Source organism: Ranitomeya imitator, chromosome 6 (assembly GCF_032444005.1).
Source record: "Ranitomeya imitator isolate aRanImi1 chromosome 6, aRanImi1.pri, whole genome shotgun sequence".
NCBI lineage: Eukaryota > Metazoa > Chordata > Amphibia > Anura > Dendrobatidae > Ranitomeya > Ranitomeya imitator.
Genome location: NC_091287.1, coordinates 465,824,238 through 466,112,595, shown reverse-complemented (window position 1 = coordinate 466,112,595; position 288,358 = coordinate 465,824,238).

Sequence of the window (288,358 nt, the reverse complement as noted above, 5' to 3'; positions counted from 1 at the left end):
GTCAATATAGGACACTGACCCTGACTATTTTAACTAGCATCATACATGTCAACAAATTGGTATTGTCAGTGCCAGGCATTGAAGGATGTCAGCGCATAGACTAAACATTGGTGGAGCTGTGAGAGATAATTTTGCAAGTGGTAGAGCACTGTTTGAGCTGGGGGGGGAAACTCTCTTGTGGCCGACGGTACAGGCCCAGGGCCACTCATGTTACAACGCTGTGTCTGACGTTGGTTGTGCGCCACCACCGCCAGAGACACTTTATTGTACTATGAGGGACCCAGTGGCAGTGCCGTCGGCCAAAAGCGGGCACACCCACCTCTTCAGACAAACGGCACTCTCACGGGTGCTTGCGCCAAGTGGCGAGACCACGGCCCCGTGGGGGGGAGTAGCGCATTTAGGGAGGTGTAAACATGTCGTATGCTGGACAAACAGCTGCTGCAGATTAAGAGATTGGAACAGTCAGTAAGACCAGTCCACAAGCAAGACCTTTTTATAGGAAAGCTTGGTGTCAGCCGGGAAAGGTGGGGCAAAATAATTCGAAATCCATGAGTGGTTCATTTTAATGAAGGTTAGATCATCAACATTTTGGGTAGCCAGACGAGTCCTTTTTTCGGTCAATATTGAACCAGCAGCACTGAATACTCTTTCTGATAGCACACTAGCTGCTGGGCAAGCAAGCTCCTGCAATGCATATTCTGCCAATTCAAGCCAGGTGTCTATTTTGGATGCCCAGTAATCAAATGGGAATGACGGTTGAGGGAGAACATCGATAAGGGATGAAAAATAGTTAGTAACCATACTGGACAAATGTTGTCACCTGTCACTTTGAATTGATGCTGCAGTACCTGTCCTGTCTGCGGTCATTGCGAAATCACTTCACAACCTGGTCAGAAAACCCCTCTGTCCAACGCCACTTCTGATTTGTGCACCTCTAACACCTCTGCCCTGTTGCCCCCTGCACCTCGTGTGAGAACCATCACCGGCGCTGTATGCTGGGAATGCCTGAATCAAACGGTCTACCAGAGTTGCTTGTTTGGTTGCTAATATTTGTTTGAGGTTCTCATGTGGCATGATATTTTGCAATTTGCCTTTATAGTGAGGATCAAGGAGGCAGGCAAACCAGTAATTGTCATCGGTCATCATTTTAATAATGCGTGGGTCCCTTTTGAGGATACGTAAGGCATAATCTGCCATGTGGGCCAAAGTTCCAGTTGTGAAATCTGCGGTTGTGCTGGGTTGAGGGGCAGTTTCAGGCAAATCTACGTCACTTGTCTCCCTCAAAAACCCTGTACCCGGCCTTGCAATGCCAACAGTTTCTATTGGCCCCTGAGAAACTTCCTCATTCAAAAAATACTCATCCCCATCATCCTCCTCGTCCTCCTCCTCTTCGCCCGCTACCTCGTCCTGTAGAATGCGCTGACCAGACAATGGCTGACTGTCATCAAGGCTTTCCTCTTCCTCGGCTGCAGACGCCTGCTCTTTTATGTGCGTCAAACTTTGCATCAGCAGACGCATTAGGGCGATGCTCATGCTTATTATGGCATTGTCTGCACTAACCAGCCGTGTGCATTCCTCAAAACACTGAAGGACTTGACACAGGTCTTGTACCTTCGACCACTGCACACCTGACAACTCCATGTCTGCCATCCAACTGCCTACCCATGTATGTGTATCCTCCCACAAATACATAACAGCACGCCTCTGTTCGCACAGTCTCTGAAGCATGTGCAGTGTGGAGTTCCACCTTGTTGCAACGTCGATGATTAGGCGATGCTGGGGAAGGTTCAATGACTGCTGATGGTTCTGCATACGGCTGGAGTGTACGGGCGAACGGCGGATATGCACGCAAAGTCTGCGCACTTTGAGGAGCAGGTCGGGTAACCCCAGATAACTTTTCAGGAAGCACTGCACCACCAGGTTTAAGGTGTGAGCCAGGCTAGGAATGTGTTTCAGTTGTGAAAGGGCTATGGCAGCCATAAAATTCCTTCCGTTATCACTCACTACCTTGCCTGCCTCAAGATGTACAGTGCCCAGCCATGACTGAGTTTCTTTCTGCAAGAACTCGGACAGAATTTCCACGGTGTGCCTGTTGTCGCCCAAACACTTCATTGCCAATACAGCCTGCTGATGCTTGCCACTAGCTCTCCCATAATGGGACACCTTGTGTGCAACAGTGGCAGCTGCGGATGGAGTGGTCGTGCGACTGCGGTCTGTGGACGAGCTCTCGCTTCTGCAGGAGGACGAGGAGGAGGAGGGGGGGCGAACGCCCACAGCCAACTGTTTCCTAGACCATGGGCTAGGCAGAACTGTCCCAATATTGCTGTCCCCTGTGGACCCTGCATCCACCACATTAACCCAGTGTGCCGTAATGGACACGTAACGTCCCTGGCCATGCCTACTGGTCCATGGACGATGCGGTCTTTTACATGCTGGTGGAGGGCTGGGATGGCTTTTCTCGAAAAGAAGTGTCGACTGGGTAGCTCGTAGCCTGGTACAGCGTAGTCCATCAGGGCTTTGAAAGCTTTGCTTTCAACTAACCGGTATGGCATCATCTCTAATGAGATTAGTCTAGCAATGTGGGCGTTCAAACCCTGTGTATGCGGATGCGAGGATGAATACTTCCTTTTCCTAACGAGAGTCTCATGTAGGGTGAGCTGGACTGGACAGCTGCAGATGGTGGAACTAGCGAGGGTGCCGGTGGACATGGCAGACTGAGAGAGCGTTGGAGATGGTATTCTTGCTGGTGCCCTACATGCAGTGTTTCCTACCATGAACCTGGTGATTCCCTGGCTGCTTTGGCCTGGCGACGAAACCTGCACATTTACTGCAGGTGGTGCGGTAAACGGTGGGCTTACAGTGAGGGAAGGGATGTAGTGTTGCTGAGTAGCTTAATTGTTCGAGGGTGCTACAACCTTAAGGGACGTTTGGTAGTTAGTCCAGGCTTGCAAATGCATGGTGGTTAAATGTCTATGCATGCAACTTGTATTGAGACTTTTCAGATTCTGACCTCTGCTTAAGGTAGTTGGACATTTTTGACAGATGACTTTGCGCTGATCATTTGAATGTTGTTTAAAAAAATGCCAGACTGCACTCTTTCTACTATCGGATACCTTTTCAGGCATTGCAGACTGAGCTTCTTTAAACGGATGGCCACGCTGTCCTACAACCGGTTTTGCCACGCGTTTTTGGCCAGATACGGGCCCGGCAGATGGAACCTGTTGCGATGTTGATGCCTGCTGTGGCTCCTCCCCCTCCGCTTCAGAGCTACGTCTCTTCTATCTCGTGTGCAACTTCATCTGTGTCACCGTGTAAGCCGGTGGTATAGCGTTCGTGACGGGGCACCATAGTCTCATCAGGGTCTGATTCTGGATCAGTACACTGCGAGGGCAATGTTCTAGTTTGAGTCAAAGGAACATCATAGTAATCTGGCTGTGGCTGTGCATCTGTGCACTCCATGTCCAATTCAACGTGTAATGGGCATGGCCTGTTAACTGTTTCACTTTCTAACCCAGGAACGGTATGTGTAAAGAGCTCCATGGAGTAACCCGTTGTGTTGCCTGACGCATCCTTCTCTGTTGTTCTTGGAGAAGAAGACAAGGAAGCGACTTGTCCGTGACCGTGAACATCCACTATCGATGTGCTGCTTTTACATTTAGCAGTTTCAGAAGAGGAGGCGAAAGAGCTAGAGGCTGAGTCAGCAAGGAAAGCCAAAACTTGTTCTTGCTGCTCCGGCTTTAAAAGCGGTTTTCCTACTCCCAGAAAAGGGAGCGTTCGAGGCCTTGTATAGCCAGATGGCGAACCTGGCTCAACAACTCGAGACTTAGGTGCGATATTGCTTTTCCCATGACCACCTGATGCTCCACCACCACTACCATCATTACCAGCTGGCAATGACCGCCCACGGCCACGACCTCTTCCACCAGACTTCCTCATTGTTTGAAAAACGTAACCAAACTAACGGTATTTGTTACTGTAAAACCAGTTACAAGGTGAACTCAAACTTATGTTGGATTTATATATCCCTTTATAGGTGGGTCAGACTGCAGGGAAAATCAGGTCCAATGTATAACAGTACACAGCTTCAGTGGCAGACAGATATGCCACTAACAGGACTGACGCTGATGCAGACACTAACAATTAAAATCTCCCCCTTTTTATTTTTTCTGGGAGAATATTGAAGAAATGTGGCCCACTCTTATACAGTATATGTTCTGTGGCACAAAATTAGAGACAGATGCCACACACAGCACTGGCGCCGAAGCAGAAATGCCAATCTTAATCTCCCACTATTTTTTTTTTCAGGGAAAATTTTAAAGAAATCTGGCCCAGTATTACACACTAGGTTTAATGTGGCAAAAAATTAGAGACAGGTGGCACACACAGGAATCGCACCGAAGCAGAAATGCCAATCTTAATCTCCCACTATTTTTTTTTCAGGGAGAATTTAAAAGAAATCTGGCCCAGTGTTACACACTAGGTTTAATGTGGCCCAAAATTAGAGACAGGTGGCACACACAGGACTGGCACTGAAGCAGAAATGCCAATCTTAATCTCCCACTATTTTATTTTTTCCGGGAGAATTTTTAAAAAATCTGGCCCAGTATTACACACTAGGGTTTCTGTGGCACAAAATTAGAGACAGGTGGCACACACAGGACTGGCACCGAAGCAGAAATGCCAATCTTAATTTCCCACTATTTTTTTTTTCCGGGCGAATTTAAAAGAAATCTGGCACAGTGTTACACAGTAGGTTTAATGTGGTACAAAATTAGAGACAGGTGGCACACAGGACTGGCACCGAAGTAGAAATGCCAATCTTAATCTCCCACTATTTTTTTTTCCTGAGAGAATTAAAAAAAAATCTGGCCCAGTATTACACACTAGGGTTTATGTGGCACAAAATTAGAGACAGATGCCACACACAGCACTGGTACCGAAGCAGAAATGCCAATCTTAATCTCCCACTAATTTTTTTTTATTTATGTGAGAATTGGCAAGAAATCAGGCTCACTGTTGGACTGTATGTTTTCTGTGCCAGAAAATGAGACACAGTTGCCACACACAGGACTGCCACTGATGCAGATTTGTCAATTTTAATCTGCACCCTTTATTTTTTTTTTCTTCAGGGAGACTAGTGAATAAATCTGGGCCACTGTATTAGAGTATATTTTCTGTGGCAGAAAGTGGCTTGAAAAGATATAACGAAAAAAAAAAAAAAAAAAAGGGACTGTCCTACAATTACTATCTCCCTGCAGTAATCTCAGCAAAGTATGGCAGGCAGCAATAACAAGGAGTGGACTGCTGCACAAAAAAGTCAAAAGTGTGGACAAACAAACAAGATAGCTGTGCAGAAAGGACGGAGCAACAGGATTTGTGCTTTGAAAAAAGCAGTTGGTTTGCACAACGGTGTACAAACAGCAATGCAGCTATCAGGGAGCCTTCTAGGGCAGCCCAATGAGCTACAGCGCTGAGGAAAAAAAATGTAGCCTCCACTGTCCCTGCAAACAAAAGGTGGTGTTGGACAGTGGAAATCGCTACAGCACAAGCGGTTTGGGGGTTAATGTACCCTGCCTAACGCTATCCCTGCTTCTGACGAAGCGGCAGCCACCTCTCCCTATGCTCAGATCAGCAGTAGTAAGATGCCAGTCGGCGGGAACGCCCCTTTATAGCCCCTGTGACGCCGCAGAAAGCAAGCCAATCACTGCAATGCCCTTCTCTAAGATGGTGGGGACTGAGACCTATGTCATCACGCTGCCCACACTCTGCGTCCACCTTCATTGGCTGAGAAATGGCGCTTTTCGCGTCATTGAAATGCGACTTTGGCGCGAAAGTCGCGTACCGCATGGCCGACCCCACACAGGGATCGGGTCGGGTTTCATGAAACTCGACTTTGCCAAAAGTCGGCGACTTATGAAAATGAACTATCCGTTTCGCTCAACCCTAACCACAGACACTACTGATCGCAGAAGTTCAGGGTTCAAAAGGCCAGGATCAGAGATTACTCCAGTCCTGGTTGTTACTGCAAGGTAAATCTCACAGCACATCTACTTTATTTAGATTTATTTGAGGGTTTAAAGTGGCCCCAGTCAAGGGATAAACGAGTGCATATATAGTTATTAAAATTTGTACTAAAAATCTCAGGTTGATTTTGGAAAGATGTTAAATTTATAGTGTTGTATTCTACATCTATAACAACCACATGGAAAAAGCTAGAGAAATAGCGTAACTTATGTAGAAAAACAATATGCATTGGCAGACACAGACAGAAATGACCCCTGTGTAAAAGCAATATATGGGCCCTTTGCAGCCCAAAAGGTCATCATAATGCATATTTCCACCTGGTTTGGAGGTGATATTGGGCCACCCCATCTCTTGGGTCCCTGTGAAACCAACATGCTGCGCCAATGATATGTCCGCCCATATGTAGAAGACTCCAGGAACATACTGTATATCTACTTTAAGAGGATAACACGGAGCACACTACTAAAATACAGCATTCCTGCTTTCACAATTTTAACAATAGAACTTGAAAAAACGCAACTGAAGTAAACAAGGTTTTTGAGTTGTCAAAGTAATTCACTGTGTTAAATTGTGAAGGGTTTGTTCAGAATTAGAAACACGTGGCTGCTTTCTTTGAGAAATAGGACCCTAGATCATGTATTATATGTGATACTGCAGCTTCCGTTCATTGACTTCAGTGGGGCACAGTTGTAATACCAGGCACAAGTCATGGTCAGGGGTGACAGCATTTCTGAAAGGAAGCAGCTATATTTTTCTAATCTTGGACAACAGATACAATACAGATATGAAAAGTACCCATAAAAGAGGACAGTCATCCATAAGTAAAATATGAAAACTAAAGGGGTTGTCCTGCCTTAGGCTACAGGTTGGCAGTCATTCTATGTGACTGCAGACTTGTGAATCATCACTTCGCGCACACGGTGCACTGTGAAGATTCACCAGCACCAGGAGAATGTATGCGATATGCATACAGTACTTCTGGCCACATTCCGACTAGACATCTCCGGCCTCACTCAATACACTTGCATTAAGCAAGGCCACCCACATCTAGTTGGGATGTGTCCACAGGTATGCATATAGGTGGCACCGGAGAATCCTGACAGCGTGCAGTACACATGATGTGAAGATTTACAAGTCTGCAGTAACATAGAGTGACTTCAGAATTGCTGCCTAAGGCTACTTTCACACTAGTGTTTTTTTCAATACGTCGCAATGCGTCATTTAAGGGAAAAAACGCATCTTGCAAAGTTGTCTGCAGGATGCGTTTTTGCCCCATAGACTAACATTGGCGACGCATTCGACGCATTGACACACGTCGCAACCGTCGTCCACCGGGAGCAAAAAATGTTACATGTAACGTTTTTTGCTGCCGACGGACCGCTTTTTCCGACCACGCATGCGCGGCCGCAACTCCACCCCCACCTCCCCACACCTCACAATGGGGCAGCGGATGCCCTGGAAAAATGCATCCGTTGCCTCCGTTGTGCGGCGCATTCACTGCTAGCGTCGGAACCTCGGCCCGACGCACTGCGATGGGCCCAGTCCGACGCTAGTGTGAAAGTAGCCTAACTCCAAACAACTGCTTTAAAAAAGTTGCTCTAGCTCTTTTTTCTGAAGTTACTGGTGTCGTTTATCTGTTGCAGTTCAGCACAACATGCACTTTTGAAAATTCTTGTATTAAAAGAATATAACTTCATATTTTTCTAGAAGAGTGGGCTGTTTTCTCATATGGGTAATATTTTCAGAGCCTACAATCTTTTCTCATCATCTTAGATATATACCACAGATTTAGCCATTCATTTTATACAGCCCTTTCAGGATGTTTTAGAGCTATATTGCCACTCACATTTCATGTACGGTATATTGTTATTGTTTTTTTCCCCATTATAGGAATAATAGATGGGAACCACTGCTAATGCTTGCCATTTACAGCACTCGAAGCAACAGGTCTGTGCAGAATATCTTAAGTGTTTTATTTCAGCCATATGGTGAGACAGACAAAGCTAATGTGCATTAGGAGGAATCTGCATGTAGGTTTAGCTAAATAGTCACTAAAACCATCATGGGCACACTACGGATGACTGCTTTTCAGCAAGATTTTTTGTTGTTTGTCATTGAAAACAGAAACTTATCTTTTACTAAACAAATAAATTAATTAAAAAGGTGGAACAATTAATATGACATTTCATGGTTGGCAAGACAAATTTTTCTCGTACGGCAAAAACTGACCAAGTTTCTTTAGTGTTTGGACAGCGCCAGTTTTTACTATTTTATCAGTTTTTCTCTCATATGCAGAAAAATCTGATTGAGCTTCTTCTGAGGCCAGTCTCACACGTCCAAATAATCCCGGTACCGGAAAAATCGGTACCAGAGTTATCTGTGTCCGTGTGCTCACATGGCACATCAGTGTGGCACACGTGCGGCAGCCGTGTGCCGCCTGTGTAACGCCTGAGGACCACACAGACCGTGCAGGAGAGACAGCGCTGTCCCCTGCGTGTGTTGCTGAAGCCGACATTCATCCCTTCTGTCCTGCTCAGCTGAAAGCAGCACTTGCAGGAGAGAAGGGATGAAAAATCAAGTTTTTTTTTGTTAAAAATAAAGTTTGGGGTCACCTCCCGCCTCCCACCCCCGTGCGCCTGCCGGCTTGCAGAGAAATACTCACCCAGCTCCCACGATGTCTCCTCTCGGTGCCTGCAGCTTGTCCTGTGTGAGCGGTCACGTGGTGCCGCTCATTACAGTGATGAATATGCGGCTCCACCTCCCATAGGGAATCACGATCCACCCGCCGCTATTAACTAGCTAAATGGCGCTGTTTTAACTACGGCTTCCGGCTATCGGGCTGGAAATGCACGCATCGCCGACCCCCCGTCACATCATCAAGTGTCAGCAATGTGTCGGCTTGACAACCTGAGGTCTTCTTGAGACCTCTATGGTTGTTGATGGCGGCTTGCTGTGAGCGCCACCCTGTGGTCAGCGCTCATAGCAAGTCTGTAATTTAGCTACATAGGAGCTGAATTACAATCGCTGCTATGTAGCAGAGCCGATCAGGCTATGCCAGCTTCCAGCCTCCCATGGAGGCTATTGAAGCATGGCAAAAGTTAAAAAAAAAATGTTTTAAAAAATATGAAAAAAAATATATAAAAGTTTAAATCACCCCCCTTTCGCCCCATTCAAAATAAAACAATAAAAAAATAAAGCGTACACATATTTGGTATCAACACTTCAGAATCGCCCGATCTATCAAAAAAAAAAAAAGGATTAACCTGATCGCTAAACGGCGTAGTGAGAAAAAAATTCAAAACGTCAGAATAATATTTTTTGGGTCGCTACGACATTGCATTAAAGTGCAAAAACGGGCGATCAAAAGAATGTATCTGTGCAAAAGTGGTATCATTAAAAACGCCAGCTTGCCACGCAAAAAATAAGCCCTCACATGACCCGAGATCCCAAAAAATGGAAACGCTATTGGTATCAGAAAATGTCACATTTTTTTTTTTTTTAGCAAAGTTTGGAATTTTTTTTCACCACTTAGATAAAAAATAACCTAGACATGTTTGGTGTCTATGAACTAGTAATGAGATGGAGAATCATAATGGCAGGTCAGTTTTAGCATTTAGTGAACCTAGCAAAAAAAGCCAAGCAAAAAATAAGTGTGGGATTGCACTTTTTTTTTCAATTTCACCACACTTGGAATTTTTTTCCCGTTTTCTCGTAGAAGACATGGTAAAACCAATGGTGTCGTTCAAAAGTACAACTCCTCCCGCAAAAAATAAGCCCTCAAATGGCCATATTGACGGAAAAATAAAAAAGTTATGGCTCAGGGAAGGAGGGGAGCGAAAAACGAAAACGCAAAACGAAAAAAGGGCTGCATCTTGAAGGGGGTAAAGATAAAGATGGCTCATTTTAGTGTCTTTGCTCTAGACAAAATACAAGGAGTCTTTGCGGTTCTACTGAGCTGTACTGAGATGAAAACAGGTGTCTACCATGATCCAGGTCTAGTTTAGGAAAAGCAAAGAAGGTACTGGTATTGTGACCTTAAGGCCGGGGTCACACTTGCGAGTTCACTGCCACCGGCACTCGGGACTGGAGCATTCCACTGCATATATTTCTATGCAGCCGCACGCTCCTTTACTGGCGGCAGTGCCGGAACTTGATACGTGTTTCTCGCACTGAACTCGCAAGTGTGACCCTGGCCTTAGTCACCACTAGTGATGAGTAGTGTTGAGCATTCCGATACCGCAAGTATCGGGTATCGGCCGATACTTGCGGTATCGGAATTCCGATACCGAGATCCGATACTTTTGTGGTATCGGGTATCGGTATCGGATCCATAGGGATGTGTAAAATAAAGAATTAAAATAAAAAATATTGATATATTCACCTCTCCGGCGGCCCCTCGACATCACGCTGGTAACCGGCAGGCTTCTTTGTTTAAAATGAGCGCGTTTAGGGCCTGCGAATGACGTCGTGGCTTCTGATTGGTCGCGTGCCGCTCATGTGACCGCCACGCGACCAATCAGAAGCTGTGACGTCATTCGCAGGTCCTAAATTCCTAGAATTAGGAGTTTAGTGAATGAGAATGACGTCGCGGCTTCTGATTGGTCGCGTGGCGGTCACATGAGCGGCACGCGACCAGTCAGAAGCCGCGACGTCATTCCTCTCCTTCAGACCCTGGGAACCATCAGGATACCTTCCGATACTTGGTGTCCCATTGACTTGTATTGGTATCGGATATCGGTATCGGCGATATCCGATATTTTTCGGGTATCGGCCGATACTATCCGATTCCGATACTTTCAAGTATCGGACGGTATCGCTCAACACTAGTGATAAGTGACTATGCTCGTCGTTACTCAAGTTTCTCTGAGCATGCTTGGGTGGTCTCCAAGTATTTCAGCGTTCTCGGAGATTTAGTTTATGTCAACGCAGCTGCATGATTTGCGACTGGTAGACAACTTGAATACATGTGGGGATTGCCTAACAAACAGGTAACTCTCACACATATTCAAGCTGTCTAGCAGCTGAAAATCATGCAGCTGTGTCAACATAAACTAAGTGCACACGCTGCGGATTTTGCTGCGGATCCGCAGTGGATCCGCAGCTGCGGGTCCACAGCGGTTTCCCATGCGTTTACAGTATAATGTAAACCTATGGGAAACAAAATCCGCAATGCACATGCTGCGGAAAAAGCCACGCGGAACAGCAGCGGTTTACATTTCACAGCATGTCAATTCTTTGTGCGGATTCCACTGCGGGTTTACACCTGCTCCAATAGAAAACTGCAGGTGTAAAGCCGCAGCGGAATCCGCAATAGAAACCGCGATAAATCCGCAGGAAAAACCGCAGCGGTTTTGCACTGCGGATTTATCAAATCCGCTGCTGAAAAATCCGCAGCCCTCACAGATACGTGTGCACATACCCAAAATCTCCGAGCACACTGAAATACTTGGAGACCACCCGAGCATGCTCAGAGAAACATGAGTAACAAGCATACTCGCTCATCACTAGTCACCACTTCTGCATTTATCACCCGCTCCTGGTTTTGGCTTACAAATACTGAGGTAAAAAACTCACCAAATACTGAAGGTGTGCACATGGTCTTTTGAAGCCCAGCGTTGTTAAAAAAGTTACAAAAGACCGAACATATGCACAACATATCGTTTTGACATTGCTGTGCATATGTTAATTTACTTTTTATGTTTTTAATGTTTTTTGAGGTTGGTTACATGTGGAACCACCTAAAAAGATGCTGTGTGCACATTTATAATTTTTTTTCCGAAACATCTTTTGTGTCCCTTTTTCGGTCGTTTCCTGAGCGTTTTCCAACAGCTTTGGTCATGGGTGGATTATATGCATTTTTTTTATGCATTTCCGCAGCACAAATGTGCTAAAATTGCAAATACATTTTTTACCTGCAGATTTTTCCATATCTAGTGTAAATCTATGGAGAAATTCCGCACATAATGCTGGAGTCACACACAATGTATAAAAAATCTGTCTGATTTTGTCTGCCAAGAATCGCACAAATGTTCTCCGTATGGTGATCCATATGTCATCCATGTGCAATGCCAGGATGCGTTTTTTTCTCAAAAAAGTATCCGTGTGTCATACGTATGTCATCAATATGGGGAGATTTTCTCACACACTTGCAAAATGAGCAAATAATGGCTGAGCCACTTTCCTGTCACCTGCCCAATGCCTGAGAATTTCTCGCAAGTCACACGCATGGTCCGTGTGCTGTGCGATGTTTTTCTCGCACCCAAAGATTTGCATTGGCATTTCTCGGATGAGATTTTCGGACAATCGCAGCATGCTGCGATTTCACTCGCAAGTATAATACGGATGAGAAAAAAAACAGCTGATGGGAGCTGCCCCAAAGATTACCATTGGTCCGAGTGCTATGTGATGTTTTATCATTTAGCACTCATCCATATTACGCTGTAGTGTGACCCCGGCCTAAAACTGACATGTTTTGAGAAATTGACATGTTGCAGATTTGAAACGCGCACCAAAGGTCAGTTTACACTGGCTAAAAAAAAATTCCCACAGTGGGCAGGAGATTTCTATGAGGCTGGGGTCATATTTGCGAGTGTAATGAGAGAAACTCACGCGAGTTTCTTGCGTCAATACCCGGCACTGCCTCCGGCACTCGGGACTGGAGTGTTCAGCTACATGTATTTCTATGCAGCCGCACACTCCGGTCCCGAGTGACGGCGGCAGTGCCGGGTATTGATTCGAGAGACTCGAGTAAGTTTCTTGCATCACACTCACAAGTGTGACCCCAGACTAAATCCCAACAACTTTGCTGGAACTTTAAGACGCTGCGTTTTCTGATACAGCAGAAGTACACAGCATCAAAAACTCAACAAAAACTCATTGTGGGCGCACAGCCTAAAGCTTACAGCCTAAAGCTTACAGCCTGCACGACTGGAAGCATGCAATGTTTTCGCATTACACCTACATTGTCTTACTATATCAATGCTCAGTAAGCTCATCTTCACTCCTTAAGGAACTTTCATTTCTTCCATCCTCTTTTCCAAAAAGTCATAACTTTTTTTTTACATTGAAACAGGTGTATGAAGGCTTCATTTTTATGGGACGAGTTGTACCTTTAAATTGACTTTACCATGCAGTGCATTAAAAAAAAATGGGAAAAAAATGGTGAGAACAACAAATTCTGTCATTGCTTTTGTATATATATGTGTGTGTGTTATTTTGTATACATTTACATTTTGATATATATTTTAGTGATTAAAAAACACTTGTAAAAAGATGGTGTTGTGTGAGGGTGTTTTTCTCACTACACTGACATTTTTATTGATACAATTTTGGGGTACTTATGACATTGTATTAGTTTTTTTTGGCCTTTCTTTTGGGATAGAAAAAACATCAATTCTGAAGTTTCATATGTTAACTTATGTTGTATTTTGATAGTTTAGACCTTTTTACACAAGATGATACCAAAACTTTTTATTATTCAAAATTTCCTTTCCTTATTTTTAAATGAGACTGGCAAAGTTTTATATATCTCTATATATAATCGCCAGTTGGGACTTCCAGCCGCTGTCCCCGAATCCCATAAGGCACCGCGGCAGTGTCACTTGCGCCTGTGCAAAAATACAAAAATGCAGAGGGATGATATAGAACAAGTATGTTGGAAAGTGCAAACGGTGTGAGACATGTCCGCTGCTCCTGTCAGCACCACTAAGGCCGGCTTCACACTTGCGAGTTTTACGGACGTAAGAGCGCAGAAACTACGTCCGTAAAACTCGCAAAAAATACGGTACAATTATTCTCTATGCCCCTGCTCCTATCTGCCGTATTTTACTGATCAGTATTATACGGCTTTCTACGGCCGTACAAAATCGCAGCATGCTGCGTTTGTCACCGTACTGCGCAAGAAATACGCCAATGAAAGTCTATGGAAGCGTGAAAAATACGGATTTCACACGGACAAGCAGTGTGACTTGCGAGAAATACGCAGCGGTGTTAGAGAGAAAAGCCGGTAATTCAGTGCGGTGTACAGTAAAATCACACTGACAGCTTACAGTCCAATAGGTAGAATAAATGTGTACACATAGAATAGGTATATATATATATATATATGTCAGTGAGACACATATATGTATATATATTACTATTTATTCCAGCGCTATACAGCTTGAAAGCCGGTAATTCAATTACCGGCTTTTTCTTTCTCCTTCCTAAAACCCGACATGATTTGAGACATGGTTTACATACAGTAAACCATGTCTTCTCTCCATTTTTTTTGCAGATTCCACACTACTAATGTCAGTAGTGTGTATCTGCAAAATTTGGCCGTTCTAGCTCTTAAAATAAAGGTTTAAATGGCGTAAAAAATTGGCGTGGGCTCCCGCGCAATTTTCTCTGCCAGAGTAGTAAAGCCAGTGACTGAGGGCAGATATTAATAGCCTGGAGAGGGTCCATGGTTATTGGCCCCCCCCTGGCTAAAAATATCTGCCCCCAGCCACCCCAATTTCCTAGAAAGCTCCCAGGCTTTCTAGGCAAGTTCCCACGATCTATGAACATCCAGCAGAGGGCGCCTCACCGCAAATGAAGCTAAATATAGCTCATTGATCTATATTTAGACTCATTCCCCGGGGTTTTGCAGCGAGGAGCAGCCTGCATTAGCAAAGCTCCTTGCTGCAAAATGTTTTAACCCCTTCAGAAGGATTTACATCGTTGGACGTTACAGATCTGCGGAGGGTAAGTATATTGTTGGTTTATTATGTTTTTTCTTTCACAGAACGAGGGTCTTCAGTGATTGGATTGGGCGTAGAATAAAATACTCCAACAACCATTGTTTTTATTTCATTAAAATAATTTTAAATAATGTGTTTGTGTTTTATTTAACCCTTTCATTCAATTGGATTAATAATGGATAGGTGTCATAATTGACGCCTCTCCATTATTAATTAGGCTTAATGTCACCTTACAATAGCAAGGTGGCATTAACCCTTCATTACCCCATATCCCACCGCTACACGGGAATGGGAAGAGAGTGGCCAAGTGCCAGAATAGGCGCATCTTCCAGATGTGCCTTTTCTGGGGTGGCTGGGGGCAGATATTTTTAGCCAGGGGGGGCCAATAACCGTGGACCCTCTCCAGGCTATTAATATCTGCCCTCCGTCACTGGCTTTACTACTCTGGCGGAGAAAATTGCGCGGGAGCCCACGCCAATTTTTTCCGCCATTTAACCCTTTATTTTAAGAGCTAGAATGGCCAAATTTTGCAGATACACACTACTGACATTAGTAGTGTGGAATCTGCAAAAAAAATGGAGAGAAGACATGGTTTACTGTATGTAAACCATGTCTCAAATCATGTCGGGTTTTAAGAAGGAGAAAGAAAAAGCCGGTAATTGAATTACCGGCTTTCAAGCTGTATAGCACTGGAATAAATATTAATATATATACATATATGTGTCTAATGACATATATATATATATATATAGACAGTATATATATATATTTTTTTTTTCTTTTTGGGACACATGGATCATTTCTATAGCGGTATGTTGGTTTTGCAAGCCTGCGAGAAAACCACGCAGTACGGATGCCATACGGATTACATACGGAGGATGCCATGCGCAAAAAACGCTGACACACCCTGCCTACGGAGGAGCTACGGACCACTATTTTCGGGACATTTCAGCGTATTACGGCCGTAATATACGGACCGTATTTTCATACGCTGAGTGTGAAGCCGGCCTAAGGATGCACATCGGGCCTATTTCTATTTTTGAATATATTTTTCTGTTTTTACTGTATTTCCTTCTTGTAGGACTTGAACGTTATTTTGGGCGCAACACTCTAGTCAGTGTGAAACATGCATGAGACCTTGCAGTCAGTCTCGGAAGATTAGAGGACCGGGCAACAAGCTGTGGAAGCAGAACCCTTTCGCTCCATTTTTTATACATTGATGTCTGAAGAGACCTCTGCACATAATAAATGAGTTTTACCAATAATCGGGCACTTTTGATTCATAATGAGTTTATTTTATTCAAATCAAATCTGCCAACAGAATTCAAACACATCTGCCTGAATATTTCAGCAGATTGGCTCATCTCTGGTAATATGTAACTATTATCTATAATATTATGTCATGTGGGTAATTTGTTCACATTCCTGTCAGACCTGACATGACAGTTCTGTCTGCCATCAGATTGAACCACGGCCTGTTAATAGGAACGTTTACGATTAACATAAAGAAGGTGTCCAGTGATTACATTATCGCCCCTTTATCAACATCACTGCAGCACGTTATGATTTTCTGCAGCAGCTGAGGTCTGCAATATAGGGTTCTGCAACAGCTGAGGTGTGAATTCTAGGGTTCTGCAGCAGCTGAGGTCTGCATTATAGGGTTCTGCAGCAGCTGAGGTGTGCATTCTAGGGTTCTGCAGCAGCTGAGGTCTGCATTATAGGGTTCTGCAACAGCTGAGGTGTGCATTCTAGGGTTCTGCAGCAGCTGAGGTCTGCATGATAGCGTTCTGCAGCAGCTGAGGTGTGCATTATAGCGTTTTGCAGCAGCTGAAGTGTGCATTATAGCGTTCTGCAGCAGCTGAAGTGTGCATTATAGCGTTCTGCAGCAGCTGAAGTGTGCATTATAGCGTTCTGCAGCAGCTGAAGTGTGCATTATAGCGTTCTGCAGCAGCTGAAGTGTGCATTATAGCGTTCTGCAGCAGCTGAAGAGTGCATTATAGGGTTCGGCAGCAGCTGAGGTGTGCATTATAGGGTTCTGCAGCAGCTGAGGTGTGCATTATAGGGTTCTGCAGCAGCTGAGGTGTGCATTATAGGGTTCTGCAGCAGATGAGGTGTGCATTATAGGGTTCTGCAGCAGATGAGGTGTGCATTATAGGGTCCTGCATCATTAAACTGTTTATTATGATGCTCTGCATCACTTCAGGTGTGTATTGTGAATTTCTGGAACAATTGAGGTGTCTATGAGGTTCCGCAGCTGAGGTGAGTATTATCAGGCTCTCCGTCAGCTAAAATGTGTACTATGAGGTTCTGCAGCATGCGAGGTGTGTGTTATGAAGTCGGGGCACCTATGGGTGTACAATTGGATGCCATTAACATAGAGATGACACTGAAAGCCAAATGTGATAATAGTTTATCCAGTAGGGGCTGTATGGAGAGAAAAAGGAGGGGACCTAAGACTGAACGTGGTTGAACTCCAACTGTATGGGGAAAAGACAGGGAAGAAGAGCTGGCAAATCATATATTGAAGGAGCGGTCAGAGAGGTAGGAGGAGGAACAATAGAATTTGGTATCCTTTGGCCTCGCTCACCTCTGCGTACAAAAAAATAGCTCAGATTTTCACCCAGAAAAGTGTCATGTGAGAGTCATGCGTGCACAATGCTATTTTTCTCACATAGCATTCGTATGACATGCGTGCGCAATGCGTTTTTTTGTCTGCAACCATTATTCTACAATTATTTACAGGACCATTTGCAGTGTTCTATGCTACAGAATGATAATGGTATCTGCAAAATCGGATGACATACAGATGGTCCGTGTGCCATGCGTTTTTTATCTCGGACCCATTGACTTGCATTGGTGAGTTTCATCTGATATATAAATCCACTCGTAGGATGCTGCGATTTTTTTCTCATCCAGATTCCAGCAGAGGAAAAACTCGCAGATGAGTACTGCCTCATTGAATAACATTGGTGCGAGTGCAATGCGATTTTTTTTCTTGCATTGCACTAGTTGATTTTACACACAAGTGGGAGCGAGCCCTTAACTTGAGCCGAGCAAAGTGAGGAGGAGCTGGTGATCCACCGAGTCAAATGCTGCAGCAAGATCCAGGAGAATCAGGGAGTTGTGGCCTTTAGATTTTGCTCTTAGTAGATCCTTATGGAATTTTTTAAAAGGACATTTCCTGTGGAGTGTAAAGTCCAGAACGCAGATTGCAAAGGTCCAAGAAGAGAGTTATTTGAAAGATCAGGACTAAGCGTTCCAGGAGTCTAGAGGTGAAGCAGAAATTAGAGACAGGTTTGAAGTTATCAGAACATGACGGGTCAAGAGATTTCTTTGTTATTTTGATAAAACATTTGAAAGAGGATGGAAAGATACCGAAAGAATTAGAGAGATTAAGTATTTTAGTTATGTAAGAAGTGATGGATAGGGTTAGGGATTGGAGGACGTGTGAGAGGATGGGGTCATCATTGCAGGTAGTAGGATCAGGAGACGAGAGGATCCTGGAACAATTTTCTTCTGTGTCTTGTTTAAAGACGAAAAGTGACCTAACTGACGTATGGAAGGGATGAAGATACACGCTGCCAGATCAATCTATGTTATGACATGAATTTTTGAGATTATTTCCTATCAAATATTGTAAAACGTTCCTTTGAAGTGGCCAGATCATCAGAGCTGAGATCGGTGATATGGGCCTGAACTTTAGAACAGAGGAAGAAGTGAAAAGTGTCAAATTAGTTTTGGATTATAATTTAGTGTACTGATAAGAACAAATTATGAGATAATACTGATTCAGCATTGACTACAACAACTTGCACATGAAGGACATGAAAAATGTTCCCTTGGTTAGGTGACAAATGTCCAAGGTAGAGCAACCGCTTTAATTAAAAATGTCCCATCCACAGATCTTATAAGGCCAATGTGTCTCCATGGTAATGGATCGCCCCGTCAGGGCAGCAGGTACTTGGTACCGGGTCCTTTGGTTCTCAAGGGGGATGTCACGGTAACTGACCCGGTCCGTAGCCCTCGGGACGTCCATGTAAAAAAGGGAAGGTCTTTAAAGGGGAAATATTCATGACACCACCTGTGGTATTCGGTCAGGGTGACCAACGCTGCTTAGGGGTCCGCTGGGGTGATGTTATGGCAGCTAGATGGTATACCTTCCCACAGGGTATAGGGCGGGCAGGTAACGCAAAATTAGCTGTCCTGCCGGTCTCTGGAGCAAGGCATAAAGAACTGTTGCTCCCTCGGTGTTCCGGCTATCAGATCCTGCGCCTCAGAAGGAGGCAGCCTGTGTAGTTTTGCTGTTCTGCTTTCTAATATAAGTTTATCTTATCCCAGAGCTTGATTCACAGCTACACTGTGCAGTCCTTCTGAACATATATTACACCTAAACAGGAGGGCAATAATTCCTAATGTCGTTGTGTGCTGTGTAAGGAGACATTTTAGGAGAAAGTACCGTATCCATCCACAAGTTCAGAGAGAACTGAGAATTAGAGCTTGCAGAAGGGAAAACTGTTGAAAAAAAGAGGATATCTATAATATAACGCTGGGAGCGTCACTCTGTCCGAAGCCTTTATAGACTGCGCAGGCGCAAGCGCCGGCACAGTCTGGGCCTCACAGAGTGACGCTCCCGGGAGATCGCGGTATGCGTTCACACTGAACACACACCGCGATCTCCAACAGAGAAGCAGGGACCGCCAGGAGGGTAAGTATCGGCCATATTCACCTGTCCTCCGTTCCACCGCTGAGCGCTGCCATCTTCCCGGTCTTCGGCTTGTGACCTTCAGTTCAGAGGGTGCGATGACGCGCTTAATGCGCCGCCCTCTGACTGAACAGTCACAGCCAGGAGACCGGGAAGATGGCGGCGCCCAGCGGTGGAACGGAGGACAGTTGAATATAGTAAGTGATGGGGGGCCTGAGCTGGCGGCGATACCGGCACCTGACCCCCACAGCGCGCCGGTGTCCCCGCCTGCTCAGGCCCCCGGATGGGTGCAGCACATGACAGGATGGGGACGCAGGATGGGTGCAGCACATGACAGGATGGGGACGCAGGATGGGTGCAGCACATGACAGGATAGGGACGCAGGATGGGTGCAGCACATACCAGGATGGGGACGCAGGATGGGTGCAGCACATGACAGGATGGGGACGTAGGATGGGTGCAGCACATGACAGGATGGGGACGCAGGATGGGGACACAGGATGGGTGCAGCAAATACCAGGATGGGGACGCAGGATGGGTGCAGCACATGACAGGATGGGGGCGCAGGATGGGTGCAGCACATGACAGGATGGGGACGCAGGATGGGTGCAGCACATGACAGGATGGGGACGCAGGATGGGTGCAGCACATACCAGGATGGGGACGCAGGATGGGTGCAGCAAATGACAGGATGGGGACGCAGGATGGGGACGCAGGATGGGTGCAGCACATACCAGGATGGGGACGCAGGATGGGTGCAGCACATGACAGGATGGGGACGCAGGATGGGTGCAGCACATACCAGGATGGGGGCGCAGGATGGGTGCAGCACATGACAGGATGGGGGCACAGGATGGGTGCAGCACATGACAGGATGGGGACGCAGGATGGGTGCAGCACATGACAGGATGGGGACGCAGGATGGGTGCAGCACATGACAGGATGGGGACGCAGGATGGGTGCAGCACATACCAGGATGGGGACGCAGGATGGGTGCAGCACATGACAGGATTGGGACGCAGGATGGGTGCAGCACATGACAGGATGGGGACGCAGGATGGGTGCAGCACATGACAGGATGGGGACGCAGGATGGGTGCAGCACATACCAGGATGGGGACGCAGGATGGGTGCAGCACATGACAGGATAAGGGCGCAGGATGGGTGCAGCACATGACAGGATGGGGACGCAGGATGGGTGCAGCACATGACAGGATGGGGACGCAGGATGGGTGCAGCACATGACAGGATGGGGACGCAGGATGGGTGCAGCACATGACAGGATGGGGACGCAGGATGGGTGCAGCACATGACAGGATGGGGACGCAGGATGGGGATGCAGGATGGGGACGCAGGATGGGTGCAGCACATGACAGGATGGGGGAGCAGGATGGGTGCAGCACATGACAGGATGGGGACGCAGGATGGGTGCAGCACATGACAGGATGGGGACGCAGGATGGGTGCAGCACATACCAGGATGGGGACGCAGGATGGGTGCAGCACATGACAGGATGGGGGCGCAGGATGGGTGCAGCACATGACAGGATGGGGACGCAGGATGGGTGCAGCACATGACAGGATGGGGACGCAGGATGGAGACGCAGGATGGGTGCAGCACATACCAGGATGGGGACGCAGGATGGGTGCAGCACATGACAGGATAAGGGCACAGGATGGGTGCAGCACATGACAGGATGGGGACGCAGGATGGGTGCAGCACATGACAGGATGGGGACGCAGGATGGGTGCAGCACATGACAGGATGGGGGAGCAGGATGGGTGCAGCACATGACAGGATGGGGACGCAGGATGGGTGCAGCACATGACAGGATGGGGATGCAGGATGGGTGCAGCACATGACAGGATGGGGACGCAGGATGGGTGCAGCACATGACAGGATGGGGATGCAGGATGGGTGCAGAACATGACAGGATGGGGACGCAGGATGGGGACGCAGGATGGGTGCAGCACATACCAGGATGGGGACGCAGGATGGGTGCAGCACATGACAGGATGGGGGCGCAGGATGGGTGCAGTACATGACAGGATGGGGGCGCAGGATGGGTGCAGCACATGACAGGATGGGGACGCAGGATGGGTGCAGCACATGACAGGATGGGGACGCAGGATGGGTGCAGCACATGACAGGATGGGGACGCAGGATGGAGCAGCACATGACAGGATGGGGACGCAGGATGGGTGCAGCACATGACAGGATGGGGACGCAAGATGGGTGCAGCACATGACAGGATGGGGACGCAGGATGGGGACGCAGGATGGGTGCAGCACATGACAGGATGGGGACGCAGGATGGAGCAGCACATACCAGGATGGAGACCATATACCAATATAAATGCTTGCCACCCGGGCGTAGAATGGGTTCAATAGCTAGTAATTAATATAATGGTCAGAAATAGTGTTAATTCTCATGTACATACAAACACATGACAACTTTATCTGAAAAATCACTTGAAATGACTTTTTGACGTTCTTGGTCTGCTAGATCATAGTAAGTACAGTACTTTTATTAATAGTACCTTGTTTGTAAGTCTAAATAGTAAGTAATACATCTACAATAAAATAGCAGGACTTCATGTTTTGGCATGTACAGGTATTAAATATTGCTTATACTATCCACATTTATCCACTTGGCGAAATCCATAAATGTAATGTGAAATGTCATATTTCTATTACATGTGAGCTGAGACTATATAAATCATTATTAAAAATCCATAAAGAGTTTTCCTGGCAGTCACATATACATCATTTTACTTAATGATTTCAATTATTAAAAAATTAAAACCATAAAAATATCAAATGACCTTGAGTATTTTTGGCTAGCCGAAGTCTTCTCTAGTCATGCTGGATTTGGCGTCTACCCTGCAGTGTAAATCTAGCGGGGGCGTATCATTTTACTTTGAATAGAATAGGAATTAGCAAGTAGATAATGGTTGGATTTGAAAGTCTTAATATCTATAATGGCTATGTAATTATGTAACAAAGAAAAAACAAATCTTAGGAGCGAAAAATGACTTAAAAAGTCACTGTACAATTTATGGCTTGTTTTGCACAGGATCTTGATAGGAAAAGTTTAAAAATGTTAATGTTCATACAACCCATTTAACCCATGTGGAACAGTGGATGGGATCCCTTTGCTGCAGAACCTCATGTTGCTTTTCAATCTCCTGCTGCGCCCATTATCTCACTTTTGTGGGATAAGTCCTTTGTTGTGACATAACTATAGGTACAAACCTTGTGCTCTGGCATTAACATGCACTACTTATATTGTCCCTAATTATCCATTTACTGAGACATCATTATGTGTATTAACTCCATACTATGAGAATGTTAAGTCAATTAATCCAATAGTAAGCCCCCTTCTACACACCTCTTGTGCATCATGGAGGAAACTTAGGGAAAGACACAAACGATGGCATATTGCTAAAGCTGGCAGGCAACATGATCGGTACAGGATCGGTGAGATAGGGGAGACTGGAGTCTACAATCTACGCCATACTCTTGACAAAATGTTGGGTGATTTGTATATAGCGTGCTCAGGCTCTGAGCCTGCTCCAGCAGATACAGCAGACAACCTCCAAGAGATACTGCAGTTGGTACTAGCTTCTTCTTCCAGTAGTATAAGTAGATGCCGTAGTGAACAGCGACCATCTAAGTGGTAAATTGGGGATTGGGGCTCTCTGTCACTTTCATTGGGTCTCTGAAATGTGATCACAGGAATCGATTGGTTGTTTCATTGCAACTGGGGACCCATAAGGGGACTATTACAATGGAGCCCCTGAATTCCTATGGGCACCCCTGAGCACAAGGCAAAGATTAAAAAGCAACATAACCATAAGCTTTTCCTGTTCTTATGTTGTTGATCTTAATCATAGTAATCATGGCTTGGTGCAATACTGACCTGCACAAATTTATTTTTTCATTTTCACAACAGTTCCTACCAGTTTTGCCAAAGTAGGTGGATCTGGGGCAGGACAAAGATGTTGTAACCCCCGCCTGTCTAATTCATCATCAGTTGTGTCATAGAAATCTTATGCCTGTCACTGATTGGAGTAAGATTTCTAGTGAGGTTCACAGAGGTGAACACCACATGTAAGATGTGCTTGAGGCATAAAGTGCCATGCATCTGTTACTGAATCAGGTGCCTCTTACTCCAGCATACCCCTTCATTGAGACTGGCGAGTATAACGCCAGTCTTATTGAATCAGGACTGTGATCGAGCAATACAAAAGAATGCCATTGTTAATGAGTCGCCCACCAGGGCAGGGTACTTGGTGCCGGGTCCGGTCGACTATTAAAGAGGATGTCACGGTGGCTGCGACCCGGTCCGTGGCCCTGGGACTCACTGTAAAGGGGACGGTCTTTTAAGGGAAAAGTGTTTATAAGTCTGTCATGACGCCACCTGTGGTGTTCTTTCAATAACGGGACCGATGCTGCGTTAAAGGAGTCCTCTGGGGGATGTTGTTGCGGCACTGATGGTACACTTCTCACCTGTGAAGCGGGGTCTCCAGGGGTCCTAAGGTGAATGGTGGTGTTGCCGGTTGCCGGTAAATGAGTAAAGGACTCAAGTGGTAAGTCTTTACCTGGTTTACTGTAATTGGCAGGCCACAATCCAGGGCACCAGCAACAGGTAGATAGGAGTCCAGGCAGCCAGGAAACAAGTGGAATCCCCTTGGCAAGTCAGGTTAGGAGCCTTCCACTGGCGCTTGCTATAGTCCCTTGCTGCCTGAAGTGTTCCAAACAAGGTCCTAATTCTCTCAGTTCCTTTTCCTGTCCTGGGACAGGTACATGTATGGCAGGCAGCTTGAGCCGTACTGTCTGGGGTCTCTACATGGTGACTCCAGGCTCCAGGATGCTGCTGTGCCACAGGTGTAATTTGGGCAATGTCTGTATGATCTTATGCCCTCCGGTTCTGCTGAGTGTCCTGTAGTTCCACTCTAGCCTCGGGCTCCCGGTACCCGGCTTCTGCGCACTGACTCCTTGGAGGCCTATTCTCAGCCTCCTTGAGCCCTGTATCTCTCCTCTGCTCCACTCCTGTCTGTCCTTGCTCACAGACTGTCTGTACAAACTGAACTTACTCCTCCTCCAAACCAGGATCTTTATCCAGGGAAGCTGCCCTAAAACAGGGTTTTGAGCTCCCCCTCCTGACCTGGATTTGGAAGGTGTTGTGTGTGTGTGATTTACCTGCCAAAGGGAATCTCACTTGTCTCCAAGCATAGCACTATCCTCCCTGAGAGAAAGGCAGCACTACTGTGGTACCCGAACTCCTGGGGTGCCACATTAATACAATTATAAAATACTAGATGGCAGCCCGATTCTAAAGAATCGGGAGTCTAGAATCCATATATACTTTATTTATTCAAATGTAAGAATAATACAATTAATAAATAATAGTAAGAAAGAACAAAAAATGGCTGCACTCACCAGCTCTTGACAATTCTTGTTAGCTCTGTGTCATTAGTATCCTTACTATTAGAGCTCATGTTGGCTAAGCTAAACAGCTTTAAGCGTGGTGGTGGCAAACAACAGGTTAATAAGAGGCAGTGTCAGGTAGTAGGAAAATAGCCAGTTAATAATAGGCAATAGTTCTTTGCAGGAATGCAGATATTAATAAATAGGCAGTTTATATTGCAGAGAAATTGCTGGGCAATAATGGACAATGTCCTTATGTGGCAAATAATAGAGCAATATACCCAATTTGGCAAAGAAGAGGTTAATAAACGGCAGTCTCTCAGTATAACAGTCAGTGAATAATAGGCAGTATATGGAGAAAACACCAAACAAAAGTTCAAAATTGGTGTGAAAATGTCACTGAACCACTTCACAACTAAATATATATAGTTTTGGTAAATGGTATTATCATTTTTTTGACGAAATTCGGCAGGAGCTTGAAGAGCAACGTCACTGGGCCCGCCTCCACACAGTAGAAACTTGCTGGGAGGTAAAAATTCAAAAATCACACCAAAATGGCGGGCGGAGTGTGTCACAGTACGGCACGTTTCTGATTGGTCGCTCGCAGCAGGCGGCAACCAATCAGACACTGGACACTGTTGACGTCACTTATCTCCGGACATTAGCTCCGGACATTAGCTCCGGACATTAGCTCCGGACAGGAAGTTGGCACAAATTGCAGGAAGTAGTATTCTAGGCAATTAATCTCCGGACATTAGCTCCGGACATTAGCTCCGGATATTAGCTCCGGACATTAGCTCCGGACATTAGCTCCGGACATTAGCTCCGGACATTAGCTCCGGACATTAGCTCCGGACATTAGCTCCGGACATTAGCTCCGGACAAAGCCACGGAAGTTGGCACAAATTGCAGGAAGTAGTATTCTAGGCAATTATATATTAGAAGTAAGTCAATTAGTAATCTCACGGACTAAAATATAATACATAATGCAAGTAAAACTATAGTTTGTAGAAAAAAATACAACAATGTGATGTAGTATAAAATGTATTTTTAGTACAAACATTATATTAAAAAATATTAAAATCTGCTTGAATTAGGTATCCACACAATTATAGAAAGCTTAACAATTAAATGGGTGGTTCACTAGAAGATAGCTTCTTATTAACTGGTTGTGTGCTGGTGTCGCTCCTGAAATGTTGGCACTATGATTCAGGCAGTGCTGACAGAGACACTGGGTGGCCATCTTTACCATAATAGTAGACTGTAATTTGGGCCAATGGGGGATTTTGCGGGATGTCCAGTCAAAAAAGCTGGTCTGAAGGCCAATCATCAGATAGGTTCAGCAAACAGACCCTGAACTCAGTACTGTACTGCATTAAAGGGAATGTTTTTGCTATGTAATCTGACAGCACCATGGGGTAGGACAGAGACCCGATTGCAGCGAGTTGTCGCTTGGTTTACTGGGTGCAGCAGTTATGATGCAGTCACTGTTTTCTCTGCTGTAACCCTACCAACACCACAGCTTTCTGGGTACATTGTATAGTGATAGAGAGCAGCTGAGAGTGTGGTTGGACTAGGAGGAATGAGGTCATTTGTCCTATGTTAATAATATCTTGCTGATAAAACTCTGATTGTATTGATACAGAAAACCATAGCCTAGTAAGTGACACATCACTGTAATCAGGCTATCTGCTTCCACATTACGATGGATTCACATTACATAGCAAAAACCTGCTTACAGATTCACTTTAAAATCCCCAAATTTTTCCGTCAGGTATTGAATTGCATACTTTTTGGATACTACCCTCGTGCGCTATTATGACTGAAGTTCGGTATTTTGACCCAGATATAGTGACTATTCACCTACTTATGTGCTAGGATGCACCTACTGGTTTGTCAATTGGACTGCCTCACATTTTGATCATTGGTTCTGACTGACCTTCCATCTTCCTCTAGCTACATATTTGGATCTATTTTGGATTTCTGTTATTCTGGTGCTGACTAGAGATGAGCGAATATCTTCGGCTCCCTCCTTATTTGGCAAGCTCTAGTCCTTACCGAATAAGCTGCATCAAGAACCCGGCTAACTGGAGCCCTCCGATAATCAGCTGTTCCAAGCCACAGCTGCATGTGTCGCGGCTGTGTGACAGGCACAATACATGCATGGAGAGCCTGTTTGTTGGGCTCACAGATGATGCAGAAGCTTCAGCTTGTATCTTGTCCTGTGACATGCCCAGGCTAAACTGGAACTCAAAATATCTCTCCCCGACAGGTTTTATGGAGAGAGAGATACATTTCTGGTTTTTATGGAAGCCTGTAAATTATATTTCAGACTCTCCCTTCTTAAGTGTGATCCCTAGTCCTGGGCCTTCTCTCTGATGACCGACTCTCCATCTTTGCAGTCGATGGACGAGTTTTTTGTGGCTTTGGCCCTGGTGTATGGTGATCCTGATGGCATTTTCCTGGCTGAGTCTAAATTCCATAAGATCAAGGTGGGGTCCCGGCTGGCTGAGGCTGCTCGGAGTTTCGGAGATGGGCTACTAACACTCTATGGAATAACCCTGCCCTTAGGAGTCATTTTTGTCAGGGTATGTCAGCTAGGCTTCAGTATTCTCTGGTGCAATATGCTACTCCAGAGTCATTGGAGGCCACCATGGCCCTAGCTCTCAGGGAGGATAGATGCCTCAGGGTGAGACATACACTTCCTCTGCCCCCTGTTGTTCTTCCTAGGGAGGAGGTCACACAGGTGCTGTCAGATGAACCCATGCAGTTGGGAGTCTCTCCTGTCATACTAGGTTACCTGCAGTTCACCGTGGGAGGGGGGCATGATTTTACAGTGGTCATACGGATCATTATATTAAAATCTGTCCATCTCACGCCAAAATTGGTACTTCATCACAAAAGCCGCTTTACCCTAGTCATTTGGAGGGAGATGACCAGGGGGTGTACATTTTCTACAATTTTCCATCTCATTTTACCTTTTCGGCTGAAATAGGGGTTGGTGGGAAAACTGAGACCATTCCGTTTCTTGTGGATAGTGGAGCTGGAGTCAGTTCGGTGGATTTGCTCAGACCCATGGTCTAATCTGTCTGTAGGACGCTAGGGAAATCCATTCCTATTCGTGCAAATGATTCTGTTCCTCTCAGCCAGGAGAGTTTGACCCAAGTTGTACATAATGTGGACTTGTGAATAGGGATTCTTCATGAAGAGTTCCTGTTGTGCTATGTCTTGAAGGGTATGCCTACTCCCATCATCTTAGGTCTTCCCTCGCTGAAAAAACACAATCTGGTCATCGATTAGTGTTTCATAGCAGTAGTCAGCTGGGGCAAGTTATGTAAACACTATTGCCTGGGTGCTATGATCTTTGCCATCTTGATTAAATCTACCCCTTCTTCTCCGGCAGCAGTAGCTAAGGTGCTACCAGAGATTAGGGGCAAGACTCTACCCTCACCTCAGGTTAACTCTACATCTCGGTATTCTCCCGGGAAAATTGGTCAGGGGAGTATGGTGGTTCCCACTGAAAATCCTAAGGATAAGAGTTTTGTTACATGGGCGACGCCTTTATTGTTTGTCCTTTAAGGAGAGTACCATCTTCTGTCAAGTGTAATAAACATTCAGGTCTGGACCTGTGTGTGAATGAGTACATGATGGTGACCACTAAAAACTAAAGAGCACAAAAAGAGGACTTGAAAATCCTCCAAAAATACAGCAAAAAGGCAGAGATCCTTACCTGCCTAGGCCTCCAAATAAATGCACTATCCGGATGCAGTGGACCCATATAGTTAAGATGGCAGTAACACAGGTGCAAGAATACCGACCAACCGCTCACAGCCTACCAATTCATGGAGGGCGGTTGCTTGGTATATTGATGCACAGTAAAGACTTGTATGTGGCGCTGTTCACACTATGGCAATGCACAGCATCCAGGTTAACAGCCTAGTAGTGAAACCCTTCTATTAGATCAGGCGGGCTGCCCAGCGCTATCAAAATGCATCCCATGTGAACAGACACCACAGTTTACAAGACAAAATGGGCCCAACTGCACCCTGGGAAAAAGTGCAAAATACACACATCAAAAACTATATGAGGTATTAGTTAATATTTTAGCCAAAATTCGTAAGGTTGGTGTCAGGAGGTGTGCCATCCCCTGCTCCCTACCATTATGGCCTTCCTCTCCCTTTTACATACCATCGAATTTATATAGTGAGTGGTCGGATAGACTTTCCCGTGTCCATATGTGACAAGAGGATAAAAATTTTGATGAGAGTGCTTCTTTAATCCATTTTACGTGTAACACCCCTTTAGGGCTACCACGGTACACTGTGTGTTATGGGGGGTCTCACCTCTCCAGGGCGCAGTGCCTCCACCCGAATCTTGATTGGAGTTCTCTCTCTGGGACTGCAGAAGGGCTATTATTTTCTGCCAGGGGCTGATTCGGGAAGCCCCTGCCACTCTCAGTACACACTCACAGGGATCAGGAGTAAAACAGTTTAACAGGTTTATTGCTATGCAGCATAAATTAGATGGATTTAAAAGAATAACATGAAATACAAATAACTGTGCTCTGTCAAAGTCATATACACATCTCACTCTAATTCTACTTCAACCCTGCAAGTATAACGTAGTAGGGTTTTTTGTTTGTTTCTTCTAGTTTAACTCAGTCCAAACGTTGGGGCCCAGTTGCCGCGGATGCAGGCGCGCAAATTAACCCCTTCATGACCCAGCCTATTTTGACCTTAAAGACCTTGCCGTTTTTTGCAATTCTGACCAGTGTCCATTTATGAGGTAATAACTCAGGAACGCTTCAACGGATCCTAGCGGTTCTGAGATTGTTTTTTTGTGACATATTGGGCTTCATGTTAGTGGTAAATTTAGGTCAATAAATTCTGCGTTTATTTGTGATAAAAACGGAAATTTGGCGAAAATTTTGAAAATTTCGCAATTTTTACATTTTGAATTTTTATTCTGTTAAACCAGAGAGATATGTGACACAAAATAGTTAATAAATAACATTTCCCACATGTTTACTTTACATCAGCACAATTTTGGAAACAAAATTTTTTTTTGTTAGGAAGTTATAAGGGTTAAAATTTGACCAGCGATTTCTCATTTTTACAACGAAATTTACAAAACCATTTTTTTTAGAGACCACCTCACATTTGAAGTCAGTTTGAGGGGTCTATATGGCTGAAAATACCCAAAAGTGACACCATTCTAAAAACTGCACCCCTCAAGGTGCACAAAACCACATTCAAGAAGTTTATTAACCCTTCAGGTGCTTCACAGCAGCAGAAGCAACATGGAAGGAAAAAATGAACATTTAACTTTTTAGTCACAAAAATTATCTTTTAGCAACAATTTTTTTATTTTCCCAATGGTAAAAGGAGAAACTGAACCACTAAAGTTGTTGTCCAATTTGTCCTGAGTACGCTGATACCTCATATGTGGGGGTAAACCACTGTTTGGGCGCACGGCAGGGCTTGGAAGGGAAGGAGCGCCATTTGACTTTTTGAATTAAAAATTGGCTCCACTCTTTAGCGGACACCATGTCACGTTTGGAGAGCCCCCGTGTGCCTAAAAATTGGAGCTCCCCCACAAGTGACCCCATTTTGGAAACTAGACGCCCCAAGGAACTTATCTAGATGCATAGTGAGCACTTTGAACCCCCAGGTGCTTCACAAATTGATCCGTAAAAATGAAAAAGTACTTTTTTTTCACAAAAAAATTATTTTTGCCTCAATTTTTTCATTTTCACATGGGCAACAGGATAAAATGGATCCTAAAATGTGTTGGGCAATTTCTCCTGAGTACACCAATACCTCACATGTGGGGGTAAACCACTGTTTGGGCACATGGTAAGGCTCGGAAGGGAAGGAGCGCCATTTGACTTTTTGAATGAAAAATTATTTCCATCGTTAGCGGACACCATGTCGCGTTTGGATAGCTCCTGCGTGCCTAAACATTGGCGCTCCCCCACAAGTGACCCCATTTTGGAAACTAGACCCCCCAAGGAACTTATTTAGATGCCTAGTGAGCACTTTAAACCCTCAGGTGCTTCACAAATTGATCTGTAAAAATGAAAAAGTACTTTTTTTTCACAAAAAAATTCTTTTCGCCTCAATTTTTTCATTTTCACATGGGCAGTAGGATAAAATGGATCATAAAATTTGTTGGGCAATTTCTCCCGAGTACGTCGATACCTCATATGTGGGGGTAAACCACTGTTTGGGCACTCGGCAGGGCTCGGAAGGGAAGGCGCGCCATTTGACTTTTTGAATGGAAAATTAGCTCCAATTGTTAGCGGACACCATGTCGCGTTTGGAGAGCCCCTGTGTGCCTAAACATTGGAGCAACCCCACAAGTGACCCCATTTTGGAAACTAGACCCCCCAAGGAACTTATCTAGATACATATTGAGCACTTTAAACCCCCAGGTGCTTCACAGAAGTTTATAACGCAGAGCCATGAAAATAAAAAATAATTTTTCTTTCCTCAAAAATGATTTTTTAGCCTGGAATTTCCTATTTTGCCAAGGATAATAGGAGAAATTGGACCCCAAATATTGTTGTACAGTTTGTCCTGAGTACGCTGATACCCCATATGTGGGGGTAAACCACTGTTTGGGCGCACGGCAGGGCTCGGAAGGGATGGCACGCCATTTGGCTTTTTAAATGGAAAATTAGCTCCAATCATTAGCAGACACCATGTCACGTTTGGAGAGCCTCTGTGTGCCTAAACATTGGAGATCCCCCAGAAATGACACCATTTTGGAAACTAGACCCCCAAAGGAACTAATCTAGATGTGTGGTGAGGACTTTGAACCCCCAAGTGCTTCACAGAAGTTTATAACGCAGAGCCATGAAAATAAAAATAAAAAATTATTTTCTCAAAAATGATTTTTAGCCTGCAATTTTTTTATTTTCCCAAGGGTAACAGGAGAAATTTGACCACAAAAGTTGTTGTCCAGTTTCTCCTGAGTACGCTGATATCCCATATGTGGGGGTAAATCACTGTTTGGGCACATGCCGGGGCTCGGAAGTGAAGTAGTGACGTTTTGAAATGCAGACTTTGATGGAATGCTCTGTGGGCGTCACGTTGCGTTTGCAGAGCCCCTGATGTGGCTTAACAGTAGAAACCCCCCACAAGTGACCCCATTTTGGAAACTAGACCCCGAAAGGAACTTATCTAGATGTGTGGTGAGCACTTTGAACCCCCAAGCGCTTCATAGAAGTTTATAATGCAGAGCCGTGAAAATAATAAATATGTTTTCTTTACTCAAAAATAATTATTTAGCCCAGAATTTTTTAATTTTTCCAAGGGTAACAGGTGAAATTTGACCCCAATATTTGTTGTCCAGTTTCTCCTGAGTACGGTGATACCCCATATGTGGGGGTAAACTACTGTTTGGGCACATGCCGGGGCTTGGAATTGAAGTAGTGACGTTTTGAAATGCAGACTTTGATGGAATGCTCTGCGGGCGTCATGTTGCGTTTGCAGAGCCCCTGATGTGCCTAAACAGTAGAAACCCCCCACAAGTGACCCCATTTTGGAAACTAGACCCCGAAAGGAACTTATCTAGATGTGTGGTGAGCACTTGGAACCCCCAAGTGCTTCATAGAAGTTTATAATGCAGAGCCGTGAAAATAATAAATACGTTTTCTTTCCTCAAAAATAATTATTTAGCCCAGAATTTTTTATTTTCCCAAGGGTTACAGGAGAAATTGGATCCCAAAAGTTGTTGTCCAGTTTCTCCTGAGTACGCTGATACCCCATGAGTGGGGGTAAACCACTGTTTGGGCACAAGTCGGGGCTCAGAAGGGAAATAGTGACTTTTGAAATGCAGACTTTGATGGAATGGTCTGCGGGTGTCACGTTGCGTTTGCAGAGCCCCTGATGTGCCTAAACAGTAGAAACCCCCACAAGTGACCCCATTTCAGAAACTAGACCCCCCAAGGAACTTATCTAGATATGTGGTGAGCACTTTGAACCCCCAAGTGCTTCACAGACGTTTACAACGCAGAGCCGTGAAAATAAAAAATCATTTTTCTTTCCTCAAAAATTATGTTTTAGCAAGCATTTTTTTAGATTCACAAGGGTAACAGGAGAAATTGGACCCCAGTAATTGTTGCGCAGTTTGTCCTGAGTATGCTGGTACCCCATATGTGGGGGTAAACCACTGTTTGGGCACACGTCAGGGCTCGGAAGTGAGGGAGCACCATTTGACTTTTTGAATACGAGATTGGCTGGAATCAATGGTGGCGCCATGTTGCGTTTGGAGACCCCTGATGTGCCTAAACAGTGGTAACCCCTCAATTCTAACTCCAACACTAACCCCCCCACACCCCTAACCCTAATCCCAACTGTAGCCACAACCCTAATTCCAACCCTAACCACAACCCTAATTCCAACCCTAACCCTAAGGCTATGTGCCCACGTTGCGGATTCGTGTGAGATATTTCCGCACCATTTTTGAAAAATCCGCGGGTAAAAGGCACTGCGTTTTACCTGCGGATTTTCCGCGGATTTCCAGTGTTTTTTGTGCGGATTTCACCTGCGGATTCCTATTGAGGAACAGGTGTAAAACGCTGCGGAATCCGCACAAAGAATTGACATGCTGCGGAAAATACAGCGCAGCGTTTCCGCGCGGTATTTTCCGCACCATGGGCACAGCGGATTTGGTTTTTCATATGTTTACATGGTACTGTAAACCTGATGGAACACTGCTGCGAATCCGCAGCGGCCAATCCACTGCGGATCCGCAGCCAAATCCGCACCGTGTGCACATAGCCTAATTCTAAAGGTATGTGCACACGCTGCGGAAAACGCTGCGGATCCGCAGCAGTTTCCCATGAGTTTACAGTTCAATGTAAACCTACGGGAAACAAAAATCGCTGTACACATGCTGCGGAAAAACTGCACGGAAACGCAGCGGTTTACATTCCGCAGCATGTCACTTCTTTGTGCGGATTCCACAGCGGTTTTACAACTGCTCCAATAGAAAATCGCAGTTGTAAAACCGCAGTGAAATGCGCAGAAAAAACGCGGTAAATCCGCCATAAATCCGCAGCGGTTTAGCACTGCGGATTTATCAAATCCGCAGCGGAAAAATCCGCAGAGGACCAGAATACGTGTGCACATACCGAAACCCTAACCCTAGCCCTAACCCTACCCCTAACCCTAGCCCTAACCCTAGCCCTAACCCTAACCCTAACCCTAGCCCTAACCCTACCCCTAACCCTAACCCTACCCCTAACCCTACCCCTAACCCTAACCCTACCCCTAACCCTACCCCTAACCCTACCCCTAACCCTACCCCTAACCCTAACCCTATTCTAACATTAGTGGAAAAAAAAAATTTCTTTATTTTTTTATTGTCCCTACCTATGGGGGTGACAAAGGGGGGGGGTCATTTATTATTTTTTTTATTTTGATCACTGAGATAGATTATATCTCAGTGATCAAAATGCACTTTGGAACGAATCTGCCGGCCGGCAGATTCGGCGGGCGCACTGCGTATGCGCCCGCCATTTTGGAAGATGGCGGCGCCCAGGGAGAAGACGGACGGGACCCCGGCTGGATCGTTAAGTATGATGGGGTGGGGGGGACCACGGGGGGGGGATCGGAGCACGGGGAGGGGAATCGGAGCGCGGGAGGGGTGGAACGGAGCACGGGGGGCGTGGAACGGAGCACGGGGGGGCTGGAATGGAGCACGGGGGGGTGGAACGGAGCACCGGGGGGGGTGGATCGGAGTGCAGGGGGGGTGATTGGAGCACGGGGGGGTGATTGGAGCACGGGGGGAGCGGACAAGAGCACGGGGGGGAGCGGAGCCCTGTACTGAGGGAAGCCGGAGCAGTGTACCGGCCAGATCGGGGGACTGGGGGGGCGATCGGTGGGGTGGGGTGGGGGCACATTAGTATTTCCAGCCATGGCCGATGATATTGCAGCATCGGCCATGGCTGGATTGTAATATTTCACCCGTTATAATAGGTGAAATATTACAAATCGCTCTGATTGGCAGTTTCACTTTCAACAGCCAATCAGAGCGATCGTAGCCACGAGGGGGTGAAGCCACCCCCCCTGGGCTAAACTACCACTCCCCCTGTCCCTGCAGATCGGGTAAAATGGGAGTTAACCCTTTCACCCGGCCTGCAGGGACGCGATCTTTCCATGACGCCACATAGGCGTCATGGGTCGGATTGGCACCGACTTTCATGACGCCTACGTGGCGTCATGGGTCGGGAAGGGGTTAAAACAGTTGGTGCACTTAGACGAATATAACTGGCAATAGTCTGGGCTGTAATGTACTCACTGTAAATAACGCGGGTAGGACCACAAGTCTCAGAAAGTCACTCACGGCACGTCTCTAACGGTCGGATGGTTCTCTGGACACCAGCTGGGGGCGGCCGGATTCAGTCCTTTATACGTGGGAGTGCAGGCAGAACTCTCCAAGTTCTTGATGCAACTTGCTCCAGAGGGTAAAACAAAGTCGCACTCTCTCCAGCAACACGAGTATATCCGGGAGGACAGCAACCCTGCAGCATGGGGCCAGGCAAGCCCCTCATGCTCCGTCTCTCCCAACAAGATACCACGCTCTTTTCTTCCTCTGAATTCTTAGTTTCACTTTCTCCCCAGCTCCTGCCTCCAAGTCCCTCCTCCTCTAATCCAAGCTGTGTCATCTGACTCAAACAAGGATCCCTGGGAATTGTAGTCCAGGGGTCCTTGGGAATTGTAGTCCACTGCAGCTCAGAGGAAAATCTGCTAATGTCTGTAGGTCCTGGTATAACAGCAGCTGCAAAGCTCTTCTTAGTGTCTGTAAATCCCAGTATACCAGTAGCTGCCCTAACAGTTCCCAGTGCAGGTGTTACACTCTCCCCCTGGTGAGTCATTGAAAGTGTCCCATCACGACATGAGGACTCACCACCTGAAACATGAATGGGGGTTAAAGCATCCTGACTAACACCAAATTTACATGCATGCAAACCACCTACTGGACACATAGGAGATACTGGGAAATAAGGCCAAACAGATTTTGAATTAAAGTGTATCAGCCGGGGGACCTCAGTGGTATGTCCCATTCTATCTTAGGTCAGCATCATGGGTGGCCTAGTGTCCCGTTTGGGACGAGTGTGTACTGAGGGGCCCCCCTCCTCAGCTCCCGACTCTTGTCGGTCAAGAACGGGCTCCTCCAGGTGGATCTCTTCATTTAATAAATGTCCCTCTTCTGAACTCTCCCCCAATGGTGGGAAGAGCACACTCGCCTCCTGACGAATGTCCTTCTTTTGTGCTTCCACTTCAGAAGTCTGGTTTTCAGGGCCCCCCCTATGGGGCATGGGTTCTCAGTCCACCTGTAGCTCCATTGACCTTCAGATCCCCATTCATCCCCAGACTCGCTGTCACTTCCTCCTGAAGCAACTCCAGGCTGGGGTGGTTGTTGACACCTACGACTTCTCCTATTACATGGAAGGTTTGTATGACCTCCTTGGGTTGGCAATGGCGGTAGCAGGATGTTTTTTCCCACAGGCAACAAATGGTGTCGATGATAGGTTTTGACAGCTCCACTCCCTTTCTCGGGCTTCACTCTGTAGGCCGGGACACCAGGCAGCTTCTCCATCACCACATAAGGGTCAGTACACCACTGAACAGCAAGCTTATGCTTCCCAGGAAGACCTAGAAGTTGGATAAGAACTCTATCTCCAGGCAGTAAAACTTGTTCCCGAACTCTACAGTCGTAGCGAGTCTTATTGCGCTTCCCTGACCGACCAGAGGCCTGCTCTGCCGATCTGTACGCTTTTTCCAAATCTTCTTTTAGCTGGGACACATATTTTAAATAGGTCTTCCCATTAGAATTTTCAAAGGATGTCCCAAAACTAATATCCACTGGTAGCCGATCTTTTCTTCCAAACATGAGAAAATAGGGCGAGTATCCCGTTGACTCATTTGTGGTGCAATTGTAGGCATGAACCAACTGACTCACATGCCTGCTCCATTGTCCCTTCTTCCTGGGATCCAAAGTGCCTAACATGTTCAGAAGGGTACGGTTGAACCTCTCAGGTTGAGGGTCCCCTTGGGGGTGATACGGGGTGGTTCTGGATTTCTTGATCCCACAGATAGCGCATAGCTCCTTGATTAGTCTACATTCGAACTCTCTTCCTTGATCGGTATGGATGCAGGCAGGCAGCCCATAATGCACGAAGAACTTCTCCCATAGTGTTTTTGCTACAGTAGATGCCCTTTGATCTTTGGTGGGGTAGGCTTGGGCATATCGGGTGAAATGGTCAGTGACCACTAACACATTACTGACATTGCTTTCATCAGGCTCGATGGAGAGGAAATCAATGCACACTAGCTCAAGTGGGCCATCACTGGTAATGTTCACAAGGGGGGCTGTTCTCAAAGGCAAGGTTTTTCTCAACACACATCGGGAGCATGATTTGCAGTAGTCTTCAATATCCGCTTCCATCCGAGGCCAGTAAAATCGGTCAGCCACAAGACTCGTGGTCTTTTCGATGCCAAGATGTCCATGGTCATCATGCAGGGACTTCATGACCATCCTCCGGAATCGGGTGGGTAACACCAGCTGTCGGTGGACTCCTTCCTTCTGGCGCTTTGCCTCCCGGTATAGTAGTCCATTTCTTACTACCAGAGACTCTAGCTGCCGCGTCAGCAGGACAGATTCCTCTGTTCGTAATGCATTCTTTTCGGGCCTCCAGCCCCTCTTAACCCACCATCGGACCACCCCCACTGATCGATCCTCCTGCTGCGCCTTTTGCACTTGATTACGAGTCAGTTGAGGGAGAAAGTCTGGGGTTACATTTGTCACTTGGCAGTACAACGGGAACGCTTCACTGGATACTCCTAGGAATTCAGCACAACCCTGCATAGAGAGAGCATTAGTTTGATGTCTATGGCACAGAGTCTTCACCTCAGGGGCAGGGACCTCTATCCATCCTCCTTCTTCTTCTTCATTTAAGGGTTCCCTAGGCAGGCGAGAGAGTGTGTCTGCATCGATGTTACTGATCCCCGGTCGATATTTTAAGCTGAAATCGTACAAAGAGAGTGCGGCAAGCCACCGGTACCCCGTGGCATCCAGTTTTGCCGTGGTTCTCACGTAGGTTAATGGATTGTTGTCGGTATGAACCACAAAGGGTACCCCATAGAGGTAGTCATGCAGCGTGTCCACTACAGCCCATTTCAAGGCCAGAAACTCCAGTTTGTGGGCTGGGTAGTTGCGTTCACTGGGAGTCAATCCTCGACTAATGAAGTAGACGGGACGCAGACAGCCTTCATGGTCTTGATAAAGAATCCCTCCTAGCCCGTCAAGAGAAGCATCTACATGTAACACGTATGGTTTGCTGGGGTCTGCATAGGCCAACACTGGGGTTTGGGTCAAGCATGACTTCAATTTCTCGAATGCCTCATCGCATGCCAGTGTCCATCTATCCCCAAAAAGTTCGTTAACTTTGAAGTAGACCTTCTTTCCTGACCTTGAGGAATGGGCTGTCCTCCCGGAAGGGGGATACCCCTGAGTAAGGGCAGTTAACGACTTCGCAATCCGAGAGTACTGGGGTACAAATCTTCGGTAGTATCCGCAAAATCCTAAAAAGGACCTAAGCTCCTTCAGTTTGGTGGGTTTTGGCCAGTTTACAACAGCCTCCACTTTGGCGGGGTTGGTGGAAATTCCTTCTCTGCTGACTATGTGCCCCACATATTTCAAAGTCGTCTGGCAAATCCGGCACTTATCAAGGGACAACTTCACCCCAGCCTCCTTCAACCGATCCAGCACCTTGAACAACCGCTGGTTGTGTTCTTCCAGAGTCTTCCTCAAAACAATTAGATCATCGAGATAAACCAGGACCTCGCGTAAGTGCATGTCCCCCACTACTTTGTCCATAAATCTCTGAAAAGTGGCCGGAGCACCTGTCAGTCCTTGAGGCAGTCTCTGAAACTCGAAGAACCCAATGGGGCAGATAAAAGCAGTCTTCTCTTGATCTTCTTTTGACATGGGTATCTGATAGTAGCCACTCCGGAGATCTAACACAGAAAACCATTGGCTCCCTTGCAAGCAATCCAAAGCTTCATCGATTCTGGGCACAGTGTACTGGTCGGGGATCGTACGCTTATTCAAGGTTCGATAATCCACACACATCCGAATAGCTCCATTTTTCTTTCGAGCTATCACAATGGGGGAAGCATAAGGACTACTAGATTCTATGATGACTCCTGTGTCTAACATACCGCATAGATGCTGCCTGACATCTTCGATATCTGCTGGGGCCAATCTTCGGAACCTCTCTCGAAAAGGCTTTTGATCCTTCAACCGAATGTGATGCTCCACTCCATGAGCGATGCCCATGTCCCATTCACCTAGAGAAAAAACTGCACCTCGCATCATCAGGCCATCAATGACCAACCCCCTCTCTTCTCCTTTTAGCTCGCTTCCTTCAAAACAAGGGTCAAAGCTTTCAGGCTGTAGTTCCCTCTTCTCCTCCTCCGTTCTCACATAGGCCTCCAGGCAGACTGGGTGGATGGATAGGGTCTGCGAGTAATTTTCTCCCCCAACTTCCCGACACCACTGAGCTAACGTACGGAAGATGTTGGCATTTGTTCCCACTATGACAGGTGTTTGTCTCTCATCTGCCTCGGCCTCTGGGCAGAATAGCGCTATGATGGGTATCTCTTTATCCACTCCAACAACAGTCTCTGAGAATCGTAGCGTCACGGACACGTATCCTCTGTAGGGGTAGCTGTGCTCACTCAGTCCCCACACCACGAGTCCAGACAATGGTTTCAGAGGTACTTTGGATAAATATCTCTTATACCATCCTTCAAAGATGATAGATACTTGAGACCCGCTATCCAGTAATACTGTGCAAGGTTGACCATTGATATATGCGGGGACATGTGGGGATGGTCCCACTAAACCTTCAGGCAGGGTTTTCGATGATGCACTATTAGATGGGGCAGTAGAGTAGGTCCTAGTTGCTGATGGGGGCTCAGTATGGGGTTCTACTGGCCCCCTTTGCCGTTTCCCGACTGCCTCTGAGGGTGATGGGGAAGCTGTGAAAAGTTCTTTGAGCTCCACCTCTTTGGACACTGACGAGCTATATGGCCTGGACTCCCACAGACGAAGCACCCTTCTGGTTTCCTACTCTCCACTCTACCGAGATCTTCTTTCTCTCTTCCTGAAACCAGTGTTTTCTGCTCGGCTACCTCCGCAACACTTTGAAGTCGCTGTATTGTCTTGGCCTGAGCAATTAACAGTTGTGTAATCTGCTCCCCCTGTTTCTCGATGACTTTCAACAGTTCTATGTGTCGGCAGTCGGCTTCTGGCTTCAAGGCAACAGTAGTCACCCGAGGGGATGCCTTCTCTCTTGCGGCCAAAATAACCTCCTCCTTCCGAACTTCCTTAAGCAACTCATGAAAAGATCCAGGAATCTTCTCTCTATCACAAGACCTCATCCGCTGGGCAATTGGATCATGAGTGAGAGCTCCTCTGAGTACTTGTTCAACTGATCAACTTCTTGAGGGCTGATGCCACCTTTAGCTACTATTCTATGAACCAGCTTATCTAGTCGGTATAAATAGTCGGACATCTTCTCATCTGGCTGTTGGTAGGTGGTACGGAGTTTAAAGAGTAGATCAGTAGCATCTTCAGGGGATCCAAAATCATCTTCTAAAGTACTCATATAATCTTGATAAGTTGCCAGAGGCTGGCTCCGCCAAGCAGCCTGCACCACCTCCATAGCAGTACCCTTCAAGCTCTCTACTATTCTCTGCCTCTTTACAGCATCAGTGCACTGCCACTCTTCTAGGCACTGTAAAGTGACATCCCTCCAAGTATCATATCATTCTTCTCCAGTAGGGGTGGGGAGGGCACCCGAGAAAATTCTTAGACGACGGTAGTTCCCTTCTGGCTGCATCTTGGCAAACTGACTGACTAACTTTTCCATAGCTGTCATAAGCACATCAGCAGGGGCCGCTGTCTCTTCAGGACGGAATCTAGGTGGAGTAGAAGGTGGAGATATACTAGTCTTTCTAGGCTGAGTGGTTGATTCCTGTTGCCGGGTCTCAACTTCGGACTCAGTAGGCCAAGTGATCTGCCATTGTCGACCATACTCTGAAGACACAACTACCATAGAGGGGAAGTATTCTTTCCTCAAGATCTGCCCGGTTGAAATCAGGGCTGTGGGTAACTGTCCCCCCTTTTCCTTCCGGCGATCAACCACTTTAGGGTGGGCAAGTTCAGTGAGTCGGTTAACTATTTTCAGTATCTCTTCATCAGACGCATCACAGAGCTCACCACTCACTGCAAAGCTTTGTTTGGCGGGAACATCCATCTCTTCACACGATAAATACACTTCTTGTTCTGTTAAAGTCTCCATAGTAAATACTCCTGTGTTAGTTCTAGATCTCAGCAGTGCCTCCACTGTAACACCCCTTTAGGGCTACCACGGTACACTGGGTATTATGGGGGGTCTTACCTCTCCAGGGAGCAGTGCCTCCACCCGAATCTTGATTGGAGTTCTCTCTCTGGGACTGCAGAAGGGCTATTATCTTCTGCCAGGGGCTGATTCGGGAAGCCCCTGCCACTCTCAGTACACACTCACAGGGATCAGGAGTAAAACAGTTTAACAGGTTTATTGCTATGCAGCATAAATTAGATGGATTTAAAAGAATAACATGAAATACAAATAACTGTGCTCTGTCAAAGTCATATACACATCTCACTCTAATTCTACTTCAACCCTGCAAGTATAACGTAGTAGGGTTTTTTGTTTGTTTCTTCTAGTTTAACTCAGTCCAAACGTTGGGGCCCAGTTGCCGCGGATGCAGGCGCGCAAATTAAAACAGTTGGTGCACTTAGACGAATATAGCTGGCAATAGTCTGGGCTGTAATGTACTCACTGTAAATAACGCTGGTAGGACCACAAGTCTCAGAAAGTCACTCATGGCACGTCTCTAACGGTCGGATGGTTCTCTGGACACCAGCTGGGGGCGGCCGGATTCAGTCCTTTATACGGTGGGAGTACAGGCAGAACTCTCCAAGTTCTTGATGCACCTTGCTCCAGAGGGTAAAACAAAGTCGCACTCTCTCCAGCAACACGAGTATATCCGGGAGGACAGCAACCCTGCACCATGGGGCCAGGCAAGTCCCCCGTGCTCCGTCTCTCCCAACAAGATACCACGCTCTTTTTTTCCTCTGAATTCTTAGTTTCACTTTCTCCCCAGCTCCTGCCTCCAAGTCCCTCCTCCTCTAATCCAAGCTGTGTCATCTGACTCAAACAAGGATCCCTGGGAATTGTAGTCCAGGGGTCCTTGGGAATTGTAGTCCACTGCAGCTCAGAGGAAAATCTGCTAATGTCTGTAGGTCCTGGTATAACAGCAGCTGCAAAGCTCTTCTTAGTGTCTGTAAATCCCAGTATACCAGTAGCTGCCCTAACAGTTCCCAGTGCAGGTGTTACATACGTTATGGTTAACTTTTACTGTGACTGTCATTGGTGGCTGTAGTGAATGTGATCTATGGTTTACAGAGGGGAGTATTAAATTGACAATAACCATTGGAATTACATGTAACCCAAAAATAATTTGTTTCAAGTGAATCTTGGTGCCAGCCTAAATAAAAAGAAATATCACATGAATTTAAATTCAAATTATTTCATTAATATTTCCAATTCATTATGACAATTGTTAAAAACTTTCTATTGGAATGCTTATTGGTTTCTCAGAAGTCTCTGAAACACTGATTGATGTCATATGCAGATGGAAGAAGGAATTTGCCATTTCCCAAAATGTTTCCTTCTTTTTTAGATCGAGCAGTTTGGTAAACGATGTAATAAATCATTTTCGTACAAGACTCACTCACACGAGTGTTGATTATATCACAATCCTTCTAATTGAATGGTTTTTTTTCGACAGTTTTCATTACAAATGCCACAATACTAAAGAAGATACACTGGATGGCTGTCACCCTTTATAGTGTGATTACACCTCATAGTTAATTTTATTCTATCCGCTTAATGGCTGAATCTAACAATTACAAAATGTTAATCTAGAAAACTAATATATGTCTATTTACCGCACACGTCAATAAAAGTAATGAATGGAACATAGTACATACATAAATTCATTTATCACCACAGGTTCCTTTTTTATACTAATACAACATAGCTATGATTCTGCACTTGTCTGTTCCTGTGAATCTACAGCATTTCTTAACATTTTTCAATTGAGGGAAAAGCGAAATGTAGTGACTTGGGATTCTACCAATCATTTTCGAATCAATTTTGTTTTGCAAAGCTTTTTCTTTTGGTCGCACATTTATTTTGCAAGTAGTTAAGATGTTTTAATTGGAGAAAACATGGAGCCATAGAGGAACATTATAAAACCAAGATGATATCATTGTAAACCTAATGCGACAATTCAATCAAAAACAAAAAGTGGCAAGCTCACACGTGTTTTATGTCAAATTGTCATGACCTCTCCAGGCATTTTTTGTGGGCAAATGGATTTTATGAAAATATGTGCCCTTAGAGGCAAAAATATGTTATGTTCAGCCTATACAACTATACGTGGACACTGCCGGGATTCACTGCTACCTCCAGGATATGTTCTTAAAAGGTGGATTTCTGTAGAATTTGCGCCCTGTTTGTTCAGGAGTAATATCGACAGCAAAGAAGAAACCATGAGCAGTATACCATTTTTTGGGTGGGAAGGGGTGTATGAGAATACATCTGAAATAAAGAGAACACTTGAATTGGCTTTATGTTCCGCTGCTGTCATCCAATGGTGTTGATAAGTCTAAGCCAATCCAGACCTTGCTCATTTTGATTAGAGTCAGCATTTTCAGTTGTCAGGTGGATGTGCCTATCAGTTATTATGTCCATGGCAGCACTAAAAACCCGCTCTGACAAAATGCCAGTGGCACTTCCAAGGCATAGATGGACAGTTCATGCCATGTGTCTAGCTTGGATACCCACTTGTACTGAAAAGAAAAGAGGAATTACGAAGGACACTGATATCGCCAGCTAGGTACTCCTTCACCATCTTCAAAAACGTTCTCCTTGTCAGAGCACTCCATGAATCAAGTTTGCCTAAAAAAAAATTCTGGACAACTACACTCAAATTCATGGACGGCCCCAAATTTTTTAAGAACATTAAACACGCTCCTAAAGACCATGCCTCCTAAAGACCTTGCGTCTTAAAGACCACAACCACTAAAGGCCGCACCCCAAAAATTACCAGAATAGGAGCCACAGGAGATTCTTAGAATTTCATCATAGGACAGGAGAAGTATTACTGTGCATGTGAATATAAAGTGTATAGTGTGAAGTCCACACTATATACACACAATATCATAATATATACACATCTATATTATTAACTATAGCATGTCATATACATGACATGGGATGCACTGAGATCCTGCCGTATACATTACTTAGGAAACACTGAGACCCTATACAGTATAAACATCACATAGGAAACACTGAGACTCTGCTATCTGTAAATATATATAACATATAGCATACACAGGTTGTTGGCTGTATATATGGCTGTCATAAGTGAAAAAACACATGCTGGCCTGGTGCTTTCATAGTATATGTGGGGGTGGTGCTGGTGCCTTATATAGTACAGTTGTGGCGAAAAGTATTGACACCCCTGCAATTCTGTCAGGTAATACTCAGTTTCTTCCTGAAGATGATTGCAAACACAAATTCTTTGTTATTATTATCTTCATTTAATTTGTCTTAAATGAAAAAAACACAAAAAGAATTGTCCTAAAGCCAAATTGGATATAATTCTACACCAAACATAAAAAAGGGGGTGGACAAAAGTATTGGCACTGTTCAAAAAATCATGTGATGCTTCTCTAATTTGTGTAATTATCAGCACCTGTAACTTACCTGTGGCACCTAACAGGTGTTGGCAATAACAATCACACTTGCAGCCAGTTGACATGGATTAAAGTTGACTCAACCTCTGTCCTGTGTCCTTGTGTGTACCACATTGAGCATGGAGAAAAGAAAGAAGACCAAAGAACTGTCTGAAGACTTGAGAAACCAAATTGTGAGGAAGCATGAGAAATCTCAAGGCTACAAGTCCATCTCCAAAGACCTGAATGTTCCTGTGTCTACCGTGCGCAGTGTCATCAAGAAGTTTAAAGCCCATGGCACTGTGGCTAACCTCCCTAGATGTGGACGGAAAAGAAATTTGACCAGAGATTTCAATGCAAGATTGTGCGGATTTTGGATAAAGAACCTCGACTAACATCCAAACAAGTTCAAGCTGCACTGCAGTCCGAGGGTACAACAGTGTCAACCCGTACTATCCGTCGGCATCTGAATGAAAAGGGACTGCATGATAGGAGACTCAGGAAGACCCCACTTCCTACCCCGAGACATAAAAAGCCAGGCTGGAGTTTGCCAAAACTTACCTGACAAAGCCTAAAACATTTGGAAGAATGTTCTCTGGTCAGATGAGACAAAAGTAGAGCTTTTTGGGCAAATGCATTAACATAGGGTTTACAGGAGAAAAAATGATGCATTCAAAGAAAATAACACGGTCCCTACAGTCAAACATGGCGGAGATTCCCTGATGTTTTGGGGTTGCTTTGCTGCCTCTGGCACTGGACTGTTTGACCGTGTGCATGGCATTATGAAGTCTGAAGACTACCAACAAATTTTGCAGCATAATGTAGGGCCCAGTGTGAGAAAGCTGGGTCTCCCTCAGAGGTCATGGGTCTTCCAGCAGGACAATGACCCAAAACACACTTCAAAAAGCACTAGAAAATGGTTTGAGAGAAAGCACTGGAGACATCTAAGGTGGCCAGCAATGAGTTCAGACCTGAATCCCATAGAACACCTGTGGAGAGATCTAAAAATGGCAGTTTGGAGAAGGCACCCTTCAAATTTCAGGGACCTGGAGCAGTTTGCCAAAGAAGAATGGTCTAAAATTCCAGCAGAGCATTGTAAGAAACTCATTGATGGTTACCGGAAGTGGTTGGTCGCAGTTATTTTGGCTAAAGGTTGTGCAACCAAGAATTAGGCTGAGGGAGCCAATTCTTTTGTCTGGCCAATTTTTGGAGTTTTGTGTGAAATGATCAATGTTTTGCTTTTTGCTTCATTCTTTTTTGTGTTTTTTCATTTAAGACAAATTAAATGAAGATAATAATACCAAAGAATTTGTGTTTGCAATCATTTTCAGGAAGAAACTGAGTATTATCTGACAGAATTGCAGGGGTGTCAATACTTTTGACCCCAACTGTATACATGCTGGAGGTGCTGATGCCTTTTATATTATACATGCTGGTGCCTTTTATAGTATATATGCTCGTGGTGCTGGTGCCTTTTATAGTACACATGCTGGTGCCTTTTATACTATACATGCTCATGGTGCTGGTGCCTTTTATAGTACACATGCTAGTGGTGCTGGTGCCTTTTATACTATACATGCAGGTGGTGCTGGTGCCTTTTATTGTATCCATGCTGGCCTGGTGCTGGTGCCTTTTATATTATACATGCTAGTGGTGCTGGTGCATTTTATATTATACATACTGGTGGTGCTCGTGCCTTTTATAGTACACATGCTGGTGGTGCTGGTGCCTTTTATTGTATACATGCTAGCCTGGTGCTGGTGCCTTTTATATTATACATGCTGGTGGTGCTGGTGCCTTTTAGAGTACATATGCTGTTAGTGTTGGTGTCTTTTATAGAATACATGCTGGTGGTGCTGTTGTCTTTTATGGTATACATGCTAGTGGTGATGGTGCCTTATACAGTATACATGGTGGTGGTGCTGGTGCCATTTATAGTATACATTGTCACTGACGTGGTTTGTGGAACCACTGTGCCTTAGGCCGTGGAGAGCCTGAAGAGCCGTAACTAAGTGTTCACTAAAGCCTCTGATAGTGAGGTTAGACTTGGGTCCTGATGAACGTCAGGTGCCACTCCAGGACACACCAACAGATGCTTGGCAGCTGGACCTAGAAGGACAGACTGGATGGTGCAGCAGGCAGAGTTTGAATCAGAGTGCATCAGGCAGAGTGCGTGTCAGAGTGCAGCAAACAGGATCTGCACCAGAGAGCAGCAGACAGGATCTGCACCAGAGAGCAGCAGGCAGAGTGCATGTCAGAGTACAGCAGGCAGGATCTGCACCAGAGTTCAGCAAGGACTGGTACACAACCTTACACAACTTTCAGGCACCTCCCCAGTGAGGAGGAAGCAATATATACATAATGCCCCACATTGGCTGGGGAGGAAATAGCAAGTGCACGTGCTGACCCTTTAAGAGGCTGGAAGCATGCAGACCACGGGGAAGGGAAGCAGCGACCGCAGTGCGGGTGAGTGAAGTGACACGCCGGAGATCCTGCCTGTCAGAGCAGGGATCCGGCATGATACTAACAGTTCCCCCTTTACACCCCCTCCTCTTCAGGACATCAAAGAAGTTCCAGAGAAGTATTGGAACGTACAGTAAATGTTCTCCTTAGGCTCCCAGGATCTTTCCTTGGGACCAAATCCCATCCAGTCGACAAGGAAGAAGGTCTTCCCTCTCACCCTATTCATGGCCAAGATGTTCTCCACCTCAAAAACATAATCCAAAGCAGTTGGCATGGGCATGGTACCGGGATCCTTGAAGAAGGGACTCAGGATGACAGGATTCAGCAGAGATGCATGGAATGAATTCGGAATCCGTAATGAAGGAGGCAACTTCAGTTTATAGGGGACCTCGTTGATCCGCTTCAGCACCTCCAAAGGCCCGATAAAAGGAGGACCCAACTTGTAAGAGAGAACCCTCAATCGGATGTACCTGGATGAGAGCCATACCTTGTAGCCGATGCGGAAGCACGAAGGTTCCAGGCCCCTTTAGTCTGCATATCTCTTCATACAGGCGGATAATGCTTCTAAAGTGGTTTTGGTGTCCTCCCACAACTTTACAAAATCATTGGAGAGAACATCTGCTGCAGGAACATCAGTAGGAACTGTCACTGGAAGGGAAACCTCAAGTTGCTGACCAAACACAATATATAAAGGAGACTCTCCCGAGGCTTCACCAGCATGATAGTTGTACGAGAACTCAGCCAATGGAATAATTTCACCCAATAATTGTGGTGGGCATTGATGAAGTGTTGCAAGTAGTTGCCCAGGAGCTGGTTGACATGCTCTACTTGCCCACTGGACTGAGGGTGATAGGATGAAGAGAAGTCTAAGACAATAACCAGATGTTTACAAATACCGCACCAGAATCTGGAAGTGAACTGCGAACTTCGATCAGACACTATGTGATGAGGAAATCTGGCTGTCAGCCAGTTCAGGAGCAGGTGGAAGAGCAGACCACGGGGTAAAATGCACCATTTTGACGAAATGATTCACGACTACCCAGATGACGGTGCAATCCTCGGATACTGGCAAATCTGTAATGAAGTCCATTGCTATGTGCTGCCATGGACCAGACGGCACAGGTAACGGCAGGAGAGAACTGGTAGGAAGTCATCTGTGAACCTTATTGCGGTCACAAATTGGATAGGCAGCCAAGTAAGCATGGATCACCCTCCTCATGGATGGCCACCAGTAGTGGCGAGAGATCAATTGTATTGTCTTCATTTGTCTCGTGTGACCAGCCACTCTGGACTAGTGACCCCATGACAAAACTCGCTCCTTCTCGGATTCAGCCACAAGGGTTTTTCCTGTGGGATTTCGCGACAGGCTGACTGGAGTGACAGTAACCATCTTGGATGGTTTGATGACAAATGAAGGTACGCCAGGTTCTTATGGTCCATGTAGATGACCACAGGGTAGACTGCGCCCTCCAGCAGGTATTGCCACTCCTCAAAAGACATCTTAATGGCGAGAAACTCCCAGTCCCCAATGGAGTAGTTACAATGTGGAGTGGAGAAGGCCTTAGAGAAGAAAACACAGGACACGCGGTGACTTGAGGAAGATTTCTGAGTGAGCATAGCTCCAGCCCCTAACAAGGATGTGTCCACCTCTAGGAAGAACTGTTTGTTCAAGTCCAGACAATGCAGAATGGGAGCAGTGGAGAAGGGCCGTTTAAGAGAGCAGAAGGCCTCCTCAGCTTCGGAGGACCAGTTCTTTGGATCGACTCCTTTTTGGGTCACAGCAGAGATGGGAGTGGTCAAAGTGGAGAAGTGAGGAATGAATTGTCGATTAATAGTGGGCAAAGCCAAGGAATCCCTGTATTGCTGTGACGCCAAAGGGCAGCAGCCGTTTATAGATGGAAGAGACTTTCTCAGGATCCATCCTGAGTCTAGTATCTGAGATAATGTAACCCAAGAAGGGAAGGGCGGACTGTTCAAAAATGCATTTCTCATACTTGGCATTAGGGTCGATTCTCCCTAAGACGCTGAAGAACTTGCCGAACTTCTCATCTGTGGGATGCCAGATCCGGGGAAAATACCAAAATATTTGGTTCCGGAAGATATCATTGACAAACTCTTGAAAAACTGCCGATTCATTACTGAGACCAAAGGGCATCACTCAGTATTCATATTGTCCATCCCTGGGTTGAAAGCCGTCTTCCATTCGTCAACCTGGCGAATGCGGATTAGATGGTGGGTGTCTGTTAAATCTAATTTGGTGAAGATTCTGGCGCCTCTTAATTGGTCAAACAACTAAGGGATCAATGAGATAGGGTATTTATTTTTCACCGTGATCTGGTTGAGACTCTGATAGTCTGTACAGGGTCGGAGTGATCCGTCTTTCTTTTTAACAAAAAAAAACCCGACCCCAGCAGGAGAGGAGGACTTCTGAATGAACCCCCTGGCCAAATTCTCCAGAATGTAGTCCAACATAGCCTGAGTCTCAGCTGGGGACACAGGATAAATTCAACCTCTAGGGGGCGTAGATCCGGGAATTAAGTCGATAAGGCAGTCATACAGTCTTTGGGGTGGCAAAGTCTCTTCTTCCTTTTTGTCAAATACATTGGCAAAAGACTAATATGCAGTTGGCAAATCAGGCAGCGATGATGGAGAAGACGGGACCTTAGCCGGACGTACTGGAGCCAGATTCTTCTCATGACAGGAATGTCCCCTTCAGAGCACCTCTCCAGTTGCCCAGCCCAACACTGGTTTTTGCTGTCATAGCTATGGTAGGCCTAAGAGAAAGTCTTGAGACATGTGGGAAAGAACATAGAAGACTATCTTCTCAGTATGAAGCATCCCAATACAGACCTCAAGCGGCTCAGTGGCCAGACAAACCGTTTCTCGAAGAATTCTCCCATCGACGGATGTTAAAGCCAGAGGGTCTTGGAGAAGACAAACTGGGATTCAGAAGTTATCCACTACAGCCTGGAAGATAAAATCCCTGCTGTCCCAGAATCCAAATACGCAGACTCAATAAACTGGGATTCACCGGTTGTCACAACCACAGTAAGAGTCAGGGATAGAGAGGTGTCTTTTCCATCTAGGGAGGCCTTTCCTTCCGACCCTAGATGCTGGAGTTTCCTGGCTTCACCAGATAGGTGCGAATGAAGTCGCTTATGTCTCCACAATACAGGCATACAGGCACAGGCCTTTAGCACGGTGATCCTTCTGTCACTGACTGGCAAGGGCAAAGCGGTCAACCTGCATGGATTCCGGTGAGGCCTCAACAAGGTAGGGTGGAGGAATGATCAGCTTTTGAAAGGATAGAGCCAGGTGCCGCGATCCTCTTTCATGTGCCACCTAACAAGCACGCTCTTAGAAACGAAGGTTTATACAGATGGCGAAGGAGACCAGGTCTTCGAAAGTAGTTGGTAGGTCTTGATCAGCTAGCTAATCCTTAATGTGCCCAGAAATCCCCTCCCAGAATGTCACCACAAAAGCTTCATTATTCCATCCAAGTTCAAACTCCAGATTTCGGAAGTGTACCGCATATTGTCCCACAGAAGTGTTGGACTGACGTAAATGGAGAAAAGCAGAAGCTGAAGAGGTGGTTCATCCTTGTTCATCAAATATTTTGCAGAAAGCCTTCAAGAATATGGGTTAATTGGAGATAATGGGATCCTCTCTTTCCCATAATGGGCTCAACCACGCCAGTGCCTCACCTCCAAGTTGCAACATAAGGAATGCTACCTTTGTTCAGTCCGACGGGAAGCAATGAGGAAGAAGTTAAAAATGTAGCCACACTGATTTATGAACCCTCGGCAAAGATCCAGATTGCCATCCCTGGGTTGAAAGCCGTCGTCCATGGCGGGACTGTGAGTCGGGAACCTGAAGCTCAAACTAAGCCAACAGACTGAGAAGTTTCTGGAGAAGACATGGCTGCTTGAACATGAGGAGACTCTGGAGAGATGTTTAAAGGGACACTGTCACCTGAATTTGGAGGGAAAAATCTTCAGCCATGGAGGCGGGGTTTTTGGGTGTTTGATTCACCCTTTCCTTACCCGCTGGCTGCATGCTGGCTACAATATTGGATTGAAGTTCATTCTCTGTCCTCCGTAGTACATGCCTGCACAAGGTAATCTTGCCTTGCACAGGCGTGTACTATGGAGGACAGAGAATGAACTTTAATCCAATATTGCAGCCAGCATGCAGCCAGCGGGTAAGGAAAGGGTGAATCAAACACCCAAAAACCCCGCATCCATGGCTGAAGATTGTTCCCTCCAAATTCAGGTGACAGAGTCCCTTTAAGGCCTCCAACTTGGTAGTCATGGACTGCAACTGTATCGACAACCTCTCCTGCATGCTTTTCTATCGACAAAGCTCTTCATACATAGTCTGATCAGGTGGGATCCGGGATCCAGCAGGGTCCATGGCCTGACCAAACTGTCACCGACGTGGTTTGTGGAACCACCATGCCTCAGACCACTGAGAGCCTGGAGAGGCATAACTAAGTGAGCGCCGGACTGTTCACTAGAGCCTCTGATGGTGAGGTTAGACTTGGCTCCCGATGAAAGCCAGGTGCCACTCCAGGACAGACCAACGGATGCTTGGCAGCTGGACCCAGAAGGGCAGACTGGATGGTGCAGCAGGCAGAGTTTGAATCAGAGTGCACCAGGCAGAGTGAGTGTCAGAGTGCAGCAGGCAGGATCTGCACCAGAGAGCAGCAGATGGGATGCTAGGGTTGGTGGATAGCACTAAATAAATTTAACAGTAAAGTGCAATCGCTAACCAGGGTCCACCGTGCAGAGATGTTAAACTGCGGCTAGTGTGAATAATGACAGAATACAAAGCGAGCGATTGCTTGCACATAGGGTTGAGCGACTTTTGTTTTTATAGGATCAGGTAGGATTTCACGAAACCCGACTTTTTCAAAAGTCGGGTCGAGTGAAATCGGCCGATCCTATAGAAAAGTCAGGGTCGGCCGAAACACGAAACCCAATGCAGTGCATTGGGTTTCTAATGGTTCCCAGGGTCTGAAGGAGAGGAAACTCTCCTTCAGGCCCTGCGATCCATATTAATGTGTAAAATAAAGAATAAAAATAAAAAATATTGCTATACTCACCCTCGGACGCGCCCTGGTTGTAACCGGGAGCCTTCCTTCCAAAGAATCAGCGCTTGAAGGACCTTTCGATGACGTCGCGGCTTGTGATTGGTCGCGTGACGCCCATGTGACCGCTCACGTGACCAATCACAAGCCGCGACGTCATCAGAAGGTCCTTCAGGCGCTCATTCTTAGGAAGGAAGGCTCCCGGTTACAACCAGGGCGCGTCCGAGGGTGAGTATAGCAATATTTTTTATTTTTATTCTTTATTTTACACTTAAATCTGAATTCCGATACCGTTTCCCGATATCTTAAACATATCGGGAATCGGTATCGGAATTCCGATTCCAGATTCAGAAGATCGCCGACCTCATGGCCGACCCCACACAGGGGTCGGGTGGGGTTTCATGAAACCCGACTTTGCCATAAGTCGGCGACTTCTGAATCTGGCCGACCCATTTCGCTCAACCCTACTTGCACACACTAGTTACATTGAGTTAAATGTCACTCAGTGAAAACAGAACATAAAACTGAACTCGCATGCAGCAACAAAACAGATGCTCTGCAACTGAGCTGTGTCACTCGCACACAGAAACGGAACAGATGCTCTGCAACTGAGCTGTGTCACTCGCACACAGAAACAGAACTAATGCTCTGCAACTGAGCTGTGTCACTCGCACACAGAATTGGAACTGATGTTCTGCAACTGAGCTGTGTCACTTGCACACAGAAAGAACAAAGAAAGAGGTATAGCACTAGATACAACCCCTGTTAACCTCACAGGGGAACACAGCCCGCTAACGGGGTAAGGGGCAAACAGTGGTCACACAATCAGCAAATGCACTCAACCAACTCCTCTCCAGAGGTGCCAGAAATCTAATGGCTATATGCCAGCCCTGAATTCACACAGACAATCTCTTCTCTGGAGAACCGGAACGCTAATGGCTTACCGCCATTTGTCTGCAGTACAGGCGTAACTTGAAGCTCCTGCGTAACAATGTAAAATCTGTATCGAAACCGTGAACTATCTATCTTAGGCATCATTCACATGTCTGTGTTTCCATCACGTGTTGTATGTTTTTTTTTTCCACGGATACCACATGTACCCATTATAACCTTCCAAAACACATGGAGACATATTTGTTTTTTCGCGGCAGCACGGATAACAAGAGTCTATGAAAAACACTGATGGTAAAAACGGTCACACGGATCTCACACTGATGACGCCAGTACCATTGTGAACGAGGCTGTATGACATTTGTAACACTGGTGACTTCTCAAGTGACTTTCGGACTATTCCAGCCCCTGGATCTTGGTGTATTTTTCAGTTTCCTTTAACTCTATGGGGCTGAATAACGGCAAACTAAAAAATGCATAAAAACAACAAAAAAGTAACAATAGTATAAAATAATGTGTTTTGGATATTGACTATATCGCGACTGCACGTGTACGTTTGCTGCCTGTATTAATCCACACGGACCACTTTCTACTTATTGCTATTGTTTGACAGCTCCTGTAAGTTCACCTCGGACCGCCTGGCAGACATTTGATCTGCTGGGCTCAGGCGCTGCTAGTGCTGAAAGGGTCTCTGGCAAACTGCAGAAAGGTCCTTGCAGCTCAGCGTCGTGAGACTCCGTGAAAGTAAATGTGTTAAAAGGCAGATACTTGATCTATTTTCATTTCCAACATTTCCTTTGTGTAATATTTATACATATTAAACACTCCGTCCTCCGCAGCCCTGCAAATGATTAGCCTCCCTCTATTTACAACTCACTTTAATTGCTCTAAAACACCATTTGTCAGCTTCATGTTCTATTGACAACGCTATCGATTTATCCGATTTGGGCTTTGTCTTGCCTTTTGTACATAAAACTCACATATGCAGTTCAAATGGGAAATGGCTGCATCGATTTTCTTAACTTGAGCCCAAATGCTAAAGATTTTTGGATAAGCTTTCTCATTACTTAAGCCGAAATCAATAGCAAAGAGCATCTTTTAATGAAAGAGTCGTTTGAGCATCAAACTTCAGAAATGGGGTCCTGTTCATCCCTTGCTTTGCAGATTGATCTTTTAAGATTCTTAAGTGAGGTCCAATTGGTTGACATTGCGGTCTGTCTCCGGCAGCTTCAGACGAGAGAATGCGACAACGGGAATGGCTGGATGGATTCCTGCTCTTTGGAGAACGAGCCGAGGACCTAAATCCTCTCCCCGCTGAACGTGTCGACTACCAAAGCAGATGAATCCGGGATATTTAAAATGAAATCTATTCACTAATAAGTTCCAGAAATGGATACGCACTCGGCGAGACTTCAACTCAACCTTACTGGTTTTTTTTTCTGAAATCCTTAAGCACTATTTTGTCACCTGGAAGCCAGCCTAATTAGCGATGGCGCCTATCGCCCCTTTTACGGAGATTGCAGTGTAATTAATTGGTTTATAGCATGAGATTTGCCTTGTCTTTTAATTTAACTGGGCTTTCTTCCAGTTTCAGGCTCAAGAGCAAACCATTTACCAGCTACGGATTGTGGAGTGTGATCTGAAATCCCGGCTTAGGAACTGAAAATCTGGGGTTGAACATTTGCCGAATTAGCTTGACATGTGTGACAAGTTACAGTATATGGGCACCGCCGAGCATCAGGTACTGTACAAGGATATCATTAACTGCCCTGAGCTACATAAATGAAGCTGATTATGTCTTCACTTAATTAACTGAGAATGACCTATTGACGTATAGGCTAGAAAGATAGAGACTGCATGGTGCACCGGACTAAATTTATTGGCTTTCAATTAGTTCTCCTATTGACTATGACACTTAAGGCAAAAAGAACATTGTGCAGAAGGTTATAGGAACGCCGGCTTAACTCTTCACGCGCCAGGAGATTCCCTAAGAATCCTCCATGAGAACCATGCGTTGCCATGTCAAGTTAGCACGCATGATTGATCTTACTTGTGTTTAACCCCTTAATGGCCAGGCCAGAAAAAAAAACAATTTTGTGGGTACATAATGGGAAAAAAAATGGTGCGAAAGCCATAAGAGGGCTTTCCATATGTATCAAATGCAAACAATTTCTTAATGGAAAGTTACATTCTGCTGGCAAAGAGGTAAAAAGAATTAAAGAGACATAATCCAGGGGGTCAACCTAAATGTTGTTCATCCCTAGAGTTAATCGCATCAAGAAAACGTACCCTAACAATGACCCATATGCTATAGAATCAGGAGAGGCAATAAATACTATATTAATAATACCTTGTATTGTTGGACTCAACAGTAAAAGATAACAGTAGTACTGGTGAAAAACACACAGGATAGCAATTGTTTACAGCCATATTCACTGCAAAAAAATATTATATATATATATATATATATATATATATACAGAGATGTAAAAAATATACAGATGTAGCCTATGTTCACATGGCCATCTTTTCAGGCCGAGTGTTGTCTGACAAAAATGCTCAAATCCTGTAAATAATGGATGAGATACGGATGACAATTAAAAATTGTCTATTTTCTTGTGATCACGTTTTATTCCACTTTTTGTTTGGCAGTATGATGATAAAGCATAGTTTTGTGCCTCTGTTTTATTCATTTTTTTATGGTGTTCATTGAAGGGGTTAACTAGTAGGAGAGTTTTATAGGTCGGGTCATTCCAGATGAGGCAAAACCAAATAAGTGTAACTTGTTATGTTTATTTTTTATTTTTGTTTTTACATAAATAAATGCATTTATTAACTTAATATTTTTTCATTTTTTCCTTTGTTCTTTATTTTGTGAATTTTAAAATCTACTATATAAAGCTGAATGTGTGTGTGTGTATGTGTGTGTGCATGTCCGGGATTGGCATCTGCACCGTCGCAGCTACAGCCACAAAATTTTGCACAGTCACACGTCTGGACCCCGAGAGCGTCATAGGCTATATTGTGAGGCGAAATTTTAACCCCACGCGTTCCAATTCACCAAACAATTTTGCCCCTATCTACATAATGGGGAAAAAAGTGAAAGGAAAAGTGTTGGAAGCGTCGCAGCTACAGCAACAAAATTTTGCACAGTCACACGTCTGGACCCTGAGAGCGTCATAGGCTATGTTGTGAGGTGAAATTTTAACCCCGCGCTTTCCAATTCACCAAACAATTTTGCCCCTATCTACATAATGGGGAAAAAAATGAAAGGAAAAGTGTTGGAGGCGTCGCAGCTACAGAAACAAAATTTTGCACAGTCACACGTCTGGACCCTGAGAGTGTCATAGGCTACGTTGTGAGGTGAAATTTTAACCCCGTGCTTTCCAATTCACCAAACAATTTTGCCCCTATCTACATAATGGGGAAAAAAATGAAAGGAAAAGTGTTGGAGGCGTTGCAGCTACAGAAACAAAATTTTGCACAGTCACACGTCTGGACCCTGAGAGCGTCATAGGCTACGTTGTGAGGTGAAATTTTAACCCCGCGCTTTCCAATTCACCAAACAATTTTGCCCCTATCTACATAATGGGGAAAAAGTGAAATGAAAAGTGTTGGAGGCGTCGCAGCTACAGCCACAAAATGTTGCACAGTCACACGTCTGGACCCCGAGAGCGTCATAGGCTATGTTGTGAGGTGAAACTTTAACTCCGCGCTTTCCAATTCACCAAACTATTTTTCCCCTATCTACATAATGGGGAAAAGTGAAAGGAAAAGTGTTAGAGGCAAATTGACAGCTGCCAGATGTGAACAAGGGGGACTTAAAGAGTGAGAGTGATGGCGCCAAAGAGTATATACCGTACAGTTGCTAAGGTGGGACCCCGACATGGGATACTCACCACACACTGGGATATGAACACACACACAAAATGCGCCACACACTACCACGTGCTTGAACACATATACCACCCTCAGCACACATTTCACCACACATACACCAACCTCGCCACATAAAAGTCGAAACACAAAAGTCGCCGCTCAAAACTCACCACGCGCAAAACTTGCCACATGCAAAAAATAGGCTCACGCAAAACTTGCCACAAGTGCAAAACTCACCTCATGGAAAACTCGCCACACGCAAAACTTGCACATGCGGAAAAATTGCCACATGCACAAAATTTGCAACACATGCAAAAGTTGCCTCACACAAAACTTGCACATACTCAAAAGGCACCAGACATAAAACTCACCACGCGTAAAGCTCGCCATGCGCAAAACTTGCTGCACACAACTTGCTACACTAACCTGTCACATGCAACTCGACACACAAAAAGTTGCTACACGCAAGTTGCCACACAAAACTCATCTCACAAAAGTCGCTACATGCATGTCGCCACACACAACTCAACACACACAACTTGACAAACGAAACTCGCCCTAAAACACACACAAGTCTGGTATTAGCCTTCAAAAATAAAAATCTGATTAATAAGCAGACAAACTACAAGAGCAACAAATGTACCATATAGGAAATATGGCAGCTGTCAGTCACATGACCTGTCTATTATGTGTATGTGTGAGCTAATATATACTGCCAGGGGGAGGGCTTCCTGTTGGCTGGGGATTTATCAGGCTGCCAATTTATCTTACAAATACTGAGGTAAAAATACTGAGCAAATAATGTGTTAACGAGGTCTAATACAGGAGATCACACAGGTATACACTATATACAGGGGAGATGACACACAGATATATACTATATACAGGAGAGATGACACACAGGTATATACTATATAAAGGAGGAGATGACATACAGGTACATACTATATACATGAGGAGATGACACACAGGTATATACTATATACAGGAGCAGATTACCTACAGGTATATACTATATACAGGAGGAGATGACATACAGGTATATGCTATATATAGAAGATGACATACAGGTATATACTATATACAAGAGGAGATGACACACACATATATACTATATACAGGGGAGATGACACACAGGTATATACTATATACAGGAGGAGATGACATACAGGTATATACTATATATAGAAGGAGATGACATACAGGTATATACTATATATAGGAGGAGATGACATACAGGTATATACTATATATAGGAGGAGATGACATACAGGTATATACTATATACAGGAGATGACATACAAGTGTATACTATATATAAGGGAGATGACAAACATGTATATACTGAGGTGAAAATGAGAGGTGTGAGGTGAAAATGAAAAGGTGTGAGTGCAAAATGAGAGGAGTGAGGGAAAATAGTGTAGTGATCGGAAAATGACAGATGTGAGGTCGAAATGACAAGTGTTAGGTGGGAATGAGAGGAGTGAGGGAGAAAATGAGAGATGTCAGGGGGAAAATTAAAGATGTGATTGGGAAAATGAGAGGCGTGATGGGAAAATAAGAGAAGTGACGTGCTATAACTAACCACAGATATTTACTATGCCCAGGCAACGCCGGGCTTTTCAGCTAGTTTTTAATAACTTTTTAAAAACTTTTTTACATTGTCCCAGGAATTTTCCCTGTTCTGATTGCTGATCTAATACTCTGTTTCTGCATTACAGGCATTAGATCTGTGGAACACAGGTAGGGAGGAGGCTCTGAGCAGGAGCTTACAGGCCACTGTCCCTGGGTGACCCTGTGTCAGATTTCCACCCGAGGTCACCATGGTGACCATCAGTCGCAAGTTGTGTCGATGGGAGCAGAGAGGAGCCCCCCCGCCCTCTGCCCATCGATGTTGTCAGTATTGACAGTGGCATCAGAGGGGTTAAACACTCGTATTTGGTGCTAGCACCAATCGTGGACGCTGCTGCAGGGTGTCAGCTCTCATATAGAGTTGACACCCACATTTTATCGCAGTGACGCTCAGCGTGAGTCCACGCGACCGTGAAGAAGTGTAAGTACGGTGGTTTGTGGGAACGCAGCACCATACATGTATGGCACATGTTGAGAAGGGGGGGTTAAAGAAATTCTGTCAGTGGTCTTATGTTATATAATCTGAGAGCAGCATTATGTAGTGGAGGAGACCCTGATTCCAGTGATGTGTCACTTACCAGGCTGTGTGTTGATGTTTCAGTATAATCAGTGTTTTATCAGGAGGAGGTTATCACTACAGGACTAAGTGTTTCCTAGTAAACCGCTCTGTGTAATCTCCCCTCCCCGCACTGATAGAAAACTTCCAATCAGAGGTATAGAAGGGGCTATACACAGCTCCATATTCTGAGCACTGCTACATCTTCAGCAAAAAACAGTGATTATATAAAAAAGACAGCATGCAGACCAGCAAGTGAAACATCGTTGATGTCAGGGTTTCAGCCCCTACATGATGCTGTTCTCTAATTACTTAGCAAAAACCTGGTAATAGATTCCCTATAAGACTAATTCATACTCCAACCTGCAAGTAATGTGATCTCCTACAGCGATCATTTTTATGTAACAACTATCAATATCCGATCTGCTCATGTGTGTCAGTCCATAGTGAATAATGCACAGACCACAACTGAGTAACATTTGTGCAAGTAATCAAGATAATAAATAATTGTTATCTATTATGAAAGTAAATAGGAAATACGAAAGAAATTACATTACTCATGCTTAATTAAATTAATAATGATAAATTCAATCTGTGCATCATTTCTGGACATTATTATGATCTGATACTGGGGATCCACACATTTAGAGGAAACACTTAATAAGGAAACATTCTACTAGTCATTATACATTATTAAAGGGAATCTGTCACCAAGTTTTTGGCACCTCATCTGAGAGCAGCATAATATAGGAAAAGAGACCCTGATTCCAGTGATGTACCACTTAGTTCACTTGAGCAGTGTAATGCTGCCACAGCACAGTGTGCACAGCGTCCCCCAGGGGGAGCTGGTGGAGGAAGAATGGTCACGCTCACAATGTAGCACTACAGTACTGCAGCGCAGACGCCACTAGGTGATGAGAGAGTGGTCAGACAAGCCGAGTCAGTAACGATCAGGAAACACAGTAGCAAAGGAAACAGCAACAAATGTGGTTAAATGCGAGTCAGAGAAGTCAAAGCCAGACAGGAACAGAAAGGCCAGAGACTTGAGCCAGACAAACGAGTCAGAGGTCAAGCTGGGTCAGATACCAGGAGGTCAGGGCACGGGAAACAAACACTAAGTCAAGCGGGGTAGCAGGAGTGGAAAAACACAGGGACTGAGCAAACGGGCAGAGGACAAATCAGGGTGTAACAGGGTCAGCCACTCAAGCCAGGGCAGGAACTATAACTGACGCTGCCTGCAGACAGCAGCAGGCAGAAATTGCCAAACAGATCCCAGAACAAGTCAGAGGAAAGTTAACCCCTGCATCACCAGAAAGGGGAGAGCATAGTGTGACGCCCAGGAGACCGGGATACCCAGCACCGGACCAATGGAGTCTGTCTCTTGAGGGGGATGTCACGGGTGGCTTGACCCGGTGCTGTGGCCTCAGGCAATGCACAGTGTAAGGGGTATCATGAGGGGACAGGCACTTACTTGATCAGCAGCAGGTTCTCCCAGCGGTGACGATCTCGATCCTGGATAGATGGCTATTGTCCAAATGAAAGACTGAGGCACTGAAACGTTTAACCAGTTTACTTTAACATAAAGGGATTTACAACCAGTCCTGTCACCGGAGTCTGTATGGGAACTCTGAGTTACTTTGACCCTGCCGGGGTCTTCGCCTCTTATTGTGCGCAATTTCTGTGTGGCCCTGCTGCTGTATGTGAACTGGCTGCCGGCCCAATCTGTCCCCTCCGGGTCCTGGTTCGACGGGCAACCCGAGTCCTTTTATCGGTTTACCCCCTCTGGGAGTACCGCTGAACTCTGTGTCTGTTGCTGCATCCGACCCTAGTGAAGCTGATATCACCTCACGTTTTTCCGGTTGCTGTATTATATATAATGAATACAGCCACGGATCCGGTATCCGTCTTTGCGCCTGTTCTGGGTAGTGATTAATGCTACCCGGTTCTCACAATGTCCTTTTTCTCTATCCCTCTTCTCCTCAGGCCGGTGATTTAGGCCTGGTAACAGTCACAGGGCTGTTAGAGATTCAACTGTATGACCTCTCACTATCAGCTCCTTAGCCCAACTGCCAGTTCTTCTCTCAGACCAGAATGGATCAAGGGGAGTCTCTGGAGCTCCCCCTTCTGGCCGGAGGTGGTAGTGCAGTCTTGCTATTTTAGTATTTGCATTTACTGTCAGTAACTATTTTTGTGGCAAATACCCCTAGGGGTGCCACATTCCCCCTTAGTTAAGAACAGTACTCCGGGACTGTGGGACAATAACATTTTGAAATAACAATTAATATGTACAGAGTCTTAAAAATGAAAAGTTACAAAAACCACTCGAGGAAACAAAAATATAGTTCTGTACAAAGTCACTTCAAATAGCGTCCATTAATACAGTTCTATCCTTGAAGGTATTAGGAAAGGCACTGTACTTAGTGTCCAGGAATTTAGTTCCATTTTTCCAACGGAGTTATCAATATAAAGTCTAAAGAAAGTTCAAAAAGAGCGAGGAGCAAAGTTCAAAAAGCAGTCTTTCCAGAGCTTTGATTTAGTGCCTCCGGGCTGATAAAAAGTTCAAGAATATGCAAGAAGTTCATACAGACAAGTCTCTGTAGGCACTGGGCTTAAACGTTGCAGACTGATAATAATGACTATACTACATTTTCTGTTTAACTATATACGGCATAACATATATACAATTCACATTATGAGCTTTATAGTTGGTAATCTGCATACCTGGCCGGTAATTGACCCTGGGTACTACGCTGTGATCTACGTAATAGCGGTGTCTCTTCATGTGGTGTACTACTGTCTACTGCGGATGTAGTATCTGCCCGCTCTGCTAAAGATAATTCCACGACTATGGAGTTGGCAAGTCCACCGTGAATGGGATTACTCTGACCAGGAATCTGTTCTTCCTGGCCTGGAACCTCCTGTAGTACGGGGTCAGCCTCTTCCTGTCTTGGGACTTCTGGTATTGGGTTTCAGAATTCCCATTTCTAGATCGATTGGTAATTGGCCGGGTCTCGCACGCATAAGGTAAGCTGGGGTGCAATTGGTGGAACTCACCGGGACATGATTATACAGATCCACCAAGTCAGGCAATTTCTCTGGCCATTGATTCCTTTCTGCCTCAGGTAAAGTCTTTAGTAGTTCTATTACAATATGGTTCATCTTCTCGCATAAGCCGTTTGTTTGTGGATGATAGGCCGTCGTCCGGATCTTTTTGCAACCATACATATTACAGAATTCTCTGAAGATCTCTGATTCAAAGGCTGTACCTTGGTCGGTGAGAACCTGTTCCGGATATCCATGGGGTCTACAAAAGTACGTTTGGAATGCTTTGGCTGCTGTTTTTGCTGTCAGATCTTTTACGGGTACTACTACCAAGAAACGTGAATAATGGTCCACGATGGTCAAGGCATAGACATAGCCGGACCGGCATGGTGTCAACTTCACGTGGTCCATGGCTACAAGTTCAAGTGGTTGTTTGGTGATTATGGGCTGCAGTGGTGCTCTTTGGTTCTTTTGATCGTTTCTTCTGAGGTTACACGGGCCACAATTTCTGCACCACTGTTCGATTGATTTTCTCATCCCGACCCAATAAAATCTTTCTCTTAGAAGTACTTCTAACTTTTTCCAACCGAAGTGACCAGCACCATTATGGTAAGCTTCGAGGACCATCTTCACATCTTGTTTAGGCACAATAATCTGCCAAACCAATTCATGTGTTTTCGGATTGGTGTATCTTCTACAGAGCTTCCCTTGATACAGGAACATTTTGCCTCTCTCTTTCCAGAGTTGATGCGTCTCTTCTGGGGCATCCTCATAGGGATATGCACTTTGCTCAGTCAACAGTTCCTTCACCAACTTCACAGCCGGATTGCTGTCTTAGGTGTCAGCCCATCTATGGTGTGCTAACGGATTAAAATTCACCTCTTGTTGTTTCTGATAGGTACTTGACTGATGATGTTTTGCCTTGGGACGATGGAAGGCTGGTAGTTCAATTTCTTCAAGCTCCCCCGTTTCCTCTTCTACATCTCTCAAGTGTGGCATCCGGGATAGGGCATCGGCATTTCCATTCTTGCGACCTGCTCGATACTTGATTATGAAGTTGTAATTAGATAACCGGGCTATCCATCGCTGTTCTAACGCACCTAATTTGGCTGTGTCCAGGTGGGTCAACGGATTGTTGTCAGTATAGACAATAAATTCTGCAGCGGCCAGATAGTGTTTGAAACGCTCCGTCACAGCCCAAACTACTGCCAGTAGTTCCAATTTGAAGGAGCTGTAATTTTCTGAATTTCTTTCAGTAGGCCGGAGCTTTCTACTTGCAAAGGCGATGACTTTCTCCTGACCTTCTTGCTTTTGTGACAGCACCGCTCCTAGTCCCACATTACTGGCATCGGTGTAGAGGATGAAAGGTTTATGGTAATCTGGGTATGCCAGAACCTCTTCTCCGGTTAGTGCCTTCTTTAGTTGTTCAAAGGAGTCTTCCCTTTCGTCGTTCCACTGAAAAGGAGGGTTTCGGTTTGAAGGTTTCTTCGTCTGCCCTACCAAGGTGTCTTGCAAGGGTGCTGCCAACTTGGTAAATCCTTTTATAAATCTGCGATAGTAACCCACCAATCCCAGGAATTGTCTCACTTCTTTTGCGCTGGTAGGTCTTGGCCAATCCCTTATGGCGCTTATTTTCTCGGGATCTGGTGCTACTCCCTCCGAACTCACGATGTGTCCCAGGTACTGTACCTTTGGCTTGAGAAGGTGACATTTGGATGGCTTGACTTTCATGCCATACCTGGATAAGGCTTCGAACACTTCTGCCAGGTCTATTAAGTGTTGTTCGTAAGTCTTTGAGTAGACGATCACATCATCTAGGTACAGGAGGACGGTCTCGAAGTTCTTGTGTCCGAGGCAGCATTCCATCAGCCGCTGGAAGGTACCGGATGCGTTGCAGAGTCCGAACGGCATGCGATTAAATTCACATAGACCCATTGGTGTGGTGAATGCCGTCTTTTCCTTATCTCTCTCAGCCACAGGGACTTGCCAATACCCGCTTGTTAAGTCTAAGGTGGAAAAATAATTAGCAGATTTCAAAGCAGTTAAGGACTCTTCTATCTTAGGCAAGGGGTAGGCGTCTTTATGGGTGATGTTATTAATCTTCCGGTAGTCTACGCACATTCTCATGGTTCCGTCCTTTTTTTTGACAATCACTAGAGGGGCCGCCCAGGGGCTACAGCTGTCTCTTATTACCCCGGCCTGTTTCATTTCCCTCAGCATATCTTTTGCACATTGATAGTGAGCGGGCGGTATGGGTCTATATCTTTCTTTTATTGGGGGATGGTCACCTGTGGGGATTGTGTGTTCTACCCCTTCTATCCGTCCGAAGTCCAATGGGTGTTTACTGAAGACTTGTTCATATTCCGTCACTAGCCTATACACCCCTTGTTTTTGATGGGTAGGTGTTGAATTTATGCCCACGTGTAGCTGTTGGCACCAATCCTCCATTTCTCCATTTCTCCACGCTGAACTTCACCCACAGGGAACATGTCAAAATGGGCCAGCATCTTTTCTCTGAAATCGTCAAGGGTATTAGGCTCACCTTCATACATTGGAAGCCATGGGCCACCCGGGGTATATGGCATCAGCACCGGCATGATGGGCGCCACTCCTTGCACCGCTGCGCTGCCGGACTCTCTATTGACACTCTGTCTTTCAGCTGCATTAGCGTTGCCGAGTGCTGCGGCGTCTCCGTGCTGCGACATACTGTGCCCCCTTAGTTAATCCGGACCCTTCCGGTCCTCCGCTTCCGTCGGGATAGTGTAGATTCGTTCCACTGTGCAGCAGGATCGATTTTCCCCTTGCTCTGATGTCAAAGCGCTCAGCTTGGTGCCGCCCACAATGACACGCCCCCTGCTGCTCCCACCCACCGCGCTCTGTAATGGCGGATTCTGAAGTTTTTCAGTTAGACTGGGGCTCAGGTGATGGCGTAGCTCAATTAACAGTCTCGTGCCTAACGGTTATGAAGTGATTACCTCAGGGGATGGCGGCCATCTTTACTCCATTATAACCAATGGGGAAAAGTCACTGTCAATAGTTTTCAATGGGGAATGGATTTTTCTTTAATAAAGTCAATTTTCAAGATTTTTCATCCCAGTTTTCACAGTTTTGGGCTCCAATAACGGCACACAATACCCGGTATACGGGCTGGCTAGATCCTGTTCGTGACGCCAATTGTGACGCCCAGGAGACCGGGATACCCAGCACCGGACCAATGGAGTCTGTCTCTTGAGGGGGATGTCACGGGTGGCTTGACCCGGTGCTGTGGCCTCAGGCAATGCACAGTGTAAGGGGTATCATGAGGGGACAGGCACTTACTTGATCAGCAGCAGGTTCTCCCAGCGGTGACGATCTCGATCCTGGATAGATGGCTATTGTCCAAATGAAAGACTGAGGCACTGAAACGTTTAACCAGTTTACTTTAACATAAAGGGATTTACAACCAGTCCTGTCATCGGAGTCTGTATGGGAACTCTGAGTTACTTTGACCCTGCCGGGGTCTTCGCCTCTTATTGTGTGCAATTTCTGTGTGGCCAGCAGCAAGTAGAGTTCAGAAAGCTGCTCCCCACCATACCACAGCTTTCTATGTACACTGTCCATTGACAGTCAGCTACTTATTAGAGGAGGGGGTGTGGTCAGACCAGGGTTCGAGTGAGCACCAGTCCAGGCAGTTATAATCTCTTGGTGATAAAAACTTCAGTGTATGGAAACAAGAGCACACAGCCTAATAAGTGACAGGTCTCTGAAATCTGTATCTCAGCCCCCACCTTATGCTGCCCTTAGACAGATTCCATTTAATATTTTGGATAATGTCAGAAAGCAGAAACAGGAAAATAACATTCTTTTAATATATACATTTTAAGGAATTGCTGCAATTTTCTAATGAAGGGGCTATGTTGTTCAACTCAGCCAATCAGCTGACGGCATCATTTACATACAAAGATGTGTTATAGCTATTCCATGATTGGAAGTAGCACGGGCTTGTTTCCAAAAGCCCCTCGTCATCTATTCTCCTGACTTCCCCATACGTTGGAATGCTCGACAGAGCGGCCGGCAGCTTATCTCCCAAAGAACTGTTGGAAGTCCCATGTGCAGGATACTTCTCTATATCTACATAATCTGCCGGGGGAGAGTCAAGACGTCTCCATACACATTTATTTCCCTTAATGTGCACTTGTCTCATGCATATTAATTTATTGTTATCATTTAGCACTTTTTACATATATTTGCTAGTAATTCTGTATAGTGATCAGAAATATTACATAGTTCCAAATCTAAATAGTAAGCATTAATATGCTGTAATTATAGCATACAGCATATACTTCTCAAAATATTACCAAATCATGAAAAAAAAGCAATCATACTTACCTATATCCGGTCGCAACACAAATGTACTGGATGATGTTACCAATCCCTGCCCTATCACCCCCAAAAGAACTTATTTTTAATATGTCGATAAGCCCCATAACACATTTTGCATATATATTACTGGGGGAACTGTACACAAATATGTTGGTTTAATGTTTCAGAGCAATCATTCCCAGAACTAGAGAAAGTTGCTTAATTTAGTGAAACTAGACAGAAATCTCAGTGTCGATGAACAATATTAAAGGGAACCTGTCACCCCCAAAATCGCGGGTGAGGTAAGCCCACCGGCATCAGGGGCTTATCTACAGCATTCTGTAATGCTGTAGATAAGCCCCCGATGTATCCTTAAAGATGAGAAAAAGACGTTAGATTATACTCACCCAGGGGCGTTCCCGCTGCTGGTCTGGGTCCGGCACCTCCCATCTTCATCTGATGACGTCCTCTTCTGGTCTTCATGCTGCGGCTCCAGCACAGGCGTACTCAACAGGGCAGAGGAAAGTACTGCAGTGGGCAGGCGCCAGGCTTCTCTGACCTTTCCCGGCTCCTGCGCACTGCAGTACTTTGCTCTGCCCTCAACAGGACAGACAAAGTACGCCTGCACTGGAGCCACAGCGTGAAGACCAGAAGATGACGTCATCACATGAAGATGGGAGGCCCCGGACCCGGACCAACAGCGGGAACGCCCCTGGGTGAGTATAATCTAACGTCTTTTTCTCATCTTTCAGGATACATCGGGGGCTTATCTACAGCATTACAGAATGCTGTAGATAAGCCCCTCATGCCGGTGGGCTTACCTCACCTGCAATTTTGGGGGTGACAGGTTCCCTTTAAGAGTTAATCATTAGCTATACATAACTGCCTCCATACCCATTAAAAAGAACCAGTCAGCCGGATTTAGCAATGTAAAGTCATGGCTGAAATTCACTTTATGGTTGTTCTTTAATCCGCTTTTAAAGTTTTCGGGTAATTAACTTTTGGTGTTCGGGCGGCAGAAGTGTAGGTAGGGTCTTTGGCTACTGTCCCGGCCCCCCATCACCCACCTGCATCACTGCATTGTGAGTGACATGCCTCCTTTTTTGAAATTTCATGGCAACATCGTCCTTGTCAAGAAAAGCGTGTACGAGGATTGATCTCCCGAAGGTCTGCAATAAAATGGCCACTGGTGGCATGTCTTCAGATTGATAACTTGGCTGAATTAAATCTCTAAAGGAAGTAATTGAGCCAAGATCTCAATCTTCGCAAGCGCCACCACCAGCGCCATTTTATTGAAGACCGCGGGAGGTCAATCTGTGCACCCTCCGTTTGCGGCAGGAGCGTGAAATTTAATACAGTGGGCAGGTCACTCACAAAGCAATGACTTGTCATACAGCCAACAGAGGCAGGCAGAAGGGCAGAGGCAGGAGCTAATGGCCCTATTCACAGCCAAGCTCCTGTGCACCTAAACTAATTACCCGAAAACTTCAAATGACAATTAAAGAACAACCACAATGCAGATTTCTTCACTAATGATTTAATCTGTATAACAGCACCATTATCATCATGCCTTTACTTTACATTGCATTACAATATTTTATATTGCTAAATCATGCTGACAAGTTCTCTTTAATGGGCTAATGGAGCCCCGGTTGCTTCCACATTTGGTGGTGATCAGGGCCATGATGTCAGGTCTACAGATACCGGATCTACTCATGAGAAAAGGACAGACCTACAAGACAAACCGTCAAATATCTGTAGATGTGACGTCACCAACCCAGGTCACCACCCGATGTGGAAGTGAGAAGAGCCGGATGACCACTTTGATACATGACAAGCATGAAGATGATGGCAGGATCAGCAGACCATCTAATGTGTACAGTGACCTCCTAACTCTTCCCCACATTACGCTATTGGGAAAAAAATGATTTGAAATCTTGAACAACAACCTCTCCTCATTTTGTTCTTCTGGGAGATCATCCTGAGTTCTCTGTTGCTCTTCCTTTAGAAAACACACAAACACTTGGCAGATGCATTCGTCCAATTGCTATCGCGAGTCTATGGCCTGAAAGCATAGGATCATTTAGTAAAAAGCTATAAAGAGTTATGACTCGAGGCATGTGAAGAAACAAGCTCAACTCTCCCCTTTGTCATATTATCCTCCTAACTATAATTTCCAATATAATTTACAATTATTTAATATAAACTCTGTCCTTTCTAAGACAAAATCCCTGTGAAATATTGAAAAAATAAAATTCCCAATTAATGTCTGTGTATATTACATTATGCGCTATTATTTATACAGGGCTTTGACATTTTCAGTAGATGTTACTTTATTGTGCAGGACCCCTACTTCTGAAGTTGCCTTGGGTTCATTTGTTTTCAGACAATTCTGCATTTAGTGGCTGAGATTACATGTACTTCAAAGCTTGTATGTTTTTGTTTTGGCCATGAACATGGTTCATCCAAGTGACCTTTTTATTAAAAATATATAAGTATATCTAAGGCACGGAGCGTGAACAAAGAGATGTTGTCCGTGTCAATCCAGCATTCTTCTTTGCATCCATAGGTCTAAAAGACTGTGCACAGTGATTTTATAAACTGCAGGGTTCCAAAATGCAAGTTATATTAGTGCGGCTCTAAACCTGGTCCCCACTGAGTGCAGCGATGCCTTCAGTCATCCCTGGCTCCCATTGACAAGCCTTCAATAGCTCCTTTGAATATATAATTCTCTTGGATGCTATCCTCAAGTGAATGACTCCTCCAAGGAAACATGATGGAGGTATACAGCATGCTTTGGTATATTCTGCACATTACAGGTACATCAAAGCTGTAGCTTTATATCAAGTCTTATAGATATTACGTCGATTCGAATAAAATATAATCTCTACCTAGATTATACTATTTACATGAAGCATGGGCCTTCATTTCAAATTATAAAGAATTTTACGTGACCAAAGTACAGTAACAGCATGTAAGCACTGCAGTCATCAGACCTTCAAAAATATTCATCCAAATTGTTTAGCAATGTTTTGTTTTAATATTTTAACGTGTGTGACCACCTCTGACCATGAGCAAATTATAGATAATTTGCAATGCTATGAGTTGTGATTTTACTAATATATATATATATATATATATATATATATATATATATGCATATATATATATATATATACAGTTAGGGCCAGAAATATTTGGACAGTGACACAAGTTTTGTTATTTTAGCTGTTTACAAAAACATGTTCAGAAATACAATTATATATATAATATGGGCTGAAAGTGCACACTCCCAGCTGCAATATGATAGTTTCCACATCCAAATCGGAGAAAGGGTTTAGGAATCATAGCTCTGTAATGCATAGCGTCCTCTTTTTCAAGGGACCAAAAGTAATTGGACAATGGACTCTAAGGGCTGCAATTAACTCTGAAGGCGTCTCCCTCGTTAACCTGTAATCAATGAAGTAGTTAAAAGGTCAGGGGTGGATTCCAGGTGTGTGGTTTTGCATTTGGAAGCTGTTGCTGTGAGCAGACAACATGCGGTCAAAAGAACTCTCAATTGAGGTGAAGCAGAACATCCTGATTCTGAAAAAAAAGAAAAAATCCATCAGAGAGATAGCAGACATGCTTGGAGTAGCAAAATCAACAGTTGGGTACATTCTGAGAAAAAAGGAATTGACTGGTGAGCTTGGGAACTCAAAAAGGCCTGGGCGTCCACGGATGACAACAGTGGTGGATGATCGCCGCATACTTAATTTGGTGAAGAAGAACCCGTTCACAACATCAACTGAAGTCCAGAACACTCTCAGTGAAGTAGGTGTATCTGTCTCTAAGTCAACAGTAAAGAGAAGACTCCATGACAGTAAATACAAAGGGTTCACATCTAGATGCAAACCATTCATCAATACCAAAAATAGACAGGCCAGAGTTAAATTTGCAGAAAAACACCTCAAGAAGCCAGCTCAGTTCTGGAAAAGTATTCTATGGACAGATGAGACAAAGATCAACCTGTACCAGAATGATGGGAAGAAAAAAGTTTGGAGAAGAAAGGGAACGGCACATGATCCAAGGCACACCACATCCTCTGTAAAACATGGTGGAGGCAACGTGATGGCATGGGCATGCATGGCTTTCAATGGCACTGGGTCACTTGTGTTTATTGATGACATAAGAGCAGACAAGAGTAGCCGGATGAATTCTGAAGTGTACCGGGATATACTTTCAGCCCAGATTCAGCCAAATGCTGCAAAGTTGATTGGACGGCGCTTCATAGTACAGATGGACAATGACCCCAAGCATACCAGGAGTTCATGAGTGCCAAAAAGTGGAACATTCTGCAATGGCCAAGTCAATCTCCAGATCTAAACCCAATTGAGCATGCATTTCACTTGCTCAAATCCAGACTTAAGACGGAAAGACCCACAAACAAGCAAGACCTGAAGGCTGCGGCTGTAAAGGCCTGACAAAGCATTAAGAAGGAGGAAACCCAGCGTTTGGTGATGTCCATGGGTTCCAGATTTAAGGCAGTGATTGCTTCCAAAGGATTTGCAACAAAATATTGAAAATAAAAATATTTTGTTTGGGTTATGTTTATTTGTCCAATTACTTTTGACCTCCTAAAATGTGGAGTGTTTGTAAAGAAATGTGTACAATTCCTACATTTTCTATCAGATATTTTTGTTCAACCCTTCAAATTAAACGTTACAATCTGCACTTGAATTCTGTTGTAGAGGTTTAATTTCAAATCCAATGTGGTGGCATGCAGAGCCCAACTCGCGAAAATTGTGTCACTGTCCAAATATTTCTGGCCCTAACTGTATATATATATATATATATATATATATATATATATGTGTATTTTTTTGAAAGATTAGACATCCAACTATGTTCATTCAATAAAGCCCTAACAATTTTTATTGTGTTAGCCATGGAAAGGGGTTGCACAGATTTTATCGTTAAAATAATCTCGAGGGGGGTCATAAAGCAAAAAAGTACAGATACTTGCCTACCAGACTCCTGCTGCCCCTCTGCACTGCTTTCTGTGTCCCATACCTGTCTCCTCACTTCCCCTATCAGCAGAGGACTCCACATGACCAGTGATCATCAGCAGTTGCAGAACTTGAAGCTTGTGGACCTCAATGTAAAAATCTCCAATAGGGTACCCAACTAACATGGGTTTGTAAAAGTATTGAACTTATGGGCCAAAGGGACCCTTTGGGCTAATTAGGCTCCATGACCATGGTGTGACTGCAACTCCTACAGCTATTATAGATCAAAAGTCACAAGCAATAGTGCAGAGGAATGGCCTGAGAATGGTAGGTGAATATCTATTTTTTATGTCCTTCATGGGCTCACTTTCGAAGGGAATCTGTCAACAGGTTTTTACTACGTAAACTTTGTCTGCATCATGCTGCTCTCAGATGAGGTAGCAAAAACCTGCTGACAGATTCCCGTTAAAATAAAGATATGTATACATGATATACGACCACTACCAGATTCTTGGATAACACCCAAGCTTGCTCGGTTAAGAAGTTATCCAAGCACGTTTGCTCATCACTATTGAATATTCAACTTACACAATAGATTTCCTATAAACTGAAACCATCACCTTGCAAAAAGTCTGTGTGTAGTCGAAGCCTTAGACGGAATTGTGAATGTGGATATTTATAAACTGATATTTGCACCACAATTCAAGATTTTAGATCATGTTTTCTGACCCTACATTTTGACAGTGTGAAAAATGCCATGCAATGTTTAATAAAGCAAGAAGAATCACCATACTTATGGGTGGAGTTGAGCGAATTTGTTCGGATTCGATCCCCGAATCTGAATTTGCCATATTGGTGCCATATTGGTACCCTATTTGTACCCTATTTGTTTTGAATGTATGTTTGATGATCGGTTCCAAACATATTCAGTAATTTCTACTCCCATTGACTCTATTGACTTTTGACTGTGTTTGACGAATATTGCAAAAACAATATTTTCTGCCGATTGTATTCGGACTCAAATCCAAACAAATTTGCTTAACTCTACTTATGGGTCAAAGGTTTTTTGAAGATTTCATATGTTATCTCCTAACCTAGTAACTTAGTTTCATTGGTTGAGTAAAGCTCTTATTATGTCGATTCATGGCTGTAACTGTAACGGTTGGCTGTAACTGACGTCTTTTTCTCTCAGAAGGAAAGTCGTACTATTATCACATGCTATTCTTTACAAGATAAACTTAATAGGCCAAGGGTAGTTTATTAAAAAAGAACTATACTCACCTCCTGGACCGGCACTCTTCTTCCATACTCATTGCTGTATCCCCCACCGGTCTGCTGGCATCCACATCTGGCATTGGGCAATGCCAGGAGGCCAGCTTGGGATGCAATAGTGAGAGCAGAAGAGCAACACCTGTTGGGGTAGTGAGTATACACTTTTTTCCTTAAACAATCCTGGGACCATTAAGTATAGCCTGTTAAGTAGAGGACATCCCCTTTAAAGGGAACCTGACAGCTTATACATGCTTTCTGATACAGCTGCAGTGTGCCAGGTACTGGCTGTATGATTTCAGCAAGGTAGGTTTGATTTTGCAACCCTGCAATGTTTCTTCAGAGAAAAATATACCTTAAAAGCAACCGGGGATCGAGCTGGATGGGGAACTGGCCGCCCATCTGGTTTCCCAGTGGCCTCTCCCTGCCCACTGCCCTGGAGTGACAAGTTTACCCCTCTATACTTGTGTAGGGAGAGAGCTGTGAGTTATTAACCCACTAGTCACCCATGAGGCTCAGTTCCCGTTGGCTTTTAAAATATATTTTTCTCTGGAACTTTTCAGAGTCAAACGCATATGGCAGAAATCATAGAGCCAGTGACTGAAACATGCTGCCCATGGATCGGGGAGCACATGTCAGCTGTCAGATTTCCTTTTAGCCTTTGTCTTTTTCACAGCTTTTCTCTTCACTTACATCCTGCCTCTATGTAGGGAAATGCAACACAGCCTTATTCGCATGAATGAACATAACCCACACTGTGCAAAAAAATTGTAGGTTTAGCGGGAGTACTAGAAACAGGGCGGTAACAATCGCAGTCGCAGAGAGTGCAATCACAATTGGACCTGTGCGGACAAACATTTAGCTTACATGTTTTGCAGAGCGGAGATCCACCAGCTCCCTGCCCCACAATTATGGCTGCCGGCCTATCAGACGCAGGCAGCTGATGTTGGGGTGCTCGTAGCAGGCAGTGCATGATGTCACTTCCATCCATCACCCTCTATTCTTTGCTAGCTATGAAGTAGGAAGAGGACACTGCTTGCCGTAGGAGCGAGGAAACCTAAGAATAATCAATATTTTTTTATGTTTAAATAGGTTTGAGGAAAGCACCAGGGAAAAACCTTATTACAGGATGGGGAACATTATTAGGATATGGCCAGGATGGCTGACATTAATCCAAGATGGGGTGGTCCATAGATATAACCAGCATGTTGGTTGGGGCTCTGGTTCAAATTTTGTACCTGGGTCCTTAGGACTCTTGTTATGCCACTGTCTAGAAGTAAATAAAGGCACGGATGATTGACCTCGTGGAGACCAAAACATCCAACACCGCGGAGACACCATCACATGTTTCTCAACGCAGTGGTCCAGAACACTGCCCCCAAATATGCAAATGCATGTAGAGGAGCTGCGGAGACACCATCACGTGTTTCTCAACGCAGGCAGTGAATAGCCAGGCCTTTCCCTGGGAAGGAACAACCAAGGGAAGGGCAGCATCCAATAAAGGAAAACATCCAATAAAGGAAAACCACCTATGCCAAGCATGGTAATTATCCACAGACAGCTGTTTCGGGGTTTTTGCCCCTCATCAGTGTGGAGTAGGAAACTGGCTATCAGGAGCAGTGCCTAGTAGAAAGTCTAGAAGTAAGACATCATGGATCATAAAATGATGGCATATGCTATAAAAATGATAAATGTATTAAAATTCTATTGTTAATATTATTGTTGCTGTTACTATTCACGTCTTATATATTTTATGTTTTTTTTTTTAAGTTTTGCATGCACCGTATATAGTGTACTGGTAAAAGACTGAACCCCACCTATGCCTGCATTGCATACCTATTTAAGAAAAAGTGTTACTAACCAGCAATGGACAATTTCACTAGGTTTGTTTACTAATCTAAAATAAAATGCATATACCTTTATATAAAATTGGAAAGGCTATTTAGGAAGGCAGTGCTAATATATGCATCAGCTTTGCACTCATGGGAGAACCAATAATTCAGAAATACAAATACTAATGTGTTTATGTAGCATTTTTATGAGTGAGTTTTAAATGAATTTTTTTTCCTCTGGTGCCCATCTTTTGAGGCACCTCATTTTTTTAATTAGACATTTAGTTCACCTCTCTTCACCGCATGATTAACATTTAGTCAGTTATGCATATTTGCACACTTTGAAAGACGATTCATCAAACTAACAAATTAAACAGGACTATGCACATAAGTATGATGAATGAATGCTCGTAATGAGTGCTAGCTTCCACCAAACATAAAATATATCTGTGAAGTTTTTAATTGGGAAACGAGACTATAGATTAAGTGCAAATGTGTTCTAAGACATTGCTGCCACTGGAGACAAAAAATGAGTTCAAACATTTGATGCAATGCAGGTACAATGATATAATTTTGATATAGCAGTATAATAGTTAAGTTAATTTGTTTAGTATTATTTATTAATTATTGCAGGATGTTACCGTAAACTTTCAGTACTTCAAGATCCATGGTGGTATCAAGCAAGACTTTACAGACAACCACATTTTTATACCACATCTATTGAAGACCTTCTCTGAAGATAAGGAGTTATCCATCATTTTCTATTTCATTAACTGTTCAAAGAGTAAACATTTTTGCTTAATTATCATCCATATATTACAAACTTAGGATTTTTTTGCAATATAATTCATTATCTTGTTTTGGTTACTTCTCTCCCAAACTCTATGCTGCAGTGTTGTTTTAATACTCACTTTATGCCCCTTTAGAAGCTCCTTTCAACTGCTGTTCAGCAAGATCCCTACACTACATTCAAACAGTCTGTGTAGTGCTATATGATAATTATGAGAGAATGCTACCAAAAACAGCCTCTATTTACTGGAATTTCCTTATCTGAGTATAGGGGTGAGGAGCAGAGAGGCTCAGACAGGGAAAGTCCTGTCCTCATACTGGTTGAATATATCATACAGAATCTTGCTGAGCAGCAGTTGAAAGAAGCATGTAAAGGAGCATAAAATGGTATTTAAAACAAAGAACCAAAATAATATTTTAAAAAATGACAGCATATTAATGACTGGGGTAAAATTAAATATAAAAAAATGTTTAGAAACTCTTTAGAGAGGACCTGTCACTTGCTCTCTGAGCTTTCCTTATTCTGTAGCTCTTTTTTCATTTCTCTCTGCATTGCTCAATTGCAGAGATATTCACATATGTTTCTTCTAGAGCATGCACTATGTGAAATCTCTTGTAGTGTGTGCCCCTGTGTCTCCTCAATCCCCTTTGGGAAGCGTGTGATTATGCCTCTCCATCTCAGACACAGCCAATCACAGCTCAGCATTGTCTGAACTGATAGACTGCTAGACCAGACACTGAGCTGTGATTGGCAGTGCTTAGGAGGGAGGAGTGAAAGTGCATAATCCTGGAGAAAACTGAAGAAACTCTCCATTGGATTTCAAAGCAAAGATATCACATACTGCACCCCAGAAGACACAAATGAGAATATACCTGCAATGGAACAATGTAAAGAAAAGAGTGACTGAAAGGGAGGTCAGGGATTTTTTTCAAGTTAACACAACTTTTTTAACTAGTTGACTAGTCCGCTTTAAAGTTAGGACACATACCCACTGGTTTGGAGCCTTTACAACATAGATACTCAGTTCTTAAAGAAATGATTTTTGGGAAGACTAACTTTGCTTTCCTGTTTCCTTGTACTAAAGTTAGATGCTTTTTGATGCTGACTCAGTGTTTTCACTCTTTCCATTAATTCCAAAACATATGGAGATATTTCTATCCATGCATTAATAAATAAACAATTTAAAGCCATACTTGGCTCAATGTGTGATATATTATTTATACATTAGCAGTACCGTTTCATACCACAGTCTTGCAGCTGCAGTTTTTCAAGATTTTTATCTACTCTTTGCCATTTACAATACTTCCTTACCCAACAGCCCTTAATATGCTTTTCTTCAGTCATTTGAATGCCTACTTTTTGTCTTTTAATGTTGAATTGTCTTATGGGCTCCAACCAGAGGCATATCTATTGGGGGTCTTTCAGACATGAGTACAATTAAAGCTATAACCGGCAGGTGAGAGCGACGCCAGGAGCGTGATCAGGTCATTTGATCACGCTGCTGACGTCACTCACCAGTGCGGCAGAGGCACACAATGGTGGTAAGTGCTCCAGAGGAGCTGAAAACACTGAGGATTGAATGTAACAGGGGAAGGGAGGGTGATCTAGTGTGGGGGTATTTACTGGATTGTGTGGGGGTATTTACTGTGTGTGTGTGTATGTGGGAGATTTAGTGTAATGGTGCTGGGGGAGATTTACTGTGAATCGGGGGTGTTTACTGTGTGGGGGAGATTTACTGTGTGAGGTGTTTACTGTGTGTGGAGGGAGATTTACTGTGTGAGGTGTTTACTGTGTGTGGAGGGAGATTTACTGTGTGTGGGGGTATTTACTGTGTGTGGGGGTATTCACTCTGTGTACAGTATTTACTGTGTGGGGGAGATTTAGTGTAATGGGAGAATTATTTGAGGGCACTAGTTTGGGGAGACACAATATGAGAAGCAATTGGGGATATGGGGAGCATGTATGAGGAAACAGTATGGCGGGATGGGTGCAGACACAGTATGAGGAGCGAGGGGAAAATATATGCGGACACAGTATGGGAAGCGAAGGTGATGGGATGGGTGAGGACACAGTATGGGGAGTAGGAGGGATGTGTGAGAAGGCAGTATCTTGAGTGAGAGGGTAAATGTGTGAGGAGACTATTGAGGGGAATAGTGCAAGTAGATATTACTAAGCCATGGGCTTGAAGTCACCTAACAATACAAAGGTGACATCAACCCCACAAATATGAAACCCACTTGCCACAGCTACAGGGCAAGTGGGAAGAGCCGGGCAAATCGCCAGAATTGGTGCAACTAATAGATATGCCTTTTCTGGGCAGCTTAGGGCTGCTGTTTTTACGTTGAGGAGGTGAATATTCATGGCCCCTTGCCAACCTGAGAATACCAGCCCCCAGTTGTCTGCCTTAGCAAGGCTGGTTGTCAAAAATGGGAGGGACCCCATGCTGTTTTTTTAATTATTTATTTAAATACCGTATATACTCGAGTATAAGCCGACCCGAGTATAAGCCGACCCCCTAATTTTGAGACAAAAAACTGGGAAAACTTAATGACTCGAGTATAAGCCTAGGGTGGGAAATGCAGCAGCTACCGGTAAATGTCAAAAGTAAAAATAGATACCAATAAAATTAAATTAATTGAGACATCAGTAGGTTAAGTGTTTTTGAATATCCATATTGAATCAGGAGCCCCATATAATGCTCCATAAAGTTTATGATGGGCCCCATAAGATGCTCCATATTAAATTATGCCCCATATAATCCTGCATAAAAGTTAATAATGGCCCCATAAAATTCTCCATAGACACATTTGCCCAATATAATGCTGCACAAATGCTGATTATGGCCCCATAAGATGTTCCATAAAGATATTTGCCCCATATAGTGCTGCACAAACCTTGATTATGGCTCTATAAGATGCCCCATACAGACACTTGCCCCATATAATGCTGCACAAATGTTATGGCCCCATATAGTGCTGCACAAACTTTATGGCCCCATAAAGTGCTGCACAAACGTTATGGCCCCATAGATGCTCCATACAAACACTTGCCCCATATAGTGCTGCACAAACTTTATGGCTCCATATAGTGCTACACAAACGTTATGGCGCCATAGATGCTCCATACAAACACTTGCCCCATATAGTGCTGCACAAACGCTATGGCCCCATAGATGCTCCATACAAACACTTGCCCCATATAGTGCTGCACAAACGTTATGGCCCTATATAGTGCTGCACAAACGTTATGGCCCCATATAGTGCTGCACAAACGTTATGGCCCCATATAGTGCTGCACAAACGTTATGGCCCCATAGATGCTCCATACAAACACTTGCCCCATTTGCTGTTGCTGCGATATAAAAAAAAAAATCATATACTCACCTCTCCATCGCTCAGGCCCCCGGCACTTTCAATAGTCACCTGCTCCTTGTTCCGGCACCACTCCATCTTCAGCGTCTTCGACACTGACATTCAGACAGAGGGCGCACTAACCACGTCACCGTGCCCTCTGACCTGAGCGTCACTGCTGAAGACAGAGCGGTGCCCGGAACAGGGAGCAGGTGAATATTGCATAGCGCAGCACCCCCCCTCCCAGTTATACTCACCTGCTCCTGGCGCTGTGCAGTCCCTGCTTCCCCGACGCCGCAGCTTCATCCTGTACTGAGCGGTCACTGTTACCGCTCATTACAGTAATGAATATGCGGCTCCACCTCTATAGGAGGTGGAGCTGCATATTCATTACTGTAATGAGCGGTACCATGTGACCGCTCAGTACAGCAAGAAGCTGCCGGCGTCAGGGAAGCCAGGGACCTGCAGGGACCGCGCCAGGAGTAGGTGAGTATAATTAGACAGCCCCCGCTTCCCCTCCCCTGCCGACCCCTGGGTATGACTTGAGTATAAGCCGACAGGGGGACTTTCAGCCCAAAAAAGCGGGCTGAAAATCTCGGCTTATACTCAAATATATACGGTAATTAAAAAATACACCATGGGGACCCCTCTATTCTTGATAACCAGCCTTGCTAACACTGACAGCTGAGGGTTGCAGCCCCCAGCTTTCAGTTTTGCCTGGCTGGTTACAGAAAATACAGGGGAACCCACAACATTTTTTCAGTCATTTATTTATCTATTTATATCGCAGGAGCCAGCTGATGAATACTCCCATCAGCCGCTCATGCTTCCTCTGTTAATAGCTGCAGCAGGTGTAGGCTGATGGGAGTATTAGTCCTAACTGTTACCGCCTGCTGTCATTGTTCTCACTTGAATACAATTCTCATCATTCTCTCCTGCTCGTGCTGACTGCGGGCAGAGCAGGGGAGAATGATGAGAGTCATCTTCAGCACCCGGCTCCCGGGAACAGCGCTAACTGTACCGCTACTTTTCAGGCACCCACTGTGTGACACTGGTGCTGCACACGGTTGTCACATGTGTACTACACGTATTACATACACGGACACTGACATCTCCAGTACCAATTTGACGTTAGCACCAGGACTGTGGGATAATTTCTAACGGTGCTTGTGCTATTATTATTATTTATTTATATGGCACCATTGATTCCATGGTGCTGTACATGTGAAGGGGTTACATACAAATTACAGATATCACTTACTGTAAGCAAACTAACAATTACAGACTGATACAGAGGGGCAAGGACCCTGCTCTTGCGGGCTTACATTTTACAGGATGGTGGGGAAGGAGACAATAGGTTGAGGGTTGTAGGAGCTCCGGTGTTGGTGAGGCGGTAGCTTCAGTAGTGGTGAGGAAGCAGCGGGGTCAGTGCAGGCTGTAGGCTTTACTGAAGAGGTGGGTTTTCAGGTTCCGTCTGAAGGATCCAAATGTGGTTGATAGTCGGATGTGTTGGGGCAAAGAATTCCAGAGGATGGAGGATATTCTGGAGAAGTCTTGGAGGTGGTTGGGTGAGGAGCAGATAAGTGTGGAGGAGAGAAGGAGGTCTTGGGAGGACCGGAGATTATGTGAGGTAAGATAGTTCAGAGATATATGGAGGAGACAGGTTATGGATGGCTTTGTAGGTCAGTATTAGTCATTTGAACTGGATACGCTGATGGAATGGGAGCCAGTGAAGAGATTTGCAGAGAGGGGAAGAGGAGGAGTAGCGAGGAAAGAGATGAATTATTCGGGCAGCAGAGTTGAGGATGGACTGGAGAAGTGCAAGGGTGTTAGCAGGGAGGCCACAGAGGAGGGTGTTGTAGTAGTCAAGGCGGGACATGATTAGGGCATGCACAAGCATTTTAGTAGATTGATGGTTCAGGAAAAGACGGATTCTGGAGATATTTTTGAGCTGGAGGCGACAGGAGGTGGAAAGAGCTTGGATGTGCGGTTTGAACGAAAGGGCAGAGTCAACGGTTACTCCGAGGCAGCGGAGTTCTGGTACAGGGGAAAGCGTGATGTCATTAATTGCGATAGATAGCTCAGGTATGAAAGATCTATGGGATGGAGGAAAGATGATGAGTTCAGATTTGTCCACATTGTGTTTGAGGAAGCGAGAGGAGACGAAGGAGGATATGGCTGATAGATACTCCGGGATTCTGGACAGCAGAGAGGTGACGTCTGGGCCAGAAAGGTAGATCTGAGTGTCATCAGCATAAAGGTGGTACAGGAATCCATGGGATGTTATGAGTTGTCCCAGACCAAGTGTGTAGATTGAGAAGAGTAGGGGTTCTAGAACAGAGCCTTGGGGGACTCCAACAGAGAGAGGGTGGGATGAGGAGGTAGTGTGGGAGACGCTGAATGTGCGGTTTTAGGCTATGTGCACACGTTGCAGATTATTTGTGTTTTTTTAGCATTTTTGCGCTATAAAAACGCTATAAAACCGCAAATAATCTGCATACAATAAGCATCCTATCATTTTTAATGAAATCCGCAACTTCTGTGCACATGATGTGCGTTTTTCCGCATGAAAAACGCATTGCGGAAAAATAATGAACCTGCTCATTAATTTTGCGTTTTTTTCATGGTTTTCCCATTGTCTAATGCATTGGGAAATGTCCGGAAAAAAAACGCACAAAAACCATGCAAAAACCGCGTCAAAACCGCATCAAAACCGCGCAAAAAAACGCATGCAGATTTCATGCGGAAATCTGGCAGAAATGTCCGGATTTTCACAGGAATTTTCTGCATGAATTCCTGAACGTGTGCATAAAGCCTTAAAGGTATGAAGAGATCCAGGATAGGGTGAGGTCTTTGATGCAAAAGGAGGAGAGGATCTGTAGTAGGAGGCAGTGGTCAACTGTGTCAAAAGCAGAGGACAGGTCTAGAAGTAGGAGTACAGAGTATTGTCCGTTTGCTTTGGCTGTAAGTAGGTCATTAGGGATTTTGGTAAGGGCTGTCTCAGTTGAGTGATGGGGCGGAAACCAGATTGTAGATTGTCAAAGAGCAAGTTAGATGAGAGGTGGGAGGAAAGTTCAGCGTGGACGTGCTGCTCCAGGAGTTTGGAAGCGAATGGGAGAAGCGATATTGGGTGATAGGTGGACATAGCTGTTGGGTTGAGGGTTGGCTTTTTAAGCATAGGTGTGATTCTGGCATGTATGAAAGCAGAAGGGAAGGTGCCAGAAGTTAGTGATAGGTTCAAGAGGTGGGTTAGGGATGGGATAAGCGCTACCGTCAGAAAGGTTAAATGAGTTCATTGACTCTGAACTCCAATGACCTTTCTGGCAGCTCCAGGAGTGTGAGAACTTTCTCACGCTCGTGGTAACATCAGACAGGTCCTACCAGTTCACCGCGAGACAATGGGCAGTGGTAGCAGACACTGCTCATTGTCTCTGCTGAGTGGCAAGCTGTATGGCCGCATCATGCAACCAGGCAGCTTTCCATCTAGATGCAGCAGAGCTAGACCCATTGTGGGACAAATGAATTATCATCTTCTCTGTGGAAAAGTGAGGAATATTGTTGTTTTCTATTTTAACTCTTATGCAGAAAACAATTGCGTCGGTGGAATGGGTGATGTTATAAGTATGGTTTAATTAAGATTTATTAAAGAGGTCTGTGTCAGTCTTTCAATTAAAGGACTTTTTTCTGGGTGTTTGTTTTTGTGCAATATGCCTATGAGGTTAGTAATGAGGGCGTCTTATTGATGCCTCTCCATTACTATCCTCTGGGCTTGATGTCACCTGATGATACAAATATGACATCAACCCCCCCAACTATCACCCCACTTGCCATCGCTACAGAGCAAGTGGAAAGAGCGAGGCTAAGTGCCAGAATTGGCACATCTTAGAGATGCGCCTTTTTTTGAGAGGCTGAGAGCTGATGGTTTTGGCTGGGGGGTCTTCCTAGGCTGTTAATAGCATCCCATAGCATCCCACAGCTGTCTGCCTAGCCTTTGCTGGTTATCAATTATAGGAGGACCCTACATCATTTTTTGAGGGGACCCCCATTTTAATAACCAGTAAAGGCTATGTAAACAGCTGTGAGCTGATATTAATAGCCTTCGAAGTTCCATGGGTATTACCCCCTTCCCAGGCTATAAACGTCTACCCTCAGCTATCAGCTTTCCCTCTGCTGGTTAAGATAATTGCGTGGGAACCCACTCCATTTTTATCTGAAAAATAATCTTTAAAAAAGTAAATACATGTACAGTAAGCTGCATACGCATTATACTAATTGCATATGTGACTGACATCTGAATATCTACATATTTATGTGTATATACTGTGTGTAATCCATCTATTCTATCCTGTCTGCTCCTGTTGTAATTTTACATTACGTGGCTGCTGAATTGCTGGCATTTCTTAGATAGATAGATGGATGTAATATATATATATACATGTGTGTGTGTCACTGACATCTATATATCTATCTATTCTATGTGTATATATCTATTCTATCTATTCTATTCTATCCTGTCACGCTGTGATCTCACTGTAAACGGCAGATGAATTTCCGGCTTTTCATCTATATCTATCTAGCTTGAGAAAGGCTCACACACAAAGCTGAAATGTTGTGCACATATGAGCTATTAAAATAGCTTTTTTTGTACTAAAATAATGGCTGTTATGTGGAACAGTATCAAATGCCTTAAAAAAATACCTTTGCAAAGTCCAGATAAATCACATCAACAGGATTACCAACATTCAGATTTGAACTTACCTCCTCATAGAAACCCAATATGTTAATAAGACACGACTTATTCTTCATGAATCCATGCTGGTTGTTAGTTATTATATTATCTACATTATATTTCTGCAGGTCATCTCCTATAATGCCCTCAAAAAAATTGCATACTAATGATGTAAGGCTTACGGATGGTAGTTGCCTTGATCCACCTTCTTAACTTTCTTAAATATTGGTACCACGTGAGCCAACCTCTAATCCTGTGACACCACCCCTGTTACAAGAGAGTCTAAGAATATGAGATACAGTGGCCTGTCAATTATTGAGCTCAATTCCCTCAGTGTCCGTGGATAAATCCCATCTGGGCCAGGTGATTTGTCAATGTTTAAATTGCTCAGACAAAGATTTACTTCTTTTTGTGTTAAACTAGTTATATCAGGTTGTGAATTTAGATTTTTGACTTGTTAAATGATCCCTGTAATAGACAGTTCATTGATGAACATTGATAAAAAGTACCTATTTATTATCTCAGCCTTTTCTTTATCCTCTGTAATTTTCTTGTTATTGTCATATTTTAAGGGGCTGATACCATTTTTTTTTAATTGAAGTATTTATAAAAATGTTGGAATTTAATTAAAGCCGGTGATTTGTTTCTCTGTACATAACTTTCCTTTCTTGATTTTTTTTACATTTCTTATTTAGATCTCTATATTCCTTAAATGCTATTTTAGTATTCTCGGCTTTCAAGATTTTGAATGCCCTTTGTTTTTGTCTTATTAAACTTGTACTGTCTTATTTATCCATAATGGTTTCTTTTTTATTACCAGAGGATATTCTTTTTCTGCAGGATTCTAGTAGTTTATGTTCGGTATCCTCAGTTACCATGACATGGTCCCAGTCTATGCGATTAAGCTCTTCCCTTAATTTGTTAAAACCAGCTTTCTTAAAATTCCAGGTTTTGGTATTTCCCTTTTTGAAAGTTTAATTGAAAATTACATTGAAACTTACCATATTATGGTCCCTGCTTCCCAAATGCTCCCTGACCTGTAGATCTGAAATTGCATCTGGTCTATTTGACAGAACCAGATCCAGCAGATTACCTCCCTGGTTGGTTCATCAACCAGCTGAAAGAGGTAATTGTCCTGAACTGTGGATAACAAATTGTAGCTTTTAGCACAACTAGAACATTCTATGTCCCATTGAATGTCTGGATAGTTAAAATCTCCATTATAAGAACCCTTTTACTATTTGATGCCTTTTTAATTTGTTGAACCAGAAACACAAGGGCTACTTGCACATTGAACAAGTCTGTAGTTGTTCAATGTGCAAGTAGCCCATGTGTTTCTGGTTCTATATTTGTTCTCTTGTTTCTACAAGACTGGGGAGTCCACCACTCCTTATGGGTCATTTGCATCAAAGCTGTTCCATCCAGCATGTCCACATGGATATTCCTTCTCTGAACCCTGCTTATACAGGTACTATACAGATGATCAGGTTTTTAAATACATCAGATAGGGATTATATACATTAGTTAGGACTGCTCTATATGGGTATACCTTGACGATTGGTGGAGCAGCTTAGTATACATTTTTTTCCAAAAAAAAGTATCAACTAAATACCCTGTTTTTTCCATCTTTTGACTAGAATTTGCTTATTACTGTGATTTTTTTTACAACAGAGTATTTTTGACCTCACTGTGCTCTTTTATGTCTTCAAGTTTCTTGGTGGTGAGTGAACAGGTTCTTACAGACTTGTTCAATGTGCAAGTAGCCCATGTGTTTCTGGTTCTATAATTGTTCTCTTGTTTCTACAAGACTGGGGAGTCCACCACTCCTTATGAGTCATTTGCATCAAAGCTGTTCCATCCAACATGTCCACATGGATATTTCTTCTCTGAACCCTGCTTATACAGGTACTATACAGATGATCAGGTTTTTAAATACATCAGATAGGGATTATATACATTAGTTAGGACTGCTCTATATGGGTATACCTTGACGATGGGTGGAGCAGCTTAGTATACATTTTTTTGCAAAAAAGTATCAACTAAGTACGCTGTTTTTTCCATCTTTTGACTGTCCTTTCTAAATGTAGTGTACCTCTCATTTGTTACCCAGTCATGGCTCTCGTCAAGCCAGGTTTCCGTAATGCCCACCACATCATATTCTGTGACCGTCATAAGAGTCTCAAGTTCATTCATTTTGTTTGCTAGACTTCTTGCATTTGCCAGGGGGCATTTAATATTATTAGCACATTTGTTATCTCTACTCAGCTCCCTGCTTTTCTTGCATATCCCAGTCCCCCTAAATCCTCATTTACCCCTACTGTCTTTCTCTGTCTACTCTATCTATCCTCTTAGTAGCACAACTTTCGTCCCTCCCCCAGATCCTAATTTAAAAGCTCCTCCATCCGTCTTACCATTTTTCCCACAAGCACAGCTGCACCCTCCCCATTGAGGTGCAGCCCGTCCCTATCGTAGAGCCTGTAGCCAACAGAAAAGTCGGCCAAGTTCTCCAGGAACCCAAATCCTTCCTTCCTGCACCTCTTTCTAAGTCACGTATTTATTTCCCTAAAGCTCCCGCTGCCTATCTAGTGACTTTCATGGCACTGGCAGTATTTCTGAAAACAACTCCTTGGAGGTCCAGGCTTTCAGCTTTTCTGCTAATTCACTGTAATCATTCTTAAGGACCTACCTCCTCCCTCTAACTTTGTCATTGGTACCGATGTGTACCATTTCCCCAGCCACACCCAGCAATCTGTCTATTCAATCTGCAATATGTCGAACCTGAGCACCTGACAGACGAACCACTGTTCGGAATTCATGGTCCCAGCTGCAGATGATCCTGTTTGTCCACCCAATTATAGAGTCCCCTACCACCAACATCTGTCTGGCCTCTGATGCACTCTTATTTCTCTCCTTCCTACAGCAGTCATTTTCCTGCTTTCTAGGAGTAACGCCCTGTTGAAGTGATCCCAGTCTTGGGCTTGCATTCCTAATGTTAGCCAAACAGGCATATTTACTAGGTTGTGCAAGATAAGGACTGGGCTTCCTGGCACTTTCCCCCCTACCCTTTATTTTCACATTTACCCAGCTGCGTACTTCTCTGTCCTGATCTTCCCCACCTTCACCCTCCTCTATATCACGGGTCCTAGCCAGGGCAAGCTCAGTGAGCTCTAAGCTCAACAGGTTTGCAGTTCTCCTGAGTGTTGCAAGCTGCACATTTATATCCATTACCTGGGCTTCCAAACATGTAACTCGCTTGCATCGAGTGCAGACATATTCACCCTCAAACAGCTGTTCAAGGCATGCATACATCTCACAAGATACACACCTGGTGGCATTGTCCATGGAGCACATATTCAATGGGGATAAACCATATAGATAAAAGCAGAAAAAAAATCAAGCAATGGAAGCTAGTAAGGAAAACACCAAACTATGCTCTTGTGTTAAACTATGATATTGCATTTAACTGTGGACTTATTTGCAGGTTCGGACATAATGGCAGCCCTCTCTCCACACAGCAGCCCTCATTTAGAGTGTCTTAAACTTCTAGTCCACCCAGCAGCACGGCATAGCTGTTCCTGCTAGAAGGTTCTGGAACAAACACTTCCCTCACAGATACCCAATCATGGTATCTCATGGTTGTCTCATGACATGCATTTATTGTATGTCATCTTGGCATCACAGACTTGGCCCTATCCTGGATCTCATCATACCTAACAGACCGGACATTCAGCGTCTCCCACTCACACACCACCTCCTCACCTCGCCCCCTATCTGTCGGAGTCCCACAAGGTTCAGTCCTTGGGCCCCTGCTCTTCTCCATTTACACCTTTGGCCTGGGACAGCTCATAGAATCTCATGACTTTCAGTATCACCTCTATGTTGATGACACACAGATCTACATCTCTGGACCATATATCACCTCCCTACTAACCAGAATCCTTCAATGTCTGTCCACTATTTCATCCTTCTTCTCTGCTAGATTTCTGAAACTTAACATGGACAAAACAAAATTCATCATCTTTCCCCCATCTCACGCGACCCCCCCAACAAACCTATCCATTCTCCCCAGTCCCACAAGCTCGCTGCCTCGGGGTAATCCTTGACGCTGATCTCTCCTTCAAACCACATAACCAAGCCCTTTCCACTTCCTGCCGACTTCAACTCAAAAATATTTCACGAATCCGTTCATTCCTCAACCAAGAATCTGCAAAAACCCTAGTCCATCATCTCTCGCCTTGACTACTGCAACCTCCTGCTCTGTGGCCTCCCCTCTAACACTCTCGCACCCCTCCAATCTATTCTAAACTCTGCTGCCCAACTAATCCACCTGTCCCCCCGCTATTCCCCAGCCTCTCCCCTCTGTCAATCCCTTCACTGGCTCCCCATTGCCCAGAGACTCCACTACAAAACCCTAACCATGACGTACAAAGCCATCCACAACCTGTCTCCTCCATACATCTGTGACCTCGTCTCTCGGTACTTACCTACACGCAACCTCCGATCCTCACAAGATCTCCTTCTCTACTCCCCTCTTATCTCCTCTTCCCACAATCGTATACAAGATTTCTCTCGCGTATCACCCCTACTCTGGAACCCTCTACCACAACACATCACACTCTCGCCTACCATCGAAACCTTCAAAAAGAACCTGAAGACCCACCTCTTCCGACAAGCCTACAACCTGCAGTAACCACCGATCGACCAAACCGCTGCATGACCAGCTCTATCCTCACCTACTGTATTCTCACCCATCCCTTGTAGATTGTGAGCCTTCGCGGGCAGGGTCCTCACTCCTCCTGTACCAGTTATGACTTGTATTGTTTAAGATTATTGTACTTGTTTTTATTATGTATACCCCTCCTCACATGTAAAGCGCCATGGAATAAATGGCGCTATAACAATAAATAATAATAATAATAATTTATGGGATATGCCATAAACATGTAATAGATGCCAGTCCCACCTCTGGGGCTATTCAGCTGAGTAAATACTTACAGATGTATTCAGAATTACCATAACAATGAATAGAGATAGTATGCACATGCAGTTGCGATGCCCACTAGGGCCGTGGGGCACTCGGAACCGGGTCAGACAGTTCTTAAAGAGGTGGTCACGGCAGCGGTGACCCGGTCTGTGGCCCTGGGTGCACAAAAAAATGAGGAAGGGAAGTTTATAAAGGATTTTAACATGACGCCACCTGTGGTGTTCGGCTATAGATGGCCAACGCTGCTTTAGGAGACTGCTGTGGCCGATGTGATGCAGCTGGGATGGTTCTACTCCCCACAGGTGGAGCGGGGCCCCAGAACAGTTTTGTAAGGGGATTGTGGACATTGGGGTGCAGGACTAAGGGTGCAGGAAATGACTAGAGGACACAAGGGCTGCAGCTTTATTTACCTTTATACTCTGGTTGAAGGTGCAGTCCGGGGCACAGGTGACAGGTCGTAATGGAGATCCGGGCAGCCTGGAAGCAATTCAAAGACCACCTAGCCAGGTGGGGTTGGAGGCCTTCCTACTGCACTGTTCTCTTGGTTATTGATGCTTTATGCTCTACTCAAGTCCTTCTCTCAGTCTGTCCATTAAATGGAACACTACCCGCATGGCAGGCAGCTTGAACCTGTTACAAGTGTCACTCCCTCGTGGCGACTTCGGTATGCTGTTGTCCTTCCTGGTGTCAGATGGGGCCAGGAACCCTGCAGTCTCCTGCCCTCTGATTTTAGTTGCTGGGTTGCTGGGCCTGCAGTCCCCACACAACCACGGACTCCAGTGTCTGGCCTTTGGCACTCAGTCCTGGCGTGAGCTCAGTCACAGCTCCAATCCCCCAGGTTCTCCTCACTTGCCTCTTCCTTCTTCACTGTCTGCTCTCTCTACCTCTTTCTCACACACTAACTAACTCTGCCTCCAGGCGAGAACTTATGGGGGAAGCTCCCCTGAAACTGGGTTTAGAGCTTCCCCTTCTGATCTGGAGTCAGGAAAGGTGTTGCATACTGTGCTACCTGCTAAAGAGATCCCTCCTTGCTTGCAGGCATGACATCACCCCCTATGAGGGAGGCAATGCCACTGTGGCAATCAGACTCATGGGGTGCCACACAATCACTTCTCCATTCACTGGTGGTTGAATGCCTATCCAAAATGAAGAATTGGGGGACCTGCATTTTGGAGATACAGTGGGGAAAATAAGTATTTGATACACTGTCAATTTTCATTCACAAAGAATGAAAATATCTGTAATTTTTATTGTAGGTACACTTCACTTGTGAAAGACAGAATGTAATAATAAAAAAACAAAACAAAATCATATTGTATGATTGTTAAATAATTAAATTGCATTTTATGGCATGAAATAAGTATTTTGTCACCTACCAACCAGCAAGAATTCTTGTTCTCACAGACCTGTTAGTTTTTCCTTAAGAAGCCCTCCTACTTTGCTCTCAATACCTATATTAATTGCACCTGTTTGAACTTGTTAACTGCATAAAAGACAACTGTCCACACACTGAATCACAGTCCAACCTCTCCACCATGGCCAAGACCAAAGAGCTGTCTAATGACACAAGGACAACATTGTAGATCTGCACAAGGCTTTGATGGGCTACAGGACAATAGGCAAGCAGAGAAGGCAACAGCTGTTGGCACAATTATTAGAAAATGGAAGAAGCACAAGATCTCGCCTTATGGGGTAAAAATGATTCTGAGAAAGGTCAGGAATCAGCCCAGAACAACACGGAATTACCTGATCAATGACCTGAAGAGAGCTGGGTTCATAGTCTCAAACATTACTGTTAGTAACAGACTACATCGTCATGGATCGCAAGGTATCCCTGCTCAAACCAGTACATGTTCAGGCCCGTTTGAAGTTCACTAATGACCATCTGGATGATCCAGAGAAGGCCCAAAATCAAACTTTTTGGTATCAACTCCACTCGCCGTGTTTGGAGGAAGAAGACAGATAAGTACAACCCCAAGAACATCCGTCCCAACCATGAAGCATGGTGAGAGAAATATCATTCTTTGGAAGTGCTTTCCTGCAAAAGGGACAGGATGACTGCATAGTATTGAAGGGAAGATGGATAGAGTCATGTATCGTGAGAATTTTGTCAGCAACCTCCTTTCCTCAGTAAGAGTATTGAAGGTGAGTGGTGGCTGGATCTTCCAGCATGACAATGACATGAAACACACAGCCAGGGCAACTAAGGAGTAACTCCATAAGAAGCATTTCAAGGTCCTCCCTCCTTGGAGGGAGCTGAATCTCAATGTTGCCCAAATAAAGCCTAAAACCTGAAATATCTGGAGAAGATCTGCATGGAGGAATGGGAGAAAAACCCTGCTGCAGTGTGTGCAAACTTGGTCAAGAACTATAGGAACATCTGACCTCTTGCCTTGGAAACAAAGGTTTCTGTACCAAATATTTAGTTCTGTTTTTATATCGTATCAAATGCTTATTTCATGCAATGAAATGGAAATCAATTATGTAAAAATCATACAATACCAACTATAAAAATTACAGACCTCTCCATTCTTTGTAGGTGGGAAAACTTGCAAAATCATCAGTGTATCAAATACTTTTTTTCCCCACTGTATGTGTGGGTCCAAGGGCCGACATGTTATTGGTGCAACCTGTACCTTCCCACAGGGGCCCAAGAGGTAAGGCTACGTTCACATTAGCGTTTCGCTAATGTGCGTCGCTGTTGCGTCGGCGACGCAGCGGTGACGCAGCGGCGACGCACCCCTATGTTTAACATGGGGGACGCGTGCGTTTTTTTGGTAGCGTTTTCCGACATGTGCGTCGTTTTCGACGCTAGCGTCGGACGCAAGAAAATGCAACAAGTTGCATTTTTCGTGCGTCCGATTTTCGTCAAAAAACGACGCACGCATCGCAAAACGCAGCGTTTTTGCGCGCGTTTTTGGTGCGTCGTGCGTTGCGTCGCCGTTGCGTCGCCGATGCACCGGCGCGCAACGCTAATGTGAACGTAGACTAAGATGGCCCATTTCTACCTCCGAACCATGTGGAATTGTGCATTATGATCAGCTATTGGACTGCAGCAGGCCCATATATTGATCTTGCACAGGACTCCTTTTCTGTCTGTATCTTCAGTGTGGGGGACCCAGAGGTGGGACCCACAACTTTTAGACATTTATGGCATATATTATCCATAAATCATAAATGTCTTTCGCGACACAACCCCTTTAATAGTCATTAGGTTACTTTTACATACTAAGCCATATTATCTTTTAATTATTTTGCCCTGGATATATTGCGCTCATCTCTGAGTCATAAAGATTTGCCATGAAAAACACATCTTCACATCTAAGGTTTATTCATCCATAAACACATTGGATATTCAAGTCATTTAATATTACACATCCGCTGCCCCAAGAAACATGTCCTATAACTACAGAAGAAACGTACAAACTGAATAAATCTATTAAGACATATACAGTGCGCTCATTTTTTTTCCTATTCGCAATAACAAGTAAATATACATATTCCGCATCATCTGCTTGTTTCAAGGTCTCACATGCATAAAAACCCGACATATTTCACGTTGCCGCCTGACAATATTCTGAAATTATTATGAAAATCAATAATGTTTTCATTGTCAGGAGCTAATCTGATGGCATGCTGGAGTTTATAAAGATATAAAATGCAATAAATAATTCAGACCTTGCAATGTGTACATTGAAAAAAAAAAATTAACCCTTGCCGAGTAGCCAGCATGTAATTTTTTTTTGTTTTTTATTAGAAGTACATTTACATAAAGCAAATACTTGGTGAATTATTAAGTATGATAATATCTACAAGCCTGTTCCTGTGTCATATTTCATGCCTTGTGGCGACATCCGCTGATTTATGCACTAAATTTCATGTATAATATGACAACATCCAGATACGTGCGCCTTATAATGTATAATTTACATGTGATTGGCGAATATTTCATCCATTCCTTTCTAGAACGTTCAATTTCCAGGGCATCCAGGAAACTTAATCGAGGCGCAGGTTGTTATTGCTTGATAGGAACGTCTCTTGGAGTTAATGAATATTTTCATTAAAAAAATACCCTGCCTATGAATGTTTTAGGAAAACCTTGTCATAACATTGAGCCGGCGTGCACATGACAGCTAGCATGTGTTGCTGCATTTTTATCTTAAATATTTCATGATTGCCGCTTTCACATCTAGATTCATAGCCCAAAGGGTTTGATTTCTCTTACAGCATATGTAATTCAGCAGACGTTTATTAGCACACACGAGGCGCTCCCTGCATCCGCACCATTTTCCAGGACGGACTGATACCTTTTAATTGATCGGATGAATAGAAGTAAGCTTCCGTTGATTGGCACCGTTTGGACATCAATGACATCCATCAGTATTTTCTCACTCTCCATATACATGCGGCATCAGATAATGGAGCCGTGCTGAAAACGAAAGGATTAAATAAATAGAATCCATTAAAGCGCTTTGTTTTATTTATATGACTCTAGGCCAATTGGCCGCTCCACGGATATCCAGGAATTGCACGAGAATGGAGACTTATCCGCTTTGCATTTCAGCAGTAGTCATTTTTTTTAAATTTAAGATTATCCTGGATCGATCACTGGGCTTTATTATAACCCATGTTAATGCGTTACTTGTTATGTCCATCACATATATCGGCAGAGAGTTATTCCAGGAAAATATGATATTGTGATGCTGCATCTAAAGGTTGGCCACTGATGGGTCACCCTCACTTGACCTTTTTTTCCCCGTGAAAACGTAGTTCTCCATGGTAACTCCGGTCTCACAGCTCTCCATACAGTAAATCATTTCAGTCCTCTTCATGTAATTCCTTTATTGGCTGCGCAATTGAAATGTCATGCCTGGCGAACAGAGAGGCGAGTAATTTCTTATGGGTGATTAAACCACCTTGGTAATCTACCAGCGTTCATGGTGTTCTTCAGGCGGGAGCCTCCAACTGCAGGAACAGAATACAATTATACCATGGTCTTTATTACATTTACTATGTGAAGCAGATTATAAATCTATTTATTTATCTATTATCTATCTATCTATTATCTATCTATCTATTATATATCTATCTATTATCTATCTATTTATTATCTATCATCTATCTATCTATCTATTATCTACCTATCTATCTATCTATCTATCTGTTATCTATCTATCTATCTATTATATATCTATCTATTATCTATCTATTTATTATCTATCTATCTATCTATCTATCTATCTATCTATCTATCTATCTATCTATCTCTCTTCTATCTATCTATTATCTGTCTATCTATCTATTATCTATTATCTATCTATCTATTATCTATTATCTGTCTATCTATCTATTATCTATTATCTATCTATCTATTATCTATCTATCTATCTATTATCTATCTATTTATTATCTATTATCTGTCTCTCTATTATCTATTATCTATCTATCTATCATCTATCTATTTATTATCTATTATCTATCTATTTATTATCTATCTATTATCTATGTATCTATGTATCTATCTATCTATCTATCTATCTATCTATCTATCTATCTATCTACAGTATCTATCTATCTATTATCTATCTACTGTATCTATCTATTTATTATCTATCTATTATTTATCTATCTATCTATCTATCTATTATCTATCTACTTATCATCTATATATCTATCTATTATATATCTATCTATTATCTATCTATTATCTATCATCTATCTATCGATCTATTATCTATCTGCCATCTATCTATTATCTCCTATCTATCTATCTATCTATCTATCTATCTATCTATCTATCTATCTATCTTTCTATCTATCTATCATACATCTATCTATCTCTTGTTATCTATATATCTATCATCTATCTATCTATCAAAAAGAAAAGATGGAGGCAGCACACCGTTTGTAGTGAAAAAGAGCTTATTTAATCAGCCAAGAAAGCGCCGTTTCGGTCCCAATAGGAACCTTTCTCTATCTATCTATCTATCTATCTATCTATCTATCTATCTATCTATCTATCATCATGGTGTTCTTCAGGCAGGATCCTGCAACTGCAGGAACAGAATACAATTATACCATGGTCTTTATTACATTTACTATGTGAAACATATTATAAATCTATTTATTTATCTATTATCTGCCTATCTATCTATTATCTATCTATCTATTATCCATCTATCTATCTATCTATCTATCTATCTATCTATCTATCTATCTATCTATCTATCTATCTATCTATCTATCTATCTATCTATCCCATATTTAGCCCTGCCTCAGCTGTACCCATTTTGCCGGAGCTGGGTGAAACTGATTTGAAAACACAAAAAGCTACTATATTTTTGTGCAACACTGAGTTTGCACAAAAAATGTACAGACATTTCAAAGTGATTTACTCCAGATTCTGACTTTGATGAACCAGGGCTGTACTTTATTTAATTTAAGATGTAAGTCAGATATTTATCTATCTATTTATGGATAGATGGAAGCAACTATTTTTTTTTCTGTTCCTTCTTACTTTAGGGACAAGAAGGTTTTGTCGGGTGTTAATGGAAATTGAAGGGGAATCGTGTGAGTTAAAGGACATTCTGATATTTTGCTCGCTTTTTTCAATGACCACTGGCCACACACGAGTCTAACCCTTAAGGTACCTTCACACATAACGATATCGTTAACGATATCGTTGCTTTTTGTGACGTAGCAACGATATCGTTAAGGAAATCGTTATGTGTGACAGCGACCAACGATCAGGCCCCTGCTGGGAGATCGTTGGTCGCTGAACAAAGTCCAGAACTTTATTTCGTCGCTGGATCTCCCGTGGACATCGCTGGATCGGCGTGTGTGACACCGATCCAGCGATGTTTTCACTGGTAACCAGGGTAAACATCGGGTAACTAAGCGCAGGGCCGCGCTTAGTAACCCGATGTTTACCCTGGTTACCAGCGTAAAAGTAAAAAAAACAAATACTACATACTTACCTTCCGCTGTCTGTCCCCGGCGCTGTGCTCTGCACTCCTCCTGTACTGGCTGTGAGCGTCGGTCAGCCGGAAAGCAGAGCGGTGACGTCACCGCTCTGCTTTCCGGCCGCTGTGCTTACAGCCAGTACAGGAGGAGTGCAGAGAAGCAGAGCGCCGTGGGACAGACAGCGGTAGGTAAGTATGTAGTGTTTGTTTTTTTGTAAACATCGGGTTACTAAGCGCGGCCCTGCGCTTAGTTACCCGATGTTTATCCTGGTTACCCGGGGACTTCGGGATCGTTGGTCGCTGGAGAGCTGTCTGTGTGACAGCTCTCCAGGGACCAAAAAGCGACGCTGCAGCGATCCGGATCGTTGTCGGTATCGCTGCAGCGTCGCTTAATGTGAAGGGGCCTTTACTGTTTGGTAGAGATCACAATCCAGTAGTAATCACATTATCATATCAGGAAGGATTACAGTATAATCTAACACCTTCATTATAAGGCTAGAGGCAGATAACACACAGTCCATCATTGAATATATTTAATGATGACAGCAATCCTTATCCCCCTCCCTGCACAGTGACCACTGCACACATCACAGAGCATGCTCACAACATGTTCCCATACTAGTGAATGAGCCATCTTCTAACTGAGCATTCTTAAAGTGTCTCATTGCCTCACAATAAAACATTCACAAAACAATGAAGAATAAATAGCTAAAATAATTGGTGTCATCAATTTTAATGCTTCTGAAGTGGTTATTATAATACCCAGTACCTTATTTATCTCTGTAAAATGCCCGCCAGCTTTTTAGGCAATGTTATTTACAGTGTGTGCTTTGGAAGTGTGACACATTCCCTCTCCTTTTGGCCGGTCCATCCAAGAGCAGGGGATTTGTCTTAAGATAGACTAAGCATACTGGGCTTTGGTAGTCTAAGACATTTCCCAGTCTTTTTTCATTGTGAACTGGGAGGTCGCGTTAGAGCAGGTAACTCAAACACGCAGCCGCAGTCTGAGTCCCACTGGGATCTGGAGCTCCCAACACAAAAGGTGAAATGAGAACAGTCAAAGATTGTGGTGCAGAAACCGGGCCATGGAAGGAAGGGGTACCACCGAGGTCATCATCTATTACAGCTGAAAGTGTGTGTTTGGACGCACATTCAGATGAAGTATGTTGCAAGTGCAGAGAATCACCCGCTCTCTGCGTCGCCGGCAGTTGACGTAGGTGTGGTGATCGTGACGTCACTGCAAAGTCGCACCATCACCCTGCGCTGACTATGGAGGAAAAAGCGGATACAACTACCGGTAATCAAAGAAGTGGGTACAGGTGAGAAGAATATATATATATATTTTAATGTATATGAAGAGCAGTAGTATAGGGGACATTATTACAGGATGAGGGCCAGGATGGAGGACATTATTTTATCACGTGGGCCAGGTTGTGGGACATTATTAAAGAAAGGTGTTAGGATAATCTTCACATTATTACACAGTGGTGGATTTTATTAAAGAAAGATGTAGGACGGTGGACATTATCACAGGACAAAGCATATTTTTACTGGCTGGGGGCCAGGACAGGATGGAGACCAGGATATGGAACATACTTCATTAGGTTATGGGAGCAAGTGGGGCCATAATTACGGGTGCTATAATTACTGTATAGGGCTAATTGGCTGGGAATATTAATACATAGAGCCAAGTGGAGGGAAAAAAAAGAAAAAAATTGTAAAGTTAAAATAAAAAAAATTATGAAAGAATTAGGAAAAAATATTTTGCAACTAAAAATGCTTTTTTTTCATATAAAAATCAAAGTAAACAAAGTAGATGTTTGGTATTGCCGTGTCGGAATGGCTCAATCTATAAAATTATACCATAACCCATATAAAGAATACACACCAAAAATGTGGCTTTTTCATTATGATGACACATAAAAAACTGGAATAAAAAGTGGACTGTACGAGTTTTGCTATGCATGAGGGGGTGGCCGAATCACATGTAGCTGTTATTGTGGTGTTCTGAAAAGTGGCAGCAGCATCTGTGTCATGGAAGGAAGCTATTTCTGTAAGAGGGAGAAGGGACTCAGAGAGTGAGTGTAAATTTAGGTGTTTGAGACTTCTGCGAGGGTGAGTGAGTGTGTGGAGTGGGGGTTGCGCACTAGGAGATGAGAGGGAAGAGAATGTCAGTAGGTGGTGGTCAGACAGGGGGAGGGGTGAGTTAGTGAGATTAGTAAGGGAACAGAGGCGAGTGAAGATGAGGTCCAGTGTGTGACCATCTTTGTGGGTGGCTGCGGAGGACCATTGAGTGAGACCAAAGGAGGCAGTGAGCGATTAACGTTTAGAGGCAGCTGGGGTGGAAATGTCAATGGGGATATTGAAGTCACCCATGGTGACAGTGGAGATGTCGGCTGAGAGGAAATGAAGTAGCCAGGTGGTGAAGAGGTCAAGAAAGATGGAGATGGCTAGTTCTGGGGGGCGGTAGATGACAGCCAGCTGGAGGTTGGAGGGGGAGTAGATGCAAATGGAGTGCACCTCAATCAAGGGAAGAGTAGCGGAGGGTGGTAGTGGAATTGGGGTAATAGAGCAGATATCGGACAGGAGCAAGCCAACTCCACAACGTTTGCTGGTGGGGTGAGGGGTGTGAGAGAGATTGAGTCCGCCATAAGTGCAGCTGGAGAGGCTGAGTTAGAGGGGGTGAGCCAGGTTTCAGTGATGCCAAGGAAGGAGGGTTTGTTAGTGATAAATAGGTCATGGATTAATAATAATTGCAGACAGAGCGTGCGTTCCATAGTGCTCCAGGTAGGGGGAGTGGGGGGTGGATGAATGGGTATGAGGTTATCGTGGTTGTGAAGATATGCAGAGGATCATGGTATGGGGTTAGAAATGAGTGCGGATGTGTTGAGGAGGGCCAGGATTTGGGGATACGTCACCAGCAATGAGGAGTAGCAGACAGAGAGTTAGAAGGTGGGATATGGATAGGATATGATGAAGCCTTATGTGTCTGGAGAAAAAGGATTGTATGTGGAGGAACAGTTCTGTGGAGGAGGTGAGGTGGCTGGGGAGGATGGAGGGAGAAATGACTAGTTCCTTACTAGGTGGAGGGATTATAGGAGATAGGAAGAAATCAAGTAGTATGGGGTGAATGCAAAAAGAAACTGAAACATTATAGTAGTTTTCTATTCCTTTACCTTCCAGTCAATATCAGTCCAAATCTAGTCTAATACAAAGTAATTAAAAATCTGTAATCTGAAATATGGAATTTGAAAGATGGTCAGACACGTCTGGTCAGACTCATGGCTTTGAATTTATGTGCACCTAAGGGCTCGCAGCTGAGAGGGGATGTGGGCGTGTATTTCCAGAGTACATACTCACATTTAAACCAGGTCATAAAGAGTGGGAGGGGTTAGATTAACCATTCAGGTATGCAAGGGAGACACAAGAGGAATGAAGTACATATGGGTAAGCAAAGCATACCCGGTGGGGATTATATGCACTTCATATAGACAGACAAAGCAGGAAAGTTGAGTGGAGCATACCTGTGGGTAGACAAAACAACTCAATTAGATTATACAGGTGGTGATGAGGATGATGATAGTACAGCAGTGATGAATGGGTAAGTGCATCATGCAATTGTAGTCTAATTCAGAGTGATTAGAAATCTGTATTTTGAAATATGGAATTTGAAAGATGGTCAGACACGTCTGGTCAGACTCATGCCTTTGAATTTAATCACACCTCACTGGGCGTGAGTGACAGCCTACATGATGGTCCTACCATTACAAGTATTGTATGCAGGTGGTCCATCATCTCCTATGTGATTAGAAGATCTAATATAATTCCTGAAATATTTCATTGTTAATAAGGAACATCAAACACCTTATTAGAATAAAGCAATTGCTGTCTTTAACCCTATAGTAGCGGTTATTGGCAGTAAGGGGATCTAACAGGTTCCCTTTAAGTCCGTTTGGCTGCAGTAAAGCAAAATAGCTCAGAAAATGGCTGCATAATTATATAAAGAAATAAACATAAAAATGTTAAACTTCAAAAATAAAGAATTAAAACAAGTTAGAAAGTAGAGTTTTAGTTTAAATTAGTAGGAAAACATCCCCTTTTAGCATTAGATATTTAAGATAATAATGAGATATAAAAGGATACGCTTACTTTTTCTTCTATTGTGCCTTCCAGTGCACTATACATTGTCTGAATAAGAAATCTTACTTACAATTTATAAAACTGATATGATGCTGGTAAAAAGGCACAAACAAATGTTAAATTTGAATTTTTCCAAATTGACATAAAAAGGGTTGTCCAGCCTTTTAATACTGATGAGCTGTCATCTAATGATCTATCATATCGCTGGAGGGGGAGCAACACCCGAAACTACAACCGATCAGCTGTTATCAGATCCGATGCGGACCAGATGTCAAGAGTGAACTGAGCTGGAACAGAACGGCTCCATTCACTGTGTAGTGGCCACTGCCAAGAACTGCAGCTTAGTGCTTATTACTTTAATTCATCTGAGAATAGAGATTTCCAAAAATACTATCCCTGTACATGTAACATTCGGCTGACCCTGTATTTTATGTCATATATCACACCAAGTGAGCAGCACATGAAGAGGGTGAGTAATATCTTTAGACCAAAGAGTCACAGAGGAGGGAACGTTTACTGCCACTGCTCAGATAAGCAAATCTTAACTCATTTTTCAATATTATAGTCCTGGGGAAAAAAATGATCAACTACAGAAACTAATGAAACATCTAATTTGTTATTTGTTTGTTTTTGGCTTGGATGGTAATATAGTTTGGGTTCATTCTGCCTGTGATTAATGCAATGAAAAAAAAAATCTAATTTACGTACCAAGAGGATAATTTTCTCAATTATTGGGCTCTGGCTGACAAGCTTTATTCTAATTACTTGATCACTTAGCAATCAAAATATGAAAAGGCAATTTAAAGATAGAGCTGTGAAGCGGCACATTGATGTAAAATAGGGCATCCTATTAAATGTTGAACTGTCGCCACTATTCTAAAGTCATCTTTACATTTCTATCACCTAAGAATGGGCAAGATATAGGCAACACAGCATGATTATTAGGGTAAACTATAGCTTCAATATTTTATAATCAAATGCTGCAAGTTTTTTTTATCAGCTACACTAGAAACCTGAGGTGTTATAAAACTAATTAAAAAACAACACTGGTTTTATTAATATGAATATATATCAGAATAATATATCACTGATTGGGTTCGATAAGTTGGTCTAATCAGAAAACAATTTGCTTATGATGTTTGGATACATGACAGAAAATGGTAGAGATCATCATTACTTGTATTCACAAAAGTCATTGTTTCATCAACTCTTTACTAAAATGTGGGTGAAATAACTAAGATCCCAATAAGCATGGTAAAAACAATTAAATAGAAGACAATCTTTCATCTGTATTGCCACCCGTATGCCATCCATATCACATTTATTTTTATACATCAACAGTGAATAATATTTACGAGACCAAAAACCGTTTACTGTATTAATGGCAATATCACAACTCTGTTGTTAGAATATCAGGATCCATGGGCCCCTTCCCTGTACCTGACACTAGGGGCACCCTAGCCATCCCTCCTCCCCAGATTACTTCTGATGGTGAAGACGCTGGGGCCATGTACTTTGCTGGACTCCTGAATCAGCCATATATCTGTCACCCTCCACCATCCAGGAAAGCGGGGAGTAATACTATATGTTGCAAGGGGTTGACACTCTTAGCTGCTTGTTCAGGTAGACAAAGGAACACTTTGGTAGTGAAACGCTTGCTGGTATATTAAAGTCAGCATAGACCAAGGAAAGGTTCAGGGAAACCAAAAGTAGAGCCTTCCTGGCTTAGCAGAAAACAAAACAAATGAGCTCAACAGTCTTTTCTGTGCTGGTTTCAACCTGCAGATACAACACACTGTCCTCAGCTCCTCCTTGGAGCTATGTGGGAATACCTCCTCTCCTGTTGTGAATTCTGTTGTCGAACTCCCTCCTGTGGTCGTGAATGGTACTTCGGCGAGTTCTGTCCATGGACTCCCTCTGGTGGCTGTGAGTGGAGCTGCTGCTTCTGAGGTTCCTTACACAGGTGACGTGGTTTGTCCTTTGGTTGGCTGCTCTATTTAACTCCACTCAGATCGTTACTCCATGCCAGCTGTCAATGTTCCTGCATTAGTTCAGTTCGCTCTTGGATCTTTCTGGTTACCTGTCTTCTCCAGCAGAAGCTAAGTTCCTGATAGTTATTATTTGCTCATTGTTTCTTTGTCCAGCTGGTTATCATGATGTTGTCTTGCTAGCTGGAAGCTCTGGGATGCAGAGTGGCATCTCCGCACCGTTAGTCGGTGCGGAGGTCTTTTTGCACACTCTGTGTGGTCGTTTGTAGTTTTTGTGCTGACCGCAAAGATACCTTTCCTATCCTCTGTCTGTTTAGTAAGTCTGGCCTCCCTTTGCTGAAATCTGTTTCATTTCTATGTTTGTGACTTCATCTTAACTCACAGTCAATATATGTGGGGGGCTTCCTTTACCTTTGGGGAATTTCTCTGAGGCAAGGTAGGCTTTATTTTCTATCTCTAGGGCTAGCTAGCTCTTAGGCTGTGAAGAGGTGTCTAGGGAGAGTCAGGAACGCTCCATGGCTATTTCTAGTGTGTGTGATAGGATTAGGGTCTGCGGTCAGCAGAGCTCCCACATCTCAGAGCTTGTCCTGTGTGAGTTTAACTATCAGGTCGTGCCGGGTGCTCCTAACCACCAGGTCATAACAGTACAGCTGGCCCAAAGTATTAATGCATCTCAATAGAGGGATAAGAGAAGTTCTGAGACCATTTTTTTTTCTTTGCACTGTGTTTTGTCTTTCTTTTCCCCTAAACCTTTGGGTGGTTCAGGACACAGGTGTAGATATGGACATTCAAGGTCTGTCCTCTTGTGTGGATCATCTCACTGCAAGGGTACAAAACATTCAAGATTTTGTGGTTCAGAATCCTATGGTAGAGCCTAGAATTCCTATTCCTGATTTATTTTCTGGCAATAGATCTAAGTTCCTGAATTTCAAAAATAATTGTAAGCTGTTTCTAGCTTTGAAACCCCGCTCCTCTGGTGACCCCGTTCAACAAGTTAAAATCGTTATTTCTTTGTTGCGTGGTGACCCTCAAGACTGGGCATTTTCCCTTGCACCAGGAGATCCTGCATTGCGTGATGTTGATGCGTTTTTTCTGGTGCTTGGATTGCTTTATGATGAACCAAATTCAGTGGATCAGGCAGAGAAAATCTTGCTGGCTTTGTTTCAGGGTCAGGATGAAGTGGAGGTGTACTGTCAGAAGTTTAGAAAGTGGTCTGTGCTTACTCAGTGGAATGAGTGTGCCCTGGCGGCAATTTTCAGAAAGGGTCTTTCTGAACCCCTTAAGGATGTCATGGTGGGATTTCCCACGCCTGCTGGTCTGAATGAGTCTATGTTCTTGGCCATTCAGATCGATCGGCGCTTGCGTGAGCACAAAGCTGTGCACCATCTGACGTATTCTCTGAGCATAGGCCTGGGCCTATGCAGTGTGATAGGACTTTGACCAGAGCTGAACGGCAAGAACACAGATGTCGGAATGGGCTGTGTTTTTACTGTGGTGAATCCACTCATGCTATCTCCGATTGTTCTAAGCGCACTAAGCAGTTCGCTAGGTCTGCCACCATTGGTACGGTACAGTCTAAATTTCTTTTGTCCGTTACTCTGATTTGCTCTCTGTCATCCTATTCTGTTATGGCATTTGTGGATTCAGGCGCTGCCCTGAATTTGATGGACTTGGAGTTTGCCATGCGCTGTGGTTTTTTCTTGGAGCCCTTGCAGTATCCTATTCCATTGAGAGGAATTGATGCTACACCTTTGGCCAAGAATAAGCCTCAGTACTGGACTCAATTGACCATGTGCATGGCTCCTGCACATCAGGAGGATATTCGCTTTTTGGTGTTGCATAATCTGCATGATGTGGTCGTTTTGGGGTTGCCATGGCTACAGGTCCATAATCCAGTGTTGGATTGGAAATCTATGTCTGTGTCCGGCTGGGGTTGTCAGGGGGTACATGGTGATGTTCCATTGTTGTCAATTTCGCCTTCCACTCCTTCTGAAGTCCCTGAGTTTTTATCAGATTATCGGGATGTATTTGAAGAGCCCAAATCCGGTGCCCTACCTCCTCATAGGGATTGCGATTGTGCTATTAATTTTATTCCTGGTAGTAAGTTTCCTAAGGGCCGCCTGTTTAATTTATCTGTGCCAGAGCACGCCGCTATGCGGAGTTATATAAAGGAATCCTTGGAGAAGGGTCATATTCGCCCGTCGTCGTCACCATTGGGAGCAGGGTTCTTTTTTGTGGCCAAGAAGGATGGCTCTTTGAGACCTTGTATTGATTACCGCCTTCTTAATAAGATCACGGTCAAATTACAGTATCCTTTGCCGCTGCTGTCTGATTTGTTTGCTCGAATTAAGGGGGCTAATTGGTTCACCAAGATATATCTTCGAGGGGCATATAATCTGGTGCGAATTAAACAGGGCGATGAATGGAAAACAGCATTTAATACGCCCGAGGGCCATTTTGAGTACCTGGTTATGCCATTCGGGCTTTCTAATGCTCCATCTGTGTTTCAGTCCTTTATGCATGACATCTTCCGAGAGTACCTGGATAGATTCATGATTGTATATTTGGATGACATTTTGGTCTTTTCGGATGATTGGGAGTCTCATGTGAAGCAGGTCAGAATGGTGTTCCAGGTCCTTTGTGCGAATTCCTTGTTTGTGAAGGGGTCGAAGTGTCTCTTTGGAGTTCAGAGGGTTTCATTTTTGGGTTTCATTTTTTCCCCTTCTACTATCGAGATGGATCCTGTTAAAGTTCAGGCCATTTATGATTGGACTCAGCCGACATCTGTGAAGAGCCTGCAGAAGTTCCTGGGCTTTGCTAATTTTTACCATTGCTTCATCGCTAATTTTTCTAGTATTGCTAAACCGTTGACTGATTTGACCAAGAAAGGTGCTGATGTGGTCAATTGGTCCTCTGCGGCTGTAGAGGCTTTTCAGGAGTTGAAGCGTCGTTTTTCTTCTGCCCCTGTGTTGTGCCAGCCAGATGTTTCGCTCCCGTTTCAGGTTGAGGTTGATGCTTCTGAGATTGGAGTAGGGGCTGTTTTGTCACAAAGAAGTTCTGATGGCTCGGTGATGAAACCATGTGCCTTCTTTTCTAGAAAATTCTCGCCTGCTGAGCGCAATTATGATGTTGGCAATCGAGAGTTGTTGGCCATGAAGTGGGCATTCGAGGAGTGGCGACATTGGCTTGAAGGAGCTAAACATCGCGTGGTGGTCTTGACGGATCACAAGAATTTGACTTATCTCGAGTCTGCCAAACGGTTGAATCCTAGACAGGCTCGATGGTCGTTATTTTTCTCCCGTTTTGATTTTGTGGTTTCATACCTTCCGGGATCTAAGAATGTGAAGGCTGATGCCCTGTCAAGGAGTTTTGTGCCTGACTCTCCGGGTGTTCCGGAGCAGGCGGGTATTCTTAAAGAGGGGGTAATTTTGTCTGCCATCTCCCCTGATATGCGGCGCGTGCTGCAGAAGTTCCAGGCTGATAGACCTGACCGTTGTCCTACGGAGAAACTGTTTGTCCCTGATAGATGGACTAGTAGAGTTATCTCTGAGGTTCATTGTTCGGTGTTGGCTGGTCATCCTGGAATCTTTGGTACCAGAGATTTGGTGGCTAGATCCTTTTGGTGGCCTTCTTTGTCATGGGATGTGCGTTCTTTTGTGCAGTCCTGTGGGACTTGTGCTCGGGCTAAGCCCTGCTGTTCTCGTGCCAGTGGGTTGCTTTTGCCCTTGCCGGTCTCGAAGAGGCCCTGGACGCATATTTCCATGGATTTTATTTCTGATCTCCCTGTTTCTCAAAGGATGTCGGTCATTTGGGTGGTTTGTGATCGCTTCTCTAAGATGGTCCATTTGGTACCCTTGTCTAAATTGCCTTCCTCCTCTGATTTGGTGCCATTGTTTTTCCAGCATGTGGTTCGTTTGCATGGCATTCCAGAGAACATCGTCTCGGACAGAGGTTCCCAGTTTGTTTCGAGGTTTTGGCAGTCCTTTTGTGCTAAGATGGGCATTGATTTGTCTTTTTCTTCTGCTTTCCATCCTCAGACTAATGGCCAAACCGAACAAACTAATCAGACTTTGGAAACATATCTGAGATGCTTTGTTTCTGCTGATCAGGATGATTGGGTGTCCTTCTTGCCTTTGGCTGAGTTCGCCCTTAATAATCGGGCCAGCTCGGCTACTTTAGTTTCTCCTTTTTTCTGTAATTCTGGTTTCCATCCTCATTTCTCTTCAGGGCAGGTTGAGCCTTCGGACTGTCCTGGTGTGGATACGGTGGTGGACAGGTTACAGCAGATTTGGACTCATGTGGTGGACAATTTGACATTGTCCCAGGAGAGGGCTCAATGTTTCGCTTACCGCCGGCGATGTGTTGGTCCCCGACTTCGTGTTGGGGATTTGGTTTGGTTGTCATCTCGTCATGTTCCTATGAAGGTTTCCTCTCCTAAGTCTAAGCCTCGTTTCATTGGGCCATATAAGATTTCTGAAGTTCTTAATCCTGTGTCATTTCGTTTGGACCTTCCAGCTTCTTTTGCCATCCATAATGTGTTCCATAGGTTATTGTTGCGGAGATACGTGGCGCCTATGGTTCCCTCCATTGATCCTCCTGCCCCGGTGATGGTCGAGGGGGAGTTGGAGTATGTGGTGGAGAAGATTTTGGATTCTCGTGTTTCGAGACGGAAACTCCAGTACCTGGTCAAGTGGAAGGGTTATGGTCAGGAAGATAATTCCTGGGTTTTTGCCTCTGATGTTCATGCTGCCGATCTAGTTCGTGCCTTTCATTTGGCTCATCCTGATCGGCCTGGGGGCTCTGGTGAGGGTTCGGTGACCCCTCCTCAAGGGGGGGGGTACTGTTGTGAATTCTGTTGTCGAACTCCCTCCTGTGGTCGTGAATGGTACTTCGGCGAGTTCTGTCCATGGACTCCCTCTGGTGGCTGTGAGTGGAGCTGCTGCTTCTGAGGTTCCTTACACAGGTGACGTGGTTTGTCCTTTGGTTGGCTGCTCTATTTAACTCCACTCAGATCGTTACTCCATGCCAGCTGTCAATGTTCCTGCATTAGTTCATTTCGCTCTTGGATCTTTCTGTTTACCTGTCTTCTCCAGCCGAAGCTAAGTTCCTGATAGTTATTATTTGTTCATTGTTTCTTTGTCCAGCTGGTTATCATGATTTTGTCTTGCTAGCTGAAAGCTCTGGGATGCAGAGTGGCATCTCCGCACCGTTAGTCGGTGCAGAGGTCTTTTTGCACACTCTGTGTGGTCTTTTGTAGTTTTTGTGCTGACCGCAAAGATACCTTTCCTATCCTCTGTCTGTTTAGTAAGTCTGGCCTTCCTTTGCTGAAATCTGTTTCATTTCTATGTTTGTGACTTCATCTTAACTCACAGTCAATATATGTAGGGGGCTTCCTTTACCTTTGGGGAATTTCTCTGAGGCAAGATAGGCTGTATTTTCTATCTCTAGGGCTAGGTATCTTTTAGTCTGTGAAGAGGCATCTAGGGAGAGTCAGGAACGCTCCACGGCTATTTCTAGTGTGTGTGATAGGATTAGGGTCTGCGGTCAGCAGAGCGCCCACATCCCAGAGCTTGTCCTGTGTGAGTTTAACTATCAGGTCGTGCCGGGTGCTCCTAACCACCAGGTCATAACACTCTCCCAAGACACCCACCCAGACTTTCACTCTTGTCAGGTATTTAACCCCTTTTACCACCAAGGGTGGTTTGCATGTTAATGACCAGGCCAATTTTTACAATTCTGGCCACTGTCCCTTTATGAGTTTATAACTCTGGACTCTGGAACGCTTCAACGAATCCCGGTGATTCTGACTTTTTCTGATTTTTTCGTGACATATTGTAATTCATGATAGTGGTAAAATTTCTTTGATATTACCTGCGTTTATTTGTGAAAAAAACAGAAATTTGGCGAAAATTTAGATAATTTTGCAATTTTCCAACTTTGAATTTTTCTGCAATTAAATAACAGAGATATTTCACACAAAATACTTAATAAGTAACATTTCCCACATGTCTACTTTACATCAGCACAATTTTGGAAACAAATTTTTTTTGTTAGGGAGTTATAAGGGTAAAAAGTTGACCAGCAATTTCTCATTTTACAACACCATTTTTTTAAGGGACGACATTTTTAGGGGTCTATATGATAGAAAATAACCAAGTGTGACACCATTCTAAAAACTGCACCCCTCAAGGTGCTCAAAACCACATTCAAGAAGTTTATTAACCCTTCGTTTCACAGGAATTTTTGGAATGTTGAAATAAAAATGAACATTTAACTTTTTTGCACAAAAACTTACTTCAGCTCCAATTTGTTTTATTTTACTAAGGGTATCAGGAAAAAATGGACCCCTAAAGTTGTTGTACAATTTGTCCTCAGTATGCCGATACCCCATATGTGGGGGAAAACCACTGTTTGGGCGCAAGGCAGAGCTCTAAAGGGAAGGAGCGCCGTTTGACTTTTCAATGCAAAATTGAGATGGGACGCAATGTTGCATTTGGAGATCCACTGATGTGCCTAAACATTGAAACCCCCCACAAGTGACACCATTTTGGAAAGTAGACCCCCTAAGGAACTTGTCTAGATGTGTAGTGAGCACTTTGACCCACCAAGTGCTTCACAGAAGTTTATAATGCAGAGCCGTAAAAATAAAAAATCATATTTTTTCACAAAAATGATCTTTTTGCCCCCAATTTTTTATTTTTCCAAGGGTAAGAGAAGAAATTGGACCCCAAAAGTTGTTGTACAGTTTGTCTTGAGTACGTTGATACCTCATATATGGGGGTAAACCACTGTTTGGGCGCATGGCAGAGCTCGGAAGGGAAGGAGCGCCATTTGACTTTTCAATGCAAAATTGACTGGAATTGAGATGGGACGCCATGTTGCGTTTGGAGAACCACTGATGTGCTTAAACATTGAAACCCCCCACAAGTGACAACATTTTGGAAAGTAGACCCCCTAAGGAACTCATCTAGATGTGTTGTGAGAGCTTTGATCCCCCAAGTGTTTCACAACAGTTTATAACGCAGAGCCGTGAAAATAATTTTTTTTCCCACAAAAAATATTTTTTAGCCCCCAGTTTTGTATTTTTCCAAGGATAACAGGAGAAATTGGACCCCAAAAGTTGTTGTCCAATTTGTCTTGAGTATGCTAATACCCCATAAGTAGGGGGAACTACCGTTTTGCTGCATGGAATAGCTCGGAAGGGAAGGAGCACCATTTGGAATGCAGACTTAGATGGATTGGTCTGCAGGCATCACGTTGCATTTGCAGAGCCCCTGATGTAACTAAACAGTAGAAACCCCCACAAGTTACCCCATATTGGAAACTAGACCCCCCTATGGAACTTATCTAGATGTGTTGTGAGAACTTTGAACCCCAAGTGTTTCACTACAGTTTATAACGCAGAGCCGTGAAAATAAAAATCTTTTTTTTCCACAAAAATTATTTTTTAGCCCTCAGTTTTGTATTTTCCCAAGGGTAACAGGAGAAATTGGACCCCAAATTTGCTGTCCAATGAGTCCTGAGTAAGCTGATACTCCATATGTTGGGGTAAACCCCTGTTTGGGCACACGGGAGAGCTTGGAAGGGAAGGAGCACTGTTTTACTTTTTCAACGCAGAGTTGGCTGGAATTAAGATCGGATGCCATGTCGCATTTGGAGATGTGTCTAAACAATGGAATCCCACCCAATTATAACTGAAACCCTAATCCAAACACACCTATAACCCTAATCTCAATGGTAACCCTAACCACGCCCCTAACCCTGACACACCCCTAACCCTAATCCCAACCCTATTCCCAACTGTAAATGTAATCCAAACCCTAACCCTAACTTTAGCCCCAACCCTAACTATAACTTTAGCCCCAACCCTAACTGTAGCCATAACCCTAGCCCTAACCCTAGTTCTAACCCTAACTCTAGCCCTAACCCTAACCCTAGCCCTAACCCTAACCCTAGCCCTAGCCCTAGCCCTAACCCTAGCCCTAACCCTAGCCCTAACCCTAATGGGAAAATGGAAATAAATACATTTTTTAAATTTATTAATTTTTCCCTAACTAAGGTGGTGATGAAGGGGGGTTTGATTTACTATTTATAGCGGGTTTTTATCGCATTTTTATGACTGGCAGCCGTCACACACTAAAAGACGCTTTTTATTGCAAAAAAATATTTTTTGCGTTACCACATTTTGAGAGCTATAATTTTTCCATATTTTGGTCAACAGAGTCATGTGAGGTCTTGTTTTTTGCGAGACGAGTTGATGTTTTTATTGGTAACATTTTCGGGCACGTGACATTTTTGATCGCTTTTTATTTAGATTTTTGTGAGGCAGAATGACCAAAAACCAGCTATTCATGAATATCCCTTGGGGGGGTGTTTATACCATTCCGCGTTTGGTAAAATGGATAAAGCAGTTTTTTTCTTCGGGTCAGTACAAATACAGCAATACCTCATTTATTTTTTTTATGATTTGGCACTTTTATAAGATAAAAAACATTTTCTAGAAAAAATAATTACTTTTGCATCACTTTATTCTGAGTACTATACATTTTTTATTTTTTTCGCTAATGATGCTGTATGGCAGCTCGTTTTTTGCTGGACAAGATGACGTTTTCAGCGTTACCATGGTTATTTATTTCCGTCTTTTTGATCACGTGTTATTACACTTTTTGTTCGGCGGTATGATAATAAAGTGTTATTTTTGGCCTTTTTTTTACGGTGTTCACTAAAGGGGTTAACTAGTCAGACAGTTTTATAGAACGGGTCGTTTTGGACGCGGCAATACTAAATATGTGTACATTTATTGTTTTTTTATTTAGATAAAGGAATGTATTTATTGGAACAATGTATATTTTTTTATTATTATTTATTTAGGATTTTCTTTTTCCACACTTGTAAAAATTTTTTTTTTTACTTTGCCCCAGGGGGGCATCACATTTTATTGACAGATCGCTGATCTGACACTTTGCTGTGCACTGTGTCAGATCAGCGATCACACAGGCACAGCAGGGACGCTAACCAGCGCTTGCTCTGAGCAGGCGCCGGTAAGCCACCTCCCTGCAGGACCCGGATGCAGCCCTGCGGCCATTTTGGATCTAGGCCTGCAGGGAGTAGGAGGTAAGAGACCCTCGCGGCAACGCGATCACATTGAGTTGCTCCGAGGGTCTAAGGGAAGCATGCAGGGAGCTCTCTCCCTGCGCGATGCTTCCCTATACCGCCGGAACACTGCGATCATGTTTGATCGCAGTGTGCCAGGGGTTAATGTGCCCGGGGCGGTCCGTGACCACTCCTGGCACATAGTGCCGGATGTCAGCTGCGATAGTCAGCTGACTCCCGGCCGCGATCGGCAGCGCTCCCCCCGTGAACGTTGCTGATTGCGCTGGACGTACTATTCTGTCCTTTGGAAGTAGGTCACTCCCCCCACATGGATGGAATAGTACGTCCAATGGCAGAAAGGGGTTAACCAGGACCATGTGATGATCACATGATTGTGACAGCACCGCAGGTCCTGCTAGTACACATGCTGGTGTCAGCTCTGCAGGAGGGGATATGTTGAGCACCCTCCCACTCTATGGGTGCTCACTGAAACCCAGCCACCCATGTATAACTTTAAATTAACCCTCTCAGCAATTAGCGTGCTGAGGCAAAAAATATCCATTTTTTACATCACTGACTGCTGTATGCGCAGTGACATATATCTCCCCTCGTAAACTGTGCAATGACTCTGTCACAATGTATATGCACAAACCAGAATAACAAGAGAGGAAGTACAGTAATAAATGAAAATACCAACATACAAACATGCGCTCACAGACAACAGAGAGGAACACCAGTTAGAAAACCAGTTAGAAAAGGAAGGAAAACCAAATAGGAGAGGATGAGGATTTTGCACACAGGCAAAACATTAAGCAACAGTTTCAGATCGACACTCCAAACCCTTCTACCAACAACCAAACCTCCAATCCACACCAGGCAGTACAAGACTAACACCGGCAATTCAGATTGCCAGAGGCAAGTATATATGGGAGAGGGGAGTTGCGAATACTGAACAGCTGAGATGATCCAACAGTCCATATAGAAAAAACAGTCACCTGAACAGCCCAAGTTAGCTTCATTGGTCAGTGTGGTATCCTTTTCCACATACAGCGCTCATAACAAAAATTCAGACTTATGAATGTAGCCTAACACATGCATCATTTGACTCCATCCTTAATTATATGTTCCTCATAACAGTTCTGCTTTTCCAGCCTAAAAAATGTACAAAAAAATACCCTGTCAGATATGAGATCTCTCATCAAATATTCCAAGAAATACTGCATCTAAACCTTAGATAATAAGAGTTCAGCTGACAACTATTTCTCTTGACTTTCCCATGAGTTCAGCTAAGAGTTCATATTTTTCCTGTGGGGTGAGGTACAAAACCCGCTGCCAGACAGCTCTGGCAGCAACTTATCTCCAAAGACAATAGGATTGACTATTTGAACTCTCTATCTAAGCATCTGTAATACTACATAGACTCACTCTTTCCTCTGATCAGCACCCCCGTGATGTCAACACGAGGGCCCGATCGTTGCCATGGTCACCTTATGCAGCCATGATGACATCCGGGTCACAAGGCTACGAAAAGCCTCTTAGATCATTCTCAGTGCATGGGCTAAGAAGCTTTTGTCAGTGTAGCACTGACAGGTATAAAGCAAGATACAAAGTACATACAGTATAAGGATTAAATACATATAATGATTAAGAACATATAAGGATTAAATTCATATAATGATTAAGTACATATACTCACATCATCAGTCACCAAGGAGCTTTTAAACATCATCTGTCTGGAAAATCAGAGAAGCAAACACCAAGACAGAGAACCCCTGGAAAATTCTCAACACTGCACGGGCATCCCCACTTATGCAGGTATCAAACACTGTACACATGTAAATACAGGTTCACCAGTTTATGCTTCTGTCTTAGTCATGTTTCTCTGGCCTTATATAGTGATTTGCACTATGTTACATTTGGCTTCACCCTGCCCTTCAAGTGGCCAGCTTTCAAGATAGGATGAGACCAAGATATCAGTCATACATCAGACAATGGGCCATAAACCCATAGATACATAAAAGCCCACAAGGGTTAGATAAACCCACCTCAGACAGAGGTTAAATAAACCTTACTGTTTTACAATAACAAACAAACTTAAAACAGTTTGTAAACTCAAAGGTCTTCAGACAATAAATAAACAGCTCTCAAGATTGTGTCACAATGAGCATTGTCTGTCTGTAAATGTATAGCAAGAAATGCTGCTCTGTAATAGTCTGTATACGTTCAGTATATTTCAAAATGGACTCAAAATAGCCATTTTTATATTCACATTACATTCCACCCTTGGCTATTTTGAGCCAAACATTATTTATACAAGGTACCATATCCTAAGGGGATGGTTTTAGTGGATAATTGGCATAAGGATAATAATGGAAGTGTGCACTGTATACAACATCACAAAGCAATGCATGCTCAAATTATAGCAAGATTATTATTATATGTGAAGTTTTAAGTCACATCTTCTCCTATGTCTTCATCTTGAGTTAATACCCCTATTAGCTTTGTCCATAACTGTAAAGGGGTCCGTACTGCCACCAGACACGTTTCTAATATATTGTTAGCAGTAGTAGTCGTTGTCATATAAAAATGGCTAGTGTTCATCAGCTGAGCCAAGTAAATCCATAGATTCTGTTTGGTCTTCATTAAGCTCCACTTTCCATGGTTGGTCTCTTGGTGTTCGGTCTGAAGATCTCTTGGGTAGTGATGGAACTTGAAAGGACCATGCACACGGTGGCTGCAACAATGCACCATTTCCAGATTTTGATCTGATAAGCACCCCTGTGGTCTGTGCCCATTTGTAAGTAGCTTTTTCTCCCAGGTGTCCATATTTCTGGTGTGTCCACTGAGTCAATCCGAGCCATCCCTCAGTGGTGTCAGTCTTTGAACTGGATTCAGAGACTGATATTTTGGAATGTTTATCTGCTACTGAGTTGAAAAGTCTTTCCAGTGTACCTGAAGCACAATAATCATGAACATTAAACACAGTCACTTTAATTCTTTGTATAATTACCCAGATATCTTGCCACAACTTTCCCCACACTACAGGATTGTTCCATTCAGTAGTAGTAGGCACAAGCACACGGGTCTCTAATAAATTCTGTAGTTATAACCTTGCGCCCACTGAACTATTTTGGATTTACATAAATCCAACTGTCCTCCACCCTTGTATCTACCAAAGCTTTAACATGTTGGCTGTTTTTATTTTTCCAGTTAATCACTAAATCTACATGAGGGCGTCTATCCATTTGTGGGGCGTGGCCAGCTAATTAATCACTCTAATTTCCCCTCCCCATTGATCCTCCATTTTAGATGAAGGCATCTTGGTAGGAGATAATGACAGCCCCCTCAGTTGGGCTTTGAATTCCTGTATCAAGGATTTCACTTCAGCATAAAGATCCTCAATCCCCGGTGCTGTGGGCTTTGACGGAGACGAAAAGGGAGCGGGCCCTCTCTCTCCCCGTGTCCTGTCTGGCCCCTGCTGTGGAGATTCCGAATCTTTCACTGTAACCTTGTCATTATGCGACACACCTGACTTTCTATTAATTCCTCTCTTTTGATACAATTTCCACATTGCGTCAGTTCCAATCCCATCTATTTTATCCCTGTGGACGCCATCCTTTATTAAGGCCCTAAACATATATTTTCGGGTAATACGGGTCCTAGGATTGTAATTACTTTTGACATCATCATGCTGCTCTTCAGTGGGAAAATTAACCTTTTGTTTGGGACCCCAATCTCCAAGATCCCTTAACTGTCGAATTGCCTCCAATGTACTGGCGATTGTTTTTCCAGTCTGATTTACCATTAGTGTCATCATGACATGTTTATAAGCTGGAGGGGCATTTCTAATGATACGATTTCTAACAGATACACTTACAACAACTTGCATATAATCATCATAGGTGTTTGCTGAAATAGCATTTTTCATGACCTCCTCCTTCAGCCTCTGAGCACAATCTTTCAACGTAAACCAAGGTTTTTCATTTGGCGGCCAGTCTGCCTCAGATGGGTATTTATGCTGCAATGCCATAGCTACAACATCAAGCATACTACACACCACATGTGGTTGCTGGATTATCAAGGTACGAAATGCCTCCTTCACTACAGGCTCATGACTGAGTTGGACAAATTTGGGGCCATCCACAGCATCCACCTGGACTCCATGAGCCCCCATCTCCCACAATCTGACTGCCCAAGCTACCAGGGGTTCATTTGACTTTTGAGAAAAACGATCATGAAGGTCATTAAGCTCCTTCTGACTGTAATCCTCTACCGCATTCTCATTCCATCTGCCTGTCGCTGTCTCTACAATCCGTCTCCGATATATAGGATGAGCTTTCACTGGGTTAAGAGGAGTATCACTTTCCCTCTTCCCATGGAAATGTTCATCCTCAGACTCGGGATCGGTGATGTTTTCGGAGTCAGTTGAATTCCAAATATCACCATCCCACTGATCTGGGTTCCACTCTATCCCTGCTTTGGCTATGGCCAAAGCCACTTTGTTTTTATTCACCTTCCCTCGCCTCTTTCTGTACTTATACTCTGCTACACGTACGGCAGCCTTTTCTGCAACATGCTGATATCCATCACATCTGTCCATTAATAACTTATTCTGACATTGTGCTCTAACCAATGCATTCTGGGCCTCACACAACTGTTTTTCCAATTTCTGGACTTTTCTTAACATACGTATTCTTTCCTCATGCTGTTTTCTATATGCAGACAACAATATCCATCCGCGCCTAGCAATAGCGCCCAACTCTTTACCTTTCTCCACTTTAACTTTCTGTAAGCATGCAACAACATCAGCAGGTTCAGCATCCTTCAAACATTTGTCCCATGATTCACCCAAACCAGCACTATGCGACCACTTGGTTGCCAAAATATGATAGGGAGCCTGTTCCCAACCTGGAATCTCACTCACAGCCACCTTTTTCTTAAAGAGAGGCATGTTTTACACAATATCACACTATCACACAGAGTCCTGTTAATATTATAAACTTCTGAGCCTTCTGCGTATCCTGCCGACTACGCCAATTATGTATTGCCAAGTTTTTAACACTAAGGTTCAGATACGACTTTAAAGAAGGCTACTATTTGCGATATAACGCAATTTTATTTCAAAGTACAAAATTAATGGAATAATATGATTGGATAGTATGATTGAATACACATTTGTATATTTTAAGATACAAAGAACATACAGTATAAGGATTAAATTCATATAATGATTAAGTACATATACTCACATCATCAGTCACCAAGGAGCTTTTAAACATCATCTGTCTGGAAAATCAGAGAAGCAAACACCAAGACAGAGAACCCCTGGGAAATTCACAACACTGCACGGGCATCCCCACTTATGCAGGTATCAAACACTGTACACATGTAAATACAGGTTCACCAGTTTATGCTTCTGTCTTAGTCATGTTTCTCTGGCCTTATATAGTGATTTGCACTATGTTACATTTGGCTTCACCCTGCCCTTCAAGTGGCCAGCTTTCAAGATAGGATGAGACCAAGATATCAGTCATACATCAGACAATGGGCCATAAACCCATAGATACATAAAAGCCCACAAGGGTTAGATAAACCCACCTCAGACAGAGGTTAAATAAACCTAAAGGTACCTTCACACATAACGATATTGTTAACGATATCGTTGCTATTTGTGACGTAGCAACGATATCGTTAATGAAATCGTTCTGTGTGACAGCGACCAACGATCAGGCCCCTGCTGGGAGATCGTTGGTCGCTGAATAAAGTCCAGAACTTTATTTCGTCGCTGGACTCCCTGGAGACATCGCTGGATCGGCGTGTGTGACACCGATCCAGCGATGTCTTCACTGGTAACCAGGGTAAACATCGGGTAACTAAGCGCAGGGCCGCGCTTAGTAACCCGATGTTTACCCTGGATACCATGCTAAAAGTTAAAAAAAACAAACACTACATACTTACCTAACGCTGTCTGTCCTCCAGCGCTGTGCTCTGCACTCCTCCTGTACTGGCTGTGAGCCGGAAAGCAGAGCGGTGACGTCACCGCTCTGCTTTCCGGCTCACAGACAGTACAGGAGGAGAGCAGAGAAGCAGAGCGCAGCGCTGGAGGACAGACAGCGGTAGGTAAGTATCTAGTGTTTGTTTTTGTTAACTTTTAGCATGGTATCCAGGGTAAACATCGGGTTACTAAGCGCGGCCCTGCGCTTAGTTACCCGATGTTTACCCTGGTTACCGGCATCGTTGGTCGCTGGAGAGCTGTCTGTGTGACAGCTCTCCAGCGACCAAACAGCGACGCTGCAGCGATCCGGATCGTTGTCGGTATCGCTGCAGCGTCGCTTAATGTGAAGGGGCCTTTACTGTTTTACAATAACAAACAAACTTAAAACAGTTTGTAAACTCAAAGGTCTTCAGACAATAAATAAACAGCTCTCAAGATTGTGTCACAATGAGCATTGTCTGTCTGTAAATGTATAGCAAGAAATGCTGCTCTGTAATAGTCTGTATACGTTCAGTATATTTCAAAATGGACTCAAAATAGCCATTTTTATATTCACATTACAGCATTGCAATTCTTTAGACCAGCAATCAGACTATTAAAAGTGAAAGTCCCATAGAGGAACTAAGTAAAAAAGTTAAAAAAAAGTTTAAAAAATGTGAAAAAACATTTTTACAAAATTCACAAAATAAATAAAGAAATAAAATGATATGATACCCATAAGTATGTATTTTTATGTAAAAAAATAAGCTTCATGGACATTGGCCTCCTCCCAGAATAATAATACCAGCCCCTAGCTCTGTGATTTCCCTCAGCTGGGTGTTAAAAATATGGGGGACTCCACATCATTTTTTTTATTTTATTTATTGGCTAAATACATGTACAGTAAGCTACACATGCACTGCATTATAAATCTCACTGACACTTTTCTAACTATGCACAGGCGCCGACTGGTGAATACTCTAATCAGCATCGCATGCTCTTGCTGCTATACGCGAGACCAGGCATACGATGATGAGAGTAGTAGTCATTAGTGGATGAATGACTGTGACTGGCGGTGACTTCCGCTGATTCCCACACAGAGGGCAGCATGGTAGCTAACGGATATTCTGGCCCCATATTCACTTGAATGGAGTTCATGTTGAGGATCAAGTTTAGGTATTGTTCTGGTACCCGAATCAAACTTTTATATAAAGTTCGACTAAATCTGACAGAACCGAACATCCACTTTTGCCCACAATGATCAAAGGTATGTGTGGAGAAAAAAGGGCACAGAACCATTAAGCAGCCAATATACTGAGAACATTTTACAGATAGAAGGAAGGTTGGATTCAATGAAATTTCAACAAATTCTTCATGCAAACATAACACAATTTGTAAAAAAGCTGAAGTTAAAAAGAGGATGGCTTCTACAAATTGAAAATAATCCTAAACATACATCAAAATCCACAATATACTACCTCAAAAGGCGCAATCTTAAGGTTTTACAATGGCCCTCACAGTCCCCTGATCTGACCATCATTGAAAATCTGTGGCTAGACCTCAAAATTGCAGAGCATGCAAGATGATCCAGGAATCTCACAGAACTGGAAGAATTTTCCATGGAAGAATGGATGAAAACATGAACCGAACCGAACCTGAAAACCCATCTCTTCAGGAAAGCCTACAGCCCACAATAACCGAGCCGCCGCCAGAGCTGCCTCCTCACCGTCGCCAGAGCCACCACCTCACCCCTACCTTCTGTCTCTTCCCCACTATCCCATAGAATGTAAGTCCGCAAGGACAGGGTCCTATCCCCTCTGTACCAGTCTGTCAATGTAAACCTGTTTACTGTAAACGATATCTATAACCCTGTATGTAACCCCTTTCTCATGTACAGCACCATGGAATTAATGGTGCTATATAAATAAATAATAATAATAATAATAATAATAATGAAAATCCCTGAAACAAGAATTGAAAGACTCTTGTCTTCCAAGCTGTGATACTTTCAAAAGGGGGTGCTACTAGCTACTAAGCATGCAGGGTGCCCAAACTTTTGTATCTGCCCATCTTAACTGTTCACATTAACAATAATTGTTTAACCAGGCTTGCCCAAACTTTTTCATGTCACTGTAGATAAATTTTTCACAGGGTGTAATTTCCAAACTGAGGTCACTTTAGGGTGGCATTCTGCTCTTCTAGCACTTAGGGGCTCTGCATATGGAGTCCCAAACTATTCTAGGAAAATGTGTAATCCAGGGGTCAAATAGTGTTCCGTACCTCCTGAGTCTTGTTGTGTAGCTCAGCAGTATTGTACAGCCACATATGGGGCATTTCTATGTTCAGCAGAAATTGCCAAATTTTGGTCCAATTTTTACCCATTTGCCTGTGTAAAAATGTAAAATCTGGGGCTAAAACTAAATTTTCATGGTAATTTTTTTTCACTACCCAATAGTATAACATTCTGTGACACACCTGTGCTGTAAATATAATCTCTGCACCCCTTGTTGAATTAATTGAAAGGTGTAGTTTTTTTTAAATGGGGTCACTTATGGGGGGTTTGCTGTTTTGGCACCTCAGAGGCTATTCCATTGGGTCATGGCACCCACAAACTATAACAGAAAAATCTGCACTATGAGTATGGCACTCCTTCCCTTATGAGCTTTGCACTGTGCCTGAAAAAGAGTTACAGCTTACATGTAGGATATTGGAGCTCTCAGGAGAAATTACAAATTTTAATGTTAAAAATGTAAATATTGTTTCTTCACGACTAATGGTGTAAAATTATGTGAGGCATACTGTACTTGGTGTTAATATGCTCACTGCACCACTAGATGAATTCATTGAGGGGTGTAGTTTGAAAAATGAGATCACTTATGGAGGGCTTATGATGTTCTGGCACTGCTGGGGTTCTGCCAATGTGACATGCTGCCGTCAAACCATTTCAGCAAAATCTGAACTCTAATATGGCGCTTCTTCCCTTCTGAGCTTTGCACTGTGCCTCAAAGGTAGTTTTTGACCACATATGGAGTATCTCTGGTGAAATTGCATGACAAATTTGGTGGTCCATTTTTTCCTGTTATCCACATAAAAAATGTGGGGCTAAAAAAATTTTGTATGAACAATTATAATTTTTATTTTCACGGCTCAGTGTTATAAACTTCTGTGAAGCACCTGGGGGTTCAAAGTGCTCACAACTCATCTAAATAACTTCTTTGAGAGGTCTAGTTTTCAAAATGGCATCACTTGTGGTGGGGTTTCACTGTTTAGGCACATCAGGAGCTTTGCAAAAAAGACATGACCAATTTTTAGCTCCAACAGTTGAATGGTGTTCCTTCCTGTTGTGAATTCTGTGGCAGAGCTCCCTCCTGTGGTCACAAGTGGTACTTCGGCTGATTCTGTCTATGAGCTTCCGTTGGTGGATGTGAGTGGTACTGCGGCTTCTGAGTTTCCTTCCTCAGGTGATGTGGTGAAGTCGTTAGGTGCTGCTCTATTTAACTCCACCTAGTTCTTTGTTCCTGGCCTCCAGTCAATGTTCTAGTATTGGTCTTGCTTCCTCCTGGATAGTGTTGAGCATTCCGATACCGCAAGTATCGGGTATCGGCCGATATTTGCGGTATCGGAATTCCGATACCGAATTCCGATACTTCCCGCGTATCGGATACCGGAATCGGAAGTTCCCAGAATTCAAACAGAACGCAGCAGCCAATGAGGAATGATTGGAAGTGTGGGCACATCCTGTTTAGCATGGTGGGCATGTAAGTACTGGCAAGGCTGTGATTGGCTGCTGAAATGATGTCACTCTGCACTATAAAAAACGCTGCCGCCATTTTGCGCTCACTCTGCTGTGATTTCAGTTAGGGACAGGACGCTGTGTTCTAACTGAGGGCCAGTTGAGCTAGCTAATTGCTTTATTTTCCTTTCCAAAGGCTAATTTAGCAAAACGCTGTGTGTTCTTCACTGTTCACCTTGCTCTTGCCTTGCAGCGCTGTTTTAACAGCGTTCTGCAAGGTCTCTGTGTGTGTGTGTGTGTGTGTGTGTGCAGCTCACTCTGTAGTCTGTGTGCAGCCATATACCCGGTTGTATTCAGCTCAGGGGGGGTTCACACTGCCTCACACAGTTGTCCTTTTTTGCTCATAGTGCAGCCTGCTGCACATTTTTTCTCAAATTTCCTATTAGTGTTTTTCCACCCGTCTCCAGCTAAATTGTGGAAAAACACTACATAGGATAACCTAGAGGGGGGTTTTTGGGCCTTGCAGCGCCGTTTACAGCTGTCTGCACGGTCTCCGTGTGAGCCCAGCTCACCCTGTAGTCTGTGTGCAGCCATAGCCGGTTGGATTCAGCTCAGGGTTCGTTACTGGCTCATACCTTGAGAAAAATTTTCCTTTCTTTCAAATAGTGCAGCCTGTTTAAAAATTTTAAAAAAAATTCCCTATTAGTGTTTTTCCACCCGTCTCCAGCTAAATTGTGGAAAAACACTACATAGGATAACCTAGAGGGGGGTTTTTGGGCCTTGCAGCGCCGTTTACGGCTGTCTGCACGGTCTCCGTGTGAGCCCAGCTCGCCCTGTAGTCTGTGTGCAGCCATAGCCGGTTGGATTCAGCTCAGGGTTCGTTACTGGCTCATACCTTGAGAAAAATTTTCCTTTCTTTCAAATAGTGCAGCCTGTTTAAAAATTTAAAAAAAAATTCCCTATTAGTGTTTTTCCACCCGTCTCCAGCTAAATTGTGGAAAAACACTACATAGGATAACTTAGAGGGGGGTTTTTGGGCCTTGCAGCGCCGTTTACGGCTGTCTGCACGGTCTCCGTGTGAGCCCAGCTCGCCCTGTAGTCTGTGTGCAGCCATAGCCGGTTGGATTCAGCTCAGGGTTCGTTACTGGCTCATACCTTGAGAAAAATTTTCCTTTTTTTCAAATAGTGCAGCCTGTTTAAAAATTTTAAAAAAAATTCCCTATTAGTGTTTTTCCACCCGTCTCCAGCTAAATAGTGGAAAAACACTACATAGGATAACCTAGAGGGGGTTTATTGGGCCTTGCAGCGCCGTTTACGGCTGTCTGCACGGTCTCTGTGTGAGCGCAGCTCGCCCTGTAGTCTGTGTGCAGCTATAGCCGGTTGGATTCAGCTCAGGGTGCGTTACTGCCTCATACCTTGAAAAACAATTTCCTTTTTTTCAAATAGTGCAGCCTGTTTAAAATTTAAAAAAAAAAATTCCTATTAGTGTCTTTCCACCCGTCTCCAGCTAAATAGTGGAAAAACACTACATAGGATAACCTAGAGGAGGGTTTTTTGGCCTTGCAGCGCCGTTTACGGCTGTCTGCACGGTCTCTGTGTGAGCGCAGCTCGCCCTGTAGTCTGTGTGCAGCTATAGCCGGTTGGATTCAGCTCAGGGTGCGTTACTGCCTCATACCTTGAAAAACAATTTCCTTTTTTTCAAATAGTGCAGCCTTTTAAAATTTAAAAAAAAAAATTCCTATTAGTGTGTTTCCACCCGTCTCCAGCTAAATAGTGGAAAAACACTACATAGGATAACCTAGAGGAGGGTTTTTTGGCCTTGCAGCGCCGTTTACGGCTGTCTGCACGGTCTCCGTGTGATTTAAACTAGCTCTGTAGCCCGATCTGCACAAAAAAAAAAGTAAAGTTCACCAAACACAACTTAACACTTGTGTAGGCCACATTTGAAAAATAATAAAGTTTAGTCCACACTTTACAACATTAGTGTTTCTTACACCTGTTAGGAGGAGCATTTCAGGAATAAGCACGCTAAGGCCTTTGTACTTTTCTGCTTATCTTTATCTGTCAACCAAGATGAAGAGGGCAGGGAGTAAGGCACGTGGGGGTGGGCGCGGAGCAGGGAGAGGAGCAGGGAGAGGACGTGGTGATTCTGTGCCTGCTGCGGGCGCCGGTGACTCGTCGTCACTCAGTTTCAGCAGGGAACAGTCCTTCATGCGCAGCTTTGTCGGAGAGCGCCGTGCACCGCTGCTGCGTGAAGACCAAATTGAAGCCGTTGTCGGGTGGATGGCAGCTAACGCCTCGGCATCGACTTCAGTTAGTGCCACATCCTCTCAGGCACAGAGCACTGGAGAGCAGCCATCTGTCTCTTCACCACCTGCCAAATTGGCCAGGCAGTCAGAGAGCCCAGGACAGGAGCCGTCTCTACTTCTGTTCTCTGAATCTCTTGGCTTGGAAACAGGGGGCCAGCCAAGCAGCATTGGAGAAATGGAAGAAGAGGCAGTTTGCAGTGATGCCCAACAGCTTTTTCTCTCTGACTCTGAAGAGGCAGGTGGGCCAGTGCCTCCGGTGACCACAGCGCAGTACGCATCTGATGATGAAACTCAGGTGCCGCTTTCTGATGCGTACTGTGCTGCCGAGACTACCCAGGAGGAGCAGTTGGTGGCAGAGGGTAGTGGAGATGATGAGGTCCTTGACCCATCGTGGCGTGAGGAACAGGAAGGTGGTGGGAGCAGCTCTGAGGAAGAGCTTCCCCTTACGGGCCAAAGAGGGAGAGGGAGGGGGAAGACTGCGGAGCCTGTAGCCTCCACTTTGGCACCCGTTAGGAGCCTGTCTCTTTCCAAAGCCAAAAAGGGCGCTCCCAAGACTTGCAGTGCCTGGTCCTTTTTTGACACAGTTGCAGATGACATTTGTTTTGTCAAATGCAAGCTGTGTCATCAGAAAGTAAAAAGAGGTAAAAGTGTCAGCAACCTCGATAGCACAAATATGTGGAAACATGTGCGGACCAGGCACGCGGTGGAGTTACAGAAACACAGTGAAGACGTAGGCCAACCAACAGCGGCAGCTACCACCTCTTCATCTTGTGTTGCCTCTTCCTCCACTGTTGTCCAGAGACCTAGTGTAATTCCACCCACAGCACCACCTTCCCAGTCATCCTCACACTCCCAGTCTACTCTACAGCCATCGGTAGTACAGGCATGGGAGAAAAGGCGGGCATTCTCGGCCAACCACCCCCGAGCACAGGCTCTGAATGCAGGCATTGCCAAACTGTTGTCCCTGGAAATGCTCTCGTTCAGGCTGGTGGAGACTGACAGCTTCCGTGACTTGATGGCATTGGCAGTCCCACAGTACAAGGTGCCCAGCCGCTTTTACTTCAGCAGGCAGGCTGTCCCTGCCCTGCACAGGCATGTTGAGGCAAACATAAAACATGCGCTACTGAACGCCGTCAGTAGCAAGGTCCACCTCACCACCGATGCGTGGACCAGTCAGCATGGACAGGGGCGATATGTTTCCCTCACTGCCCATTGGGTTAATGTTGTTGAGCCAGGTACAGATCGTGCGAGTGGCGCAGGACGTGTCCTGCCCACTCCAAGGATTGCAGGAATCCAGTCTGTACGCATCGACTCCTCCTCTTACACCAGTTCCTCAGATTCCTCTCTGCAGGATCCGTCACAGTCCACCTCCACATGGACCCGTGAACGTTTACCTATGACCGACATGAGCACAGCCGTGGCCAAACGTCAGCAGGCCGTCTTGAAACTAGTTTCATTGGGGCATCGAAGCCACACAGCGCAGGAGCTCTGGAATGCCATCAAGCAGGAGAGCGATGTGTGGTTACTGCCAGCGAATCTCCAGCCAGGCATGGTAGTGTGTGACAATGGCCGAAATCTGGTGGCAGCTTTGGCCCTTGGCAACCTCACTCACATCCCATGTCTGGCACATGTGCTCAATTTGGTTGTGCAGAGTTTTCTGAGGGACTATCCGGATCTTGATGCCCTGCTGCACACAAGGTCCGCCTAGAGTGTGCTCACTTGCGGCGTTCCAGCTTGGCAAGATCCCGCATTGCTGCTCTGCAGCGCCGATTCCGCCTTCCGGAACACCGCATCATATGTGACCTACCTACCCGGTGGAATTCCACGTTACATATGTTGGAGCGGTTGTGTGAGCAGCAGCAAGCAGTTATGGAGTACCAGCTGCATCAGGCGCAAAGAAGTCGCAGTCAGCGCCGATCAGACTTCACAACCACAGAGTGGGCCACTATGAAGGACGTCTGCCAGGTTTTGCGTCCTTTTGATTATTCCACGCGGATGGCAAGTGCAGATGATGCACTAGTCAGCATGACTGTCCACCTTATCTGCCTGCTTCAGCAAACTTTGCAAGGGTTAAGGGATGATGTTGTGGAAGAGGTGGAGGATGATGAGTCACCTTTTCCATCAGCTTCTGGAGAGTCAGCGCCACGTGGTTCCTCTCAAAGGGGTACGCAGGGGCCAATTTGTGAGGAGGATGAGGAGGAGTCAATGGAGGAGGAAGAGCTCCGTCCAGAGGAGGGAGCGACACAATTGTCCAGTGGTCAGTGTGTACAGCGAGGGTGGGGTGATGACGAGCGGGCAGAGATCATGTCTCAAGCAGGGGACAGCGTTTCTGGGCCAGTTGGCACTCTGCAGCACATGGTGGATTTCATGCTGCAGTGCCTGAGAAACGACCGCCGCATCGACCACATTCTCAACATGCCTGATTATTGGATGTTCACCCTCCTCGATCCTCGCTACCGGGACAACGTCCAAAACCTCATCCCTGCGTTGACCCGGGAGCGTAAATTGCGGGAGTACCACGACACACTGGTGAATTCCATCATCTTCTCCTGTCCAACTGAGAGGAGTGCTGCTAGTGCTTTACAAAGCAGCTCAGTGCGTCGAGGCAGTGGGGGAGGCTCTGCCCAAAGAGGGAGCAGAACCAGTGCCTCTGCCCAAGGCAAGCCCAGTATGGCACAACTCTGGCACACTTTTGTGTGCCCGCCCCAAATGTCTACACCATCACCGGTGGCTCCAGTCAGCAGGAGGCAACGGTTCCGTCAGATGGTGACAGACTACATGGCTTGCCCTCTTACTGTACTCCCAGACGGCTCTTCCCCGTTCAAGTTTTGGGTCTCTAAGCTGGATACATGGCCAGAGCTAAGCCAGTATGCATTGGAGGTGCTGGCTTGCCCTGCGGCTAGTGTCTTATCGGAACGTGTCTTTAGTGCCGCAGGTGGTGTACTAACAGACCGTCGCATGCGACTATCCTCCGATAACGTTGACCGGCTTACTTTCCTGAAAATGAACCAGGCCTGGATCTCGCAGGAATTTGCCACTCCTCTGCCTGATTAAGTAATTGGGTGTCATCCAGGTCTCCTGCTGTGTTCATCTTTCTACCACCTGAACTGCTATTCCTGGGCTCCAACACCGCCTGTTGCGGCTCAGAAGTGCAGGCTGCACAGTAAAAACATACGACCCAGTGTTATTGGGTTTCAGTAACGTCAGCTGATCCCCAGCTGTGTAGCCGGCAATGTGTCCTGCGACCGCCACTCTGGCACAACAACCTAAATGTAAGGGAACCTGCCCCCCCCTCCCCCCCCCGTCGTTTGTTACTGAAAGAGCCATCTTGTGCAGCAGTAATGCTGCACAAGGAAAAGGTAGCTCTTTTTTTTTAGCTCCTTGCACACGCAGAACTTAACACTTATAAAATGTGTTCACTGATACCGTTATACTGTCCCGGAGCTGGGACTTTCCTTCGCAATGTGACGCAGCACAGCCGTCATTCCTACCCCCTTGGTGCCATGCGCTGCCTCCTCAGCGTTGTTTTAAGCTGTCACGGAGCCTGCGCTGTTCTGTTATCCCTTGGGCATGCCCTATTTGCGCTGCCTGTCTTCTGACATAATTTGGTGTCAGGCTGGCTGCGCCTGTGCGGCCGCGCTGCCCGAGATCCCGCCTCGCTGTGTCTTCTGATTGAGTCACACTGCGGGCCTGGGATCCATGGGCATGCGCAGTGCATATCTTCCCCTCGGGCTCTCGCTCATTTCCCTCCGCCTTCTTTAGACTGTGTGCCATCAGCTGATCCGTAATAGCATGCCACGGCCGTGACACCACACAGTCTGAAGAAGAGGGAAGGAGGGGAGTGAGAGTCGAGGATATGCAGTGTGCATGTCCATGGTTCCAAGGCCCGCAGTGGGATTACGTTGGACGAGACTGCGAGGTGGGATCTGGAGCAGCGTGGACGCACAGGCAGTGACAGCCTGACACCAAATTATGTCAGAAGACAGGCAGCGCTAATTGGGCATGGCCAAGGGCTAACAGAACAGCGCAGGCTCCGTGACAGCTTAAAACAACGCTGAGGAGGCAGCGCACGGCACCAAGGGGATAGGAATGACAGCTGTGCTGTGTCCCATTACGAAGGAAATTCGCACCTCCGGGACGGTTTAACGGTATAAGGGGACACATTTTTAGTGTTTACTTCGGTGTTTGCAATGAGCATAATTAAAAGAACCACCTTTTCCTTTTGCATCGTTAGTGCTGCACAAGATGGCTCTTTCAGCTACAAACGTCTTGGGGGGGGGTTAAAGGTTCCCTTTCAACTTGCTCCAATCAGGCTTCGGCCTACACTCTGTTCCTCTGCTCCTCCTGCTGTCCCTGGGCTCTAACACCGCCAGTTGGTGCCTGGAAGTGCTGTGTGCACAGTCAACAGTCGCTCCTCTGTTATAGGGGTTCAGTAACGTCAGCTGATCCCCAGCTGTGTGTGCGGCAATACCTCCAATCTGCTCCTCCTGCTGTCCCTGGGCTCTAACACCGCCAGTTGGTGCCTGGAAGTGCTGTGTGCACAGTCAACAGTCGCTCCTCTGTTATTGGGGTTCAGTAACGTCAGCTGATCCCCAGCTGTGTGTGCGGCAATACCTCCAATCTGCTCCTCCTGCTGTCCCTGGGCTCTAACACCGCCAGTTGGTGCCTGGAAGTGCTGTGTGCACAGTCAACAGTCGCTCCTCTGTTATTGGGGTTCAGTAACGTCAGCTGATCCCCAGCTGTGTGTGCGGCAATACCTCCAATCTGCTCCTCCTGCTGTCCCTGGGCTCTAACACCGCCAGTTGGTGCCTGAAAGTGCTGTGTGCACAGTCAAGAGTCGCTCCTCTGCTATTGGGGTTCAGTAACGTCAGCTGATCCCCAGCTGTGTGTGCGGCAATACCTCCAATCTGCTCCTCCTGCTGTCCCTGGGCTCTAACACCGCCAGTTGGTGCCTGGAAGTGCTGTGTGCACAGTCAACAGTCGCTCCTCTGTTATTGGGGTTCAGTAACGTCAGCTGATCCCCAGCTGTGTGTGCGGCAATACCTCCAATCTACTCCTCCTGCTGTCCCTGGGCTCTAACACCGCCAGTTGGTGCCTGGAAGTGCTGTGTGCACAGTCAACAGTCGCTCCTCTGTTATTGGGGTTCAGTAACGTCAGCTGATCCCCAGCTGTGTATCCGGCAACGTGTCATGCGACCGCCACGCTGGCACAACTAAAATGTAAGGGGACCTGTCCCCCCCCCCCCTAGGCGTTTGTTACTGAAAGAGCCACCATGTGCAGCACTAATACTGCACAAGGGAAACGTCGCTCTTGAAATTATGCTCCTTGCAAACGCTGAACTACACACTCATGTAATGTGTCCCCTCACACCGTCCAACCGTCCCGGAGGTGGGACTTTCCTTTGTAATGTAACGCAGCACAGCCGTCATTGCTACCCCTTGGCACCGTGCGCTGCCTCCTTAGCGTTGTTTGATTCCGTCATGGACCCTGCGCTGTTATGTTATCCCTTGGCCATGCACAGTTTGCGCTGCCCGTCCTCTGACATCATTTATTGTCGTCCTGGCTGCGCCTGTGGGTCCACGCTGCCCGAAATCACACCTCGCAGTGTCGTCTCATGTGATCCCACAGTGGGCCTGGTATCCATGGCCATGCGCAGTGCATATACTAGCCTCTTACTCCCCTTCTTCACGCTTCTTCAGACTAGGCGGCGTCAGCTGATCCCTAATAGCATGCCACGGCCGTGACGCCGCACAGTCTGAAGAAGCAGGAAGGAGGTGAGTGAGAGGCGATGATATGCACTGCGCATTCCCATGGATCCCTGGCCCGCAGTGGGACTACATTAGATGACACTGCAAGGTTGGATCTCGGGCAGCTTGGACGCACAGGCACTGCCAGCCTGACACCTACATGATGTCAGAAGACGGGCACCGCTAACTGTGCATGGCCAAGGGATAACATTACAGCGCGGGCTCCGTGACAGAACCAAACAACGTTGAGGAGGTGGCGCCCGGCACCAAGGGGGTTGGAATGACGGCTGTGCTGTGTCACATTACAAAGGAAAGTCCCACTTCCGGGATGGTTTGACGGTGTGAGGGGACACATTATATGAGTGTGTACTTCAGCGTTTGCAAGGAGCATAATTTTCGGAGCCACCATTTTCCATGTGCAGTATTACTGCTGTACAAGATGGCTCTTTCAGCAACAAATGCCTGGGGGGGGGGGGAGGTTAAAGGTTCCCTTTCAACTTGCTCCACTGCAGGCTTCGGCCTACACTCTGCTCCTCTTTGATTCCCTGGGTTTCAACACTGTCAGTTGCCACCTGGAAGTGTTGTCTACACAGAAAAAACACTAGCTGATGTGTCAGTGGGGTTCAGCACCGCCAGCTGTTCCCCTGCTGTGTAGTCGGCAACGTGTCCAGCACAAGCCACGCTGGCACAACAGAACAAAAGCTGCCACCAGTGCAGGCTTCGGCCTACACTCTGCTCCTCTCCTCCTCCTGCTGACCCTGGGCTCAAACACCGCTAGTTTTTGCCCGGAAGTGCTAGCTGCACAGAGAAAAACACCAGCCAATGTGTTAGTGGGGTTTAGCACCGCCAGCTGTTCCCCTGCTGTGTAGCCGGCAACGTGACCTGCAAACGCCACGCAGGCACATGAACTGAAATTAAAGGGAACCTGGCCCCACCCCCCCAGGTGTTTCTATGTATAACAGCCACCTAGTACAGCAGTACTGCTGCATTTGTACAAGGTGGCTGACTTTTTCTCCTTGCCCACGTGGAACTCAACACGTACAAAATGTGTCTCATTGAGACCATTCCACTGTCCCTGAGGTGTGACTTTCCTTTCTAATGATACGCAGCACCCCCCTTGGTAGCGTTTCCCGTCTTTTGTCATCATGGTTAGCTGGCTGCGCCTGTGCATCCGCCCTGCTAGAAACAACGCCCCTCGTTGTCATATTTATTTTGTCAGCGAGGGTGTGGTTTATGGGCACGAGCAGTGCATATGTTCGCCTGTCTTAACTCATCTCCTTCCGCCTTCTTCAGACTGTGCGGCCTCCTGGCCGTGGTAGGCGATTAGGGATCAGCTGAGGCCGCCCAGTCTGAAGCAGGTGTAAGGACATGTGTGAGCGGCAAACCTATTTACTGCACAAGGCCACGAATCCCAGCCACGCAGTGTGATTTTTTGAAAACACACTGTGGGTCTGGGATTCATGTCCATCGCTAACCGCAACGGCCGACATGAAATGAGGTCAGAAGACAGGAAGCGCTCACAGCGCATGGCCAAGGGATCACAATAGCGCAGACTCCTGTACAGCAAATAACAACGCTCAGGAATCTGCGCCCAGTACCTAGGTGCAAATTTTGACACCTGTGCTGCGTCTCCTTAAAAAGACAAGTCACGCCTCCACAACTGTTTGACAGTATAATGGGCTAAATAGTGTACGTGTTTTATTCAGCGTGTGCAAGGAGCAAACTAAATAGAGCAACCTTTTACTTGTGCAGCATTAATGCTGCACAAGGTGTGGCTCTTGTACCTTGCAACACCTGAGGGGGGGTTAAAGGTAACCTTTGAAATTGGTTCAACTAGGCTTCGGCCTACACTCTGCTCCTCTCCTTCTCCTGCTGACCCTGGGCTCTAACACCGCCAGTTTTTGCCCGGACATGCGATCTGCACAGAGAAAAACACCAGTCAATGTGTCAGTGGGGTTCAGCAACGCCAGCTGTTCCCCTGCTGTGTAGCTTGCATCGTGTCCAGCACAAGCCACGCCGGCACAACCGACCAAAAGCTGCCACCAGTGCAGGCTTCGGCCTACACATTGCTCCTCTCCTCCTCCTGCTGACCCTGGGCTCTAACACCGCCAGTTTTTGCCCGGACATGCGAGCTGCACAGAGAAAAACACCAGTCAATGTGTCAGTGGGGTTCAGCAACGCCAGCTGTTCCCCTGCTGTGTAGCTTGCATCGTGTCCAGCACAAGCCACGCTGGCACAACCGACCAAAAGCTGCCACCAGTGCAAGCTTCGGCCTACACATTGCTCCTCTCCTCCTTCTGCTGACCCTGGGCTCTAACACCGCCAGTTTTTGCCCGGACATGCGAGCTGCACAGAGAAAAACACCAGTCAATGTGTCAGTGGGGTTCAGCAACGCCAGCTGTTCCCCTGCTGTGTAGCTTGCATCGTGTCCAGCACAAGCCACGCTGGCACAACCGACCAAAAGCTGCCACCAGTGCAGGCTTCGGCCTACACATTGCTCCTCTCCTCCTCCTGCTGACCCAGGGCTCTAACACCGCCAGTTTTTGCCCGGACATGCGAGCTGCACAGAGAAAAACACCAGTCAATGTGTCAGTGGGGTTCAGCAACGCCAGCTGTTCCCCTGCTGTGTAGCTTGCAACGTTACCTGCAAACGCCACGCAGGCACATGAACTGAAATTGAAGGGAGCCTGCCCCCCACCCCCAGGTGTTTCTATGTATAACAGCCACCTTGTACAGCAGTACTGCTGCATTTGTACAAGGTGGCTGACTTTTTCTCCTTGCCCACGTGGAACTCAACACATACAAAATGTGTCTCATTGAGACCATTCCACTGTCCCTGAGGTGTGACTTTCCTTTCTAATGATACGCATCACGACCCTTGTTAGCGCTGCCCGTCTTTTGACATCATTGGTTAGCTGGCTGCGCCTGTGCGTCTGCCCTGCTCGAAACAACGCCCCTCGGTGTCTTATTTTTTTGGACAGCGAGGGTGTGATTGATGGGCATGTGCAGTGCATATGTTTGCCTGTGTTCACTCATCTCCTTCCGCCTTCTTCAGACTGGGTGTCCTCATGGCCGCGGCAGGCGATAAGGGATCAGATGAGGCCGCCCAGTCTGAAGCTGGTGTAAGGACATGTGTGAGTGTCAAACATATTTACTGCACAAGGCCACGAATCCCAGCCACGCAGTGTGATTTTTTGAAAACACACTGTGGGTCTGGGATTCATGTCCATCGCTAACCGCAACGGCCGACATGAAATGAGGTCAGAAGACAGGAAGCGCTCACAGCGCATGACCAAGGGATCACAATAGCGCAGACTCCTGTACAGCAAATAACAACGCTCAGGAATCTGCGCCCAGCAGCTAGGTGTAAATTTGTACACCTGTGCTGCATCTCCTTAAAAAGACAAGTCACGCCTCCACTACTGTTTGACAGTATAGTGGGCTAAATAGTGTACGTGTTTTATTCAGCGTGTGCAAGGAGCAAATTAAATAGAGCAACCTTTTACTTGTGCAGCATTAATGCTGCACAAGGTGTGGCTCTTGTACCTTGCAACACCTGAGGGGGGGTTAAAGGTAACCTTTGAAATTGGTTCAACTAGGCTTCGGCCTACACTCTGCTCCTCTCCTGCTGACCCTGGGCTCAAACACCGCTAGTTTTTGCCCGGAACTGCAAGCTGCACAGAGAAAAACACCAGTCAATGTGTTAGTGGGGTTCAGCACCGCCAGCTGTTCCCCTGCTGTGTAGCCGGCATCGTGTCCAGCACAAGCCACGCTGGCACAACCGACCAAAAGCTGTCACCAGTGCAGGCTTCGGCCTACACTCTGCTCCTCTCCTCCTCCTGCTGACCCTGGGCTCAAACACCGCCAGTTTCTGCCCGGACATGCTAGCTGCACAGAGAAAAACACCCACCATTGTGTCAGTAGGGTTCAGCACCGCCAGCTGTTCCCCCGCTGTGTAGCCGGCATCGTGTCCAGCACAAGCCACGTTGGCACAACTGACCAAAAGCTGCCACCAGTGCAGGCTTCGGCCTACACTCTGCTCCTCTCCTCCTCCTGCTGACCCTAGGCTCAAACACCTCCAATTTCTGCCCGGAAGTGCTAGCTGCACAGAGAAAAACACCAGCCAATGTGTTAGTGGGGTTCAGCACCGCCAGCTGTTCCCCTGCTGTGTAGCCGGCAACGTGACCTGCAAACGCCACGCAGGCACATGAACTGAAATTAAAGGGAACCTGGCCCCACCCCCCCAGGTGTTTCTATGTATAACAGCCACCTTGTACAGCAGTACTGCTGCATTTGTACAAGGTGGCTGACTTTTTCTCCTTGCCCACGTGGAACTCAACACGTACAAAATGTGTCTCATTAGAGACCATTCCACTGTCCCTGAGGTGTGACTTTCCTTTCTAATGATACGCAGCACCCCCCTTGGTAGCGCTGCCCGTCTTCTGACATCATTGGTTGGCTTGTTGCGCCTGTGCGTCCGCCCTGCCTGAAACAATGCTCCTCGTTGTCTTACTTATTTTGACTGCGAGGGTGTGATTGAAGGGCACGAGCAGTGCATATCTTCGCCTGTCTTAACTCATCTCCTTCCGCCTTCTTCAGACTGTGCAGCCTCATGGCCGCGGCATGCGAGAAGGGATCAGCAGAGGCCGCCCAGTCTGAAGCAGGTGTAAGGACGTGTGTGAGCGGCCAAAATATTTACTGCTCAAGGCCACGAATCCCAGCACCGCAGTGTGACTTCATGAAAAGGCACTGTGGGTCTGGGATTTATGGCCATCGTTAACCGCACCGGCCAACATGAAATGAGGTCATAAGACGGGCAGCTCTAACAGGGCATTGCCAAGGGATAACACAAGAGTGCAGACTCCTGTACAGCAAATAACAATGCTCAGGAAGCTGCGCCAAGCACCAAAGCATTATTTGGGACACCTGTGCTGCGTCTCCTTAAAAAGCCAAGTCACGCATCCACTACAGTTTGACTGTAGAATGGGCTAAATTGTGTACGTCTTTCATTCAGCGTGTGCAAGTAGACAAATTAATAGAGCAACCTTTCACTTGTGCAGCATTAATACTGCACAAGGTGTGTCTCTTGTACTTTGTAACACCTGAGGGGGGGTTAAAGGTTTCCTTTGAAATTGGTTCAACTAGGCTTCGGCCTACACTCTGCTCCTCTCCTCCTCCTCCTGCTTCACCACGGGCTCTAACATCGCAAGTTTTTGCCCGCAAGTGCTAGCTGCACAGAGAAAAACACCCGCCATTGTGTTAGTGGGGTTCAGCAATGCCAGCTGTTCCCACACTGTGTAGCCGGCAAAGTGTCCTGCAAACGCAACGCTGACACAAAGCTGCCTCCAGTGCAGGCTTCGGCCTACACTCTGCTCCCCCTGCTTACCCTTTGCTCCAGCACCGCTAGTTGGGGCTCTAGGAAGACAATCTTTAATAGGCAACGCATCTGGGTTCCAGCACCGCCAGCTGGTTCTCGGCAGTGTTTTTGTCACAGGTACTCCCTCGTGCCAAACCTGGTTCCAGCACCGTCAGCTGTTTCCGGGTAGTGTCAAGCTCACTGAGACGCCTACGCTTGCCCCGTCGTGGTGTGGTCGGGTTAGCCAACTCCAGGGTGCCTCCAGTTTAGGAGCTTCCTATGTGGGCTGCGTGAACTGGTAGTCAAGGCTGGTTCTGTAGTGCCAGTAGGCCCAGCTCCCCCTGTAGGACTGTTGGGGTTCGGTAACTGCGGCTGCCTCGCGGCCTAGCTGTTCTCTCCTCTTCTGTGGGCCTTGGGGTCCACCACCTGGTTCCAGCACCGTCAGCTGGTTCCAGGCCGAGCCTTTGGCTTAGGTGCCTCCTCCTGGGTATCCGAGTTCCGCCAACGTCAGGCGGTCCTTGGTAGTGCTTTTAAGCGCGGGCACCTACAGCTTAGTAACCGGGTTCCAGCACCGCCAGCTGGTCCTCGGTCGTGCCATTGGCTCTTGCACACTGGGGCAACGCATCTGGGTTCCAGCACCGCCAGCTGGTTCTCGGCAGTGTTCTTGACACAGGTACTCCCTCGTGCCAAGCCTGGTTTCAGCACCGTCAGCTGTTTCCGGGTTGTGTCAAGCTCACTGAGACGCCTATGCTTGCCCCGTCGTGGTGCAGTCGGGTTAGCCAACTCCAGGGTGCCTCCAGTTTAGGAGCTTCCTATGTGGGCTGCGTGAACTGGTAGTCAAGGCTGGTTCTGTAGTGCCAGTAGGCCCAGCTCCCCCTGTAGGACTGTTGGGGTTCGGTAACTGCGGCTGCCTCGCGGCCTAGCTGTTCTCTCCTCTCCTGTGGGCCTTGGGGTCCACCACCTGGTTCCAACACCGTCAGCTGGTTCCAGGCCGAGCCTTTGGCTTAGGTGCCTCCTCCTGGGTATCCGAGTTCCGCCAACATCAGGCGGTCCTTGGTAGTGCTTTTAAGCGCGGGCACCTACAGCTTAGTAACCGGGTTCCAGCACCGTCAGCTGGTCCTCGGTCGTGCCATTGGCTCTTGCACACTGGGGCAACGCATCTGGGATCCAGCACCGCCAGCTGGTTCTCGGCAGTGTTTTTGTTACAGGTACTCCCTCGTGCCAAACCTGGTTTCAGCACCGTCAGCTGTTTCCGGGTTGTGTCAAACTCGCTGAGACGCCTATGCTTGCCCCGTCGTGTTGCGGTCGGGTTAGCCAACTCCAGGGTGCCTCCAGTTTAGGAGCTTCCTATGTGGGCTGCGTGAACTGGTAGTCAAGGCTGGTTCTGTAGTGCCAGTAGGCCCAGCTCCCCCTGTAGGACTGTTGGGGTTCGGTAACTGCGGCTGCCTCGCGGCCTAGCTGTTCTCTCCTCTCCTGTGGGCCTTGGGGTCCACCACCTGGTTCCAGCACCGTCAGCTGGTTCCAGGCCGAGCCTTTGGCTTAGGTGCCTCCTCCTGGGTATCCGAGTTCCGCCAACGTCAGGCGGTCCTTGGTAGTGCTTTTAAGCGCGGGCACCTACAGCTTAGTAACCGGGTTCCAGCACCGCCAGCTGGTCCTCGGTCGTGCCATTGGCTCTTGCACACTGGGGCAACGCATCTGGGTTCCAGCACCGCCAGCTGGTTCTCGGCAGTGTTCTTGACACAGGTACTCCCTCGTGCCAAACCTGGTTCCAGCACCGTCAGCTGTTTCCGGGTTGTGTCAAGCTCACTGAGACGCCTATGCTTGCCCCGTCGTGGTGCGGTCGGGTTAGCCAACTCCAGGGTGCCTCCAGTTTAGGAGCTTCCTATGTGGGCTGCGTGAACTGGTAGTCAAGGCTGGTTCTGTAGTGCCAGTAGGCCCAGCTCCCCCTGTAGGACTGTTGGGGTTCGGTAACTGCGGCTGCCTCGCGGCCTAGCTGTTCTCTCCTCTCCTGTGGGCCTTGGGGTCCACCACCTGGTTCCAGCACCGTCAGCTGGTTCCAGGCCGAGCCTTTGGCTTAGGTGCCTCCTCCTGGGTATCCGAGTTCCGCCAACGTCAGGCGGTCCTTGGTAGTGCTTTTAAGCGCGGGCACCTACAGCTTAGTAACCGGGTTCCAGCACTGCCAGCTGGTCCTCGGTCGTGCCAATGGCTCTTGCACACTGGCGCAACGCATCTGGGTTCCAGCACCGCCAGCTGGTTCTCGGCAGTGTTCTTGACACAGGTACTCCCTCGTGCCAAGCCTGGTTTCAGCACCGTCAGCTGTTTCCGGGTTGTGTCAAGCTTACTGAGACGCCTATGCTTGCCCCGTCGTGGTGCGGTCGGGTTAGCCAACTCCAGGGTGCCTCCAGTTTAGGAGCTTCCTATGTGGGCTGCGTGAACTGGTAGTCAAGGCTGGCTCTGTAGTGCCAGTAGGCCCAGCTCCCCCTGTAGGACTGTTGGGGTTCGGTAACTGCGGCTGCCTCGCGGCCTAGCTGTTCTCTCCTCTCCTGTGGGCCTTGGGGTCCACCACCTGGTTCCAGCACCGTCAGCTGGTTCCAGGCCGAGCCGTTGGCTTAGGTGCCTCCTCCTGGGTATCCGAGTTCCGCCAACGTCAGGCGGTCCTTGGTAGTGCTTTTAAGCGCGGGCACCTACAGCTTAGTAACCGGGTTCCAGCACCGCCAGCTGGTCCTCGGTCGTGCCATTGGCTCTTGCACACTGGGGCAACGCATCTGGGTTCCAGCACCGCCAGCTGGTTCTCGGCAGTGTTCTTGACACAGGTACTCCCTCGTGCCAAGCCTGGTTTCAGCACCGTCGGCTGTTTCCGGGTTGTGTCAAGCTTACTGAGACGCCTATGCTTGCCCCGTCGTGGTGCGGTCGGGTTAGCCAACTCCAGGGTGCCTCCAGTTTAGGAGCTTCCTATGTGGGCTGCGTGAACTGGTAGTCAAGGCTGGTTCTGTAGTGCCAGTAGGCCCAGCTCCCCCTGTAGGACTGTTGGGGTTCGGTAACTGCGGCTGCCTCGCGGCCTAGCTGTTCTCTCCTCTCCTGTGGGCCTTGGGGTCCACCACCTGGTTCCAGCACCGTCAGCTGGTTCCAGGCCGAGCCGTTGGCTTAGGTGCCTCCTCCTGGGTATCCGAGTTCCGCCAACGTCAGGCGGTCCTTGGTAGTGCTTTTAAGCGCGGGCACCTACAGCTTAGTAACCGGGTTCCAGCACCGCCAGCTGGTCCTCGGTCGTGCCATTGGCTCTTGCACACTGGGGCAACGCATCTGGGTTCCAGCACCGCCAGCTGGTTCTCGGCAGTGTTCTTGACACAGGTACTCCCTCGTGCCAAGCCTGGTTTCAGCACCGTCAGCTGTTTCCGGGTTGTGTCAAGCTCACTGAGACGCCTATGCTTGCCCCGTCGTGGTGCGGTCGGGTTAGCCAACTCCAGGGTGCCTCCAGTTTAGGAGCTTCCTATGTGGGCTGCGTGAACTGGTAGTCAAGGCTGGTTCTGTAGTGCCAGTAGGCCCAGCTCCCCCTGTAGGACTGTTGGGGTTCGGTAACTGCGGCTGCCTCGCGGCCTAGCTGTTCTCTCCTCTCCTGTGGGCCTTGGGGTCCACCACCTGGTTCCAGCACCGTCAGCTGGTTCCAGGCCGAGCCGTTGGCTTAGGTGCCTCCTCCTGGGTATCCGAGTTCCGCCAACGTCAGGCGGTCCTTGGTAGTGCTTTTAAGCGCGGGCACCTACAGCTTAGTAACCGGGTTCCAGCACCGCCAGCTGGTCCTCGGTCGTGCCATTGGCTCTTGCACACTGGGGCAACGCATCTGGGTTCCAGCACCGCCAGCTGGTTCTCGGCAGTGTTCTTGACACAGGTACTCCCTCGTGCCAAGCCTGGTTTCAGCACCGTCAGCTGTTTCCGGGTTGTGTCAAGCTCACTGAGACGCCTATGCTTGCCCCGTCGTGGTGCGGTCGGGTTAGCCAACTCCAGGGTGCCTCCAGTTTAGGAGCTTCCTATGTGGGCTGCGTGAACTGGTAGTCAAGGCTGGTTCTGTAGTGCCAGTAGGCCCAGCTCCCCCTGTAGGACTGTTGGGGTTCGGTAACTGCGGCTGCCTCGCGGCCTAGCTGTTCTCTCCTCTCCTGTGGGCCTTGGGGTCCACCACCTGGTTCCAGCACCGTCAGCTGGTTCCAGGCCGAGCCTTTGGCTTAGGTGCCTCCTCCTGGGTATCCGAGTTCCGCCAACGTCAGGCGGTCCTTGGTAGTGCTTTTAAGCGCGGGCACCTACAGCTTAGTAACCGGGTTCCAGCACCGCCAGCTGGTCCTCGGTCGTGCCATTGGCTCTTGCACACTGGGGCAACGCATCTGGGTTCCAGCACCGCCAGCTGGTTCTCGGCAGTGTTCTTGACACAGGTACTCCCTCGTGCCAAGCCTGGTTTCAGCACCGTCAGCTGTTTCCGGGTTGTGTCAAGCTCACTGAGACGCCTATGCTTGCCCCGTCGTGGTGCGGTCGGGTTAGCCAACTCCAGGGTGCCTCCAGTTTAGGAGCTTCCTATGTGGGCTGCGTGAACTGGTAGTCAAGGCTGGTTCTGTAGTGCCAGTAGGCCCAGCTCCCCCTGTAGGACTGTTGGGGTTCGGTAACTGCGGCTGCCTCGCGGCCTAGCTGTTCTATCCTCTCCTGTGGGCCTTGGGGTCCACCACCTGGTTCCAACACCGTCAGCTGGTTCCAGGCCGAGCCTTTGGCTTAGGTGCCTCCTCCTGGGTATCCGAGTTCCGCCAACATCAGGCGGTCCTTGGTAGTGCTTTTAAGCGCGGGCACCTACAGCTTAGTAACTGGGTTCCAGCACCGTCAGCTGGTCCTCGGTCGTGCCATTGGCTCTTGCACACTGGGGCAACGCATCTGGGTTCCAGCACGCTGGTTCTCGGCAGTGTTTTTGTCACAGGTACTCCCTCGTGCCAAACCTGGTTTCAGCACCGTCAGCTGTTTCCGGGTTGTGTCAAACTCGCTGAGACGCCTATGCTTGCCCCGTCGTGTTGCGGTCGGGTTAGCCAACTCCAGGGTGCCTCCAGTTTAGGAGCTTCCTATGTGGGCTGCGTGGACTGGTGGTCAAGGCTGGTTCTGTAGTGCCAGTAGGCCCAGCTCCCCCTGTAGGACTGTTGGGGTTCGGTAACTGCGGCTGCCTCGCGGCCTAGCTGTTCTCTCCTCTCCTGTGGGCCTTGGGGTCCACCACCTGGTTCCAGCACCGTCAGCTGGTTCCAGGCCGAGCCTTTGGCTTAGGTGCCTCCTCCTGGGTATCCGAGTTCCGCCAACATCAGGCGGTCCTTGGTAGTGCTTTTAAGCGCGGGCACCTACAGCTTAGTAACCGGGTTCCAGCACCGTCAGCTGGTCCTCGGTCGTGCCATTGGCTCTTGCACACTGGGGCAACGCATCTGGGATCCAGCACCGCCAGCTGGTTCTCGGCAGTGTTTTTGTCACAGGTACTCCCTCGTGCCAAACCTGGTTTCAGCACCGTCAGCTGTTTCCGGGTTGTGTCAAACTCGCTGAGACGCCTATGCTTGCCCCGTCGTGTTGCGGTCGAGTTAGCCAACTCCAGGGTGCCTCCAGTTTAGGAGCTTCCTATGTGGGCTGCGTGAACTGGTAGTCAAGGCTGGTTCTGTAGTGCCAGTAGGCCCAGCTCCCCCTGTAGGACTGTTGGGGTTCGGTAACTGCGGCTGCCTCGCGGCCTAGCTGTTCTCTCCTCTCCTGTGGGCCTTGGGGTCCACCACCTGGTTCCAGCACCGTCAGCTGGTTCCAGGCCGAGCCTTTGGCTTAGGTGCCTCCTCCTGGGTATCCGAGTTCCGCCAACGTCAGGCGGTCCTTGGTAGTGCTTTTAAGCGCGGGCACCTACAGCTTAGTAACCGGGTTCCAGCACCGCCAGCTGGTCCTCGGTCGTGCCATTGGCTCTTGCACACTGGGGCAACGCATCTGGGTTCCAGCACCGCCAGCTGGTTCTCGGCAGTGTTCTTGATACAGGTACTCCCTCGTGCCAAACCTGGTTCCAGCACCGTCAGCTGTTTCCGGGTTGTGTCAAGCTCACTGAGACGCCTATGCTTGCCCCGTCGTGGTGCGGTCGGGTTAGCCAACTCCAGGGTGCCTCCAGTTTAGGAGCTTCCTATGTGGGCTGCGTGAACTGGTAGTCAAGGCTGGTTCTGTAGTGCCAGTAGGCCCAGCTCCCCCTGTAGGACTGTTGGGGTTCGGTAACTGCGGCTGCCTCGCGGCCTAGCTGTTCTCTCCTCTCCTGTGGGCCTTGGGGTCCACCACCTGGTTCCAGCACCGTCAGCTGGTTCCAGGCCGAGCCGTTGGCTTAGGTGCCTCCTCCTGGGTATCCGAGTTCCGCCAACGTCAGGCGGTCCTTGGTAGTGCTTTTAAGCGCGGGCACCTACAGCTTAGTAACCGGGTTCCAGCACCGCCAGCTGGTCCTCGGTCGTGCCATTGGCTCTTGCACACTGGGGCAACGCATCTGGGTTCCAGCACCGCCAGCTGGTTCTCGGCAGTGTTCTTGACACAGGTACTCCCTCGTGCCAAGCCTGGTTTCAGCACCGTCAGCTGTTTCCGGGTTGTGTCAAGCTCACTGAGACGCCTATGCTTGCCCCGTCGTGGTGCGGTCGGGTTAGCCAACTCCAGGGTGCCTCCAGTTTAGGAGCTTCCTATGTGGGCTGCGTGAACTGGTAGTCAAGGCTGGTTCTGTAGTGCCAGTAGGCCCAGCTCCCCCTGTAGGACTGTTGGGGTTCGGTAACTGCGGCTGCCTCGCGGCCTAGCTGTTCTCTCCTCTCCTGTGGGCCTTGGGGTCCACCACCTGGTTCCAGCACCGTCAGCTGGTTCCAGGCCGAGCCGTTGGCTTAGGTGCCTCCTCCTGGGTATCCGAGTTCCGCCAACGTCAGGCGGTCCTTGGTAGTGCTTTTAAGCGCGGGCACCTACAGCTTAGTAACCGGGTTCCAGCACCGCCAGCTGGTCCTCGGTCGTGCCATTGGCTCTTGCACACTGGGGCAACGCATCTGGGTTCCAGCACCGCCAGCTGGTTCTCGGCAGTGTTCTTGACACAGGTACTCCCTCGTGCCAAGCCTGGTTTCAGCACCGTCAGCTGTTTCCGGGTTGTGTCAAGCTCACTGAGACGCCTATGCTTGCCCCGTCGTGGTGCGGTCGGGTTAGCCAACTCCAGGGTGCCTCCAGTTTAGGAGCTTCCTATGTGGGCTGCGTGAACTGGTAGTCAAGGCTGGTTCTGTAGTGCCAGTAGGCCCAGCTCCCCCTGTAGGACTGTTGGGGTTCGGTAACTGCGGCTGCCTCGCGGCCTAGCTGTTCTCTCCTCTCCTGTGGGCCTTGGGGTCCACCACCTGGTTCCAGCACCGTCAGCTGGTTCCAGGCCGAGCCTTTGGCTTAGGTGCCTCCTCCTGGGTATCCGAGTTCCGCCAACGTCAGGCGGTCCTTGGTAGTGCTTTTAAGCGCGGGCACCTACAGCTTAGTAACCGGGTTCCAGCACCGCCAGCTGGTCCTCGGTCGTGCCATTGGCTCTTGCACACTGGGGCAACGCATCTGGGTTCCAGCACCGCCAGCTGGTTCTCGGCAGTGTTCTTGACACAGGTACTCCCTCGTGCCAAGCCTGGTTTCAGCACCGTCAGCTGTTTCCGGGTTGTGTCAAGCTCACTGAGACGCCTATGCTTGCCCCGTCGTGGTGCGGTCGGGTTAGCCAACTCCAGGGTGCCTCCAGTTTAGGAGCTTCCTATGTGGGCTGCGTGAACTGGTAGTCAAGGCTGGTTCTGTAGTGCCAGTAGGCCCAGCTCCCCCTGTAGGACTGTTGGGGTTCGGTAACTGCGGCTGCCTCGCGGCCTAGCTGTTCTCTCCTCTCCTGTGGGCCTTGGGGTCCACCACCTGGTTCCAGCACCGTCAGCTGGTTCCAGGCCGAGCCGTTGGCTTAGGTGCCTCCTCCTGGGTATCCGAGTTCCGCCAACGTCAGGCGGTCCTTGGTAGTGCTTTTAAGCGCGGGCACCTACAGCTTAGTAACCGGGTTCCAGCACCGCCAGCTGGTCCTCGGTCGTGCCATTGGCTCTTGCACACTGGGGCAACGCATCTGGGTTCCAGCACCGCCAGCTGGTTCTCGGCAGTGTTCTTGACACAGGTACTCCCTCGTGCCAAGCCTGGTTTCAGCACCGTCAGCTGTTTCCGGGTTGTGTCAAGCTCACTGAGACGCCTATGCTTGCCCCGTCGTGGTGCGGTCGGGTTAGCCAACTCCAGGGTGCCTCCAGTTTAGGAGCTTCCTATGTGGGCTGCGTGAACTGGTAGTCAAGGCTGGTTCTGTAGTGCCAGTAGGCCCAGCTCCCCCTGTAGGACTGTTGGGGTTCGGTAACTGCGGCTGCCTCGCGGCCTAGCTGTTCTCTCCTCTCCTGTGGGCCTTGGGGTCCACCACCTGGTTCCAGCACCGTCAGCTGGTTCCAGGCCGAGCCGTTGGCTTAGGTGCCTCCTCCTGGGTATCCGAGTTCCGCCAACGTCAGGCGGTCCTTGGTAGTGCTTTTAAGCGCGGGCACCTACAGCTTAGTAACCGGGTTCCAGCACCGCCAGCTGGTCCTCGGTCGTGCCATTGGCTCTTGCACACTGGGGCAACGCATCTGGGTTCCAGCACCGCCAGCTGGTTCTCGGCAGTGTTCTTGACACAGGTACTCCCTCGTGCCAAGCCTGGTTTCAGCACCGTCAGCTGTTTCCGGGTTGTGTCAAGCTCACTGAGACGCCTATGCTTGCCCCGTCGTGGTGCGGTCGGGTTAGCCAACTCCAGGGTGCCTCCAGTTTAGGAGCTTCCTATGTGGGCTGCGTGAACTGGTAGTCAAGGCTGGTTCTGTAGTGCCAGTAGGCCCAGCTCCCCCTGTAGGACTGTTGGGGTTCGGTAACTGCGGCTGCCTCGCGGCCTAGCTGTTCTCTCCTCTCCTGTGGGCCTTGGGGTCCACCACCTGGTTCCAGCACCGTCAGCTGGTTCCAGGCCGAGCCTTTGGCTTAGGTGCCTCCTCCTGGGTATCCGAGTTCCGCCAACGTCAGGCGGTCCTTGGTAGTGCTTTTAAGCGCGGGCACCTACAGCTTAGTAACCGGGTTCCAGCACCGCCAGCTGGTCCTCGGTCGTGCCATTGGCTCTTGCACACTGGGGCAACGCATCTGGGTTCCAGCACCGCCAGCTGGTTCTCGGCAGTGTTCTTGACACAGGTACTCCCTCGTGCCAAGCCTGGTTTCAGCACCGTCAGCTGTTTCCGGGTTGTGTCAAGCTCACTGAGACGCCTATGCTTGCCCCGTCGTGGTGCGGTCGGGTTAGCCAACTCCAGGGTGCCTCCAGTTTAGGAGCTTCCTATGTGGGCTGCGTGAACTGGTAGTCAAGGCTGGTTCTGTAGTGCCAGTAGGCCCAGCTCCCCCTGTAAGACTGTTGGGGTTCGGTAACTGCGGCTGCCTCGCGGCCTAGCTGTTCTATCCTCTCCTGTGGGCCTTGGGGTCCACCACCTGGTTCCAACAGTGTCAGCTGGTTCCAGGCCGAGCCTTTGGCTTAGGTGCCTCCTCCTGGGTATCCGAGTTCCGCCAACGTCAGGCGGTCCTTGGTAGTGCTTTTAAGCGCGGGCACCTACAGCTTAGTAACCGGGTTCCAGCACCGCCAGCTGGTCCTCGGTCGTGCCATTGGCTCTTGTACACTGGGGCAACGCATATGAGTTCCAGCACTGCCAGCTGGTTCTCGGCAGTGTTCTTGACACAGGTAATCCCTCGTGCCAAGCCTGGTTTCAGCACCGTCAGCTGTTTCCGGGTTGTGTCAAGCTCACTGAGACGCCTATGCTTGCCCCGTCGTGGTGCGGTCGGGTTAGCCAACTCCAGGGTGCCTCCAGTTTAGGAGCTTCCTATGTGGGCTGCGTGAATTGGTAGTCAAGGCTGGTTCTGTAGTGCCAGTAGGCCCAGCTCCCCCTGTAAGACTGTTGGGGTTCGGTAACTGCGGCTGCCTCGCGGCCTAGCTTTTCTCTCCTCTCCTGTGGACCTTCAGGTCCACCCCCTGGTTCCAGCACCGTCAGCTGGTTCTCGGCAGTGTCTTTTGCTCTTGTACCTTCTGCTCCCCATCCTGGTTCCAGTACCGTCAGCTGGTTCCGGGCAGAGCCTTTGGCTTAGGTGCCTCCTTCTGGGTATCCAAGTTCCACCAACGTCAGGTGGTCCTAGGTAGTGCTTTCGGGCACGGGTACCTCCTGCTTAGTAACCGGGTTCCAGTAACGTCAGCTGGTCCTCGGTAGTTCCATTGTCTCTTGGACCTTCGGCTACCCATCCGGGTTCCAGTACCGTCAGCTGGTTCTCGGCAGTGTCTTTTGCTCTTGTACCTTCTGCTCCCCATCCTGGTTCCAGTACCGTCAGCTGGTTCCGGGCCGAGCCTTTGGCTTAGGTGCCTCCTTCTGGGTATCCGAGTTCCGCCAACGTCAGGCGGTCCTTGGTAGTGCTTTCGGGCACGGGTACCTCCTGCTTAGTAACCGGGTTCCAGTAACGTCAGCTGGTCCTCGGTAGTTCCATAGGCTCTTGAACCTTCGGGTAGCCATCCGAGTTCCAGTTCCATCAGCTGGTTCTTGGCATTTTCTCAGCCTTCTTGTACCTTCTGCTACATTTCCAAGTTGAAGACCCTAAAGTCGACGACCCGGAAGACCACCCCGATGACGACGACGACGACCCGGAAGACCACCCCGATGACGACGGCGGAGACGACGACGGCGGAGACGACGACGGCTGAGACGACGACGGCGGAGATGACGACACTGGAGACGACGACCCTGGAGACGACGACATGGAAGACCGAGAAGCAGAAGAACAAGAGGCTGCAGAACAAAGAGCAGAAGAACATTAAGCATAAGACTTAATATCAGAGCAAAAGATATTATCTAAATTATATGCAGAAGAAGACTAAGCAGTGTATGGGGGTGAGTCCGTTCCTCCTCGTGGTGCCCCTGGATAAAGCCTGATGCTGCAGGCCAAACTGAACGCGGACAAATGTAACTTTTGTGACTGGCAGAACGGAAGGTGTAATCTTCCAACTTTTATAGATAACAACTACGGGAATGCCTGTCACAAATGAGAATATGATGAAGAAGTAGAATAGGAAGAATAATAACAGTGGAATAAAAAGAATATGTAGAATAGGAAGAATAATAATAGTTGAATAAAATGAATATGAAGAATGTAATCAAAAAAAAAAAAAAAGGTAAAGGATGAAGAAGAAGATGAATAAGGTGAAGAAGAAGTTGATGTCAAAGATGCTGATGATGATGAAGATGAAAGTGTGGGAAAAGAAAAAAAAAAAAAGAAAAAAAAGAAGGGGAAGGGCGTGGAATAGTGAAACATCAATATCTGACAAAATTAAAAAAAAAATTTACATAGTCAATATCTTTGTCACTCCGAACGTCTTAAAAAAAAACAAAAAACATGCTATTCTATTTGATTGGGATAAACCTCTATGACTTTAATGTCTCCGCCACCTCCCCAAATATATCCGGCATTATTCTTAGTTGTTTTCCTTCATGTAGAATGAACCTACAAGGCAAGAAAGGGTTTATTTTAATTCCGATATTTTGGTCCCATTGACTTGCATTGGGATCGGGTATCGGTATCGGCGATATCCGATATTTTTTGAATATCGGCCGATCCTATCCGATACCGATACTTTCCGATATCGGAAGGTATCGCTCAACACTACTCCTGGATCGTTCCTGTGGCCTGTCTGCTCTGCATAAGCTAAGTTTTGCTTGTGTTATTTTTGTTTGCTATTTTTTCTGTCCAGCTTGCTTAATTGGTTTTTCTTGCTTGCTGGAAGCTCTGGGACGCAGAGGGAGCACCTCCGTACCGTTAGTCGGTGCGGAGGGTCTTTTTGCCCCCTCTGCGTGGTTGTTTGTAGGGTTTTGTGTTGACCGCAAAGTTATCTTTCCTATCTTCGGTCTGTTCAGTAAGTTGGGCCTCACTTTGCTAAATCTATTTCATCTCTGCGTTTGTATTTTCATCTCTACTCACAGTCATTATATGTGGGGGCTGCCTATTCCTTTGGGGTATTTCTCTGAGGCAAGGTAGGCTTATTTTTCTGTCTTAGGCCTAGCTAGTTTCTCAGGCTGTGCCGAGTTGCATAGGGAGCGTTAGGCGCAATCCACGGCTGCCTCTAGTGTGGTTGGATAGGATTAGGAATTGCGGTCAGCAGAGTTCCCACGTCTCAGAGCTCGTCCTATGTCTTTTGGTTATTGTCAGGTCACTGTGTGCTCTGAACTTCAAGGTCCATTGTGGTTCTGAATTACCTAATCACAACAGTACTGGAGGCCCAAAGTACTAATGCTTCTCAATAGAGGGAAAAAAGAAGTTCTGACACCATTTTTTTTTCTTTGCACTGTGTTTTGCCTTTTTTTTCCCCTAGACATTTGGGTGTAGTGATGGACATGAAAGGTCTGTCTTCATGTGTTAATCATCTCACTGCAAGAGTACAAAATATTCAAGACTTTGTGGTTCAGAATTCTATGTTAGAACCAAGAATTCCTATTCCTGATTTGTTTTCTGGAGATAGAGCTAAATTTCTGAGTTTCAAAAATAATTGTAAACTGTTTCTGGCTTTGAAACCTCGCTCCTCTGGTGACCCAGTTCAACAAGTTAGGATCATTATTTCTTTATTACGTGGCGACCCTCAAGACTGGGCATTTTCCCTTGCGCCAGGAGATCCTGCATTATGTAATATTGATGTGTTTTTCCTGGCGCTCGGATTGCTGTATGATGAACCTAATTCGGTGGATCAGGCAGAGAAGAATTTGCTGGCTCTGTGTCAGGGTCAGGATGAGATAGAGATTTATTGTCGGAAGTTTAGAAAGTGGTCCGTGCTCACTCAATGGAATGAAGGTGCGCTGGCAGCTATTTTCAGAAAGTGTCTCTCTGAAGCCCTTAAGGATGTCATGGTGGGATTTCCCATGCTTGCTGGTCTGAATGAGTCTATGTCTTTGGCCATTCAGATCGGTCGACGCTTGCGTGAGCGTAAATCTGTGCACCATTTGGCGGTATTATCCGAGCATAAACCTGAGCCTATGCAGTGCGATAGGACTTTGACCAGAGTTGAACGGCAAGAACACAGACGTCAGAATGGGCTGTGTTTCTACTGTGGTGATTCCACTCATGCTATCTACGATTGTCCTAAGCGCACTAAGCGGTTCGCTAGGTCTGCCACCATTGGTACGGTACAGTCAAAATTTCTTTTGTCCGTTACTTTGATCTGCTCTTTGTCATCTTATTCTGTCATGGCATTTGTGGATTCAGGTGCTGCCCTGAATTTGATGGACTTGGAGTATGCTAGGCGTTGTGGGTTTTTCTTGGAGCCCTTGCAGTGTCCTATTCCATTGAGAGGAATTGATGCTACGCCTTTGGCCAAGAATAAGCCTCAGTACTGGACCCAGCTGACCATGTGCATGGCTCCTGCACATCAGGAGGATATTCGCTTTCTGGTGTTGCATAATCTGCATGATGTGGTCGTGTTGGGGTTGCCATGGCTACAAGTCCATAACCCAGTATTAGATTGGAAATCAATGTCTGTGTCCAGCTGGGGTTGTCAGGGGGTACATGGTGATGTCCCATTTCTGTCTATTTCGTCATCCACCCCTTCTGAGGTCCCAGAGTTCTTGTCTGATTACCGGGATGTATTTGATGAGCCCAAGTCCAATGCCCTACCTCCGCATAGGGATTGTGATTGTGCTATCGATTTGATTCCTGGTAGTAAGTTTCCTAAAGGTCGACTATTTAATTTATCTGTACCTGAGCACGCCGCTATGCGGAGTTACGTGAAGGAGTCCTTGGAGAAGGGTCATATTCGCCCGTCATCGTCGCCATTGGGAGCGGGGTTCTTTTTTGTGGCCAAGAAGGATGGTTCACTGAGACCTTGTATAGATTACCGCCTTCTAAATAAAATCACGGTCAAATTTCAGTACCCCTTGCCGCTGCTATCTGATTTGTTTGCTCGGATCAAGGGGGCTAGTTGGTTCACCAAGATAGATCTTCGTGGTGCGTATAATCTTGTGCGTATTAAGCGGGGCGATGAATGGAAAACTGCATTTAATACGCCCGAGGGCCATTTTGAGTACCTAGTTATGCCTTTCGGACTTGCCAATGCTCCATCGGTGTCTCAGTCCTTTATGCATGACATCTTCCGAGAGTACCTGGATAAATTCCTGATTGTATACTTGGATGATATTTTGGTCTTCTCGGATGATTGGGAGTCTCATGTGAAGCAGGTCAGAATGGTGTTCCAGGTCCTGCGTGCTAATTCTTTGTTTGTGAAGGGATCAAAGTGTCTCTTTGGTGTTCAGAAGGTTTCATTTTTGGGGTTCATTTTTTCCCCTTCTACTATCGAGATGGACCCTGTTAAGGTCCAAGCCATCTATGATTGGACTCAGCCGACATCTCTGAAGAGTCTGCAAAAGTTCCTGGGCTTTGCTAATTTTTATCGTCGCTTCATCTGTAATTTTTCTAGTATTGCTAAACCATTGACCGATTTGACCAAGAAGGGTGCTGATGTGGTCAATTGGTCTTCTGCTGCTGTGGAAGCTTTTCAAGAGTTAAAGCGTCGTATTTCTTCTGCCCCTGTGTTGTGTCAACCAGATGTTTCGCTTCCGTTCCAGGTCGAGGTTGATGCTTCTGAAATTGGAGCGGGGGCTGTTTTGTCGCAGAGAAGTTCTGATTGCTCGGTGATGAAACCATGCACCTTCTTTTCCAGGAAGTTTTCGCCTGCTGAGCGAAATTATGATGTTGGCAATCGAGAGTTGCTGGCCATGAAGTGGGCATTCGAGGAGTGGCGTCATTGGCTTGAAGGAGCTAAGCATCGCGTGGTGGTCTTGACTGATCACAAGAACTTGACTTATCTAGAGTCTGCCAAACGGTTGAATCCTAGACAGGCTCGTTGGTCGCTGTTTTTCTCCCGTTTTGACTTTGTGGTTTCGTACCTTCCGGGCTCTAAAAATGTGAAGGCGGATGCCCTGTCTAGGAGTTTTGTGCCCGACTCTTCGGGTTTGTCTGAGCCGGCGGGTATTCTCAAAGAGGGAGTAATTTTGTCTGCCATCTCCCCTGATTTGCGGCGGGTGCTGCAAAAATTTCAGGCTAATAAACCTGATCGTTGCCCAGCAGAGAAACTGTTTGTCCCTGATAGGTGGACGAATAAAGTTATCTCTGAGGTTCATTGTTCGGTGTTGGCTGGTCATCCTGGAATCTTTGGTACCAGAGATTTAGTGGCTAGATCCTTTTGGTGGCCGTCTCTGTCGCGGGATGTACGTTCTTTTGTGCAGTCCTGTGGGATTTGTGCTCGGGCTAAGCCCTGCTGTTCTCGTGCCAGTGGGTTGCTTTTGCCCTTGCCGGTCCCGAAGAGGCCTTGGACACATATCTCTATGGATTTTATTTCGGATCTCCCTGTCTCTCAAAAAATGTCGGTCATTTGGGTGGTTTGTGATCGCTTCTCTAAGATGATCCATTTGGTACCCTTGTCTAAATTACCTTCCTCCTCTGATTTGGTGCCATTGTTCTTCCAGCATGTGGTTCGTTTACATGGCATTCCAGAGAACATCGTTTCTGACAGAGGTTCCCAGTTTGTTTCGAGGTTTTGGCGAGCCTTTTGTGCTAGGATGGGCATTGATTTGTCTTTTTCCTCGGCTTTCCATTCTCAGACTAATGGCCAGACCGAACGAACCAATCAGACCTTGGAAACATATCTGAGATGCTTTGTTTCTGCTGATCAGGATGATTGGGTGTCCTTCTTGCCTTTGGCTGAGTTCGCCCTTAATAATCGGGCCAGCTCGGCTACCTTGGTTTCGCCGTTTTTCTGCAACTCTGGGTCCCATCCTCGTTTCTCTTCAGGGCAGGTTGAGTCTTCGGACTGTCTTGGTGTGGATACGGTGGTGGACAGGTTACAGCCGATTTGGACTCATGTAGTGGACAATTTGACCTTGTCCCAGGAGAAGGCTCAACGTTTCGCTAATCGCAGACGCTGTGTGGGTCCCCGACTTCGTGTTGGGGATTTGGTTTGGTTGTCATCTCGTCAGATTCCTATGAAGGTTTCCTCTCCTAAGTTTAAGCCTCGTTTCATTGGTCCGTATAGGATTTCTGAGGTTCTTAATCCTGTGTCTTTTCGTTTGACCCTTCCAGATTCTTTTTCCATCCATAACGTATTCCATAGGTCATTGTTGCGGAGATACGTGGTACCTATGGTTCCTTCTGTGGATCCTCCTGCCCCGGTTTTGGTGGAGGGGGAGTTGGAGTATATTGTGGAGAAGATTTTGGATTCTCGTGTTTCGAGATGGAAACTCCAGTATCTGTTTAACTGGAAGGGTTATGGTCAGGAAGATAATTCCTGGGTCTTTGCCTCTGATGTCCATGCTGCCGATCTTGTTCGTGCCTTTCATATGGCTCATCCTGGTCAGCCTGGGGGCTCTGGTGAGGGTTCGGTGACCCCTCCTCAAGGGGGGGTACTGTTGTGAATTCTGTGGCAGAGCTCCCTCCTGTGGTCACAAGTGGTACTTCGGCTGATTCTGTCTATGAGCTTCCGTTGGTGGATGTGAGTGGTACTGCGGCTTCTGAGTTTCCTTCCTCAGGTGATGTGGTGAAGTCGTTAGGTGCTGCTCTATTTAACTCCACCTAGTTCTTTGTTCCTGGCCTCCAGTCAATGTTCTAGTATTGGTCTTGCTTCCTCCTGGATCGTTCCTGTGGCCTGTCTGCTCTGCATAAGCTAAGTTTTGCTTGTGTTATTTTTGTTTGCTATTTTTTCTGTCCAGCTTGCTTAATTTGTTTTTCTTGCTTGCTGGAAGCTCTGGGACGCAGAGGGAGCACCTCCGTACTGTTAGTCGGTGCGGAGGGTCTTTTTGCCCCCTCTGCGTGGTTGTTTGTAGGGTTTTGTGTTGACCGCAAAGTTATCTTTCCTATCTTCGGTCTGTTCAGTAAGTTGGGCCTCACTTTGCTAAATCTATTTCATCTCTGCGTTTATATTTTCATCTCTACTCACAGTCATTATATGTGGGGGGCTGCCTATTCCTTTGGGGTATTTCTCTGAGGCAAGGTAGGCTTATTTTTCTGTCTTAGGCCTAGCTAGTTTCTCAGGCTGTGCCGAGTTGCATAGGGAGCGTTAGGCGCAATCCACGGCTGCCTCTAGTGTGGTTGGATAGGATTAGGAATTGCGGTCAGCAGAGTTCCCACGTCTCAGAGCTCATCCTATGTCTTTTGGTTATTGTCAGGTCACTTTGTGTGCTCTGAACTTCAAGGTCCATTGTGGTTCTGAATTACCTAATCACAACACCATCCCTTCTGAGCCCTGTTGTGCAGCCAAACAGTAGTTTTCTACCACATAAAGGATACCAGTGTACTCAGGAACAACTGCACAACAAATTGTAGGGTCCATTTTCTCCTATTACTCTTTTGAAATTGCTAAATTTGGGGATAAAGAAATATTTTTGTGGGAAAAGTAAAATTTTCAGTTTTTCCTTCCACATTGCTTAACTTAGTGTGAAGCATCTGAAGGGTTGCCGATCTGGCATCAGTCAAACATCCCTTTGGCGGATATTAGCTACTCACAAATGGCAACCTTACAAAATCCAGCTGCTGCAGCATCTCAACGAGGATGACCTGGATTGGCGCTGAATTTGCAGAATGCGCAAAACAAAAATTGGAAAAGGACCCTCAGTTTACACAGAAAATTATGTTCAGTGATGAGGCAAACTTTTTTGGGTGGCCCATTTATATGGATACACCTAAATCAAATGGAAATGGTGACAGTTTTGTTGCATAGGGTGTCTTGCATTGAAATCTGCTGTAATGACTTGGGTACTGCATTCACCAGACATCAACACAATTTTTATCCACTCCTCACATGTTAACCTCTGCGACATGACAATGACTGTAAACAAAGAGAAACTTGTAAATAACTCAAGAAATAAGAAAGTTACATTAAAACAAAGCACACCATTGTTTTTCTTGTTAAATTCTCAATAAGTTTGATATGTCACATGACCCTCTTCCCATTGGAAAAAATAAAGTTGGATCCAAAATGGCTGACTTCAAAATGGCTGCCATGGGCACCACCGATTTCGAAAAGTGTTCCCCCTCCCATATACTAATGTGCCACAAACAGGAAGTTGATATCACCAACCATTCCCATTTTATTTAGGTTTATCCATATACAGAACATGGCCCAACCTGTATAATATATGAGTTTCACTTTTTATATTGAAGATCTGAAATAAATAAAATTTTTGATGATATTCTAATTTTGTGAGAAGCACTTGCATATATGGTCAATGTTTAACATAGGCCATTATGGCTTGATAAGTGGTATTTAGCTTTCCAGCAGAATGAGGGAGTATTGTGCTCCAGCATGGATAGGCCATCAATGTAAGACTCCCAAAAACATCTAAAGCAGTATTCTCTTATTAAAAATGACATTATTTTTATAACATTTAGAATCACTTTATGATGGGTGGGACCTCTGGTATGCTAGCCAGCCTGTGCAGTCTGTTCTCAGAAAGATTTCGACTTGTCTGCCTCTTCAGCTCCAACACAAATCCACTCTGCTCAGCTTCCCCCAGCTAAAACTGAGACTTTATTACGTATCCCCAGGCACTTTACATCCTGCTATATGTTGCCGTTGTAATTCAGCAAGCTTCTACTAATTCTGTGTTCTGCCATGCAAAATTCGAGGTATATGGAGTTAGATTTCTGTGGGTGCCCTATTTCTGATCTGTATCACATGGATGCCATACACCTGTCTGAATGAGCGTTAGCTTGTCCTGTGTTAGGCTAGGTACACATTAGCATTTATGTGCACAGCGTATCATCTGCATGCACAAGCGCATGTTAACTCAGCGTTCTTTATACGCATGATCTTACGCATGACGCCAAAACACTGCATGTGCATGCGTTAGTATGCTTTTTTTATGCATTTGCATTGTTTATAAGCATGCGTACGGTATTTCCCAATAGGCGTGGCTTATGAGATTTATGTATATATAGACGGGAAGAAAAACATTACACTTGAACAAAGAAGACCCAGGAAAACATACTCAGAAGGGAGGTAAGAACATTTCTAAAACAATCCACAGCGAGGAGATTGGAACAAAACAAAATCATCTAAACTGCATGCTCGCAAACGCCAGAAGCCTGACAAACAAGATGGAAGAACTAGAAGCAGAAATATCTACAGGTAACTTTGACATTGTGGGAATAACCGAGACATGGTTAGATGAAAGCTATGACTGGGCAGTTAACTTACAGGGTTACAGTCTGTTTAGAAAGGATCGTAAAAATCGGAGAGGAGGAGGGGTTTGTCTCTATGTAAAGTCTTGTCTAAAGTCCACTTTAAGGGAGGATATTAGCGAAGGAAATGAGGATGTCGAGTCCATATGGGTCGAAATTCATGGAGGGAAAAATGGTAACAAAATTCTCATTGAGGTCTGTTACAAACCCCCAAATATAACAGAAACCATGGAAAGTCTACTTCTAAAGCAGATAGATGAAGCTGCAACCCATAATGAGGTCCTGGTTATGGGGGACTTTAACTACCCGGATATTAACTGGGAAACAGAAACCTGTGAAACCCATAAAGGCAACAGGTTTCTGCTAATAACCAAGAAAAATTATCTTTCACAATTGGTGCAGTATCCAACCAGAGGAGCAGCACTTTTAGACCTAATACTATCTAATAGACCTGACAGAATAACAAATCTGCAGGTGGTCGGGCATCTAGGAAATAGCGACCACAATATTGTACAGTTTCACCTGTCTTTCACTAGGGGGACTTGTCAGGGAGTCACAAAAACACTGAACTTTAGGAAGGCAAAGTTTGACCAGCTTAGAGATGCCCTTAATCTGGTAGACTGGGACAATATCCTCAGAAATAAGAATACAGATAATAAATGGAAAATGTTTAAGAACATCCTAAATAGGCACTGTAAGCGGTTTATAAAAACTAATTAAAGCTGCCAAAAAGGAAACAGAGAAGCACATTGCTAAGGAGAGTAAAACTAATCCCAAACTGTTCTTCAACTATATCAATAGTAAAAGAATAAAAACTGAAAATGTAGGCCCCTTAAAAAATAGTGAAGAAAGAATGGTTGTAGATGACGAGGAAAAAGCTAACATATTAAACACCTTCTTCTCCACGGTATTCACGGTGGAAAATGAAATGCTAGGTGAAATCCCAAGAAACAATGAAAACCCTATATTAAGGGTCACCAATCTAACCCAAGAAGAGGTGCGAAACCGGCTAAATAAGATTAAAATAGATAAATCTCCGGGTCCGGATGGCATACACCCACGAGTACTAAGAGAACTAAATAATGTAATAGATAAACCATTATTTCTTATTTTTAGGGACTCTATAGCGACAGGGTCTGTTCCGCAGGACTGGCGCATAGCAAATGTGGTGCCAATATTCAAAAAGGGCTCTAAAAGTGAACCTGGAAATTATAGGCCAGTAAGTCTAACCTCTATTGTTGGTAAAATATTTGAAGGGCTTCTGAGGGATGTTATTCTGGATTATCTCAATGAGAATAACTGTTTAACTCCATATCAGCATGGGTTTATGAGAAATCGCTCCTGTCAAACCAATTTAATCAGTTTTTATGAAGAGGTAAGCTATAGGCTGGACCACGGTGAGTCATTGGACGTGGTATATCTCGATTTTTCCAAAGCGTTTGATACCGTGCCGCACAAGAGGTTGGTACACAAAATGAGAATGCTTGGTCTGGGGGAAAATGTGTGTAAATGGGTTAGTAACTGGCTTAGTGATAGAAAGCAGAGGGTGGTTATAAATGGTATAGTCTCTAACTGGGTCGCTGTGACCAGTGGGGTACCGCAGGGGTCGGTATTGGGACCTGTTTTCTTCAACATATTCATTAATGATCTGGTAGAAGGTTTACACAGTAAAATATTGATATTTGCAGATGATACAAAACTATGTAAAGCAGTTAATACAAGAGAAGATAGTATTCTGCTACAGATGGATCTGGATAAGTTGGAAACTTGGGCTGAAAGGTGGCAGATGAGGTTTAACAATGATAAATGTAAGGTTATACACATGGGAAGAAGGAATCAATATCACCATTACACACTGAACGGGAAACCACTGGGTAAATCTGACAGGGAGAAGGACTTGGGGATCCTAGTTAATGATAAACTTACCTGGAGCAGCCAGTGCCAGGCAGCAGCTGCCAAGGCAAACAGGATCATGGGGTGCATTATAAGAGGTCTGGATACACATGATGAGAGCATTATACTGCCTCTGTACAAATCCCTAGTTAGACAGCACATGGAGTACTGTGTCCAGTTTTGGGCACCGGTGCTCAGGAAGGATATAATGGAACTAGAGAGAGTACAAAGGAGGGCAACAAAATTAATAAAGGGGATGAGAGAACTACAATACCCAGATAGATTAGCGAAATTAGGATTATTTAGTCTAGAAGAAAGACGACTGAGGGGCGATCTAATAACCATGTATAAGTATATAAGGGGACAATACAAATATCTCGCTGAAGATCTGTTTATACCAAGGAAGGTGACGGGCACAAGGGGGCATTCTTTGCGTCTGGAGGAGAGAAGGTTTTTCCACCAACATAGAAGAGGATTCTTTACTGTTAGGGCAGTGAGAATCTGGAATTGCTTGCCTGAGGAGGTGGTGATGGCGAACTCAGTCGAGGGGTTCAAGAGAGGCCTGGATGTCTTCCTGGAGCAGAACAATATTGTATCATACAATTATTAGGTTCTGTAGAAGGACGTAGATCTGGGGATTTATTATATGGAATATAGGCTGAACTTGATGGACAAATGTCTTTTTTCGGCCTTACTAACTATGTTACTATGTTACTATGTTACCCTGCAAAGATGAAATCCTCTTCTTTTGATGCTGTATCCTTTTGCTATATGGATCTTAGCGTGGAGAGCTTCAATCTGAATCTGTATTTTTCACTGAAATTGGCTTTTGCTTTTGCTGTGGCTTGTAAGGAAGAAAGGAGAAGAGATAGATAGAGAAGACGTCGTTGTCACTTTTGGCAACACCCCATCGTTGAAGTCCAAGTGAGCTGTGGAGCTTGCCACTCATTGTTCACCGAGCTTCGCGAAAACCAGCAAAAGTTTTTTGAGTACACGAAAATGTCTGAATAGAGCTTCCAAGAATTGCTGCTACGTGTCAGAGGATCCATCACCAGGCAGGACAAACAGCTACGTAGAGCAATTCCTGCTGAGGAACGTCTGTTGGTGACCCTAAGGTACATAATTTTGAAAAAGAAACACCTGTCATTAGTATTATTGCTATAAAATCCATGTATTGATTTTTTTCCCATTTTATTTTCCACAGATTCCTGGCTACCGGAAAGACCTTAAGATCGCTACATTTTCAATTTCGGATTGGACTGTCCACCCTTTCTGGGATTGTTAGAGACACTGCCGTGCATTGTGTGATGTTCTGCATGCAGAATTCCTCCCCCAACCCACAACTAAACTCTGGCTGAAAAATGCAGAAAAATTCAAGGAAATTTGTAATTTTCCAATCTGTGTGGGGGCTGTGGATGGCAAACATATTCGGATTCTGAAACCTGCTGGAAGTGGATCCGAGTACTTCAATTATAAAAAATATGTTTCCATTGTTCTAATGGCGATTGCAAATGCTGAGGGTCGATTTGTCGCCATTGACGTTGGCTCATTTGGATGAGGATATGACTCACAGACATTCAAAAGCTCTGACATTAGACAATGTTTGTATGGTAATAATTTTAATTTTCCACCACCACAACCTCTTCCGAACACTGAAGGACTGTCAATGCCATTTGTTGTTGTTGGAGATGAGGCGTTTCAAATGTGTACCAACCTCATAAAACCATATTTGAGTTGGGACTTGAATCACACCAATAGGATTTTCAGCTACAGGCTGACACGGGCACAAAGAACTATGGAGTGTGCCTTTGGTTTGTTGGCAGCTAAATGGCGCATTTTGCGAACACCAATCAATCTTAAAATAGAGACAATTGATGAGGTTGTGAAAACGTGTATTGTTCTGCATAATTACATCCTGGCAAAAGAGCAACCACACTTTTAACTTGAGGAACCTGGTAATACCACATTGCCGGATTATCATGCTCACCCTCTGAGTATTACAGTGGAAGTTGCCCAAATGAGGGATAAATTGGCTGCCTACTTTGTCTCTGATATTGGATGTGTGTCATGGCAAGATGAAATGGTTTAAGCTGTAAAGTCAAATGTACCTGTAAAGTTATGTACCTGTACTGTTTTCTGACTGTAATATTAACACATTGAATGCAACTTTAATAATAAACACCTTATCGGTAACGCCCGTTAATACTTCACTCAACAATACACTAAACATTACACACATGTTTAAATAAAGAGATAAATACTTAACTCAACAATACACTCAACAATACACACATGTTTAAATAAAGAGATAAAAGAAAACACAGTGAGACAGTTATTGTGAAACAAAATAATTTTTACTAACAAAAATAAAAACTATTTGAAATTTGAAATAAAAAAGGAAATTGTGAAGTGGTTGCATGGTTGAAGTGGAAGGCTGGGCTGCTGCACTCAGCTGCATGGTGTAGCTGGCTACTGTTGGAACAGTCCTAATGTCCAGCGATGGTTGTGGTGTTGATGGATAGGTCACTTGGTGAGATGACTGGTATCCATGTCCTTGAGACGTTGGAAAAGGTGCTGGTGGATTCTGCCACTGATGGTGTCCTGGAGCTTGATGCCCTGTAGGGAATTAAGTTTGTGCCTGCTGCTGATATCAGGACCGCTGCATGGCCCCGGTGTAAGCAGCCTGACAGACCTTCAACACATAGAGCAGGAGATCAGGACTAAGCTTTTCCATCACGCCCCGTTCTATAGAGGAAAAATAATGTTGCGTCGGTCTATTAAGGTCAGCTTCCAGGCAGTCAAGGCATCTGTGGATATCCTGGAAAAGTGTGTTCACCTGAGTGAAACTACTATCCAGTCTTTCTACAACCGCCTTCATCCCAGCCTGGAAGACCGAGCTTAAGTGAATTAACTCGGGCATGACTGACCTCTCCCAGGTCCTCTGATGCTGGCGAGCAGACCCAAGTAAAGTAGTGGCAGAGGGCTGGGAGAGGGGAAAACCAGATGGACCGGCTTCCTGTTCCCCAGCCTGTGAAGCTTGCCTGGTTGCTCCATCGCTGGTGGATGATTGGGATTGGGCATGTTCATTGGCTGGTCTATGAGGGGCTGCTCCAACAGAGGACGATCCAGGTTCTGTGGTGCTGCATCAGGTTCTGTTGGAAAATAAATAAAAAACATTAGTAAAAAAATTAAAAGTTTAAATGATAGTAAGACAACACAAAAGATACTCATGTTTGCTGAGCAAGCGCAGGTCTCAGAAAAGAAAGCCGATGATGATACTTATATGTTCTGACTTTTTGAGCAGCACCTCTTTGAACCTGAATCTTCTCTCTCATGTCCTTATTGAAGCGATCCTTCATCGAATGTCCACTGACTTTGACTCTCTTCACTGTGAAGGGGGAAGAAAAAAAAATTGTAAAAAGACACCAACATTTACAGCAAAACCGACGCATAAGACCACATTGCAATACTTATGAAAATCCTTTCTGACTTCTGGCCTTGCTTGGTCCCAATCATCCAACAGCGATCTGGCCACTTCTTCCCACAGTCATCGGATCAAGGCTGAGTCAGAATGATTTCGATCACGGGGGTCCCACAACGCTGCTCGCTCTTGCACAGCTTGAATAAGGATGTCATTATCGATATCCAGTTGTTCTTCCTAACGTTGTGGAACCTATAGATGAAATACAAAAAAAAAAGTTGTAAGTAAAACAGAAAAAAAATTCAATTACAACTCTGATAAAAGCACTTACACCCCATCTTTTCTCCTCAACAACTTGAGAATGACGACCCTGGGAAGAGTGATTTCCACTAGACTGCTCCTGCTCTTCTGCACTGTCAGGTACCTGTAAAGACAATACATGATTTAATATATGTATAGTATTGACAGTCAATGCATACCAATCAGTAAATCAAATGTGTTTACATAATCAGTGTCATGTCCACTAGAGACATGAACACTAGAGAAAAGAACAGGTAAGAAAAAATTAACTTGTTAAGATCCAAACACAATGCAGCCAAAAAAAAAGAACAATGGACACCAATACTTACATCACAGACAGTAGTCCAACCGCACAGCAGTCAGACAGCACCAGAACAGCAGCACCAGGATGACAGCAACAAGACAGCAGCACCAGGAAGGCATCAACAGGACCGGCGCAACAAACAGTCTACAAGGAACAGAAAAAAATTAGTACAGAGTACACAGCATGGCAGCAACAGGACCGGAGCAGCAAACAGTTTACAAGGAACAGGAATAAATTAGTACAGAGTACAGACTGCAAAGACAAACAGACATTTTCAAAGCTTCTATACTTACATCCAGCAGCACTAGGACGGCAGCACCAGGAAGAAGGCAGCAACAGGAAGATGGCAGCAGCACCGGGAAGGCAGCAGCACCAGGATGGCGGCAGCACCAGGAAGGCAGCAGCAACGGGAAGGTGCCAGCACTAGGAAGACGGCAGCAGCACCAGGACAGCAGCACCAGGACCGAAGCAGCAAACAGTCTACAAGGAACAGAAAAAAATTAGTACAGAGTACACAGGACGGCAGCAACAGGACCGGAGCAGAAAACAGTCTACAAGTAACAGAAAAAAATAGTACGTACGTAGTATTAGTACATAGTACAGACTGCAAAGACAAACAGATATTTTCAAAGCTTCTATACTTACATCCAGCACCAGGACGGCATCACCAGGACGACAGCAGCACCAAGAAGACGGCAGCAACAGGAAGAGGGCAGCATCAGGAAGACGGCAGCACTAGGAAGACGACAGCAGCACCAAGGAAGGCGGCAGCAACAGTAAGGTGGCAGCACCATGAAGGTGGCAGCAAAAGGAAGGCGGAAGCACCAGGATGGCGGCATCAACAAAAAGGCAACAGCACCAGGAAGGCGACAGCAACAGAACGCAGCAACAGGAAGATGGCAGCACCAGGACGGCGGCAGCACCAAGAAGGCAGCAGCAACAGGAAGGCGACAGCAACAGAACGCAGCAACAGGAAGATGGCAGCACCAGGACGGCGGCAGCACCAAGAAGGCAGCAGCAACAGGAAGGCGGCAGCAAAATATATTATTGTGCCTTAAGGTCGTCTTTATATGGTGATTTATTATGGGACCAGCAGTGTTGTTTGTGTTTTAACATGTTTTTAATGTGATCACTGTCTTTTTCAATAAATTTTGCATTTTTTTAATTTGATTATATTTTGGGAGTGCACTCTATATCCATGGTTCTTTCTCTTCCTCTCCTAGTACATTTTGCTGCTGTGCATCGGGTTGCACCCCTGCTCATATTTACCTCATAGGTTGTAACTGGTTTCTTGCCCATTGGTAGTGCCCACTGGCTCTCTTTTTCTCTTTGTGATTACAAATTGAGCAATATTTGATGCATCAAAAAATGCAACATGTTGCATTCGCCAGACACCGCCGCACACTGTGAAATGACACCTGCGTGCGCATCCGCATGTGAATGCATGCAAACACAAGTCCCTGTGTACACCATGTTAAAGATATGTACGCATGACGCATGCGGATGTACGCGGATGATATGCAGCACACAGAAACGCTAATGTGAACCCGGCCTTAATGAAGTTTATTTTGCCATCATCCACTTTTTAACCCTCCGTCACATACAACTGATCTGACAGGCGCTTCTCTTTTACTTTCATTTCTCCTTCCTCACCAGATTGTGAGGAAACCCCCTCCCTCCAGGTAGTCTCCTGTCTCTTGAAGGTCTGTGAAACCTGATATCACAGTTGGATTTCAGAGCTTCAGGGGAGAGGATATAGCTGCACAGATCTCTCAGGCTCATTGTATGTGAATACGTCACATTCAGTAAGGTTGGTATTTTATGTTTTTATTCATCACAATAGTTTATTTAGCTTGTTTTATGAATGTATAGCACAAAATGTGAGGATATTTCATAGAAATAAGGGAGATTTTATAAAAGAAAGTGTGCTGCTCAGGCATATACTGTAGTTCCCTAACATATTCCTTCTCTTGCTTCAGATTATCTGCTGAAATGGAGAGGAAAATGTACAATTTATCCAAACAACTTGATGTTGAGGAAGTAACAAACATGCTGTTAGATGATAGAGACCTCACACTGAATGAGGATTTAGGAGAGGAAAGTGAGATTGATTCTCATGATGAGGTGGAAGAATGTGTCCTGGATTCTGAAACAGAGCAAGATGGTGACAGTGGTGAGGATGAAGAAGTTGGATCATATTATATTGGAAAAGATAAAAATACTAAATGGAACAAGAAGCCATTCCAGAAAAAACGTAGGGAACCTTTAAACATTATTACTCACCTTCCTGCAGTAATAGGAACTGCACGTAATGCAAAAACTGCAGTTGAATGCTGGAACAGTATATTTACAGATGACATTCTGGACTCTATTGTCACATATACCAACCAATATATAGACATTATAATGTCCTTTATAGACATTATAAAGGACAAGTACATCTGCAACAGAACCATCAAGCCCACAGATGAAATAGAACTGCGTGCTTTTTTTGGATTACTGTACCTTGCAGGAGCTTATAGGGCAAATAGACAAAGTTTGGAGGAACTTTGGGGTAAAGATGGGGATGGAGTTGAAAAATTTAGCCTTGTTATGTCCATAAACAGATTCAAGATTCTAATTCGTTGCCTTCGGTTTGACGACAGAACTACCCGAACCGAACGCAAAACACATGACCGACTTGCTCCAATTCGTGATATATTTCAAAGATTTGTTGTAAACTGTAAACAAAGTTATTACCCTGGAGAGAATCTCACTATTGACGAAATGCTCCCTGGTTTTTGTGGTAGATGTGCCTTTCGTCAATATATTCCATCAAAGCCAAACAAATATGGAATAAAAATTTATGCCCTTGTTGATGCCAGTAAGACCTACACTTCCAACCTGGAAGTTTATGCAGGAAAACAACCAGAAGGTCCTTACTGTGTGAGCAACAAACCCATTGATGTTGTAAAAAGACTGGCTGAACCCTTATTTGGATCGGGTCGCAATATTACAGCTGACAATTGGTTTACAAGTTGTGATCTGATTGATTATCTGAAAATTCAGAAGCTGTCATATGTGGGAACTGTAAGAAAAAACAAAAGGGAATTGCCGCCACAGTTTGTAAGTGTGAAAGAGAGACAACAGTACAGCAGTATGTTTGCATTCCATAATGGAAAGGCTTTAGTTTCCTATGTACCACATGCCAAAAAAATCGTACTTCTTCTATCAACACTTCATGATGATGCTGCCATCGATCCTGGGACTGGGGCAGAAAAAAAAACGGAGATAATTACATTTTACAATGCCACCAAAGGGGGTGTGGATACAGCAGATCAGATGTGCTCCACTTTCAACGTCAGCAGAAACATCAAATGCTGGCCAATGGTCATTTTTGCTATGTTGAATTTGGGTGGTATAAATTCACAAGTAATTTATCTTGAAAACAAGCTTGAACCACTCCGTAGACGATTGTATCTGAAAAAATTGGCCCATGAACTAGTACTTGGAGAGCTACGCAGGAGAAGCGTGAAAACAATCGGTATCCCCTCTCGCCTTCAAGTTCAGCTCAAAAGGTTCCGCCCAGAAGATGATGGTGAAAAGTCACCATCTGCACCACCTCACAAAAGAAGGAGATGCACCACCTGCCAAACGGAAAGCGGAACCAGAAGGCTTTCAAATTATGAATGTCTCAAATGTCATAAAGCAATTTGCCTGACACATGCAAAAATGGTGTGTAATTCTTGCTATTTGCTCTGCAAGTGTGACTTTTCTGGGGAAACCTCAGCATCTACTTCTGATTGAATATGTTTTTAATAGTACTTAAGGTACCTTAAAATTAAGTTTGTGTTCAAAAATTTTCTTTGTACATTTTTTTGAGAGAGTCGAACTGGGGACTATTTGGCGGGAGTTTTGAAAAGTTTGTATTTCATAGTTATTAGTTTTATGTTAAGTAAATGTTTTTTTTGCAACTGATTATGTGTAGTCTCTTTTATTACATCCCTATGAAGGTCACTGATCACTTTTAGAGCACTGAAATTGCAAACATTAGATATTATAGGTATTTTTCCAGCAGGCGCCTGACAGGCACATTGTATGTGAACTCGTTAGTCCGAATATTGTATGTGACGGAGGGTTAAAGTGAAGGCATAAAATCAAGTAAACAGGAGGCTCGGAATAATGTCCATGATCAATACACAGTTTATTGCACACTATATGTGTTTTCAGGTCCATCAGCATTTCATAAGTTTCTCATTGTTCTGGATGGTAAATGGGTGGTATGACTTTCTATGACTCGGAGGAATATAAACTTCACTTTGCAACAATATTTATTTCAAATTCAAAATGGTGTGAATTGGTTTGCTCATATTTGGCTACAACAGGTTTGTTCTTCTTTATAACACTCATAAACCCCGAGCAAAGCATTTCTATTATGATAGATTTTCTCTCAACATTTATGGCAGCGTATTGATCACTCTGTAAGTCCAACCAGTACGGGGATGAGATTGTAAAGCTTCCTGCTTAGGTGGAGTTTTAATGGAAGTGATATATTTTTATGTTCTCTACTGTACAGCTGCAATGGAGATGTTCGGGGTGACCTCAACTGTTACATATAAAGTATTCCCTCCATTATTACTGAACTTTTGCTCCTAGTGTGCTGACAACAGAGTTGTATCAGAATAAAAAGGTTACCCCCTAGACAGAATATGAGTAGGATATAGCCAGTACTGTTCTCACAATGCTGCAATTACTGCATATACTAACCCTAATGTTCTAACGACAGCAACTGTGCTATACACTTCCATACATTTTCCATTGAAGTCTCTGCACTGTAAACTTTTATATAAGGAAATCATCTGACCCTGTAAAATGACTTTATAAGCAGCTGTAGATAAATCAATTTGTATCAGCCCTAACTGTAATAAAAAAAATCCTTGCAAAATTCTGTATATATTGTATTACAGTACAATCTGTTGTAATCTATGCTCTACAATATAGACCACAATATGGCCACATTGCCATATTTATAAAGGGGTACTTACATAAATACATCACCTGAACCACCATCAGTAAATGAATAGACTACCAGAACCAAGTTTCCAGTATTGTAGAGGATTTGGAAAGTTTTTGCTCCAAAAAATCAGTGTGAACACAAGCTAATTTAAACTGAGTTTTTGGAGCAGAAGCTCACCAAATCCTCCTCATAATCTCAAATCTTTACGTTTTGAGGATTTAGAATTTTAACATAGCCATGGAGCATGTTATGGATTGCTATATGTGTGCAAAATTAGAACTTCCATCACAACATGAGTGCGGCTACAGAACCACCATCAGAACATGAATTCTGCACCAGAATCACTGTCTGTATATTAGTACATCACCAGAACCACCATCAATACATTACTTCAGTTGACCATCGTCAATACATAAATGCAGCACCATAAACACCGTCAGTATATGAATGCAAAGATAGAAACACCATCAGCACAGGAGTACATCACCAAGATTAGAACAGTGATCAATTGTAATGTCAGGTCAGACCCATATATAATTGTATTGCTTGAACCTTCAAAAGTAGTATTATATTGCCCCATGAAGAAAAAATATCTCCCATGCTGTACCTTGGAATAAATTATTGTCCCTCACTATACTTCCTACACAAAATATCCCCAACACTGTAGTTTTTCATAATATCCCTCCACACTGCCTTATCCCTAATATCCCCCACACAGTGCTCTTTTCCATAGTATCCCTCCCCAAACTGCCCTTTTTCATGCTATCTCCCCCACACAGCCTCTCTGCATTAAGTCCTCCAACCCCACTGCTATGTCCCCTTTCACAATTCCCCCTAATTGCCCCATAATGTTCCAATTGTCCCATAATGTACCAAATTGCCCATAATGTTCCCCATCCCCCTATAATGTGCCTTGGAAAGTGACACCAATACCCCCCTTTCACGATCCCCTCATCTAAAATAGTACCTTATTTCATCTTCAGATCCGCCATGGAGAGCTTTCTGGTGCCTCATCACACTGCTACAAATTATGGCGGCACTCTACTCTGCCCCAGGCCTGGCACCCAAGTATTCAAATCTATTCATGTCTGAAAGATGCAAATGCATTTGAGTATAGGAAGAAGGGAGCAGAACTTCCAGGCTCCCGCAGGTCACAATAAATTGCTTGGCAGGCCGTATGTTGTACAGGTCAGATATAGACACTATGTAGTAACAACAACAATCAACAGAATTAAATGGGTTATGCAGGCTTATCATGTCACTGCAGACTTGTGGATGCTCACATAGAGCTGTGGGCATCCTCCTTGGCCGGCAGCTACATTGAGCAATCATGTGATGTGTATGCATACATCCAGCCATATTCAAATTAAACGTATTCGTCGTGGTCAATACAAGTGAATTGAGCAAGCCCACGCATGTCTAGTTCACCTCCGGCACCAGAGGATTCACAAATTCTGCAGTCACAAAGCATGACTGCAGACTTTTGTGATAAACTTGTAAAACCCATTTAACCCCTTCTCCCCCCAAGCCTGTTTTCACCTTCATGAACAGGCCAAATTTTACAATTCTGACCAGTGTCAATTTGTGAGGCCAAACTCTTCAACGGATCCCACTGATTCTGAGACTGCTTTTTAAAGACATGTTGTACTTCATGATAGTGGTAACTTTTGTTCAATTTAAACACTCGCATCGGGGTTTCCATATAAATCTCTGAGTGTCATGATTCAGATGAAACATCTGAGGGATCGATTCACTATAATGAGGCAGCAGAGTGACTCTGGGCTTTGTCTGGTCAATGTTTAGTGGTGTCCTTCTTTTCAAAAGTGTACAAAACTGTGGCAGAACATACTTTCATGCATGCCTAAAAGGATGGACACCGCCAGATTAAGGTACCTTCACACATAACGATATTGTTAACGATATCGTTGCTTTTTGTGACGTAGCAACGATATCGTTAATAAAATCGTTATGTGTGACAGCGACCAACGATCAGGCCCCTGCTGGGAGATCGTTGGTCGCTGAACAAAGCCCAGAACTTTATTTCGTCACTGGATCTCCCGCTGACATCGCTGAATCGGCGTGTGTGACACCGATCCAGCGATGTCTTCACTGGTAACCAGGGTAAACATCGGGTAACTAAGCGCAGGGCCGCGCTTAGTAACCCGATGTTTACCCTGGTTACCAGCGTAAAAGTAAAAAAAACAAACAGTACATACTTACCTAACGCTGTCTGTCCTCCAGCGCTGTGCTCTGCACTCCTCCTGTACTGGCTGTGAGCGTCGGTCAGCCGGAAAGCAGAGCGGTGACGTCACCGCTCTGCTTTCCGGCCGCTGTGCTCACAGCCAGTACAGGAGGAGTGCAGAGCACAGCGCTGGAGGACAGACAGCGTTAGTTAGGATGTATGTTTGTTTTTTTACTTTTACGCTGGTAACCAGGGTAAACATCGGGTTACTAAGCGCGGCCCTGCGCTTAGTTACCCGATGTTTACCCTGGTTACCGGCATCGTTGGTCGCTGGAGAGCGGTCTGTGTGACAGCTCTCCAGCGACCAAACAGCGACGCTGCAGCGATCCGGATTGTTGTCGGTATCGCTGCAGCGTCGCTTAATGTGAAGGGGCCTTTACAGGTCAGATGTAATCCACTGTGCCTCCATGTGCCTTATTATAGGGAATCTTCCACCAGCATTCCCATCTTAGTCGCGTATTTCAGAGATTTCCATGCAAACCCTGCTGTAAGCGCTCAGTGTAGAGCGCAGGATAAATGTGTGCCAAGCCTTACTGCGATGTTTGGGAGGCAGAAAGAAAAAAACAACAGCAGGTGAAAAATTGGTATTATTTATGTTTTCCACCGTTCCTCGGAGGGTATAAGTTATTAGACAACATTATTCTTCAGTGGCGAATAGAGTGATACCAGATTTATAGAGTTGTATTCAGTTTGGCTGCCGTCACACACTTAAAAATGTTTTTTTTACAAAAAGCATTGCCATATACTGAGAGTTAATTTTTTTCCATAGTTCAATAGACAGAGTCATTTGATGGATTGTTTTTTTGTGGGACGAGTTGAGGCACATGAAATATTTTGAATGCTTTCTATTCTGATTTTTGGAGGCAGAATGTGCAAAATCCAGCAATTCAGGAATTGTTTTTTTATGCCATTCTGCGTGTAGTAAAATTGATAAGGCAATTTTTTTCTTCAAGTCAGTATGATTACAGCAATACTACATTTATATAGTTTTTTTATGTTTTTGCTATAGGGCAAGTGGGAAGAGCCAGACAAAGAACCAGAATTGGCGCATCTAAAAGATGCACCTTTTCTGAGCAGCTGCGGGCTGCAATTTTTAGGCTGGGGGGCTAGATCAATGGCCTCCTACCAGCCTGAGAATACCAGCCTCCAGCTGTCAGCTTTAGCAAGGTTGGTTGTCAAAAATGGGGGGGACCCCACGCCGTTTTTTATAATTATATATTTATATATATATTTTTTAAAAACAGCTTGGGGACCCCTTTATTCTTGATAGCCAACCTTGCTGTAGCTGACATCTGAGGGTTGCATCCCCCAACTGTGAGTTGTGCATGGTTGTTTATAGAAAATAGGGGGGAACCCCCCTAAATTCATTTATTTAGTTATATCACAGGCGACGGGTGAGGAATACCCCATCATGCGCCCAGCTCACGCCGATCACTGACAGAGCTGGGGAGAATGATGAGAGCCGTATTCAGCACCCGTCATTAGGGAACAGCGTTTACTGTAGCGCTTCTTCCCTGCTGGCCATCCATGTGGTACTGATGTGGCACACCGGTGGCACACGGTTGCCACATTTGTGACACAAGTATTACACACATGGACACACGGACATGTATATCTCCGGTACTGGTTTTTCTAGTACTGGAAAGAAACAGACTTGTGAAACCGGCCTTACTTTGTCCCACTATGGACCTTTCACTTTCTGCAATCTGATGGCAATTCTAATGCATTGTGTTGCCACAGCATTGCAGTGCTTTAGAACTGTCAGCCTGCTCTCACACAAACTTGTTAGATCATGCACTGAGCATGATCTACCAAGTTTGCTAGAGCCTGGTGACCCAAATGTCGTCACGATGACATCGGGTCACAAAGTCGGACCCCAGGGTTGAAGGAGCGGGGGCGGTGATTGGAGTCCAGAGGGGATTCCCTCTCACTGCCTGCCTCCTAAATGCTGTGATCACCTGGCACCTGGCAGTGAGTTTTGGGTGTCAGCTATGAGAATCAGCTGATATTCTGTGGCAATCTCACATGAATAGTCTATGCGCACAAAATTGTCTGGACTTACTCAGTACGTCCAATGTCAGGAAGCGCTTCCTAATCAGGACATACTAAGTACGACCAAAGTTGTGAAGGGAATAAATAAAATTTGCGTCAACCTGCACTAACATGAATGGAGTATTAGGCTAGGTTCCTACAATGAGTTTTTGGTGATGCAAAAAAAAAGAAAGAAACAACTTGGCACAATTACAGTCACTGTCTCCTTGCACTACCGAGGAGCTTAACTATGGTCACCTCTGAGCAAGGGACCTGGAGAGATGCTACTGGTTACAGCCCAGCCATCTCTTCCCATTGTACTCTCAAGTGGCTGTGTGCCATATGGGTTTTCATATGTTAGTCATTGAGTCGCATAACAAATTTTATTTTTCATTTTTGCTGGATCCCCTGTGGTGAAAAGCATCATCCTCCATTTTTCCCTATAGTGAAATTTTGTTTGTGCTGATCTTCTCTTTGTACATGCCCAGCGGAATGCATTCCGTACAGAAATGTGATATCATCATTGCCATACATCTCCCAATGTGAATAGTAATAAAAAAAGAATACATATTTAATAAATATATCAATAAATGATTCAACACTTTTGTAAAAAAAGGCATATTGAAATGATTATTGAGTCATAATTTTTATTAATAATGTTAATACAATGGATAATACAGAAAAAGAGAATAATTTGAAACAACATGGGTGAAGAAAAATAAGTATCAAGTTATATAATAGGAAAAGTTCAATGTTTGGGAGCAAATCTAGAGCAAGCGGTAAGGAAGCTGTCAGCTCCTGGAGACATATACCCTACAAAGTGCTATCTTCATATTTCAATGTGAAAGGCATTGCAAGTTCAATTCTCATAAAAAATGAAGAGACAGATGGAAAGTTGAATTCTTACAGGCCAATAACACTCATATGAAGATCTAACCACTTCATAGCCTACTCAAGAAATCAACAACGAGGGACTTTGATCTTAACACACATGAAGATTAAATGCAGCGGGAAAAGCTTTTAAGGCGCTTATCTGCATACTAAGGTTAATGATACCATTTAATTAGTTGCATATTTAATTATGCTTCTTATTAAAAATGAGCAGTTTATTCAATTGCCTCCTCTTTGTGCTTGGCACGTTTTCAAGGAAAACCACTGGAGCAGGAATTATGTGTAAAGAATAAAGCTCGCAGTTGTCAAACATGACAAAGCAGATGCAAAATTAAAGCTAGTTAGTATTCTACTTTCATTAACATTTTGCTTAATACTAAGATTTCTAGAGTGCATCCAGAGCTTGTCAGCCACACATAACCACAAGGATTTATTATGTCTAAGCACCAGAGCATGTAATGGTTAGAGGATCACAGGCACTTCATGCACCTAAGTGACAGATTCCACTTGTTTGTAACTAACTGTAAAGCTCATGATATTATAAAATAATGATTCTGTCCAAGTATCAGAATTACGAAGAAAATGAAAGATACTTAAAGCATCCTGAAATATAATTTCTAAAGTTTTTAATTAAAGTCACACATACATGCATCTACAATAGCAAGATGACTAGGTGAGATAGGGAAATGGGCCCTTCACTGCCCCTCAGGATGTGGTCCTAACTATCCCTGTTCCCAAAGGTACCTCTGAAAGTGAGGAGGTTTGGGCCTTGTGCCTCACTGTTCTCCTGTTATATCCTAAGCTGTCCACACCCCCTCCCCCAGGAGGCCTGGGACAGAAATGCTAATGCATCAACACATAAGACAAACAGGGCTAACAGAAACACCACTAACATACACACCATTCACCAAAGACAGAGAGGTATAGAGAAGGGGAGGGATGTACAAACCAAATAGGAATAGGACAAGGAGAAACGCGTACACCAAAAAACAGCAAATAATCTCCAGCAGCAAACATCTCCAACTCAACACAGCAACTCCAAGGAACCAGGAAGTAGATCTTTCTCTGAGAAAGCCTGGACAGTTTTTATGGAGGGAGGGAATGACCAGATCAGGAGAAGGTGAGAGATGGAGTTGCATGTTTCTAACCAGCATAGAAAGGCTTGTTAACCTCTTCAGGACCAAAGGAAACAAAATCCATTTAATATGGGACACGAAACACACAGGCTAAATGGATAACTTGCTATTCACAATAGGCAATGACTTTCAAACTCCAGATCTCCCAGGAGGACGTGACACACTTGTGACAATAGATAGATAGTTATTAGATTGGTAGACAGACAGATCAAACTACAATAAATAGATAGACAAATAGATAGATAGATACTTAGACCTACAATACATAGATACATACAACTATGATAGATAGATAGATAGTTCTACAATAGATACATACATACATACTGTAACAATGCTACTCACTTGGGAGCAATGTGAGGTATCATATTAACAGTTTCTATTTAAAAGTCCAGTTGGTTTATTTCAGTCCTCATAAACCACATCACAGGAAAACTTACATATAGCCCTTGTCTGCACAAAGGAAACTAATAGTTTGCACTCTTAGCTTAGAGTCCAGCTTCTTAGTCCTTTTGAAAAGTCACACAATCCATGAGGTCTGCACACCTCCATACATAGAACCATGTGTGAGATAAACAGGTCCCATTTTACAATGTGGAGATATGGTGGAGAAAGGGGCGGACAGTTGCTCAACATAACTATTCAGCGGCTCACAATCAGACCTGGCCCTAAAATGGCCAATTAACCCCTCTTAGTATTATGTATGCTAGAGACTTACTCCAAGTTTATATTAAAGAGGACATGCACCTCTGTGATACATATCTCCCATCCACTATGTGTCCAGCAGCCACCTTACAATACATATACCTATGATAGATAGATAGATAGACAAGCGGATATATACTGAAGAGGGGCCCCTGTGTATGAACAGTACATGTGCCCTTTGCATTCCATTAGCTCATTATAATGCTGCACAATTGCTAAAACTTTGGAGGTGGAAATGGGCTCTTCTTACCTCTCAGGCCCCTGTGCGGCCACATGAGTTGCATCTATGGTATCAAAGCTCCTGGATAGATAGATAGATAGATAGATAGACAATATATAATAAATAACAGTCAGAGAAAAGTATCTAAAACTCAAAGTAAAAAATGAAAGGTCTGAAGGAAAGCCGAGGGCTGAGGGCTACTGTTAATTTTCTGGGAAAGACCAAATAGCATTAAAGGTTCCCTGGCTTTTAATATCAGCTCACAGCGATTTGCTTAACCTTTACTGGTTATTATAGAGGAGACCCCCCAAAAAATTATGTGGGGTCCCCACTATATTCTGTAACCAGCAAAGGCTAAACAGACAGCTGTGAGCAGATATTACTGCCAGTCACAGCTGATGGTTCACACGCTGTCATCTGCATGACAGTGTGGGAACCACAGCACTTTGACGGCCAGTAACAAACTTATCACCGATCAGAACCACTGATTCTCGCACTATCACGCAGATGTCAGCGTGGAAAACACCGATGTTCACACCCTCCATTCATTTGAATGGGGTCCGGGTTCAGATTCTGGTACCTGAACCAAACATTTAAAAAATGTTTGGCTGAACCGCCGCACCCGTACATCCATGGGTGTGCCCATCACTACCAGAAATACACAGCATAGAAGCTTTCAGTCAAGCAGAGAAAGGCGGTGCTGGAGTGACAAAGGTGGCAGATCAACCATAGCCCTGCAGACCCATTTGCATATCAATTCCAGCTCCAGAAATCAGGCAGTAAAAACTAACTCTGGCAATTGGTTATGTGTGAGCATGCTCGTATAAGATGCTATTCAAGAATTCGTGTTTTTATCTAGTATTTTTGGCATGCTGAAGAAAAATGAAAACTAAGAAACCCAGGTTGCAGGGAGGTTAGCAACCTAGATGTACATCATCTCCTCCGCGGGTAGGTCACAATTTTTTCTACTGGCTTATATCGATCTGGGCAAAAATAAGGTGGATATTTCAGCCTTTCTGGGCAGTGGGGCGGGGTATAATTTGATCGATGCTAGGTTTGTCCAGGTCCAGGGCCTCAAACCACATACTTTGTTTAGACCTATACCTATAATCAACATTGACTCTGCACCCTTGAGCCAGGGGTATTTTACTCAGATCATCTGAGGGATACATCTACAGGTAGGGGCCATGCACTCTGAATGTATTCACTGGTATGTGCTAGAGGGTTTGCCCACTCCTGTGATTCTTGGCTTTCGCTGCATAACCCTGTGGTTGATTGGCAAAACTGGGAGGTGGTAAAGTGGAGCGAGTATTATCAAGAACACTGCCTGGGCACCCAGCTAGCCAGGGTGGGTACACAATTTGTGTATGAATACGTGTCTGACTTTGGGGATATGTTTTTTGACTGGGATTGCCAAAAACTTCCTCCCCATTGTCCTTATGATTGCGCCATTAATCTTATTCCTCTGGCTAAGCTGCCTAAAGGTACCGTCTCACAGTGGCACTTTGGTCGCTACGACGGCACGATCCGTGACGCTCCAGCATCGCTCCAATATCGCTCCAGCATCGTAGACTACGGTCACACTTCGCAATGCATGATGCTGGAGCGATAATTTCACGACGTATTTGTGATGTAGAAGCCGTTGGTTACTATGCGCACATCGTATACAATATCGTGCACACCTTTGTTACATCATGCGATCATGCCACCACAACGGGACACTAGACGACGAAAGAAAGTTTCAAACGATCTGCTACGACGTACGATTCTCAGCGGGGTCCCTGATCGCAGGAGCATGTCAGACACAGCGAGATCGTAAGTATATCGCTGGAACGTCACGAATCGTGCCGTCGTAGCGATCAAAATGCCACTGTGTGATGGTACCCTAAGAGCAGATGACTCTGGTCAATGAGAGGTATTAAAGCATGTATGCAGTTTTTATTGTGGCAGTTGATGACAGATCTGCTATATGTTTAAATTTTGGACTAATAAAAAAAGTGACTGACTTCATTAACCCCTTCATGACCCAGCCTATTTTGACCTTAATGACCTGGCAGTTTTTTGCAATTCTGACCAGTGTCCTTTTATGAGGTAATAACTCAGGAACGCTTCAATGGATCCTAGCGGTTCTAAGACTGTTTTTTCGTGACATATTGTGCTTCATGTTAGTGGTAAATTTAGGTCAATAAGTTCTGCGTTTATTTGTGATAAAATTGGAAATTTGGCGAAAATTTTGAAAATTTTGCAATTTTCACATTTTGAATTTTTATTCTGTTAAACCACAGAGTTATGTGACACAAAATAGTTAATAAATAACATTTCCCACACGTCTACTTTACATCAGCACAATTTTGGAAACAAAATTTTTTTTTGCTAGGAAGTTATAAGGGTTAAAATTTGACCAGCGATTTCTCATTTTTACAACGAAATTTACAAAACCATTTTTTTTAGGGACCACCTCACATTTGAAGTCAGTTTGAGGGGTCTATATGGCTGAAAATACCCAAAAGTGACACCATTCTAAAAACTGCACCCCTCAAGGTGCACAAAACCACCTTCAAGAAGTTTATTAACCCTTCAGGTGCTTCACAGCAGCAGAAGCAACATGGAAGGAAAAAATGAACATTTAACTTTTTAGTCACAAAAATGATTTTTAGCAACAATTTTTTTATTTTCCCAATGGTAAAAGGAGAAACTGAACCACGAAAGTTGTTGTCCAATTTGTCCTGAGTACGATGATACCTCATATGTCTGTTTGTGCACACGGCAGGGCTTGGAAGGGAAGGAGCGCCATTTGACTTTTTGAATGAAAAATTGGCTCTACTCTTTAGCGGACACCATGTCACGTTTGGAGAGCTCCCGTGTGCCTAAAAATTGGAGCTCCCCCACAAGTCACCCCATTTTGGAAACTAGACGCCCCTAGGAACTTATCTAGATGCATAGTGAGCACTTTAAACCCACAGGTGCTTCACAAATTGATCCATAAAAATGAAAAAGTACTTTTTTTCCCCAAAAAATTTTTTATCCTCAATTTTTTCATTTTCACATGGGCAACAAGATAAAATGGATTCTAAAATTTGTTGGGCAATTCCTCCTGAGTAGGGTTGAGCGAAACGGGTCGTTCATTTTCAAAAGTCGCTGACTTTTGGCAAAGTCGGGTTTCATGAAACCCGATCCGACCCCTGTGCGTGGTCGGCCATGCGGTGCGCGACTTTCGCGCCAAAGTCGCGTTTCAATGACGCGAAAAGCGCCATTTCTCAGCCAATGAAGGTGAACGCAGAGTGTGGGCAGCGTGATGACATAGGTCCTGGTCCCCACCATCTTAGAGAAGGGCATTGCAGTGATTGGCTTGCTGTCTGCGGCATCACAGGGGCTATAAAGGGGCGGTCCCGTGGACCGCCATCTTATTGCTGCTGATCTGAGCTTAGGGAGAGGTTGCTGCCGCTTCGTCAGAAGCAGGGATAGTGTTAGGCAGGGTCCATTAACCACCAAACCGCTTGTGCTGTAGCGATTTCCACTGTCCAACACCACCTTCGGTGTGCAGGGACAGTGGAAGCTACATTTTTTTTTTTTCTCAGCGCTGTAGCTCATTGGGCTGCCCTAGAAGGCTCCCTGATAGCTGCATTGCTGTGTGTACGCCGCTGTGCAAACCAACTGCTTTTTTCAAAGCACAAATCCTGTTGTTCTGCACAGCTATCTTGTTTGTTTGTCTACACTTTTTATTTAATTTGTGCATCAGTCCACTCCTTATTGCTGCCTGCCATACCTGGCTGAGATTACTGCAGGGAGATAGTAATTGTAGAACAGTCCCTGTTTTTTTTTTTTTTTTTTTTTGTGGGAGATTAAGATTGGCATTTCTGCTAGAGTGCCATCCCTGTGTGTGCCATCTCTCACTCAGTGGGCCATAGAAAGGCTATTTATTTTTTTGCTTGATTTGGGTTCTAAAATCTACCTGAAAAAATCACTACATCAATCAGTGGGAGATAAATATTGGTCTCTGGGCTTGTGTGCCACTCCTGACTCCTGTGTGTGCCATCTCTCACTCAGTGGGCCATAGAAAGCCTATTTATTTTTTTGCTTGATTTGGGTTCTAAAATCTACCTGAAAAAATCACTACATCAATCAGTGGGAGATAAATATTGGCCTCTGGGCTTGTGTGCCACTCCTGACTCCTGTGTGTGCCATCTCTCACTCAGTGGGCCATAGAAAGCCTATTTATTTTTTTGCTTGATTTGGGTTCTAAATCCTACCTGAAAAAATCACTAAATCAATCAGTGGGAGAAAAATATTGGCCTCAGGGCTTGTGTGCCACTCCTGACTCCTGTGTGTGCCATCTCTCACTCAGTGGGCCATAGAAAGCCTATTTATTTTTTTGCTTGATTTGGGTTCTAAAATCTACCTGAAAAAATCACTTCATCAATCAGTGGGAGATAAATATTGGCCTCAGGGCTTGTGTGCCACTCCTGACTCCTGTGTGTGCCATCTCTCACTCAGTGGGCCATAGAAAGCCTATTTATTTTTTTACTTGATTTGGGTTCTAAAATCTACCTGAAAAAATCACTACATCAATCAGTGGGAGATAAATATTGGCCTCTGGGCTTGTGTGCCACTCCTGACTCCTGTGTGTGCCATCTCTCACTCAGTGGGCCATAGAAAGCCTATTTATTTCTTTGCTTGATTTGGGTTCTAAAATCTACCTGAAAAAATCACTACATCAATCAGTGGGAGATAAATATTGGCCTCAGGGCTTGTGTGCCACTCCTGACTCCTGTGTGTGCCATCTCTCACTCAGTGGGCCATAGAAAGCCTATTTATTTTTTTGCTTGATTTGGGTTCTAAAATCTACCTGAAAAAATCACTACATCAATCAGTGGGAGAAAAATATTGGCCTCAGGGCTTGTGTGCCACTCCTGACTCCTGTGTGTGCCATCTCTCACTCAGTGGGCCATAGAAAGCCTATTTATTTTTTTGCTTGATTTGGGTTCTAAAATTTACCTGAAAAAATCACTACATCAATCAGTGGGAGAAAAATATTGGCCTCAGGGCTTGTGTGCCACTCCTGACTCCTGTGTGTGATATCTCTCACTCAGTGGGCCATAGAAAGCCTATTTATTTTTTTGCTTTATTTAGGTTCTAAAATCTACCTGAAAAAATCACTACATCAATCAGTGGGAGAAAAATATTGGCCTCAGGGCTTGTGTGCCACTCCTGACTCCTGTGTGTGCCATCTCTCACTCAGTGGGCCATAGAAAGCCCATTTATTTTTTTGCTTTGCTTGATTTGGGTTCTAAAATCTACCTGAAAAAAATCACTACATCAATCAGTGGGAGATAAATATTGGCCTCTGGGCTTGTGTGCCACTCCTGACTCCTGTGTGTGCCATCTCTCACTCAGTGGGGCATAGAAAGCCTTTTTTTTTTTTTTTTTTTGGTTTCTAAATTGTCCTTGAAAAAATCATTTTATTTTATTTGGTTTCTAAATTCTTCCTGAAAAAATCATTTTATTTTATTTTGTTTCTAAAGTCTCCTTGAAAAAAAAAATAAATAAAATAAAACAGTGGGAGATTAATATTGCCCTTTCTGCTTGTGTGCCAGTCTTGACTCCTGGGTGTGGCATCTCTCTCTCTCTCTCAAATTGTGGGCCATAGAAAGCCTATTTATTTTTTTGCTTGATTTGGGTTCCAAAATCTACCTGAAAAAATCACTACATCAATCAGTGGGAGAAAAATATTGGCCTCAGGGCTTGTGTGCCACTCCTGACTCCTGTGTGTGCCATCTCTCACTCAGTGGGCCATAGAAAGCCTATTTATTTTTTTGCTTGATTTGGGTTCTAAAATCTACCTGAAAAAATCACTACATCAATCAGTGGGAGAAAAATATTGGCCTCAGGGCTTGTGTGCCACTCCTGACTCCTGTGTGTGCCATCTCTCACTCAGTGGGCCATAGAAAGCCTATTTATTTTTTTGCTTGATTTGGGTTCTAAAATCTACCTGAAAAAATCACTACATCAATCAGTGGGAGAGAAATATTGGCCTCAGGGCTTGTGTGCCACTCCTGACTCCTGTGTGTGCCATCTCTCACTCAGTGGGCCATAGAAAGCCTATTGATTTTTTGCTTGATTTGGGTTCTAAAATTTACCTGAAAAAATCACTACATCAATCAGTGGGAGAAAAATATTGGCCTCTGGGCTTGTGTGCCACTCCTGACTCCTGTGTGTGCCATCTCTCACTCAGTGGGGCATAGAAAGCCTTTTTTTTAATTTGGTTTCTAAATTGGCCTTGAAAAAATCATTTTATTTTATTTGGCTTCTAAATTCTTCCTGAAAAAATCATTTTATGATATTTTGTTTCTAAAGTCTCCCTGAAAAAAAAAATAAATAAAACAGTGGGAGATTAATATTGCCCTTTCTGCTTGTGTGCCAGTCTTGACTCCTGGGTGTGGCATCTCTCTCTCTCTCTCAAATTGTGGGCCATAGAAAGCCTATTTATTTTTTTGCTTGATTTGGGTTCTAAAATCTACCTGAAAAAATCACTACATCAATCAGTGGGAGAAAAATATTGGCCTCTGGGCTTGTGTGCCACTCCTGACTCCTGTGTGTGCCATCTCTCACTCAGTGGGCCATAGAAAGCCTTTTTTTGTTTTTTTATTTGGTTTCTAAATTGTCCCTGAAAAAATCATTTTATTTTATTTGGTTTCTAAATTCTTCCTGAAAAAATCATTTTATTTTAATTTGTTTCTAAAGTCTCCCTGAAAAAAAAAAAAAAAATAGGTGGGAGATTAATATGCCCTTTCTGCTTGTGTGCCAGTCTTGACTCCTGGGTGTGCCATCTCTCTCTTTCTCTCAAATTGTGGGCCATAGAAAGCCTATTTTTTTTTTTGCTTGATTTGGGTTCCAAAATCTACCTGAAAAAATCACTACATCAATCAGTGGGAGAAAAATATTGGCCTCTGGGCTTGTGTGCCACTCCTGACTCCTGTGTGTGCCATCTCTCACTCAGTGGGCCATAGAAAGCCTTTTTTTGTTTTTTTATTTGGTTTCTAAATTCTTCCTGAAAAAATCATTTTTTTTTATTTTGTTTCTAAAGTCTCCCTGAAAAAAATAAAAAAAATAAAACAGTGGGAGATTAATATTGACATTTGTGCTTGAGTGACAGTCCTGCGTGTGTGGCATCTCTGTGATTTGGTGCCACAGAAAACAGAGTGTGTAACATTGTGCCTGATTTTCCTTGTGGTCTCACCAACCTGTAAAGGGATATTGAAATCATACTGAAGTTATAGGTCACCGTGTAAGTTGTTTGACAGCAACAAATAAAGTTACTTTGGTTAAGTTTTTAAAACAATGAGGAAGTCTGGTGCAAGAGGTCGTGGCCGTGGGCGTTCATTGTCAGCTGGTAATGATGGTAGTGGTAGTGGAGCATCAGGTGGTCGTGGGAAAAAAAATATTCCACCTAAGTCTGGAGCTGTGGAGCCAGGTTCGTCGTCTGGCTACACAAGGCCTCAAACGCTCTCTTTTCTGGGAGTAGGAAAACCACTTTTAAAGCCAGAGCAGCAACAGCAAGTTTTGGCTTACCTTGCAGACTCAGCCTCTAGCTCTTTTGCCTCCTCTTCTGAAACTGGTAAATGTAAAAGCAGCGCGTCCCTTGTGGATGTTCACGGTCAGGGATAAGTCGCTTCCTTGTCCTCTTCAGCAAAAACAACAACAAGAGAGAAGGATGCAGCAGGCGACACAACGGGTTACTCCATGGAGCTCTTTACACATACTGTCCCTGGCTTAGAAAGTGAAACACTTAACAGGCCATGCCCATTACAAGTAGATTCTGACATGGAGTGCACTGATGCACAGCCACAGCCTGACTACTATGCTGGTCCTTTGACTCAGACCACAACATTGCCCTCTCAGGGTAATGATCAACAATCAGACCCTGATGAGACTATGTTGCCCCGTCACGAACGCTATACCACCGACCGACACGGTGACACAGACGAAGTTGCACACGAGCTAGAAGAGGAGGTAATAGATGACCCAGTTGTTGACCCCGATTGGCAGCCATTGGGGGAACAGGGTGCAGGCGGCAGTAGTTCAGAAGCGGAGGTGGAGGAGGGGCCGCAGCAGGCATCAACATCGCAACAGGTTCCATCTGCCGGGCCCGTATCTGGCCCAAAACGCGTGTCAAAGCCAAAACCTGTTGGAGGACAGCGTGGCCATCCGGTTAAAGCTCAGTCTGCAATCCCTGAAAAGGGATCCGATGCTAGGAAGAGTGCAGTCTGGCATTTTTTTTAAACAACATCCAATTGATCAGCGCAAAGTCATCTGTCAAAAATGTTCAACTAGCTTAAGCAGAGGTCAGAATCTGAAAAGTCTCAATACAAGTTGCATGCATAGACATTTAACCACCATGCATTTTCAAGCCTGGACTAACTACCAAACGTCCCTTAAGGTTGTAGCACCCTCGGCCAATGAAGCTAGTCAGCAACGCAAGATCCCTTCCGTCACTGTAAGGCCACCATTTTCCGCACCACCGGCAGTATCTGTGCAGGTTTCTTTGCCAGCCAAAAGCAGTCAGGGTCAGGGAATCACCAGTTTTGTAGGAGGAAATATTGCATCTAGGGCACCGGCGGAAATAATACCGTCTCCAACCGTCTCTCAGTCTGCCATGTCCACCGGCACACCCACAAGTTCCACGATCTCCAGCTCTCCAGTCCAGCTCACCCTACATGAGACTCTGGTTAGAAAAAGGAAGTACTTATCCTCGCATCCGCGTACACAGGGTTTTAACGCCCACATAGCTAGACTAATTTCGTTAGAGATGATGCCCTACCGGTTAGTTGAAAGTGAAGCTTTCAAAGCCCTGATGGAGTACGCTGAACCACGCTACGAGCTACCCAGTCGACACTTTTTTTCCAGAAAAGCCATCCCAGCCCTGCACCAGCATGTTAAACAGCGCATCGTCCATGCACTCAGGCAATCTGTGAGTACAAAGGTGCACCTGACTACAGATGCATTGACCAGTAGGCATGGCCAGGGACGTTACGTGTCCATCACGGCACACTGGGTGAATGTGGTGGATGCAGGGTCCACAGGGGACATCAATTTCGGGACAGTTGTGCCTAGCCCACGGTCTAGGAAACAGTTGGCTGTAGGCGTTCGCACCCCCTCCTCCTCCTCCTCTTCCTCCTGCAGAAGCGACAGCTCTTCCACAGACTGCAGTCGGCCAACCACTCCATCGGCAGCTGACACTGTTGCACACCAATTGTCCCATTATGGGCCAGCTACTGGCAAGCGTCAGCAGGCTGTAATAAATAATAATAATAATAATAATTTTATTTATATAGCGCCAACATATTCCGCAGCGCTTTACAAATTATAGAGGGGACTTGTACAGACAATAGACATTACAGCATAACAGAAATACAGTTCAAAACAGATACCAGGAGGAGTGAGGGCCCTGCTCGCAAGCTTACAAACTATGGGGAAAAGGGGAGACACGAGAGGTGGATGGTAACAATTGCTTTAGTTATTTGGACCAGCTATAGTGTAAGGCTCAGGTGTTCATGTAAAGCTGCATGAACCAGTTACCTGCCTAAGTATGTAGCAGTACAGACACAGAGGGCTAATACTGCATAAAGTGTATGAGAACATGATGCGAGGAACCTTTTTTTTTTTTTATTTTTTTTTTATTATAAATAGGCCACACAGGGATCGTTAGGTTAATGCATTGAGGCGGTAGGCCAGTCTGAACAAATGAGTTTTTAGGGCACGCTTAAAACTGTGGGGATTGGGGATTAATCGTATTAACCTAGGTAGTGCATTCCAAAGAATCGGCGCAGCACGTGTAAAGTCTTGGAGACGGGAGTGGGAGGTTCTGATTATTGAGGATGCTAACCTGAGGTCATTAGCGGAGCGGAGGGCACGGGTAGGGTGGTAGACTGATACCAGGGAGGAGATGTAGGGTGGTGCTGAGCCATGGAGTGCTTTGTGGATGAGGGTAGTAGTTTTGTACTGGATTCTGGAGTGGATGGGTAGCCAGTGTAATGACTGGCACAGGGTAGAGGCATCGGTGTAACGGTTGGTGAGGAATATGATCCTGGCTGCAGCATTCAGGACAGATTGGAGCGGGGAGAGTTTTGCAAGAGGGAGACCGATTAGTAGAGAGTTACAATAGTCCAGACGAGAATGAATAAGTGAAACAGTCAGAGTTTTTGCAGAGTCGAAATTAAGAAAAGGGCGAATTCTAGAAATGTTTTTGAGATGCAGGTAAGAAGAGCGAGCCAGTGATCGGATGTAGGGGGTGAATGAAAGGTCAGAATCAAGGATGACCCCAAGGCAGCGGGCATGTTGCTTTGGAGTAATGGTGGAACCGCACACGGAGATGGCAATGTCAGGCAAAGGTAGGTTAGTAGAGGGAGAGAACACGAGGAGTTCAGTTTTTGACAGGTTTAGTTTCAGATAGAGGGAGGACATGATGTTAGAGACAGCGGTAAGACAATCACTGGTGTTTTCTAAAAAGGTCGGTGTGATATCGGGAGCAGAAGTGTATAATTGGGTGTCGTCAGCATAGAGATGGTACTGGAAACCAAATCTACTGATTGTTTGTCCAATAGGGGCAGTATACAACGAGAAGAGTAGGGGGCCTAGGACTGATCCTTGAGGAACCCCAACAGTAAGGGGAAGGTGAGAGGAGGAGGAACCAGCAAAACATACAGTGAAGGATCGGTCAGAGAGATAGGAGGAGAACCAGGAGAGAACGGTGTCCTTGAGGCCGATGGAGCGGAGCATAGTGAGGAGGAGCTGATGATCCACAGTGTCGAATGCTGCAGAGAGATCCAAGAGAATTAGCATGGAGTAGTGACCATTAGATTTAGCTGTTAGTAGGTCATTAGAGACTTTAATGAGGGCAGTTTCAGTAGAGTGTAAAGAGCGGAAGCCAGATTGAAGAGGGTCGAGAAGAGAGTTATCTGAGAGATAGCGGGTAAGACGGGAGTGGACCAGGCGTTCGAGGAGTTTAGAGTTGAAGGGAAGATTAGAGACAGGTCTATAATTAGCGGCACAGTTTTGATCGAGGGATGGTTTTTTAAGTAATGGATGTATGATGGCATGCTTAAATGAGGAGGGAAAAATACCGGAAGTGAGGGAAAGGTTGAATATTTTTGTTAGGTGAGAGGTGATAGCCGGGGAAAGGGACTGGAGGAGATGTGACGGAATGGGGTCACTGGTGCAAGTGGTCGGGCGAGAAGATGCAAGGAGCCTGCTTACTTCTTCTTCTGTAACTGCTTCAAAGTCAGAGAGTGAACTAGATGCAGTGGGGGAGGGAGGACAGTGCATGGTATGAAGAGATTGGGAGATGATTTCCTGTCGAATGTGGTCAATTTTTTCTTTGAAGTAATTGGCCAGATCGTCAGCACGGAGATCCGTGGTTGGGGCCTGCTCTCTTGGGTTGAGTAGGGACTGGAACGTGTCAAAGAGACGTTTAGGGTTATTGGACAGGGAGGTGATGAGGGTGTTGAAGTAGGTTTGTTTGGAGAGGTGAAGGGCAGAATTGTATGTCTTTAGCATGAACTTATAATGGATGAAATCTTCGGGTAGATTAGATTTTCTCCACAGACGTTCTGCGCACCTGGAGCACCGCTGCAGGAAACGTGTTTGCAGCGTGTGCCACGGTTGTTGCCGTCTGTGCCGAGTTGTTTTATGTATAGGAGGAGCAGCTTCATCCAGAGCACTTTGCAGGGTTTCATTGTAATGCTTCAATGCAGAATCAGGACATGAGATGGAGGAAATAGGGGCCAATGAGGACTGCAAGTTCATCATAAGTTTCTGGGTGTTAATGGCCTGTATGTTTCTATAGGTCTGGAAAGTGGGGGTGACCTGAGCGGGATGGCAGTTCTTGATAGAGAATGAAAGAAGGTTGTGGTCAGAGAGCGGGAGAGGGGAGTTTGTGAAGTCATCCACTGAGCAAAGTCGGGAGAAGACCAAGTCAAGGGAGTTTCCATCTTCATGTGTTGGAGAGTTCGTATGCTGCGAGAGGCCAAAAGAGGAGGATAGAGATAAAAGGTGAGAAGCAGATGGGGAGAGGGGAGAGGCAATGGGGATGTTGAAATCACCCATGATGAGGGTGGGGGTGTCACAGGAGAGAAAGTGTGGAAGCCAGGTGGCAAAGTGATCCAGGAACTGATGAGAGGGGCCGGGAGAGGCTGTATTGGCTATGAAGTGTTTGGGCGACAACAGACACACCACGGAAGTTCTGTCCGAGTTCTTGCAACAAGAAACGCAGTTGTGGCTGGGCATAGTAGATCTTGAGGCAGGCAAGGTAGTGAGTGATAACGGAAGGAATTTCATGGCTGCCATCTCCCTTTCCCAACTGAAACACATTCCTTGCCTGGCTCACACCTTAAACCTGGTGGTGCAGTGTTTATTGAAAACTTATCCTGGGTTCTCCGACCTGCTCCTCAAAGTGCGTGGACTTTGCTCACATATCCGACGTTCGCCTGTACACTCCAGCCGTATGCAGACCTATCAGCGGTCTTTGAACCTTCCCCAGCATCGCCTAATCATAGACGTTGCAACAAGGTGGAACTCAACACTGCACATGCTTCAGAGACTGTGCCAACAGAGGCGGGCTGTTATGTTTTTGTGGGAGGATACACATACACGGGCAGGCAGTAGGATGGCAGACATGGAGTTGTCAGGTGTGCAGTGGTCGAAGATACAAGACATGTGTCAAGTCCTTCAGTGTTTTGAGGAATGCACACGGCTGGTTAGTGCAGACAACGCCATAATAAGCATGAGCATCCCCCTAATGTGTCTGCTGATGCAAAGTTTGACGCACATAAAGGATCAGGCGTCTGCACCAGAGGAAGAGGAAAGCCTTGATGACAGTCAGCCATTGTCTGGTCAGGGCAGTGTAGAGGACAAGGTAGCGGGCGAAGAGGAGGTGGAGGATGAGGAGGATGATGGGGATGAGTATATTTTTAATGAGGTAGCTTTCCCGGGGGCACTGGAAATTGGTTGCGTGGCAAGGCCGGGTTCTGGTTTTTTGAGGGACACAAGTGACGTAGATTTGCCTGAAACTGCCCCTCAACCAATCACAACCGCAGATTTGACAACTGGAACTTTGGCCCACATGGCAGATTATGCCTTACGTATCCTCAAAAGGGACACACGCATTACTAAAATGATGAACGATGATGATTACTGGTTGGCCTGCCTCCTTGATCCTCGCAATAAAGGCAAATTGCAAAATATTATGCCACATGAGAACTTGGAACTAATATTAGCAACCAAACAATCAACTCTTGTTGACCGTTTGCTTCAGGCATTCCCAGCACACAGTGCCCATGATCGTTCTCACACGAGCTCCAGGGGGCAGCAGACCAGGAGTGTTAGGGGTGCACACATCAGAAGTGGCGTTGGACAGAGGGGTTTTCTGACCAGGTTGTGGAGTGATTTTGCTATGACCGCAGACAGGACAGGTACTGCTGCATCAATTGAAAGTGACAGGAGACAACATTTGTCCAGTATGGTTACTAACTATTTTCCATCCCTTATCGATGTTCTCCCTCAACCGTCATTCCCATTTGATTACTGGGCATCAAAATTAGACACCTGGCCAGAATTGGCAGAATATGCATTGCAGGAGCTTGCTTGCCCGGCAGCTAGTGTCCTATCAGAATGAGTATTCAGTGCTGCAGGTTCAATATTAACCGAAAAAAGGACTCGTCTGGCTACCCAAAATGTTGATGATCTAACATTCATTAAAATGAACCACAACTGGATTTCGAATTCTTTTGCCCCACCTTGCCCGGCAGACACCTAGCTTTCCTACGAAAAGCTCTTGCCTGTGGACTACTGTGAATTACTTTTCGAATGTCTAATTTGCTGCAGCTGATTGTCCAGCATACAACATGTTTACACCTCCCTAAATGGCCAAACTCCCCACATGGGGCCGTGGTATCGCGACTTGGCGTAAGCACCCGTGAGAGTGCTGTTTGTCTGAAGAGGTGGGTGTACCCGCTTTTGGTCGACGGCACTGCCACTGGGTCCCTCATAGTACAATAAAGTGTCTCTGGTGGTGGTGGTGCGCACCCAACGTCAGACACACTGTTGTAACATGAGGGGCCCTGGGCCTGTACCGCCGGCCACAAGAGAGTTCACCCAACCCCAGGCCAAACATTGCTCTACCACTTCCACAGTTATCTCTCACACTTCCACCAATGTTTAGTCTATGCGCTGACATCCTTCCATTCCTGCCACTGACAATACCATTGTGTTGACTTGTATGATGGTACTTAACATAGTCAGGGGCAGTGTCCTCTATTTACCACAGTAAATACTTTGCGCTAAATTAGTAGGTCTGAAGCTACGCAGAGGATCCCACCCCTGAACCTAATGATTGCACCCTTTAGTGTTTTCGTTTTGTTTTAATGCGAGACATTCACATTTATTTATTGTTTTGGACTACTAACTGGCAGACACTCATTACAATCGGCCTCCGCTGACCAGACCACTGCTGCCCGTCTACCCCTGGAACCAATTTTAAATTGCCTACAGCCAGCCCATTTTATTATGTTAGGCCTTCGAAGCCTGTCTGCGGCCCGTTCTTTCAACTACTACTACACTGACCTGTCTACTGCTGCCCGTGTACTCCTGGAACCAATTATAAAGTGCCTACAGCCTGTCCAATTTTTTTATGTTAGGACTTCGAAGCCTGTCTGTGGTCCCTCCTTCCACTAGGCCTCCACTGACCATTCTACTGCTGCCCGTGTACCCCTGGAACCAATTTTAAATTGCCTACAGCCCAATTTTTTTATGTTAGGCCTTTGAAGCCTGTCTGCGGTCCCTCCTTCCACTAGGCCTCCACTGACCATTCTACTGCTGCCCGTGTACCCCTGGAACCAATTTTAAATTGCCTACAGCCAGCCCAATTTTTTTTTATGTTAGGCCTTCGAAGCCTGTGTGCGGTCCCTCCTTCCACTAGGCTTCCACTGACCATTCTACTGCTGCCCGTGTACCCCTAGAACCAATTTAAAATTGCCAACAGCCCTATTTTGTTATGTTAGGCCTTCGAAGCCTCTCTGCGGTCCCTTCTTTCTACTACTACTACACTGACCAGACCATTGCTGCCCGTGTATCCCTGGAACCAATTTTAAATTGCCAACAGCCCTATTTTGTTATGTTAGGCCTTCGAAGCCTGTCTGCGGTCCCTTCTTTCTACTACTCCTACACTGACCAGACCACTGCTGCCCGTGTACCCCTGGAACCTATTTTTTATTGCATAGAGCATCCTTTTTTTAATAGTAGGCGTACAAAGTCTGTCTGCGGTCCACTATTGAAATTGTCCTCCACTGCCCAGAGCACTGCTGCCTGTGTACCCCTGTAACCTTTTTTAAGCTGCAGTGAGCCACAATTTTTGGTTTAAGGCCTACTACCTGTGTCTGTCTGCGCCACTCAATTCAGCTGTGTTCTTTTGAAAAAAGCTGAGCGTCAATAGTCTTGTTTTCAGCCTCTAGGAATTTTAAAACTGCATTGGGGGTACAACTTTGGTAGGGCCTACTAACGGTGTCTGCCGCCCCAAGGTGTGCCCCAGGTTTCGTCCACATTGCTTCGGTCTTCCGACTCTCGTTTAGTAGTTGTAGAAAACTACACTGCATTAGGCCTACAAATTGGGTATGGGGTGTAGAGACGGTGTGTTCCACTCCAAGGTGTTCTCCAGGTTGCCTTTCCTGAGCTTCTATCTTCAGGCTCTCGTTTAGTAGTTGTTGGAAACTACACTGGATTAGGCCTACAAAATGGGTATGGGGTGTAGAGAGATGGTGTGTTCCACTCCAAGGTGTTCCCCAGGTTTCCTCGCCATTGCTTCGATCTTAATGCTCTCGTTTAGTAGTTGTTGGAAACTACACTGCATTAGGCCTACAAATTGGGTATGGGGTGTAGAGACGGTGTGTTCCACTCCAAGGTGTTCTCCAGGTTGCCTTTCCTGAGCTTCTATCTTCAGGCTCTCGTTTAGCAGTTGTTGGAAACTACACTGCATTAGGCCTACAAAATGAGTATGGGGTGTAGAGAGATGGTGTGTTCCACTCCAAGGTGTTCCCCAGGTTTCCTCGCCATTGCTTCCATCTTAATGCTCTCGTTTAGTAGTTGTTGGAAACTACGCTGCATTAGGCCTACAAATTGGGTATGGGGTGTAGAGAGATGGTGTGTTCCACTCCAAGGTGTTCTCCAGGTTGCCTTTCCTGAGCTTCTATCTTCAGGCTCTCGTTTAGTAGTTGTTGGAAACTACACTGCATTAGGCCTACAAAATGGGTATGGGGTGTAGAGAGATGGTGTGTTCCACTCCAAGGTGTTCCCCAGGTTTCCTCGCCATTGCTTCGATCTTAATGCTCTCGTTTAGTAGTTGTTGGAAACTACGCTGCATTAGGCCTACAAATTGGGTATGGGGTGTAGAGAGATGGTGTGTTCCACTCCAAGGTGTTCCCCAGGTTTCCTCGCCATTGCTTCGATCTTAATGCTCTCGTTTAGTAGTTGTTGGAAACTACGCTGCATTAGGCCTACAAATTGGGTATGGGGTGTAGAGAGATGGTGTGTTCCACTCCAAGGTGTTCCCCAGGTTTCCTCGCCATTGCTTCGATCTTAATGCTCTCGTTTAGTAGTTGTTGGAAACTACACTGCATTAGGCCTACAAATTGGGTATGGGGTGTAGAGACGGTGTGTTCCACTCCAAGGTGTTCTCCAGGTTGCCTTTCCTGAGCTATCTTCAGGCTCTCGTTTAGTAGTTGTTGGAAACTACACTGCATTAGGCCTACAAAATGGGTATGGGGTGTAGAGAGATGGTGTGTTCCACTCCAAGGTGTTCCCCAGGTTTCCTCACCATTGCTTCCATCTTAATGCTCTCGTTTAGTAGTTGTTGGAAACTACGCTGCATTAGGCCTACAAATTGGGTATGGGGTGTAGAGAGATGGTGTGTTCCACTCCAAGGTGTTCTCCAGGTTGCCTTTCCTGAGCTTCTATCTTCAGGCTCTCGTTTAGTAGTTGTTGGAAACTACACTGCATTAGGCCTACAAAATGGGTATGGGGTGTAGAGAGATGGTGTGTTCCACTCCAAGGTGTTCCCCAGGTTTCCTCGCCATTGCTTCCATCTTAATGCTCTCGTTTAGTAGTTGTTGGAAACTACGCTGCATTAGGCCTACAAATTGGGTATGGGGTGTAGAGAGATGGTGTGTTCCACTCCAAGGTGTTCCCCAGGTTTCCTCGCCATTGCTTCGATCTTAATGCTCTCGTTTAGTAGTTGTTGGAAACTACGCTGCATTAGGCCTACAAATTGGGTATGGGGTGTAGAGAGATGGTGTGTTCCACTCCAAGGTGTTCCCCAGGTTTCCTCGCCATTGCTTCGATCTTAATGCTCTCGTTTAGTAGTTGTTGGAAACTACACTGCATTAGGCCTACAAATTGGGTATGGGGTGTAGAGAGATGGTGTGTTCCACTCCAAGGTGTTCCCCAGGTTTCCTCGCCATTGCTTCGATCTTAATGCTCTCGTTTAGTAGTTGTTGGAAACTACGCTGCATTAGGCCTACAAATTGGGTATGGGGTGTAGAGAGATGGTGTGTTCCACTCCAAGGTGTTCCCCAGGTTTCCTCGCCATTGCTTCGATCTTAATGCTCTCGTTTAGTAGTTGTTGGAAACTACACTGCATTAGGCCTACAAATTGGGTATGGGGTGTAGAGACGGTGTGTTCCACTCCAAGGTGTTCTCCAGGTTGCCTTTCCTGAGCTTCTATCTTTAGGCTCTTGTTAAATAGTGGTTAAATGGAACAACTGCATTTGGCCTACTAGTTGGGTTGGGGCCTACTATCGGTGTCTGCCACTCCTTGCTGTTCTCCTCCACTGAACAAAGCTGTGCCGCCTGTTTACTACGGTTGCCAATTTTGAACTGCATTTCGACTACTTACTGATTTGAGCCTACTCTCTGTGTCAGCCTCTTATTCCAGTTGTCCTCCACTGCAATGCCCCCTGGTTAGTCCTGTGTTACCAATTTTGAACTGCATTTAGCCCACTTTATTCTTTGGGCCTATATCTGTGTTTCCTCCTCATCCTGCCCATTGCCCAGCCAGTGATAGATGAGTCTGCTGGTACATTGACCCATAACGCAAAATTCCCTGTGCACGCTACACAGCAAGATTGTGGGGGTAAACCACTGTTTGGGCGCACGGCAGGGCTTGGAAGGGAAGGCACGCCATTTGGCTTTTTAAATGGAAAATTAGCTCCAATCATTAGCGGACACATGTCGCGTTTGGAGATCCCCCACAAATGACCCCATTTTGGAAACTAGACCCACAAAGGAACTAATCTAGATGTGTGGTGAGCACTTTGAACCCCCAAGTGCTTCACAGAAGTTTATAATGCAGAGCCGTGAAAATAATAAATATGTTTTCTTTCCTCAAAAATAATTTTTTTAGCCCAGAATTTTTAAATTTTTCCAAGCGTATCAGGAGAAATTTGACCCCAATATTTGTTGTCCAGTTTCTCCTAAGTACGCTGATACCCCATGTGTGGGGGTAAACCACTGTTTGGGCACACGTCGGGGCTCAGAAGGGAAGTGGTGACTAGTGTTGAGCATTCCGATACCGCAAGTATCGGGTATCGGCCGATACTTGCGGTATCGGAATTCCGAGATCCGATACTTTTGTGGTATCGGGTATCGGTATCGGATCAATAAGGATGTGTAAAATAAAGAATTAAAATAAAAAATATTGATATACTCACCTCTCCGGCGGCCCCTGGACATCACGCTGGTAACCGGCCGGCTTCTTTGTTTAAAATGAGCGCCTTCAGGACCTGCGAATGACGTCGCGGCTTCTGATTGGTCGCGTGCCGCCCATGTGACCGGCACGCGACCAATCAGAAGCCGCGACGTCATTCTCATTCACAAAACTCCTAATTCTAGGAATTAAGGACCTGCGACCGGCCGGTTACCAGCGTGATGTCCAGGGGCCGCCGGAGAGGTGAGCATATGAATATTTTTTATTTTAATTCTTTATTTTACACATCCCTATGGATCCCAGGGCCTGAAGGAGAGTTTCCTCTCCTTCAGACCCTGGGAACCATGAGAATACCTTCCGATAATTGATGTCCCATTGACTTGTATTGGTATCGGATATCGGTATTGGATACTTTTCGGGTATACTATCCGATACCGATACTTTCAAGTGTCGGATGGTATCGCTCAACACTAGTGGTGACTTTTGAAATGCAGACTTTGATGGAATGGTCTGCGGGCGTCACGTTGCGTTTGCAGAGCCCCTGGTGTGCCTAAACAGTAGAAAGCCCCCACAAGTGACCCCATTTTGGAAACTAGACCCCCCCAAGGAACTTATCTAGATATGTGGTGAGCACTTTGAACCCCCAAGTGCTTCACAGACGTTTACAACGCAGAGCCATGAAAATAAAAAATAATTTTTCTTTCCTCAAAAATGATGTTTTAGCAAGCAATTTTTTATTTTCACAAGGGTAACAGGAGAAATTGGACCCCAGTAATTGTTGCGCAGTTTGTCCTGAGTATGCTGGTACCCCATATGTGGGGGTAAACCACTGTTTGGGCACACGTCGGGGCTCGGAAGTGAGGGAGCACCATTTGACTTTTTGAATACAAGATTGGCTGGAATCAATGGTGGCGCCATGTTGCGTTTGGAGACCCCTGATGTGCCTAAACAGTGGAAACCCCTCAATTCTAACTCCAACACTAACCCAAACACACCCCTAACCCTAATCCCAACTCTAGCCATAACCCTAATCACAACCCTAACCCCAACACACCCCTAACCACAACCCTAACCCCAACACACCCCTAACCCTGATCCCAACCCTAATTCCAACCCTAACCCTAAGGCTATTTGCCCACATTGTGGATTCGTGTGAGATTTTTCAGCACCATTTTTGAAAAATCCGTGGGTAAAAGGCACTGCGTTTTACCTGCGGATTTACCGTGGAAATTACAGTGTTTTTTGTGCGGATTTCACCTGCAGATTCCTATTGAGAAACAGGTGTAAAACTCTGCGGAATCCGCACAAAGAATTGACATGCTGCGGAAAATACAACCCGCGCAGTATTTTCCGCACCATGGGCACAGCGGATTTGGTTTTCCATATGTTTACATGGTACTGTAAACCTGATGGAACACTGCTGCGGATCCGCAGCCAAATCCGCACCGTGTGCACATAGCCTAATTCTAAAGGTATGTGCACACGCTGCGGAAAACGCTGCGGATCCGCCGCAGTTTCCCATGAGTTTACATTTCAATGTAAGCCTATGGGAAACAAAAATCGCTGTACACATGCTGCAGAAAAACTGCACAGAAACGCAGCGGTTTACATTCCGCAGCATGTCACTTCTTTCTGCGGATTCCGCAGCGGTTTTACACCTGCTCCAATAGAAAATCGCTGTTGTAAAACCGCAGGGAAATGCGCAGAAAAACCGCGGTAAATCCACGATAAATCTGCAGCGGTTTAGCACTGCGGATTTATCAAATCCGCTGCGGAAAAATCCGCAGAGGGACAGAATACGTGTGCACATACCGAAACCCTAACCCTAACCCTAGTTCTAACTCCAACCTTTGGGGAAAAAAAAAATTTCTTCATTTTATTATTGTCCCTACCTATGGGGGTGACAAAGAGGGAGGTCATTTACTATTTTTTTTTATTTTGATCACTGTGATAGGTTTTATCACAGTGATCAAAATGCACATTGGAACGAATCTGCCTACCGGCAGATTCGGCGGCCGAACTGCGCATGTGCCCTGTTATGATCTGGTGGCCTAGGAGCAGCATGAGACGTACTCTGGAGAAGGTGGTACCTGTACTGACCGCAGACCCTGAACTTAACATCACAACTAGAAGTAGCCGTGGGATGTACCTAACACTCCCTAGACACCTCGACACAGCCTAAGAACTAAATTCTCTAAAGATAGAAACGGGAAAACTATCTTGCCTCAGAAAAAATCCCCAAAGGATAGACAGCCCCCCACAAATATTGACTGTGAGAGGAGAGGGAAATGACATACGCAGACTGAAATCAGGATTTAGCAAAGGAGGCCATTCTAGCTAAAAAGAAAGAATAGGACAGAGTACTATGCGGTCAGTATTAAAACACTAGAAAATATCCACCACAGAAAATACAAATCTCCACATCTGACTAAAGCCATGGAGGGTATATCTGCATCTCCAGAGACACAGCTTGGCTGCAAAAAATCCTTCACAGACAAAGCTGGACAAGACAAAACATGAAAATGCACTGAACAATAAGGTCCACAGCATGTGGACAGCTAAAACAAAGCCAGAACTTATCTTTGTTGAAAAGAACAGCAAACTGGAGAGACCAGGTATGGATGTGAATCTGTTAGGATTTGAACCTGCGACTCTTTGTTTGCTAGTCTGTTCCTTTGCTTGGTGAGCTATTTGGAACTTGCTTGACTTCTGCCTGAAACCATATGAACTTCGTCTGAGATAGAGATCATCACCTGCCCTGCTGATTTGTCCCCACCCTGATTGAGCTTGATTGGACCTGCTATATATACCTGGCCCTGTGCAGCTTCCTGTTGCTGAGTATTTTGTGTGCTCAGTCTAACTGAGTGAAGCAATCTCTGAGCTCCTGGTTGGAAGGTGTCTTGCTGGCATCTTTCTGCTTCTTATTGACTTTCTGCTGCTACTACCCTGAACTCCTGCTGCTCATGCGGACTTTGTGCACGTGTGTGATCCAGGCCGGCCCTGGCTCGGGCTGGTCCCTGCATCTGTGGATATATTGAACTGCCACTGCCATATATTGCATCTCCCGAGGTCTTTCCACAGTCCTGTCACTTGTATACATCTGCTTCGGCCACTGACCTTCAGTCCTGTATCGCCAGTAACGTGACAGAATCCTCCAAAAACAATGGACAACTGGCACTGACTAAAGGATCAAGCAAGACTAAATAGCCCAATCCAAATTGCAATAAGTGGACACACCTGATAAATGCTGCGATCCAAAGACAGCAGCACTACCACTCATAACCACCGGAGGGAGCCCAAGAGCAGAATTCACAACAGTACCCCCCTCCTTGAGTAGGGGTCGCCGAACCCTCACGAGAGCCCCCAGGCCGATCAGGACGAGCCAAATGAAAGGCACGAACCAAATCGTCAGCATGAACATCGGAGGCAACAACCCAAGAATTATCCTCCTGGCCATAACCCTTCCATTTGACCAGATACTGAAGCTTCTGCCTCGAAAAACGAGAATCCAAAATCTTCTCAACCACATACTCCAACTCCCCATCAATCAACACCAGGGCTGGAGGATCAACAGAGGGAACAACGGGCACCACATATTTCCGAAACAAAGATCTATGGAAAACATTATGGATGGAAAAAGAGGCTGGAAGGGCCAAACAAAAAGACACTGGATTGATAATCTCAGAAATCCTATAAGGACCAATAAACCGAGGCTTGAACTTAGGGGAAGAAACCTTCATAGGAACATGACGGGAAGACAACCAGACCAGATCCCCAACCCGAAGCCGGGAACCAACACACCGACGACGGTTAGCAAAACGTTGAGCCTCATCCTGAGACAACACCAAATTGTCCACCACATGAGCCCAAATCTGCTGCAACCTATCAACCACAGAATCCACACCAGGACAGTCAGAAGGCTCAACCTGCCCAGAAGAAAAACGAGGATGAAAACCAAAATTACAAAAGAAAGGCGAAACCAAAGTAGCCGAACTAGCCCGATTATTAAGGGCAAACTCGGCCAATGGCAAAAAAGCCACCCAAACATCCTGATCAGCAGACACAAAGCATCTCAAATAAGTCTCCAAAGTCTGATTAGTTCGCTCGGTCTGGCCATTTGTCTGAGGATGAAATGCAGAAGAAAAAGACAAATCAATGCCCATCCTAGCACAAAAGGCCCGCCAAAACCTAGAAACAAACTGGGAACCTCTGTCGGACACAATATTCTCCGGAATACCATGCAAACGGACCACATGCTGAAAAAACAACGGAACCAAATCCGAAGAGGAGGGCAATTTAGGCAAAGGCACCAAATGAACCATCTTAGAGAATCGGTCACAAACAACCCAGATAACAGACATCTTCTGGGAAACAGGAAGATCGGAAATAAAATCCATAGAAATATGCATCCAGGGCCTCTCAGGGACCGGCAATGGCAAAAGCAACCCACTAGCATGGGAGCAACAAGGCTTGGCCCACGCACAAGTCCCACAGGACTGCACAAAAGAACGCACATCCCGCGACAAAGAAGGCCACCAAAAGGACCTACCAACCAAATCTCTGGTACCAAAAATCCCAGGATGGCCAGCCAACACAGAACAATGAACCTCACAAATCACTTTACTAGTCCATCTATCAGGAACAAACAGTTTCCCCACTGGACAGCGGTCAGGTTTATTAGCCTGAAATTCCTGAAGAACCAGTCATAAATCAGGGGAGATGGCAGAAAGAATCACCCCTTCCTTCAGAATGCCGACCGGTTCTAAGACCTCAGGAGAATCAGGCAAAAAACTCCTAGAGAGGGCATCAGCCTTAATATTCTTAGAACCCGGAAGGTACGAGACCACAAAATCAAAATGGGAAAAGACAAGGACCATCGAGCCTGTCTAGGATTCAGCCGTTTGGCAGACTCGAGGTAAATCAAATTCTTATGATCGGTCAAGACCACAATACGGTGCTTAGCTCCCTCAAGCCAGTGTCGCCACTCCTCAAACACCCACTTCATAGCCAACAACTCCCGATTGCCGACATCATAATTGCGTTCAGCAGGCGAAAACTTACGGGAAAAGAAGGCACACGGTTTCATTAAGGAACAAACAGGATCCCTCTGAGACAAAACGGCCCCTGCCCCAATCTCAGAAGCGTCAACCTCAACCTGAAACGGAAGAGAAACATCCGGTTGGCGCAACACCGGAGCAGAAGTAAATCGACGTTTAAGCTCCTGAAAGGCAGAGACAGCCGCAGAGGACCAAATCGCCACATCAGCGCCTTTCTTCGTCAAATCGGTCAAGGGTTTAACCACGCTGGAAAAATTAGCAATGAAACGGCGATAAAAATTTGCAAAACCCAAAAATTTCTGAAGGCTCTTCACGGATGTGGGCTGAATCCAATCATGAATGGCCTGAACCTTAACCGGATCCATCTCTATAGACGAGGGAGAAAAAATAAAGCCCAAAAAAGAAACCTTCTGCACCCCAAAGAAACACTTAGACCCTTTCACAAACAAAGCATTGTCACGAAGGATTTCAAATACCATCCTGACCTGTTGCACATGAGACTCCCAATCATTGGAAAAAATCAAAATATCGTCCAAATATACAATCAAGAATTTATCAAGATAAGTCCGGAAGATATCATGCATGAAGGACTGAAAAACAGATGGAGCATTAGAGAGCCCGAATGGCATCACAAGGTATTCAAAATGGCCTTCAGGCGTGTTAAACGCAGTTTTCCATTCATCACCCTGCTTAATACGAACAAGATTATGTGCCCCCCGAAGGTCAATCTTCGTAAACCAACTAGCTCCCTTAATCCTAGCAAACAAATCGGTAAGCAAAGGTAAAGGGTATTGAAACTTGACCGTGATTTTATTCGAGGCGATAATCAATACAGGGTCTCAAGGAACCACCTTTTTTAGCAACAAAAAGAACCCCCCTCCCAATGGTGAAGAAGATGGCCGAATATGCCCTTTCTCCAAAGACTCCTTAAAATAGTTCCGCATGACGGTATGTTCAGGCACAGACAGGTTGAAAAGTCGACCCTTAGGAAACTTACAGCCTGGAATCAAGTCAATAGCACAATCGCAGTCCCTGTGCGGTGGAAGGAAACTGGACTTGGGCTCATCGAATACATCCTGAAAATCAGACAAAAACTCTGGAATTTCAGAAGAGGAAGAAGAGGAGATTGACATCAAAGGAACATCATTATGAACCCCCTGACAACCCCAACTAGTCACAGACATGGACTTCCAATCCAACACAGGATTATGTACCTGCAACCACGGAAAACCCAGCATGATAGCATCATGCAAATTATGCAACACCAGAAATCGACAATCTTCCTGATGGGCTGGCGCCATGCGCATGGTTACCTGTGTCCAAAACTGGGGCTTATTTTTAGCCAAGGGTGTAGCATCAATGCCCCTTAAAGGAATAGGGTTCCTGCAAAGGCTGCAAGGGAAAATCAGAACACCTGGCAAACTCAAAGTCCATTAAGTTCAAGGCGGCGCCTGAATCCACAACGCCATGACAGAAACTGATGACAATGAGCAGATCAAGGACACAGATAACAGAAATTTAGGTTGTACAGTACTGATGGTAAATGAACTGGCGATCCTCTTTGTCCGCTTAGGGCAGACAGAAATGACATGGGAAGCGTTGCCACAATAATAACACAACCTATTCTGACGTCTGAAACCTTGTCGTTCCGTTCTAGACAGAATCCTATCACACTGCATTGGCTCAGGAATTTGTTCTGCGCTCCCGCAAGCGCCGGTCAATCTGAATGGCCAGAGACATAGAATGACTCAAACCGGAAGGCGTGGGAAACCCCACCATAACATCTTTAACGGATTCAGAAAGACCCTTTCTGAAAATTGCCGCCAAAACATCATTCATCCATTTAGTCAACACAGACCATTTTCTGAATTTCTGACAATACAATTCTGCCGCCTCTTGACCCTGAGACAGGGCCAACAAAGTCTTCTCAGCTTGATCCACAGAATTAGGTTCATCATATAATAATCCTAAAGCCTGAAAAAAGGAGTCTACATTAAGCAAAGCCGGATTCCCAGATTCCAGGGAAAATGCCCAATCCTGTGGATCGCCACGCAGCAGAGAGACGATGATTTTAACCTGCTGAATGGAATCACCAGAGGATCGAGGTCTCAGAGCAAAAAACAGTTTACAGTTGTTTTTAAAACTCAAAAATTTGGACCTGTCACCAAAAAACAAATCAGGAGTAGGGATCTTCGGTTCTAAAACAGGAGTCTGAACAATATAATCAGAAATACCCTGTACCCGAGCAGCAAGCTGGTCTACACGAGAAGCTAATTCCTGAACATTCATGCTAGCACAAGGCTCCTCAGCCACCCAGAGATTAAGAGGGAGGAGAAGACAAAGCAGACTGAAGAAAAAAAAATGGCTCAAGACCTTTCTTCCCTTCTTCTGAGATGCATTTAACTCATTATTGGCCAGTTGTACTGTTATGATCAGGTGACCTTGGAGCAGCATGAAAACTTTCACTGGAGTAGGTGGTAACTATACTGACCGCAAATCCTGATCTTAACACCGCAACTAGAAGTAGCCGTGGGGTGTGCCTAACAAATCCTAGACACCTCGACACAGCTGGAGGACTAAATACCCCTATAGATGGAAATAGGAATTCTACCTTGCCTCAGAACAGAACCCCAAAGGATAGGCAGCCCCCCACAAATATTGACTGTGAGTAGTAGAGGAAAAGACACACGCAGGTAGGAAACAGGATTTAGCAAAAGAGGCCACTCTAGCTAAAATAGGAAAGGACAGGACAGGATACTAAGCGGTCAGTATTAAAATCCTTCCAAAAATATCCACAGCAGAAAATACAAAAACTCAACCATCTAACTAAAGATGTGGAGCGTATATCTGCAACTCCAGAGAATCCAACAAGACTGAGAAAACACTGACACAGTCTAAGCTGGACAAGAGAAAACAAATGAATAGCACAGAATATAAGCACACAGCTTGTGTGCCACAGAAAAAGAAACAGACACTTATCTTTGCTGAATTGGCAGCTAAGCAGGAGAAGCCAGACAAAGATCCAACACTTCCCAAGAAACATTGACAACTGGCAAGGACCAATGAGTCCTGCAAACCTAAATACCCCAGTCAGAATTGCAATCAGTAGATACACCTGTCCAAGACTGCAGCCCAGGGAAAACTGCATTACCACCTACAACCACCGGAGGGAGCCCAAAAGCAGAATTCACAACACAGGACTGATCGGAGGACTGGGGGGGGGGGGCGGGGGGATCGGTGGCGGTGGGGGGGCAGACCAGTGTTTCCAGCCATGGCCGATGATATTGCAACATCGGCCATGGCTGGATTGTAATATTTTACCAGTTTTAATAGGTGAAATATTACAAATCGCCCTGATTGGCAGTTTCACTTTCAACAGCCAATCAGAGCGATCGTAGCCACGGGGGGGGGGGGTGAAGCCACCCCCCCTGGGCTGTACTACCACTCCCCCTGTCGGGTGAAATTGGAGTTAACCCTCCGTACACCATTCCGCAGCGTGTGCACATACCCTAACACCTGCCCCTGAGACCAAATAGCAAGCAACCTTTTCTTCCAGCAACTTCAAAATGGGATTTAATAGGTCCCATTTCTGTCTGACAGCTTGAACCCGCTTGAACTTCCCTGGCAGGCAAATCTATTGCTGTCCATATTGGAAATGGATATTAAAAATCTATTTTGCGCAATGAAATACTAACTTTATCTAATACTTATAATAATTAATGTTAGCTTTTTAACAGATACAATATTATGTGTCTACGGAATGACATACAGCATAGTGGCCTACTTGTGGTTTCTCCTCATGCCCTCCTTTGTATCTGAATATATCACATCATCCTCAGGAGTAATGAATAAGCAGATAGCTGACAGTGTCTCCATTTGTGCAGACATAGCTTCTTGTTTTTCAATGTTTATTGATTAACCTGACTGTACTAAAATTTATTAAAACACACATTACAAGGTGATGCAAGCTGTGGAGCAAAAGACTTGGTGGTTCTATACCTTGCAGCATTTTATCCATTCAGGGCAAGGTTATACAGGTGTCATGAGTTAGTTTGAGATACCCTAACAGCATAAAACCACAACCCATTATTTTCCAAACCAAAGGTCAGGTTCACACATTCATGAAATGTGGTCTGAGCTCTCATTGCAAACACAATCTGACAGCGGATCTCCTGATCGTGAGGCTTGATCATCTGGCAGATCTCCGGAACTGAATAAAGTGCCACATACAGCTCTGGCAAAAATTAAGAGACCACTGCACAATGTTCAGTTTGTCTGATTTTTCTCTTTATATGTATATTTTAAGTAAAATGTAAATTGTTCTTTTATTCTATAAACTTCTGACAACATGTCTCCGAATTTCCAAGCAATACATTTTGTTTGCTTTTTCTGAAAAGGAGAAATGGTCAAAATAAAAAAAAGCATTGCATTCAGACCTCAAATAATGCAAAGAAAACAAGTTCATAATCGTTTAGAAACAACAATACTAATGTCTTAACTCAGGAAGAATTCAGAAATCAATATTTTGTGGAATAACTAGGATTTTTAATCACAGCTTTCATGCGTCTTGGCATGCTTTCCACCAGTCTTTCACACTGCTTCTGGCGCAAAAATGTAAGCAGTTCTTCTTTGTTTGATGGCTTGTGACTATCCATCATCCTCATGATTACATTCTAGAGGTTTTCAATGGGGACCAGGTCTGGAGATTTGGCTGCCCATGACAGGGTTTTGATGTAACATAATAACATAGTTATTAAGGTTGAAGGAAAACTTTAAGTCCATTGAGTTCAACCCATAGCCTAACCTAACATGCCCTAACATGTCGATCCAGAGGAAGGCAAAAAAAAACATGTGGCAAAGAGTAAGCTCCACATTGGGGAAAAAAACTTCCTTCCCGACTCCACATACGGCAATCAGACTAGTTCCCTGGATCAACGCCCTATCAAGGAATCTAGTATATATAACCTGTAACATTATACTTTTCAAGAAAGGCATCCAGTCCCCTCTTAAATTTTAGTATTGAATCACTCATTACAACATCATACGGCAGAGAGTTCCATAGTCTCACTGCTCTTACAGTAAAGAATCCGCGTCTGTTATTATGCTTAAACCTTCTTTCCTCCAGATGTAGAGGATGCCTCCTTGTCCCTGTCTCAGGTCTATGATTAAAAAGGTCATTAGAAAGGTCTTTGTACTGTCCCCTCATATATTTATACATTAATATAAGATCACCCCTTAGCCTTCATTTTTCCAAACTAAATAGCCCCAAGTGTAATAACCTATCTTGGTATTGCAGAGACCCCAGTCCTCTAATAACCTTAGTCGCTCTTCTCTGCACCCACTCCAGTTCAGCTATGTCTTTCTTATACACCAGAGCTACTAACGTGGGAAAAGAAATATGATGGTATTGGCATCACTGAAACTTGGTGGGATGATACACATGATTGAAATACAAGGCTAGAAGGATACAACTTATTTGCAATAAACAGAGTTAATAGGCAGGAGGAGGTGTTGCATTGTATGTTAGAAATGCATATATCTCCACAGAGTTTAAAGCTTCAGAGACTGGGAGTTCTGTGCAAACTGTGCAGGTAAGAATACAAGGAGAAAACAATGGAAAGGCTACCATTGTAGGCATTTACTACGGGCCACCTGGCAAGCTGAAGATATTGATAAACTCTTTATCCATTAGATGACCAAGTTCTCGAAAAAAAATATGACATAGTGATCATGGGAGATTTCAACTATCCAGACATCTGTTGGGAATCTCTCTCAGGCAAAAGTAACAAATCCAGAAAATTCTTATCCTCTTTTGCTGACAACTTAGGCTACTTTCACAGTAGCGTTTTTTTTCAATACGTCGCAATGCGTCGTTTATGGGAAAAAACGCATCCTGCAAAGTTGTCTGCAGGATGCGTTTTTGCCCCATAGATTAACATTTGCGACGCATTGCGATGCATTGACACACGTAGCAACCGTCGTGCGACGGTTGCGCTGTGTTGTGGCAGACCATCGGGAGCAAAAAACGTTACATGTAACGTTTTTTGCTTCCGACGGTCCGCCATTTCCGACCGCATATGCGCGGCCGGAACTCCTCCCCCACCTCCCTGCACCTCACAAAGGGGCAGCGGATGCACTGGAAAAATGCATCCGCTGCCCCATTGTGCGGCGCATTCACTGCTAGCGTCGGTAACCTCGGCCGGACGCACTGCGACAGGCCGAGCCCGACGCTAGTGTGAAAGTAGCCTTAATCTCCCTAAAGGTAGAAGAGAAAACAAGGGGATCTGCTACCTTGGAGCTAATCCTTAGGTAAGGGTGGCTGAGACCCTAGGAGGCAGTGATTATGCTATCAAAGAATTTGGGATAACTAGGGGAGGAAGACCTGTGAAGGCTCAGACTTCAAGGTTCAGAAAGGAAGATTTTAAGGGACTCATAAAAAGACAGGAGGAATCCAGCCATTGGATCCCTCCTATCTTCTTTCTAACTAATGTCCAGGATTGATGGGAAATTAAAAAAAATGACATTCTCAAAGCACAATCGTTAGCAAACTCTATAATAGAGAATAATAGAAAGCATTTAAGGAAACTAGAATTGATAAACACAGAACTTAAACACATTTAAAAAAAATAAACAAATATATGTATATCAAATGGAAAGAGGGAGGCATATCTCTACAGAACCTTCAGGACATGCATCAGATTGGTTAAAGCTGATAATGAATTAAGGCTTGCAGTAGATGTCAGAAGCAATAAGAAAGGATTTGGGGGGTATGTTAAAAGTAAAATAAATGTATACTATAGTCAAGCCTGATGTTGTGATCAAAGCACAGTCCATATATAATGGCCGGGCTGACACAGGGTGTAATAAATTGGCAGCTATGTGTCACTACTGTGTCAGTTGTGTAGTCCTTAAAATCCCATTATCAACTAGGATTTAAGGGAATCTGTCACCCCAAAAATCGCATATGAGCTAAGGCCACCGGCCTCAGGGGCTTATCTACAGCAATGCTGTAGATTAGCCCCTGATGTAACCTTAAAGGTAAGAAAAACAGGTTAGATTATACTCACCCAGGGGTCGTCCCGTTGCGGTCTGGGTCCGATGGGCATCACGGTCCAGGTCCGGGCCCTCCCATCTTCATACGATCATGTCCTCTTCTAGTCTTCCTGCCGTGGCTCAAGCGCAGGCATACTTTGTCTGCCCTGTTGAGGGCAGAGCAAAGTTCTGCAGTGTGCAGGCGCCGGGCCTCTCTGACATTTCCCGGCACCTGCATACTGCAGTACTTTACTCTTCCGGAGCCGCGGCAGGAAGACAAGAAGAGGACGTCATCATATGAAGATAGGAGGTGCCGGACCCGGACCGCGATGCCCATTGGACCGTACCACACCGGGTCCGCCCCTGGGTGGGTATAATAAACCTGTTTTTCTTACCTTTCAGGTAACATCGGGAGCTTATCTACAGCATTACAGAATGCTGTAGATAAGCCCCTGATGCCAGTGGCCTTAGCTCATATACTATTTTTTGGGTGACAGATTCCCTTTAAGAAAAAATAGCCAACATCAGGGAAGATAATAAAATAAAATAGCTAATACAACTATTGTCCAGAAGAATAATTTACACCAGATCTGTGCCTTTTTAAAAATTTGGCACTTCTTTCTTTCGTAGCACTTTGCTCAACACTGGGGTGAGAAATGCCAGTCTTTAGAAATTGTGGGAAAAAACGTGGATCATTCCATGCTGCTGATAAGATCCAAAACCAATCATTTCTGTAATTATTGTTTTTTAATCCAAGTGTTTTGAAGTACACACACTTCTTCCTCAGGATATAATCACCCCTTGAGAAATTGGTATTATACAATATCTATCACAATCAAACTTTTACTTTTCAAAGCAAGCCTAAAAATAGACCACAAAAACTTTTTAAAAATGCATGTAAGCGCTTTTTCACACACCAGTACTTGTTCAGTATTTTTCATCCATCAGTATTTGTATGCCAAAACTAGAAGACGAACGTACATAAAAAATAGAAAAACCATAATTGAAAGATTGACACCTGTTATGTGGTTACGAGAAACTCATAGTTTTGGCATATAAATTTCAGCTCCGGCATCCCTGCATGACTCTCTACCAGGAGGGATGTCAACTCATTCACCGCCGCAGCCCATGTGCCGCACTTCCTCCATCTCCTGCTCTGGATGCTGCCTGTGGTCTTTACATGGTACACAGATCCCAGAGCACTGTGCTTAGGGTGTGCACTTCCTCTTTCTTAAAGTGACCGTGCGCTGTCCTAAAGTTTCCCCAGCCAACTGCTCACACCTGCCAGTGTTTACAGTGGGGAAAAAAGTATTTAGTCAGCCACCAATTGTGCAAGTTCTCCCACATAAAAAGATATGAGAGGCCTGTTATTGACATCATGGGTAGACCCAGGGCCGGCGTCAGTACCTGGGCAAGTGCCGGGGCCCTGGTGAGATGGGGGGGCTCATTTAAGGTAGTAACAGTATGGACGGTACTACACTGATGCTCTCCTGGGGGGCCCCCGCAGCTTGACTACATCTGGCTGTGCTGTGTGTGTATTAGTATACATCAAGTCCGTGATCTCCGTCTACCAGCCAGGGCTCAGAGGCGGAGCCATCCCTGGCAGCAGGCGTGGCACAGAGCTCTCTCTGTGTCTGAGTTTCGCTGCGCAGGTGCTGGAATACTCACCACACTGTCACCATGGATACGAACAGTCACTTCCGGGCTGGTGGTCGTCTGTGTCGTCACTTCCAGGTGAGCTCAGAGATCATCCACCATCCAGCCAGGTCCAACGCCAAGCAGGAAGACGACAACGAGCACGAGCAGCCAGCAGTCAGTGAACGGTGCACCCGGGCTGTCCCTGTACAACGGGGCAACGGCGTGAGTGATGGTGAAATCAGTGAGTCTTCCTTCCAAGTTCCAGGCTGGTCCCAAACCAAAGCATTGCGGGGTAATGCAGTCTGGGAGGACAAGGTGCGACTGTACGGGGCCACCACAGACCTACAGTATGGCATCTGAGTGATGCTGGGTGTGGGTGGGACTTATAGACTATATACTACATGACTGGCTGTGCTATATACTATGTGGCTGTGCTATATACTACATGGCTGTGCTATATACTACATGGGCTGTTATATACTACGTGGGCTGTGCTATATACTACGTGGGCTGTGCTATATACTATGCGGCTGTGCTATATACTACGTGGTTGTGCTATATACTTAGTGGCTGTGCTATATACTACGTGGGCTGTTATATACTCCGTGGGCTGTGCTATATACTACGTGGGCTGTGCTATATACTATGTGGCTGTGTTATATACTATGTGGGCTGTGCTATATACTATGTGGCTGTGCTATATACTACGTGGCTGTGCTATATACTACGTGGATGTGCTATATACTACGTGGGCTGTTATATACTAAGTGGACTGTGCTATATACTACATGGCTGTGCTATATACTACGTGGGCTGTGCTATATACTATGTGGCTGTGATATATACTATGTGGCTGTGCTATATACTACGTGGGCTGTTATACACTATGTGGGCTGTGCTATATACTACGTGGCTGTGCTATATACTACATGGCTGTGCTATGTACTACGTGGGCTGTTATATACTATGTGGGCTGTTATATACTACGTGGGCTGTGCTATATACTACGTGGCTGTGCTATATACTACATGGCTGTAATATAAACTACATGGGCTGTGTTATATACTATGTGGTTGTGTTATATACTACATGGTAGTGCTATATACTACGTGGCTGTGCTATATACTACGTGGCTGTGCTATATACTACATGGCTGTGCTATATACTATGTGGGCTGTGTTATATGCTACGTGGGCTGTTATACACTATGTGGCTGTGCTATATGCTATGCGGCTGTGCTATATACTATGTGGCTGTGGTATATGCAACGTGGCTGTGCAATATACTACATGGCTGTGCTATATACTACGTGGTCTGGGTTATATGCTACATGGGCTGTTATACACTCTTTGGGCTGTGCTATATACTACGTGGCTGTGCTATATACTACGTGGCTGTGCTATGTACTACATGGCTGTGCTGTATACTACGTGGGCTGTGTTATATGCTACGTTGCTGTGCTATATTTCTCTCCTGTATCTGTGCATCATGAATCTTAGCATGTGTTAAAGGGGGAGCCCACCGAGACTCTTTCGCCTGGGGCCCTCAGAAACCTGGTGCCGGCCATGGGTAGACCACAACTATGAGAATCAACATTGAGAAAACAAATTCAGAAAATCACTTTGTCTGATTTGGCAAGATTTTTTTTGCAAATTCTGGTAGAAAATAAGTATTTGGTCACCTTAAAACATGCAGGATTTCTGGCTCTCACAGACCTGTAACTTTTTCTTTAAGAGGCTCCTCTGTCCTCCACTCATTACCTGTAGTAATGGCACCTGTTTGAGCTTGTTATCAGTATAAAAGACACCTGTCCACAACCTCAAACAGTCACACTCCAAACTTCACTATGGTGAAGACCAGTATAGTATCTGTACTGTTACATAATTAGGCTGATAACCGGTTCAAGCAGCATTACATGAACACCTGATCCTTACACTATGGCTGGTCCAAACAACTAAAGCAATTGTTACCATCCACCTCTCGTGTCTCCCCTTTTTCCTCATAGATTGTAAGCTTGTGATTAGGACTCTCACTCCTCTTGGTATCTATTTTGAACTGTGTTTATTATTATGCTATAATGTCTATTGTCTGTACAAATCCCCTCTATAATGTAAAGTGCTGCAGAATATGTTAGCGCTATATAAATAAAAATGTATTATTATTATTAGGGTTGAGCGAAATGGATCGTTCATTTTCAAAAGTTGCCGACTTTTGGCAAAGTCGGGTTTCATGAAACCCGACCCGATCCCTGTGTGGGGTCGGCCATGCAGTACGCGACTTTCGCACCAAAGTCGCGTTTCGTATGACGCGCTTGGCGCCATTTTTTCAGCCAATGAAGGAGCGTGGGCAGAGTGATGACATAGGTTTTAGGGGCGTGGACGCCTATCGTCATCTTGTCGCTTGTGCGCTGTAGCGATTTGAAATGTGTAACACCAGCTTTTCTGTTCAGGGACAGAGGGGAGAGAGAGAGAGAGAGAGAGAGAGAAAAAATTCCCATTGACTTTGCATTGGGTTTCGTGTTTCGGTCGATCCCCGACTTTTCGCCATAATCGGCCGATTTCACTCGACTCGACTTTAGAGATAGTCGGGTTTCGCGAAACCCGACTCGACCCTAAAAAAGTAAAAGTCGCTCAACCCTAATTATTATTATTATTATCATCACAAGAACGGTGAGCAAAAATCCCAGAACCACACGGGAGACCTAGTGAATAACCTGCATAGAGCTGGGACCACTGTAACAAAGGCTACTAGCAGTAACACACTATGCCGCCAGGGACTCAGATCCTGCAGTGCCAGACGTGTCCCCCTGCTTAAGCCAGAACATGTCCAGGCCCATCTGAAGTTTGCTAGAGAGCATTTGTATTATCCAGAAGAGTATTGAGAGACTGTCATATGGTCTGATGAAAGCAAATTAGAACTGTTTGGTAGAAACAAAACTCGTCCTGTTTGGAGGAGACAGTGCAAGCCTCCTTCCATCAGCAAGGGCATTGAAGATGAAATGTTGATGGGTCTTTCAGCATGATAATGATCCCAAGTACACTGCTAGGGCAATGAAGGAGTGGCTTTGTAAGAAGCATATGAAAGTCCTGGAGTGGCATAGCCAGTCTCCAGATCTCAACCCCATAGAAATCTTTTGAAGGGAGTTGAAAATCCGTGTTGGCCAGTGACAGGCCCAAAATATCACTGCCAACATACCACCAACAGTGCGTGCCAACCTTGTGAAGACTTACAGAAAATGTTTGACTTATGTCATTGCCAACAAGGGATATATCACAAAATATTAAGATGAACTTTTGTTAATGACCAAATACTTATTTTCCACCATAATTTGCAAAAAAAATCTTGCCAAATCAGACAACGTGATTTTCTGGATTTCTCAATTTTGACTCTCATAGTTTTGGTCTACCTATGATGTCATTTACAGGCCTCTCTCCTATTTTTAAGTGGGAGATCTTGCACAACTGGTGGCTGATTAAATAATTTTTTCCCCCACTGTATCTGTATACTAGCCGGACCAACCTGCACCTGCCAATTGCGTATCTGTATACCAGCTGGCCCAGCCCACACCTGCCAGTGCTTATCTGTATGCCAGCCATACCAACCCACACCTGCCACTGCCTATCCGTATACCAGCCATACCTGTCAGCATCTGTGGTCTCTGTGTTCCGGCCATGCCTGCCTTTATCAGCTGCACTTTCTTACCAGGCAATTCCAGCTACCTGTCCCTTAGTGGTCATCTCCTATGTGTCTGAGAATTGTTCTGTAGTAGCACCTTGTGTCCATCAGGAGCCAAGCCTATCCCCACCATCAGGGCTCTAGTGAAGAGACCGATGCTCACCTAGTCACGCCTGTCCTCGAACCACAGCACAGTGGTTCCACCATTCCCATTACAGTTGCTCAGGGCATGGAATGCTTTGGCTCTCAGGCTTCCTCTCTCCTGCCAGAAAATCCAGCAGGATAAAATCCTCTCCTACCTGCGGACAGTGACCACTCATTTAGATACGCTGACAACTCCGGCCGCATCCGCACCTACCCAAGATACGACAACCTCCGTCGGGACTAATCAGTTTGCCAGCAATGTACCCCATCTGTCCGCTCCTCCACATTATGGCGGTAATCCTGCCTCATGCTGGGTGTTATGTCGGGGCTAAAACAGTAGGTATAATGTCAGAAGACCTACTCATTTATTTGAGCGGAGTCCCCACAATGCGCATTAAAAATAGATAAATAAGGAAATAATCTTTTACACATTTTTTTTAGGCTTCCTACACATTTGGCTTCTTTTGTGTGTTTTTTTATTCTGGCTTGTAAAACATGAACATGCACATTATATGCACATGCTCAACTATATTTAATCCACTGCTACCAATCAGTCATGCTCAACACTGCCGGAAGAGGAAATGAATAATAATAATAATCTCTTTATTTATATAGCACCAACATATTCTGCAGCACTTTACAGTTTTGCACACATTATCATCGCTGTCCCTGATGGGGCTCACAATCTAGATTTTTTAAAAGTATGTCTTTGGAGTGTGGGAGGAAACCAGAGAACCCGGAGGAAACCCATGCAAACATAGGGAGAACATACAAACTCCTTGCAGGTCTAGACCAGGAGAGTGACCCTGGTGGTGACAAGCAAGAGTATCAAGGGATCAGTAAGTGAATATATATTTTTTTCTGTCTTAGACTACCCTGGGCTAGTTTTTAAATTGAAAAAGGAATGATAAACCCGGTTTTAGACCATGTTAGCATTTGTGTTGTGCTATGTGGCCATGATGGGTACCATTGGCACCTGACAGAAGTTACATTATTGACCCAGTATGAGGTACATTAGATCTGCTGAGGTGTCAGTTGTTTGTCAGAACACATAGTGCTGTATGCAATCAAAGAGCATATATAACAGTGGGTAAAATAGCAAAGATCAAAATGGGAACTGTATTATAATTGTAATGGGCCCATCTGTTGAGGGGCATTCTTTAAGCTGAAGATCAGAGTGAGCAACATAGATAAAAGGTGATGACCCAGCAGGCAGGACTCTCTAGATGGCACATGAATCAGTGGGGGTCAGGACTACAGAGTATACAGGATAGCAGGAACACAAGTGGAGCAGGAAACAAGAAGCCCATAGGGAGACAGGAGTATAGATATACACATGAACTGTTGATATATTATCTGTCAAGGACTTGCAGAAAACGAAGAGTTAATGGAAGAATTGTATGATGTCAGCTGATTGGTGTGCCATAGGCCTACTTTGAAGAACATAGACTATAAGACATAATTTCAGTTGTTTCACAATTTTTTGTTAAGTATATAATTCCACATGTGTTAATTCATAGTTTTGATACCTTCAGTGTGAATTTACAATTTTTATAGTCATAAAAATACAGAAAAATCTTTAAATCAGAAGGTGTGTCCAAACTTTGGTACTGGTCTGTATCTATCTATCTATCTATCTATCTATCTATCTATCTATCTATCTATCTATCTATCTATCTATCTATCTATCTATCTATCAGCATTTATGACATTTGGAATTTTTCTACTGAGGAATATAGAATACAATGAGCATCCCTCCTATTAATTTAATGATTTAAATTCCTGCTGGATCACACTTACGCATTAAAATTTCAGGCCTTGTAGTCTTTGGATCAGGAGAGGTAAATTTGGTACCATCCAAAAAGAAGTACTCCATGTTCTGGAGGGCACCCATGAATTAGCTAATTTGTGCACTTTGTGTAACTTAGTTTTATAAGTATTGTCTATATTGAAATGTAATTAAAAAAAAAATCATATATTTAATATTTGCATGATGCACACTTTTATATGATGCATAATCATACACTCAATGTTATTAGGTGCACAACGGTGTGCTGCTTTTTTTTTGCATCTATCTGTATCGACGTATGGCACACAGGTATTATAGAAATCAGTCATATTTACAAGATGATGAGAATTTATTTTTAAGACAAAAATGTTCTCCGAGCCTTCAGTTTACATGAGATTCAAAACACAAAATTGTAATCTCTCTAAATCAAAAGGATGCAATGTAAGCATGATAAAAGGATCATGGTGCTTATTTTTGTACTGTGCAGGCCTGCACCCTCTTTACAAGATAATTTGTTTGAAGTAGTTCAGAAGCCTTAGTTGTCTCCACATCTAACTGGAAAGTTACAAAATAACAAATTTAATTTTCAAAGAACATTTCATGTTCGACCTGTTTCATTGCTTTTTACGCAGCTGGAAAGGGATATGCAGTCCACAGAAGAAGGAAATTGCTCAACTGTAATGCTCATATGTTACCCATACACCATTCCTTACTCACTAAATATTTCTCCAGTAGGCATAACAGGAGGAAATTGAACTACAATCCCTCAAATCATTAGCAGAAAAGTCAGTCATAAGGAAAATATGTAGAATACGTTATGCAAATCTCTGGATTTAAAAGGAATATCATAACCAGCACAAGAAGCTACGTGTTTTACAGATCTGCCCATTCTCCTTTGATATAGCACTTTGTATTAAATAAAGTCTTACAGGACAGGATACCAAAATATTATTGAAGAGGAGCAGACTTAACTGGAAGCACATTTTTCATAAATCAGGAAGGTTTACCTCAAAGCCACTCACGTCTTTATCTTAAAGATAATGTGTTTCATAAGTATCACTGAAGTTTATCATGGCATTTCTGAACTTCTCAGGAGACTTCTAATCTTGACCGATATGGCCAGAACAAATAGTTTCTAAAAAAAAAAGAGCCTAAAAATGTTATAGACAAAAAGGACATGTAAACTGATTGTAGTAATTTCAATGGAGTTCACAGGATAATAGACCAAACACATTTTGCATCAATTTCCTTTTTGGTGGCAAGCTAAAGGTACCTTCACACTGAGCAACTTTTGAACGATAACGCTAGCGATCCGTGACGTTGCAGCGTCCTGGATAGCGATCTCGTTGTATTTGACACGCAGCAGCGATCAGGATCCTGCTGTGACATCACTGGTCGGAGCTATAAGGCCAGAACTTTATTTTGTCGCTGGATCACCCACTGTCATCGCTGGATCGGCGTGTGTGATGCCGATCCAGCGATGTGTTCACTTGTAACCAGGGTAAACATCGGGTTACTAATCGCAGGGCCGCGCTTAGTAACCCGATATTTACCCTGGTTACCATTGTAAATGTAAAAAAAAAAAAAACATCATACATACTCACATTCCGGTGTCTGTCACGTCCCCCACCGTCAGCTTCCCGCACTGACTGTGAGCGCCAGCCGTAAAGCACAGCGGTGACATCACGCTTTGCTCTGCTTTATGGCCGGCGCTGACAGTCAGTGCAGGGAAGCTGACGGCGGGGGACGTGACAGACACCGGAATGTGAGTATGTAGTGTTTTTTTTTGTCCACGGGCCAGATTACATCTGGATTAGCTGCTGATTGAACCGCAGCATTCAGCGTCCAGATGTTACAGCATAGTCTCCACATCCAGTGGCCCTGCGTTTCCGGACATGCGGTGCATCTTTTTAGAATGCAGCATGTCTGTTTATGCTCCATCGCTGCAAGGTAAATGACCGGGATTTATGTATAGGGTGCGGTGATTCCAGATGTGTGCAATGAACACATCCGGAATCAACGCGCGTACAGATGGGGGCAGAGCTTTAGGCCTCTTTCACACTTCAGTCTTTTGGCGTCACTTTGAATCCGGCATTTTCGTCAAATAGCGGATCCGCCATTTTTTTTTGGCGGATCCGCTATTTTCCCATAGACTTGCATTAGCGACGGATTGTGGCGGATGGTCGTCCGTTCCATCCATCATGTGACAGATCCATCGAAATTTGGCGGACGTCGTCTAGACATTGATGGACATTGCAACGTTTTTTGTCTGCGCTGAAATGGCGGTTCGCGACGGATCCGATGCGTCCGCCATTTCATAGAATGGTGGCCTATGGGCGACGGATCTGTCACGACCGTCATTTGGCGGATCCGTTGCCCCAATCCGCTTTTTCAATTGAGCATGCTCCAAAAAGTACATACTTTTCCCAGATACACGGATGCGTAAAAAAAACCTGATCTGTTAGAACCGTTTGCTCAACAATTTTGACGGATCCGTCGATCCGTCACAATGTCGGAGCAGATTGATGCCAAACAACTGAAGTGTGCAAGAAGCCTTAGGCGGAGCGGGTTTTCCACTCCATCCAAAGCACCATCAATCCAGGCAGTGGACACGCACCGAAAGCATTATGGCCCAGTATTTGCTCAGGATTAGTGATGAGCGAATATACTCGTTACTCAAGATATCTCGAGCATGCTCGGGTGTTCTTCGAGTATTTTTTAGTACTCAGAGATTTAGTTTTTCTTGCCGCAGATGAATGATTTACATCTGTTAGCCAGCATAAGTACATGTGGGGGTTGCCTAGTCAGGATTTGCTGCAGGTAAAAAGTACTATGGTGATTGAGCTACTTAGCGCCAGATTGTGCCATCCAGCACAAAGCATGAGTACACAGCATCTATTAAGCAGCAACCACCAGTGCAGCGCCTTGCGCAACTAGTGTGCTTTCCTGGCCCTAGTTATGGTGGTTAGTGTCATCTGCCAGAGCGGCGCTGTACGCACTCAGTGCGGTAAAGCTTTATTTAGGTTTTCCCTGGCACCGCAGTGCGGCGTCGAACACTAGTGGTCTAGAGGGACTCTAACCCCGTGTCCTTGGGGCAGAGTCCTGTGACCCAATACTAGCGTTCTCTCTGTGGTATTGCGGCCTTGTGATGCAACAAGGTTCGATTCCTACTTCCCGGGCAAAGCTAACCCATGTGTGTTCACATTATACCGCCATATACTGTCTGCCATTACTGAGCAGCAGGAGTCATCTCTGCACGGTGGACCCCGGGCTGCAAACGCACCTTATACCATCCTTATAATTATTTGGTGCTTTCCGCCAGCCCTAACGTCCCATCTCCACTATGCATTCAAAGACGCAGGTGGCAGACCTGCGTATACGCACATGCCGCGCGTCTTTTTAGACCACAGCATGTCTATTTACAATGCGGAGGTGCAATTTCCCATAGACTATCATTACATGCAGTAAAACCGCATTTAATTATTAGTCACATGCGTAATAACTGTGGGAACGCAGCGTACTATGCATGTGTACTAATTTACATATGTTGAATCTTGTGTCACATCCGGAAGTACGTGATGGGCCGGTGTGACACTTGCGAGTGTGATGTGAGAAACTCGCGCCAGTGTCTCGCATCAATACTGGGTGCTGCTGCCGGCACTCGGACTGATGTGAGCAGCTGCATACAAATACATGCAGCCGCACACTCTGGTCCTGAGTGCCGGGTGTTGATGCGAGAGACTCGCATCACACTCACAAGTATGACACCGGCCACACAGGAATATGCAATGTCATTTCCTTTTTTTTACTAAATAAATTATTGCCGCGCAATTTTCCAAACCACCAGAGTGAAAGCCAGTGACTGGGGGACAATGTTTATAGCTCCGTAGGAGCTGTAGGAGGGCAACAAGCCAGCAGCAGGGCCGCTACCTCAGCCTTTGTGCAAGGAGGAACAGGAGGAGCACTGCCAGAGCCCTGCAAAATGACCTCCAGCAGGCAAGAAATGTGCATGTGTCTGCACAAACAGAAACCAACTCCATGAGAATGGTCTGAGTGCCCTATGTCCACAGATGGGGGTTGTGCTCACAGCCCCATACTGTGCTGGATGCTTGGCATTTGCCGCAGAACACCAGGATTGGCAAATTCGCCACTGGCGTACTGTGTTCTTCACAAATGAAAGCAGTTTCACACTAAGCACTTGTGACAGATGTGACAGAGTCTGGAGATGCCGTGGAGAGCGATCTGCTGCCTGCAACATTCTTCAGCATGACTGCTTTGGCAGTGGGACAGTAATGGTGTGGGGTGGCATTTCTTTGGAGGGCCGCACAACCCTCCATGTGCTCACCAGAGGTAGCCTGACGGCCATTAGGTACCGAGATGAGATCTTCAGACCCCTTGTGAGACCATATGCTGGTGCGGTTGGCCCTGGGTTCCTCCTAATGCAGGACAATGCCAGACCTCATGTGGCTGGAGTGTGTCAGCATTTCCTTCAAAATGAAGGCATTGAAGCTATGGACTGGCCAGCCCATTCCCCAGATTCCAAATGAATACATCTGGGACATCATGTCTCGCACCATCCACAAAAGTCACGTTGCACCACAGACTGTCCAGGAGTTGGCGGATGCTTTAGTCCAGGTCGGGGAGGAGATCTCTCAGAAGACCATCCGACGCCTCATCAGGAGCATGCCCAGGCATTGTAGGGACGTCATACAGGCACGAGGAGACCACACACACTTCTGAGCATCATTTCCTTGCCTTGAGGCATTATCACTGAAGTTGGATCAGCCGGTATCTTCATTTTCCACTTTGATTTTGAGCATTATTCCAACTCCAGACCTCCGTGGGATATTAGTTGTAATTTACAATGATCATTTTTAGGTTTTATTGTTCTCAACACATTCCACTATGTAATGAATAAAGATTTACAACTGGAGTATTTCATTCAGTGATATCTAGGATGTGGGATTTTAATGTTCCCTTTATTTTTTGAGCAGTATATATACACTATGCATATATATGTGTGTGTGTGTGTGTTTTTTGACAATTATTTCCTTTGAAAACGATGTGTAAATGACATAGAGAACTGCTGCTTGTAAAAGCTCATGTTAAAATCGCTATGCACTTGAATGTAAATCGGATACTAGGTGTGACAATCACATTGTACTCGCATAGCACTCACATGACTCTTGAATGGCACTCATCCATTTTTTCGGTCCAGATATTAGAACATTTTTTTCTCATATATGGGTACATACCCTAAGGCCAGTGTCCCACTTGCAACTGTAATGCAAGAAACTCGTGAGAGCCTCTCACCTCAATACCCGGCACTGCCGCCACACTTGGGACCGGAGTGTGCGGCTGCAAGTGTTTCAGTGCAGCTAAACGCTCCGGTCTGAACCACCAGCAGCAGTGAAAGACTCGCATGAGTTTCTCGCATTGCAGTTGCAAGTGGGATAGCGGCCTAATTCGCTATGTTGCTTACCCCATGTGCAGGACATTGCAGTAGCTTAGATACCTGCGCTTGCCTTTCCTGGCGCCAAGGGAGTGATTCTGAAAATGCTCCAGGTACAGTTCGCATTTAATGTGGTCCTTTTTTTTTTTTATACATTCAGGAAGCCATAATGGCACAACGTAAATAAAATACGAAGATTAGGACTGCCCCATTATGAGATTGCCGTGAAGTGGCGGGGTAGCTCAAAGAATTGATCAATTGTTTGCTAAATGTCTCATATTTGAAATTCAGTTAGAATTTATGTGCAATTGCACTTCAGTTATTGCGTTCTGACCATAAGCAGTGCTGGCTTCTTCCCTTTTTTTTTGCTTTGCATTGGTATGTGGCTGACCACCACTGTTGCCGCGCACGCTGGGTTATGTGCGCCATTCTTTCTGTGTTCACTGTGATTGATAGGCTGCTGTGCACACACACAGCAGCCCTGCCCCGCCTCAGGCTCAAGTTAATTGTGCACCTGTGTCTCAGCCTGTCTCACCCTTCATCTTTGGTGCTGGTTTGGCAGTGTGGAAGCCAGATCTGAAATGTCCGCACTGGACCTGATCGGCCTTTACCTGCGCTTGCCTTTCCTGGCGCCAAGGGAGTGATTCTGAAAATGCTCCAGGTACAGTTCGCATTTAATGTGGTCCTTTTTTTTTTTTTTTTTATACATTCAGGAAGCCTTAATGGCACAACGTAAATAAAATACGAAGATTAGGACTGCCCCATTATGAGATTGCCGTGAAGTGGCGGGGTAGCTCAAAGAATTGATCAATTGTTTGCTAAATGTCTCATATTTGAAATACAGTTAGAATTTATGTGCAATTGCACTTCAGTTATTGCGTTCTGACCATAAGCAGTGCTGGCTTCTTCCCTTTTTTTTTTGCTTTGCATTGGTATGTGGCTGACCACCACTGTTGCCGCGCACGCTGGGTTATGTGCGCCATTCTTTCTGTGTTCACTGTGATTGATAGGCTGCTGTGCACACACACAGCAGCCCTGCCCCGCCTCAGGCTCAAGTTAATTGTGCACCTGTGTCTCAGCCTGTCTCACCCTTCATCTTTGGTGCTGGTTTGGCAGTGTGGAAGCCAGATCTGAAATGTCCGCACTGGACCTGATCGGCCTTTACCTGCGCTTGCCTTTCCTGGCGCCAAGGGAGTGATTCTGAAAATGCTCCAGGTACAGTTCGCATTTAATGTGGTCCTTTTTTTTTTTTTTTTATACATTCAGGAAGCCTTAATGGCACAACGTAAATAAAATACGAAGATTAGGACTGCCCCATTATGAGATTGCCGTGAAGTGGCGGGGTAGCTCAAAGAATTGATCAATTGTTTGCTAAATGTCTCATATTTGAAATACAGTTAGAATTTATGTGCAATTGCACTTCAGTTATTGCGTTCTGACCATAAGCAGTGCTGGCTTTTTCCCTTTTTTTTTGAGTAGCTTAGATATGCATGGTTATGACCACTAACAGCAAACTAACTGTGACTATATGAGTATTCATAACCATGTATACCTAATCTACTGCAATGCCTTGCACATGGGGTAAGTGACATAGCGAATCAGGAGAACTATACTACATTTCTAATTGGAGATATTTACTAATATTATTATTATTACACCTACTAGATATTGGGATATGATCTTGAAGATGAGAATACTTCTTTATATACTGTGATAAACTGAGAAACTGAGACACACTGTCTGACAACCCTATTACGGTAACTATTAGACCACATTTCACAGGTAACCCGTCTGTGTTCATTTCCATCAATGAGTTTTCCACAACTGGCATTTACTTTATGATCAGCAATGTTTCTAGAACAAGAATACTGCAAATGGAATAAAACTATTTGTCACCATGTAAATATATCATATTGGGCCTCATGTTTGAAAGCCAGTGTAGGCAAGACCTGAAAGAAGTGTTGTCTATAGCAACCAATCAAATCACTGATTTAAAAGGTTATTCAACAATAAACAAAGTTATCCTTTACCCATAGACAAATAAAAGAGCAAAACCCAAGCATACGCACCTGAGAGTTATCCCCTATTCTATCCCCTATCCCCTATTCTACAGCTTTTTTGGGCTGACCTTTGAATTTTTCGACCAACTTAGAAGAATCTAATGCTGAAGTCCCAATTCATTGTTTGCGGAGGTTTTTTCTTTGTAGCTTTTCTATTTTTGTCATTTGGTATTTGTTGATGTTTTCCCCCAAAATTCTTCAATATTGTGCACATGACTCATGAAAATGTGCATAAAATAAAATAAAAATTCTCTAACGCATATAAAATAGACTTCCAAAAGAGTGCAAATTAAAAAAATGAACTTGGTGCAAACTAAAAAAGTCTAAAACCATCATAAACTAGCCCCCCAAAAAACAATATGCGAAAATGAATCTGGTTTATTAACCCCTTTACCCCCGAAGGTGATTTGCAAGTTGATTTTCACAATTCTGACCACTGTCAATTTGTGAGGTAATAACTCTGGAACGCTTCAAATGATCCCGGTGATTCTGAGATGATGATTCGTCCCTGGTTAGATAGACCCAGGTCACATGGATGGATTACGGTATGTCTAATGTCAGAAAGGGGTAAACTTGACATTTTGGTAAACTGACTGCTTTGGGCAACACCACTAGATTTTAGACAAGACTCCCTGTACATTAGACAATGAGATATGAAATGTGGCTAGGGATTAAATATGTTTAATATCCATCATATAGGGTGGTTCAAAATGTTTTCAACCTCTTTTCAACACTATCGGCACTTATTACATCGCATTTGTGCGCCAATCTTTTACTAGATTTTTAGAGCCATAAATATAATACATTGTCAATCAGATAAATGCTTATATTTTATTCATTCTAAGCAAGTGCTGAATAGCCTTATTTTATTATATGGATGTCTTTATTGGCAATTTCCCCTACATCCCGCATTCCAGATTCCTGGGAGTTCTGCAGCTGCTTTCTTAATGAGGAGATTAGTGAAGACATTTATGCATTCTACACGTTAAAATAACACAATTAATATCATTTTACTAATAGCACTAGTTAATGCATTCATAGCCTGAAATGCTAATGGTGTGCGAGGATTTTATTGTTTTTATTATTGTTTTATATTGGCCTCTTTTTCTTCTTTTGTTGCTTGGTGCTGATTGAGTAGAAGCTTTTCCAGAGGATTTTAAACAGTGGAAACATGTATCAGCAAAAATATAAAGGGTGAAAAAACAAAAATAAATAGAAAGTAAGTGACTTTAGATCGTATTACACGTTAGTGAATTTAGGTAAAGAATGTATGGATAACATTGCGGCTGGTGGAATTTTTATGGTGGGTCCATGCTGGATTCATGCGATCTCCCACAAAGTTTTTGTATTATCCCTTTCTATAAATTGTTGTCCGAAGTTAACAGTATTGTAGATATATAGAGTTTCTGTGGCACATATTCCCTTGCGGATTTAAAGAGAATCTGTCACCACATTTGACCTATCTAAACTATTATTTTGGGCAATCAGGCAATAGAATGCTGAAAAAAGTTCTACCAGTATGCCTCATATCAGATGTGTTGTTGCTGAGAAATCATCTTTTATCACTTTATATAAATGACCTCTTCCAGGGTCTGGGGGGATGCGACCTGGAAGATAACTCTGCCCCCAGAGCTTGTTTTACATGAAGGAGAGTTACTAGTGAGATAATAACTGGAGAAAGGAACCGGAAAAAGGAAATTTATCTTCTTACAAACCAATTGTTTATCTTCATGCTCCGCTGTATTGCAACAATATTGCAACCTTGTCTGCCTATGTGCTGGAAGATAAGAGGAACCTGCAGATGTGTTAGGTATAATCACACACAGCTCTGCAGTGAGATCAGGAGAGCAGATCACGCTGGTAACAATGGTAACAATTACACATCAAACTGGTAAGACTGGTAACCATTACACATCAAATTGGAAAGACTGGTAACACTGGTAACCGTAACACATCAAACTGGTAAGACTGGTAACCATTACACATCACACTGGTAACACTGGTAACCATTACACATCACACTGGTAACACTGGTAACCATTATACAGTGGGGCAAAAAAGTATTTAGTCAGTCAGCAATAGTGCAAGTTCCACCACTTAAAAAGATGAGAGGCGTCTGTAATTTACATCATAGGTAGACCTCAACTATGGGAGACAAACTGAGAAAAAAAATCCAGAAAATCACATTGTCTGTTTTTTTAACAATTTATTTGCATATTATGGTGGAAAATAAGTATTTGGTCAGAAACAAACAATCAAGATTTCTGGCTCTCACAGACCTGTAACTTCTTCCTTAAGAGTCTCCTCTTTCCTCCACTCATTACCTGTAGTAATGGCACCTGTTTAAACTTGTTATCAGTATAAAAAGACACCTGTGCACACCCTCAAACAGTCTGACTCCAAACTCCACTATGGTGAAGACCAAAGAGCTGTCAAAGGACACCAGAAACAAAATTGTAGCCCTGCACCAGGCTGGGAAGACTAAATCTGCAATAGCCAACCAGCTTGGAGTGAAGAAATCAACAGTGGGAGCAATAATTAGAAAATGGAAGACATACAAGACCACTGATAATCTCCCTCAATCTGGGGTTCCACGCAAAATCCCACCCTGTGGGGTCAGAATGATCACAAGAACGGTGAGCAAAAATCCCAGAACCACGCGGGGGGACCTAGTGAATGAACTGCAGAGAGCTGGGACCAATGTAACAAGGCCTACCATAAGTAACACACTACGCCACCATGGACTCAGATCCTGCAGTGCCAGACGTGTCCCACTGCTTAAGCCAGTACATGTCCGGGCCCGTCTGAAGTTTGCTAGAGAGCATTTGGATGATCCAGAGGAGTTTTGGGAGAATGTCCTATGGTCTGATGAAACCAAACTGGAACTGTTTGGTAGAAACACAACTTGTCGTGTTTGGAGGAAGAAGAATACTGAGTTGCATCCATCAAACACCATACCTACTGTAAAGCATGGTGGTGGAAACATCATGCTTTGGGGCTGTTTCTCTGCAAATGGGCCAGGACGACTGATCCGGGTACATGAAAGAATGAATGGGGCCATGTATCGTGAGATTTTGAGTGCAAACCTCCTTCCATCAGCAAGGGCATTGAAGAGGAAACGTGGCTGGGTCTTTCAACATGACAATGATCCAAAGCACACCGCTAGGGCAACGAAGGAGTGGCTTCGTAAGAAGCATTTCAAGGTCCTGGAGTGGCCTAGCCAGTCTCCAGATCTCAACCCTATAGAAAACCTTTGGAGGGAGTTGAAAGTCCGTGTTGCCAAGCGAAAAGCCAAAAACATCACTGCTCTAGAGGAGATCTGCATGGAGGAATGGGCAAACATACCAACAACAGTGTGTGGCAACCTTGTGAAGACTTACAGAAAACGTTTGACCTCTGTCATTGCCAACAAAGGATATATTACAAAGTATTGAGATGAAATTTTGTTTCTGACCAAATACTTATTTTCCACCATAATATGCAAATAAAATGTTAAAAAAACAGACAATGTGATTTTCTGGATTTTTTTTTTCTCAGTTTGTCTCCCATATTTGAGGTATACCTATGATGTAAATTACAGACGCCTCTCATCTTTTTAAGTGGTGGAACTTGCACTATTGCTGACTGACTAAATACTTTTTTGCCCCACTGTATATCACACTGGTAATACTGGTAGCCATTACATATCACACTGGTAACACTGGTAACTAGGGTTGAGCGAAACGGGTCGTTCATTTTCAAAAGTCGCCGACTTTTGGCAAAGTCGGGTTTCATGAAACCCGATCCGACCCCTGTGCGGGGTCGGCCATGCGGTACGCGACTTTCGCGCCAAAGTCGCGTTTCAATGACGCGAAAAGCGCCATTTCTCAGCCAATGAAGGTAAACGCAGAGTGTGGGCAGCGTGATGACATAGGTCCTGGTCCCCACCATCTTAGAGAAGGGCATTGCAGTGATTGGCTTGCTGTCTGCGGCGTCACAGGGGCTATAAAGGGGAGTTCCCGCCGACCGCCATGTTACTGCTGCTGATCTGAGCTTAGGGAGAGGTTGCTGCCGCTTCGTCAGAAGCAGGGATAGCGTTAGGCAGGGTCCATTAACCACCAAACCGCTTGTGCTGTAGCGATTTCCACTGCCCAACACCACCTTCGGTGTGCAGGGACAGTGGAAGCTACATTTTTTTTTTTTTTCCCCCTCAGCGCTGTAGCTCATTGGGCTGCCCTAGAAGGCTCCCTGATAGCTGCATTGCTGTGTGTACGCCGCTGTGCAAACCAACTGCTTTTTTCAAAGCACAAATCCTCTTGTTCCTTCCTTTCTGCACAGCTATCTTTTTGGTTTGTACACACTTTTTATTTAATTTGTGCATCAGTCCACTCCTTATTGCTGCCTGCCATACCTGGCTGAGATTACTGCAGGGAGATAGTAATTGAAGGACACTCCCTGTTTTTTTTGTTTTTTTTGTGGGAGATTAAGATTGACATTTCTGCTAGAGTGCCATCCCTGTCTGTGTCATCTCTCACTCAGTGGGCCATAGATAGCCTATTTATTTTTTTGCTTGATTTTGGTTCTAAAATCTACCTGAAAAATTACTACATCAATCAGTGGGAGAAAAATATTGGCCTCAGGGCTTGTGTGCCACTCCTGACTCCTGTGTGCATCATCACTCACTCAGTGGGCCATAGAAAGCCCATTTTTTTTTTTTTTTTTGCTTTATTTGGGTTCTAAATTCTACCTGAAAAAATCAATAAATCAATCAGTGGGAGATTAATATTGGCCTCTGGGCTTGTGTGCCAGTCCTGAGCGTGCCATCTCTCTCACAAATAGTGGGCCATAGAAAGCCTATTTATTTATTTTTTTTTTTGTTTTATAAATTCTCCCTTAAAAAAAAAGGGAGATTAATATTGGCCTTTGGGCTTGTGTGCCAGTCCTAAGCGTGCCATCTCTCTCTGTCTCTCAGATAGTGGGCCATAGAAAGCCTATTTATTTATTTTTTTATTGGGTTTATAAATTTTCCCTGGAACAAAAAAAAAAAAGTGGGAGATAAATATTGGCCTCTGGGCTTGTGTGCCACTCCTGACTCCTGTGTGCGTCATCTCTCACTCAGTGGGCCATAGAAAGCCTTTTTTTGTTTTATTTGTTTTCTAAATTCTCCCTGAAAAAATCATTTTATTTTCTTTGGTTTCTAAATTCTTCCTGAAAAAATCTTTTTATTCTATTTTTTTTTTCCTAAAGTCTCCCTAAAAAAAAAAAAAAAAAAAAAAAAAACAAATCAGTGGGAGATTAATATTGCCCTTTCTGCTTGTGTGCCAGTCTTGACTCCTGGGTGTGCCATCTCTCTCTCTCTCTCCAATTGTGGGCCATAGAAAGCCTATTATTTTTTAAGCTTGATTTGGGTTCCAAAATCTACCTGAAAAAATCACTACATCAATCAGTGGGAGATAAATATTGGCCTCTGGGCTTGTGTGCCACTCCTGACTCCTGTGTGCGTCATCTCTCACTCAGTGGGCCATAGAAAGCCTTTTTTTGTTTTATTTGGTTTCTAAATTCTTCCTGAAAAAATCATTTTATTCTATTTTTTTTTTTCCTAAAGTCTCCCTGAAAAAAAAAAAAAAAATCAAATCAGTGGGAGATTAATATTTACATTTGTGCTTCAGTGACAGTCCTGCGTGTGTGGCATCTCTCTCATTTCTTGCCACCAACAACAGAGTGTGTAACATTGTGCCTGATTTTCGTTGTGGTCTCACTCACCTGTAAAGGGGTAGCTAAATCAAACTGAAGTTATAGCTCACCGTGTAATTTGTGTGACAGCAACAAATACCGTTAGTTTGTTTACGTTTTTAAAACAATGAGGAAGTATGGTGGAAGAGGTCGTGGCCGGGGGCGTTCATTGTCAGCTGGTAATGAGGGTAGTGGTGGTGGTGGAGCATCAGCTGGTCGTGGGAAAAAAAATATTGCACCTAAGTCTGGAGCTGTGGAGCCAGGTTCGTCGTCTGGCTACACAAGGCCTCGAACGCTCCCTTTTCTGGGAGTAGGAAAACCGCTTTTAAAGCCGGAGCAGCAAGAGCAAGTTTTGGCTTATCTTGCTGACTCAGCCTCTAGCTCTTTTGCCTCCTCTCGTGAAACTGGTAAATGTCAAAGCAGCGCGTCGTTAGTGGATGTTCACGGTCAGGGACAAGTCGCTTCCTTGTCCTCTTCAGCAAAAACAACAACAGAGAAGAATGCAGCAGGCGACACAACGAGTTACTCCATGGAGCTCTTTACACATACCGTCCCTGGCTTAGAAAGTGAAGCAGTTAACAGTCCATGCCCATTACAAGTTGAATCTGACATGGAGTGCACTGATGCACAGCCACAGCCAGACTACTATGCTGGTCCTTTGACTCAGACCACAACATTGCCCTCGCAGGGTGCTGATCAAGAATCAGACCCTGATGAGACTATGTTGCCCCATCACGAACGCTATACCACCGACCGACACGGTGACACAGACGAAGTTGCACACGAGCTACAAGAAGAGGTAATAGATGACCCAGTTCTTGACCCCGATTGGCAGCCATTGGGGGAACAGGGTGCAGGCGGCAGCAGTTCTGAAGCGGAGGAGGAGGGGCCGCAGCAGGCATCAACATCGCAACAGGTTCCATCTGCCGGGCCCGTATCTTGCCCAAAACGCGTGGCAAAGCTAAAACCTGTTGGAGGACAGCGTGGCCATCCGGTTAAAGCTCAGTCTGCAATGCCTGAAAAGGTATCCGATGCTAGAAAGAGTGCAGTCTGGCATTTTTTTAAACAACATCCAATTGATCAGCGCAAAGTCATCTGTCAAAAATGTTCAACTACCTTAAGCAGAGGACAGAATCTGAAAAGTCTCAATACAAGTTGCATGCATAGACATTTAACCACCATGCATTTGCAAGCCTGGACTAACTACCAAACGTCCCTTAAGGTTGTAGCACCCTCGGCCAATGAAGCTAGTCAGCAACGCAACATCCCTTCCGGCAGTGTAGGGCCACCATTTTCCACACCACCTGCAGTATCTGTGCAGGTTTCTTTGCCAGGCCAAAGCCGTCAGGGTCAGGGAATCACCAGTTTCGTAGTAGGAAACACTGCATCTAGGGCACCGGTGGCAACAATACCATCTCCCACCGTCTCTCAGTCTGCCATGTCCACCGGCACCCCCGCTAGTTCCACGATCTCCAGCTCTCCAGTCCAGCTCACCCTACATGAGACTATGGTTAGAAAAAGGAAGTACTTAGCCTCGCATCCGCGTACACAGGGTTTGAACGCACACATAGCTAGACTAATCTCGTTAGAGATGATGCCCTACCGGTTAGTTGAAAGCGAAGCTTTCAAAGCCCTGATGGACTACGCTGTACCACGCTACGAGCTACCCAGTCGACACTTTTTTCCCAGAAAAGCCATCCCAGCCCTCCACCAGCATGTTAAAGAGCGCATCGTCCATGCACTCAGGCAATCTGTGAGCACAAAGGTGCACCTGACAACAGATGCATGGACCAGTAGGCATGGCCAGGGACGTTACGTGTCCATCACGGCACACTGGGTAAATGTGGTGGATGCAGGGTCCACAGGGGACAGCAAGTTTGGGACAGTTCTGCCTAGCCCACGGTCTAGGAAACAATTGGCTGTAGCCGTTCGCACCCCCTCCTCCTCCCCTTCGTCCTCCTGCAGAAGCGAGAGCTCGTCCACAGACCGCAGTCGCACAACCACTCCATCCGCAGCTGCCACTGTTGCACACCAGGTCTCCCATTATGGGGCAGCTACTGGCAAACGTCAGCAGGCTGTATTGGCTATGAAGTGTTTGGGCGACAACAGACACACCGCGGAAGTTCTGTCCGAGTTCTTGCAGAAAGAAACGCAGTCGTGGCTGGGCACTGTAGATCTTGAGGCAGGCAAGGTAGTGAGTGATAACGGAAGGAATTTCATGGCTGCCATCTCCCTTTCCCAACTGAAACACATTCCTTGCCTGGCTCACACCTTAAACCTGGTGGTGCAGTGCTTCCTGAAAAGTTATCCGGGGTTATCCGACCTGCTCCTCAAAGTGCGTGGACTTTGCTCACATATCCGCCGTTCGCCCGTACACTCCAGCCGTATGCAGACCTATCAGCGTTCTTTGAACCTTCCCCAGCATCGCCTAATCATAGACGTTGCAACAAGGTGGAACTCAACACTGCACATGCTTCAGAGACTGTGCGAACAGAGGCGGGCTGTTATGTTTTTGTGGGAGGATACACATACACGGGCAGGCAGTAGGATGGCAGACATGGAGTTGTCAGGTGTGCAGTGGTCGAAGATTCAAGACATGTGTCAAGTCCTTCAGTGTTTTGAGGAATGCACACGGCTGGTTAGTGCAGACAACGCCATAATAAGCATGAGCATCCCCCTAATGCGTTTGCTGATGCAAAGTTTGACGCACATAAAGGATCAGGCGTCTGCAGCTGAGGAAGAGGAAAGCCTTGATGACAGTCAGCCATTGTCTGGCCAGGGCAGTGTACAGGACGAGGTAGCGGGCGAAGAGGAGGAGGAGGACGAGGAGGATGATGGGGATGATTATATTTTTAATGAGGAAGCTTTTCCGGGGCCACTGGAAATTGGTGGCGCGGCAAGGCCGGGTTCTGGTTTTTGGAGGGACACAAGTGACGTGGATTTGCCTGAAACTGCCCCTCAACCAAGCACAACCGCAGATTTGAGAACTGGAACTTTGGCCCACATGGCGGATTATGCCTTACGTATCCTCAAAAGGGACACACGCATAACTAAAATGATGAATGATGACGATTACTGGTTGGCCTGCCTCCTTGATCCTCGCTATAAAGGCAAATTGCAAAATATAATGCCACATGAGAACTTGGAACTAATATTAGCAACCAAACAATCAACTCTTGTTGACCGTTTGCTTCTGGCATTCCCTGCACACAGCGCCCGTGATCGTTCTCACACGAGCTGCAGGGGCCAGCAGACCAGAGGAGTTAGAGGGGCAGAAATCAGAAGTGGCGTTGGCCAGAGGGGTTTTCTGACCAGGTTGTGGAGTGATTTTGCTATGACCGCAGACAGGACAGGTACTGCAGCATCAATTCAAAGTGACAGGAGACAACATTTGTCCAGTATGGTTACAAACTATTTTTCATCCCTTATCGATGTTCTCCCTCAACCGTCATTCCCATTTGATTACTGGGCATCAAAATTAGACACCTGGCCAGAATTGGCAGAATATGCATTGCAGGAGCTTGCTTGCCCGGCAGCTAGTGTCCTATCAGAAAGAGTATTCAGTGCTGCAGGTTCAATACTAACAGAAAAAAGGACTCGTCTGGCTACCCAAAATGTAGATGATCTAACCTTCATTAAAATGAACCACAACTGGATTTCGAAATCTTTTGCCCCACCTTGCCCGGCTGACACCTAGCTTTCCTATGAAAAGGTCTTGCCTGTGGACTATTCTGAATGCCTTTTCCAATCTCGTAATTTTCTGCACCTGATTGTCCAGCATACGACATGTTTACACCTCACTAAATGGCCAAACTCCCCACACGGGGCCGTGGTATCGACACTTGGCGACAGCACCCGTGAGAGTGCAGTTTGTCTGAAGAGGTGGGTGAGCCCGCTTTTGGTCGACGGCACTGCCACTGGGTCCCTCCTAGTACAATAAAGTGTCTCTGGCGGTGGTGGTGCGCACCCAACGTCAGACACACCGTTGTAATATGAGGGGCCCTGGGCCTGTACCGCCGGCCACAAGACAGTTTCCCCCCACCCCAGCTCAAACAGTGCTCTACCACTTGCAAAATTATCTCACAGCTCCACCAATGTTTAGTCTATGCGCTGACATCCTTCAATGCCTGCCACTGACAATACCATTGTATTGACATTTTTGTTATGTTAGGCCTTCGATGCCTGTCTGTGGTCACTCCTTCCACTAGGCCTCCACTGACCACACCACTGCTGCCCGTGTACCCCTGGAACCAATTTAAAATTGCCTACAGCCATGTGTTATTATTTTAGGCCTTCGATGCCTGTCTGCGGTCACTCCTTCCACTAGGCCTCCACTGACCACACCACTGCTGCCCGTGTACCCCTGGAACCAATTTAAAATTGCCTACAGCCATGTGTTATTATTTTAGGCCTTCGATGCCTGTCTGCGGTGACTCCTTCCACTAGGCCTCCACTGACCACACCACTGCTGCCCGTGTACCCCTGGAACCAATTTAAAATTGCCTACAGCCATGTGTTATTATTTTAGGCCTTCGATGCCTGTCTGCGGTCACTCCTTCCACTAGGCCTCCACTGACCACACCACTGCTGCCCGTGTACCCCTGTAACCAATTTAAAATTGCCTACAGCCATGTGTTATTATTTTAGGCCTTCGATGCCTGTCTGCGGTGACTCCTTCCACTAGGCCTCCACTGACCACACCACTGCTGCCCGTGTACCCCTGGAACCAATTTAAAATTGCCTACAGCCATGTGTTATTATTTTAGGCCTTCGATGCCTGTCTGCGGTCACTCCTTCCACTAGGCCTCCACTGACCACACCACTGCTGCCCGTGTACCCCTGGAACCAACATCAGAAAATATAAAAATAAGCATTTTGCTTATAAAAAAGAAAATACTGGAGAGATATCAAATGCAGACATTTTAACATTAAAAACAAACACATACAACAAAAATCTGGTACAGTACTAAAAATGCCCACCAGCTACAATAACTTTCTCCTGCAAGTAGTTAACTGAAAGGTTTTTTCAATTTTAAACACAGATATGGCATCCACCGAGTGTTGTCCTGTCGCGTCTTCTTTATATTATTGCCAAGAAGATGCAAAACAATGAAAATAATAAAATCATTATTTACCAAAAAAATAGAGTAAGTCAAAACCACATTGCAAATAAACATTCATTACAAATAAAGAAGCAGGGCGCGTCCGAGGGTGAGTATATACCTAAATAGAATATAATCACCCTCGGACGCGCCCTGCTTCTTTCCGACAGCCTTCCTTCCTAAGAATCAGCCCTTCCGTGGTGTAGAGAGAGGGTTTGTTACACTCCAAGGTGTTCCCCAGGTTGCCTTTCCTGAGCTTCGATCTTCCGGCTCTCGTTTAGTAGTTGTTGGAAACTACGCTGCATTAGGCCTACAAATTGGGTATGGGGTGTAGAGAGATGGTGTGTTCCACTGTAGAGAGATGGTGTGTTCCACTCCAAGGTTTTCCCCAGGTTTCCTCTCCATTGCTTCGATCTTCCGGCTCTCATTTAGTAGTTGTTGGAAACTACGCTGCATTAGGCCTACAAATTGGGTATGGGGTGTAGAGAGATGGTGTGTTCCACTGTAGAGAGATGGTGTGTTCCACTCCAAGGTGTTCCCCAGGTTTCCTCTCCATTGCTTCGATCTTCCGGCTCTTGTTTAGTAGTTGTTGGAAACTACGCTGCATTAGGCCTACAAATTGGGTATGGGGTGTAGAGAGATGGTGTGTTACACTCCAAGGTGTTCCCCAGGTTTCCTCTCCATTGCTTCGATCTTCCGGCTCTCGTTTAGTAGTTGTTGGAAACTATGCTGCATTAGGCCTACAAATTGGGTATGGGGTGTAGAGAGATGGTGTGTTACACTCCAAGGTGTTCCCCAGGTTTCCTCTCCATTGCTTCGATCTTCCGGCTCTCGTTTAGTAGTTGTTGGAAACTATGCTGCATTAGGCCTACAAATTGGGTATGGGGTGTAGAGAGATGGTGTGTTACACTCCAAGGTGTTCCCCAGGTTTCCTCTCCATTGCTTCGATCTTCCGGCTCTCGTTTAGTAGTTGTTGGAAACTACGCTGCATTGGGCCTACAAATTGGGTATGGGGTGTAGAGAGATGGTGTGTTCCACTCCAAGGTGTTCTCCAGGTTGCCTTTCCTGAGCTTCGATCTTCCGGCTCTCGTTTAGTAGTTGTTGGAAACTACGCTGCATTAGGCCTACAAATTGGGTATGGGGTGTAGAGAGATGGTGTGTTCCACTCCAAGGTGTTCTCCAGGTTGCCTTTCCTGAACTTCTATCTTCAGGCTCTCATTAAATTGTGGTTAAACGGAACAACTGCATTTGGCGTACTAGTTGGTTTGGGGCCTACTATCGGTGTCTGCCGCTCCTTGCTGTTCTCCTGGTTTCCTGTCCTGAAATTCCGTTTTCAGGCGCTCGTTAAGTAGTTGTTAATGTTAGACTGCATTTGGCCTACTAGTTGGGTTGGGGCCTACTATCGGTGTCTGCCACTCCTTGCTGTTCTCCTCCACTGAACAAAGCTGTGCCGCCTGTTTACTACTATTGCCAATTTTGAACTGCATTTCGACTACTTACTGATTTGGGCCTACTCTCTGTGTCAGCCTCTCATTCCAGTTGTCCTCCACTGCAATGCCCCCTGATTAGTCCTGTGTTACCAATTTTGAACTGCATTTAGCCCACTTTATTCTTTGGGCCTATATCTGTGTTTCCTCCTCATCCTGCCCATTGCCCAGCCAGTGATAGATGAGTCTGCTGGTACATTGACCCATAACGCAACATTTCCCGTGCACGCTACACTGCAAGATTGTGACCCTGCTGAAAGTCAGGTCCCCCTTCCCGCATACCATACCACCTTACACGGGGACAAACAGGAAGGTGCAGATGAAAGTGCAGGTTCCTTCATCAGGTGGGGGGAGGAATACTAGTTGGCGACGTCACTGGCACAGGGCCTCTCATGGTACGCAAAAGTGTTGCTGCCGGTGGGAGGCGCCCCCGCCGTGCAAACACACCGCTGTACTTTGAGGGGCCCTGTGCCAGTGCCAATGCCAACGAGTGGGCCCCCCCTGCTTGCTCAGGTTCACAGCACTTGCAAAGTTGAAATACTTACCTCTCCCTGCTCCACTGCCGTGACGTGGTCCAGATTTCCTGGGCCCACTAATTACTTGAACCAGCCCTACCCACCACAACTTTAGCCAAATGACCCCCAATTTCAAATGCCTTCCAATTATTATAAGGTAAATTACGCTTGACAAGCTTCATTAAGAAGAATGGATGGTTTTGACATTAAAATGGGCACTCTAGGTGTTTTCCTGGCCCCCACTCACTGCCGACTATGCTGCCCCATTGACTTGCATTGGGTTTCGTGTTTCGGTCGATCCCGACTTTACGTCATAATCGGCCGATTTCACTCGACCCGACTTTTGAGATAGTCGGGTTTCGCGAAACCCGGCTCGACTCTAAAAAGGTCAAGGTCGCTCAACTCTACTGGTAACCATTACACATCACACTGGTAACACTGGTAACCATTACATATCACACTGGTAATACTGGAAGCCATTACATATCACATTGGTATCACTGGTAACCATTACGCACCACACATCACACTGGTAACACCTGTAACCATTAGATATCACACTGGTAACCATTTCATATCACACTGGTAACCATTACACTGGTCACACTGGTTATACATGTCACACTGGTAACACTGGTAGCCATTACTTATCACATTGGTATCACTGGTAACCATTACATATCACACTGGTAACACTGGTAACCATTGCATATAACACTGGTAACCATTTCATATGACACTGGTAATACTGGTAGCCATTACATATCACATTGGTATCACTGGTAACTATTATGCACTACACATTACACTGGTAACCATTACACATCACACTGGTAACACTGCTAACCATTACATATCACACTGGTAATAATGGTAGCCATTATATATCACACTGGTAACACTGGTAACCATTACATATCACACTGGTAACACTGGTAGCCATTATGCACTACACATCACACTGTTTACACTGGTAACCATTACATATCACACTGGTCACCATCACACATCACACTGGTAATAATGGTAGCCATTATATATCACACTGGTAACACTGGTAACCATTACATATCACACTGGTAATACTGGTAGCCATTACATATCACATTGGTATCACTGGTAGCCATTACGCACTACACATCACACTGGTAACCATTACACATCACACTGGTAACACTGGTAACCAGTGCACATCTAACTGGTAAGACTGGTAACCGTTACACATGACACTGGTAACCATTACATATCACACTAGTAACACTGGTAACCATTACATATCACACTGGTAACACTGGTAACCATTACATATCACACTGGTAACACTGGTAGCCATTATGCACTACACATCACACTGGTAACACTGGTAACCATTACATATCACACTGGTAATAATGGTAGCCATTATATATCACACTGGTAACACTGGTAACCATTACATATCACACTGGTAACACTGGTAGCCATTATGCACTACACATCACACTGGTTACACTGGTAACCATTACATATCACACTGGTCACCATCACACATCACACTGGTAACTCCCCTTCATGTAACATAATCTCTAGGGCAGAGTTATCCTCCAGGCACCATCCGCCCCGGAGCCTGGAAGAGGTCATTTATATAAAGTGATAAAAGATGATTTCTCAGCAACAACACATCTGATATGAGGCACACAGGTAGGACTGTTTTCAGCAATGTATAGCCTGTATGCCCATAATAATAGTTTAGATAGATCAAATGTGGTGACAGAATCCCTTTAATCCAGATTAAAATTGGAAACAAAAAGTGCACTTGTGTGTATATTGTATGTTTCATGGATTTTTATGTGTATTTCCAGTGGTTTCCACCCCATACATTGCACAGGATAAAAACCATGTTGAAATTCTACAACATAAAATTACTGGGAATTTTAAATCTGCACCACAGGTACATTTCTTTTGCAGTTTTCTACTGCAGCAAATGGATGAGATTAAAAAGAAATAAGATTTTCCTGCCAGAACATACCAACAGAAAATATACAGCTAATCTGTCACTTATGCACATACCATTGATCTCTTCAACCTCCAGCCTGTTTTCACATTCCTGACAAGGAAAAATTTTACAATTCTGACCAGTATCAATTTATGAGGTAATAACTCAGGAACGCTTCAACAGATCCCAGTGATTCTGGGACTGTTTTTTTCATGACACATTGTACATTATGTTAGTGATTAATATGGGTTGATATTTTCTGCATTCATTTGTGAAAATATCAAAATTTGGGTTAAAAACTTTAAAACTTTGCAATTTTCAAACTTTCAACTTTTATGCTTAAACCAGATCGTTGTACCACACAAAATAGATAACAAATAACATTTCCACATGTATAATTTACATCATCATTTTTTATACATAATTTGTTAGGAAGTTAGAAGAGTTAAAAATGTATTAACAATTTCAAATTTTTTCCCACAAATATGTTGCTTTAGCCCCAAATTTAGCATTTTCATAAGGGTAACAGGAGAAAATGGACCATAAAATTTGTTGAGCAGTTTCTCCTGAGTACACCGATACACCATATGTAGTGTAAAACTACTGTTTGGGTGCAGGGCTCAGAAGGGAAGGAACACCATTTGAGTTTTGGAGCACAAAATTGCCTGGAATAGATAACAGACGCCATGTCCTGTTTGCAGAAACTCAGATGGTCCAAAACTCTGGAAACCTCAACAAGTGACCTAATTTTTAAAACTTCACCCCTCAAACAATTTATCTGGCGGTGTGGTAAGCACCTTGAGTTCACATTTTATAGGCTGAACTGGATGGACAAATGTCTTTTTTCAGCCTTACTAACTATGTTACTATGTTACTATGTTACATCTGCATCACAGAATTTTATTAACCTGAGTAGTGAAAAATAAGCCCACAAAAATGTTGCTTTAGCCCCAAATTGTTCATTTTCACAAGCATAACAGGATAACCATAAAATTTGTTGTGCAATTTCTCCTGCATGCTCTGATACCCCATATGTGGTGCAAAACTACAGTTTGAGTGCACTGCAATGCTTGGAAGGGAAGGAGCACCATTTGACTGGAGTGCAAAATTGGCTGGAATAGATAGCGGATTCCATGTCTTGTTTGCAGCATAATGATATGTTTAAACAGTGTTAACTCCCTACAAGTGACCTCATTTTGTAAACTACACCTGTCACAGAATTTATCTAATGTTGTGGTGAGCACCTTGAACCCCTAGGTGCTTCACAGAATTTAATTAAGTTTTGAACCGTGAAAATAAAAAATCTAATTTTTCCTACAAAAATGTTGCTTTAGCTTCCCAAAGGTAACAGGAGAAAATTAATATATATAATTTGTTGTGAAATTTCTCCAGAGTATGCTGATACACCATATGTGGGGGAAAACAACTGTTTGGGCACATGGTAGGGCTCTGTAGGGAATGAGAACTATTTGACATTTTCAGCATAGATTTGGAAGGAATGGACTGCAGGTGACATGTTGCATTTGAAGAGCGGCTATGATGCCACAGCATCACCCACATGTGACCCCATTTTGAGTATACCTCTTGGAGAATTTGTCTAGGGGTGTAGTGGGCATTTTAAGCCCACAGATTATTCACAGAATTGTGTAACACTGGGTTGCATAAATGAAAAACATCGTTTTTCCATTCAACTGTTGTTTAGCCCCAACTTTTTAATTTACAAAAAGGCTATTAGGAGGAAATGAACAATATAATTTGTTAAGCATTTTCTCTTGAGTTCGCAAATATCCTGTATGTGGTTGGAAACTACTTTTGAGGCACCGTACAAAGCTAAGAAGGAAAGGAGCGCCATATTGAAACACAGATTTTGTTGGAATGGTTTCTGGGCGTCATGTCACATTGACAGAGCCCCTGAGGTGCCAGATCAGCAGAACGCTCTATAAGTGATGCCATTTTACAAACTGCACTAATGACACTACAGATGTGTCACAGAATTTTATACCATTCTGTCGTGAAGAACTAAGTATTACATTTTTATCACTGAAATACTGTTTTAGCTCCAGATTTTTTTAATTTTAAAGGAAAAATAAGTAAAAAAGGCCCTATAATCTGTTACCCAATGTCTCTTTAATGTGGCAATACCTCAATACCTCATATAAGGTTGTACGATGCTGGTTGGCCACACAGCAGGTCTTGGGGGGAAGGAGCACTATTTGAGTTTTGCTTAGCAGATTTTTCTAAAATGGTTTGCGGACTCCATTTGCAGAGCCCCTGATGTTACTAAATAGTGGAAACCCCCCTCAAGTGACCCCTTATTGGAATTTACACCCCTCTAAGAATTCATGTTTGTGTGTAGTGATGATTTTTACACTTCGGGCGTTTTCCAGAACAAACACATTGTGGAAAATGCAGAGTGAAAATTGCAAATATGCCATTATAGTGCCCAGTACATTGTAGTGCCCCATACATTGTACCCAGTTTGTGCTTCTGAAGCTATGTACCCATAACTTTGATGCGCTCTCCTCAGTTCGTTAATGTCAAACATGTGGATGCTAACTGTGGCTTAGGCACATTGTGGGACTCAGGAGCAAGGGGGGCATTTGGATTTAGAAGCGTGGATTTTGCTACAAAAAATTTGTGTGAGCCATGTCGTTTTTTCAGCCTATGTGCTACTAGTAACTTGGAAATACCCTTTAATTTTGTTAAAAGGTGATAGACCCGAATTGGGCCATGTTTTTTGTGGGATTAGTTGAAGCATTTATTGGTGACATTTTGTTGTACGTAACATTTTCGATCAATTCACATTTATCCTGTGCTGCACTGGTCAGTATGATCACAGCATTAGCAAATATATATTGGTTTTCTAATTTACAGAAAAAATAACTGTTTTTCCATCACTATATTCGAGGTCTATACGTTTTTTATTTCTCTGCTGACTGAGCTGTAAGGTGGCTTGGTTTTTTGTGGGACAAGATGAATTTTTCAGCCACACATTTTTTATTTACATTCGTCTTTTTTATATAGTTTTATTCCACTTTTTGTTCAATGGTTTGATGAAAAAGCATAGTTTTTCCAGGTCATCTCTCCTGACAGCACCATGGAGGTCGTCCTTCTTATCCTTGCTGTGACAGGAAACACATAAGAGGTTAAAAAGACCCTCACACCTCCAACACTCTGTATTTCTTCCTGTCCCTGTGAGGATCGGAATGACGAGAGGGAGATCTGATCATACGTGGACAGACTTAGTGGGATCGGGGGCCCAGCTTCTTCCTTCCCATTGTCAAGTGATCTGACGTGGAAGGCTCTCGGCTCCAATGACTGCCTCAGGCATGCCGAGGAATCTGAGTGATGTGCATTTCTGGTGACATCATCATCAGGGCTGGACAGCGCAAACTTCTGGGGTTTCGGTCAGCATGTGTTCCAGGGTGGAATGCAGGAAGGAAGAGATCGCAGGAAACCTGGATGGTGCTTCGTCAGACATGGTATTGTATAAATACATTGCCATTTGTCTGTATTACTGCCCTACTGTATGCTCATTATGGAGGACTCAGGCAGGACAGAGGTTACATCAGAACAGGTCCAGGGGTATGTGAGTAGGGGTCTGGTAGGGAGACATGCACCCCCATCTAAAACACATAGTGTATACTCTGTGTATTTTAGGGGGGAGCATCCAACTCTATGGCAACACCTAAAAGGATTGCAAGAAAGCATCAGGGAAGTGTAAGAGATGTGCAATCAGCACTGTCAAGTTACCGGAAGCATGGTTGAAACGGTTACGTGAGAGCTTCAATTCTAAAGTCATCAGGGAGGAGCAGTCATCTTTGCTAAGGGAAATTAGATCTATCATCACAAAATAGGCCCAGGATTCTATTTCTGGCTTACTTTCTCCGCATGCATTGCAGCCAGTGTCTCAGGGTGGTCCTCATGCCAAGAGGTCAAGATGGGAGATGGAACAGAGTTAAGAATAAACATTCAATCCTGTTGGTCTGATTTGGAGGAGGAGGAAGAGTCAGCTATAGACCTTCCAGAAGAGGGGAAGAAATACCTCTTCTCATCTGATGATGCAGATGAGCTCCTCCACGCAGTTAGAAGTACCATGCAGGTGGAGGAAACCCAGAAGTCTCATTCTATACAGGATGAGATGTTTGGCTGTTTGAGAGACATAAAGTCTTCCCTGTAAACAACTATATCTGCACCATGGTTATGGAGGAATGGTGTTGTGAGTTCCGTTCTGGAGCTCCCTCCTGTGGTTGCTAATGGTATTTTTGCGAGTTCTACCCTTGGGCTCCCTCTGGTGGTTTCAAGTGGAACTGCTGCTCCGTTAGGTAGCTGTGACAGCTGCCTTCACTAATCGCCTTGCCTGGGTTTGTTATTTAAACCTGCTCTGGGCCTTAGTCCATGCCTGCTGTCAATGTTCTTGGTTGGATTTGATTCTTCCCTTGGATTTCTCATATGGCCAGTCCTTGTCTGCAAAAGATAAGTTTTGCTAGTTTTGTTTGTCCATTTGCTTGGACTCTATTGCTTTGCATTTTGTCTCTCTTGTCCAGCTTGTCACTATGTCTTATTCAGGCTAGCTGGAAGCTCTGGGAAAGCAGATTTGCCCCTCCACACCGTGAGTCAGTGTGGAGTTCATTTTTTGTAAACTCTGCGTGGATTTTGTAGTCTTTAATACTGACCGCATAGTATCCTTTGCTCTCTGTCTATCTAGTTTAGTTTTGGCCTCCCTTTGCTGAAATCTAATTTCATTTCTGTGTTCGTCATTTCCCTCTCCTTTCACAGTCAATATTTGTGGGGGCTGTCTTTCCTTTTGGGGGTTTCTCTGAGGCAAGATAGCTTTCTATTTCCTTCTTTAGGGGTAGTTATATCTGAGGCTGTGACGAGGTGTCTAGGGAGTGTCAGGAACATCCCACGGCTATTTCTAGTTGTGTTGTTAGGATTAGGGACTGCGGTCAGTAGAGATACCACCTTCTCAGAGCTTGTTCCATGTTGCGTCTTAGCCACCAGGTCATTTCATTGTGGCCTCTTAACCACCAGGTCATAACTAGTGTTGAGCATTCCGATACCGCAAGTATCGGGTATCGGCCGATATTTGCGGTATCGGAATTCCGATACCGAATTCCGATACTTCCCGCGTATCGGATACCGGAATCGGAAGTTCCCAGAATTCAAACTGAACGCAGCAGCCAATGAGGAATGATTGGAAGTGTGGGCACATCCTGTTTAGCATGGTGGGCATGTAAGTACTGGCAAGGCTGTGATTGGCTGCTGAAATGATGTCACTCTGCACTATAAAAAACGCTGCCGCCATTTTGCGCTCACTCTGCTGTGATTTCAGTTAGGGACAGGACGCTGTGTTCTAACTGAGGGCCAGTCGAGCTAGCTAATTGCTTTATTTTCCTTTCCAAAGGCTAATTTAGCAAAACGCTGTGTGTTCTTCACTGTTCACCTTGCTCTTGCCTTGCAGCGCTGTTTTAACAGCGTTCTGCAAGGTCTCTGTGTGTGTGTGTGTGTGCAGCTCACTCTGTAGTCTGTGTGCAGCCATATACCCGGTTGTATTCAGCTCAGGGGGGGTTCACACTGCCTCACACAGTTGTCCTTTTTTGCTCTTAGTGCAGCCTGCTGCACATTTTTTCTCAAATTTCCTATTAGTGTTTTTCCACCAGTCTCCAGCTCTATTGTGGAAAAACACTACATAGGATAACCTAGAGGGGGGTTTTTTGGCCTTGCAGCGCCGTTTACGGCTGTCTGCACGGTCTCCGTGTGAGCCCAGCTCGCCCTGTAGTCTGTGTGCAGCCATAGCCGGTTGGATTCAGCTCAGGGTTCGTTACTGGCTCATACCTAGAGAAAAATGTTACTTTTTTTCAAATAGTGCAGCCTGTTTAAAATTTGAAAAACAAAAATTCCTATTAGTGTCTTTCCACTCGTATCCAGCTAAATAGTGGAAAAACACTATATAGGATAACCTAGAGGAGGGTTTTTTGGCCTTGCAGCGCCGTTTACGGCTGTCTGCACGGTCTCTGTGTGAGCGCAGCTCGCCCTGTAGTCTGTGTGCAGCCATAGCCGGTTGGATTCAGCTCAGGGTGCGTTACTGCCTCATACCTTGAAAAACAATTTCCTTTTTTTTCAAATAGTGCAGCCTGTTTAAAATTTGAAAAAAAAAATTCCTATTAGTGTCTTTCCACTCGTATCCAGCTAAATAGTGGAAAAACACTATATAGGATAACCTAGAGGAGGGTTTGTTGGCCTTGCAACGCCGTTTACGGCTGTCTGCACGGTCTCTGTGTGAGCGCAGCTCGCCCTGTAGTCTGTGTGCAGCCATAGCCGGTTGGATTCAGCTCAGGGTGCGTTACTGCCTCATACCTTGAAAAACAATTTCCTTTTTTTCAAATAGTGCAGCCAGTTTAAAATTTGAAAAAAAAAATTCCTATTAGTGTCTTTCCACTCGTATCCAGCTAAATAGTGGAAAAACACTATATAGCAGGGGTCCCCAACTCCTGTCCTCAAGGCCCACCAACATGTCATGTTTTCAGGATTTCCTTAGTCTTGCCCAGGTAATAATTGCATCACCTGTGCAATGCAAAGGAAATCCTGAAAACATGACCTGTTGGTGGGCCTTGAGGACTGGAGTTGGGGACCTCTGCTATATAGGATAACCGAGAGGAGGGTTTTTTGGCCTTGCAGCGCCGTTTACGGCTGTCTACACGGTCTCCGTGTGATTTAAACTAGCTCTGTAGCCCGATCTGCACTAAAAAAAAAAGTTAAGTTCACCAAACACAACTTAACACTTGTGTAGGCCACATTTGAAAAATAATAAAGTTTAGTCCACAATTTACAACATTAGTGTTTCTTACACCTGTTAGGAGGAGCATTTCAGGAATAAGCACACTAAGGCCTTAGTACTTTTCTGCTTATCTTTATCTGTCAACCAAGATGAAGAGGGCAGGGAGTAAGGCACGTGGGCGTGGGCGCGGAGCAGGGAGAGGAGCAGGGAGAGGACGTGGTGATTCTGTGCCTGCTGCGGGCGCCGGTGACTCGTCGTCACTCAGTTTCAGCAGGGAACAGTCCTTCATGCGCAGCTTTGTCGGAGAGCGCCGTGCACCGCTGCTACGTGAAGACCAAATTGAAGCCGTTGTCGGGTGGATGGCAGCTAACGCCTCGGCATCGACTTCAGTTAGTGCCACATCCTCTCAGGCACAGAGCACTGGAGAGCAGCCATCTGTCTCTTCACCACCTGCCAAATTGGCCAGGCAGTCAGAGAGCCCAGGACAGGAGCCGTCTCTACTTCTGTTCTGTGAATCTCTTGGCTTGGAAACAGGGGGCCAGCCAAGCAGCATTGGAGAAATGGAAGAAGAGGCAGTGTGCAGTGATGCCCAAAAGCTTTATCTCTCTGACTCTGAAGAGGCAGGTGGGCCAGTGCCTCCGGTGACCACAGCGCAGTACGCATCTGATGATGAAACTCAGGTGCCGCTTTCTGATGCGTACTGTGCTGCCGAGACTACCCAGGAGGAGCAGTTGGTGGCAGAGGGTAGTGGAGATGATGAGGTCCTTGACCCATCGTGGCGTGAGGAACAGGAAGGTGGTGGGAGCAGCTCTGAGGAAGAGCTTCCCCTTACGGGCCAAAGAGGGAGAGGGAGGGGGAAGACTGCGGAGCCTGTAGCCTCCACTTTGGCACCCGTTAGGAGCCTGTCTCTTTCCAAAGCCAAAAAGGGCGCTACCAAGACTTGCAGTGCCTGGTCCTTTTTTGACACAGTTGCAGATGACATTTGTTTTGTCAAATGCAAGCTGTGTCATCAGAAAGTAAAAAGAGGTAAAAGTGTCAGCAACCTCAATACCACAAATATGTGGAAACATGTGCGGAACAGGCACGCGGTGGAGTTACAGAAACACAGTGAAGACGTAGGCCAACCAACAGCGGCAGCTACCACCTCTTCATCTCGTGTTGCCTCTTCCTCCACTGTTGTCCAGAGACCTAGTGTAATTCCACCCACAGCACCACCTTCCCAGTCATCCTCACACTCCCAGTCTACTCTACAGCCATCGGTAGTCCAGGCATGGGAGAAAAGGCGGGCATTCTCGGCCAACCACCCCCGAGCACAGGCTCTGAATGCAGGCATTGCCAAACTGTTGTCCCTGGAAATGCTCTCGTTCAGGCTGGTGGAGACTGACAGCTTCCGTGACTTGATGGCATTGGCAGTCCCACAGTACAAGGTGCCCAGCCGCTTTTACTTCAGCAGGCAGGCTGTCCCTGCCCTGCACAGGCATGTTGAGGCAAACATAAAACATGCGCTACTGAACGCCGTCAGTAGCAAGGTCCACCTCACCACCGATGCGTGGACCAGTCAGCATGGACAGGGGCGATATGTTTCCCTCACTGCCCATTGGGTTAATGTTGTTGAGCCAGGTACAGATCGTGCGAGTGGCGCAGGACGTGTCCTGCCCACTCCAAGGATTGCAGGAATCCAGTCTGTACGCGTCGACTCCTCCTCTTACACCAGTTCCTCTGATTCCTCTCTGCAGGATCCGTCACAGTCCACCTCCACATGGACCCGTGAACGTTTACCTATGACCGACATGAGCACAGCCGTGGCCAAACGTCAGCAGGCCGTCTTGAAACTAGTTTCATTGGGGCATCGAAGCCACACAGCGCAGGAGCTCTGGAATGCCATCAAGCAGGAGAGCGATGTGTGGTTACTGCCAGCGAATCTCCAGCCAGGCATGGTAGTGTGTGACAATGGCCGAAATCTGGTGGCAGCTTTGGCCCTTGGCAACCTCACTCACATCCCATGTCTGGCACATGTGCTCAATTTGGTTGTGCAGAGTTTTCTGAGGGACTATCCGGATCTTGATGCCCTGCTGCACAAGGTCCGCCTAGAGTGTGCTCACTTGCGGCGTTCCAGCTTGGCCAGATCCCGCATTGCTGCTCTGCAGCGCCGATTCCGCCTTCCGGAACACCGCATCATATGTGACCTACCTACCCGGTGGAATTCCACGTTACATATGTTGGAGCGGTTGTGTGAGCAGCAGCAAGCAGTTATGGAGTACCAGCTGCATCAGGCGCAAAGAAGTCGCAGTCAGCGCCGATCAGACTTCAAAACCACAGAGTGGGCCACTATGAAGGACGTCTGCCAGGTTTTGCGTCCTTTTGATTATTCCACGCGGATGGCAAGTGCAGATGATGCACTAGTCAGCATGACTGTCCCCCTTATCTGCCTGCTTCAGCAAACTTTGCAAGGGTTAAGGGATGATGTGGTGGAAGAGGTGGAGGATGAGGAGTCACCTTTTCCATCAGCTTCTGGAGAGTCAGCGCCACGTGGTTCCTCACAAAGGGGTACGCAGGGGCCAATTTGTGAGGAGGATGAGGAGGAGTCAATGGAGGAGGAAGAGCTCCGTCCAGAGGAGGGAGCGACACAATTGTCCAGTGGTCAGTGTGTACAGCGAGGGTGGGGTGATGACGAGCGGGCAGAGATCATGTCTCAAGCAGGGGACAGCGTTTCTGGGCCAGTTGGCACTCTGCAGCACATGGTGGATTTCATGCTGCAGTGCCTGAGAAACGACCGCCGCATCGACCACATTCTCAACATGCCTGATTATTGGGTGTTCACCCTCCTCGATCCTCGCTACCGGGACAACGTCCAAAACCTCATCCCTGCGTTGACCCGGGAGCGTAAATTGCGGGAGTACCACGACACACTGGTGAATTCCATCATCTTCTCCTGTCCAACTGAGAGGAGTGCTGCTAGTGCTTTACAAAGCAGCTCAGTGCGTCGAGGCAGTGGGGGAGGCTCTGCCCAAAGAGGGAGCAGAAGCAGTGCCTCTGCCCAAGGCAAGCCCATTATGGCACAACTCTGGCACACTTTTGTGTGCCCGCCCCAAATGTCTACACCATCACCGGCGGCTCCAGTCAGCAGGAGGCAACGGTTCCGTCAGATGGTGACAGACTACATGGCTTGCCCTCTTACTGTACTCCCAGACGGCTCTTCCCCGTTCAAGTTTTGGGTCTCTAAGCTGGATACATGGCCAGAGCTAAGCCAGTATGCATTGGAGGTGCTGGCTTGCCCTGCGGCTAGTGTCTTATCGGAACGTGTCTTTAGTGCCGCAGGTGGTGTACTAACAGACCGTCGCATGCGACTATCCTCCGATAACGTTGACCGGCTTACTTTCCTGAAAATGAACCAGGCCTGGATCTCGCAGGAATTTGCCACTCCTCTGCCTGATTAAGTAATTGGGTGTCATCCAGGTCTCCTGCTGTGTTCATCTTTCTACCACCTGAACTGCTATTCCTGGGCTCCAACACCGCCAGTTGCGGCTCAGAAGTGCAGGCTGCACAGTAAAAACATACGACCCAGTGTTATTGGGTTTCAGTAACGTCAGCTGATCCCCAGCTGTGTAGCCGGCAATGTGTCCTGCGACCGCCACGCTGGCACAACAACCTAAATGTAAGGGAACCTGTCCCCCCCCCCCCCGTCGTTTGTTACTGAAAGAGCCATCTTGTGCAGCAGTAATGCTGCACAAGGAAAAGGTAGCTCTTTTTTTTTAGCTCTTTGCACACGCAGAACTTAACACTTATAAAATGTGTTCACTGATACTGTTATACCGTCCCGGAGCTGGGACTTTCCTTCGTAATGTGACGCAGCACAGCCGTCATTCCTACCCCCTTGGTGCCATGCGCTGCCTCCTCAGCGTTGTTTTAAGCTGTCACGGAGCCTGCGCTGTTCTGTTATCCCTTGGGCATGCCCTATTTGCGCTGCCTGTCTTCTGACATAATTTGGTGTCAGGCTGGCTGCGCCTGTGCGGCCGCGCTGCCCGAGATCCCGCCTCGCAGTGTCTTCTGATTGAGTCACACTGCGGGCCTGGGATCCATGGGCATGCGCAGTGCATATCTTCCCCTCGGGCTCTCGCTCATTTCCCTCCGCCTTCTTTAGACTGTGCGCCGTCAGGTGATCCCTAGCATGCCACGGCCGTGACACCGCACAGTCTGAAGAAGAGGGAAGGAGGGGAGTGAGAGTCGAGGTTATGCACTGTGCATGCCCATGGTTCCAAGGCCCGCAGTGGGATTACGTTAGACGAGACTGCGAGGTGGGATCTGGAGCAGCGTAGACGCACAGGCACTGACAGCCTGACACCAAATTATGTCAGAAGACAGGCAGCGCTAATTGGGCATGGCCAAGGGCTAACAGAACAGCGCAGGCTCCGTGACAGCTTAAAACAACGCTGAGGAGGCAGCGCACGGCATCAAGGGGATAGGAATGACAGCTGTGCTGTGTCCCATTACGAAGGAAATTCGCACCTCCGGAACGGTTTAACGGTATAAAGGGACACATTTTTAGTGTTTACTTCGGTGTTTGCAAGGAGCATAATTAAAAGAGCAACCTTTTCCTTTTGCATCCTTAGTGCTGCACAAGATGGCTCTTTCAGCTACAAACGTCTTGGGGGGGGGGGGGTTAAAGGTTTCCTTTCAACTTGCTCCAATCAGGCTTCGGCCTACACTCTGTTCCTTTGCTCCTCCTGCTGTCCCTGGGCTCTAACACCGCCAGTTGGTGCCTGGAAGTGCTGTGTGCACAGTCAACAGTCGCTCCTCTGTTATTGGGGTTCAGTAACGTCAGCTGATCCCCAGCTGTGTGTGCGGCAATACCTCCAATCTGCTCCTCCTGCTGTCCCTGGGCTCTAACACCGCCAGTTGGTGCCTGGAAGTGCTGTGTGCACAGTCAACAGTCGCTCCTCTGTTATTGGGGTTCAGTAACGTCAGCTGATCCCCAGCTGTGTGTGCGGCAATACCTCCAATCTGCTCCTCCTGCTGTCCCTGGGCTCTAACACCGCCAGTTGGTGCCTGGAAGTGCTGTGTGCACAGTCAACAGTCGCTCCTCTGTTATTGGGGTTCAGTAACGTCAGCTGATCCCCAGCTGTGTGTGCGGCAATACCTCCAATCTGCTCCTCCTGCTGTCCCTGGGCTCTAACACCGCCAGTTGGTGCCTGGAAGTGCTGTGTGCACAGTCAACAGTCGCTCCTCTGTTATTGGGGTTCAGTAACGTCAGCTGATCCCCAGCTGTGTATCCGGCAACGTGTCATGCGACCGCCACGCTGGCACAACTAAAATGTAAGGGGACCTGTCCCCCCCCCCCCCCCTAGGCGTTTGTTACTGAAAGAGCCACCATGTGCAGCACTAATACTGCACAAGGGAAAGGTCGCTCTTGAAATTATGCTCCTTGCAAACGCTGAACTACACACTCATGTAATGTGTCCCCTCACACCGTCCAACCGTCCCGGAGGTGGGACTTTCCTTTGTAATGTGACGCAGCACAGCCGTCATTGCTACCCCCTTGGCACCGTGCACTGCCTCCTTAGCGTTGTTTGATTCCGTCATGGACCCTGCGCTGTTATGTTATCCCTTGGCCATGCACAGTTTGCGCTGCCCTTCCTCTGACATCATTTGTTGTCGTCCTGGCTGCGCCTGTGCGTCCACGCTGCCCGAAATCACACCTCGCAGTGTCATCTAATGTGATCCCACAGTGGGCCTGGTATCCATGGCCATGCGCAGTGCATATACTAGCCTCTCACTCCCCTTCTTCACGCTTCTTCAGACTAGGCGGCGTCAGCTGATCCCTAATAGCATGCCACGGCCGTGACGCCGCACAGTCTGAAGAAGCAGGAAGGAGGTGAGTGAGAGGCGATGATATGCATTGCGCATGCCCATGGATCCCTGGCCCGCAGTGGGACTACATTAGATGACACTGCAAGGTTGGATCTCGGGCAGCTTGGACGCACAGGCACTGCCAGCCTGACACCTACATGATGTCAGAAGACGGGCACCGCTAACTGTGCATGGCCAAGGGATAACATTACAGCACGGGCTCCGTGACAGAACCAAACAACGTTGAGGAGGTGGCGCCCGGCACCAAGGGGGTTGGAATGACGGCTGTGCTGTGTCACATTACAAAGGAAAGTCCCAATTCCGGGATGGTTTGACGGTGTGAGGGGACACATTATATGAGTGTGTACTTCAGCGTTTGCAAGGAGCATAATTTTCGGAGCCACCATTTTCCATGTGCAGTATTACTGCTGTACAAGATGGCTCTTTCAGCAACAAATGCCTGGGGGGGGGGGGTTAAAGGTTCCCTTTCAACTTGCTCCACTGCAGGCTTCGGCCTACACTCTGCTCCTCTTTGATTCCCTGGGTTTCAACATTGTCAGTTGCCACCTGGAAGTGTTGTCTACACAGAAAAAACACTAGGTGATGTGTCAGTGGGGTTCAGCACCGCCAGCTGTTCCCCTGCTGTGTAGTCGGCAACGTGTCCAGCACAAGCCACGCTGGTACAACAGAACAAAAGCTGCCACCAGTGCAGGCTTCGGCCTACACTCTGCTCCTCTCCTCCTCCTGCTGACCCTGGGCTCAAACACCGCTAGTTTTTGCCCGGAAGTGCTAGCTGCACAGAGAAAAACACCAGCCAATGTGTTAGTGGGGTTCAGCAACGCCAGCTGTTCCCCTGCTGTGTAGCCGGCAACGTGACCTGCAAACGCCACGCAGGCACATGAACTGAAATTAAAGGGAACCTGGCAACACCCCCCCAGGTGTTTCTATGTATAACAGCCACCTAGTACAGCAGTACTGCTGCATTTGTACAAGGTGGCTGACTTTTTCTCCTTGCCCACGTGGAACTCAACACGTACAAAATGTGTCTCATTGAGACCATTCCACTGTCCCTGAGGTGTGACTTTCCTTTCTAATGATACGCAGCACCCCCCTTGGTAGCGTTTCCCGTCTTTTGTCATCATGGTTAGCTGGCTGCGCCTGTGCATCCGCCCTGCTAGAAACAACGCCCCTCGTTGTCATATTTATTTTGTCAGCGAGGGTGTGGTTTATGGGCACGAGCAGTGCATATGTTCGCCTGTCTTAACTCATCTCCTTCCGCCTTCTTCAGACTGTGTGGCCTCCTGGCCGTGGTAGGCGATAAGGGATCAGCTGAGGCCGCCCAGTCTGGAGCAGGTGTAAGGACATGTGTAAGCGGCAAACCTATTTACTGCACAAGGCCACGAATCCCAGCCACGCAGTGTGATTTTTTGAAAACACACTGTGGGTCTGGGATTCATGTCCATCGCTAACCGCAACGGCCGAAATGAAATGAGGTCAGAAGACAGGAAGCGCTCACAGCGCATGGCCAAGGGATCCCAATAGCGCAGACTCCTGTACAGCAAATAACAACGCTCAGGAATCTGCGCCCAGTACCTAGGTGCAAATTTTGACACCTGTGCTGCGTCTCCTTAAAAAGACAAGTCACGCCTCCACAACTGTTTGACAGTATAATGGGCTAAATAGTGTACGTGTTTTAGTCAGCGTGTGCAAGGAGCAAAACAAATAGAGCAACCTTTTACTTGTGCAGCATTAATGCTGCACAAGGTGTGGCTCTTGTACCTTGCAACACCTGAGGGGGGTTAAAGGTAACCTTTGAAATTGGTTCAACTAGGCTTCGGCCTACACTCTGCTCCTCTCCTGCTGACCCTGGGCTCAAACACCGCTAGTTTTTGCCCTGAACTGCTAGCTGCACAGAGAAAAACACCAGTCAATGTGTTAGTGAGGTTCAGCACCGCCAGCTGTTCCCCTGCTGTGTAGTCGGCATCGTGTCCAGCACAAGCCACGCTGGCACAACTGACCAAAAGCTGCCACCAGTGCAGGCTTCGGCCTACACTCTGCTCCTCTCCTCCTCCTGCTGACCCTGGGCTCAAACACCGCCAGTTTCTGCCCGGAAGTGCTAGCTGCACAGAGAAAAACACCAGCCAATGTGTTAGTGGGGTTCAGCACCGCCAGCTGTTCCCCCGCTGTGTAGCCGGCATCGTGTCCAGCACAAGCCACGCTGGCACAACTGACCAAAAACTGCCACCAGTGCAGGCTTCGGCCTACACATTGCTCCTCTCCTCCTCCTGCTGACCCTGGGCTCTAACACCGCCAGTTTTTGCCCGGACATGCGAGCTGCACAGAGAAAAACACCAGTCAATGTGTCAGTGGGGTTCAGCACCGCCAGCTGTTCCCCTGCTGTGTAGCTTGCAACGTGACCTGCAAACGCCACGCAGGCACATGAACTGAAATTGAAGGGAGCCTGCCCCCCACCCCCAGGTGTTTCTATGTAAAACAGCCACCTTGTACAGCAGTACTGCTGCATTTGTACAAGGTGGCTGACTTTTTCTCCTTGCCCACGTGGAACTTAACACGTACAAAATGTGTCTCATTGAGACCATTCCACTGTCCCTGAGGTGTGACTTTCCTTTCTAATGATACGCAGCACCCCCCTTGGTAGCGCTTCCCGTCTTCTGACATCATTGGTTGGCTTGTTGCGCCTGTGCGTCCGCCCTGCCTGAAACAATGCTCCTCGTTGTCTTATTTTGACTGCGAGGGTGTGATTGATGGGCACGAGCAGTGCATATCTTCACCTGTCTTAACTCATCTCCTTCCGCCTTCTTCAGACTGTGCAGCCTCATGGCCGCGGCATGCGAGAAGGGATCAGCAGAGGCCGCCCAGTCTGAAGCAGGTGTAAGGACGTGTGTGAGCGGCCAAAATATTTACTGCTCAAGGCCACGAATCACAGCACCGCAGTGTGACTTTATGAAAAGGCACTGTGGGTCTGGGATTTATGGCCATCGTTAACCGCACCGGCCAACATGAAATGAGGTCATAAGACGGGCAGCTCTAACAGGGCATTGCCAAGGGATAACACAAGAGCGCAGACTCCTGTACAGCAAATAACAACGCTCAGGAAGCTGCACCAAGCACCAAGGCGTTATTTGGGACACCTGTGCTGCGTCTCCTTAAAAAGCCAAGTCACGCATCCACTACAGTTTGACTGTAGAATGGGCTAAATTGTGTACGTCTTTCATTCAGCGTGTGCAAGTAGACAAATTAATAGAGCAACCTTTCACTTGTGCAGCATTAATACTGCACAAGGTGTGTCTCTTGTACTTTGTAACACCTGAGGGGGGGTTAAAGGTTTCCTTTGAAATTGGTTCAAATAGGCTTCGGCCTACACTCTGCTCCTTTCCTCCTCCTCCTGCTTCAACACGGGCTCTAACATCGCTAGTTTTTGACCGCAAGTGCTAGCTGCACAGAGAAAAACACACGCCATTGTGTTAGTGGGGTTCAGCAACGCCAGCTGTTCCCCCACTGTGTAGCCGGCAAAGTGTCCTGCAAATGCAACGCAGACACAAAGCTGCCTCCAGTGCAGGCTTTGGCCTACACTCTGCTCCCCCTGCTTACCCTTAGCTCCAACACCGCTAGTTGGGGCTCTAGGAAGACAATCTTTAATAGGCAACGCATCTGGGTTCCAGCACCGCCAGCTGGTTCTCGGCAGTGTTCTTGTCACAGGTACTCCCTCGTGCCAAGCCTGGTTTCAGCACCGTCAGCTGTTTCCGGGTTGTGTCAAGCTCGCTGAGACGCCTATGCTTGCCCCGTCGTGGTGCGGTCGGGTTAGCCAACTCCAGGGTGCCTCCAGTTTAGGAGCTTCCTATGTGGGCTGCGTGAACTGGTAGTCAAGGCTGGTTCTGTAGTGCCAGTAGGCCCAGCTCCCCCTGTAGGACTGTTGGGGTTCGGTAACTGCGGCTGCCTCGCGGCCTAGCTGTTCTCTCCTCTCCTGTGGGCCTTGGGGTCCACCACCTGGTTCCAGCACCGTCAGCTGGTTCCGGGCCGAGCCTTTGGCTTAGGTGCCTCCTCCTGGGTATCCGAGTTCCGCCAACGTCAGGCGGTCCTTGGTAGTGCTTTTAAGCACGGGCACCTACAGCTTAGTAACCGGGTTCCAGCACCGCCAGCTGGTCCTCGGTCGTGCCATTGGCTCTTGCACACTGGGGCAACGCATCTGGGTTCCAGCACCGCCAGCTGGTTCTCGGCAGTGTTCTTGTCACAGGTACTCCCTCGTGCCAAGCCTGGTTTCAGCACCGTCAGCTGTTTCCGGGTTGTGTCAAGCTCGCTGAGACGCCTATGCTTGCCCCGTCGTGGTGCGGTCGGGTTAGCCAACTCCAGGGTGCCTCCAGTTTAGGAGCTTCCTATGTGGGCTGCGTGAACTGGTAGTCAAGGCTGGTTCTGTAGTGCCAGTAGGCCCAGCTCCCCCTGTAGGACTGTTGGGGTTCGGTAACTGCGGCTGCCTCGCGGCCTAGCTGTTCTCTCCTCTCCTGTGGGCCTTGGGGTCCACCACCTGGTTCCAGCACCGTCAGCTGGTTCCGGGCCGAGCCTTTGGCTTAGGTGCCTCCTCCTGGGTATCCGAGTTCCGCCAACGTCAGGCGGTCCTTGGTAGTGCTTTTAAGCGCGGGCACCTACAGCTTAGTAACCGTGTTCCAGCACCGCCAGCTGGTCCTCGGTCGTGCCATTGGCTCTTGCACACTGGGGCAACGCATCTGGGTTCCAGCACCGCCAGCTGGTTCTCGGCAGTGTTTTTGTCACAGGTACTCCTTCGTGCCAAACCTGGTTTCAGCACCGTCAGCTGTTTCCGGGGTGTGTCAAACTCGCTGAGACGCCTATGTTTGCCCCGTCGTGTTGCAGTCGGGTTAGCCAACTCCAGGGTGCCTCCAGTTTAGGAGCTTCCTATGTGGGCTGCGTGAACTGGTAGTCAAGGCTGGTTCTGTAGTGCCAGTAGGCCCAGCTCCCCCTGTAGGACTGTTGGGGTTCGGTAACTGCGGCTGCCTCGCGGCCTAGCTGTTCTCTCCTCTCCTGTGGGCCTTGGGGTCCACCACCTGGTTCCAGCACCGTCAGCTGGTTCCGGGCCGAGCCTTTGGCTTAGGTGCCTCCTCCTGGGTATCCGAGTTCCGCCAACGTCAGGCGGTCCTTGGTAGTGCTTTTAAGCGCGGGCACCTACAGCTTAGTAACCGGGATCCAGCACCGCCAGCTGGTCCTCGGTCGTGCCATTGGCTCTTGCACACTGGGGCAACGCATCTGGGTTCCAGCACCGCCAGCTGGTTCTCGGCAGTGTTCTTGTCACAGGTACTCCCTCGTGCCAAGCCTGGTTTCAGCACCGTCAGCTGTTTCCGGGTTGTGTCAAGCTCGCTGAGACGCCTATGCTTGCCCCGTCGTGGTGCGGTTGGGTTAGCCAACTCCAGGGTGCCTCCAGTTTAGGAGCTTCCTATGTGGGCTGCGTGAACTGGTAGTCAAGGCTGGTTCTGTAGTGCCAGTAGGCCCAGCTCCCCCTGTAGGACTGTTGGGGTTCGGTAACTGCGGCTGCCTCGCGGCCTAGCTGTTCTCTCCTTTCCTGTGGGCCTTGGGGTCCACCACCTGGTTCCAGCACCGTCAGCTGGTTCCGGGCCGAGCCTTTGGCTTAGGTGCCTCCTCCTGGGTATCCGAGTTCCGCCAACGTCAGGCGGTCCTTGGTAGTGCTTTTAAGCGCGGGCACCTACAGCTTAGTAACCGGGTTCCAGCACCGCCAGCTGGTCCTCGGTCGTGCCATTGGCTCTTGCACACTGGGGCAACGCATCTGGGTTCCAGCACCGCCAGCTGGTTCTCGGTAGTGTTTTTGTCACAGGTACTCCCTCGTGCCAAACCTGGTTTCAGCACCGTCAGCTGTTTCCGGGGTGTGTCAAACTCGCTGAGATGCCTATGTTTGCCCCGTCGTGTTGCAGTCGGGTTAGCCAACTCCAGGGTGCCTCCAGTTTAGGAGCTTCCTATGTGGGCTGCGTGAACTGGTAGTCAAGGCTGGTTCTGTAGTGCCAGTAGGCCCAGCTCCCCCTGTAGGACTGTTGGGGTTCGGTAACTGCGGCTGCCTCGCGGCCTAGCTGTTCTCTCCTCTCCTGTGGGCCTTGGGGTCCACCACCTGGTTCCAGCACCGTCAGCTGGTTCCGGGCCGAGCCTTTGGCTTAGGTGCCTCCTCCTGGGTATCCGAGTTCCGCCAACGTCAGGCGGTCCTTGGTAGTGCTTTTAAGCGCGGGCACCTACAGCTTAGTAACCGGGTTCCAGCACCGCCAGCTGGTCCTCGGTCGTGCCATTGGCTCTTGCACACTGGGGCAACGCATCTGGGTTCCAGCACCGCCAGCTGGTTCTCGGCAGTGTTTTTGTCACAGGTACTCCCTCGTGCCAAACCTGGTTTCAGCACCGTCAGCTGTTTCCGGGGTGTGTCAAACTCGCTGAGACGCCTATGTTTGCCCCGTCGTGTTGCAGTCGGGTTAGCCAACTCCAGGGTGCCTCCAGTTTAGGAGCTTCCTATGTGGGCTGCGTGAACTGGTAGTCAAGGCTGGTTCTGTAGTGCCAGTAGGCCCAGCTTCCCCTGTAGGACTGTTGGGGTTCGGTAACTGCGGCTGCCTCGCGGCCTAGCTGTTCTCTCCTCTCCTGTGGGCCTTGGGGTCCACCACCTGGTTCCAGCACCGTCAGCTGGTTCCGGGCCGAGCCTTTGGCTTAGGTGCCTCCTCCTGGGTATCCGAGTTCCGCCAACGTCAGGTGGTCCTTGGTAGTGCTTTTAAGCACGGGCACCTACAGCTTAGTAACCGGGTTCCAGCACCGCCAGCTGGTCCTCGGTCGTGCCATTGGCTCTTGCACACTGGGGCAACGCATCTGGGTTCCAGCACCGCCAGCTGGTTCTCGGCAGTGTTCTTGTCACAGGTACTCCCTCGTGCCAAGCCTGGTTTCAGCACCGTCAGCTGTTTCCGGGTTGTGTCAAGCTCGCTGAGACGCCTATGCTTGCCCCGTCGTGGTGCGGTCGGGTTAGCCAACTCCAGGGTGCCTCCAGTTTAGGAGCTTCCTATGTGGGCTGCGTGAACTGGTAGTCAAGGCTGGTTCTGTAGTGCCAGTAGGCCCAGCTCCCCCTGTAGGACTGTTGGGGTTCGGTAACTGCGGCTGCCTCGCGGCCTAGCTGTTCTCTCCTCTCCTGTGGGCCTTGGGGTCCACCACCTGGTTCCAGCACCGTCAGCTGGTTCCGGGCCGAGCCTTTGGCATAGGTGCCTCCTCCTGGGTATCCGAGTTCCGCCAACGTCAGGCGGTCCTTGGTAGTGCTTTTAAGCGCGGGCACCTACAGCTTAGTAACCGGGTTCCAGCACCGCCAGCTGGTCCTCGGTCGTGCCATTGGCTCTTGCACACTGGGGCAACGCATCTGGGTTCCAGCACCGCCAGCTGGTTCTCGGCAGTGTTCTTGTCACAGGTACTCCCTCGTGCCAAGCCTGGTTTCAGCACCGTCAGCTGTTTCCGGGTTGTGTCAAGCTCGCTGAGACGCCTATGCTTGCCCCGTCGTGGTGCGGTCGGGTTAGCCAACTCCAGGGTGCCTCCAGTTTAGGAGCTTCCTATGTGGGCTGCGTGAACTGGTAGTCAAGGCTGGTTCTGTAGTGCCAGTAGGCCCAGCTCCCCCTGTAGGACTGTTGGGGTTCGGTAACTGCGGCTGCCTCGCGGCCTAGCTGTTCTCTCCTCTCCTGTGGGCCTTGGGGTCCACCACCTGGTTCCAGCACCGTCAGCTGGTTCCGGGCCGAGCCTTTGGCTTAGGTGCCTCCTCCTGGGTATCCGAGTTCCGCCAACGTCAGGCGGTCCTTGGTAGTGCTTTTAAGCGCGGGCACCTACAGCTTAGTAACCGTGTTCCAGCACCGCCAGCTGGTCCTCGGTCGTGCCATTGGCTCTTGCACACTGGGGCAACGTATCTGGGTTCCAGCACCGCCAGCTGGTTCTCGGCAGTGTTTTTGTCACAGGTACTCCCTCGTGCCAAACCTGGTTTCAGCACCGTCAGCTGTTTCCGGGGTGTGTCAAACTCGCTGAGACGCCTATGTTTGCCCCGTCGTGTTGCAGTCGGGTTAGCCAACTCCAGGGTGCCTCCAGTTTAGGAGCTTCCTATGTGGGCTGCGTGAACTGGTAGTCAAGGCTGGTTCTGTAGTGCCAGTAGGCCCAGCTCCCCCTGTAGGACTGTTGGGGTTCGGTAACTGCGGCTGCCTCGCGGCCTAGCTGTTCTCTCCTCTCCTGTGGGCCTTGGGGTCCACCACCTGGTTCCAGCACCGTCAGCTGGTTCCGGGCCGAGCCTTTGGCTTAGGTGCCTCCTCCTGGGTATCCGAGTTCCGCCAACGTCAGGCGGTCCTTGGTAGTGCTTTTAAGCGCGGGCACCTACAGCTTAGTAACCGTGTTCCAGCACCGCCAGCTGGTCCTCGGTCGTGCCATTGGCTCTTGCACACTGGGGCAACGCATCTGGGTTGCAGCACCGCCAGCTGGTTCTCGGTAGTGTTTTTGTCACAGGTACTCCCTCGTGCCAAACCTGGTTTCAGCACCGTCAGCTGTTTCCGGGGTGTGTCAAACTCGCTGAGACGCCTATGTTTGCCCCGTCGTGTTGCAGTCGGGTTAGCCAACTCCAGGGTGCCTCCAGTTTAGGAGCTTCCTATGTGGGCTGCGTGAACTGGTAGTCAAGGCTGGTTCTGTAGTGCCAGTAGGCCCAGCTCCCCCTGTAGGACTGTTGGGGTTCGGTAACTGCGGCTGCCTCGCGGCCTAGCTGTTCTCTCCTCTCCTGTGGGCCTTGGGGTCCACCACCTGGTTCCAGCACCGTCAGCTGGTTCCGGGCCAAGCCTTTGGCTTAGGTGCCTCCTCCTGGGTATCCGAGTTCCACCAACGTCAGGCGGTCCTTGGTAGTGCTTTTAAGCGCGGGCACCTACAGCTTAGTAACCGGGTTCCAGCACCGCCAGCTGGTCCTCGGTCGTGCCATTGGCTCTTGCACACTGGGGCAACGCATCTGGGTTCCAGCACCGCCAGCTGGTTCTCGGCAGTGTTTTTGTCACAGGTACTCCCTCGTGCCAAACCTGGTTTCAGCACCGTCAGCTGTTTCCGGGGTGTGTCAAACTCGCTGAGACGCCTATGTTTGCCCCGTCGTGTTGCAGTCGGGTTAGCCAACTCCAGGGTGCCTCCAGTTTAGGAGCTTCCTATGTGGGCTGCGTGAACTGGTAGTCAAGGCTGGTTCTGTAGTGCCAGTAGGCCCAGCTCCCCCTGTAGGACTGTTGGGGTTCGGTAACTGCGGCTGCCTCGCGGCCTAGCTGTTCTCTCCTCTCCTGTGGGCCTTGGGGTCCACCACCTGGTTCCAGCACCGTCAGCTGGTTCCGGGCCGAGCCTTTGGCTTAGGTGCCTCCTCCTGGGTATCCGAGTTCCGCCAACGTCAGGCGGTCCTTGGTAGTGCTTTTAAGCGCGGGCACCTACAGCTTAGTAACCGGGTTCCAGCACCGCCAGCTGGTCCTCGGTTGTGCCATTGGCTCTTGCACACTGGGGCAACGTATCTGGGTTCCAGCACCGCCAGCTGGTTCTCGGCAGTGTTTTTGTCACAGGTACTCCCTCGTGCCAAACCTGGTTTCAGCACCGTCAGCTGTTTCCGGGGTGTGTCAAACTCGCTGAGACGCCTATGTTTGCCCCGTCGTGTTGCAGTCGGGTTAGCCAACTCCAGGGTGCCTCCAGTTTAGGAGCTTCCTATGTGGGCTGCGTGAACTGGTAGTCAAGGCTGGTTCTGTAGTGCCAGTAGGCCCAGCTTCCCCTGTAGGACTGTTGGGGTTCGGTAACTGCGGCTGCCTCGCGGCCTAGCTGTTCTCTCCTCTCCTGTGGGCCTTGGGGTCCACCACCTGGTTCCAGCACCGTCAGCTGGTTCCGGGCCGAGCCTTTGGCTTAGGTGCCTCCTCCTGGGTATCCGAGTTCCGCCAACGTCAGGTGGTCCTTGGTAGTGCTTTTAAGCACGGGCACCTACAGCTTAGTAACCGGGTTCCAGCACCGCCAGCTGGTCCTCGGTCGTGCCATTGGCTCTTGCACACTGGGGCAACGCATCTGGGTTCCAGCACCGCCAGCTGGTTCTCGGCAGTGTTCTTGTCACAGGTACTCCCTCGTGCCAAGCCTGGTTTCAGCACCGTCAGCTGTTTCCGGGTTGTGTCAAGCTCGCTGAGACGCCTATGCTTGCCCCGTCGTGGTGCGGTCGGGTTAGCCAACTCCAGGGTGCCTCCAGTTTAGGAGCTTCCTATGTGGGCTGCGTGAACTGGTAGTCAAGGCTGGTTCTGTAGTGCCAGTAGGCCCAGCTCCCCCTGTAGGACTGTTGGGGTTCGGTAACTGCGGCTGCCTCGCGGCCTAGCTGTTCTCTCCTCTCCTGTGGGCCTTGGGGTCCACCACCTGGTTCCAGCACCGTCAGCTGGTTCCGGGCCGAGCCTTTGGCTTAGGTGCCTCCTCCTGGGTATCCGAGTTCCGCCAACGTCAGGCGGTCCTTGGTAGTGCTTTTAAGCGCGGGCACCTACAGCTTAGTAACCGGGTTCCAGCACCGCCAGCTGGTCCTCGGTCGTGCCATTGGCTCTTGCACACTGGGGCAATGCATCTGGGTTCCAGCACCGCCAGCTGGTTCTCGGCAGTGTTCTTGTCACAGGTACTCCCTCGTGCCAAGCCTGGTTTCAGCACCGTCAGCTGTTTCCGGGTTGTCAAGCTCGCTGAGACGCCTATGCTTGCCCCGTCGTGGTGCGGTCGGGTTAGCCAACTCCAGGGTGCCTCCAGTTTAGGAGCTTCCTATGTGGGCTGCGTGAACTGGTAGTCAAGGCTGGTTCTGTAGTGCCAGTAGGCCCAGCTCCCCCTGTAGGACTGTTGGGGTTCGGTAACTGCGGCTGCCTCGCGGCCTAGCTGTTCTCTCCTCTCCTGTGGGCCTTGGGGTCCACCACCTGGTTCCAGCACCGTCAGCTGGTTCCGGGCCGAGCCTTTGGCTTAGGTGCCTCCTCCTGGGTATCCGAGTTCCGCCAACGTCAGGCGGTCCTTGGTAGTGCTTTTAAGCGCGGGCACCTACAGCTTAGTAACCGTGTTCCAGCACCGCCAGCTGGTCCTCGGTCGTGCCATTGGCTCTTGCACACTGGGGCAACGCATCTGGGTTCCAGCACCGCCAGCTGGTTCTCGGTAGTGTTTTTGTCACAGGTACTCCCTCGTGCCAAACCTGGTTTCAGCACCGTCAGCTGTTTCCGGGGTGTGTCAAACTCGCTGAGACGCCTATGTTTGCCCCGTCGTGTTGCAGTCGGGTTAGCCAACTCCAGGGTGCCTCCAGTTTAGGAGCTTCCTATGTGGGCTGCGTGAACTGGTAGTCAAGGCTGGTTCTGTAGTGCCAGTAGGCCCAGCTCCCCCTGTAGGACTGTTGGGGTTCGGTAACTGCGGCTGCCTCGCGGCCTAGCTGTTCTCTCCTCTCCTGTGGGCCTTGGGGTCCACCACCTGGTTCCAGCACCGTCAGCTGGTTCCGGGCCGAGCCTTTGGCTTAGGTGCCTCCTCCTGGGTATCCGAGTTCCGCCAACGTCAGGCGGTCCTTGGTAGTGCTTTTAAGCGCGGGCACCTACAGCTTAGTAACCGGGTTCCAGCACCGCCAGCTGGTCCTCGGTCGTGCCATTGGCTCTTGCACACTGGGGCAACGCATCTGGATTCCAGCACCGCCAGCTGGTTCTCGGCAGTGTTCTTGTCACAGGTACTCCCTCGTGCCAAGCCTGGTTTCAGCACCGTCAGCTGTTTCCGGGTTGTGTCTAGCTCGCTGAGACGCCTATGCTTGCCCCGTCGTGGTGCGGTCGGGTTAGCCAACTCCAGGGTGCCTCCAGTTTAGGAGCTTCCTATGTGGGCTGCGTGAACTGGTAGTCAAGGCTGGTTCTGTAGTGCCAGTAGGCCCAGCTCCCCCTGTAGGACTGTTGGGGTTCGGTAACTGCGGCTGCCTCGCGGCCTAGCTGTTCTCTCCTCTCCTGTGGGCCTTGGGGTCCACCACCTGGTTCCAGCACCGTCAGCTGGTTCCGGGCCGAGCCTTTGGCTTAGGTGCCTCCTCCTGGGTATCCGAGTTCCGCCAACGTCAGGCGGTCCTTGGTAGTGCTTTTAAGCGCGGGCACCTACAGCTTAGTAACCGTGTTCCAGCACCGCCAGCTGGTCCTCGGTCGTGCCATTGGCTCTTGCACACTGGGGCAACGCATCTGGGTTCCAGCACCGCCAGCTGGTTCTCGGTAGTGTTTTTGTCACAGGTACTCCCTCGTGCCAAACCTGGTTTCAGCACCGTCAGCTGTTTCCGGGGTGTGTCAAACTCGCTGAGACGCCTATGTTTGCCCCGTCGTGTTGCAGTCGGGTTAGCCAACTCCAGGGTGCCTCCAGTTTAGGAGCTTCCTATGTGGGCTGCGTGAACTGGTAGTCAAGGCTGGTTCTGTAGTGCCAGTAGGCCCAGCTCCCCCTGTAGGACTGTTGGGGTTCGGTAACTGCGGCTGCCTCGCGGCCTAGCTGTTCTCTCCTCTCCTGTGGGCCTTGGGGTCCACCACCTGGTTCCAGCACCGTCAGCTGGTTCCGGGCCGAGCCTTTGGCTTAGGTGCCTCCTCCTGGGTATCCGAGTTCCGCCAACGTCAGGCGGTCCTTGGTAGTGCTTTTAAGCGCGGGCACCTACAGCTTAGTAACCGGGTTCCAGCACCGCCAGCTGGTCCTCGGTCGTGCCATTGGCTCTTGCACACTGGGGCAACGCATCTGGGTTCCAGCACCGCCAGCTGGTTCTCGGCAGTGTTTTTGTCACAGGTACTCCCTCGTGCCAAACCTGGTTTCAGCACCGTCAGCTGTTTCCGGGGTGTGTCAAACTCGCTGAGACGCCTATGTTTGCCCCGTCGTGTTGCAGTCGGGTTAGCCAACTCCAGGGTGCCTCCAGTTTAGGAGCTTCCTATGTGGGCTGCGTGAACTGGTAGTCAAGGCTGGTTCTGTAGTGCCAGTAGGCCCAGCTCCCCCTGTAGGACTGTTGGGGTTCGGTAACTGCGGCTGCCTCGCGGCCTAGCTGTTCTCTCCTCTCCTGTGGGCCTTGGGGTCCACCACCTGGTTCCAGCACCGTCAGCTGGTTCCTGGCCGAGCCTTTGGCTTAGGTGCCTCCTCCTGGGTATCCGAGTTCCGCCAACGTCAGGCGGTCCTTGGTAGTGCTTTTAAGCGCGGGCACCTACAGCTTAGTAACCGGGTTCCAGCACCGCCAGCTGGTCCTCGGTTGTGCCATTGGCTCTTGCACACTGGGGCAACGTATCTGGGTTCCAGCACCGCCAGCTGGTTCTCGGCAGTGTTTTTGTCACAGGTACTCCCTCGTGCCAAACCTGGTTTCAGCACCGTCAGCTGTTTCCGGGGTGTGTCAAACTCGCTGAGACGCCTATGTTTGCCCCGTCGTTTTGCAGTCGGGTTAGCCAACTCCAGGGTGCCTCCAGTTTAGGAGCTTCCTATGTGGGCTGCGTGAACTGGTAGTCAAGGCTGGTTCTGTAGTGCCAGTAGGCCCAGCTCCCCCTGTAGGACTGTTGGGGTTCGGTAACTGCGGCTGCCTCGCGGCCTAGCTGTTCTCTCCTCTCCTGTGGGCCTTGGGGTCCACCACCTGGTTCCAGCACCGTCAGCTGGTTCCGGGCCGAGCCTTTGGCTTAGGTGCCTCCTCCTGGGTATCCGAGTTCCACCAACGTCAGGCGGTCCTTGGTAGTGCTTTTAAGCACGGGCACCTACAGCTTAGTAACCGTGTTCCAGCACCGCCAGCTGGTCCTCGGTCGTGCCATTGGCTCTTGCACACTGGGGCAACGCATCTGGGTTCCAGCACCGCCAGCTGGTTCTCGGCAGTGTTTTTGTCACAGGTACTCCCTCGTGCCAAACCTGGTTTCAGCACCGTCAGCTGTTTCCGGGGTGTGCAAACTCGCTGAGACGCCTATGTTTGCCCCGTCGTGTTGCAGTCGGGTTAGCCAACTCCAGGGTGCCTCCAGTTTAGGAGCTTCCTATGTGGGCTGCGTGAACTGGTAGTCAAGGCTGGTTCTGTAGTGCCAGTAGGCCCAGCTCCCCCTGTAGGACTGTTGGGGTTCGGTAACTGCGGCTGCCTCGCGGCCTAGCTGTTCTCTCCTCTCCTGTGGGCCTTGGGGTCCACCACCTGGTTCCAGCACCGTCAGCTGGTTCCGGGCCGAGCCTTTGGCTTAGGTGCCTCCTCCTGGGTATCCGAGTTCCGCCAACGTCAGGCGGTCCTTGGTAGTGCTTTTAAGCGCGGGCACCTACAGCTTAGTAACCGGGTTCCAGCACCGTCAGCTGGTCCTCGGTCGTGCCATTGGCTCTTGCACACTGGGGCAACGCATCTGGGTTCCAGCACCGCCAGCTGGTTCTCGGCAGTGTTCTTGACACAGGTACTCCCTCGTGCCAAGCCTGGTTTCAGCACCGCCAGCTGTTTCCGGGTTGTGTCAAGCTCACTGAGACGCCTATGCTTGCCCCGTCGTGGTGCGGTCGGGTTAGCCAACTCCAGGGTGCCTCCAGTTTAGGAGCTTCCTATGTGGGCTGCGTGAACTGGTAGTCAAGGCTGGTTCTGTAGTGCCAGTAGGCCCAGCTCCCCCTGTAGGACTGTTGGGGTTCGGTAACTGCGGCTGCCTCGCGGCCTAGCTGTTCTCTCCTCTCCTGTGGACCTTCAGGTCCACCACCTGGTTCCAGCACCGTCAGCTGGTTGTCGGCAGTGTCTTTTGCTCTTGTACCTTCTGCTCCCCATCCTGGTTCCAGTACCGTCAGCTGGTTCCGGGCAGAGCCTTTGGCTTAGGTGCCTCCTTCTGGGTATCCAAGTTCCACCAACGTCAGGTGGTCCTTGGTAATGCTTTCGGGCACGGGTACCTCCTGCTTAGTAACCGGGTTCCAGTAACGTCAGCTGGTCCTCGGTAGTTCCATTGGCTCTTGGACCTTCGGCTACCCATCCGGGTTCCAGTACCGTCAGCTGGTTCTCGGCAGTGTCTTTTGCTCTTGTACCTTCTGCTCCCCATCCTGGTTCCAGTACCGTCAGCTGGTTCCGGGCAGAGCCTTTGGCTTAGGTGCCTCCTTCTGGGTATCCGAGTTCCGCCAACGTCAGGCGGTCCTTGGTAGTGCTTTTTAGCACGGGTACCTCCTGCTTAGTAACCGGGTTCCAGTAACGTCAGCTGGTCCTCGGTAGTTCCATAGGCTCTTGAACCTTCGGGTAGCCATCCGAGTTCCAGTTCCATCAGCTGGTTCTTGGCATTTTCTCAGCCTTCTTGTACCTTCTGCTACATTTCCAAGTTGAAGACCCTAAAGTCGACGACCCGGAAGACCACCCCGATGACGACGACGACGACGACCCGGAAGACCACCCCGATGACGACGACGACGACGACGGCGGAGACGACGACGGCTGAGACGACGACGGCGGAGATGACGACACTGGAGACGACGACCCTGGAGACGACGACATGGAAGACCGAGAAGCAGAAGAACAAGAGGCTGCAGAACAAAGAGCAGAAGAACATTAAGCATAAGACTTAATATCAGAGCAAAATATATTATCTAAATTATATGCAGAAGAAGACTAAGCAGTGTATGGGGGTGAGTCCGTTCCTCCTCGTGGTGCCCCTGGATAAAGCCTGATGCTGCAGGCCAAACTGAACGCGGACAAATGTAACTTTTGTGACTGGCAGAACGGAAGGTGTAATCTTCCAACTTTTATAGATAACAACTACGGGAATGCCTGTCACAAATGAGAATATGATGAAGAAGTAGAATAGGAAGAATAATAGCAGTGGAATAAAAAGAATATGTAGAATAGGAAGAATAATAATAGTTGAATAAAATGAATATGAAGAATGTAATAAAAAAAAAAATAGGTAGAAGATGAAGAAGATGAATAAGGTGAAGAAGAAGTTGATGTCAAAGATGCTGATGATGATGAAGATGAAAGTGTGGGAAAAGTAAAAAAAAAAAAAAGAAAAAAAAGAAGGGGAAGGGCGTGGAATAGTGAAACATCAATATCTGACAAAATAAAAAAAAATTTACATACTCAATATCTTTTTCACTCCGAACGTCTTAAAAAAAAAAAAAACATGCTATTCTATTTGATTGGGCTAAACCTCATTGCCTTTAATGTCTCCGCCACCTCCCACAATACATCCTACATTATTCTTAGTTGTTTTCCTTCATGTAGAATGAACCTACAAGGCAAGAAAGGGTTTATTTTAATTCCGATATTTTGGTCCCATTGACTTGCATTGGGATCGGGTATCGGTATCGGCGATATCCGATATTTTTTGAAGATCGGCCTATCCTATCCGATACCGATACTTTCCGATATCGGAAGGTATCGCTCAACACTAGTCATAACAGAATGGGGGGATGTGGAGAAAAGGCTCAGAATTCCCAATGATTTTAGACTCCATCTACCATTTGAAATGGAGGACATTAAGCCCTGGGAAGACATTCCTAAGATTGACACACCTGTAACCAAGGTCACAAAAAAGACTTCAATCCAATTCAAAGATTCCTCAAGTCACAAGGAACTTAGGGATAGGAAAGCAGATTATCTCCTTGAAAGAAACTGGGAGACACCGGCGGCTATAATATGAGCTAATATAGTGCAACCTCGGTCACTAGGTGCATGCACCTGTCAGTGGACAACCTAGAGGAACACTTAAAGGGCAAAACTCCCACGGAAGTTATCATAAGATCTCTCACGTTGCTTAATCTTGATTAAAAATGTGGCCTGAGGATACCCAATCTCAGAGACCAGGCTACAAAGGGAAGGGGAAGTCGGGCAGGTGGAGCTACCACAAAGAGGTAGGGGCGGGGCAGGGGCTTTATCTTTGCCTTAGGCCCAGATTCAGAAAGGCAATAATGGAGTGGGAGGATGACTAGAGTCATATCTGGAAGGTTGGCAGGAGATTTCACAAAATCAGTGGGTTCTAGTTACAATTTCTTCAGGCTATATGATAGAATTTTCCCAGCCACCGCCAGAGAGATTCGTCCTAACTGACTCCCAATCCTTGACCACCACCTCTCCCATGTGGTCAGATGATTGGGACAGCCTAAAATTGGGAGTGATAGTCCCAGTTCCCAAAGGGGAAAGATTCTGGGGCCACTATTTGAATCTCTTTTCGGTCACAAAACCCTCTTGGGAGGGCTGTATAATAATAAATCTAAAACCCCTGAATTGCTCGGTAAGATGTAGGAAGGAGTCAATCAGGTCCACAATTCCTCTGATAGGCAAGTATGCAGTGATGTGCACCCTGGGCTTTAAGAATATGTGTTATCACATTCCCCTCCATCCCTGCAGTCAACAGTATCTGAGGTTTGCAATGAAGATCCGAGATAAGGTCCATCATTGTCAGCAATGCTGCCTAGCCTCAGCACCCCAAGTGTTCACGAAGCTAGTGGCAGAGAAAGTGGCCTATCTGAGGAGGTTAGGCATTGTCATAATCTCCTATTGGATGACTTCCTAATTATATCCAGCACTACAGGGGAGCTTATGGAACATTACCAGACTTCTGTCCACATGCTTCAGGTCCTCAAACTACAGGGAGCTGTACGTGGTATGGAAAGTCCTGCTCCAAGGCCAGGAAGTAGTCAGGAACAGGTATGTGAGGATTCTGTTGGACAACATGATGACAGTAGCCTTTCTATGCCATCAGGGGGGCCCGAGACATCCCTTATTACAGCGTCTAGCAAAAAAGATCTTTCAATGGGCAGAAGAGATGGTTCTGTCTGTTTTGGTGGTTCACTTGGAGGAGACCCAGAACCCGGTGGCAGACTACTTAAGCATTCAAAGAATATCTCCCACAGAGGGGGAACTAAACATGGAAGTGTTTCACATGTTGTGTCAATAGTGGGAATTTCCGCGAATAGATCTGTTTGCAACCAGGGAAAATGTGAAAGTTCAAAGATTCTTTTTTGTTGAATCCTCTAGACAGTCCCACAGGGATCGACATGCTATCCCAAACCTGTAGCAAAGATCTGTCCTACGCCTTTCCTCTGCTACATTTAATTCCAAGAGTGCTGAGGAAGGAGCAAGAGGAGAGGGCAAAGATAATATTAATTGTGCCCTTCTGGCCAAGAAGAAGCTGGTTTCCACTTTTGAGAAAGATGTCCATGAGAGAGCCTATCCTGGTTTCCCAGAGGGAAGATCTCTTCTTCCAGGGTTCAGTTCTTCATGAGAACATAGACAGGTTGCACTTTTCAGCATTGATCCTGAAAGTCAGGTCCTAAGATTAAAAGGATTGTCTGATGAGGTAATATCTACTATACAGGCAAGTAACCCAATTCCACACAGGAATAAAATGATGTACTAGTCCAATTTAAAATTTATATACTCTTTATTAGAAACAGTAACAAAACAAAATTGCCAGGTGTATGTCGATTGCAACCATGAAACACATTAATACCATGGCACATCACACCCCTGTATATATACACCAATGTACATTTATCATATCAGAATAATCTATAATACTAAGAAAGGGGTCTTAACCCCATACTTGATATGGTAAGGAGTCACAAATGTGACGGATGGTTGGTACAGGGTAGCAGCAAGTCCCAATCAAAGACTTCATACTGTAATCAATAGGTATTAGAAACTCAATATAAAGTGCAGAGTGCGCAGCTAAGTGTAGGGGACCAGAAGAGAGTGCGCCCACTCTCCTGGTCCACTACCCTTAGCTGAGCTCTCTGCACTTTATAGCGAGTATGTAATACCTATTGATTACAGTGTGAAGTCTCTGATTGGGACTTGATATGGTTAGGAGTCACACATGTGACGGATGGTTGGTACAGGGTAGCAGCAAGTATGGGGTTAAGACACCTTTCTTAGTATTATAGATTATTCTGATATGATAAATGTACACTGGTGGGGATATACACCGGTGTGATGTTCCCTGGTATTAATGAATTTCATGGTTGCAATTGACAAACACCTGGCAATTTTGTTTTGTTACTGTTTCTAATAAAGAGTATATACATTTTAAATTGGACTAGTACATCGTTTTATTCCCTAGTAGAATTGGGTTGCTATGTAATTGATGTGTCCACTATGATAAAGTGTCCACATGGGGGTCTATAACTGACAGTATATGAATATAGGCTTGGAATACCCTTTAATATGTGGTGGTGTTGGTGGTTTGTGTATTATAAAGGCAAGTAGCAAGTCAGTGACATCAACCATATATAACAACTAGCTATTGAACCCGTTCTACGCCCGGGTGGCGAGCATTTATATTGGTATATGGTCTCCATCCTGGTATGTGCTGCTCCATCCTGCATCCCCATCCTGTCATGTGCTGCACCCATCCTGCGTCCCCATCCTGTCATGTGCTGCACCCATCCTGCATCCCCATCCTGTCATGTGCTGCACCCATCCTGCGTCCCCATCCTGTCATGTGCTGCAACCATCCTGCGTCCCCATCCTGTCATGTGCTGCACCCATCCTGCGCCCCCATCCTGTCATGTGCTGCACCCATCCTGCGTCCCCATCCTGTCATGTGCTGCACCCATCCTGCGCCCCCATCCTGTCATGTGCTGCACCCATCCTGCGTCCCCATCCTGCGTCCCCATCCTGTCATGTGCTGCACCCATCCTGCGTCCCCATCCTGTCATGTGCTGCACCCATCCTGCGTCCCCATCCTGTCATGTGCTGCACCCATCCTGCGTCCCCATCCTGTCATGTGCTGCACCCATCCTGCGCCCCCATCCTGTCATGTGCTGCACCCATCCGCCGTCACCATACTGGTATGTGCTGCACCCATCCTGCGTCCCCATCCTGTCATGTGCTGCACCCATCCTGCGTCCCCATCCTGGTATGTGCTGCACCCATCCTGCATCCCCATCGTGTCATGTGCTGCACCCATCCTGCGTCCCCATCCTGTCATGTGCTGCACCCATCCTGCGCCCACATCCTGTCATGTGCTGCACCCATCCTGCGTCCCCATCCTGTCATGTGCTGCACCCATCCTGCGTCCCCATCCTGTCATGTGCTGCACCCATCCTGCGTCCCCATCCTGCGTCCCCATCCTGTCATGTGCTGCACCCATCCTGCGTCCCCATCCTGCATCCCCATCCTTTCATGTGCTGCACCCATCCTGCGCCCCCATCCTGTCATGTGCTGCACCCATCCTGCGCCCCCATCCTGTCATGTGCTGCACCCATCCTGCGTCCCCATCCTGGTATGTGCTGCACCCATCCTGCATCCCCATCGTGTCATGTGCTGCACCCATCCTGCGTCCCCATCCTGTCATGTGCTGCACCCATCCTGCGCCCACATCCTGTCATGTGCTGCACCCATCCTGCGTCCCCATCCTGTCATGTGCTGCACCCATCCTGCGTCCCCATCCTGTCATGTGCTGCACCCATCCTGCGTCCCAATCCTGCGTCCCCATCCTGTCATGTGCTGCACCCATCCTGCGTCCCCATCCTGCATCCCCATCCTTTCATGTGCTGCACCCATCCTGCGCCCCCATCCTGTCATGTGCTGCACCCATCCTGCGCCCCCATCCTGTCATGTGCTGCACCCATCCTGCGTCCCCATCGTGTCATGTGCTGCAACCATCCTGCGTCCCCATCCTGTCATGTGCTGCACCCATCCTGCGTCCCCATCCTGCGTCCCCATCCTGTCATGTGCTGCACTCATCCTGCGTCCCCATCCTGCGCCCCCATCCTTTCATGTGCTGCACCCATCCTGCGCCCCCATCCTGTCATGTGCTGCACCCATCCTGCGCCCCCATCCTGTCATGTGCTGCACCCATCCTGCGTCCCCATCGTGTCATGTGCTGCAACCATCCTGCGTCCCCATTCTGTCATGTGCTGCACCCATCCTGCGCCCCCATCCTGTCATGTGCTGCACCCATCCTGCGTCCCCATCCTGTCATGTGCTGCACCCATCCTGCGTCCCCATCCTGTCATGTGCTGCACCCATCCTGCGCCCCCATCCTGTCATGTGCTGCACCCATCCTGCGTCCCCATCCTGCGTCCCCATCCTGTCATGTGCTGCACCCATCCTGCGTCCCCATCCTGTCATGTGCTGCACCCATCCTGCGCCCCATCCTCTCATGTGCTGCACCCATCCTGCGTCCCCATCCTGTCATGTGCTGCACCCATCCTGCGCCCCATCCTCTCATGTCCTGCTCCCATCCTGCGTCCCCATCCTGTCATGTGCTGCACCCATCCTGCGTCCCCATCCTGCGTCCCCATCCTGTCATGTGCTGCACCCATCCTGCGTCCCCATCCTGGTATGTGCTGCACCCATCCTGCGTCCCCATCCTGCATCCCCATCCTGTCATGTGCTGCACCCATCCTGCGGCCCCATCCTGTCATATGCTGCACCCATCCTGCGTCCCCATCCTGTCATGTGCTGCACCAATCCTGCACCCCCATTGTGTCATGTGCTGCACCCATCCTGCGTCCCCATCCTGTCATGTGCTGCACCAATCCTGCGTCCCCATCCTGTCATGTGCTGCACCCATCCTGTGCCCCCATCCTGTCATGTGCTGCACCCATCCTGCGTCCCCATCCTGGTATGTGCTGCACCCATCCTGCGTTCCCATCCTGTCATGTGCTGCACCCATCCTGCGTCCCCATCCTGTCATGTGCTGCACCCATCCTGCGTCCTCATCCTGTCATGTGCTGCACCCATCCTGCGCCCCCATCCTGTCATGTGCTGCACATACTGCGTCCCCATCCTGTCATGTGCTGCACCCATCCTGCGTCCCCATCCTGTCATGTGCTGCACCCATCCTGCGTCCCCATCCTGCGTCCCCATCCTGTCATGTGCTGCACCCATCCTGCGTCCCCATCCTGGTATATGCTGCACCCATCCTGCGTCCCCATCCTGCATCCCCATCCTGTCATGTGCTGCACCCATCCTGCGCCCCCATCCTGTCATGTGCTGCACCCATCCTGCGCCCCCATCCTGTCATGTGCTGCACCCATCCTGCGTCCCCATCCTGTCATGTGCTGCAACCATCCTGCGTCCCCATCCTGTCATGTGCTGCACCCATCCTGCGCCCCCATCCTGTCATGTGCTGCACCAATCCTGCGTCCCCATCCTGGTATGTGCTGCACCCATCCTGCGTCCCCATCCTGTCATGTGCTGCACCCATCCTGCGTCCCCATCCTGTCATGTGCTGCATCCATCCTGCGTCCCCATCCTGTCATGTGCTGCACCCATCCTACATCCCCATCCTGCGTCCCCATCCTGTCATGTGCTGCACCCATCCTGCGTCCCCATCCTGGTATGTGCTGCACCCATCCTGCGTCCCCATCCTGTCATGTGCTGCACCCATCCTGCGTCCCCATCCTGTCATGTGCTGCCCCCATCCTGCATCCCCATCCGGGTATGTGCTGCACCCATCCTGCGTCCCCATCCTGTCATGTGCTGCACCCATCCTGCGTCCCCAACCTGTCATGTGCTGCACCCATCCTGCGTCCCCATCCTGGTTTGTGCTGCAACCATCCTGCGTCCCCATCCTGCGTTCCCATCCTGGTATGTGCTGCACCCATCCTGCGTCCCCATCCTGTCATGTGCTGCACCCATCTTGCGTCCCCATCCTGGTATGTGCTGCACCCATCCTGCGTCCCCATCCTGCATCCCCATCCTGGTATGTGCTGCAACCATCCTGCGTCCCTATCCTGCGTCCCCATCCTGGTATGTACTGCACCCATCCTGCGTCCCCATCCTGTCATGTGCTGCACCCATCCTGCGTCCCCATCCTGTCATGTGCTGCACCCATCCTGCGTCCCCATCCTGTCATGTGCTGCACCCATCCTGCGCCCCCATCCTGTCATGTGCTGCACCCATCTATGCGTCCCCATCCTGTCATGTGCTGCACCCATCCTGCGCCCACATCCTGTCATGTGCTGCACCCATCCTGCGTCCCCATCCTGTCATGTGCTGCACCCATCCTGCGTCCCCATCCTGTCATGTGCTGCACCCATCCTGCGTCCCCATCCTGCGTCCCCATCCTGTCATGTGCTGCACCCATCGTGCGCCCCCATCCTGTCATGTGCTGCACCCATCCTGCGTCCCCATCCTGTCATGTGCTGCAACCATCCTGTGTCGCCATCCTGTCATGTGCTGCACTCATCCTGCGCCCCCATCCTGTCATGTGCTGCACCCATCCTGCGTCCCCATCCTGGTATGTGCTGCACCCATCCTGCGTCCCCATCCTGTCATGTGCTGCACCCATCCTGCGTCCCCATCCTGTCATGTGCTGCACCCATCCTGCGTCCCCATCCTGCGTCCCCATCCTGTCATGTGCTGCACCCATCCTGCGTCCCCATCCTGGTATGTGCTGCACCCATCCTGCGTCCCCATCCTGCGTCCCCATCCTGTCATGTGCTGCACCCATCCTGCGTCCCCATCCTGTCATGTGCTGCACCCATCCTGCGTCCCCATCCTGTCATGTGCTGCACCAGTACTGCGCCTCCATTGTGTCATGTGCTGCACCCATCCTGCGTCCCCATCCTGTCATGTGCTGCACCCATCCTGCGTCCCCATCCTGTCATGTGCTGCACCCATCCTGCGTCCCCATCCTGTCATGTGCTGCACCCATCCTGCGCCCCCATCCTGTCATGTGCTGCACCCATCCTGCGTCCCCATCCTGTCATGTGCTGCACCCATCCTGCGTCCCCATCCTGTCATGTGCTGCACCCATCCTGCGCCCCCATCCTGTCATGTTCTGCACCCATCCTGCGTCCCCATCCTGGTATGTGCTGCACCCATCCTGCGTCCCCATCCTGTCATGTGCTGCACCCATCCTGCGTCCCCATCCTGTCATGTGCTGCACCCATCCTGCGTCCTCATCCTGTCATGTGCTGCACCCATCCTGCGCCCCCATCCTGTCATGTGCTGCACATACTGCGTCCCCATCCTGTCATGTGCTGCACCCATCCTGCGTCCCCATCCTGGTATGTGCTGCACCCATCCTGCGTCCCCATCCTGTCATGTGCTGCACCCATCCTGCGTCCCCATCCTGTCATGTGCTGCACCCATCCTGCGCCCCCATTGTGTCATGTGCTGCACCCATCCTGCGTCCCCATCCTGTCATGTGCTGCACCCATCCTGCGTCCCCATCCTGTCATGTGCTGCACCCATCCTGCGTCCCCATCCTGTCATGTGCTGCACCCATCCTGCGCCCCAATCCTATCATGTGCTGCACCCCTCCTGCGTCCCCATCCTGGTATGTGCTGCACCCATCCTGCGTCCCCATCCTGTCATGTGCTGCACCCATCCTGCGTCCCCATCCTGTCATGTGCTGCACTCATCCTGCGCCCCCATCCTGTCATGTGCTGCACATACTACGTCCCCATCCTGTCATGTGCTGCACCCATCCTGCGTCCCCATCCTGTCATGTGCTGCACCCATCCTGCGTCCCCATCCTGTCATGTGCTGCACCCATCCTGCGTCCCCATCCTGGTATGTGCTGCACCCATCCTGCGTCCCCATCCTGAGATGTGCTGCACCCATCCTGCGCCCCCATCCTGTCATGTGCTGCACCCATCCTGCGCCCCCATCCTGTCATGTGCTGCACCCATCCTGCGTCCCCATCCTGTCATGTGCTGCACCCATCCTGCGTCCCCATCCTGTCATGTGCTGCACCCATCCTGCGTCCCCATCCTGTCATGTGCTGCACCCATCCTGCGTCCCCATCCTGGTATGTGCTGCACCCATCCTGCGTCCCCATCCTGTCATGTGCTGCACCCATCCTGCGTCCCCATCCTGTCATGTGCTGCACCCATCCTGCGTCCCCATCCTGTCATGTGCTGCACCCATCCTACATCTCCATCCTGCGTCCCCATCCTGTCATGTGCTGCCCCCATCGTGCGTCCCCATCCTGGTATGTGCTGCACCCATCCTGCGTCCCCATCCTGTCATGTGCTGCACCCATCCTGCGTCCCCATCCTGTCATGTGCTGCACCCATCCTGCGTCCCCATCCTGGTATGTGCTGCACCCATCCTGCGTCCCCATCATGTCATGTGCTGCACCCATCCTGCGTCCCCATCCTGTCATGTGCTGCACCCATCCTGCGTCCCCATCCTGGTTTGTGCTACACCCATCTTGCGTCCCCATCCTGCGTTCCCATCCTGGTATGTGCTGCACCCATCCTGCGTCCCCATCCTGTCATGTGCTGCACCCATCCTGCGTCCCCATCCTGGTATGTGCTGCACCCATCCTGCGTCCCCATCCTGCATCCCCATCCTGGTATGTGCTGAAACCATCCTGCGTCCCCATCCTGCGTCCCCATCCTGGTATTTGCTGCACCCATCCTGCGTCCCCATCCTGTCATGTGCTGCACCCATCCTGCGTCCCCATCCTGGTATGTGCTGCACCCATCTTGCGTCCCCATTCTGTCATGTGCTGCACCCATCCTGCGCCCCCATCCTGTCATGTGCTGCACCCATCCTGCGTCCCCATCCTGTCATGTGCTGCAACCATCCTGTGTCGCCATCCTGTCATGTGCTGCACCCATCCTGCGCCCCCATCCTGTCATGTGCTGCACCCATCGTGCGCCCCCATCCTGTCATGTGCTGCACCCATCCTGCGCCCCCATCTTGTCATGTGCTGCACCCATCGTGCGCCCCCATCCTGTCATGTGCTGCACCCATCCTGCGTCCCCATCCTGTCATGTGCTGCAACCATCCTGTGTCGCCATCCTGTCATGTGCTGCACCCATCCTGCGCCCCCATCCTGTCATGTGCTGCACCCATCCTGCGTCCCCATCCTGGTATGTGCTGCACCCATCCTGCGTCCCCATCCTGTCATGTGCTGCACTCATCCTGCGTCCCCATCCTGTCATGTGCTGCACCCATCCTGCGCCCCATCCTCTCATGTGCTGCACCCATCCTGTGCCCCTATCCTGTCATGTGCTGCACCCATCCTGCGTCCCCATCCTTCATCCCCATCCTGTCATGTGCTGCACCCATCCTGCGTCCCCATCCTGGTATGTGCTGCACCCATCCTGCGTCCCCATCCTGCGTCCCCATCCTGTCATGTGCTGCACCCATCCTGCGTCCCCATCCTGTCATGTGCTGCACCCATCCTGCGCCCCGATTGTGTCATGTGCTGCACCCATCCTGCGTCCCCATCCTGTCATGTGCTACACCCATCCTGCGTCCCCATCCTGTCATGTGCTGCACCCATCCTGCGCCCCCATCCTGTCATGTGCTGCACCCATCCTGCGCCCCCATCCTGGTATGTGCTGCACCCATCCTGCGTCCCCATCCTGTCATGTGCTGCACCCATCCTGCGTCACCATCCTGTCATGTGCTGCACCCATCCTGCGTCCTCATCCTGTCATGTGCTGCACCCATCCTGCGCCCCCATCCTGTCATGTGCTGCACATACTGCGTCCCCATCCTGTCATGTGCTGCACCCATCCTGCGTCCCCATCCTGGTATGTGCTGCACCCATCCTGCGTCCCCATCCTGCGTCTCCATCCAGTAATGTGCTGAACCCATCCTGCGTCCCCATCCTGTCATGTGCTGCACCCATCCTGCGTCCCCATCCTGTCATGTGCTGCACCCATCCTGCGCCCCCATTGTGTCATGTGCTGCACCCATCCTGCGTCCCCATCCTGTCATGTGCTGCACCCATCCTGCGTCCCCATCCTGTCATGTGCTGCACCCATCCTGCTTCCCCATCCTGTCATGTGCTGCACCCATCCTGCGTCCCCATCCTGGTTTGTGCTGCACCCATCTTGCGTCCCCATCCTGCGTTCCCATCCTGGTATGTGCTGCACCCATCCTGCGTCCCCATCCTGTCATGTGCTGCACCCATCCTGCGTCCCCATCCTGGTTTGTGCTGCACCCATCTTGCGTCCCCATCCTGCGTTCCCATCCTGGTATGTGCTGCACCCATCCTGCGTCCTCATCCTGTCATGTGCTGCACCCATCCTGCGTCCCCATCCTGGTATGTGCCGCACCCATCCTGCGTCCCCATCCTGCATCCCCATCCTGGTATGTGCTGCAACCATCCTGCGTCCCCATCCTGCGTCCCCATCCTGGTATGTGCTGCACCCTTCCTGCGTCCCCATCCTGTCATGTGCTGCACCCATCCTGCGTCCCCATCCTGGTATGTGCTGCACCCATCCTGCGTCCCCATCCTGTCATGTGCTGCACCCATCCTGCGCCCCCATCCTGTCATGTGCTGCACCCATCCTGCGTCCCCATCCTGTCATGTGCTGCACCCATCCTGCGCCCACATCCTGTCATGTGCTGCACCCATCCTGCGTCCCCATCCTGTCATGTGCTGCACCCATCCTGCGTCCCCATCCTGTCATGTGCTGCACCCATCCTGCGTCCCCATCCTGCGTCCCCATCTTGTCATGTGCTGCACCCATCCTGCGTCCCCATCCTGGAATGTGCTGCACCCATCCTGCGTCCCCATACTGCATTCCTATCCTGTCATGTGCTGCACCCATCCTGCGCCCCCATCCTGTCATGTGCTGCACCCATCGTGCGCCCCCATCCTGTCATGTGCTGCACCCATCCTGCGTCCCCATCCTGTCATGTGCTGCAACCATCCTGTGTCGCCATCCTGTCATGTGCTGCACCCATCCTGCACCCCCATCCTGTCATGTGCTGCACCCATCCTGCGTCCCCATCCTGGTATGTGCTGCACCCATCCTGCGTCCCCATCCTGTCATGTGCTGCACCCATCCTGCGCCCCATCCTCTCATGTGCTGCACCCATCTTGTGTCCCCATCCTGTCATGTGCTGCAACCATCCTGCGTCCCCATCCTGCGTCCCCATCCTGTCATGTGCTGCACCCATCCTGCGTCCCCATCCTGGTATGTGCTGCACCCATCCTGCGTCCCCATCCTGCGTCCCCATCCTGTCATGTGCTGCACCCATCCTGCGTCCCCATCCTGTCATGTGCTGCACCCATCCTGCGTCCCCATCCTGTCATGTGCTGCACCCATCATGCGTCCCCATCCTGCATCCCCATCCTGTCATGTGCTGCACCCATCCTGCGTCCCCATCCTGGTATGTGCTGCACCCATCCTGCGCCCCCATTGTGTCATGTGCTGCACCCATCCTGCGTCCCCATCCTGTCATGTGCTGCACCCATCCTGCATCCCTATCCTGTCATGTGCTGCACCCATCCTGCACCCCCATCCTGTCATGTGCTGCACCCATCCTGCGTCCCCATCCTGGTATGTGCTGCACCCATCCTGCGTCCCCATCCTGTCATGTGCTGCACCCATCCTGCGTCCCCATCCTGTCATGTGCTGCACCCATCCTGCGTCCCCCTCCTGTCATGTGCTGCACCCATCCTGCGCCCCCATCCTGCCATGTGCTGCACATACTGCGTCCCCATCCTGTCATGTGCTGCACCCATCCTGCATCCCCATCCTGGTATGTGCTGCACCCATCCTGCGTCCCCATCCTGCGTCCCCATCCTGTAATGTGCTGCACCCATCCTGCGTCCCCATCCTGTCATGTGCTGCACCCATCCTGCGTCCCCATCCTGTCATGTGCTGCACCCATCCTGCGCCCCCATTGTGTCATGTGCTGCACCCATCCTGCGTCCCCATCCTGTCATGTGCTGCACCCATCCTGCGTCCCCATCCTGTCATGTGCTGCACCCATCCTGCATCCCCATCCTGTCATGTGCTGCACCCATCCTGCGCCCCCATCCTGTCATGTGCTGCACCCATCCTGAGTCCCCATCCTGGTATGTGCTGCACCCATCCTGCGTCCCCCATCCTGTCATGTGCTGCACCCATCCTGCGTCCCCATCCTGTCATGTGCTGCACTCATCCTGCGCCCCCATCCTGTCATGTGCTGCACATACTGCGTCCCCATCCTGTCATGTGCTGCACCCATCATGCGTCCCCATCCTGCATCCCCATCCTGTCATGTGCTGCACTCATCCTGCGCCCCCATCCTGTCATGTGCTGCACCCATCCTGCGTCCCCATCCTGTCATGTGCTGCACCCATCATGCGTCCCCATCCTGCATCCCCATCCTGTCATGTGCTGCACCCATCCTGCGTCCCCATCCTGGTATGTGCTGCACCCATCCTGCGTCCCCATCCTGCATCCCCATCCTGTCATGTGCTGCACCCATTCTGCGCCCCCATCCTGTCATGTGCTGCACCCATCCTGCGCCCCCATCCTGTTATGTGCTGCACCCATCCTGCGTCCTCATCCTGTCATGTGCTGCAACCATCCTGCGTCCCCATCCTGTCATGTGCTGCACCCATCCTGCGGCCCCATCCTGTCATGTGCTGCACCCATCCTGCGTCCCCATCCTGGTATGTGCTGCACCCATCCTGCGTCCCCATCCTGTCATGTGCTGCACCCATCCTGCGTCCCCATCCTGTCATGTGCTGCACCCATCCTGCGTCCCCATCCTGTCATGTGCTGCACCCATCCTACATCCCCATCCTGCGTCCCCATCCTGTCATGTGCTGCACCCATCCTGCGTCCCCATCCTGGTATGTGCTGCACCCATCCTGCGTCCCCATCCTGTCATGTGCTGCACCCATCCTGCGTCCCCATCCTGGTATGTGCTGCTCCCATCCTGCGTCCCCATCCTGTCATGTGCTGCACACATCCTGCGTCCCCATCCTGCGTCCCCATCCTGTCATGTGCTGCACCCATCCTGCGTCCCCATCCTGGTATGTGCTGCACCCATCCTACGTCCCCATCCTGTCATGTGCTGCACCCATCCTGCGTCCCCATCCTGGTATGTGCTGCTCCCATCCTGCGTCCCCATCCTGTCATGTGCTGCACACATCCTGCGTCCCCATCCTGTCATGTGCTGCACCCATCCTGCATACAGATCCTGGTTTGTGCTGCACCCATCCTGTGTCCCCATCCTGCGTTCCCATCCTGGTATGTGCTGCACCCATCCTGCGTCCCCATCCTGTCATGTGCTGCACCCATCCTGCGTCCCCATCCTGGTATGTGCTGCACCCATCCTGCGTCCCCATCCTGATATGTGCTGCAACCATCCTGCGTCCCCATCCTGCGACCCCATCCTGGTATGTGCTGCACCCATCCTGCGTCCCCATCCTGTCATGTGCTGCACCCATCCTGCGTCCCCATCCTGGTAAGTGCTGCACCCATCCTGCGTCCCCATCCTGTCATGTGCTGCACCCATCCTGCGCCCCCATCCTGTCATGTGCTGCACCCATCCTGCGTCCCCATCCTGGTATGTGCTGCACCCATCCTGCATCCCCATCCTGTCATGTGCTGCACCCATCCTGCGTCCCCATCCTGTCATGTGCTGCACCCATCCTGCGCCCACATCCTGTCATGTGCTGCACCCATCCTGCATCCCCATCCTGTCATGTGCTACACCCATCCTGCGTCCCCATCCTGCGTCCCCATCCTGTCATGTGCTGCACCCATCCTGCGCCCACATCCTGTCATGTGCTGCACCCATCCTGCGCCCACATCCTGTCATGTGCTGCACCCATCCTGCGTCCTCATCCTGTCATGTGCTACACCCATCCTGCGTCCCCATCCTGCGTCCCCATCCTGTCATGTGCTGCACCCATCCTGCGTCCCCATCCTGGTATGTGCTGCACCCATCCTGCGTCCCCATCCTGCATCCCCATCCTATCATGTGCTGCACCCATCCTGCGCCCCCATCCTGTCATGTGCTGCACCCATCCTGCGCCCCCATCCTGTCATGTGCTGCACCCATCCTGCGTCCCCATCCTGTCATGTGCTGCAACCATCCTGCGTCCCCATCCTGTCATGTGCTGCACCCATCCTGCGCCCCCATCCTGTCATGTGCTGCACCCATCCTGCGTCCCCATCCTGGTATGTGCTGCACCCATCCTGCGTCCCCATCCTGTCATGTGCTGCACCCATCCTGTGTCCCCATCCTGTCATGTGCTTCACCCATCCTGCGCCCCATCCTCTCATGTGCTGCACCCATCCTGCGTCCCCATCCTGTCATGTGCTGCACCCATCCTGCGTCCCCATCCTGCGTCCCCATCCTGTCATGTGCTGCACCCATCCTGCGTCCCCATCCTGGTATGTGCTGCATCCATCCTGCGTCCCCATCCTGCGTCCCCATCCTGTCATGTGCTGCACCCATCCTGCGTCCCCATCCTGTCATGTGCTGCACGCATCCTGCGTCCCCATCCTGTCATGTGCTGCACCCATCCTGCGCCCCCATTGTGTCATGTGCTGCACCCATCCTGCGTCCCCATCCTGTCATGTGCTGTACCCATCCTGCGTCCCCATCCTGTCATGTGCTGCACCCATCCTGCGCCCCCATCCTGTCATGTGCTGCACCCATCCTGCTTCCCCATCCTGGTATGTGCTGCACCCATTCTGCGTCCCCATCCTGTCACGTGCTGCACCCATCCTGCGTCCCCATCCTGGTTTGTGCTGCACCCATCCTGCGTCCCCATCCTGCGTTCCCATCCTGGTATGTGCTGCACCCATCCTGCGTCCCCATCCTGTCATGTGCTGCACCCATCCTGCGTCCCCATCCTGGTATGTGCTGCACCCATCCTGCGTCCCCATCCTGCGTCCCCATCCTGGTATGTGCTGCAACCATCCTGCGTCCCCATCCTGCGTGCCCATCCTGGTATGTGCTGCACCCATCCTGCGTCCCCATCCTGTCATGTGCTGCACCCATCCTGCGTCCCCATCCTGGTATGTGCTGCACCCATCCTGCGTCCCCATCCTGTCATGTGCTGCATCCATCCTGCACCCCCATCCTGTCATGTGCTGCACCCATCCTGCGTCCCCATCCTGGTATGTGCTGCACCCATCCTGCATCCCCATCCTGTCATGTGCTGCACCCATCCTGCGTCCCCATCCTGTCATGTGCTGCACCCATCCTGTGCCCACATCCTGTCATGTGCTGCACCCATCCTGCGTCCCCATCCTGTCATGTGCTGCACCCATCCTGTGTCACCATCCTGTCATGTGCTGCACCCATCCTGCGTCCCCATCCTGCGTCCCCATCCTGTCATGTGCTGCACCCATCCTGCGTCCCCATCCTGGTATGTGCTGCACCCATCCTGCGTCCCCATCCTGCATCCCCATCCTGTCATGTGCTGCACCAATCCTGCGCCCCCATCCTGTCATGTGCTGCACCCATCCTGCGCCCCCATCCTGTCATGTGCTGCACCCATCCTGCGTCCCCATCCTGTCATGTGCTGCAACCATCCTGCGTCCCCATCCTGTCTTGTGCTGCACCCATCCTGCGCCCCCATCCTGTCATGTGCTGCACCCATCCTGCGTCCCCATCCTGGTATGTGCTGCACCCATCCTGCGTCCCCATCCTGTCATGTGCTGCACCCATCCTGCGCCCCATCCTCTCATATGCTGCACCCATCCTGCGTCTCCATCCTGTCATGTGCTGCACCCATCCTGCGTCCCCATCCTGCGTCCCCATCCTGTCATGTGCTGCACCCATCCTGCGTCCCCATCCTGGTATGTGCTGCACCCATCCTGCGTCCCCATCCTGTCATGTGCTGCACCCATCCTGCGTCCCCATCCTGTCATGTGCTGCACCCATCCTGCGTCCCCATCCTGTCATGTGCTGCACCCATCCTGTGCCCCCATTGTGTCATGTGCTGCACCCATCCTGCGTCCCCATCCTGTCATGTGCTGCACCCATCCTGCGTCCCCATCCTGTCATGTGCTGCACCCATCCTGCGCCCCCATCCTGTCATGTGCTGCACCCATCCTGCGTCCCCATCCTGGTATGTGCTGCACCCATCCTGCGTCCCCATCCTGTCATGTGCTGCACCCATCCTGCGTCCCCATCCTGTCATGTGCTGCACCCATCCTGCGTCCCCATCCTGTCATGTGCTGCACCCATCCTGCGCCCCCATCCTGTCATGTGCTGCACATACTGCGTCCCCATCCTGTCATGTGCTGCACCCATCCTGCGTCCCCATCCTGTCATGTGCTGCACCCATCCTGCGTCCCCATCCTGCGTCCCCATCCTGTCATGTGCTGCACCCCTCCTGCGTCCCCATCCTGGTATGTGCTGCACCCATCCTGCGTCCCCATCCTGCATCCCCATCCTGTCATGTGCTGCACCCATCCTGCGCCCCCATCCTGTCATGTGCTGCACCCATCCTGCGCCCCCAGCCTGTCATGTGCTTCACCCATCCTGCGCCCCCATCCTGTCATGTGCTGCACCCATCCTGCGTCCCCATCTTGTCATGTGCTGCAACCATCCTGCGTCCCCATCCTGTCTTGTGCTGCACCCATCCTGCGCCCCCATCCTGTCATGTGCTGCACCCATCCTGCGTCCCCATCCTGGTATGTGCTGCACCCATCCTGCGTCCCCATCCTGTCATGTGCTGCACCCATCCTGCGTCCCCATCCTGTCATGTGCTGCACCCATCCTGCGCCCCATCCTCTCATGTGCTGCACCCATCCTGCGTCCCCATCCTGTCATGTGCTGCACCCATCCTGCGTCCCCATCCTGCGTCCCCATCCTGTCATGTGCTGCACCCATCCTGCGTCCCCATCCTGGTATGTGCTGCACCCATCCTGCGTCCCCATCCTGTCATGTGCTGCACCCATCCTGCGTCCCCATCCTGTCATGTGCTGCACCCATCCTGCGTCCCCATCCTGTCATGTGCTGCACCCATCCTGCGCCCCCATTGTGTCATGTGCTGCACCCATCCTGCGTCCCCATCCTGTCATGTGCTGCACCCATCCTGCGTCCCCATCCTGTCATGTGCTGCACCCATCCTGCGTCCCCATCCTGTCATGTGCTGCACCCATCCTGCGCCCCCATCCTGTCATGTGCTGCACCCATCCTGCGTCCCCATCCTGGTATGTGCTGCACCCATCCTGCGTCCCCATCCTGTCATGTGCTGCACCCATCCTGCGTCCCCATCCTTTCATGTGCTGCACCCATCCTGCGTCCCCATCCTGTCATGTGCTGCACCCATCCTGCGCCCCCATCCTGTCATGTGCTGCACATACTGCGTCCCCATCCTGTCATGTGCTGCACCCATCCTGCGTCCCCATCCTGTCATGTGCTGCACCCATCCTGCGTCCCCATCCTGCGTCCCCATCCTGTCATGTGCTGCACCCCTCCTGCGTCCCCATCCTGCATCCCCATCCTGTCATGTGCTGCACTCATCCTGCGCCCCCATCCTGTCATGTGCTGCACCCATCCTGCGCCCCCAGCCTGTCATGTGCTGCACCCATCCTGCGTCCCCATCCTGTCATGTGCTGCAACCATCCTGCGTCCCCATCCTGTCATGTGCTGCACCCATCCTGCGCCCCCATCCTGTCATGTGCTGCACCCATCCTGCGTCACCATTCTGGTATGTGCTGCACCCATCCTGCGTCCCCATCCTGTCATGTGCTGCACCCATCCTGCGTCCCCATCCTGTCATGTGCTGCACCCATCCTGCGTCCCCATCCTGTCATGTGCTGCACCCATCCTACATCCCCATCCTGCGTCCCCATCCTGTCATGTGCTGCACCCATCCTGCGTCCCCATCCTGGTATGTGCTGCACCCATCCTGCGTCCCCATTCTGTCATGTGCTGCACCCATCCTGCGTCCCCATCCTGTCATGTGCTGCACCCATCCTGCGTCCCCATCCTGGTATGTGCTGCACCCATCCTGCATCCCCATCCTGTCATGTGCTGCACCCATCCTGCGTCCCCATCCTGTCATGTGCTGCACCCATCCTGCGTCCCCATCCTGGTTTGTGCTGCACCCATCTTGCGTCCCCATCCTGCGTTCCCATCCTGGTATGTGCCGCACCCATCCTGCGTCCCCATCCTGTCATGTGCTGCACCCATCCTGCGTCCCCATCCTGGTATGTGCTGCACCCATCCTGCATCCCCATCCTGCGTCCCCATCCTGGTATGTGCTGCACCCATCCTGCGTCCCCATCCTGCGTCCCCATCCTGGTATGTTCTGCACCCATCCTGCATCCCCATCCTGTCATGTGCTGCACCCATCCTGCGTCCCCATCCTGTCATGTGCTGCACCCATCCTGCGTTCCCATCCTGGTATGTGCTGCACCCATCCTGCATCCCCATCCTGTCATGTGCTGCACCCATCCTGCGTAACTATCCTGTCATGTGCTGCACCCATCCTGCGTCCCCATCCTTGTTTGTGCTGCACCCATCCTGCGTCCCCATCCTGCGTTCCCATCCTGGTATGTGCTGAACCCATCCTGCGTCCCCATCCTGTCATGTGCTGCACCCATCCTGCGTCCCCATCCTGGTATGTGCTGCACCCATCCTGCGTCCCTATCCTGCGTCCCCATCCTGGTATGTGCTGCAACCATCCTGCGTCCCCATCCTGCGTCCCCATCCTGGTATGTGCTGCACCCATCCTGCGTCCCCATCCTGCGTCCCCATCCTGGTATGTGCTGCAAACATCCTGCGTCCCCATCCTGCGTCCCCATCCTGGTATGTGCTGCAACCATCCTGCGTCCCCATCCTGCTTCCCCATCCTGGTATGTGCTGCACCCATCCTGCGTCCCCATCCTGTCATATGCTGCACCCATCCTGCGTCCCCATCCTGGTATGTGCTGCAACCATCCTGCGTCCCCATCCTGCGTCTCCATCCTGGTATGTGCTGCAACCATCCTGCGTCCTCATCCTGGTATGTGCTGCAACCATCCTGCATCCCCATTCTGTTATGTGCTGCACCCATCCTGCGTCCCCATCCTGCGTCCCCATCCTGGTATGTGCTGCAACCATCCTGCGTCCCCATCCTGCGTCCCCATCCTGGTATGTGCTGCACCCATCCTGCGTACCCATCCTGTCATGTGTTGCACCCATCCTGCGTCCCCATCCTGGTATGTGCTGCAACCATCCTACGTCCCCATCCTGCATCCCCATCCTGGTATGTGCTGCAACCATCCTGCGTCCCCATCCTGCGTCCCCATCCTGGTATGTGCTGCAACCATCCTACGTCCGCATCCTGCATCCCCATCCTGGTATGTGCTGCAACCATCCTGCGTCCCCATCCTGCGTCCCCATCCGGCGTCCACATCCTGGTATGTGTGCAACCATCCTGCGTCCCCATCCTGCGTCCCCATCCTGCGTCCCCATCCTGGTATGTGCTGCACCCATCCTGCGTCCCCATCCTGTCATGTGCTGCACCCATCCGGGGGCCTGAGCAGGCGGGGACACCGGCGCGCTGTGAGGGTCAGGTGCCGGTATCGCCGCCAGCTCAGGCCCCCCAGCACTTACTATACTCATCTGTCTGTCCCGTTCCAGCGCTGCGCGCCGCCATCTTCCCGGTCTCCTGGCTGTGACCGTTCAGTCAGAGGGCGGCGCCGGCGCGCATTAAGCGCGTCATCGCGCCCTCTGAACTGAAGGTCACAGGCCGAAGAACGGGAAGATGGCGGCGCTCAGCGGTGGAACACAGGACAGGTGAATATGGCCGATACTCACCCTCCTGGCGGTCCCTGCTTCTCTGTTGGAGATCGCGGTGTGCGTTCAGTGTGAACGTTTCGCGATCTCCCGGGAGCGTCACTCTGTGAGGCCCAGACTGCGCCGGCGCTTGCGCCTGCGCAGTCTATAAAGGCTTCGGACAGAGTGACGCTCCCAGCGTTATATTATAGATATCTGGAGACAATTCCGTACAGAGTGTAGGGAATCCTAAGTAGATCCAGACTCATCCAGATATACCTAGAATCCTGGTTTTCTTGCAGGCAGCATACAACAAGGTATAAGTCCAAGTACTTTGAGGGTTCAAATTTAGGCCTTAAGCATATTTTTTGATTCTCCTCTAGCTGCCCACCCCTAGATAGCTAGATTTTTCAGGGCTGTCCAAAGACTGAAGCCCTTGGTGAGGAAGTCCCTCCCACCATGGGACTTGAACATGGTACTCAATGCATTATGCAAACATCCATATGAGCCAGTGAGTGATGTAAATATTGGCAGGCTTTCGTTTAAGACTGTTTTTCTGGTGGCCATTACATCAGCCAAAAGGATAGAACTGCAGGCTCTGTCTACCAGGGATCCATATCTTCAGATCTTTGAGGACCGAATAGTCTTCAGACTTAATTCGGCCTTCCTCCCAAAGGTTGTGTCCATCCCAAATGTGAACTTGAAGGTCGTCCTAACTTCCTTTTGTCAGCATCCTAAAAATCATAAAGAGCAGGATTTCCACTCTTTAGATGTCAGGCAGACCGTTATCCATTACCTGGAGGCTACCAGGGATTGGAGACTGGACCCAAATTTGTTTTTCCAATATGGGGGAAGTAATAGGGAGAAGGCAGCTAAGTCTACAATAGTAAGATGGATTAGATCCACAATAGAGTTGGCTTACAAGTTATTTGACTAGATCAGTATCCACTTACTGGGCAGAAAGAGGGGGCTTCATTGGATGAGATTTGTAGGGCCTCTAAGTGGTCCAGCCTAAGCACCTTTTCTAGACACTATATATTAGATGTGGCCTCAGGACAGCAGATTGCCATCTGTAGGAAGGTTCTTCATGCAGTATTCCCACCTTAACGCCATACCTTGGTATTCTCCATGGTGCTGTCAGGAGGGATGACCTGGAAAATGGTTATTAGACCTATCGTTAATTGTATTTCTAGGAGTCCACCCTGAAAACATGGTTAGTTCTCTCCCCTTGGGAAGAAGCTCTATACTTATGTGACTTAAAATTTGTATAAAGCGTGCTTAATAAAATTTTGTTGCATCCATGCTGGTTTGGTACTTGGAAAAGACACTGAGGGTTGGAAGTGGGAGGGTCCTTTTAACCTCTGTTTCCTGTCACAGCAAGGATAAGAAGGATGACCTCCATGGTGCTGTCAGGATGGACTCCTGGAAATACAATTATACAATTACCAGTAGGTCTATTTACCATTATTTTCCACTAGATGGTGGCCCGATTTAACACATTGGGTATTCTAGAATATGCATGTCCACGTAGTATATAGCACAGTCACATAGTACATTGCCCAGCCACGTAGTATATTGCCCAGCCACATAGTATATTGCCCAGCCATGTAGTATATTGCCCAGCCACGTAGTATATGCCCAGTTACGTAATAAATTGCCCAGCCACGTAGTATATTGCCCAATCACATAGTATATTGCTCAGCCACGTAGTATATTGCCCAGTTACGTAGTATATTGCCCAGCCACATAGTATATTGCCCAGCCATGTAGTATATTGCTCAGTCACGTAGTATATTGCTCAGTCATGTAGTATATTGCCCAGCCACATAGTATATTGCCAAGCCACGTAGTATATTGCCCAGCCACATAGTATATTGCCCAGCCACGTAGTATATTGCCCAGTAACGTAGTATATTGCCCAGTCACGTAGTATATTGCCCAGTCACGTAGTATATTGCCCAGTCACGTAGTATATTGCCCAGCCACGTAATATATTGCCCAGCCAAGTAGTATATTGCCCAGTCACGTACTATATTGCCCAGCCATGTAGTATATTGCCCAGTCACGTAGTATATTGCCCAGCCACGTAGTATATTGACCAGCCACGTAGTATATTGCCCAGCCACGTAGTATATTGCCCAGTCACGTAGTATATTGCCCAGTCACGTGGTATATTGCCCAGCCACGTTGCCCAGCCACGTAGTATATTGCCCAGTCACGTAGTATATTGCACAGCCCATGTAGTATATTGCCCAGCCCACGTAGTATATAGCAATGAGGGCATCATATATCCCTGTTAAAAAAATAATTAAATTAATAAATAGTTATCCAAGCGAAGCGGTTCCCGATGCTTGTGGCACGCTCCAGTCTCAAGGGTGCATTGCGGTCTCACGAGATGATGACGTAGTGGTCTCGCGAGACCGCTACGTCATCATCTCGCGAGATCGCAGCATGGACCGGTTACCGGAGCGTCGCGAGCGGGAAAGGCCTATTGTGGATCCGATAGGCCGAGGGACGATTTTTTATTTTTTTAATTATTTTTAACATTAGATCTTTTTACTATTGATGCCGCATAGGCAGCATCAATAGTAAAACGTTGAATGGTAGAAACGTGTGCACTACTGGTGGTGGTGCAAAGGTAGGTTCCCACACCTTACAGTATATATAAAGAAAAACCTTGCACTCAACTTTATGCTCTTAGTGAATTTTAATGTAGTACCCAAAAAAATGTTTCGGTCCAACACACCGGACCTTCATCAGTTACTACAGAAAGTGACAAAATAAATAAATAAATAAACTAAAGTCATACATGAAAGTAAAATCAAATTAACAGAAAAAAAGTATATACAAAAACCTATAACGGTTGACGCATCAGAGCTGAAGTAGTGAGACTGGTCTCAGAGAGAAGAGTAGGTTTTGGACAAAATGTCCAGAAGAGAGACTTATATCTAATATCTGGCACTGATGTAGAGAATATGAGTGAGAGGGAACTATATCATAACGTACCGTACTATGTGAGGAGATACGAGGAGAGACAAAAACAGTGTCTATGGGCACACAGAAAGAGCAGCGTCTGGGACAAAGAGAAAAGTGGTAACTTGACAAAAGCTGTTACTGACGACGCATAGGAGTGCCCCATGTATCTGGTGAAATGCCATACCTGAGATGAAGACAGGCAAGTGTTAAGGTACCTTCACACTAAGCGAGGTCGCTAGCGAGATCGCTGCTGAGTCACAAGTTTTGTGATGCAACAGCGACCTCAGTAGCGATCTCGCTATGTTTGACACGTAGCAGCGACCAGGCCCCTGCTGTGAAATCGCTGGTCGTGTCGGAATGGCCTGGACCTTTTTTTGATCGTTGAGGTCCCGCTGGGTAGCACACATCGCTGTGTTTGACACCTTACCAACGACCTCGTTGACGACTCAGACACCGACACATAGGCGTGCATTTGCGTTGCCTTTTCCGCACCCCTCCGCTCCGATTGGTGGTCGCTACTGCGTTCTGATTGGCGGTCATGCCTTCAACAGAAGGCGACATAGTAGCGCTTCCATCCTTTGTCCCTGACCGCGTGGTGGTTTGCAGATCGTTGTAGAGTTCTCCGGCCTGCGACTCCTCTTCAATTTATCTATTCTTCAACGGTTCTTCTGACACCTTTTGTGCATGGTAGGTATCGTTTGGGGTCTCAAATGCGTTCCCACCGAAGGGCTATTGTGTCGCCTCATAAGGCAAGGCCGCCACCAATCAGAATGCAGTAGCGACCACCAATCGGAACTGAATGGGCTCGGAAAAGGCAACGCAAATGCAAGGCAACTACAACGTCACACAGGACGTTCCTCATTGAGGTCTGAATCGTCTCTATAATAGAGAGAAAAGAGGTTAGGTACAGAAGTATACACTGGATACACGCAAGATGGACATTGTAATGATGAAATGGAGGTACCGCCATACCGTAACATACTGGTAACAGACGTTTGGACAACGGAGCATATAATGCATACATACATAATATAAGATGTTATCAGTAAAATAAATAGATTAACAAAAGAATAAAGGCTCCGCCCAACCGTTACTTAATGGATTCACAAATACCCTAGATAGGCCCTGTGGTTCCGTGAACAGATGTTTAATAATCCTATGAGCAGAATCCAATGTAACATAGCATTTCATATAGCACTTAAGGTAGTATTCAGAACGTGGACTAGATTATAAAGTAAGTCACACAGGGATATTAGCAGCGTTAACCAAGAGCATTACACCGCGGCATAGCGTGGTCGGTTATCGCTGCGGGCTTGTTCACTGTGCACGCAGCTCATGTGTTCTGGTATTACATAATTGTTTTGTTGTGTCCACAAGACTGGGGAGGCCTCCACCCCTCTTTCTTTGAGCTGTGTGCACAGGAGCCATTCTGTCCAGCGTGTCAACATGGACATTCCTTTTCTGAATCCTGCTCATACAGGTAATGTTCATATGACCAGGTTTTAAATACATCAGATAGCGATTACATACATTAGTTAGGACTGCTCTGATATGGGTATACCTTGACGTTTGGTAGAGTGGCTTAATATAAATTTTTTGCAAAATACGTATCAACCAAATACCCTGTTTTTTCCATCTTTTCACTAGCACTTGCTGTCCACTGTGATTTTTTTGCAACAGAGTGTTTTTGGTTTTACTGTGCTTTTTTGTGTTTTCAAACTGAGTATTTTGCAGTGGTCTCTTAATTTTTGCCAGAGCTGTATTTGTACTTTTTTTGTTAATTTTTCTTTTTCTTATATAAATATACTGTGTATATTTAATAGCGTAATGCTTTTTCATTTTGTTTCTTTATTTTGTTTTGTTTTTTTTTATATTTTATAATTATTTTAACATTTTTTTCTTTTTTTACTTATACTCTCTATGGGACTTTAACATTTATTAGTCTGATTGGTGGTATGATGCATTGCAATGCATTATATCGGTCAGTAGGACACTGACAGAATGCCTTTAACAAGCACGTCATAGCTGGCTGACCCAGAGGTCATCATATGATCTCAAATTGCCATAACAATGATGGGCAGCCAGTGATGATATCGCAGAGTTGCCGATCGTGCCATAGAGGGAGCTCCCTCTCCCAGCCTCCTAAATCTTGAGATAGCTATTGATCTTGGCATTTAGGGGGTTGAACAGCTGGGGCCTCCAGGCGGTGACAGCCAGGGCTCAGCAATCACTTAACTACATCCTAACCATGACGTAAGGGTATGTCAAAGGTTGTGAAGAGTTTAAAACCGTGGTCCGTAGTCCAAAGTAATTTTCATCCTAAATCCCAATCTGTTTAGTGTCATAATCTAAACTATTTTCTAACATGTTTGAATTCAAAATTCCCTGCCATTCCCTAACTGCACTAACTGATTTTCTTTATTTTTGCAACTTCCTTCATTTGAGAACCCCAGTGGATGCTTGGATACTGAAATGAAGCTCCATCAGGGGCAGAGGCTGCGGTTTTCTACCACAGTTTCGCTATTATATTTTCCTTATTTCTCTTCATATTGTTGGCTACAGAATGAGTCATCTGAGAATCTGTTTACATCTATTTTGCATTTGTTTTTCTGAACCCCTGTTTGTTGATTTGTGATCAGAGACCACAATAAGGCTGTGCTCAACTTTGATGTGGTCATAAATCAGCTGAGAGTAGTTCAGAAGAAAGAGGATAAGGGTTCTAAACTTTCCCATTTGAGCAATCTCATTGACATATTCTCATATTAACTCATTTTGCAAGAAGCAATGTGCTAGGTAAAAAGGAGCCCATAAAAATTAAACGGTGAAAACTTTTTAATGAAATCCATTTTCAACATTCATTTATAGACCAAAATACATGCACTTGAGTGAAATATAATGCATTTGAAGATGTCAATATCCATTACCAATTCACCAAGTGATTTACAATCTGTTGTCCTCCGGCTGTCCTGAAAACACAACTTTCAACAAGTCTTTGGTAAATTCACACAGTTGAGAGCCACATATTATTTCTAGAAACCCTACCTGGAGGCACGCTACTTGTATTCTTGCTACCTCTACTCTTTGCCAAATTTTAATAATTTTACATATTATCATATCATATTATAGCCTTCAGCCAACCACCTGGAATTCTTCATTATAGACTGATAGAGACTACATTTTCCAAAAAAGGTAGATTTGGTGCTAAGGACTGTGCATTACATCTAAAAGTTTGACACAGATGCAATCAAGGTGAAGAGTGTAAAAAAAATTCTCAATAGAAAGAATTGAAAATTCCATTCACCCACTTGGGCCCATGTCTAACCCTTGTGCCATTGAGATCTCTTTTGCTGTTGTTGTGCTGAGCATCACAGTGGTAACACCTTCACAATCTCTTATATAAAATTAATAAATAGATTTACAATTAATTAGAAATAATCCTGTAACTTTCTCAGCAGAAGGACAGAGGATGTGAGGCTCCCAGCAAGGAGACATGTCACCCTGGCTATTTTGCTTCTGAGCTATTTGTCTGCTCCTGAAATTAGCAATGACTTTCTGATGTAATTAACTTTGACTCATTTAATTAATTGATATACAAGAAGCTTTTTCATCAACTAATTAAATTAGCAAGGTTGAAATAAGCCAGGTTGGAAGTGCTAAATGGGGAGCAGATAAATGTGTCAGGTTCACGTCTATGTATACAATCAATACATATCATTTTGGCAATGTAAATTTTTCTTTTGGCTTCAGTATTATTGTACAAAATGGCATCTGTTTTTTTTTTTTATACCTAATGTCCTCTAAAAGCTAAGTAATAAGTCGAACCATTCTTCAATGGCTGGTCTAACATTTCCTTTGTGTATTATCTCTCTGTTCACAGTGACAAGTAAATTGCAGCCATGTGGTTTTAGGCTATGTGCACACGTTGCGGATTCTGTGCGGATCCACAGGGTTTTTTAGCGTGCAGATCCGCAATTGATTTACAGTACAATGTAAATCAATGAGAAAAAAAAACTGTGCACACTTTGCGGAAAATCCGCTGCGGAAATGCTGCGGTTTAAAAGAAGTAGCATGTCACTTCTTTTTTGCGAATCTGCAGCATTTTTGTACCCATTCCATTATCGAAATCCGCAGGGGTCAAAAACGCAGTAAATCCGCAAAAAAAAGCAGCAAAAACGCTGCGGATCCGCACAAAATCCGCAGCTGCATTTTCTGCCAGGAGAGGCAGAATCCGCACCAGAAATTCCTGAGGCTAATCCGCAACGTGTGCACATAGCCTTACATAGTTTCTGGATAACTAGGAAACCTGGTAATACATGGTGACAAAAACGACAATTGTCATTATTAACAACTGGAACAGGTGAGAGACTGGGGACATATTAACTGTCAAATTTCCCTTAGATTCTAGTAAGAAATGAGAGATGTAGACCAATTATGTATATGTATGGTAAATATTGGCTGATACATTACACCCTTGGTATGTACTAAACATATTCACGGTGGTTTGTAACAGTTTGCATAAGTCGACACATTGAGAGGGAAGGTTTTCAGTAAAGACAGTCTTTATACAGCAATGTAGAGTATTTTCTGTCATCCCTTGACCCTGCCCTGTCCATCAAACATACATCCACCCAAGCTCTTACCACATCCTGAGGTCTCATACTCACAAATCTTTCCAGAATCTGTCATTTCCTCAATCCT